This window comes from Marmota flaviventris, chromosome 3 (genome assembly GCF_047511675.1).
Source record: "Marmota flaviventris isolate mMarFla1 chromosome 3, mMarFla1.hap1, whole genome shotgun sequence".
Taxonomy (NCBI): Eukaryota; Metazoa; Chordata; class Mammalia; order Rodentia; family Sciuridae; genus Marmota; species Marmota flaviventris.
Genome location: NC_092500.1, coordinates 97,213,005 through 97,420,206, shown reverse-complemented (window position 1 = coordinate 97,420,206; position 207,202 = coordinate 97,213,005). Strand labels below are relative to the sequence as shown.

The 207,202-nt window shown below is 36.2% G+C and overlaps 2 protein-coding genes across 6 annotated transcripts; one reads left to right on the top strand and one right to left on the bottom strand.

The window, feature by feature from the left end:
* The first annotated feature begins 6,596 nt into the window (after positions 1 to 6,596).
* Bcl2l14 (BCL2 like 14) lies at positions 6,597 to 29,132 on the top strand. 3 transcript variants are annotated; one of them, XM_027955934.2, is made up of 6 exons: positions 6,597 to 6,701; positions 13,609 to 14,047; positions 18,114 to 18,335; positions 20,786 to 20,856; positions 24,048 to 24,314; positions 28,372 to 29,132. In XM_027955934.2, the coding sequence occupies exons 2-6, from the start codon at positions 13,615 to 13,617 to the stop codon at positions 28,408 to 28,410; spliced, it is 1,032 nt and encodes a 343-aa protein (XP_027811735.1). In that variant the 5' UTR covers positions 6,597 to 6,701; positions 13,609 to 13,614; the 3' UTR covers positions 28,411 to 29,132. The 3 variants fall into 3 exon arrangements, with proteins under 3 accessions (XP_027811735.1, XP_027811736.1, XP_027811734.1); XM_027955935.2 differs by having other exon boundaries at positions 6,597 to 6,761; positions 18,114 to 18,317; XM_027955933.2 differs by having other exon boundaries at positions 6,597 to 6,761.
* Lrp6 (LDL receptor related protein 6) lies at positions 13,900 to 204,661 on the bottom strand. 3 transcript variants are annotated; one of them, XM_071610133.1, is made up of 23 exons: positions 204,338 to 204,661; positions 187,201 to 187,594; positions 141,520 to 141,717; positions 122,878 to 123,074; positions 120,997 to 121,128; positions 117,912 to 118,308; positions 116,727 to 116,898; positions 95,598 to 95,814; positions 94,656 to 94,945; positions 93,534 to 93,760; positions 91,463 to 91,647; positions 90,352 to 90,678; positions 83,055 to 83,257; positions 80,790 to 81,001; positions 79,190 to 79,380; positions 72,011 to 72,220; positions 69,658 to 69,783; positions 58,679 to 58,915; positions 56,545 to 56,655; positions 52,738 to 52,968; positions 51,356 to 51,492; positions 49,896 to 49,993; positions 13,900 to 14,034 (listed from the first exon to the last, which is right to left on the bottom strand). In XM_071610133.1, the coding sequence occupies exons 1-23, from the start codon at positions 204,390 to 204,392 to the stop codon at positions 13,995 to 13,997; spliced, it is 4,587 nt and encodes a 1,528-aa protein (XP_071466234.1). In that variant the 5' UTR covers positions 204,393 to 204,661; the 3' UTR covers positions 13,900 to 13,994. The 3 variants fall into 3 exon arrangements, with proteins under 3 accessions (XP_071466234.1, XP_027811745.1, XP_071466235.1); XM_027955944.2 differs by lacking the exon at positions 13,900 to 14,034 and adding an exon at positions 41,973 to 47,351; XM_071610134.1 differs by lacking the exon at positions 13,900 to 14,034 and adding an exon at positions 47,404 to 47,527.
* Positions 204,662 to 207,202: the final 2,541 nt, after the last annotated feature.

Sequence of the window (207,202 nt, the reverse complement as noted above, 5' to 3'; positions counted from 1 at the left end):
CCTTCTCTCTCTCTTTCCCTCCCCCCTCTCATCCCTGTTTAGTGGTGATCTTCTTCTCATGCTCTTCTTCTCTATTCTGTTCTTAGTTGCTCTCCTTATATCAAAGAAGACATTTGGCATTTATTTTTTAGGGATTGGCTAGCTTCACTTAGCATAATCTGCTCTAGTGCCATCCATTTCCCTGCAAATTCCATGATTTTGTCATTTTTTAGTGCAGAGTAATACTCCATTGTGTATAAATGCCACATTTTTTTTTATCCATTCATCTATTGAAGGGCATCTAGGTTGGTTCCACAGTCTAGCAATTGTGAATTGTGCTGCTATGAACATTGTTTGTAGCAGTGTCCCTATAGCACACTCTTTTAAGGTCTTTAGGGAATAGTCCAAGAAGGGGAATAGCTGGGTCAAATGGTGGCTCCATTCCCAGCTTTCCAAGGAATCTCCATACTGCTTTCCAAATTGGCCGCACCAATTTGCAGTCCCACCAGCAATGTACAAGTGTACCCTTTTCCCCACATCCTTGCCAGCACTTGTTGTTTGACTTCATAATGGCTGCCATTCTCACTGGAGTGAGATGGTATCTTAGGGTGGTTTTGATTTTCATTTCTCTGACTGCTAGAGATGGTGAGCATTTTTTCATGTACTTGTTGATTGATTGTATGTCCTCCTCTGAGAAGTGTCTATTCAGGTCCTTGGCCCATTTGTTGATTGGGTTATTTGTTATCTTATTGTTTAATTTTTTGAGTTCTTTGTATACTCTGGATATTAGGGCTCTATCTGAAGTGTGAGAAGTAAAAATTTGTTCCCAGGATGTAGGCTCCCTATTTACCTCTCTTATTGTTTCTCTTGCTGAGAAAAAACTTTTTAGTTTAAGTAAACTCGAAACACTGGCCAGAGCAATTAGACAGATGAAAGAAATTAAAGGCATAAAAATAGGAAAAGAAGAACTTAAATTATAACTATTTGCGGAAGACATGATTCTATACCTAGAAGACCCAAAAGGGTCTACAAAGAAACTACTAGAATTAATAAATGAATTCAGCAAAGTGGCAGGATATAAAATCAACACGCATAAATCAAAGGCATTCCTGTATATCAGTGACAAAACTTCTGAAATGGAAATGAGGAAAAACACCCCATTCACAATATCCTCAAAAAAAATAAAATACTTGGGAATCAACCTAACAAAAGAGGTGAAAGACTTATACAATGAAAACTACAAAACCCTAAAGAGAGAAATAGAAGAAGACCTTAGAAGATGGAAAAATATACCCTGTTCATGGATAGGCAGAACTAACAACATCAAAATGGCGATATTACCAAAAGTTCTCTATAGGTTTAATGCAATGCCAATCAAAATCCCAATGACATTTCTTGTAGAAATAGATAAAGCAATCATGAAATTCATATGGAAAAATAAAAGACCCAGAATAGCAAAAGCAACTCTAAGCAGGAAGTGTGAATCAGGCAGTATAGCGATACCAGATTTCAAACTATATTACAGAGCAATAGTAACAAAAACAGCATGGTACTGGTACCAAAACAGGCGGGTGGACCAATGGTACAGAATAGAGGACACAGAAACCAATCCACAAAACTACAACTATCTTATATTTGATAAAGGGGCTAAAAGCATGCAATGGAGGAAGGATAGCATCTTCAACAAATGGTGCTGGGAAAATTGGAAATCCATATGCAACAAAATGAAACTGAATCCCTTTCTCTCACCATGCACAAAAGTTAACTCAAAATGGATCAAGGAGCTTGATATCAAATCAGAGACTCTGCGTCTGATAGAAGAAAAAGTTGGCTCCGATCTACAGATTGTGGGGTCAGGCTCCAAATTTCTTAATAGGACACCCATAGCACAAGAGTTAATAACTAGAATCAACAAATGGGACTTACTTAAACCTGTGCCATTTCTTATGTATCCAAAACTGCAATGTCCCTCAGTCATTTCCAAATGTGACAGTTTTCCTTGACAGCAAAGACAGAAATCAAATCAACCCACAGCAGATCTGCTTGTAAATAAACTTGTTGTGAATAAACTTGAAAAATCTCTTCTTTTGTCATGAGCTTGTTCAGGAGCCTCTGTCTGGTCTGACATTCTCCCTCAATCCCGAGCCACTCTTTAGCATTTGTTTTCTGTCAGAACCACTGACAAATGCTCTCTCCTTGAGCACACTGTAGTCCTCTGAGCCCAACTGGGGCCTTGTGCTTGGACATGTCCCTACCCTATGTCCAATAAACTGTCCTCCCCACCATCCCCCAAGAGATGTCTGATCACTTGGCTGCTTCAGCCAGGATTTTGTTGGTGGATCTATCAGAGTCTCTCCTTTACTCTGGTGCTTCCTCTTAGTAACTTTCCATCCACTGATTCTGCCCACCCAGTCCTTGGCTTTTAATTCCCACGGCCCATGCTATTGTCAGGGTTACCCTCCTGCAAAGCTCCATATCCATATGGCAATGGTCCTGAATAAAGTCTGCCTAGCCATTTCAACAAGTATCAGAAGAACTTTTTCTTATGGTCTCCTTTGAATACCTTTTGTAGACATACTTTTAAAATAAAGTGAGAACTCATCCAAAACCTTCCTTTTTAATCTCAAAATCAAATGTCTTCTTAGTGCTTCTTGCTCCTAATCACTCCCTCACATCCTTCACCTAATAAGAGGCAGAATCAGTAACAGAAGCATGAGATTGCTGTCAAAATGCATCTCAATTAATTAAGCATATAATCCAAGAAGAGACTGAAGAGGACCTGAAGGCCAGGAAACTTAAGTGATTTAACCAATGTTCAAAGATTTTAAAAAATGCACCAGCAGCAGTGGCACACACCTGTAATCCCAGTGGCTCTGGAGGCTGAGGCAGGAGGATTGTGAGTTCAAAGCCAGCCTCAGCAACTTAGTAAGACTCTGTCTCTAAATAAAATATAAAAAGGGTCTGAGGTGTGACTCAGTGGTTGAGTACCCCTGGGTTCAATCCTTGGTATAAAAAATAAAAGACAAAAAATTTAAGAGTAAAACCACGAAAAGAACCTGGGTCACATGTTTTATAGAACTCCTTGAACTGAAACCAATACAATATTACAACCAGTTCAAAGGAGAGCTCCAACCACCAAGCATTTATAGTCAGATAAGAAATACTGGAATGAATCTACAAAAAGCAGCAAAACTGGAAAGGTTGGTCAATATCTACAAGACAATAAACCATGGCACTCTGCAGAAGCCAACTTTCTTTTCAATGGGAGGAATTATTTGCATGGTTGCTAGATTTCTACAATTAACCTGTATCTCTAGGGAGTTGTGAAAAAGCCTAGACTAAGCCAGGCAAAGAGGCATCTTTATAAAATGGGATAATCTCCAAAGTTGCTAACATTCCATCAAAAGCATATTCGGTACTCTCTGTTGCCCATTTCAAATCTCCCAGTTTTTCCCTACTCCAAATGGCAGTGACCGCGGGCCCGTAAAAGGAACAAGACAAAAGGCATTAAGGAAGGGAATCTGTCTAAATGTTGTCAAGAGCATAGGATCACGGGCTCCAAAAACAGACTGCCTGGGCTCCCTCGAATCCCAGCTTTGCCTCACATGGTTTTGTTATCTTGAGCGATTTTACTTAGCCATCTGTGCCTTGGTTCGCTCATCTGTAAATGGGCATAAGTGTAAGTGCCTACTACCCAGCTGAATTAATCATTGACAGAGGCTCAGTAAAATGAGAGCTGTAATTGTTATGCCTCTTTGGAACCTGTGACCATAAAACCATGCCTATCTTTACTTTGAGGTTTGATGCCTGACCAGGCCCCAAAGTCTACCCCCCCACCCCTCCACCTCTCCCTCTCTCACACACTCTCTCCCTTACACACACTCTCTCTCTCTACACACACACACACACACACACACACATACACACACGCGCGCGCGGTTTGAACCCAGGGGCACTTTACCATTGAGCTACATCCCTAGTTCCTTTTATCTTTTATTTTGAAGACAAGCTCTTGCTAAGTTGCTGAGGCTGGCCTCAAATTTGTGATCCTCCCTGCCTCGTCCTCCTGAGTGGTTGGGATTATAGGTGTGCACCATTATGCCTGGCCCAGAATTCTCTCTTAATGATTATAACTCTATAAAACAATGAATGTGGATTCTATTCTTTCTCCAAGCTTCCCATTGATTAAGATGTACAACAATGTTTACCATCCTGGCTTTCTCCAGCTTAAGAGATGATATTAGCATCAAGAATGGGATGCTCCTTGTTTCTCAGGAATCTTCAACAGATATCTGAGGTCATTAAAGCTCCTATCACAATTCTGTCTTGTTCTGTGCCAGTGACAGCTCAGCATCAAAAACAACGCCAGCCTTTCCTCCGGCTGGGCCAGCTGCTACAACCCCAACACAGTCAGCACACTTGCCTCAAGTCTCCTATTATTTTGTCTTCACTCAAACACAAGTTAGAGGTTTACTCATCTGAGTTCCTACAAATTAGACTGGCAAAAGGCAGATTAACAACAACAATAACCCAGCAATCTGGTCACACACACACACACCAGAATTCAGTGATGAGTAACAAAGGGCTAGTTAGAATGGGGAGCTTATATAAAGATCTTAACCAAAAAACCCATAAATTTGTATAGTAGGGACAAAACAAAAAGGAAAAGAGTGTTAGGCTTCCGCAGGCAGCCAGCTGTAGAAAGGTAAGTGTATGGGCAGAGTAAGAGGAGAAGAGGGAAAGCAGGGCTAGTTTTAGCAAGGTCTGTTATGTGCTTTGCTCTGGTGCTGTTTCCGGGTATACAGAGGCTGGAGTTGGACAGAATCGTCCTGTTCTGCCTCATAGAGAAAGGGAGGGCAGAGAATTTTCCCCCATGTCTGTTTTTCCATAATTGCCTTCAGCTCAGAAAAATTCTCATGCTACAGTTGAATAGGGGCGGGGCGGGGGGGGGCAGGGGGGGCGGTATTCCGAACACCTGCAGGGGCAGCATGAAGAAGGGCCACAGGCAGGACAGCCAGCGCCTGCTAGCCAGTCTCTCTGTCATGGAAACAAAGAAGTATACCACATTTTAAACAGTATTCATCATCAAATGAATGAATGGATGGATTGTGGTAATCCTATTATGTTTGCTGTTTTAGGTTTTGCAAGTTTTCTATGATACAATGTATATTTTTAAGATCAGGAGAAAAGTCATTTTTGTTTTAGGTTTTTAAATGCATAACATGGCTTGTTGAGTCTGATCACTGTAGTGTGCCAGCTTATTAAGCATGGGAAATATGAAGGTGAACAAGACAGGGCCACCCTCACGGAGCTCACTGTCTCGTGGTGATTGCCCCTTCCTCATGTTCATGGCTGCTGTGCCAAGACCTTTGGAATTCCTACCAGTTTCTACAACCAGAGTCATTTGATTACCTAATTCTGAACCCAGTAACAACTGTAGTCCATCCTATGTGTTTTAATTATTGACTACACTCATTTCATTATACTTGAACTGTTCAAATAAATACACACTATTTTATCCTCCTGCAAAAAAAAAAAAAAAAAAAAAAAAAAAAGACTATAGGTTTGGGGAGGTTTTTTTTCGTTTTGTTTGGTGCTAGGGATCTAACCCAGGGCCTCATGTATGCTAGGCAAGCACCCTACCACTCAACTACACCCCACCTCTGATTGTGAATTTGTTTAAAGAGAAAAGCCATTTTTAATATTTCTTTAATACCTAAGTTGACCATACTGGTGCACGTTATGTTCAATAAATATTACTTTGCTGGGGAAAATTCACTTTTGAGTCATCAACAATCTTTCCCATAATGACCATCTGTTCGTCTCTCGTGGGTCAGTTTGCCTAATATCTAAATGACCAGTTCTTCCCCTACTTTGATGAAAATAGCCTGAATTCCCCTTTCACCACTCACACTTCCTTTATCTTCACATTTCGGTCAGCATGCTCAAGGTTTCATGATCACAAGGATGGCGTAAACATCTATTTCAGTTAAGAATCTGGATAGAGGGTTAACCCATATTTAAGTGTTTCTTGTTTCACATACATACAGAATTCAATCACTCAAATAGTGATATATTGTCCCTAAATGAGTTTGGGTGGCTTTTACTATGGCTGAGATTAGATTAGTTTTTAAAGCTTTTCCAGTGGATCCATTTGGTACAATTTTTGACTTTCACAGGAGAAGGTAACATAATATCATGTAAAGCCAGAAAGACCAGGATTTGGATCTCAACTTCAGTGACAGGGATCCCCAACAGATTCTTTACCTCTCTGAGCCTCAGTTAACCTCATTTGGAAAATAGGAATACCAACACCTACCCCTCGCTGGGGTTAAGATTAATTGTGTGAACAGTACCTGTGGCATTCTAGGTGTGGTCAGTAGGTATTTATTAAACCGATGAAACCATAAGAGAATAAAGTATTAGGAAAGCACCACCTCCCTCGTTGTTTCTACTGGCAACCACAGTGTCTGGTAAAGGATACAGAAATTCCTTTTGGAGTCAAATGACATAAGCAAAGGTTGGTGCTCCTTGGGTGAAAAGGCTGAGGGCGGGGTTTAATAAGGAAGTGGCTCTCTTCCCCAAACTTCCCTTCAGCCTTTCGTCCTAAACCTGAAGAGGCTGCTGCCTGGAGCTTTAAGTCACATAAGCCTTTCTAAAGGAGAAGCTAAGAAGACCTGTGCAGAGTTGTTTCCTCTTAAGCTTTGTGGAGAGAGACTCAGGTATAGAAATAGCCACACTGCCACCTGCCCTGCTGCCACCGCTGACAGCTTCCAGACCAGGTAACAGCAGGAGGCAGCAGTCTCCTGCTCAGCCTTCTCAGGGGGACAGGTGGGGCTTCAGCCCTGGTTTGCCAAAGAAGGCAGAACTCAGGGAGTGATTGACTGGCTTTATTACAAAGTTATTATGTCTGTCTCAGGAATCAAAATGACATTGAAATTCTAGTTAATGGGGTTTCCAGGAAGCATGAGAAAGGTCAGTCATGAAGGTTTCTCTTTCATTTCTCTTTGCTTCATTCAAAATATATAGATGTGAGGTGTTAGGAGTAGGGTTGGAGTCTCTGAGTCAGAGTTAGCATAAGCCTCACAGGCCTTTTGTAGGAATCTTCCAGGTTCTGAACCAGTGCTCAGGGTTCATTTATAGTTTATGTTTCCTTAAGTCCAGAAGTTGGGCTTCTATAAAATGAAATGTCCTCAGGAGAGAGTTTTAAATAGTTTAATTAATAATATGCAACCAGTTGAGTCCCTTTTTTGAGGGGGGAGGGGTACCGGGGATTGAACTCAGGGGCACTCAACCGCTGAGCCACATTCCCAGCCCTATTTTGTATTTTATTTAGGAATAGGATCTCACTGAGTTGCTTAGCACCTCGCTTTTGCTAAGGCTGTCTTTGAACTCCTGTCTCGGCCTCCCCAGCCACTAGGATTACAGGTGTACACCAGGGCACCTGGCTAGTTCAGTCCTTTTTCACATTATGCTGTCCTCTTTCATTGTGTTTATAACAAGGTACATGAGGACTGAGAGTTGGTCAGTGGCTGGGTGCTGCTGCCTGGCTGACCCCTCCCCTGGAGCAGGGACGAGTACCTTAAGGGGACCTGGGTACTCATCCTAGTCCTGGCAGTCCCCCGAAGGACTTCCTTGAATACAAGGCTCAGATGAAATGGGAGATCCATCTGCTGACCCTGGAGAAAGCTCCCTCCTCCCTGAGTTCCCTTTCACACAGTGAGCTCCTTCTGTGTGATGAATGTGACCTGAGGCTTCGTTTAGCTTCTTTGTATTTAGCTTCAGTTGCAAGAAGTTAAGGCATTGAGCTTAGCTTCTAGGGCAGGAAGTTAAGGCATTTTGCCTTATTCCTCATTTCACCTTCAGGATTAAAGAACATGTCATACTTTGAGATGGCAAACAAGGCAGAAAGGAATGAAGGTCTGGAGAGTTCTAAAGTGAGGGAAAGGGAGGAGGGTAGCCAGCCTCCACAGGTCAGAAGGGCCCAGGGTGCTGAGGACAGGGCTCAAGGCAACTGGACAGATGCAACTTATGATTTGGGATAGGAACCTCCCATGGGAAACAGCATGGACACCCTGAGTTACACTCAATTCCCAGCTGCATGTTCAGGGCAGATGGAAGTCAGTTCTTTTGCTGGGCCTGCCACCCAAAGGGTCTCCATGTCCCCCACATCTGAGACAGGCAGAGGTGAAGAGAACCAAAGGTAGGTCCAAACTCCAGCATAATTGGGGCAATAGGTTGTCATGGGGGCCTCAGTTGTCATTTCCTCTGTGTGCTCATCTGTTACCCACCATGGGAAGGGAAGGGAAATCCAATCTCCACAGAGGTAGAAAAATCCCAAAGTGTGTCTGGCAATCCCCAGAGCTTAGAGGTTCCCTTCAGTTAGGTTTTCTCAGGGGAAGCTTGGTGCAAGCCATACAGTCGTGTTCCCCAAGGGCATGCTGAGATGGGAAGACACTGGGGCCTTGGCCATTAACAGGTTGGAAGGAAGAGTCCTCAGAAAGGAAAAAAGTTCAACAAAAGAAGCTCTGTGACCTTGGCTTCTGGAGAGTGGTTTTTAGATCCAGGCACAGTGGCGCATGCCTGTAATTCCAGTTTCTTCAGAGGCTGAGGCAGGAGAATTGCAAGTTCAAAGCCAGCCTCAGCAACTTAGCGGTCGTAAGCAACTTAGAGAGACTCTGTCTCAAAATCGAAAATAAAGGGCTAGAATGTGCTCACTGGTTAAAGCCCTGGGTTCAATCCCCAGTACCCACCCCCCACAAAAAAAAAAAAAAGAAAAAAGAAAGTGTGGGTTTGTTACTGATAAGGAGAAAGTATATAGATGTAAGGTGTTATAAGTAGGGTTGGGTCTCTAAGTCACAGTTAGCATAAGCCTCACAGGCCTTATGTAGGAAGTGAAATCTCCCAGATTCTGAACCAGTGCTCAGGGTTCATTTATAGTTTATGATTCCTTAAGTCCAGAAGTTGGACTTCTGTAAAGTGAAATGTCCTCAGGAGTTGCTGAGAGCAGGTTGGATCAAATATGTTATAAACTGACTTGCTCACTGCTGCTTTAAAGTAAGACTTAGCTATCAATTAAGCAGGAGCGCTCGCTTACCCTTCTTCAATACACTTGAAGTATCTTACACATTAATATCTTTATGTCTGCATTGTTCTCTTCACTCTTGTACATTCCAGGCTCTGGTCACAGCGTCCTGTCCCTCCTCCCTCATTCTACGGCCACATTCTGCATCCATGTCCTGAGCAAGTGTTGCCTTCCTTTCTGCTTCTCTCACTCTTGGCTTTGCCAGTTGATCGGGCCAAGTCTTCAGTTCCTTTCTAGCCCATAAAACACCAGATTCTCATTTACGAAGTGAAAGAACCACAAGCACCATTTTGTCCTTAGTGGCTCCCACCAACTTTTTTTTTTTTTTGTACTGGAGATTAAACCCAGGGGTGCTCTGCCACTGAGCTACATTCCCCAGACCTTTTCATTTTTAATTTTGAGAAAGGATCTCTATAAATTGCCCTGGATGGCCTGGAACTTGTGATCCTCCTGCTTCAGCCTTCTAAATAGCTGGGATTATAGATGTGCACCACTATGCCCTGCAGTCCCCCCACTTCTGATGCTGCTCCTGAATCAGCATTTAGCAAACTTATTTCTCAAAGAAGCCAGACCCTTCCTCTCTCCACTAACAACACACACTCAAGACAAGGGCTCACCCTTCCTACCCAAGGACATTCCTCCTACAGGACCAGAGTGTACTTCCTGCCTACTATGTCTGGAGATGCCCAGTTTAAAAGGAAGCATCATATTAAAAACCTCATGAATCCTGCCTTGAGAAATTCCAGCTCTGGTCTTTTGCCTGGGCTCAGCCTCCTGCCCACTGAACCTGCTGCTCATCCTTGTGACCACTGAACCCACTGCAGCCTCAATTTGTTTTCAGCTGATTATCTTGCTTGTTTTCAGTTCCTCCGTCTCAACCCTCAGTCCACTTTATTCATACCACAGATCTCGGGATTTCTCAGCACATCCTTCATTCACAGGGTTTTCAGAGTTAACAAATAAAAATACAAGGCTCCCTGTTAAGTTTGAATTTCAGGTACATAACAAATTTTTATTTTTTAGTTTAATATAATATTTTATTTGGGACATGTATATACTAAAATTTACTTGTTACTTATAAAATTTATTTGTTCAATTTCAAATTGGACCAGATATCCTGTGTTTCACCTGGCAGCCCTATAATCATTCATTCACTCATTCATCAAATATTTATTGAGCACCTGCTATATGTCCAGTGCAATACTAGGTTCTGGGAAAGTCAGCCAAAGTGTCTTCATATTTTGCAGTAAATATGCTCTTATCATATATGCATATGGAATATATATGCTTACAAATGTATAGACTTTTTCAAATAAATACTTTTGAAAAACATTTAACAAGATTATTGAGATTTCCTCAGAACCATCTAAAACACACATATTCAGATCTCCCCTGTTATCTCAAAAACATCTGTACCATTGCATGGTAAATAGGTTTGAATTTAAATCTAAAGAAGGACCATTTGTTGTGTGTGACTGATAAGTTTCTTAAGTCTCTTTTAGTCTATAACAGTTCCCCTCTCCCCTTGTGTGTGCATGTGCTATATATTTGCTGAAGAAATTAGTTCATTCATCTTGTAGAATTTACCATATCCAGAATTTGTACCATTGCTTCCTTATGTCATCAGTTTATTCCTCTATCCCCTGCATTTTCTGCAAACTGTACTTACATCTAAATGCTTGAATAATTCAGATCTAACTTTTTTTTGCATCACGTAAGGGTGGGCACGAAATAGTTGTCTCACCTTCAGCAAAGAGAAGATTGGTCATTGGGTTCAGGTGTTATTGATATGATCCAGACTTTATCCTGTATATTTTCAAGAGATCATTTGGCTGCTGATGGAGTCTGGGTTGCAGGAAGGACAGGAGGGGGAAAAAAAGATCTTGCAGTGTTCCAGGTCAGAGACGATGGTGGCCTGGAACAGGGAAGTAGGACTGAGTGTGTAGGAACACAAAATGTGTGACAAAGTCAGGACCAGGCTACAGGCTAGAAGAGGGAGACCAGCTGACCTGTAAAAGGTGCCTGTGGGAGGAGGGGCAGAGGTGGAAAAGGAGAAAGGAGCATGTTTTTTGAGACACTGAAGTGACAGAGCCAAAGTTCACCTAATACAAGTGGGAAATTGGGAGAGTCAAGGGAAGACAGATTGTCAAGTGTTGCAATAGGTCATAAATGTGAAGAAACAGAAAAGGAGGAAGAAGGAGGCTATGGTCCCCATTCATGTCACATTCCTCAAGTATTACACAAGCTTACACTCACTTACCTGAGGCAGGTCTGTAGTGCTTGCGAGAAGTTGTGCAAATTTGTCTGCACATGTAGTAGGTGTGTTGGGTTCTGCAACTCTGCCCATTGCTGCATTGGGAAATCCATTTCTGCCCCTGCATCTTCACCTGACACTTTAGCACAGCCCCCTGCAGCTCCCCAACCTCACTTCCATCAGAATTCACCTAGCCAGGTACCATTGCTTTCTCAGGGCCCCGTGAAGGAGCTGTTCCTCAGATGAACAGCTCCTATTTCAGCCAGCAAGAGCCTCTTTCAAATACAGGAAGGGAAACCACGATGGGAAGAGGAAGCATCCGCAGATCTGCAGGGAAGATATTCCAGCCCCTGTAACTCCTTCAAATAGCAGAACTAGAGAATATTCTCAGTCTATATGTAAACCAAGTACCAAGGCGATTGACATGCCCAGGGACATAGCAAGTTAGAAGCCGTAGGATCCTGGCTGTGGTCCTACAGACACCTATCCAATTTTTCTGTACCACATCACACCACTTCAAACCTGGTCTGCAGTTACTGTCCTGTTCCTTTACAGATTGGTCCTGGTATGACAGGGTACAGGGGGGGGAAAAGGAGGGGCCTGCCAGTACATCCCATCAGTATCACTACAGCTTATTTACCATCGTACCAAAAGATCAGTAGGTGCAGTAAGAGAAGAGAACCTGGGTCAAAGTCATGCCAGTGACAGAGCCAGAGGGCCTGGTATGACAGTTCCACAGTCATGTGCCACATCAGGACATGTTGGTTCACATGGACCTAGATATGTGGATGGTCCCATAAGATTATATTGCCAAGTAACGTCACAGCCCTCTTAGTTTGCATAAAAGCATACCGCATTCACACAACAATGAAATCACCTAACAATGTGTTTCTCAAAACACATTCCTGTCATTAATTGATGCATGCATGATTATAGTAGAATAAAGTAACAGCTACCACTTTTGAGCAAGGTTCTGTGCCAAGACTTCTCATGCATTATCCTGTACCCTCACAATATCCCTGCAAGATGACTATTATGATTTACAATTTACCTACAGACAGCTCAAGTTCAGGGAGATGAAGTAATCCACCCTAGGTCAGAAAGGTATCACTGGCATGGCCAGGATTTGAACATAAGACTATTGGACTGAAAGCCTGAGTTGTTTTCCAATATATCTACTGGCTGTGAATTTTAACCCAGTGACAGACAAGTAGGACTGAGCTTTCTAGCATTAGAGACAAAAAGGTAAATGTAGTCCTTAACCTATAACAGAAAAAAGCAAAGAAGATTGTTAGCAAAAAAGAAATGTTTTCCTAGCAGGAAACTAGAAAGGAATCACTTTATGAAAACTTGACCAGGAAAAAATTGAAAAAAAAATCAGTTCATTATCTCTATTTAATTATTTGGATGGAAATCAAGATGAAACACTTCCATTCCTGCCATTTAGAGCTTGTTCCATGTTTATAAAGCATGCCTGTGGACAAATCACTCTCCCACCAAAACAATGACAATGGAAAGCTCTCCATTGCCTGCATCAGTTCTTTTCAAATTTGCAATAATAACAACAACAACAACAAGATGCTTTTATGAGATGAAATCTTACATGGAATTCCAAATAGAGCAAGAAATAGCAGCAAACCTAGACAAACTAAAGCAGAGAGCACAGGACAAAGGAAAGAGGAAGGGAAGGGTCAGTGGGCTCAGACATTAACTGGCTTTGCTCATCCATCCTCTCCCAAAAGACCTATCCCCCCTTCCTCAGCCCTATGGCTGCTTTTGAAAGGTACTGATTGACATGAGAAAATGCAAAGCTGTTCTGCTGATGTTCAAAGGCCTCCATAATCCAGTCCTGATTTATCTTCCCTCCACTATGCCCAAGCATCCCCTCCTGATGCCTGCCATCCTCCCACTAGTCTTCAAACATATCCTCAAGTCCCCCACTCTACAACCTGTGCATTCAGTTCTTAGCCCACCTATCTAAACCTTCCATCTTTCAAGAAGCCCTTACTGGCTCCTCTGTTTGAAGCTGACCTGCCTCTACCAGATGTGCTGGGCTACCCACAGTCTTCATTACAGCTCTTATCTCATTCTCTTCCTTTGGAATCAATGCTCATCTCTCTGTTCCCACCACAGTCAGACTGTGGCTATTCCATCTCTGCTTTATCCCTGGCTGCCCAGCAAAACAGAATAGGTGCACAGGAAGTGTATATTGTTTTCACCCTCTCTCTTACCCTACAAAGAATTAATGTCACCACACATAGAAGGAAACATGTGGACTTTGTCGTTACAGCCCACCATGTGCAGCACCAGCACCTGTGACCTAGAAGACATCCCCCTGGATGATGATGACCCAAACAGCATAGAATTCAAAATCCTGGCATTCTACACCAAACACCATGTCCTCAAGAGTGCCCCTGCTGTCTTCTCACCCAAGCTGCCAAGAACAAGAAGTTTGTCCCAGAAGGGACTGGGGAGTTGGGCAGCAGAGTCATGGACCCAGATGCCATGGCCTTGCAGACAATCTTCATCGAGTGAGAAACCCATACAGCTTGGCAAGAAAAAGTCTTCTTGGAAAACTCTCTTTGGAGTAACGGAGAAGGAGGAGAGTCCACAGAGTTCACCTCAGTTCTGTTTTCAGGGCCTCGTGGAAGTGGCATCTCAGGATGGTATCCACGGTCAGCAGTGGTCCCGGTCTCTTTCCAGTGTGGAACGGCACCTGGATAATGGAGGTAAGCTTCAGGAACTTTTTCTCTCCCACACCCAAATTTTTCCCCTCTGTATGTGCACAACAACTCATCTCTCCCATGTGGGAGAGACAGGCCTTGGGGCACTCCTGCCACAACTTTCCAGTTGGGTAGTATTCAGTAATAATTGCCCCACTCTGCTCGAGACTGCACGAAAGGAAGAAGATGGCAGTGAAGAGTGCCGGGACTGGATTCTTGGCTCCACTGTCAGTTAATAAGCTTGCTGCTCAAATGCCTAATCCCCTGAGCCACACAGCCACAGGGAAGAGCCCTGGCCAGGGGCCAAGGCTGCCTCCCTTCCCAAGTCAGCTGACCTCTTGGGCTCTGCACAGTGTTTCCATCTGCAAAGATGCCCAAACTTTAACAGAAAGCCCCCTCCTGCAAGGTTTGATTGCCCTGGGTAACTTGTTGATAAAGAGTCAACAGGTGGCAGTAATGTCTCATTTTTAAAATATGACTGTCCTGATTTTCTTGGAGAATCAGCCCACAAGTGAACAGCTTGAGAAAACCTGTTAGGATCAGGGAAATGTCCACTTCCTGTTAGACTTGTAGACGCCTAGACCAGGGAAGATCAGGGTCAGGACTGTATGGGGGACCTTTTTGCACAGGTAATATGAGGGCCTGGCCAAAGGAAATGCAGAACCTGGACCTCTCAGAGGTCATCCTTAGGCCTTTGCTTAACCTTCAGAGCAGGGCATCTGCGCTCTGCACTCTGTGCAGCTGAGGGTGGCAACTGTGACTCTACTGGACCAGTGTGTGTGTGTGTGTGTGTGTGTGTGTGTAGGTCTGAACTCTGCAGCAGACAGAAAGGCCTTCAGGCCTACCATGTGGATTGTGCTAGAGACCAAAGGTCTCCACAGACTTTCATCCTTAGACATTTCCTGGGATAAACGACATTTTGTGTTTTGATATTTACTAAAGAATCACATGCCCTTGTTTAATTTTCTGAAGTTTCAAAAGCAGCTTCTTTGCTTTTTTGGGGGGGGAGGTTAATAAAGTTAACTTTTATTTGAGATTAAGAATAAAATATTAAATTTAAAAAGCAGAGGGTTTACAAGCTGAATAATATCTATGGCTAAAATACACACACACACACACACACACACACCTCCTAAGGAAACTTTGCTTTAAACACTTATGTACAGCTCATCTTCTCTTCTCCCTTTTCTCTCTCCTCCCTTTCTTGTTTAGTTAATTATGTGGTTTTTATGTTAATTGTGTTGGTTTTACTGGGTGTGACCCAAGGGAGCTTCACATTCTGTTTCTGTGTTGCCACACATCAGGCAGAGCTTAGTTTCACCTGGTTCTTTTAACTAAAGGCTACAACATAACCTTGTGCTGCCTCCAGTACTCAGATCCAATCTTTAGTGGCAACAGTGAGGTATATCCCAAGACCAAAATGTTCTGGTGAGAGTTCTCAAGAAGTAGAGAAATGGAAGTTAACACGTATCTTAACCTATCAGCCCAGGTTCTATGACTTGTGAATCTTGTTTCTCTACAGCTCTGATTTCTTATGTGGACTGTTATAGTTAAAATTAGGTTCAGGGCTGGGGTTGTGGCTCAGCGATAGAGTGCTTGCCTAGCATGCGTAAGACCCTGGGTTCAATCCTCAGTACCACGTAAAAATAAATAAATAAAATAAAGGTATTATGTCCAACTACAACTAAAAAATAAATATTTTTTTAAAAAGATTATGTTCAGCAAGATAGAGTGGAAAATCCACACAACTATGGCTTAGATAACATAGAGGTTTACTTTTCTTTCCCATAAAAGAAGACCAAAGCGTGGAGGCCCAAATCTGATACGGCTGCTCCACGAAGTCATTAGGGATTCCTAGGAATTCTGCCCCGCCTCAGCTAGTGACTTCCAAAGTAGCTGCTCAGATCTCAACCAGTCTATCTACATTTTAAACAGGAAGAAAAAGGAAACAAGGGAAGGTCCCAGGTGCCTAATTTCTAGATAATTCAGAGAGCCTTCTTGAAACTTCTCCTTATATCTCATTTATCACCCCCTGCTGCAAGGAAGGCCAAGATATATTTGTTTGAGCTGGGCACCACAGCTGCCTTTCAAGGACTGAGAAGCACCTTCCAAATCCTGCTCTCTGCTCTTCTTGGCCCCACAATATCCCCCAAAATAGACGCTCGAGGATGGACAGACTTTCTGTCTTCTCCTCACCCCCATCCAATATTCCTTACTTATCCGATAGGACCATATCTAGAATCTTTCCTCCCTTCATTTTTTTTTTTTTAAAGTGAAGGTATTCTGGATGGGAATGTTAGCTAGTCAATCTGAGAAAGTTTTCATCTAACTTGATCTGAACATATTTCCTCTGCATCCCCCACTCATGTTCACAGATCCACAGAAATGAGCACACTAGCTACAGGTTAGTCTAATAGGCACAGGGTACTCCTATGCCTGCTGGTGAAATTGAGATTACCCTGGTTGTGCTAAAAGTGATGAGGAACAGCCTTTGAGGCTCTTCATCAGCCTGGCCCCCTCAGCGTGAAGATGGACACAGGGTGACTTCAGGTGGGAGAATCACACACTGATACCCCTAGATAGGCTGTGCAAGGTAACAGAGGGAGCACATGTTAAGCTGTCCTGTCTCACCTCCTGATAAGACTGCACACTTAGCTTGGGAAATCAGCTTCTTGCCATTTCCTTGTCAGGGGCCATGGTAGCCAGTGTGGAGCAGGAGGTTAGTTTGGCTGCAATAAGGTGATTTTAAAATGGGAAGTACATTTGGTTTGGTTGTTAAAATGAGAAGGAAGAGCATTGACCCTTTTACCCTTGACTTCTCTCTAGTTCACTCCTTACCAGTTTTTGAACCCTGTGATTTGAGCATGAGGAATACCACATTTTTAAGCCAGGTGTCCAGATAGAGGCTTGATAGATAGAGCATTATCTCCATGGTCCTTTGGTGAGTGGCTAGTAAAGGCAAATGAGGGTGCTGAAGCTCTCATGCTAGGGAAGAATGCCAGGGACAGAGGATTGGACATTGTCTTGGCAGCCCTGCCTGTTTCTCTTATGACACATTCCTCCCAGGACTTAGGCCTTGTCTCTTATCTATCATGATTTACAGAGTCTAGGATTTCCCCTGGGTATATCAATCTTCTGGCCAAAACTCTACTCCATTACTACTATCTTCAAGTCTTGTGAATAAGCTAGTGTTATTTTTCAAATAAGACATGATACAACTCAGCTGCTCCATATGGCACCAAAGACAGAGCCTGTGCAAGCTTCTACCAGTTAAGAACTTAGTGACACATCAATAAGGAAAAGTTTACTACCCAACAAGTTAGCCATGTACCTGCCCACCACGCTCTACCCCATCCCAAACCAGGTACAAAGCTGACTTGTCTTTGGCCGGCTACAACATTCAGGGGGTCAATGCCATGTAAACTTTCCTGTTCCCAAATGCTTTATTCTATACCTCTGCCTGCAAATGCGCAACCCTTTTCATGGATTATAAATTCTTGAAGGATGGGTCTTACTCTGTGTATCCTTGTTTACCTATAAGCGTTAATTGAATGCTTCCCAGTGGACATGGAGGAAAGACGTGTGATCATATGAGCAGGTGGAATTAAGTGTTTATTTAATAATGAATTTAGGTGATGAATATGGCCTAACATCTGGGATATTTCCCAAATCAAAACAAAATAAAGAATAAAAATAAAATCATAATGAGCATTCCATTAAAACATTTCCTTTTGTGTGTCTTCCTTTGCAAAGGGGAAAGGGGACCATAATTTGGAAAACGTCAGAATGAGATACAAATAGGTAATTGTTACAAGGGGACAATCATTCTTCTGAATACTCCTCCTGCATCCCAGCTTCTGCCAGGCAACTGCCAGCTGTTTCTGAAGAATGATCCGTACACACACACACACACTCACTCTCTCTCTCTCTCTCTCTCTCTCTCTTTTTCTCTCTCACTCCTGGGCAATTTCTTCTCATTCTGGGGTGACCTCTTCATTCCAGGAAACTGCATACCAACGAGCCAGATGACATTCTGGGAAAGGCCACTCAGCCCCATTTTCTCTTGTTTCAGATGTGGACCCCAAAGTTGCTTCCATTGCCAACCGAGTGGCTGACATTGTTCACTCCTGGCCACCATCAGAAAGGACCCACCTCCGGGGAGGAGGCTTGGAATTCAAAGATAAAATTGTGCTGCAGGGTCCTCGTACCCAAAAAGAAAGCTTAAAAGTTGTGCTACAGGGTCCTCGTACCCAAAAAGAAAGCTTAAAAGTTACAGGTACAAGTTCTAAACAAGGTAAATCTTCCTTCCATGTGTTTGTGTTGGGTGAGTGTGCCAGGCAGAGGTATACAAGTATTCATGTGTTTGTTTAGCTCAGTGCTCTGAAACTTGCAAGTCTCAGCAGACCTGCCAGCAACATGCTCTAGGCACTGAGCTATAGTTTGAGAACTGCCCAAGGCACGGGGACTACACCAACATGATGAACCAACATGCAGAGCTCACTGCTGAGTCAAAAAGTCTCCTGCAGTGAAAGAGGAGGAAACACGAAGTGTGCGTTCAACCTTGTCCTGGGAGATGTGGGATGCCTTATTAGACTGGATCCTGTTACCAATGGCTCTGGACCAGTTTGCACTGGATAGAGTTGGAACATCAACCCAGAGATTTAAATATTGCTTTGGGATCCTAGGGAAAAGCAGGGGTCTGTCAAATAGCAGGTCTGGTGAAGAACATGAAGCAAAACTGAGAAGTAGTGACCAGACTAGGTCAGTTGTCACCAAAACCATAGCAATAGCTGTAGCTAGGGCTGTAGGCCCCATGAGACTTATGGCAACTGGGGACTCTGAGGGGAGAATTAAGGAGAGAAGGACCAAGTGTCACAGGAAGAAAAGCTCGTTCCTGCCTTTCCTTACCAACTATGTTCCTCTCCTGTGATTTCCTCCCTAGCACCTCCAGTGGAGGCTGTGAGGCAGAGGTGGCTCCTGGGTTGGAGGCACCTTCAAGATCAAGGCAGAAGGTCTCCTTGCAATTGCTGGCACACAGCAGTGGCTTTGTCCACCTTCTGCTCTACTGTGGGGCACACACACACTGCCACTGAGGCTTTGAGTGAGGAGTTGGAGGAGAGGAAGAGCCCTCTGAATCTGCCCAAAAGAAAATGTCGACACTTTATGGCTATCTCAAGTGTAGGAAGTGATGGGAAGTGATCTCCTAAACCAAGCTGAAGCAAAGGTGCTCTTCCTCCCCAGGGAAGAATCCAGGGCTCTCTCAGAGCAGCCTTCCCAGAGGAAGGCAGCACCAGACTGAACAGTCTGCTCTTGCTGCTCTCAAGTAATGTGAGCCCCAGGTGTCCTGCTCCCCTCTCCCTTCACCAGACTGGCCACACCAATTCCCTGACCTCTCTTCTCTTATCCTCTTAATAAGTGGACAAATGTGAATTCTGTGACCTCAGATTTGGGCTATAAGTAAGAAATACTGTTCTCTCAGTAACTGGCCTTTCTCTGTTTGGATTTTATTCTATACCAATGACTATTTTCTTTGCTTTCTTTTTTTTTTTTTTCTTCTGTACTTGGGGTCAAGACCCCAGGACCTCACACGTGCAAAGCAAATGCTCTACCACTGAGCTACACCCCCCAACCATTTTATTTTTTTATTTTGAGACAGGGCCTCATTAAATTGCTGAGGCTGGCCTCAAACTTGTGACCCTCCTGCCTCAGTCTTCTGAGTCCCTGGGATTATAGGCATGTGCCACCATGCCACACCTACAATGACTTTTCTCATCATGTTTGTTAGCAAGTTGTGAGACAAGAAAAATCAGTCTGCTTTCTTGGTTACAACTTGTACGCTATGCAAAATGATAGCCATTTTCAGTCTATTTACCACTGGAGACTTGGGGATGGGAGGATTTATTAATTTCATTTATTTTATCCCACCTCGTTGTAGAGACATGGCATATCATGTTTATATTCCAGTCAGTTAAAAATCAATCAAATTTCAAAGAGAATATAAGGAGAAAACAAAAGTAGGAAAATAAGATGGGTTTAGGAATTAGGTTAATCCCAAAATGTAGGACAGAAGATTTTTATCTTCCGTTAGATCTGAGCTACAAATTTGGCTCTTCCTGGTAGATGATACAAAGGTGAAAATATGATCAAGTATGTAATCTGTGGTGTCCATAAGGAAAAACATCATTGCTAAAGAAAGGCTACAGACCAGAGGGACGGCTGGGGTGTAGGTCAGTGGTAGACTGCTTGTCTAACTTGCATGAGGCCCTGGGTTTGATCTCCAGCACCAAAAAATACATAAAATAATAAAACCAAAATAAAAACCAGAGGGAAATTTTTTCTAATATCTTCATAGGATCATGTATATGAAACTGATATCTTCAACAACATTCTTACAGTCAGAGGGGTGGGGAGGGGCTAGTGGGCAAGGAAAGAAAGGACTATAGAAGAGTCTCAGATGGTTTGTGTCTGATTAGAAGAAACAAGGTAAAATTTATTAGCTAGGAATTAGAAAGCACTCCTCTTCCTTGATTCTAAACCAAGCCACAAGCATCGCCACTGGGAAAATTTAAGATTATTTTGTGCTTTTCTCTTCCTTTTTAAAATTTTTTTTAATTTTATGTGGTGCTGGGGATTGAACCCAAGGGCTTGTACATGTGAAGCAAGCATTCTAGCAATTGAGTTATATCCCCAGTCCCTATTTTGTGCTTTTCTTGAAAGAAATAACTGCCATTTTCCCCTCAACAGATGGAGAAGACCAAATAATATCCAAAATTGTTGAGCTGCTGAAATTTTCAGGAGATCAGTTGGACAGAGAGGTATGAAGTACCTTGAACTAATGAGATTTTTTTCTCTTCCATGTACCAGTGCAACAAGAATAGAACTGTACTCCAGGTTGTAACCTTATTCCTTTTCAAAGTTCTGGTTTCCACTTAGTCCTAAATTTTATTTCCCTTGGAGTCCACATTCATGCTGGCTGCATCTCAAAAATGAATCACTTTGGAAAACATAAGTGAACTTTCTGGAGCCTCCCTGGAATTTTTGGAAACTAGAAAAGTAGCTGTGTTATTGCAAGAAAAAAAACACCAGTAAATTAAAATTTGCTGAATAGGATTATTAATCTCATTCCCCATGTAACTGATCCTCAGTGCTGTTTAGACTCTCCCATTTGCCCTGCAGCCTGGATATCTATGTTCCACAGGGGACCAAAGGCTGAAGACTTCTGAAATCATCTCCCCTACAGTTGCTGAACTATTTGTTGTCTGCTTATAGTCTTCCCCTAGCCATTTGGCCAGGGAAGCAGGACAGTACCACTTGGAGAACTTATAGACTTCCTGCCATTTCCAAGTTGAGAACCATCTTTCTAATCAGGAAACTGTGAGAGTTGCTTTCAGAGAAAGGAGATGACAATCCCCTCCCCCCTACACACACACCCCAATGTAATCATAGAGCTTCTCTTAAGAATGCCATCTCTTCTGTATCCATTTCCCCCAAGCTAATGCATCATCTGTAGGGACTGTCAATCAGGATCTGGCCTGTAGATGTTTGCCTTTGTTTTGCCAGGATCTATGGGGAGGAAGTCAGGCCCAAGGCAGCTTCTGCAGTAGTGGGAGACAGCAGGAATTAGTGGGCCACCCTACTCAGTCACTGCATGTTAACAGCTCTTCTCATAAGCTTTGTCAGAACTGTGCCCAGAGGATGATGACCATGAGGGTGAAGGGCCTGGGAGATGGTACAGAATGAAAAACAGGGGTAGTGAAAGTTGCAGAATGAAAACCAGATGTATCAAGCTAAAGAAAAAAGAACTGTGTGTGTGTGAGCTCCAGGGCCACATGGAGAGGTGGGCACATGCAAAGGAAGCAGGGACTGGAACGTGATACATGATTGGAGCACAACTTGAGTTTCTCCAGAGCCAGCATTATGGATACAGAAGTTATGGGGCAATTGATTTCTTTCCATTGGAAGAATTTTTTTGGTTCTCAAGGCCACCCCTCTGGGTCAAGGGCTGCCTGTGAAAGAATGATATTGTCACTAGAATTGCAAGTGGGTGCCAAAAACTAGTCAGCAGTTAAGACCTGAACTAGGAAGGCTCTTTTACCCCAGAGGTTTTTACAACCCTGAAACTCTGACTTGGCCACCTCCTCTTCCTACTTCTGAAGGCAGAGATTTGCAGTAGCCAAGCTAAGGTCAGGGAGGGGTGGTGTGAAGGTAACCCTTCTGGTTAGGAAGGAAGAGGCTTTCCTTTCCATCCCATAAATTCCCACGGTCAGAAACCTCGTTTTGCCTGATGTTTTATCTTCTTTGGTGGTATTTTACATTATTTATTTAGAAACTTTGGTTCTTATTCCCTTGGCATGTTTACCCAATTGAAGACTTTGGTGGGAACATAAGGTAGGTGTGACCTTGTTTTATGTGGCCGTGAGTTCCCACTGTATGGTGGGAAACTGACACTGAGCAGGGGCGACCAGCCCTGGCTGCAGAGCATCTGCAAAGAAGCTCTCCTGAGAGGCCAGGGCCAGGTGTGACTGAGAGGGGACAGAACAGGGGAGGTGCTCTGCAGAAGATGTTTTCTTTCTGGCATTTGATTCTTTTACTGTCCCGGCAGACTTCAGACTTCCAGGTGCTGGCTAAGGTTTTGAGCCTCACTTCTTTGATTGGGCCACTAAAGAAGAGTCCTTTCTTTGGGTAGGAAGTTGGTCATTCCTGCTCAGATTTATAACTCAAATAGGACCCTGTGTCTCTGAAGTTGGGAGGAGAGCTTGGCTCAGGTAAAGAACACTATCTACCAAAATCTTCATATAGCATCTGACTCATTCCCCAACTATCCCTGTTAAATATTTGCTGAAAATCTATTTAATGTGCCATTCCTCAAGGACAGAACTAGAGGATTTTCAAATAAGCATTTAGTGTCTGCTTATTGAGAAATCTCTGTTTTCACTTGGCAATCATCATACTAACAGACATTGCAGGAGGTGAAGCACAGAGATACTAGGCTGTAGGAATGGTGGGAGGTAGAAAACTGGGAAAGGAACCAATGGATTCGATTTTTTAAGTGAACATGTGTACTTCAGGGAGGCTTCCTGAAACCCCCAGCTCCCACAGAATCCTGAAAAATGATTGGCTTGGCATGTTGGTACATTACCTGTAATTCCAGCTATTCTCAAAGCTGAGACAGGAGGATCACAAGTTTGAGGTCAGCCTCAGCAGCTTATTAAGAACTTCAGCAAGTTAGCAAGACCTTATCTCAAAATAAAAACTAAAAATAAATAAATAAAAAGGCTGTGAATATAGTTCAGTGGTGGAGTGCACCTGAGTTCAATCCCAGTATTGCTAAATAAATGAAAAATTTAAAAAGGTCTGGGGGCATAGCTCAGTGTTAGAGCACTTGCCAGACATGTGCAATCCCCAGTCTCTTTCTGTGTCTCTTCTCTCTGTCTCTCTCTCTCTCTCACACACACACACACACACACACACACACACACAAAGATAATTTCCAAAGCCCTTGCTCCACATCCAGCACTATGCTAAGTGTCCTACTCAGTTACCCTGTGTTATAGGTGCTATCATCATCCTGGTTTAGAGATGTCAAAACTAAACCTGAAAGGTTAGTAACTTCCCCAAAATTGCATAGCAATTTCTGAGCTTCAAATCCTGTTCATTATTTTACCTCTAGTAAAGCACTTACCATTGTTTTATAGTCCCCCAAGTAAAGGCCTGAGTCTCAATTCTCCATGGTCCCTATCCACTGTAAGTGCTCGGGAAATATTGTTAAATGTTGAATGAATGGACTGTTCAATTTTATCACTTCTTTGTCCAGATGAAATGAATCCACAAAGCAGATCCATGCCTTTGTCTGGTTCTGTAGGACATTGTGCCATGATTGAGACCAGACTCGATGCTCTTTCCATTGGTTTCTTTAGTGGCCCACATTGAAGCTAGAGAGTAGCCCTCTGTCTGCTTCAGTGAGCCAAGTTGCCACTTTAGTGACTGCTTCTCCTCTCCTACACAGTTGAAGAAAGACAAGACTTTGCCGAGCAGCCTCCACGGTATTATGACCTACTCTGTTTTCAAGACTATCACAGACCAGTTCTTAGGGAATGTGGACACCAGAGGAGAATCAGAAGTAAAGGCACAGGGCTTCAAGGCTGCCCTTGCAATAGACGCCATAGGCAAGCTCACAGCCATTGACAACCACCCAATGAACAGGGTGCTGGGCTTCGGAACCAAGTACCTAAAAGAGAACTTCTCACCCTGGGTTCAGCAGCATGGTGGATGGGTAAGTGCATTTCTATTTAAAAAATGATTCTTCTATGAACTCAGAAGGAATGAGATGGAAAAGGTTCTTTTTGTTTTGGTTTGTTTTTAAAGCGAAGGGAACACATCTGTGAAGCAGTTCTCATGGATTTAGGACACTTGAGTGGCAAGAGATATACGCCATTGATGGAAACATACTTTTAGTGATTATCTTCATCAACCATAAATATTTACTGAGTTCTCTCAGGGTATGTGGGGGGTGGGCAGGGGGTGCCAAGAGACTGGTCAGATAAAGCAGGAAATGAGGAGATGCTGAGATATTAAATGTTTAGATAGATGTAATTTCTGTTTTCACAAATTCTGAAGGCAGCGGAAGTCTGGCAGTGAGACAAGGGTAGAGAGATGGAGCCTCACGCTCCCTGATACAGACTGTGGGGGCTAATCCTCATGCAGAGATTCAGAGGTCACGGTATTTTGTCATCACTGCTTTGACCCACTCACTTTGACAGGGACATTGAGATACAAACCAAAAGGCAAAAGTTAAACTTTCATCTATTTTTACTTATCCAATATCAATCAAAACAGACATCTTCTCCTCCTCCATCCTTTATCCCTGAGATCTCCTTAAAATGGTCATGTTTAAATGCTACCCATTGCTATATCCCAGAACCTTTGATCCCAGAGGCCCAGGAGGACAGGACTTTGCTCCACATTATCATTAGTCCTCCTTCCATGAGAATGGTCCAGGGACCACAGGAAGCTTGAGTTCACACTAGGCATGCTCACAGTGACCCTGGGACCTCCAAACAGACTTAGTCTCTTGGGTATTGGAAGAAAAGTGCAGTTGATCTTGCCTACAGGGCTAAAGTGCCCACTATGGTCTTCGGTGGCTGCCCACCTAGTCTACTGTTCCTTTCTATCTTCCATTTTTGCACTATACACACATAAGTGTTATCAAATATAACACTTAAGCGGCTGATTTGAACAACTAACCCCCTTATGCATTGTAAATCCAAGCTGCCTTAACCCATTCTGAAAGGAGTACAGATTCCTTGACAAGACTTTGGTTCTCCCTGATCTTCCTCTCTGGATCCCTTCAAGTCCCTCCTCTACCCCAAAGTTTTCCTGACCACACTAACTGTGGCCTCATCAGTCTCTGGCTGTAACACTTCATGGCTGCACGACAGTAATATACAACAATCAAATTCCCAACCATGTTTCAAGCATTCATTTTTAAATCATTATTGGTCCTATTACTGTATTTCTGTGAAGAAATGATAAGTATCAATTGGGTTCACAGGCCACCTCTCATAAGTCTATTTGACTCATTAATGCTGCTGAAATGTCATAAAAGTTCCATTTTTAAAAAATTAGTGGGCTGGATGCTGTGGCACAGGCCTGTAATCCCAGCTACTCAGGAGTCTGAGGCAGGAGGATTGCAATTTGAAGGCCAGCCTGGGTAATTTAGTAAAAACCCTGTCTCAAAAAGAAAAAAGGAGGGGGCATAGCGTGGTGGCAGAGTGCCCTCCCAGCCCAATCCGCAGTATTACAAAACAAACAGTGGTTGAACACCAAAAGTACAACAACAATAACAACAACAACAAAAAATTGGGTTTCATTTTGGTAGCTTCCAAGGCCTCTACCACCAGCAAAATGAAAAATCAGAACTGGGCGGTGTAGCTCAATTGTAGAGCATTTGCCTAGCATATGTGAGGCCTTGGGTTCCATTTCTAGAACTACAAAAAAAAAAAAAAACCAAACAAGAAACGAAACCCCACAGTAAAGAGAAAAGAAATACTTACAAATCATATTTTAGTAATGATATATTCAGAAAATGTAATCAGCTCTTCCAATTCAACAACAAAAAGTAATCCAATTTTTAAAAATTTGGCCATTGATTTACATAGACATTTCTCCAAAGAAGATATATAAGTGGTCAATAAGCACACAAAAAATGCTTGACACCTTCATTTCAGCAGTAGGGAAATGCAAATCAAAACCATGATGATCTCTACCCACCAGGATGGCTCAAATAAAAGCTGGTGAGGATGTGGAGAAACTGGAACCCTCATACACTGCTGGTTGAGTTATAAAATGGTGCAGCCTCTTTGGAAAACAATTTGTCAGATCTCCAAAATGTTAAATACAGAGTTATGAGGGGCTTGGGGTGTGGCTCAGCAGCAGAGCACATGCTGAATGTGTGCAATGCTCTGAGTTCAATCCCCCCAGTACCACAGGAGAAAACAAAAACAAAAACACAAAGTGTTGCCAGTAGCACTCCTATAACCAAGAAAACTGAAAACACATTTCTATATAACACTTGTCCGCCAATATTCATTGCAGAATTGATTATTCATAATAACCAAGAAGGAGATACATGCGAAATGTCCATCAACCAATCAATGAAGAATGGGTGAACAAAATACAACTACATGGTGCAATATGATTCTTCCATAAAAAGGAATAAAATATTGACATATATTGATAGTATATATAATATGTATATATATTTATATATATATATATAGTATGTATATATTTATATATTTATTTATATGAGCCTTAAAAACATCATGTTAGTAAAGAAGTCAGACCATATGTTGTATGATTCAATTTACAGGAAATGTCCAGAACAGGCAAATTCATAGAGAAAAAAAGTAGATTGTTGCCAGGAGCTGGAGAATGAGGAAATGGGAGTAACTGCTAACAGACATGAAGTTTCTTTTTGGAGTGGTGAAAATATTCTATAATCAGATGTGATGGTTATGCAATTCTGAATATTGTGAAAGCAACTAAATTATATACTTTAGCAGGGTAAATTTTGTGGTATAATTTTATTTCAGTAACTATAAATAGTGGTTCTCATTCTAGTAATCAAAAAAGGAAAGAAAAGTGAATACAAGTATTTTTATTATTTTAATTTGGCTTCTGGGGTTAGAAAATCAGATGTAGTTAGAGAAAATAAATTCTTCAGTAAAAATGCTAAAGAGGATTGCCCAAGGCTTTAACAATTGATGGCACTAGTTAGTTCTCTATCCTCTGTAGTTTTCCATCCAAATTTTATGACTTATCCAGAATATCAGAAACCTGAATCTTAACTCTTGGCCATGGTTAGGTTTAATTTGGAACATATAAGTGGAAATTAGAAGAATGAAGAAAAAGAATGTGTGAGAAAGGACTCATTTTTCCAAACTGCCAGAAACGGATTGAAAAAATAAAAGATGTTTATAAAATAATCTTTATGAGCAGCTATGAACTGATATAAGCTATAAGGGTCTGAAGGAGATGTGGACCTGTGCTCCCTCTTGCTGGTCAGGGATCAGGGGACGATTGGCCCCCAGTATCTTGGTGGCTCTCAGTGGTGGAGAAGGAAAGAGAACTCTTCCTGTACCCAAGCCTACTAGCAGCTCAGGGCTCCTAACTACCTGAACATCCCACATTTCCTAGGAGGGTATCTAATCTTCCCAACTGAACTACAAATAAGTCTATGAGGGCAGCATGATGTGTTTTACACCCCCTTTTATCTCTCATGGCTCACATCATTTTACTTACATCATAGATATTCGACCAATACTTGTGAAATAGTAAAAGAATCAACCAAATGAATGTATAGCAACTCCATCACCAAAGCATGCTAATCAAGCGACTGTGAGATTTTAATTTACTCCTGGCCTCTTTTTCCTCATGGTGGGGGCACCGTTCATGTTGTTATCCTGCAGTCCACAACCTCTCCTCTTTTCTTTCTGCAGCACTTCAAAAGGAGAAGTTTGCAACCTTCACAATCATGAACCTTTTGGTACTTTGTTGAATTTTTAAAAACAGCCTTCAAGCCTTCCCATCTTGGAGAAAAGATCCAGTCTGTTAGTCCTGGATATGTAACATAAGACCTTAGCTAATGTTTTCCTTGCAGGCATACCAAGGATGTCTGTCACCTTTCCAAACCCTCCCCCAACCTGAACGTAGTCTTCAAGCCTCAGGTCATGCCTGGGATAAGAGCAGAGTTAACAAGCATATGTTTTCACTTCAACGGTGAATCAAACTTGGAATTTTAAGAATTTATTTCTCTTTTCCTCTTCTAGGAAAAGATACTTGGGATATCACATGAAGAAGTAGACTGAAATATCAGATTTGTCATCCTGGAATATTCATTGTCCAATGGTGGTCCTGTGCACATCAGTCTCAGCAGAGACTACAGGAAAAAATTAAAATGTTAACAGCAGTCCTGTGACTCAAAAAGGCATGGGGAGAGGCCTTGGGCCTCTCTTGCTCACAAGACACAGATGCATGGTCTTGGGCTTTGACGTTGATGTTTTTCAGGTCCTTCACTGAGTGTGGGAAGAAGTCTATAAAGATAAGTGGTCATTCTGCTTTCAAACATTCAGAACGGAAACCATCCTCCTGCTTCTGTTAGCTCCTTTGGAGATGTCTGCTGACCTCACAAGGGTGAAATGCTAAATCATGCACATGTTTACTTTTTAGTTTGTAGTACTATTTATTTTTTAAACTACACTTGGAATGGTCTAACAAATGTCATTTCAAGCCTACCTTTAGGAAGATGCTGTTATTTGTGTTAGCAGACATAGCTGAAAGAAATTCTTAAATTTACTGTGTCCACTAGTTTGGGGGAGATACAGCTATAGATGTCTTTTTGAGCCACTTTTCTCAAAACATTTTCTGGCAGTTTGAAAGACTTCAATTTAGAACAAAACCACCATCGCCGTGGCCTTCAACCTGCAGCTCCCTGATATACCTCTACTTCACAAGGCCCCTGGAACCTCCTTTATTATTCTTGGTGGTAGCATAATGATTAGTAGCTGGTAAAATAAATACATAGAAAGACTACTGTGGAAAGAGTGTCTTTTTGGTTAAAATAATAGTAATGATACTAGGGTTTCTGTGAAGATCGAATGAGTTAATTTACATAAAGTCGAACAGACCTTGGTAGTGTTAAGTGATTGCTTATGTTCCTTAATATGTGTGAGTCCTCCACTAAGCCAAAAATGTACTCGTCTCTCAAAGCAGTCACTGATTTTCTGAAACGGATACTGTTCAGAATGAAGATTTTTAATAAGTGAAATATGTTCAATAGTGTTTAAGTCATGCTTTTAAAAAATACTATCATATTATAGGGTCTTACACATTTCTGGATTTCAAGCACCTATGATACAACCTGACATAAAATAGATGCTTAACAAAACTCTGATAAACAAAAATAAATAAATAAGTCAATCAGACATACTTTCAGATTCAAGGGGAAGCTGGTTTCCAATAACTTATCACAATGAAGTGAGTTATTCTTCTATTCTGTCATGTGAAAGTCACAAATGTTAGGAATAAAGGAGTCTATTTACAGATGGAGACGCCAAAGACTTCTCCTTCTCCTCCTTTAATCTAACCATGCCAACCTATTTGCCATTTCCAAAATGCAGTATGCAACCTTGCACTTGGAGCCTTCAGAATGAGTGATGTTCTCTCTGCTTGAATGTCCTTGCCTGCCTGCCTCCTTTCCCCCTACTGCCACTAATCCAAAAGACTCCAGCCCATCTTTCCAAATTTACTACTTAATTTCTCCCCTGAACCATTTACTAACTCTGCCTATAATATCATGGGGGCTCTATTTGGATGAGTTTCCTCCTATGAATGTTCCAAAACCCTCTGCATATATATGTTATACTTAACACAAATGTACCACAAGAACTGATTTTTCCCAGTCTTTCTCAGAGGATTATAAACTCTTATAAACAGCATTATATCTAGTTTAGCTTTGTATATCTAATGCCAGGCACATTTCTGGCACATAACTGCAGAACCATACCCTAGCCTTGCTTCTATTGCTTGTAAATCAATATATGACTGGAGTATGGCCCAAGATATGCGTAGTCATTACAAGTTCTCCAAATCTTTCCAATATCATCTGCAGCTTCTAATTAAGATGAAGTGGTAGTTATCAGATTTCATTTCCTTCTTGAACCAACTAAATAACAGACAAAATAAATGAAACAACAATTTTCAAGACACTGGCATTACCATGAAGAACTGGTCCTGGACAGGTGAGAAACCAACTGAGCTCATACTTTTGTTCTAGAGTATTGCACATTCAGTTTCCAGGCCATGTTAGAGAGAGGGGAACCCACTCAGGGGTCAGCAGTCTTTCTCAGTGGAGCAGGGAGAGCTGGGAGTCCAGGAGGGCCAAAGCAGCCAATGTGTGCAGGGAAGATAAAGGAGAAAAGACTGGCACATGACACTCCAGACCTGAAGATGGTTCCCTTTAAGTCTAGAGGTGAGTACTGATCAGTATATGCATGTGAAGAAATTACCCACGGCTTGGGAAAGAACCTCCTGAGAATATTTAAAGGAATATTCTCTGAACTTACACAGGAATAGTACCTATTTCAGCAACGTGTTGAATACTCAAAAAGAATTTCTCCTCAGAAATGTAAAAAAAAAAAAAATTAGTCTTAAACACTCTTCTGCCTGCTCAGTAGAGACTAAGACCAAAATTGAAAGGATTAAATTTATCAAGTAACTCAATTACATATCAAAATTTAATAAGTTGTATAGGATTGCCAAAAATATCCAACACCCAACAGATAACTCACAATGTCTGGCATATAATAAAAAATTACAAGGAATGCAAAGAAGCAGGAAAATGTGATCCTAATAATCAGGGGGAATATCAGGCTACTGATGTAGTTTAGTAGAACATTTGCAGGGCATGAACATTTGCTCTGGCTTCAAACCCCAGTACCACCAAAGAAGAAGAAAGGTGGGGACATAGAAACCAAGAAAACCACTCTAGAAATAACACCACTTATAAAATTATTAGATAAGGGGACTAAAACTGTTAACTGTAGTCCATGTGTTCAATAAGCCAGAGGAATGACGGAATATGTAAAGTACCCATTATAAACATGACTAAAACCACACTTGCAGAGCTGAAGTCTATAGTATCTCAGAAGAAAGTACACTGGGATGCATTAATAGCAGATTAGACATTACAGAAGAATAGACAAGTAAATTTGAAGACATAGCAATAGATCCAAAATAAAAGCAGGGGGAAAAAAACAAAGCAACAGTAAATTATAGGACTTCATGTGGTCCTGGGGACTGAACCAAGGGCCTTGGATAGGCTAGGCAAGTGCTCAACCACCAAGCTGTAACCCAAATCATAGGACTTCTAATGGCCTAATGTGTTTGTAAGCAGAGTGAAGTTTCCAGATCTCACAGAAAACTGTAAATCCACAGAACCCCAAAAACTGAGTGAGTGCCAAGTACAAAACACATGTTGAAAATGACACCTAGGTACATCAGAATTGCTCAAAATCAGTGACAAGGGGGGAAAAAATCTTAAAAATACCCAGAGAAAAAGGTATATTGTATACAGAAAAACAAAAACTCAAATGATAGCAAACTTCTTGGGAGACTATATAAGAAAATAGAGTAAACCTCTCTAATGTGTGTGTGTGTAAACCCCCCTTTAAACACAGAATTCTATACCCAGCAAAAAGTGGTTTAAAAATGAAGATGAAGCCAGGTGCAGTGGTGCACATCTGTAATCCTAACTATGGGGCAGGCTGAAGCAGGAAGACATAAGTTTGAGCCCAGCCTGGACAACTTAGCAAAATCCTGTTTCAAAATAAAACATAAAAGGGGCTGGGGAGGTAGCTCAGTGATGGAGTGCCCTGGGTGCATCCCAAGTACCAAAAGAAAAGACAAAAAAGAAAAGTGCAGCATACCAGAATTTGTTACAGGCACTAGACTAGTACTTTAGCAGAGGGAAATTTATGCAGTAAATAGCTATATTAGGAAAGGACAGTCATTCATTAATTACTTAAGCTTGCAATTTATTTATTTATTTTGGATTTGGGGATTGAACTCAGAGCACTTAAACACTGAGCCACCTCCCCAGCACTTTTTTGTATTTTATTTAGAGAGAGGGTTTCGCTGGTTGCTTAGGCCCTCTCTAAATTGCTGAGGCTGCCTTTGAACTCATGATCCTCCTGTCTCACCCTCCTAAACTGCTGAGATTATAGGCATGTGCCACTGCACCCAGCTTAAGCTTGCAATTTAAACTAGAAAAAGCACAAGAAAGGTATAAGAAAGGAAGTTAAAAAGGGGAATCAAGGAACAGATTATGAAAAATCAATGAAACAAAAAGTTGATTTGTTAGTAGATCAATAAAACCTCCAGCCTGATTGATGGTGGGGGGAGGACTAAAACAAACAAACAAAAATGAAGATCCGAAATTATTGGAAAGAAAAAAGTAATATCTCTAGGTTCTACAGATAATAAAAGGATAGTAAGAGAACATTATAAATATCTTCATGTAAAAATTCAACAACAGATGAAATGGACACATGTCTTGTAAGACAGAAACTAGCAAAGCTCACTCAATGAAAACAGAGTGGGGGGCCAGGCATGGTACCACACAGCCCCCCCCCCCCATTCTGTGGGAGCTGAGGCAGAAGGATCCCAAGTTCAAGGCCAGTCTGGGCAATTTAACAAGATCTTGTCTCAAAATAAAAAAGGCTGGGGGCTGGTGTTGTGGCTCAGTGGTAGAGCACTTACTTGGCACATGCAAGGTACTGGGTTTGATTCTCAGCACCACATAAAAATAAAGTATACAATTTGTTGTTTAAAAAATATAAAGCTCAAACTTCTGAAAAAATAAAATAAAAAGGGCTGGGTGTGTAGTTTAATGGTAGAGCACCCCTGGGTTCAATCTCCAGTACTTAAAAAAATTAAAAAAAATGAGGCTGAGGATGTAGCTCAGAGGTAGAGTGCTTGCTGAGCATATGTGAGGTCCTGGATTTGATCTCTAGCACAAGAAAGAAAGGAGGGAAGGGAGAGAGGGAGAGAAATGTTATAATATTTCAGTAGTTTCTTCAAAGTTTAGCATAAAATAAATATCTACATTGTGACTCCTCTATTTCACTGCTAGGAAGTCACTCAAAGAAAAGGAACATAGAGTGAAATTTGTACTATATACAGTAGCTTTATTTGTTAAAATCCAAACAGAAAACAATTCAAATGTCCGTGATCAGAATAATGTACAAGTAAATTATGGCATATCCATACAATGGAATATTATCCAATGATAAAGACAAGTGACTACTGCTATATGCTATCACACAGATGAATCTCAAAATAATTACACAAAGTAAAAGATACTAAAAAGAAAGCATGTACTATGTAAATTTATTTCTATAGAATTCTAGAAAATGTAAACAAAAATGACAGAAAATAGATCATTGTTGCCTAGGGACAGGAAGGAATGGGAAGAAGGGATTTAAGAGGCATGAGTATTCTGGAGTGATAGAACTGCTCTTTATCTTGATTATTTTATTGTTTGATGCGTGTATGTAAACATTACAAAACCTATCACTGCATATGTCATACACATGCAGTTTATTGTATGTCATTTATAGCTCATCAAGGCTGTTATAAATTTTTCCAAGTTAAAGGTCAAGTGGAAACATTTGCAGACAATCAAAAGTAGAATTTCTCATGAGCAGACCAACAGTAGAAGCTATATCAAAGGAAATTTTCAGCCTGAAGGAAAATTATACTAGATGGAGGAACACCAAAAAATATGTGGGTAAATAAAAGAATTTTTCTTATATTTAAATTTTTTAAAAAGATAACTGACCATTTAAAAAGCATGAATAACAACTCTTGATATTCACAGCATGTGAAGAAAAATGTATGACAATAAAAAATAAATAAATAAAAGACAAGACAGCATTCTGGTAAAATGGTAAAGCAGGAAGCACCAGAAATCTGGAACCCATCTAAACAACACTGGCAGAATCTACCTGGTGTAACTAACTATATGGGAACTCTGGAGTCTATTAAAGACTTGCAACATCCAGGGGAAGGCTTCCACAGGCAAACTGCAGCTAACTGACATTTCAGCTCTGAACAAACTGACATCTAAGTATCTCCCAACCCAGTCCCATAGAAAGGAATGGCACACTGGTTCCTGGAACAGTTTGCACATAGCTTGGGGTAACCAAGAGGGAAACAAAAGGATCTCATCCTACAATTATCAGGGATCTGTGCTCTGGCTGTTGGGTGCTCTGGTCACAGAGGTGCAAATAGAGGGGCAGTCACTGTCTTTGCTTCCCCCACCCAAGTTGGTTACAAGCCCCTCTGGCTCTGACTGAAATGATTTTCAAGAAATTAAATTGGCCAGAACCTCTTTTTTTCCTCCCCATCATTTCTCCCTTTTCCCCAGTAAGAAACCAAAGAAGAAAAGACTGGGACATTCAAAGGCAACTGTATATACTGGGAAGATTAAAAAAAAAAAAGTGACCTTGCATATCCACAGAGAGGCACAGACTCAAAAGATTCAAGAAGATCTTAAGTTTACACCTCAGGCAGATCCATGGCAGAGGCAGCCTACTACAGTCAAAAGGAAAACAAACAAAAACAAAAACAACCTCACCAAACACAAAGGAGAGGGCCAATCTAATTTCCAGAAACACCACATTATCAGATTCAGAAATCTAGTTTTTAACAACAAAATTGCTAGACATATGAAGAAAGTATGACTCAAAGGGAAAAAATAGGTCTGGGGATGTAGCTCTGTGGTAGAGTGTGTACTTAGCATGTAAAAGACCCTGGGTTCAATTTGCAGCACCAAGGGAAAGAAAAGAAAGAAAAAAATTCAACAGAAGCCAATCACAATAAAGATTCAATGCAGGTCTACTAGACAGACTTTCAGGCTACTATGTTAAAGATGTTCAAAAAACTAATGCCGGGCACAGTGGTACATGCCAGTAATCCCAGCATTTTGGGAGGCTGAGGCAGGAGAATCACAAGTTCAAAGCCAGCCTCAGCAAAATCGAGGTGCTAAGGAACTCAGTGAGACCCTGTCTCTAAATAAAACACGAAATAGGGCTGGGGATGTGGCTCAGTGGTAGAGTGACCCTGGGGTCAATCCCTGGCATCCCCCACACCCAGCTCCACAAAAAAAAAGGCGTTCAAAGAACTAAAGACATAGAGAAAGCCAAGAATATGAAGTATCAACAAAACAGAAATATCAATAAAGAGACTGTCAACCTAAAAAAGAAGCCAAAAAGAAATTCAAAAGGTGACAAGTACAAATACTGAGAAGAAAAATTTACTAGATGAATTTAAAGGCAGATTCGAGCAGGTAAAAGAAATATCAGTGGACTTTTACTGAGTCTCAAAAGCAGAAAGAAGGACTGAAGGGCTGGGGATGTGGCTCAAGCCGTAGCGCGCTCGCCTGGCATGCGTGTGGCCTGGGTTCGATCCTCGGCACCACATACAAACAAAGATGTTGTGTCCGCCGAAAACTAAAAAAATAAATAAAAAATTCTCTCTCTTTCTCTCTCTTAAAAAAAGAAAAGAAAAAAGAACTGAAGAAAGGCGTACAGAGCATAATGCTATGTGAGACACATCAGTGGGCCAACATGCTCATTGGGGACTGACTACCAGAAGAAAGAAAGGGGCAGAAAGAACACTGGAAGAAATAATGGTTGAAAACTTCCCAGATTTGATGAAAGACGTGACTATAAGCATCCAAGAAGATCAATCTAGCTGGGCCCAGTGGCTTGCACCTGTAACCCCAGCAGCTCAGGTGGCTGAGGTAGGAGGATCGTGAGTTCAAAACCAGCCTCAGCAACTTATCAAGGCCCTAAGCAACTCAGGGAGACTCTGTCTCTAAATAAAATATAAAAAAGGGCTGGGGGATGTGGCTCAGTAGTTAAGCCCCCCTGGTAAAATCTCTGGTACCAAAAAAAAAAAAAAACCTTTGAATACATACTAATAAAAATTTGAGACAGAGAATCTTGAAAGTAACAAGAGAGAAAGGACTCATCACTGACCCTCAGTCAGGCCATCAGCAGGTTCCTCAGAAAATTTGGGGAACAGGAAGAAAATGGGCCAATATATTCAAAGTTCTACAATTTAAAAATCCTGTTAATCAAGAGTCCTACATTCAGCAAAACTATCTGCCAAAAATGACAGGGAAAATAACTCTCAGATAAAAGCCAGAGGGGTTAGTTACCACTAGACCATTCTGAATGAAGTGCTAAAGGGAGTCCTATGCAGGGTAAAATATAAGGACACTAGACAGTAACTTGCCACCCTAAGAAGAAATAAAAGAGCTCACAAAGGTAAATATAAAGGTAATTATAAAAGCTATTATTGTGACAATGATTCAGACCTCCACTTTTTATTTTGTACATAATTTAAGAGACTAATACTTTTAAAACAGTTTATATTTTGGGGGCACACATCCATAAAGATGGAACTTTGTGAAACAGCAGTAAAAGAGCAGTTTGGGGTATGTCATTGGAGTTGAGCTGCTATAAATAAAAATTAGAGTGTTATAACTTTAGGGTATTAAATGTAAAGTCCGGTGTAGCAATGGAGGTTACAAAGAAAAATGGCTACAGAATATATACAAAAGGAAATAAGAAATTAAATGTTTTTACTAAAAAAAAAAAAAATCAACACAAAAGATTGTAACACAGGAAATGAGGATGGGGAAAAGCTACAAGACATATCACAAATCTCAAATGACAGGTGCAAGTCCTTTTTTATTACTTTAAATGTAAATGTATTAAATTCTGTGTTAGTCAGCTTTACATCCCTGTATCCAAAATACTTGATAAGAGCAACTTAGAGGAGGAAAAGTTTATTTTGGGTCCCAGTTTCAGAGGTTTAGTCCATGGTGAGCCAACTCCACTTCCTTGGGCCAGAGGAGAGGCAGAACATCGTGGCAGAAGGATATGGCAGAGGAAAACTACTCCGTTCATGGCAGCCAGGAAGCACAGAGAGAGGTGGGGAACAGGAAGAAGACAGATCCTTTCAGGGCACTTCCCCAGTGACCCACTTCCTCCAACTAGAGCCCAGCCCCCAGAAGTCTATTCAGCTCTCCAGTGATAAAGTCAGAGTCTAAAAGCTCCCCCTCTGAACCTTGCTGCTTTGGGGAGCATGCTTTAAACACATGAGCTTTACGGAGGACAATCCAGATCCTAACCATAACACTGTCTAAGGACAGAGATTAGAAAGATTTAAAAGTAGGGTCCAACTATATGCTATCTATAAGAGACTCAATTTCAATCCAAAGACATAAATAGACTGAAATTAAAAGGATGGAAAAGGCATTTCATGCAAATAGTAACCAAAAGAGAGCATGGGTGGCTATACTAATAGCAGACAAACTAAACTTTAAATTAAAAAAAATGTTTCAAGAGACAAAGGACATTATTGTTAAAAAAGTTCAATACAGCAAGAAGATATATAAATTTTTGTTATGGTTGTTATTTGGAATCAAACCCAGAGCTCATGCATGTTAACCAAGTGCTCTACCACTAAGCTACATTCCCAAACCTTTTTATTTTTTTGTTTTGAGACAAGTTCTCCTTGAACTTGCAATCCTCCTGCCTCAGCCTCCTGAGTAGCTAGCATTACAGGTCAAGACACACCAATTTTAAACATTTATGTTTAACAGGATCATCAACATATAGGAAGTAAAAACCAATAGAATCGAAGGGATAAATAGTTCTAAAATAATAGTTGGAGACTTCAACATTCTATTCTCAATAATGGATAGAACAATCAGAAAATAAGCCAATAAAGAATTTAACATAATAAACTATATCTAACAGATATATACAGAACACTCTATCCAATAACTGATGGTTGCTGTGGAAAAAAAGTTTTGTGGTAATTCCTCAAAAAATTAAAAAAAGAGTTACTACCTGATACAGCAATCACACTTCTAGGTGTAATTCTCATAAGAATAGAAAGCAGAAATTTGAATAGATATTTGTATATCCATGTTCGTGGCAGCATTATTCCACAATAGCTAAAACATAAAAGCAACCTAATTGCCCATTAATGGATGAATGAACAAAATGTGGTATGTATACCCAGTGGAATATTACTTGGCCTTAAAAAGGAGATTCTAACATAATTCTTCAACACATATGAACCTTGAGAACATTATAACAAGTGAAATAAGCCACTCACAAAAGGACAGATACTGTATGATTTTACTTATAGAGGTACACAAAGTAGTAGAATCAGAGATTTAAAATAGAATGGTGGTTGGCAGGGGCTAGGGAAAGAAAGACATGAGTAGTTATTGTTTAATGAATGTATAGAGTTTCAGTTTTATAAGATGGAAAGAGTGCTGGGCACAGTGGTGTATCCCTATAATCCCAGAAACTCAGTAGGCTGAGGCAGGAGGATCACAAGTTCAAGATCAGCTCAGGGTTGAGGATGTGGCTCAAGCGGTAGCGCGCTCGCCTGGCATGCGTGCGGCCTGGGTTCGATCCTCAGCACCACATATAAACAAAGATGTTGTGTCTGCCGAAAAACTAAAAAATAAATATTAAAATTCTCTCTCTCTCTAAAAAAAAAAAGACCAGCCTCAGCAACTTAGTAAGACCCTGTCTCAAAATGTTTAAAAAGGCTCAAGATGTGGCTCAATGGTTAAGCACCCCTGGGTTCCATCCCTGCCACCCCCCAAAAATAAAAAAATAAGGTTATAGAGATGGATGACAGGATGTTACAGAACTTTATGGACAAAATATATTGTTGCTTTGTTGTTGTTGTTGTTTGGTCTTTTGGTCATTGGGAGCATGTCCTCAGGATTGTAGGACTTCTGACACTTCCTCTCTCTTCTTTTGCTTTGTAGTCATGAGGTGAATTACTGACATGCACTGCTGGCATGCTGTGCTTTCTTGTTACAGGCCCAGAAGTAATAGGGACAACTGATCATGCTCTGAAATCTCTAGAACTGCAAGCCAAAATAAAACTTTTCTCTTTATAAGTTGATTATCTCAAGGACTTTGTTATAGTAACAGAAAGCTAACATAGTTTGATCATTATGGAATTTTAAAATAACACATGGTACAGAAATGCCTGAGTCTCACATGTACCGGGCAAGTGCTCGACACTGAGTTTCATCCCCAGCCCAATTAAGCACATTTTTGTGTGATTCATGTTTCAAAGAAGAAACAAGTAAAATCAGAAAATATCTGAACTGAATTATAATGAAAATATCAACATCTATGGGATATAGCTAAAGTAAGCTGGGAAGGAAATGTTTACCTTTAAGTGTTCACATCAGAAAAGAGAGGTCTAAAATCAGGGACTTCAGCTTCCATCTTAAGAAGCTAGCAAAATTAACTCAATGTAAGTAAAAGGAAGGAAATGAGTAGAAATCATTGAAGTAGAAAGTGAACATATAAGAGAGGAAAAGCAACTACTATGAGATGATTTCTTGAAAAGCTAAATAATACTAATATTCCTATAGTTTGACTAATCCAGATAAAAGAGGAAAAAAAGGAGAATCTTTTTTCTCTACTTCTCCTAGGTTCATGACCAAAGTCTCTACAACAAACGGTAGATTAATAAGAGGAAACCACCAAATGTATGTAATATGTCTCACGTGACAAACGTTATTATAAAGAAAATGAAGACCCAGGGCTGGGGATACAGCTCAGCTGGCAGAGTGTTTGCCTAGCATGCACAAGGCCTTGGGTTCAATCCCAAGCACCACAAAAATAAATAAATGAATAAATACTGAAAGAAACAGGAGTAGATAGTTGTGGAAAAACATGACAGAGCACAAATGATATGATCTAACAGTAATCTGGGGAAAGTTAGCAAGTCCTGTTAGTTTAGAGACCCTATGTCTTCAAAGATAAGAATGTTCCTTTCCTCTGGTTAAAGGGAGGGACCTGCCTCAGTGGAAGATCAGAAAATACTGCCTGGATTTTTTTTCCCCTTGATTCAAGGGAAGAAATGAGGGAGTTTCAGAGAGACCATTCTTGAGTAGAGACTATTCTTGAATTCTCTCAGTTTAAAATATTCAGTATGCAAAGGTGCCATATTTGGGGGTTACTGTGCTCTGAACCCCAAAGACACACATTACCAATATCAGAAATGAAAACTAATATTAAAATGATAAGGGATAAACTTTATGTCAAAAAGTCCATAACTTATATGAAATGGACAAATTCTTTGAGACACAAGTTACTAAAACTGACATAGGAACAGAATATATCTAGTGGAGAAATTGTTATTAAAAGCTCTCAAAGTAATCACTCCCGTCTGTTATAGAGCCTGTGATGTAAGATGGGCATGGGGTTGTCTGGATTTCAAAAGGTGTCAATTCCTTTGGCAAGCAGAGCCAGGACCCAGGGGAAAGGAGGCATCCAGTAGGGATCTGCATGGAATAGAATACCACACAGGTATCTGGGCTCCAGCAGACTTGACTTTACACCTGGCTCCTTGAATGCCTCATGTGAAAGGCCCTCTCTAGACTTGGTGGCAGAACTGATCAATGATGAGAGTTGCTCAGGCAACTACACTAGAGACTTAAACTAAGAAATAAGTACCAAGAGAATGAATTCAGGTATGCCTTGACAACTGATTAGAATCTAGATCTCTGTCCAAGTACCCACTGCCAACCTGTTTTTGACCAAAATATTGCACTGGAGGTTTTCATGCTCAAACCTGACATTTCCTGTTAAATTTGGTCATTAATCACTTGGTGGTGGTGGTGAAGGAAGACAACAGGGCCTGGTATACAGTAAATGCAGGTAAAAAGTTACTAAAAATTGTCTTTTATTTTAGTCTCTTTGTTGGGGTAAACCATTTATCTATTGTGACTAATCTTAATTTGCAAATGCAAATCTCAAGCAGAAAAATCTTCCAAATAGTGAAAAGGAATTGTGCAGAATGCATAATGGTATAAATGATGAGAGATCTGACCACATTAATTTGTCATATGAATTAAAGTTACAGAAACAAGACAAACAGGATCTGGGAATATAGTTCAGATGGTAGAGGGCTTGCCTTGCACACACAAGGCCCTGGTTTCAATCCCCAGCACCACCAAAAGAAAAAAAAAAAAAAAGACAACCATATTCAAGGCAATGAAAATAAAAAGGACCATGTAAAAATCTATCCGGGTAAAGGACACAAAACACATTTTAGGGTTTTCCCCATTCTTGAGACCATCTTCAATTCAGGCAAACCAATCAGAGTTCTGCCTGTCTGATTTAACTGGGAATGGCATGGTTTGTATAGCTTTTCCCTTCAGGGGAAAGAATACAAGTCAGCAAACACCAGGGTAAGCATACTTGGTTATACTAGATCATACTAGATCCATTTTACACTTTTGACATTTGAGGTCTACTACTACAAATAAAACAAGTAGCTTTTTCCCTGGCTATCAAACCAGTATACCAAGACTCAAGCCAGAACCTGGTAGTTCAGGTTCCTATTGGCTCACCACAACCCACCCTCATGGAAAGTGTTATATATCATACTGGGCTCTACATCAGGACAAGTAATGTTCACTTTATAAGCAGATGTAGGGGAATGGAAGAGGATTGCTTAGAGTCCACATCAGGACTCCTTCCAGTTCAGTGAAAGCAAGAGCAGTCCTCAAGCACAGCTTTTTTTCCTCCTTCTCTGTTACCACTCACAGGTACCCTCAGCGCTGACAAGGGCAACAGACCTTCTCAAGTCTGTCTTTTCTAGGGCAATAGAAATCTAGAAGAAATACAGCCAATACAGCTGGGTTTTGTTGTATTTGAAACACAGGAGTCTTATTCATATCACAGCAAAGCACACCATCTACTGTTTTAATTTCTTGATGAGAATAAATGACACTTATTTTTCCACTGTTTTATTATAAAAATCAACATTTCATTTGTTACAATTCAGCTTACTGAAATAATCAAAAAGGGAATCTATACAAGGTAGTTTTATACAGTTTATAATTAAAGCACTTATTTTACAAAAGGGGGAAGTGAATAAGTGGACAAGGGCTGACCAAATGTTGGCCATTATAATATAAATACATCCTTGCAAAGCACCATCGTACCAAAGTCGATGAACATAGAAACACCAGTTGACTTTAAGACAATGACAAAGATTAAAGCTTAAGAAAAAATTTTAAAACATAAAGGATAAACATCTGAAAGCAGCACCAGATCCTTCACTTGCAAGTAAGGCTAGTCCAGTTTAAGCTTCATGGTATCCTCTTTCCTCTTCTTAAATTTCCCTCACTAACCCAGATAATTAACTTCATGTAATAGCAGAACTAACAATACTTGCTTTACTTTCTTTTTAGTACCCATATTGAGGCATTAATATATTGATACATATCTATATCCCCTGACCTTATATGATTAAAAAACAAAATAACCCAAATGGACAGTTAAACAAAAGCATGTTATCTATATTCTTTGGTGTTAACTTCTGGGCAAAGTCTAAGTGACAGTGGGAAGTCTAACAGTTGGCTTATGTTAGGTCCATATTTCACTCCTGAGTACAAGCAACCACTTAGTTTGTAGATTAAGAATGCCTTGTGAGGAAAACAGTATAGTTACCTGGATTTAAAGGGGGTGAAGAGTTGGGTCAATAATTTGCTTCTAAGTCATTAAGATGAACCTAAGAATCTACCTTACCCTCCAGTCAGGTACAGGATTATTCTAATAACATGTGGAATCAAGTCAAGGAGAAATATCCTCACAATATGGATTCAAAATGCTCATACCTTAAATTTTTTAAAAATGAAAAACATGTACTTTTATGCTTGAGGCCCAAAGTTCTTTACTCTAAAACTCTGAGAATTTCAAAAGCCAAATTTTGAGACTAATATGATACAGTGCCATACCAGAAGCCAATAACCACACGTTACCAGTACTTTCTAAAATTATCTGTTATTTCTCTTGGCCTATTTTAGGCTTGGGATAAGAAAAAGAACAACAAATAAAAATTAAATTTATTGAGTTTAAGAATTCTGCATAGTAAGTTTTAAACAATACTTGATTATAAACTTCTTTAGGACCTAGTACGTGTCTACATTTAGTGTATAGTGTCAATTGTAAATCCTGAAATACCTGTCAGTCAACTGATACTTCCTCACCCATATCCATACCTCAAACTATGGATTTCTTACATTTACTAAAAGAATGGCCTATTTGGGAATGTGAGAAGTCCAAGTTTGTTGTTTCAGAATCTTGTAAGGTTTCCCCTCCAAGAAACAAAAAAGATTTTAAAAACTACATTTATAGGAATTTAATCTAAGCAAGGTCTACATAGGGAATCAGCAGCAACCCACCTAACTGCAGAGAAGCAGCTTGCTTACAGCAAACCTCTCCAGTGTCTATTAATCATCTTTGGTATCAGGGCACACAAACAAAAGGATCTCATTACAGGTAAGGTAAGCCACAGCTACTAACTACCTGAAAAGGTCTTGGAAATGGTCTTCATTAATGTGCCTTTACAGCAAAACAAAAGATATTTCCCCCAAGGCCACTGCTACCTAAGAGATACTGGCTATTCTTACAACTTAGTATGGAATGAGTTGCCCTTGTACAAATTATTGACTTAAGAGTATTTTAAAATAAGACCTGTCCACCTTAAATTCTATTGCTCAAAGCTCCCTCCTCCCAAATTACTGGCTTACTTTAGATGAAAATGTACTTTAAAGTCTTTATTTCTAATACACTATTGTCCCTCTAGAACAGAGGATGGTTTTTTTTTTTTTTAACATTTATTTTTTGGTTAGACACAATACCTTTATTTTATTTATTTATTTTGATGTGGTGTTAAGGATCAAACCCAGGGCCTCGCGCATGCTAGGCAAGCGCTCTACCACTGAGCCACAACCCCAGCCCTAGAACAGTCGCTTTTAAACCTATTCAAGGATCATCTATCTCTTGGTGGTACATCACAAAGTGTATTTATATTAAAATTAAAGTAACAGTATAATATTCTGTGTTTAACCAGATATCTTGTGACACACCATATAAAAGAGAGCCACCAAGTGCCAAAACTACAATTAAAATTTCTTGAAGAAAATTTAATACTGACAAAATTCTATCCAACAACAGAGTTTTTTTTTTTTTTTTTTTTTTCTTTTTTTCCTGTGAATGTGCCTTTCTCTAATTTCAGCAATAAAACTCCTCGGGCCACTGTTAAGAAGGACCTTAATAAGCCAAGTCCAGAACTTTAGTGATAAAAGACCATTTCAATGTGTAATACACAGAAGATATGCTGTGTGATAATTTTAACTGAATCAAAAGGAGGCATACTTTAAGATACAGGTTCAAAAGGGATACTTGTATATTTAATGACTCTAATGAAATTTTATTCATTTTTCCTCTTGAATGATGGATCTAGCAATATACCAAATTTAGAACTCCCCCCCCGCCTTTTTAAATCTTTTTCTGATTTGTGGTTTCAAGTTAATTTTTTTCCTCACTTTTTCCAATTAAAGCTCTGTGTTTAACAATTAAGATGTAGTTTACTTAAGTATAACTGTCCATGTAAACTGAGAACCAACAAATCACCCCCAAATTTGATAATACTCTCATCAAAAAGGACTCTCAGAAATATTAAGAATCCATTTCAACCACCCCAGAAAGAGGATACTGAGATTAAGCTGAACTGCCTTCAAATAATTTCAAACAAATTGGCACACAAATTAGTATTTTGCAAGAAGAGGCCATTGCCATCGCAGTACAAGCATTTGGACTGAGATACAACAAGGCAATATTCTTCTTAGTTCATTATAGTGCAAGTTTCCACATGGGAAGCCCACCAGATAAAGATGCACATTAAAAATGTAAACATATAGAATTCTCAAATTCTAATTGATACCCAGTTACTGCTAACCTTTCCATCTTCATTTGTGCCCCTGTGTGTCACAGAATACAAGTTCAACGTTCATTTTGTCTTAGATTAGGAGCACTTTGTTCCACCAACAGGAAGAGTAATGCTTGTCTGACTGAAATGCAAGACACTGATGGATTACCATTTATTTATATGTAAAATCAAGCTGCCCCCAACAATCTGAGCAATATTCTGAAACCACATTTTTTTCCCCTCTTTAAATTGTTTACATAGGTATTTTTTTAATTGCTTAAAAAAATTACTTCACCTCTGCTAAAATTGTGAATCCTTTCTTTTATTGTTTTCTCTTGGCTCCTGAAACCCAGAGGGGCCTCTTCAGGATTGAATTTTAAAATCACTCAATGACTAACTAACCAACACCTGTAAGATAAAAGTATACTAGTTTAAAAACACGTTTAATTTTAGCAGAGAAGTGCTAGACACAAGTAAAAAGCAGGAAACCAATTTCTGGTAAGGTGGCACAGCAGTGCTAGAATCATTCCACAGGTCAGCCCTGATAGCTGAAGATGTAGCAGCCCCAGTACCACACATGACAGCAGGTCAGGCAGGGCACGTGAGAGACTTCCATCATTCCCCTCCACCCAAATTCTGACAGCTGAGAAATTTATAGTTTATCTGCTCAATTTAACCCCATTGTTAAATTTGTTAAGTTATCTCAATTCATAACGAGATAAAAGAGAACACACAAAAAAATACATGAGGTGATTATAAGAATTATTTGTGGATAATCAAAATAACCTACTATTCACAGTGGGTAACAGGAAGATATTAAACTCATGTCACACATTAGAAGAGGTATGTATGTAGACAGCATTCTGAGAAAAACTGGTCTAAAGAACACGAAAATGTCACAAATAGTTAATTAGGGATAAACTAACAACAACAAAAAATTTTTAATATTGCTTATAACCAGAACATATTTAAATGCTTTACTCAAATATATATATATAAAAATGATTTTCATATTGTCATATGCTGAAAGTACTGCAAGGATATATGATTAATTTACAACAAAAATGTTATGATTAGATTTGTAATTTTTAAACACTGTCTATATGTGTTGTAAAAAGACATTTTAATGAGCATTAAAACAATCTTGGATGTAAAGAAGACCAATAATATGGCTAACTTTTGATCATTTATGCAAAAACAGCAGTCAAATTGAAGAGCTAAGCCTACTGCAGGATGGAGCTAGTGGAAATATTAAAGTCAAAACCTAGTTTAGAAAACACCATTTAATTGATTCCTCAGATAAAAAGCTTGAATAAACCATGTTCTATTAGCAAATGGCCTAAGTTGCTGGGGGAGGCAGCAAGGTGAAAAACATCTAGAGAAAACTTTAATTTTGATAAAGGTGTGGGCTCTAAAGTAGGGGCAGAAGATGTGCACATATGCAGCCCCACAACATCTCACAGACCAACAATCTTGCCTACAGCACCACCACCCAGAATGGATTCTTGTAAGTATCTTTCTTCCTTATTAAAATGGTTGGATTCGTAAGAGAAAACAAAGCCCTTTGTCCATGGTTAGTTTTAATTCCTTTTTTTTTTCCCCTTGTCTCATGATTTCTTAACTTCTTGGCCCTCAAATGTTAGTTAACCTGAAGGCTATTTGGCTACTTCCAAGCATCTATGGTTTGCTGCTCTGAGATGGACTTAATTTCTTTCTAAAAAATTTTTTTTTCATTTTTTTGGTATCAATAAAGTCCAGACATTCCTGGTCAGTGATGCCTTTATTATTCCTGTTTCCTTTGTACTCAGTCACTTCACTGGGTTTAAGGCATGCTTTGTGTATTCAGTTTGCAAAAATAAAACTTTTAGTACAAATTTATTTTTTATACAAACTTTTATGGCACAAGCAGCAAATCTGCTATTTTAAGAAAATATATAAATATTCTTTTCTTCTGTACAAATATCTCCAGTATTCCCTACCCTATTTTATAACTTTTACTATACATGGTCTGCCTCATCCTTCTCTAATAGCTCCCTCCCCCCCCTCCAGATCTCAACCAGATATGTATTTACAGTTTCATGTTGGAGGCAGTCAGAGGAGGAGGGCCCCTCCTCAGGAGGAGTCTGTGCAGGGAGAGGGTGGCGGTGGGTAAAGGTGATGGGAATAGCTCCTCTCTGTGTACGGAGAAGGTGGACAGCTTTCATAGTTCTCCTCTGCTGACAAGTACTGGCTTCGGGGTGTGGGAGGTGGGGGCACAGGTTCTGAGTCATAGTTCAAGTCACTGGTATAGCCCTTGGCTGTTGCCACTGAGGTCATTCTCCGGCTAGGAGCATAGTCACTGTCACAAACATCTGTGCTGCAGGGTGTAGTGGGGGGTGCAAAGTGCCGGTAGCTATATGGCCTATAGCTGGTACAGGAAGAAAATACAGAGAAGCAGAGTTAAGTTTTATGGAAAAACAATTTTCTTTAACAGAATTCAGGGACATTAGATACAAACTTCACTTGCAATTTCAATCTGCACATTTCAAGAAGCAATTTGCAATGGTGGATTAGCAGAGGAGAAAAGAACATGAATTTTCCTATCTGCAAATAAAACATAATTAGAGGTAAGTAAAAATGGATAGAATGAGAAATCAGAGGTAAACTCAATCTAGATGTGCTTTTATATCTTCAAATTAAACTTTATCACAAAATACAAAGGAACTATTCAAAGTTCTACTTGGGCTGGTAAAGTGTGTGCTTAGCATAATGAAGACCTGGGTTTGATCCCTAGTACCATATTAAAAAAAGGAAGAAATTAAAAAAAACAAAGTTATACTTAATGGTCATGAAAAATGTGTCTGTTATACATTCTGCATGTAGTGTATCGAGTAGACCTTACCAATTGCTATAGTTTTATAGCCTATGAGAAGAATGAGTTTTTCTGGATTTTACACTACAAATGGTAGCATTCCCTCAACATTCTTTAAATGCTCCATAGTTACCTGACAAATAATTTAATGATGCTTGAAGTCTTCATTTCTTTTTTTAAAAGTTGAATATTAAATAATTCAGGCTGTATTTTGGTAGACAACCTAAATGGCATATCTACCCTGTTACTATTACCACTAGTAAAGGGAAACTGCTATAATTTGGGGAAAACAGTTTTAATTCACTATAGACGGGAATACTGTCATAAGAGCAGCTTTAACTGAACCTCAAAATGTTAAATTTTAAATACTCATAGAGGACCAGTAAATTTTCTAATATATATTTGCAGAGGTTTAATATATTTCTTACACTTTTTAAAAAAAATCTTCACAAGTAATCCATAGTTGCTAAATATGTAGCCTGGCTATCTAAGAAAAAGGCATTGGAACGAGAGGAACATACTTTCCTACTTCTAGATGTAAGTTCTTGTATCTTTCTATTGTAAATGTGGTAATGGGTACCTTATTTCATATTTATCCCAAAGATTTATGCATAAACTTTCTCACCAAAGTGACTACCAGAGAAGGGGCAAAACCAAGAATAATTGATAGAATAATTTATAAAATACCTAGTGATATGAGCACAGGAAATAGTATTCCAAGACACAAACCATCTACTGCCACTCTACCTGGTCTCAAAAGAAATGACTTCCAGAAGACCAGAAGTTACATGACCCGCTGAGCAGGTTCTCAGATAGTATGTTGTAGTGCTTTTGTTTCTACGTTTTTTGTTTTGGTCCTATCAAATCAGGTGTCAAAGACTAGGTAAAATGTCCTGGCTAAGCAGTAAAAAGGCCAAATATAATTCTGCTTTTTCAAAATTCTTTTTTTAAAGTTCTGGTTGAGACAAAAATTTCATCAAATGATAAAAGACTTGATATAGAACAAACATAAACTGGGCTTAAATGAAATATGAGAAATGTTTAAATAATAACTGTTTTCGATGTAGTTATGTTTATTGTTATCAAAGTGTTTTATTCAATTTGAATTAAAGAAATTCCTTTTTCAAAATAAAAGTTTGGTTCTTTCCTTTTGTTTTTCAGTTTCTGGTCTTCAGTCTTCTGCTTTTCTGTTTTGACATTTTAGAACAAACTTGTGGCAGAAATCAACAGTATGATAAACCATAAAAACAATTAGTTCAGAGCCAAGTCTATCTCAACAGCTTTATATAATCAACTGAAATATAATTCAAAAAGTACTCTAAGTAGTTTCCATTGTATTTTCATCCATGTGTAAGGTTATATCCGATAAATTCAACTGAAATGCTAGGGGACATCTTATCTGAATGATCATGGGCATTTGGAGATACCCACAGACATAATACTATTTCAAGACAGAGAATACAAAGATGCTGACTTTCTGCTGGCCTTTCAAGGAAGATGGAAGAATAAGGCAGACACAATGGTAACTGACCTGTTCAATTTGCTCTATAGACTCACAAAATTAGCATAAATGTATAATTTCCCCTGTTGTGGCTTATAAATATACTTCATTTATTTTAGCCAGTCTTAATATTCTCCATACAAGAACATGAGAAATCTTTCACTCCAGATCACAATAACACATGTAAGCAAGAACTGACCTTGTACTTCTCTTAAGAATTTTGTGCTCTTAATACCCCTGCTGTTTGAAAGCTCACACAACTCTTTGAACAATCTTACCCCAATATTCTATCCTTAGAGCATCAATCACACATCTGACTAGTAATTTATTTTGGAATTAGTCATTTTGGTGGGTAAACACTGCAAAAACCTGGAGTCTACTTCATTACTCTAATCGCCAGCATCTGTAACACTCTTTTAAAAATGTAAAATGCCCAGAAAGAAAAGGATTTGTGAGTAAGGTAGTCAGCGTTACCAAGACAAAATGCCTATTCTCCATCTGGTGACCAACAACTGCTCATTTGGGTCTTCTTCAAGCCACAACTGGAATACTTTTCTCTAATAAGTACTTCAACTTACACTAAAAGAGGATGTACATACCTGTATGACCTATGAGTAGAAGGGCTGTTTGAAGAATATCCAAATTCCATAGTGTAATGTGATCTCTCTGTGGCAGGGGATGGTGGTGGGTTCAAAATCTAAAAAGAAAAATAATTAACATATTAAAATAATAAGCCTACTCCAGACGAGAGACTTGGATTTTCTTTTACTTTTTTTATTCCTATTGTGTTTCATTACACTTAACGTTAGCTTAACACTAATCCTTAAATATATTTAACTTTATATATTTATGTATTTATAATCCTTATATTTAACTTAAATAATATATTTAAGTTAAATTATTTAACTTTAAGCATGGTAGGTTAAATAATAACACTAATCCTTTTCCAAAGAACTGACTTCAATTAGTATTTTATGATTGTGGCTCCACTTTCCCTAAGACAATCTTATCATTACTAAAAAGTATAAAGTGGAAAAGAAAATCTGTAATCTGTGAGTTACTGGTTTAAGTTCAGCACAGCTAGGTTCTGATTTTTAAAAATTGTATACACATACAAACACACACCTGCCCTTTGCCATACTGGGGATTAAACCCAGGGGCGCTCTACCACTGAGCTTTTTTTTTTTTTTTTTGGTACCAAGGATTGAACTCAGGGGCACAATCACTGAGCCACATCCCCAGTTCTATTTTGTATTTCATTTAGAAACAGGGTCTCACTGAGTTGCTAAGCATCTAACTTTTGCTGAGACTGCCTTTGAACTTGTGTTCCTCCCACCTCAGCCTCCTGAGCCATTGGGATTACAGGCATGCAGCCCTTATTATGTTTTACTCTGAGAAAGGGTCTTACTAATTTGCAGACTCAAATCAGTACTGCAATCTTCTTGCCTCAGCCTCCCAAGTCACTGGGATTAGAGGACATGTGCCACCATGCCTGGAACTTTTTTTAAAATTTTAAACATTTAGAAAAAAATTAACAATTTAAGAGAAATTCTAGGTGTCCTTCCTCTTTTGGGAGGTCATGAAATGAAGGTACTTATTCTCTTAAGAGATACCATTCAGTATTCTATTTTTACTTGAAATGGAAAAGTAATGCCCAATGCTTTCAAATATGCTGCTGGTCAGTGAACTTAAAAGAAATATTTATAAGCAGGAACAGTGTGGTAAATCCTTCTGAGACTTACATACTTAAATTCTTTATTAAAACACTATTTTTACAGCTGGACATGGTGGCACACACCTGTAATCCCAATGGCTGGGGGTGGGGTGTGAGACAGAAGGATCAAGTTCAAAGCCAGGCTCAGCAACTGTCTCAAAATAAAAAATATAAAATGGGTTGGGGATGTGGCTCAGCAGTTGAGTGCCCTTGGTTCAATTCCTGGTATCCAAAACAAGAAAACAAACAAGCAAAAAAGAAACTGTCATTGAGAACCCACAGATTAATCTAAAATGCTATTTATTTTAGTATTCAGAGAAAAACACAGCAAGATAGACTGCTTACTGCAGGGAAGTAAGTGCCTTTGGTGCTTGAAGAACTGCTTGATGATGCTCCTGTGACATGTGCTCGATCATAGGGAGGTCCACTACTTCCCCCCATGATACTGAGGGAGCTGATCATTGATTTACCTCGAGACATTCCTAACATAAAAGAGAGACAAAAACAGAAGATGAGGGGTGTGAGGAAGGAGGAGGGAAGTGCTGGGGAGTGATACTGGAGAAACTGTATTGTTATATTGTATATATGTACAAATATGTAGCAACAAATTTCATCAATATGCGTAAATACAATGCATCTATAAAAATATGCGACAAAAACTCAGGATGAGTAAGATTATAAAAATGTATGAAATAATTTTGCTCAACACTAGGGTCCCAAACACCAATAGTTAAACAGAGACCTTCAAAGTGAGGTTTTTCAACAGCCTGGAGGATTTGAAGGGGAAAGGATGAAAGGATGGAGGCTGTCATGCATGGTAGGTTAAATAACAACATTTGTTTAAAAGGGAGAAAAAAAAATTTTTAGGGCCTAAACACAATGTATGGAAGATATTTCTTCACCTACTGGATGCAAACATTGCTGGAATCAAAACTAGCAACTTTAAAGAAAAAATTCCATTTCTTCCAAGTAGCTTCCCTAAATTTCACATCCAGAAAATTGGTATAGCACCAAGAAAACACTATCATAATCAGCTTAAATACTATGATTATTTACTTAATAATTATACCCAAAATATGTTCCTATTTTCAGGTCTTTGGCCAGGAACCTCCTCTTCATATTCATTAAAAGGAAGGCTTCTTTTCACTAAGGGCACCAGAAAACACTGAAATATAAGTTACACTTCCCTTGAGCAATAGTGCCTACCCAAGCATAAAACTTCTGACTATTTGGCTATGCCTAAATCAGTCCTAGTCCTACTATCATCTGTTAAGTCAGAGAAAACATAAAACAATATATCCCTCCCTTCAGTCACCCACTTATTTCTGAATCTTTGTCTGCTGAAGGGAAGTCTACCTATTTGGTGACTTTTTATTCCTGGGCTCAAGAGTAAGAGGTTTCCTGGTAGTTATGAACCTGAAGAATGTATGTTTATAACTCTTCACCAAAGGATTGGCTGATCTGCTTTCAGGAGCATGCCTCCAGAGGATAGAGGACTCAGAGCTTGCAGATATATTTGCTTTATATCCTTTGCAAATTTCTACCAAACTCTTTGTGTAAAAGAGAATGTGCAAGAAGTAAACAAGAACATTGTTCTTATAATTTTTTTAAAACCCCAAATAATCTAGTTTCAAAGAAAACCTAGGTAACATTCTGTTTCCACAAAAGAGACTTAATAATCTTGCCAGGATCTAAGACTTGACTTTCATGGATCAGTCTTAACTCACCTGGAAGAGATCCTGACAGAGAACTTGGGTGTGGCACATAACCAAGAGGCACAGAAGCTGGTCCATGAACCACATAGTCATTAGTCATAGTTTCCCCATCTCCCTTCATACGTGGACACAACATCCTCTGGCAGATAAAGTATATTGTTCCAGACACAAAAATGGTAACAATTACTCCAATAACTGAACCAACTGTGTTAGTGGCCTGTGGTGCTGGCTCTTCAGTTGGATCTAAAATGGAGAATATTGTAGTTATCTAATAGAAAAATAACTGTATATTCAAAATAGCAAATAAAAAGAGGGTTTATTAACAATGTGAAACTATAAAATTAATGAATACAACTCACATATTTTTCTTTTATGAATCCGTATATATATATCATGCTCCATGAAAATAAGAATGTCATCATTAGGAATCAAAATGAACCACATTAAGTGAAGACAGAAATAAAATAGATTGGTAAGTATAACTATAAACTGACAGAAACAAAGATGGCAAATATAAATTTAAACATTATGAAGCTTTAAATTCATAAACAGATAAAAGTGACTTTTTTCTATGTATCATAAAAACCTACAGTTTCTTTTGGAATTTCAACATTATATGCCAGAAGGGATGGACCTAGAAAAGTCATCAAATGTTTTGACTTGGAATGCTGAAGAAGCCCAAAACAGCTCTGAGCACATGCTGGAGTTTAGGTTTTAATGATGACATTTAGGCCTACTGAAGGAAAATTAGAAACTACAGATGATACTGGGTTCCCAGAGACAATAAGCTGCTATCCTCAGGCTGTCTATGTCTAGTTGCCTAAAGGCAAGAAACATAGGTCTCTGATACCCAATTACTAGAGGATTCACAGAGAAAAGCTAGAGCACTAGAGAAGAATTCTGCCCAGGATATTCACCTTCCCTGGATCCCTTTAAGAAGCCTGTAAGAAGGAGAGGGCTTTTTTTTTTTTTTAAACGCAGAGTATATCAACATCAGAGGTAGACAGAAAGAGCAAATGTACTTATCAAATTTAGAAGGGTTTCTATTTAGAGGGAAAATGCTTCCATTCTGACTAGTTAACTTATATTTCACAGCTGTAGATCCTTTAAATTTTTTTTCTTCTGCTTCACCTTACTGTGAATCCCCCAAACACACAGCTAATTTATATAGATTATATCAAAGAAATAAGGTGAAAATGATAGCACTAAGTTATATAATATATAGGGACTATCTGTTACAAATTTAGTCTGTGGAATCTGAGGCACATAATTGCTAAGCAGCAATCCCACCTTTTTTATTCATTTCTAGAACCTTGGTATTCCTTTCCAATGTCAAGCTTTAAGAAAAAAATTATTTAAATCCACCACCCCCATTTCTAGGCTCTGGGATATGTGTAACTCACCGAATTCAGGCTTCTACCCTCGCCACAGCACTAAAAACTGCTGTAAGAAAGGTCAAAGTTCCTCCATTTGCCATTCTCTTTAAACTTCATCTCACTGACCCCTCTACACATTCAATAATGCTGGATCCTGTTTTTTTCTCAAAAATGTCTGATCAATCAATATCCTTCAAAGACACCACTCTTCCAGTTTTATTATTTCTGATTATTCTTTTTCTCCGTTTTTTTTTTTTGGTTGTTTCATTCCTGTCAATTTTGTTTACTTGAGATCTATCACCTAATATTTTCCTCCTCTATCTACTCTCCTAGGAGATTTTGTCTATTGCCACAGCTTTAATTATTATCAATAAAATAAAGAATGCCAGATCCTCCTGAGCCATAGAGCCATATATCAACAATTTCCTAATAGCTTCAATGGGATATCCCATGGTTATCTTTAATGCAAACATATCCCAAAATGAATTCACCATTACTACTATTTGTTGTTTCTCTCACATTCCAGAGGTGAAACAGATCACAAATGAAAGAAACAGTGTAATACAGGACAATGAAGAGTGATGGGGCCTGTGGCAAGCTGTGAAGTGCATGTCTACCTAAAGGCATTTAGGCTAAATTAAAAACAAAAATAAATTAACAAAAAACATTTCATCAACTAAACATCACACCTACATCCAGGATAGGGTTCAGTATTTCAGTTTTCAGTTCCTGCTATTTATCTTAGTTAATGACTCCACTCAATAAGGTATCCATGGATCATCTTAAACTTGTCAGCTATATCTAGGTGGTTACCAAATCCTTTTTATTCCAATTCTAAAATAACTCTGAAATCTATTCCTTCTTTTAACACCACTGCTCCTGTTTTTGATTTAGATCTTATCTTCTGTCTAAACTACCTCTTAAGCACTTTTAAATTACAGACTACAAGTCATTAGTAGATGATAAAAACAATTTAGTGGGTTGCAAGCAGCATTTAAAAAAAAAGAAAGAAAGAAAATATTGGGATTCAGTTGACATCATATGGGTTCATACTGCTGTGTGACACTTTTGTTTATGCATATAATCACATCTTTGTATTCCTCTTGATGTAATCCAAAGCAGTCTGAAAACAACCAACCTAAATGACTTCCCTGCCTACAATCTTTTTTTTTTTAGAGAGAGGGAGAGAGAGAGAGAATTTTAATATTTATTTTTTAGTATTTGGCGGACACAACATCTTTGTTTGTATGTGGTGCTGAGGATTGAACCCGGGCCGCACGCATGCCAGGCGAGCACGCTACCGCTTGAGCCACATCCCCAGCCCCCTGCCTACAATCTTATAACCTCCAATATACCTGAAATATCATATCTAATAATGCCTTTATGTATTTATTGATTTATGTAGTCATGCAGATCCTTTTCTTAGAATTTTCAATGATTCTCCATTGTGAGTGGAATATTGCCTAGGCAATAGAGACAACTCTGGGAACCTTGCTGCAGGTACAATGTATTCTCAGCACAGGGCAGTAAATCATTATTGAATCAATGAGTAGATTCTAAAAGTCTTAATAAACATTCCACTTGAACTTTTATTGATTTGAGATAGACACATGTTACAGCATTAGTTAACAGTAATGAACCTTGAAGAAACTACAGGCTGTTTAGCCAAGGGTCTCTAAGTCTCCAGGAATGTTTAAGCATCCTCAGGCTGCATTTTAAAAAACTCTTAAATTTTTCTAGCCATTGAAAACCTGGTGGAAACACTTAGAGAAACAATGGTCAACGGTTAAGCAGGGAATAATGTTCAGTAACTAAGTTGAGACCACTAACATTTCATCCTATCTAAATTATTAGAGATGTTTATGATTTTTTAGTTGTGGCACAACTATGCTTATTCATTCCTGGTGCTTTATGAAATACTTCTGTGAATATTTTTGTGCATAAGAAAATTGTTCTTTTATATATATATATATATATATATTTTTTAGTTGTAGATGGACACTACACCTTTATTTTGTTCACTTATTATTATGTGGTGTGATCAAACCCAGGGCCTCACACATCCTAGGCAAGTGCTCTACCACTGAGCTACAAAAAACTAGACCAGAAGATTGCTATCTTTAAGAAATTATTAAAGGGCTGGGGTTGTGGCTCAGTGGCAGAATGCTCACCTAGCATGCACGAGGCACTGGGTTTGATCCTCAGTACCACATAAATGTAAAATAAGGATATTGTGTCCATCTAAAACTTAGGAATAAATATTTAAAAAAAAGAAATTATTAAAAACAAAACAAAGAAATCCTGGCACATATAACGAGCTTAATATTAGTACTTAATAAGAAAATCTTGATAATAAACATATAAGGAAAATGGAAAAGTATTTTAAAGGTTTTCAAGTTTTCCCTTGAGAGTAAATTATAAATAAAGTTTTATTCCTACTTACAGCAATCCAGTTCATCAGATTTATCACTGCAATCCACATTATGATCACATTTCTTATGCTTTCCAATGCACTGACCATTGGCACAGCGAAACTGATCAATTAAACAAAGCACTGGAAAAAATGCAAATAGTTTTCTTATTTTTAGCATTATGTAAAGCCAAATTTTGGCAAGAGTTCAAAGGTGCTTTCTGAATACAAATGAAAAATGCATTAAACTTTTACACATACTCTAAATGTTTTCTGGGGATTCCCATTGATACAAAGAAAAGAATGGCAGAAACGGAACCCAACAGGAAATTTCTTACTTTGTTCTTTAAATTCCTTTCACTGCAATAAATTTTCCTTGTTTACCCTGGAGAATTCTAGAGAACTTATTTGTACTGTGTAAGGCTAGTGAGGGAAAGAGAGGAAAAAAAAATTTAGATTGCAGTAAGTAAATCTATGAAATCAGGGTTCACAGAGACTATTTTTAAAATAGTCAGAGCCTAATATTTTGGTTCCATTTCTCAATTTTCAGAGCTTATAGACTGGATAAGGTTTGAGTATGTCCTCAAAAGATTCATGTACATGTTAGCAGCATGGTCTTCAGTATGACATGGTGTTGAGGTGGAGGAACCTTGAGGAGCCTATTTAGGATGTCACTGGGGCCTTGTCCTCAGAATGGATTAAGGTAGCTGGCATGGAACTTTGAGTTAGTGCTCCAGACAGGTTGTTATGAGAACAAATCTGGCCCCTCTCCTTGCTCTGGCTTCCTATTTTGGGATGTGATTTTTTTTTTCTCACAAGTACTCCTCTATTGTGCTGCCACCTGCCACCTTCACCCAACTGATATGCCAGCACCATACCCTTGAACCTCTAGAATTATGAGCTAAATAAACCTTTTTCTAAAATTACCCAGCCTTAGGTATTTCATTAAAGTTAGAAAAAACTGACTAAACACATTTATTAATCAGTAAAACCTTATGCGTATGAAATGAATTCAAGTTATTTGGAACATGGTATTATGTTCATGGTATGTTCAAACATACTAGAAACACCCCAAAATCTACCACCAGTATTTACACTGGATTTTTTTAATATTTGTTTTTTTAGTTTCAAGTGGACACAATATTTTTTTTTATTTTTTATTTATTTATTTTTTTTATTGTTGGCTGTTCAAAACATTACATAGTTCTTGATATATCATATTTCACACTTTGATTCAAGTGGGTTATGAACTCCCATTTTTACCCCATATACAGATTGCAGAATCACATCAGTTACACATCCATTGATTTACATATTGCCATACTAGTGTCTGTTGTGTTCTGCTGCCTTTCCTATCCTCTACTATCCCCCCTCCCCTCCCCTCCCCTCCCCTCTTCTCTCTCTGCCCCCTCTACTGACATTCATTTGTCCCCCTTGTATTATTTTTCCCTTTCCCCTCACTTCCTCTTGTATGTACTTTTGTATAACTCTGAGGGTCTCCTTCCATTTCCATGCAATTTCCCTTCTCTCTCCCTTTCCCTCCCACCTCTCATCCCTGTTTAATGTTAATCATCTTCTCATGCTCTTCGACCCTACTCTGTTCTTAGTTACTCTCCTTATATCAAAGAAGACATTTGGCATTTGTTTTTTAGGGATTGGCTAGCTTCACTTAGCATAATCTGCTCTAATGCCATCCATTTCCCTGTAAATTCTATGATTTTGTCATTTTTTAATGCAGAGTAATACTCCATTGTGTATATATGCCACATTTTTTTTATCCATTCATCTATTGAAGGGCATCTAGGTTGGTTCCACAGTCTTGCTATTGTGAATTGTGCTGCTATGAACATCGATGTAGCAGTACAATATGTTTTTTTAAAATTGTTTTTAAGTTGTAGTTGGACACAATACCTTTATTTTACTTATTTTTATATGGTGCTGAGGATCGAACCCAGGGCCTCAAATGTGCTAGGCGAAAACTCTACTGCTAAGCCATAATCCCAGCCCAACACAATGTCTTTATTTTATATTTATGTGGTGCTGAGGATCAAACCCCATGCCTCATGCATGCTATGTGAGCACTCTATACCACTGAGCCACAACCCCAGCCCTGCAATGAATTTTAAACAACTTGATGGAAAAAGAATTTTCTGAGAAGTTTGATTACCTTCACAATTCTTCTCATCTGATTTATCCTGGCAATTTGCATCTCCATTGCATCGGAGGGCACCATCAATACACTGCCCACTGGCACATTGGAACTGGGACTCTGAGCATACAGGACAATTGAGTTCATCACTGTGGTCTTCACATTCAGTAAACCCATCACACCGCCAAGCCACAGGGATACAGTCAATTTCCCCAGTGAAACAAGTAAACTGCTGAGGAGAACATGTTGGGGGTTCTTCAAATGAAAAAGGAGGAGAAACAAAAGCACAGCAAAAGTCAAACATCTATACTCAAATGAATTCATTTAATAATTAACATATACAAAGCACTTTATGATTTCAAACATAACCTAGGAAAATCACTATAATCACCAACCTCCAACTTTAAAAAAATTTTTCTATTATTTGTGCTGCTTAAACTTGAACCCAGGGCCTTATGCATACTAGGCAATCACTGCACCACTGACCTATATTCCTAGCCCTCCAAACATTTTAAAGTTAGCCTAGAACTAATAACTTTCCTAGCTCTGAGGTTCTAGAGTGGTCCATGGTCTCCTCAGGATCCCTGACACCTCTTCAGTGGATATGCTATGCTAGAACTATTTTAGCAATAGTTCTAAGTGTCATTTGCTTTTTTCACTACATTTGCACAGATGCTACAAAAGGAATGGTGAAACTGTTGGTATCTTGGCAGACTCAAGGCAATTGCACCAAGTTATACTGGCAGTTACTGTACTCTACATAGCCACGAACCCACAGTTTAAGCTAAAAAAAAAAAAAAAAAAGCCAGTTTCACTTAAGAAGGTTTGTGATGAGCTAGGCATTGTTGTGCACCTCTGTAATCCCAGTTACTTGAGAAGTCGAGACAGGAAGATTGTTAAATTCCTGGGCAACTCTGTGACACCCTGACTCAAAATAAATTGTTGCTCAGAGGTAGAATATTTCTGGGCTTAATATCCAGTACTTGAGGGAAAAATGTTTGTGAAGAATCAATAAAAATATTAAATTTATTAATATCTTTTATTTGTTCTTTATAGATATACATGACAGTAGAGTATATTTTGACATATTATACATACATGGAGTATAACTTATTCTAATTAGGAACCCATTCTTGTGGTAAAATCAAATTCTGAGTGCATGTCTCTTCAATACCATTTGATGAACTGGAAATAACCAAAAAGCTCATGTTGCAAACATAAGCATAACAGTTTCTAGGGGAAAAGCCTTTCTCAAATTGTAAGCACAAATCAAAATGGAATACTTTTACTTGAAAGAGTAACTGATAAAACTATAGCTAATTACATTTGGTTATTAGGCGAGAATTTTTTTTAAAATGAACCAAATGAGCCTGTTTCTTTCTAATATTTGTGGCAAATTACATTAAATCACTATAATCACCAACCTCCAACTTAATTTCTAATTGAAATTACATTTTGAAAAACTTGTATCTATACAACACTTTTATCTTGACAGATTCCCAGTACCTTTTTTCTGATGAGACTGGTGGTAATATTAACAAATGTGATTTGTTTGTGTGTATGTGTGTTTGTGTGTTACTGGGGACCAAACCCAGGAGTCCTCTATATTCGAGCTCCATCTCTAGCCATCTTTTTTTTTTTTTTTTCTTTTTTTAAATCTATCTGTCCATCCTTTCATCCTCTACCTGTCTATTTATCTATCTTGAGATGGGTCTTGCTAAATTGCCATGGTTGGCCTTGAACTTTGATCCTCTTGCTTCAGCTTTCCAAGTTCTGGGATTATAGGCATGTGTCACCATACCCAACTAACAAATGTTATTTTTTTGATATCATATGGTAAAATGGGTCAAAATGGGTCAAAATCTGAAGACCGGGAATTTTTTAATGAAATTCTAATATTTCCAAATGATCAAGGTATAAAGTCATGCCTAGGTAAAAATATCCATACATCCATTCAGAGTACAAAATACATCTATGCTTTTTTGTTTGTTTGTTTAAAGTGTCTTGCTATGTTGCCCAAACTCCTGGGCTCAAGAAGTCTTCCTGCTTTAGTCTTCTGTGTAGCATGGACTACAGATGTGTGCTACCTTACCCAGTCAGATCAGTTCATTTTAATATAACAGATCATTAAAAGTTAATTGATAATGGTTTCAAATTCTGCACTGCAACTAAACCTAAAGGAAGCTATCACTTGTAAAGATTTGGTATAGAATCCCAGATAAATATCCATAATTATATGAAAAGGCTATTGTTGTAGTCTATTCTTCCAACTATGTATCTGTTGTAAGACTAATATTTTATTCATGTATTTAGATCAAAACTACACATCACAACAGAATAAATGCACAGTAGACATTAGAATCTCGTCCAATTTTAAAAAGACAAAAACATAAAACTTCTCACCAAAATTATTTTGCCTTAAAAAGTTAATTTTTTAATCTTTGATTTAAAAGCATATAAAGGTTTATTATTATTACTTTTAATAGATTTTAAAGTTCTTAGTTTTAAATTCTGGTACAGTAAATATAAACACAACATACAAAAACAACCTCTCTAGGGTCCTCAATTTTTTAAAACAATTTTTTTTAGTTGTAGCTGAACACAATACCTTTATTTTATTTATTTTTATGTGGTGCTGAGGATCAAACCCAGTGCCTCACACATGCTAGGCAAGTGCTCTATCACTGAGCCACAACCCCAGCCCCTCATTTTTTTAAAATGTAAAAATATACCAAGAACTAATAGTTTAAGTGCAGAAATTAAAGCTAAATTTCCTTGTTTTTATAAATGAGGAAACTAAGTGGAGCTAAGTGACTGACCAAGGTCAGAGAGCTTCTTATAAAATAATGGATGATTAAAAAAAAGAGTGAGCGATAAGAAGGCTATGCCCTTATTTCTAGCACATTTCTTTAAAACTTATCTGTTAAGTTTTCTAGGAAACACACAACTTTATTATGTGACCATGAATCAGAAAACTCTATCTTTAAAACAGAATATTACAGATTATAGGTAAACATTTTACCTGGAAAATCTCAAGAATTCTTTTCTAAGAACCTATTTTGTATTCAGCAACTACGGTAGACCATACAGTGAATTAAAAATACATAAAATATGATCCATGTCCTAAAATAGTTTTGAATTTGGTTTTAGATAGGAACTAATAAACATAAAACTGATAGCATTACTCTGAAGTGTATGTCATGAAAACTGTGGTAACAAGTGCTGTAATTTCAAAAAAGAGGAGACAACAACAGCTGGCAAAGTTTTTGTAGATTTCCAGGAGACCGGATGATAGGCAAGCACTCTGCTGAGACACAAGTAAGATTTAGGATACATGCAAGAAGAGAAATATATCCCTGAAATATCAGAAGAAAAGCCACAGAAGCAAATCAAAAAAGAACATTCCACAGTGGTTCTCAACCTCAAAACAGTCAAACAAAAATATTGAAGAGTAAGCAAGTTGAGAAGAAATACAAAATGAGATGGAGAGGTTAAGACAGGTTCAGATGAAACAATGTTTTAAGAGTGAAGTAGAGGAATTTAGATTTTATCTTTATCTCCACTATAAAATCAATACTAAATTACAAAAATATTTGCATACAAATTTTCATTGCAGTTTCAGTCTAAATAATCCAAAATTGAAAACAATTTAAATGCCTCCGAGGAGAGTAATAAATTGGGTATTGTATAATGTACTATACAGAAATAGAAAACATAAATTACCAATACACTGTACTATACTCAAATTTTATGTACTCTTAAAATATACTATGCAGGAAACCTAGACACAAAAAAGTTACATATAATAATTCCATTGCCCAAGGAAAGGCAAAACTAGTCTATGGAGCTAGAAATCACAACAGTGGTTACTTATGGAAGAAGATAAGAAAGGGACATGAAGGTATTAACTTATTTTTGCAGCATTAGAGACTTAACCAAGGGCCTTGCCCATGCTAGGCAAGCGCTCTGCTATGAGACACAAGCTCTAGCGTGAGAGTATTTTTCTCAATGGCAAAATTCTATATTTTGATTTGGGTGTTGGTATCATAGTTGTACACTTTTCCAAAACGTATTAATTATCCAATTCAATATACACATTAAAATAACTACAAATGAAAAATGAAAACAAAAGCCCCTTTCTAACTGGAAGTTGAGATCCTTGATTCAGTTTTATCTGTTATTAACATAAAGGAACTTTTTCTAGGATTTGACTTTTAAAGTAACAGGCACTCTGATATGGAAACCTATGATTTTGTTGTTTTTGTTGCAGTGAAACATACGTGACATAACATTTACCAATTTAACCATTTCAAAATATATAGTTCAGTGGCATTAAATAGATTCACATTATTGTGCAGTATTTGCTTTTTTTTTTTTTTTCCCTCCCCCAAATAGCAGAGCTTAATTTCTACCATACATGGGTGGCCCTCTGATTACTTTTGAGCTACATCTCCAGCCCTTTTTATGTTTTGTTTTGTTTTGTTTTAAATTTTGAGACAAGGTCTCACTCAGTTGTTCAGGGTCTTGGTAAACTGCTCAGGTTGGCCTCAGACTTGTGGTCCTCCTGTCTCAGCCTCCCAAGCCACTGGGATCACAGGCATGTGCCACCAAGCCCAGCTTAATTACACTTTGGCTTGATTATACTCTATCTTGAAGTTCTTCAAATCCCTATAGTTTAAAACTAACACCTGTGGCTGCTAATCAATACATGCATTACTTACATTTTAAAAAACTGAGCTCTCTGCTTTCCAGCCACCATAAGCTGAGTAGCTTTCCCCCACCACACCCTTCGGCCATGATGTTCTGCCTCACCTAAGGCCCACAGCAATAGACTCTGCCAATCATGGGCTAAACCTCTGAAATCAAGGAAGCCTGGAGGTAAAAGACAGTCAAGCCTCCAAAACACAGCCCTGAGGACTTGGGACATGGGAAGCCCCCTTGACAGACTTCTTTCTCTGGGCATGCTGTGGCAGAATGTAAAACTGAGATAATAGTCTGAAGCTCCACAGAATACTCTTGCCTTGCCTGATTACTCAAATATTACCTTTTTTGAGAAAATTATGATAAATTCCTAATTCTTAGTAATCAGTCAGGGTTCCCCAGAAAAAGAAAACCAATAGGAAACAAACTAGGTGCTCTTCAACAGATGAATGGATAAAGAAAATGTGGTACATATACACAACGGAATATTACTCAAACATAAAGAAGAAAGAAATTACGGCATTTGCAAGTAAATGGATGCTACTGCAGTCTGTCAGAAATAAGCCAATTCCAAAAACCCCAAAGGATGAATGTTCTCTCTGAAATGCGGTTGCTGACCCACAATTATCGAGGATAGGGAGGTGGGGGAGTGTTTGAAGTTCACTGGATTAGACAAGGGGAAAGAAGGGCAGGGAGCGGGGATAGAAATAGGAAAGACAGTATAATGGATCAGACATTATACTCTCTTATGTTCATGTATGAATACATGACCAGTGTATCTCCACATCATGTACAACCACAAAAATGGGAAGTTATACTCCATATGTATGATACAACCCTAAAAATGGGAAATTATACTCCATATGTATGATATGTCAAAATACATTCTACTGCCATGTATAACTAAAAAGGACAAAGAAAAAAGAAAACCAATAGGATGATTATATATACAAACAGATGAATTAAATAGTTAGATTATTTTAAAGAACTGTCACAGGATTATGGAGGTTTAGTGAGTCCAGAATCTGGTGGGGGAAATTAGCAGGCTGAAAACTCAGAAAACTACTCCAATTGGGTCCAGTGAACAAAGGCAGTATGTTGATGAACAAAATGAACTGTTGCTGCAGATGAACCCTGAATGCAGACTAGTGGCAGAATTTTATTGTTCCTTGGGTGGGGTCAGCCTTTTAATCTATTCAGGCCTTCAACTATTTAAGTGTGGCTAACCCTCATTGTGGAGTGGATTAAAATCCAGTAATTTTATCTCCAGTTTATCTCATCCAAAAATGCCTTCACAGAAATATTCAGAATGTATGACCACTATCTAGGTATCATGGTCTGACCATGTTGACACATAAAAATAACCATCACACTTAGTATTACATTTTGTGATTATTTACAAACTGACTTTCATTTACTGATGTACCTACGACATTTCTATTTCAAATTGTAAAAGAATAAATGCTTTGTAAAAATAAAGAAAACATATCTATATACATTAAAGCAAAAAAAAAAACATTGACTAATTACAAAAAAATTATACTAAATGAATAATTATTTGTGATGCATACTGTAAATTTTAACCTTTCTTAGCCACATTTCCAAGATCAGGTACTTGAAATCTTTCTGAACAATCTTTTATTCTATGATATATTTTTTAAAAATAAATGGACCTTTATTTTATTTATTTATATGCGGTGCTGAGAATCGAACCCAGTGCCTCACACATGCGAGGCAAGTGCTCTACCACTGAGCCTCAACCCCAGTCAGACTATGATCTATTTTTTTCTTATAACATTTCCTTCAGTTTTTTTTAGAGTTGCATTTTTGTGGCTAATAAATCATGGCAAATTCTACTAAAGGTAAATTATGGTCAATTTTTTTCCATAATAAAATATGTAAATAGTTTAACAGAGTTATGATCACAAGTACAGTCTTTTTGTTTCTGTGTAGATTAACATTTTTGACAAACATTTTCAGGAGACATCAAGTCATTGTCATCATTTGTAATTATTTTTATTTTGGTACCAAGATTGAACCCAGGGGCACTTAACCACCGAGCAACATCCCTAGCCATTTTCATTTTGAGAAAGAAATTGCTAAGTAACTAAGCCTGGCTTTGAACTTGTGATCCTCCTGCCTCAGCCCTCAGAGCCACTGGCTGGCTCTTTGTGATTACTTTTTAATGTTTTATCAAATGTAAGTGTTTAAGAATACAGGAACTCTATGTTATTACATTCTAGTGGATAAAATATCCAGTAAAAACAGAAGCTCCATTCTTTTTATAAGTCAAGATATTTAAAAGGGACAATTAGATTTCAAATTTAAATTTCACACACTATTTGAAGTCTCATTGTTCACTATGGTATGACTTTTTAGAGTAGCTTCTTTGTGGTGTGTCATACACATTGATGATTAAATAAATAATAAGTTGTACAGCTTGGTAAAATGTCACAAAGTTATCAATACCAATTTAACTACCACTCAGAAAAATTTCTGAGTTCCCAGATGTTCCCCTATATAGCTTTGTCATTATCATGGCTATTGTTTCAGCTGAGAAAAAAATAACTCTCTCCCACAAAGAGTTTTATTAAGCAGTGAAATATTATTTTATATGTATTGTTAATTGTTGATGGACCTTTGTTTTATTCATTTATATATGGTGCTGAGACCTGAACCTAGTGCCTCATACCACAACTCCAGCCCAAGCAGTGCAATAGTTAAGTAGTTCAGAATGTATTTATGTGTGAGAGACGAAGTGACACAGACACAGTATACTCAATATCTATTTGATTATATTTCACAATGCCATCCACAGAAAGAAACACCAGGAGTAATACCTGCCTATTATTGTGTAACATCTGATCTACTTCTGTTTTGATATGAAGATGATAAATTAGGTGAACTTATAAATGAGTTCATTTATAAGGATGGACAGTATAAGAATCAAATACTAGCGTATGTGTAGATCCTTCACACAAAACCCAGAACAACCATTTAGAAAACCTAGTGCCAGCTATTCACAGAGTAATGTAGTGAAGTGGGTTCTCTTAGGTACATGGCTATAGGGTGGCAGATTCCCAGAAATTTCATCAAGAAAGCTTTTCAAATAATTGAAATTGCTGGATGTGGAGAAAGCAATAAATCACTTTGGTTTTTTCCCCCTTGTCCTGAATTTAGAATGAAATGAATAATAAGACATGGAAGACAGTCTGATGGGAAGATAGTATTGACTTCAATACTGATAAAACTAATCGTAGAACACAGCTTTTGTTTCCAGGCCAAAGAACTTGATAAACTCACCCAACTGAAACTCTGCTAAACATACATACTACCTAGGATAACTACCTTGAATGGGCAGAGAGGAAATGCCCCAGAACGTGTGTAGAGTGCCGGTGTGAGTTCGGGAATAAAGAATTGCTGTTTGAATCTACAAGGCTGTGAGTGGCTCATGATTTTGTGCCCAGCCAGACTGCGGCAAGGAAATAACAAAATTAATCCCCAGGGCTAGTATGTTCAACAGATAGCTTTGCTAATTCAAAAATATGGATCAATGGCTGTGAGATCTTTGTCAACGAATAACAAATACTTCACTACTTTCTATAGGGAGAGGAATAAAGAAGGAATGAGGAAAGAGACAGAAGGTCACGGTCAATCTGCACAAGAAGCAAAACCAGAGGAATGGAAGTGGTTCTTAACATTAGTTGTTACATATAACCTCTGTACAGAGACTGAGTGTATGTATAAATGTTGCCTTGAATTAAATTAATGATTAAAAACCTCACAAGCCAGGCATGGTGGCTCATGTCAGTAATCCCAGCAGCTCAAGGCTGACACAGGAGGATCATCAGTTTGAGGCCAGGCTCAGCAACTTAGCAATGCCCTAAGCAAATTAGTGAGACCCTGTCTCAAAATTTAAAAATAAATAAATAAGGGCTGGGAATGTATCTTAATAGTTAAGTGCCCTGTATTCAATCCCAGGTACAAAACAAACAAACAAACAAAACCCTACAGTAATCACATATGCCTTGATGAGAATGATGAATTTGTCCTCAGAATATAATGAATGAATTATCTGGAAAAAATTACTGTGCCTATGACTGATGGTCTATATAGTATTAAAATATTAATCATATTAGCCTTTCAAATAATATATAGGCCTTGATAAATAATCTGACTCCAGATTCTCAGTAATTATACATTTCTCTCATTGACAATGCTAAGTAAAATTCTAAGGGTCTATCATAAATCAAAAGACAGGAAAAAGTGATTCTAATATGTATACTCGTAAACAACAATAGTTGACCTTTATTCAATGTTACAATTTAAATCATCAATAAAAGGCTGAAAACATAAACAATTGTATGGAAGGAAACAGTAATCATTAAGACAATTTTGGACTCATTAAAGCAAGTTATGTGAGAATAACTACATTAGCTTCTAATAAGGCTACAAGATTGGTAAGCTATTGAAATTTTTTTAAAAATAATAAGTCAAAACAAAATTGGAAGAATAACACTCGCAGTAATTTTTACTTTTACCTACTAAGCTCCTACTACACAATTTAATAGATGTAAGCTACTGGAATGTTTCTTTATACCCAGTAAGAGCTTGAAAAACATGCTATTTTTATGACTCTTGTGTTATAAAAAAAAAATGGGGTAGATTAAAATATACCAGATAGTCATTAAAATAATTGGAGTTGTTTTTGGTTTTGGCACTGGGGATTGAAATTAGGGGCACTCAACCACTGAGTCACATCCCCAGCCCTTTTTTGTATTTTATTTAAAGAAAGGGTCTCCCTAAGTTGCTTAGGGCCTTGCTAAATTGCCGAGGTTGTCTTTGAACTTGTGATCCTCCTGCCTCAGCCTCCCAGGCTGCTGGGATAACTTAGAGGCATGCATCACCATGCCCACCCGGGAGAAATTCTCAATATTATCTAAACTGATAAATCTGAACAGATTGGGGCAGATTTTTTATATAATAAGCTTGTATATAGTAAAAAATTGTTCACACTTTGACTCATAATAAAAAGCTTTTGCTAAAGAGTTGGGGGAAAAAGTTAGAAAAATAAAATTTACTTGTAATCCGACTTTATCAACAATTTTTATAATTTTGAGTGTATGTTAGCTTTAAATCTTGACTTACAGATATATATATTTTATGTAATTGTTATCATAGAAGAAAACACTTATCTTTTTCTTTCATTTGAGGTACTAGGGGATCACAGGCTTCACACATGGTAGGCAAATGCTCTACTGTTGATCTACAACATTTGAGTAGTCTCCACTTGAGCCAAATACATTTTTGCATCAGCTTCATGATCACAGCCCTTAGAAGCTGCATGAACTCAGTTATTTTATTTAAGAATTTCCCAAACAATAGAAATTAGATTGTTCAAAATTTCTGTCACTGTAAGTAACAACATGACACAGTCTTTTTCCTTTAGTTGAATTAACTGAGAACTATCCCCAAGAGGACGATTTCTGAATTAAGGGTAAGAATGTTATTATGGTGTATGATATTGCTATATTATGATTTAATGAAGAAATGTACCAATCTGTTATACCTTGTGATTAAACAAATTTCACAATATAATCACTATACTCTTTTTATTTATTTATTTTAATCACTATACTCTTGATAGTTTAAAAAATATGATTGTAATTATTATTTTATTATTATTATTAGCTAGGTAAATAAGAAAAATAGCAAACTACTGATGGATAGAACAAAAGAGCATTCTTTTCACCAGATGGTATCTCAACAATAATACTGAAACTGACAGAATCCAGAATTCAGTGGATATAGATTACAACAAGTCATATTAATTTATCTTGCAACACCTGGGGAGATACGGAAGCTACTATATTATTAGAAATATACTCATTCACAGGCTGAAAATGTGGTAAATATATATGCAATGAAATACTATTTAGCCTTTAAAAAGAAGGAAATGCTATCTTTACAACAACAAATAAACCTGGACAGCATAATGCTAAGTGAAATAAGGCAAAGAAAGGCAAATATCACATAATTTCACTTATATATGGAGTGTAAAAGTCAAACTCATAGAAATGGCTTTTAGTGAATGGGGGGATGGAAGGATGGGGGATGAGGGGATGAGGAGAGGGAGAAAATAATTAAAAAAGTAATACAATGCAGATGAATGGAACACAAATAACCAATTAATTTAGGAGAAAGGTTAACTTCAGTCCCTAATCATAGAAGGCTAAAACCAAGATAATAAATACAGTGACATTTAAGCTTCCACAAGAAAATTATGATGTATTTACCTCCACAAGACAGCTCATCTTGAAGCAGAACCAAGTGCATGGGGCAAGAGCACCTTGTAGTGCCATCTCCTTTTACAAGACAAATATGGGAACAGCCACCATTATCCTGGGCACAAGGATGCTGTCCTGGAAAAGGGGACAATTATAAAAATCAATTATTTATGAACTACATGAAACCCAAATGTAAAATCAGCTTGGACTTTACTTCCACACAACATAATTTCTCACTCCATCCCCATACCTACAAGAATATATTTATATCTAACCACTGTTACTATTTTTTATACACACACACACACTTAAAAATATTTTTACAACACAATATTATAGGCTTATGTTAATTCTGTATATAAGAAAAGCTAATCATTGGAACTAGGAACATTGTTAGGAGACCACTGAGACCTGGATATTATTCTATTTCTAAACATCTTATCTCAGAAACTTCATTTTTTCAAAAGATAAAATGATTTCACTTAAAAGGTATATTTTAGTGAGGAATCCACTAAGAATTAAGTTATTAGAAGGAAAAACTGAAGATTACATGGAACTGAACCATTCAGAGACAGATAAAATGACTGCTTGGTTAATTGCAAAGGATAACCTACAATATTACAAATGTCAAATTTCCTCATATTTGGGCAAAGTAAGAGAAACAAAACATAGGTAAAACATTTTGAAATCTGTTTCACAAATTATATTTTAAAAAATAATTGTTCTGGGCTGGGGATGTGGCTCAAGCAGTAGCGCACTAGCCTGGCATGCGTGAGGCGCTGGGTTTGATCCTCAGCACCACATAAAAATAAAGATGTTGTGTCCACCGAAAACTAAAAAATAAATATTAATTTTTTCTTTCTCTCTTTCTTAAAAAAAATAATAATTGCTCTGAATTTTCTATTTAGCTTGTTTTACAAGCAACTTGACCTTTGTCATCACACACACACAAAAACAAAAACAAAAAACCCAAAACAGCATCTAATGTACCATAATTTACTATTCAACTCTCATCTACAATAACATGTGTTGTGCTTCAGTTTGTGCTGATGAGGTAGATAAAAGCAGCCATCTATGAAAAAGACTGTCCAAAAGAGACATCACTTATTATATTAGAAAATACAACCTATACAGCAATGTCTCTCAACTTTTAATTCCAACACTTTTGATTAACAAAAATCTCATGGTCTTATGTTATTAGAAATTTTAAGATATGTTTTCCTAAAGATAAAACCAAAATATATTAAGTTATATAAAGAAGATACTCTTTGCTGAATTTCTAAAAAAAATCCATTGAGATTTTCTGCAAATACAAATATTCATTTATCAACTGAATGATGCAGGTATTGTCATTACTATCTTATTTCTATTAAAAGCCCAATCCAAGTTATAACATAAAATGACAAACAATTCTTTCTAATTTTCAAATATCTTTAATTTTATATCTAAATTGATGAATGGTGACAACCTAATGAACATTTGAAATGAAAAAGGAATGGCATTCTCATTCCCTCATTCTCTTTTCATGCTTCAATTCCACTGGAAAGCACTAGGCTGAGGAGGTAAGAAGTTATAATGGTTCTGACTCTAGTATTCCACTAAACATTAGTGTAAGACCTGTTAGTGACTGCTATGAGGGCACTTTTGGTTATATACATGCATTAAAAAGAAATTAAGCCAAGATGCTTAGTCATTTTCCAAAGTTTTAAAAAAAAATTTAAAAATCATAACTATTTTTCTATGTTGGGAATTAAAAAATTTTATCTGAGGAAAAAGTAAACAAGCACTTACTGATTAAAGTTTTCTCTATGTTTATATACTAATTGTAGTTTATTTTGCTTTTGCTTAAGAATATTATTAATCCACAGTAAGCATATTAATTAATCATTATATAATTTTTTACTTCATTCAAACCGTAAGGGCAAGGAGGAAAAGATAAATAAATGTTAATACTACCAGTGTCTCTAAGTGACTGAGGGAGATAAAGAAAAGTCATGATAAGCAGAGTTAATACTTAGTCTTTGTGTGTGTTTTGTGTGTTGCTGAAGATGAAACCCAGGACTTCATGCATACTAGGCAAGTGTACCACTGAGCTACACCCCAGCACAAAATTTTTCAAATGAGCATGAACGTGATTTTCTCCTATTCCTGCTTTACAAGGAAATGATTAATCATTTGGAAAAGATTCCAGATGAGTTTGACATAAAGCTTTAAAAGAAAGAAGATTTTTTTTTTTTAATGGCAAAACTAAAAGTATATAAAAATCTTAAAGATAAAAGAGTCCAAGAAGACATAAAAGTGTATCTTAGTTTCTTACAACACAAACAAGTCCTCCAATTAGCATTAGTCGATCAGCACTTACTGTATTCCTGAAGGTTCAACTCCTTTACTGCATGAATGTCACTAAGCTGAGCAATTCGAGCCTGGACTTTGGTTCTGCCCTCTCGACCTGTCATGTCAATTTTTTCAATCATTTGCTGCTGCTTATCAATCCAATAGAGCCAGTTTTCAAACACAGTTAGTCCCACAGGCTGCAAGATATTGGAGTCTTCTAACACTATCCTGTTGGCACCTTGGAAAAGGAGAACATTCAACAACAATGATTAATTTGGTCAAATCATACTTTCAACAATTATTTAATGAATATCAGTTAGACTCTAAAAGTATGGGAAAGGAAAGCATGAGCTCTTTACCACAAAGCTTAAAAATCCTGCTGAGTATATATACACACATCAGAAAACAGGTAATAAATCATTAATGTGCTATCAAGAATAAATAGTAAGCTGGGTACAGGTATACATACACCTGTGATCCCAGCTACTCAGGAGGCTGAAGCAGAAGGATCACAGGTTTAAGGTCAGCCAGGGCAACTTAGTGAAACCCTGTCTTACATTAAAAAATAAAAAGGGGGGCAGGGCTGGGATTGTAGCTCAGCAGTAAAGTGCTCGCCTAGCATGTGCGAGGCCTTGGGTTTAATCCTCAGTACCACATATAAATAAATAAAATAAAGATATTGTGTCCAACTACAACTAAATAAAATAAAATGAAATAAAACAAAAATAAAAATAAAAAGGGCTGGGGATATAGCTCAGAGGTAGAGCATCCCTGGGTTCATTACCAAGTACCACAATAAAGGGAGGGGGAAAAAAGAGAGAGGGAGCCCAATAGTCAGTAAATAGTCTAGTTTATAGAAACGTAGAAAGAATTTAGAGCAGCTTATTTTTATTTCAGTAGAGTCTATTTTTCAAACTTAGTTTTATGAAAACTCTAAAACAGATAAAAGTGACATTTCTTTAAATCAAGCAGTGGTGGTGAGCCCAGTTTTGTGCTTGACACACCCTACTTGGAGAGACCATTTATGAAGAACACCTGGCTTCTCAGAACACAGAAAGAAGACTGACTCACTGGGTCAAGTCTCACCCCAAGACAAGAATTATTCCTATAACATCCAAAACACAGAACTATTTAGACTATGAAGAATCAACTTGTTTTATTGCTTGACAGTGTGAAAGTTCTTCCACAGAGGAGGCTGACATCTGAGTTGACATAACCCATTCATTTATTCGTAGTTTCTCTCTCACTCAAAATAAATAAACAAATAAGATTCCCTTTCTTCATATTTCATGATTTCTAATTAATGAGTTCAGTTAAAGAAAGACATTAGCTTATATTTTAAGAATAACAAGGAGAGCTCCAGGAAAGAGGCAAGCACAATGCTAAATTTTAATAAATGGAGAATAGTGAGAAAACCAGACAGGCAGGCATTACTTAAGTCAACATTCATATCCAAGGCAAATAGATTAAGAACAAGGTTACTTGTGCTCTCTCCTAATACTAAACTGGTAGTGATAAACAAAAACAATGCATAAAACCATCCTGAGGATCTGGAAGCACCAGGTATTTTAGAATGCAGCAAAGGGAGGATTTATATGGTTGGGGCTAGAAAAAAAGTATTAACTGAAAATATGTTCAAGTTAAATAGCTCCTGGAAATCCTCCCTTAGTCTGCAGAAGACTAAAAATAACGAGACCTTAATATACCAGGCAAAGGCAAAAAGTTAGTGCCATAAATGGATTATCACAAGGGAATCACTTTTTAAAAAATCTACTTTCTAATGATAATACCATTCCCAACATCTTTCAAAAACACTAGGCAGCCCACTTCTTCGTTTTTTTAGGTACCAGAAATTGGACTCAGGGGCACTTAACCACTGAGCCACATCCCCAGACTCCTTTTTATATTTTATTTAGAGGCAAGTTCTCATTGAGTTGCTTAGGGCCTCACAAAGTTGCTGACACTAGCTTTGAATTGGTGAACCTCCTGCCTCAGTCTCCTGAGCCACTGCAACATCACGCCCAGCCTAAGCAGCCCACTTTTATCCTAATACAAAAGACTGGAAGAATTTTCTATAGGAAAAACTATTAACTAAAGAACAACAACAACAAAAAAAAAAAAAAAAACAAAAAAAAACAAACAAACCCTGAAATACACTAAAGAAAATAACTTCAGACAGTTTTGCCTATGAGTCCCATTAGAATTCCAGGCCTCTAGAAGAAAGCCATTGTAATCAAAGCATATGCAAGCCTAAGTCAGCATTTTCAGTGCCTAATATTAAACAGACAACTAAGGATCACCAAATATTTAAAGAAAACCTCTGTATTAAAATTGAAACTGGCTGGGGTTGTAGCTCAGATGCAGAGTGCTTGCCTAACACGTGTGAGGCACTGGGTTCAATTCTCAGCACCACATATAAATACAGAAAATAAAAGTCCATTGACAACTAAAAAAATAAAATTGAAACTAATTTTAAAATTGAAATAAAAGACAAAGACACAATTAAAAGCAGAAGAAAATAAATAAATCAGCCATTATAACCCTAAAGAACAGGATGCTTTGAGGGCAGAGCACTCAGAGGGAAAAAAACAAAACAAACCAGACTTTGCAAATTAAACACGATACTGGAAAATTTTAAAAAATTTGTTTTTTTAGTAAGAAAGTTGGGTGACAAATTTAAAAAGCTCTCCAAGAAAGCAGAAGAAAAAGAGATGTATAATAGGAGAAAAAAATATTTATAGCCAAGAAAGTTCAACATTATCAATATAAGCTATCTACCTTTAGTCACTTGGTAGTCATCTCTTTATATAAAACTATCTCAGTATCATAGTGCTTGTGTTCAAAAAACATTGCTTTTGCTTAATAGTGGCCCAAAGTACAAGATGTAAAGGAGGTACAGGGCATAAAATATGGAAAGAGAGATTAACTCTAGTACTCTCTGACTATGCTACAGGGCATATAGGAAATAAATAGCATGGTGTTTGGTACTATCCAAGTTTCAGGCATTCACTGGGGGATCATGGAACATATCCTCTAAGGAGAAGGGGGAAGACTGTAGATCTATTCAAGAGAATACATTCATGCAACAGAACTAAAAAGACAAGACTAGTGGATAAATAAGAATCTTATATATAATAAAAGTTGTAAAACAGAACAGAAAAGATGGATTATTTAGTCAATGGTGTTGAAAAACCAATTTGACAAATAGATTAAAAAAAAAAAAACTTGGTTCCTTGTAAGTAAGAGAAGACTCCTATATGTCTGCAAATAAAGTATAAGATCACTACAGAAAAAACTATGAAAAAGTACTAAAAGCTATTAAATAAGACCAAAATAAAGGAAGGATTCTCATGGTCATGGATAAAAAGATTAAATTTATTAAACATGCTAATTCTCCAATACATATGTTACTAATAATAAATTAATAATTTGAATACATAAAGAATTTCTAGAAATCTAAAACAGAAAAATGGCAGCTGGGCACAGTGGTGCATGCCTGTAGTACCAGCAATTCTGGAGCCTGAGGCAGGAGGATTACAAGTTCAAGGCCAGCCAGAGAAACTTAGGGAGATATTGTCTCAAAAAAATAGAAAAGGGAAAATTAAAATGAGCAGAGGCTATGAACAGCAAATTCATAAAAGAAATGTGAATTACCAATAAAAACATGAGATTTTGTTAAACCTCACCAGAAACAGGATAATAAAAATTTTTATTAATGTAATATATCTTTTAAATTTATTAGACTGGCAAAAATCTGTAAGTCTGACAATAACCAGATTCTGGAGTAGCAGCTCTCATATATTGCTAATACAAACTTCAAATTGATATAATCACACTGGAGATTAATCTATACCTGTTAATAGACATATACAGATACACATACACATGTATGTCCACATTATATTTTAGAAATTCTACTAATAATATTAGGCCTTAGAGAAATGTTTACATGTGTGCACAGGGACATTTACTATAGTACTGTTTTGTTTTTTCCCTTTTTTTGGTGCTAGGGATTGAATTCAGCCTCACTTACGCTAGGCAACCACCTTACCCATGAGCTACATCCCCAATCCCCTGCAGCACTGTATTTTATGGCAAAAAAAAAAAAATTTTTTTTTAGACAGTTTGAATAGCAAAACAGACAACAGAATAAAGTCACACAATAAAATGCTATTTAGGCATTGAAAATAAACAACAGAGGTGTGGATAAACATGGATCATCTCAAAATCATAATTTTCCTGAAAAAAAAAGCAACCTATAAAGAATACATGATGGGACTATTTATATTACAAAATGAAAAAATAAATAAATATGTGTGTGTGTGTGTGTATAGTAAAATAAACACAAACACCTCAAAACATGCATGGCAAAAAAAAAAAAAAAAACCATCAAAAGTTACCTCTGGGATAGAGAAGGAGAAGAACAGAAAGAACAGAAGGGGGGGGGGGTGATATTAGCCAAGTTATACTGTGTGCAAATACCATCATTATGTATACCTCTAATGCACCAATAAAAAATGTTTGAAAAAAACAATAAAAGAAAATAGAAGTTAACTCACTGAAGACTAAAGTTAATAATAATAGTGTATCAGATAATCTCTTGATTATCAGAAGTTATTTCCCAAACTTTCTTTAATAAAAATATTTAATATTACTTTTTTTTTTTTTTATACTGAGGACTGAACTCAGGGGCATCCGACCACTAAGCCGCATCCCCAGCCCTACTTTGTATTTTATTTAGAGACAGGGTCTCACTGAGTTGCTTAGTGCCTTGCTTTTGATGAGGTTGGCTTTGAACTAGCGATTATCCTGCCTCAGCCTCCCAAGCCGCTGGGATTACAAGGGTGCGCTACGGAGCCCAGCTTGAACATGCATTACTTTAATAACAAAAACCAAACATCATAAAAGAAGAGAAAGAAAAGGCAAGGGTGTGGGAACATATCTTCAATACTAATAAAAGAGCTGAAACATGGATATAAACAATTATTATACAAAACAGAGGTAATATAAGAGACATAGGAAAATCAGATCAGGGAAAGGATATACCATGCCAGACATGTGAAAACACCTGTGTAACTATATATATGAATACTCAGAATCAGAGAAAGCAAAGGGGGACTCTGGTACCTAAAGAAAGGACAAAATTGTTTTGTTTTGAATTTTGTTTTTTTGATATCAGGGATTGAAACCAGGGGCACTTAACCTCTGTGCCACATCCCCAAGTCCTTTTTAAAAATTTTTTTATTTTGAGACAGAGTTTCACTCATCTCCTGAGTGCCTCACTAAGTTGCTGAGGCTAGCTTTGAACTTGCAATCCTCTTGCCTCTGCCTCCAGAACTGCTGGGATTACAGGCATGTGCCAACACACCTGGCCAGAATTTGTTTTTTATTTATTGCTTTTTTTTTAAAATTACAAATGTATTCAGAAATAAAAAATTTCATATAATACAATACTCTTCACATTTTAATATGCAAACATTCCAGACCTTTCTTAAGATATATTTGTTTACATATTTCAAACTGAACATACAGACATGCCCTTATTTCTTACTGATATATATGTGTGTGTGTGTGTGTGTGTGTGTGTAGTGTGTGAGTGTGGCAGGGGGTACATGCATACATACTATATAGTTTTAAATTCTAAACAAAATTGGATCTTAATAAACACTGTTGCGTAATTTGTTTTAAAAATCATCCTCTACATCAGTGCACGCAGATCTACCTTAATCTTTTAAAGGACTATAATATTCTATACACTGATATAGTAGAAAGTTTCTCCATGAAAAATGATTACAAATGGTATTCATGAATGCCTCTGTACACTTGGGTTTATATTTCTCTAAGACACCCGTTTAAAAAGGAAACTGCCAGGAATCAAAAGGAATGCTTGTTTTAAATGCTGATAATTATTGGCAAATTACCCTCCATAAGGTTCTACCTATTCCCATTTTCACTAAACCATTTGAGAATATGTTATTTTCTAGCATTCTGACCAATGTTAACTACAATCAACTTTAACAAAGTTTTGTCACTCTGATAGACAAAGTGTATTATTTTAAATTAATTTCCCTAATCACTAGTAAGGTTGCATAAAATGTTAAGATATAAGAAATTAGGGTAGATGAAGTAAATATGATCATAGAGGACTACAGAGAAATGAGAAATTAAAGTATACCTTAAAAGTAAAGAATGATTTAATTTGGTTAAAATATGAGGAATGTAAAGGTCAAGTTAAGTTTGTAAAAGGCAAATATCAATTTATACCAAATTAAGTGTACATCTAGATCTTTCTCCTGTAGGTTATGAGACTGTCCTGAAGATTTTTAGAGTATATTGATGACATTTGTAACCACACTTCTGGCTGGGAGCAATGGTACACACCTGTAATTTCTGCTACTCAGGAGGCAGTGGCAGGAGAAAACCAAGTTCAAGGCCAGCCTGAATAACTGAGTGAGAACCTGTCTTAAAATAAAATAAAAAGGGCTGGAGATGTAGCTCAGTGGTAGAGCACTTGCCTAGCATGTGTGAGGCCCTGGGTTCAATCCCCAGTAACACCCAAAACAAAACAAGAAAACCACATTTTAGATTATTATGTTTGTATATATAAAAAATTATGTTCATGGATGTTTATTTATATATATGGATACACACACACACACTTTTTTTTTTAAAGGATAGCGAGGATAGAGTGCATAACTGTATTTTCTTGTGGGTACACAGCATATTTCAGGAAGGATACATAAGAAACTGGTAACACCGGTTGCTTATTTTTTTAATATTTACTTTTTTAGGTGTAGACGGACACAACACAATGCTTTTATTTTTATGTGGTGCTGAGAATTGAACCCAGGTCCCACCTGTGCTAGGCAAGTGCTCTACTGCTGAGCCACAATCCCAGCCCCACACATACTTTTTTAAGGAAAATCTAGCAGGGAGACCATCAATCAGATGATGAGAACATGAACTAGAGGAGAACAACTAAGAGAAAAGAAAGATACATTAGAAATATACTATTACCCTATCAAGAAAACTGGCAAATAATTAGATAGTAAAAGAAAAAGCTTTTATCCAACCAACTTGATGTATACTATAGAAGATAAAACTACAAATAAATCTATCAGAAATACAATGCAAGAAAAATACAAATGCTACTAACAAACCATCTTAAAAACTCAAATCAAAATAGGGAAATACACTTCTTAAGTACCTGACAGATCACTGCTTTCAATTCGCCGGAGATCTGAGTCAGCCCAAAAGAGCTTGCCCAACCTGCTGTCAAGAGCTAAGGCAACTGGTTTACTTAAGCCACTGAAAAAGAGGACCTCTCGTTCCGTTCCATCCAAAGCAGCCCGTTCAATTTTAGGAGATCTTTCCTGAAGATTGGTGAAGTACATATACCTGAAGAGTAATTAGAAGAAAATAAGAAGTTATCAAAGTAAGAAACCATGTAAAATAATAATATTCTTAATGATTAAGACAAATAGAGATGGCGTTGGGGATGTAGCTCAGTGGTAGAGTGCTTGCCTACTAGCATAAAGCTCTTGGGTCTGATTCCCATCACTATTAAAAAAAAGAAGATAAATGAAGGTCAACTAATATCTTTAAATCTTACTTTTAGATATTTTTAAATCTGTTTTAATTTATTTTTAAAAATTTTTTTAGTTGTAGATGAACACAATACCTTTATTTTATTTATTTTTATGTGGCACCAAGGATCAAATCCAGTACCTCACACGTGCCAGGCAAGTAAGTACTCTACCACTGAGCCACAACCACACCCCCCTAATTTACTTTAAAACTAATAAAAATTGTACATATTAATGGAGTAACATATGATGTTTGGATACATGTATACATGCATAACCCAGTATAACTATCTTAATTATCATTCAAAATTCTTTTTTCTAGCTTTTTTAAAAATATTGATCTAACTACAACTTAGTATTCACTGATTCACCTTTCCCCATTTCTCCCTCCCCACTAAAATTTAATATTAAAAAAGGTCTTGGTATACTTCTACTTTCATAGAAGTAAAAAAGAGCATACACAATTTCATAGGGAATTAACTTTCATAGATTTGAATGTAAGAGTATTAGATACAGTATGCCAATGTTTTCAGAATACTACAATAAAGAAGAAATCAGTGGCCAGAGAAAACTGGACATAAAATTTTAAGTTCCTTTCCTATTAATTACTAAAAATAAGTTATATATTAATCATTTCTTATATTAACTTATAGGTTTCATCCCTTTCCTGTAATTCTTTTTAAATAAGCTACTTTCCCTGCTGAATTTCTTATCTTTCATTCAGATGCAGCTGAGTACTGAATATTTATTAAATGCAAAGCTCTGTATTAAGTGAAAAAAAAAACATTAATTCTTGTCATAAAGGAGTCTAAGGTCTAATAAGAAATATACAACTGAAAAATAGTTAAGTAGAAGACAAACTGAAAAGAATTAAATATGAATAGAGAGGAACAGACACAGAGCACTGGGTATCTAGGACAGAGGAGAATCACATCTGGCAGGAGGTAGGAAGACCAAGGAAAACTTCATGGAGGAAACAGGAGCTGAAATGGTCCTGAAGGTATGGATCAAATTTAGAACTAAACCAAGAAAGGAAATTCTAGGCAGTGAAATCAAAGAAAATATAAGAAAGCTGTTAATAAAATGCATGGGCAAGTGGACAGAGAATAATGAGCTGTTCACAGGAGCACAGAAAATTTAAAAGATAAATAAAGAACTGAAAAGGAAGACTGAGAAGGGTCTCAGATGCAAATATATCTGAATGCCACTTTAGTAACATACCCTTTCTCTGGGTTTACCACAATGGCTCGAGGTCTGTCTTGCTCGCCTTTCAGCACCACTCCAATTGATCTTCCATCTAATCTGGTCACATTAATGACATTGGTAGCCTCACAAGTCCAATATATGTACCGGCTATAAATATCAATGCTGAGGTCATAGGGCTGTATTTCTAGGTTCTGATTCGGAACTGAGCTCACAACGACAGTAAAGCCCTAAGGAAAGAAAAAGTCACACACAGAAAGTTAAAGACTCCATAACAAATAGCCCTGAGGTATCTACTCAATGCTTCCACCTATGTGGTTACACACCTGAGAAGGCCTCTCAAGTCTCTGGGAGCTTTTTTTACTGATACATTTTTTTATAGATAATGTACTTCTTTGTTAACATGCATCTCAAATATTCTGTGGGATTGTTATGGCCTAGGGCAGAAGAGGGAGCCGAGGATAGATTAGTTGCTCCAAGAACCTAATGATGCCTTGATTAGAAACAGAAGGAAGAAAGTAACAGCAGCCTTCAGCAAACTGTAGATTTAATGGCTAGAACCACACCCTAGAAATACCTTTAGAGCAATGGTTCTCAACCAGGGATAAATTCTGTCCCTACAGACATTTGGCAATGTTTGGAAACATTTTTGGTTGTCACATCTATGGTGATGTTATTGGCAATATAGTGAGTAGACGCAAAGGATGCTGTTAAACATCCTACAACATGTAGGATAGCCCCCACAACAAAGATTTATCTGGCCCCAAATGTCTAAAGAGTTTAGAAACTGCTCTAGAAATGATAACACTAGTCAGGGCTACAAACCAACTCTATCAATCATCTCTTTCTCTAATCCAGAAACTCACCTCCAAATAAATAAAATAAATATATATTTTTTAACAAAGTCAATCATAGGAAGATTTGTCCATCTGAATAAAGTACATTTCCTTTACTAGGACTTTACTATTAACATCCCTTAATGAGGTTATTTAATTTATTTGCAATGTCCTTGGCTATATAATAACCATAACTTCTATCTACTAGTTATCAATCATTAATTCTGTCCTACCCAGTATAAAGTGTATATAGAATACACAACTATAACCTCACCCCTAAATGATCTTTCCGTAGCTCTAAATATATTACCATCTTGTTCTTTACTGTTTGAAAAGATGTAACAAAAATTAGTAATTTAATCCCCCTAAATTTTAGTACATTCAAAATTCAATTTAACATCACTGCTATAAGGAAGACAATAGTTATATTTATTGTAATCCCAGTCTAACCCTGCCCGGTCACAGAACGCAAGGAAGTTAAGTATTAGAGTGGTATATAAATCCATGACTAGTGTGTAGGCATAAGTAAGACTGACAATATTCTCATTCCCATCTCACAGTCACTAAATAATATTTACCAAAAAAAATTTGATCAATAGCACATCCTAGATGTTTTAAATTTTACAAAATTATGCTATATATGCTGTCCTCTGAACCTTTTAAATAATAGGTAATTAGTAATGTAACACTTATTTGTCAAGTCCCTATCATATAAAGGTAAGCACGATGTAACTTTGCATTTTTTTCAGTTAAAAAAATTTATGAGATTCCCAGGGAAGGAGAGAGCTTGGATCAGAACTAAGGCCTATTTGACTTCAAAACTTCTAACATTCCACACAAATGGAATCATAAGAAAAAAAAAAAACTATATAAATGGATGTGGGTAGCAGTGACAGTCATTACTGATATGTGAGCTTAAGTTCTCCTAATATAATTTCCAACCCAATACCACTGTCAAGTAATTGTTCACTCAGAAAAATCATCAGGAGTAAAAGAGAGCTACTAGGTTCAGAATTTCAGTCTCTGTCTCTCTCTGTGTGTGTGTGGCAAGAACCAAGTGAAATAGTATAATTGGTTAGTCCAATTACCAGTCAGAAAAAATGGATTTTGAACTGAGCCTGGCTAAGTATGGTGGCACACTCCTGTTAATTCCAGCTACTTGGGAGGCTCAGGCAGAAGGCTCACAAGTTCAAGGCCAGCCTCACCAACTTAGCAAGGTCCTGTTTCAAATTAAAAGGGCTGGTGACATAGCTCAAGAGTCCTTGCCTAGCATGTGTGAGGTCCTGAGTTCAATCTCCAGTATAAGAAAAACAGACAGAAAGACAGATGGATGGACAGATGAAAGGGAGAGAGGGAAAATAAAAGAAAGGAAAAGAGAAAAGAAGGAGAGAGGGAAGAGAAAGAGGAGAAGGAAGGGGAGGGGAGAAATTAACGAACCCTGAATTACCTGGCTTCCATCTTCTTGAGCCTTTCGGATCATGTTTTGTCGTGAGTCAATCCAATATAGCTGCTTGTCCAGGGGGTCATAGTCAATGGCCCGGACATTTCGAAGGCTGTGGATGGGAAGGATGATGTCAGGACTCTGTTGTTCATCAATCACCATGCGATTGATAGCACTCTTTTGACTGAAGAGCAGGAAGGTGGTAGGGGCTTAAAAAAAGAAAAGAGCAAACCCAAAATATAGTTATTCTGAGTCTTGCATTACTCAAATATTTTACTAGACTATTGTATATTATTTCCTGCATACAATACAGACAGACATAGCAGGATTCAGAATACGCAATCCAAAACTCTCTTCAGAGCGACAATGACGAGCACTCTGGTTACCAAACCAGTTACCCAGTGACATAATCTACTTTTCTTCTTCTATCACAGATATCATAGGAGATTTCAATGAAACTTTTGATAAACGTAAACTTAATTCTAGTCCATCAGGTGAATAACTCTACTCCTCCTTAACCTATTCTTGTGTGTGTGTGTGGCCGAAAACCTGGGCCTCCATAGGTCAAAGAAGAATCTTCATTATTATTTTAAATTCAGACTGTTCATTATCTAATCATTTGATTACTAAGTCACTGACCCTCCTCTTGATCAAATTTTATCCAACTGTAAAATAAAGATAATAGCCACCTTGCCCTTCTCATTGAGTTGCTATAAAAATTCTATCACAGAAATGAAAACACTTTAAAAACTGGAAGCCAGGATATAAAAGTACAAATAGCTATTGTTTATTATTATCAATTATTATTAGTAGCATTAATAAACTTAGATTAACAAGAATTAGACAAAAACTCATGAAATGCAGATATAGACTTTATTTTGCTTTGTAGTGTATATGATGGCTGCAGGGAGAAAAGGCAGATAAAAATTATCCCAAAATTAATAATATAGACACTTCACATTTTTTTTTAATTTTTTTTATTAGTTATTGATGGACCTTTGTTTATATGTGATACTGAGAATCGAACCCAGTGCTTCACTCATGCTAGGCAAGTACGTTAACGCCATAACCCCAGCCCCACATTCTTTATTTTTAATCCTCAAAAGAAACCTTACATTTATATTTTCACTAAAATAAAATTCTCCTTTGATGCTAAGTTGATTCCCTAAATTCATGAACTGGGAAAATACATTGCAGACACTTCCCTTTCCCAAGGACTAGGCTTCTGGTTATTATGTAATCACTTTTATAATAGGGAAACATCTAGAAAAGAATGCCAGTGATAACAACTACAAAATCTAGTAGCATTTTAAAATCCTCACTAAAATACAGCTGTCTCCCCTTATTAATGGGAGATGAATTCCAAGACTCCCAGTGGATACCTCAAACACAGACAGTATTGAATCCTATATACACACACCTACCTATGATTAATTAACGCATAAATTTGGCACAGTAAGAGATTGACAATAAGAATAGAATATTATCAGAATAATTATAATAATATATTTTTATTAAATAATATTCTTTTATAACACTATATAATTTTATTAAAAATTGCCAGCATCACTACTTTCATGTTTGGGGGCCATTATTAAGTAAAATAAGTACAACTTGAATATAAGCACTGCAGTACTAAGTGACAAACAGGCAAGGTAGCATATACAGCATGGACATGTTGGACAAAGGAATTCACATTCTAAGCAGGATGAAAAATGACTTCATCATGCTTCTTAGAACTACATGGAATTTAAAATTTATAAATTCTAGGATGTCCCATTTAATATTTCCAAATGGCAGGTAAGATATCTGAAACATTGGAAAGTGAAATCAGATGAGAAGACCACTCTGTGTGTGTGTGTGTGTGTGTGTGTGTGTGTGTAAATTCCATAATTATATTCCATTCTCTCGGTTTCCAGTCATCACCTAAATCTAGTAGAATTTTGTCCTTCTCAGAAATACGAACATTAAAAAAACAAACAAACAAAAAAAACCCACCCCTTTGCAATCCAGAACTCATTGTTCAGTATGAGTTTGGATACGCAAGCAGAAATGTCATACCTAAGATAGCTTATAGTGATGGGATACTAATAACTAAAAAGGCTGGTTTTAAGACTAACAAGTTGACAAAAAGAACAAGTCATGAAATAAATCTCAGATACATTGATTCAATATTCCAATTTTCATACTAATATAAGAAAATGGCTTCTTTCTTAAAAGCTTCTATCCTCAAAAAACGATATGTGGAGTTGAAGATATATCTTACTGTGTTTGGATCATGTTTGTTTAACTGTCATATTGGCATTCCTGAGGGTGATAATAGGAATGAATATGATTTGAACTCACTGATGTTTAGAGAAGTTGCAGCAACTGAGAACCAGGCAGATCCATCTATTCCAAAGTGATCCTAAAATCAATTACTTGAAAAAATTAGATCCCAAATATCTTAGATGAAGAATCCTGAAATCATTATCAATATGTGCATAATTCAAATGGAAATAGAAGCCCCCCATCCCCTGCCAAAGAATTGTGGGATGATGGGACAACTAAATTAAGCATCAGTTCTTCTAAAAAGGAATCCTTGAGATGTACAACAAAACAATCACCCTGGGAAATTCCTTAAATAAAAAGTATTGACTTCAAACAAACAAAAAATCCAAAAAAAGAGCCAAGTCAGAACTAAGGGCCTATTTTAATCTATGCCCCATTGTTTATAGCTCCACTACTTGTGGTTCTCTGGATTACTTTACATTCACACTCAAATGTATATTGACTTAAACCCCAAAGGAATTCATTTGCACTCACAAAAAACTTGATATTCACAACAATGAAATTCTGCTTCATTTAAGTTCTTCATTAATTAAAAGTCCATATTTAGTTCGGAAGCTTTAGAAAGGATGTCAATGATCTGCTAGAATTCTATATTATGGAGCCCATCATGTATTTATTTAACTTTTAACAACTGTAATAAGAGTCCGGGCCTTAAGAACATTTCACATAAAGTAGCTGCAAAGTCTCCTACAACTTTTTTTAAGGACTGATTTTTGTCAGTAATATTCTTAGTAAATTTAAAGAAAAAAAGACTGTAAACTGATAAGTTTCCAACAGCATAAGCACTATGTAGATACTAAGAAAATGAAACTTAGCAGAAAGACCCCATAATCTTAGTTCCCAAATTTTCCTATCTGGGAAACAATTTATCAAATATACAGTTGGCTTCTAGTAGGATTTCTTCCCCACCCCCAAGACAAGTTTTAACCTTCAATAAGATTTCACAATTGGGTGCAGATCTTGTTCTAGAAATGCAGGTTAAGATGAAGCCAATTGTAACTCCAAGAAAATGCTTGTTTCAAAAAGTCTACTCAAAAGACATTTACAATTACAAATGGTTACACTATTTCTAAAACTCTAAACTAATGTTCTGACTTATTTTACCATGAGTTGGGGGCTTGGAATGACACAGAATATGGCATTTTTAAAGACTAAATCCATTCTAACTTATGTAAACTCTAAACACAAATCCTCCATCTCTTGCACAATTGCTGCTTTAAAAATTATACAAGCATGTTGTCTGAATCTTCCATTCCCACAACAAAGACAGCAACATGCAGTAGTAGAATAGGATGTGTTGAAGGCACCAATATTTACTTGTACCTTAAAGGAAAGTGCTGCTCTTAGATGAGAACAGAATAAACTACAAAGTAAAACCCACCACATATGACTATGCCATTTGTGCATGCCAAGGGCACTGAGCAGGAACTGAAATTCAGCACACACTTCATTAGCCAAGTCATGTACCAGTAGGATCAAGTCTGCCCAGAGGAAACATCTTTTCCCAATCTGCACAAAGGTGCCATTGAGGCCACTTCAGTACTAAAAAAAGGGGCTGCACAATTTGGCTCCCTATTTCATCTCACTTAATCTTTTTATTCACTCTGCTCTAGCAACACTAGCATCTTAAACGTTCTTGTATTGTGTTAGACTTGTTCCTCCCAGGACTTTCCCATCTGCTCTCCCCTTTGACTTGACTGGTCTTCTCCCAGGTATCTCTATAGTTCACTTCCTTACTTGTTCTGACATAAATGTCACTTTTCAGTAAGGACTCTGCTGATCATCTTATTTAACAATCAACTCTGCTGCCACCACCCTTTCTTGCTTGTAATATTTCTACATAATATTTGTCACCATTTAACACTGATACAATTTATTTAGCTCATTATTTGTCAGAGTGGTAAGTTCTGTGAGGGCAGGAATTTATGTCTATTTCGTTCACTGTTTTCCATTCATGCCCAGTATGAATTAGGTATTAAATAAATATTCATTGAAGAAATAAATGAAGAAACACACATTTGATGACAAGGAAAGCCCTGCAGCCTTGATTTTAAAAAAAATTTTTTTAGTTGTAGTTGGTACAATATCTTTATTTACTTATTTATTTTTATGTGGTGCTGAGGATTGAACCCAGCACCTTACACATGCAAGGCAAGTGCTCTACCATTGAGCTATAGTCCCAGCCCCTATAGCCTTAATTTTTAAAGTAAGAAAATAAAATTGTTTGAGAGGAGGAAAAGAGGGGGAAAAAAAAACTATCAAGGGCCTCCAACATGTTTCACAGGTACATCATACTGTTATTTAATAATTCCCAAGATTTCCTTTTTATAGGTGACCAAATCAAGGCTCAGAAAGTTAAATAATTTTTCCAAAGCCATAAAGCAGTTGAGAGAAAAGCACATGTGTTTTTGTAGAACCTATCTTGCCTTTTCATTCAGAGGTTATGAAGAAAGGGCATAGATTAGGTATGCAGGAATCACCAGCCCTTATAAGAGCTAGGTTTTTACTCTGTGTAAAATGGGGAGCACTGTAAGATTTGAGAACAGAAACAAGGTAGTCTGATTTAGATTTTAAAACAGGTCAAAGAGCAAAGGACACAATGTTAGAAATTTTGGAAGGCAAGAACATTGTGCTAAACTTCTCTTATGATATGCCCTAGAATCTAATATATTTCTACACAAAAATTAAATAGTACTCACTATGAAAAGAGCACACAGTAGGGCAAGGTGGAGCACACCTGTAATCCCAGTGGCTCGGGAGGCTGGGGCAGGAGTGATGATTTCAAAGCCAGCCTCAGCAATTTAGCTAGGTCCTAAGCAACTAAGCATGACCCTGTCTATAAAGAAAATATAAAAAAGGGCTAGGGAGTGGCTCAATGGTTAAGCGCCCCTAGGTTCAATAAACAGTACCCCTCCCCCCAAAAATAGTACACAATAAATCTCTTGAAACACTGCTTACATGTCTCAGAAAGGCAGTCAACAGATTTTAGGGACATTCAGCAGTGATTTCTCATGGCCCTTACCCAACAACCAACAAGCCTGGGCATAAGCAACTACAAGACTAATTTCTTCTTCCATTCAAAGCCAGATTTCTTCAAAGAGATGTCTATAAATACTTCTGCCTCTTCCTTTTCCTTTCATTAATTTTTTAAACTACTCAAATCTGCATTTTAGCATTAATTCCCTGAAATCATTCTCTTGAGGGTTACTAATAATAATCTTACCCAAAACTCAAATAGATACTATTTTAAATATCAATGTACTCAACCTCTCTGCAGTAGTCAATGGTCCTTAAAAAACAACTTTAACTCTTCTCTTCAGTGCCTCAATTCTCCCCTGCTTTTCTTCTTACCTCTGCAACTTTTCAGTGTCCTCTACAAACTCTCCCTTCTGAACCAGAGTTCCATAGGTTACCAGATCCTTTTTTTCCCTCTCCACCGGAAACAGGCAAACTATGGCCTATAAACCAATATAGCATGCTTTCTTCTTGTTTCTTTATTTTTTTGGTAATAAAGTTTTACTGAAATAAAATAAAGTTGGTATGACAGAGCCTACATACCCACAAAGTCTAAAATATTTACAATTTGGTCCTTTATAGAAAAATTACCTTCTCCCTAGGTGGTAATCTCATTCATTTTAAATATACCTGGCAATTCAAAAATTCATACCTTTAATCTCATCTTTTCATAGCCTATCAAAAGTGACACCTAACTGAGATGTCATCTTTGCTTCTTCTCTTTTCTTTTCGCATAGAACCCTAAGTTCTATTCATTCTAGCTCCAAAGTATACCTTGAGACCATCATATCTCTCCTTACCACAGCCACCACCACAGTCTAAGTCTACCTGAATTACCACGCTATTCTTGACTTCCAGGCTACCCTTTCTTCTTCCCAGGAATCAGAGCATGTATCTTATTTAGTCTATACAACAACCCTATAAGGTATTTATTATTATCCCCATTTTTAAAATGAGAAAAATTTAGACTTTAAAAAATTTGTTACTTGTGTAAAGTAAAACACTAATTGTGACAGATTCAAAAGTATAATCTCTTAATCATTAAACTATATGGCTGCATTCTCTTTCACAATTGAATTCTTTATCAGAATAGATTAAATCTTTGCCTGTGTGATTTCTGATACATTTTCTCAGACACAGAACAAAGTAGTTAATTATATCAGTATCTTGTAACAAGTTCCTTATTTTCTCCCATATTAGCACATACCCTCTGTCTCCTATGAATCTACTTTCTGACCTCTACCCATTTCTTGATCAGACATACCAACTTTTTCATGTCTGCCTATCAAGACATGGGCTTTCATATATAATTAAGTCATATACCAAGTTTTCCCTTGCCAACAATGTTCTTCTATACACTATGCTGTTAGCACTGCATGTGTATAATGTTTATTGTGAATTACTTGCCAATACTTAAAAATGAAAAGACCCAAAAGACTAGATTTTTTAATAGATAAGAACACCAGCGGGAATTAAGCAGCACCATTCACTATGTTTGGAGAACATGTGCTCTCTAGTTTCCCATCTATTGACTATGTTGTAATACTGGGTTAAATTTTGTCATATGCATTTTCTTCCTGGCCTCATATGCAATTAAATTTTTTTTTGTCCTATTCTATACACTTTAAAGAACAGGAGGTTATGTTTTGGGATTCTGTTTGTGTACTATTTGTTCTGTTCTTCCCTTCCTTAATAATGAATAAATATGAATTATGTACAAACATGCATGCATGCATGCCTCTCTGAAATTATGTACATTTTACACTAAACATTAATACCCAAAGGTAAAAGACTTAACCTTTCTACAATATCAAGTTGCTATCATCAAATAAGTGACAAAAATTTGTATCCACCCTCCCTCTGGCCTTCCCCTTAATTAAACAGATGACCAACTTGACATCCACAACTATTTACCCTAGAAAAAGACAAATTAAAGTATTTTCAAAATGCTGCTTACCACTACAAGTTCTATTATCAGCATTCAAGGAGTAGTGGGCAGGGCATCCACAAACAAAACCTCCAACCGGCACAGCTAAGCAGAGGTGGGAGCAGTGCCCATTGCTGGAAGCACACTCATTCCACCCTGCCTGCCGAGAAGAGTGAAAGACGAGGATGTCCATCACATAATCCAAATGGCCCTGAATGATGGTGCGGTTTTGGCCACTGGTTTTGTTGGCACGTTCAATGCTGCGTCGGCTCCAGTCCGTCCAGTAGATGTAATCTTGGTACTGAGTTAAGCCAAAAGGATGAGGCAAGTCATCTGCTATAACTTCACGGTTGAGTCCTATTTTTGGAAAGGCAGTAGACAGGGAAGATGTACAAGGATGAAATATGTGAAAATACAAGCATTTTGTTGTCTCCCCCCCACAAAAAAATATTAATATGTAAAACATTACATTATAATAAAACAGAACAATTCATTTGAAAGTAACTCTAAAACCAGACTGCTTCTCTGAAATTAATCTATTTGTAGTCTGACCCCATGTCTCAAACTCATATTCCTACTATAAATAACTGATTAAATTCCTCTGAGTGGTCTTTTATTTTAGTTGTAGGTGAACACAATTTTTTAGAAATTGAATGGATTTGTCTCATGTTTCCAAACCAGTTTCATGGTAGACCTAGAACTAGAACCTCATCCTTAGCCAAATGCCCTTTCTACTAAACTACAACTAAAAAAAATTATTTTATTTTTATTTGGTGCTGAGGATAGAACGTAGTGCCTTACACATGTGAGGCAAGCGCTCTATCACTGAGCTACAACCATAGCCCCATGAATGGTCTATTTTAATTGTGTATAATAAATATATTTATTATTATTTTTTACTGGAATAAAAATTTACTTCAGGACTAGAGGGATTTATAAATGTTATTACAAACCTAACAATAGTGAAATTTTTGCATATGAAGTAGATATGAATCCCAGTAGTTACTATTAACAATGATACAACTCCAGAACAGAGAAAGCAGCTAAACATCTATATGAAGTTGTCTAACCAATAATGAATAGCTGTCACTGATATTTGTGTAAAGAATATACTATCCCAGTAAAAAGTAGTAAAGCTTACCAAGCATATTGGAAGATTCTATTAAGTTGGTGTCCAGGTCTGTCCAATAAAGCCTCCTTTTAGCATAATCAATAGTTAGGCCATTTGCCCGCCCCACATTTGGAACTAATGTAGTACGTTCACTTCCATCCATAGCAGCTCTATCAATCTTAGGTTTTCCACCCCATTCAGTCCAATACATAAATCTGAATCAAAACAATTAACAATTAACATTTCACTTTTGGCTTTCTGGGAAAACTGGTTATATTCATTCATAGTAACTAAATAAATTTAAAGAAATACATATCAAGAAAATGGGTAAAACAAATTTTCAACTAAATTTATTTTTTCACTTCCCCAAAAAGGAAGTGAGTCAGCTTTCCTTAGTTTTTCCAATGAATTTACTCCATCCAAACCTAGGAATTGGAAACAAATCAATGGTTTCTTTACTGCAGCTATGGCATTTATAAAATGACTATTCATGAAAAAGCAAAAGATTAAAGCTCCAGTCTAAGAATCTGGTTCACGTTTGACTAAAATGTCTTTATGTGTTTTTTAATACAAATAACTTTAACTTTTTAATTGTTGAACTTAATTTATATAATAAGTTTGCCTCAAAAACAAGCTGCAGAAGTACATCAAATGTAAAAATAAACAATGAGTCTTTGAAAGGCTCAAGTCAAATGCAAAGCCTGAAAATGCATTTGATCATACCATCCCAGGGAACATATTGTATGTATAAGAACAATCAATCACCCTTGATGTGTCAGTGGGGTAATGAACACTACTACCATTATCCCTGTGAAATGTTAAGATTCCTTTTTTTTTTTTTCTTTTAAGTTGCTCACTTTAATCTTAGAACTACCCCACAGTATAGGTGTTTTATAGATGGGGAGACCAAAGGACTAAAAGAAATTGAATGGATTTGTCTCATGTTTCCAAACCAGTTTCATGGTAGACCTAGAACTAGAACCTCATCCTTAGCCAAATGCCCTTTCAACTAACCTAGGAAGATGCTAATTCTCAAGACACTAAATACTGGCACTAGGAAAACATTTCACATGCCAACTCTCAAGAAGTAACTGAGGAAAGACATTCACTCATCAGCCTGTCAGCTGATGGCTAACTTGGTAAAGGTGTATGAACATGCTTTCCTGAAAATTAGTCCTGGGCTTTTTTTTTTTTTTTTCATTTGTACTTGTCAGTTGAAAGGCATATGTACATCAAAAGAGCCAAAGAAAAACAACCGTGTAAGAAATTTTACCCTTGCCAGCAGCAACCTATATTAGAATTCTTAGTTCCAACTACTAAATTTATCTGAAAACTAACGCTTAGAACAAAGATCACCATAATTCCACAATATGTCAGTGCAGAGAGGTTGTTTTTGATGTGGGTTTCTGACTAGATGGACATGGTAGTCTTCCCTTATCCATAAGGGACACACTGCAAGACTCCCAGTGGATGCCTGAAACCATGACAGTTCCAAATACTATATATTTTAAGTTTTTTCCTATACATATATATTACAAAGTTTTATTTATTTCTTGGCCCAGTAAGAGATTAAGAACCATTTTAAAAAATGGGGAAAATACTGTAATAAAGTTATATGAAATTTATGAACTGTTTATTTTTGAAATTTTTCATTTAATATTTTGAACCACGCTAACTGAAACTGTAAAAAGCAAAGCCCTGGGAAAGGGGGCACAACTATAGTAATTTCTTCAAATACAACGTTGTTTTAGTGAGTTTACTATCATAGATTTATAATCTAGTTATTTACTCTGGAAGTGGGAGCAAGCAAATACAGGTTGATTCTATGTTTAAAAGGGCTATTCTTTACTTTATAAATACTTATCAGTAATATATGATTATGAATCCATTTTACTCTTTCTTCACCCAATATAAATAACAACAGAAACAGACTTTAGTTAATAATTAATATTAACCAGTGAAATCTCAATTACTGGTTTTAGATAAAGCCTATCAGCTATTTAGTTGTCGTATAACTTATGAGCATTATTTAAGAAATCAAGGTCATGTTCCTCAAAATGTGCAATGTAGTTTCAAAAAATAAATATATAAAGCTATTTACCCTTCGGCAGGGTCCAATGCTAAAGCTCTGGGGCTATCTAAGTCTTTCCACACCAAAACTTGACGGTGTTGCCCATCCAGCTTTGACACTTCAATTCGATTTGTTCCCGTGTCTGCCCAGTATAAGTTCTTCCCAAGCCAGTCCACTGCCATGCCTTCTGGATAATCTAAACCAAACTCTACCACATGTTCCAGTGCACTGCCATTCATAAAGGCTCTGCTGATGGTCTGCAAAGATAAAATTCACAACTGAGTTACATGTTACAAGTATAAAACACTATTCAGAAAGGTTTGGTCTGGCTATCTTGAAAACGGAAAGATGCAGAAATGTCAAGAGACATAATGATTCCTAATAAAATTCATATAGTTTACAAGCAAAGAAATATCTAATAAATCCAATTGTGTGAGTTTTACTGCCACTTTAGAGAGAAAAATCATGAATAACTCTTAAAAAACAAAAATTTATTCTACTAAAACAATGGAATGAGTTTCTTAAAATTTATTAGTAATCAGTGAAAAACATGTGACCATAATGCCGTAGACACTTTATTCTGGCTCCAAGAACTCATATTTTTTGCAAATTACACAAGAGTTTACACAAGGTATCTGAATGAGCCCCCAACAAATGGGAAAAAGGAAAAATTACATTCCAGATTTTAGTAAGGAGTTTCTCTTTCTATCCCAGTATGCTTCTCAATATTTAGTCTAGGAAAAAGAATATGAAGACATGCTGTAACTCACAAATGGCACTTTCTACCTTTCAGGCTTCAAAATTTTGTTTAAATTAAGTCAAGAGTGAAGCCTCTATAAGCCACTTTATGTGAAGCATACAACTCTTTACTCAGTTAACTACAAAAAATAACATTTATCATCCTTAAATATAATAAAGTGGATAAAGATTATGTCTTGCAGATTCAGAACCACTAGCAAAGTATGTTGCATAAAAGGCTCCTAGTAATATACTAAGCAGGCTTTCCCCTTCACTTCCTTACAAAAGTTAAAGTCATTTGTTGAACTCTATTGAGCAATGAGAGAGAGAGAGGCCATATAGCATGCAGATTCAGAAATTCAAGAAATTCTCCCTCTTAGTCTCAGCTTTAATACTCCAATTCTTTCTGCTAACCTTGAGTGATATATCAGTCCAGTAAATTCGGTTGTCTGTTACATCAAAATCCAAAGCAGAAGCTTCTTTGACACCAGTGAGTGGAATGGCCACATTATTATTGTTTGTTTCCAAAGAAATTCGTCTGATATCTGCTCTCCGTGAAAACAAAAGAAAAGCCTCTGGGACAATGCAGGTCTTCATGTCACTGATGAGTTCAAAGCCAATGGGACAGGCACAGCGAAGGCCCTGAGGTCTATAGAGGCAAAGATGGCTACATCCCCCATTTTCCTCAGCACAGGGATTAGAACCTAAAAGATTAAATTAATTTATGAAAGGGCACAGAAGGACACACATGTTGACTAATCAACACACTTCACTTCTGAATTAATACATATTTGATTCACAAAGACCTATGACTATGTTGCTCCCAATCTAGAGTTCTAATTCTCTTCTCAAAAAACAAGCAATTTGAGGACTAATAGAGAATAAAAGTATAGCAGAGTGCCTTCCCCCAACCCCCCATTACTGGAGATAGAACCCATGGGCACTCCACCACTGAGCTACATTCCTTGCCATTTTAATGTTTTCAAACAAAGTCTTGCTAAATTGCCCAGGCTGGTCTAGAACTTGTGATTCTCCTGCCTCAGCCTTCTGAGTAGTTCAAATTACAGGCATGCCTTATCATACCTGGAACAAAATACTTTCTTTTGTACAGTAAGCTTCAAAATAAGGTGCATTATTCACACCATAGAATTAAATTATTTTGATGAAGGTGTATGAATGCTTATTCATGTGTATTTTGTCCCTTAATTCAAACTGTGAGGCCAAGAATGGTAAGTCAATGTGAAAAAATTAAAGATTTCTATAATGCTTCAAACATCAACAATTTACACTGCTGCTTCACAAGCTGCTAACTATCTTTTCTAGTTTCCATTTCTAAGATATTCTGTACTTACTTACCAATGATTCGATGAACATTTGTGGCCTTTAGTCCCATGAGGTCAGGCAACTGATCTATGATGATTTCCCTCTCTGCACTTCGCTTGTGTACTCTTTCAATGCTTCGCCTCTGCCAGTCAGTCCAGTAAACATAGTCACCCAACAAAGTAAAACCAAATATGTGAGGAATTTTGTCTTCCACTAGTACTCGTCTTCCAGTGCCATCAGTATTCATAACCTTCAAGTTTAAATTTGAAGAGGATGAGGTATTTATCTTTCAAATGTATTTTACAATGAGATATACAACTGCTTATTCAATCAAAATCCAAGAGATATCCTAGTTATTCCTATTGTATCAGGATTTAAAGGCTGCTTTTCACTTGGGCCTGCAAGTATCATGGGCAACTAAAAGCAGGAAAAAACCATGGCCTCTCTGCCTTCATTTTTGCCTGTCTCCTTTGCTACCTTAATCTTCACGGTAGCAGGAAAATGAGATTCATGTGAAGTCATACAGTTTGTAAACAGTTAATGTGTTCTTAGGATTCTTTCCACTCAGCATGCTTTTTATTTTGTTGTTATTATTTGGACAACAACCGCCAAAAAAAAATTAACAGATAAAAGGGGTCTCAATAAAGCTCTTACTCCCCTAAGGTTACTATCACAAAGGTATCTAGAGTTTATGACACCCTCTCTGCAATTAAGTAACAAGTAAAGCTGGTAATCCTTTCTAAAATAAAAGTAACCGAGGTATTTTTAAAGTTTGCAGGGACATCATAATTAACAGGTTTTCAAATTCCACTGTAAACAATGCCTGTAAAAAAATGCCATTGTAAACAATGTCCTGTACCAAACCTAGCACCTAGAAGTCTCCAATTATTGCCCTGAACATTAAAGAACTAACACTATCTTGCTTTTTGGCTCTGTCCTTTTCTGAGTCATTCTCTCCTGAAGTCAATCTGGATTCCAGATTGTGATAAATAGAAATTACCCACCAGGATCAGCAGCATTCTAAAGCTCAGCCTGACCAATCAGGAGATAATGATCAACCAAACCTCAGTCTGACCAAGACTGCTTAATTATGCATACATGCCTCTGTGCCTTATGCCCTAATTCTTCCCCTATTTAAGCCCTAAACTCTTGTCAGTAACCCCAAAGATGGGGCTGAAGATACTGGATTTTCTCGATCTCCCCAAAATATCTATACTGAATAAATTCCTTTCTTACTTCACCAATACCTTTTTTGTTTGATGTTTGGGGCAAAGTGCCCAGACTTGGTTTACTGGGACTCCTAAAAGTCAGGCCCTCTCTGGCCTAAGACTCTGGTAACACTATTAACAATGCTTTCACAACATCATGTTTTAATGAGAATTATTTCAAATACTCATCATACACAAACATTTTCCCCTTCAATCTCTTATTGCTCTTCCTTCCAAAAATTCTGGAAATTTTAGATTTAGTATGCAATTCTTCTATTAAATGAAAATTTAAAATACAGGGAAGTGGCGGATATGGCAGTGCACGCCTATAATCCCAGCAGCTTGGGAACCTGAGGCAGGAGGATTCAAAGGTCAAGGTCAACTTCAGCAATTTAATAAAACCCTAATCAATTGAGACTGTCTCAAAATAAATCATTAAAAGGACTGAGGCTGTAGCTCAGTGGTAAAGCATACCTAAGTTCAATTTTCAGTATCAAAAAAAAAAAAAACACCCAAAACCAAACTAAAACATGGAGTGATATTGACCAAATTATATTGTTATCTGCATATGAAACAATAAATCCCAGCATTATATACAACTATGATGCATCAATTAAAAATTTGGAAAAAATTTAAAATGTACTGGGATAACCTTAAGTTTCTGCATTTGTTTTCAAATTATAATTTGGGGAGGGGACATATTCCTGGGGATTGAATTTTATGGCTACTCTACCTCTGAGCTACATCCCTTTTTATTTTGAGACAAGGTCTTACTAAGTTGCTTAGGGCCTTGCCAGGTTGCTGAAGCTGTCCTCGAATTTGTGATACTCCTGCCTCAGCCTCCCAAAATGCTGGAATTACAGGCCTGTGCCACCATGGCCAGCATGATATATCTTAACATACATTACCACATAAATTGTTTTACAACTTATTTTAGTTCCATCCTAGGAGTTTTGCCTTTTTTACATCTTAGGAAACAGATTCATATGAAGCCATTTAGCTCATGAACAGATGTGTTTTAAGGACTCTTTTCATTCAGCATACTTCTCATTTTATGTTGTTATTAAAACAACTACCACTGGGGCTGGGGATACAGCTCAGCTGGTAGAGTGCTTGCCTCACATGCACAAGGTCCTGGGTTCAATCCCCAGCACCACACACACACACACACACAAAAAAAAAAACCACCAAAGAATTAACAGGTAAAACTGGTCTCAATAAATCTCTCTTTCCCTGAGGTTGTTATCATAAAAGTATATGGAGTTTAGAATCTGAGTACCAAAAACAAAGATAAACTAACATCTCCAATCACCCAACAGCAACATTATTAATTTTTTACACAGCTGTTTTCAAAGATGGAGTAACCCTTCCAAAATACCAACTTTCAATCCTCAACTGAGACTATTCCTACCATTTAAAATAGCCTGTGTGGTTGGCAAATTAGCCTCAAAAATGTTATTCTGGTACTAAACACATGTACACATGAACCACATCTGTCCCCCAATGATGCCAAAAAAGGCATCAGATGTAAGCTGACATACAAATATTAACTTTTTTAACCCATAAAATTAGTAATAGTCCAGGTAACTCAACACTATTATTAACTAAATGGACAGATATTATCTTTATCTCTCCTAAAAACTTAAAAACACTTGCTGAACATCTAAGAACAGACAAACCCAACACTTGGAAACTGATCAAGCAAAACTGTCTTATATCCTTACATTTTCATTAGCAAATTTCAATAAATATTTGGTTTATATCTGATGGAAGAGACATTTTACTAAATCTGTCTATATCAGACATAAAAACACTTATTAAGCCCAACTATATAAATCTGTACTTAAATTAGTTTTCCCAAAGTCAAAAACATAAGTAAAACACTAAATACTCATCCAAATCCCATTTCTCTTAAAATTATTAATTTCTCTTTAATTTGAAACATAAATTTATTTTTAGACCCTTCCTGGATATGTTTGATAATATGTATATTATATCTTAAAATTTTGGGTCAAATACCAAAACAATGTGAAAGAGTAAAGGACTAAGAAGCGAAAAGGAGCTGAATATTTGTTTATGTATCTGATTAGAACTTGAGTTCTAGGATAACAGGAACCTCAAATTCATTCCACAGTTCCCATCAAAGAGCCTGTCAAAAAACTATAAACATTTTTAAAATGATTTTTAATGGTAAATAAGTTGAAATTAATACATTTATTATAAATAAAACATTTATTATAAATAATACATTTATTATAAATAAAATAGCCTCTGTTTCTGTACCTATCTTTTAAAAACCTTATGTGCTTTCTTAACCTTGAATGTTTAAAATGGGTACTTTAAACACTTGGCTTCTCCAACTACAGGGTTTAAATGGTGCCTATCTGTAGAAAAATCCCCTGTGTCAGAGAAGGACTAGGGAGAATGAAGACAACTCATGTGGAACAAAATAACTGTTGATTAAGAGAAAAAGCATATTTAATTGATTACCATGATTACTATCATCATCCCTATACAAAGATCCCCCCACAGCTCTTGTAGTTTATCAAGGCTCTTATAAGTAGTATCTATAAAATGCAAAGGACTTGAATTTACATTTTAAAATGTCAATGCCTATAATGCTAGAAGCAGGATCAGAGCCTCACTAGAAACCTCAGTTGTACAGAATTCCTAAGAAACCTCCTCTAAAAACAGGAAGGAAAATGTACTTATATAATATTCTTATCCTCAGATCCTATAGTTTTGCACTGAACAGTGTTCTTGTCCAAAACTTAAATCAATGTAAAACAATGGCATACCATCCACTTCTGGAGAACAGATACATTCTTCACTCCTCTTAAAAGCAGAGTTCCTATAAAAAGAATTTCTGGGGCTGGAGTTGTAGCTCAGCGGTAGAGCACTTGCCTCATACATGTGAGGCACTGCATTCAATCCCCAGCACTACATATAAATAAGCAAATAAAAAATAAAGGTCCATCAACAACTAAAAAAATTAATTAAAAAAAAAAAGAATTCCTAATCCTATTTAATCATTGTTGCCCGGAAATTCTAATCAGAGTGAAAAAACAAAACAAAACAAAAAACTTTCCTTTACTAAATATTCAGTTTAGGAAATTTTAGTAGGGGAAGTTTACTTTAAAATTTATTTTTGCCCCCATTCTAATAAGGAGATTATCTCGTCTCAAGTGTCTTTTCTTCAACCCCTCTTTCAAGAATTTCTAAATACATTTTTTCTTCCCAGAAGCTTCAATTTCCCCCTTTATAGAGCCCCCTTCCTTTTTGCCTTTAACATACAGAAATTCTCCCATCTTAGAAAGATACTGTCTCTAAGTTAAATGACTCTGTGCTCCCTTTGATAACTACTCCACTGTTGCTACTGCCATATTCCTTGAATATGACCTGTGACAGCTGCCTCCACCTTTTAACATTAATTCCCTAAACTCCTTGAGACTGGCCTCCAACTATTACTCAGATGAGATAACTGCTGAAAATGGTCAAAGACTACTTTCTGGGTTTTTTTGTTTGTGTCTTTGCTCTTGCCTCTTTTTAATAGTCAATATTCTTCACCACCCACTAAAACTCTTCACTGAGCTTCTATGGCACAATATTATCCTATTTCTTTTTCTATAACCAGGACTGCTTTTTATCTCTTTATTTCACCAGTTTCTCTTTCCTTTTTTGAAGATTTCCTGAATTTTTCTCTGTGAAACACCTTTCAAAGAGCCTACCATGTTCTATAGTTCTGCTATTACCTCATTTTTAAAACTGACAAAATCATAAATTCTAGTCTAAGGTCTGGGCAGTTTCTATTGCAATATCTCCATCTGCAACTCCAAGAAAATGTATTGATACCACATCTAAAATGTAATACACTTACCAGTGGACTATGTTCTCTATCAGAGGGAGTTTATCATCCTTTTAAAGAGCACCCAACACAGGTGCTAAATAACTTTTTATCATAAAACTCTTTAACTATTACTTATAAACTTATGGGATATTTAAAAAATTCTAATTTTCTGGGTGTGGTAGCACATCCCTGTTATCCCAGCAACATGGGGAAGCTGAGGCAGGAGGAATGGCAAGTATGAGGCCAGCATGGACAATACAGTGAGACCCTGATTCAAAAATTAAAAAAAAAAAAATAAAGAGGGCTAGAGATGCACCTCCATTGTAGAGTGCATTCAGTCTCCAGTACTGCAAAAAAAAAAAAAAATTGGATTATGACTTTATTCCTAGTTTTAGTACTATCTTAAAGCATTCTGTATTAGCTTACATTTAACAAATTAAACTAATTTTGCTGAATACTACATTCAAAGGTTAGCCATCAAACTAAAATTTAATTGTTGATCTAAGATTTTTTTTGGCTTTAGTCATAGTGAGGATTGAACCCTCATACATATTAGGCAACTTGATAAACTAAATTATTTTGAGTCTGAGTCGCTCAGACTAGCCTCCAATCTGCAAGCCTCTTACTTTAGTTTATCAAGTAGCTGAGATTACCAAACATTGATTTTGTTAATTCAGCTAGTGGAAAACTGATCTAAGCAATGTTAGACTATTTATGGTCTTTATGGATGCCAATTTGTTGGAGCACTCTCTGTTATAGTAGTAGTACTATGTCTGTCAATGAATATCTTCACTGGACCCAAGCAGAGGTGTTAGTGCTATGTAGGTGTGTTCTAAATACAGCCCCACCCCCCAGAGTTCTGAAATATAGCTGGCCCCAATTTAAACAGAAATTGGAAATGCTTTGCTAACCATATTCTATATTTAAAATAAGATATTTCTTTTTAGCACAAACAATCTAAACATGGTGGCAAAGGTCAATGAGATGTCCCTGACATAATAGCTTTGTCCTGTCATTCTCCTTAGTGGGCTTTCAGATGCAACTTGTTTTTATAGTTTTCTTTGTCCTAGAATTGAATTCCTGCTGCAGGGAAATAACCTGCTTCATGCTGTCCCCTCTGAGTTCCAATGTGTTTTTTCTGCCTCATTCAAAGCATTTCTTTCATAAGCAGTCAAATATATTGTGTGCATCTTTTATTCTATGCTTCTGTATGTTATTTGATTCTGGAAAACCTTTATTGTTTGTCAAAATTCAAATTCTTCCAGATGGATTTCAAATACTATTTTCTGAAATTTTTCCTGATTACGTATAGGCCTGTCTTTGTGTCTTTGTGTCTTTGTGGTTTTCATATGAAGAGTTTACCTTCCTGATAGATTGTGGTAATCCCTTAGCACTAAGAGGCCCTGTTCCAAATGCTTAGCATTTATCATATCTTCTATGGTGATTTGCATTCTTTAGATGTCATTGTTGATATTATTTGATTTGGGGGGAGATGGGGTGAGGGTCTAGTAGAGCAATAAAAGGAGACTCCAACCTGATCCTTTTGTTTAATCTTTTATTACTTTGTGTTAACTAACAAAAGCAAATAACAAAAATAGGCATAGGAAATGGGAATAAGGTGCCCAGGAAATAGAAAGTTCTATATTGGTTTTATTGTTTATTTTAAGAGACCATTATCACATAGTCTTTTCTATTTATTGATTGATTTTTATTTTGAAGCACTGTAGTTTAATAATTAAATTTAGCTATTTACATTTAGGGACCAAAGCATTTCAGTAATAATTTTAACCAGCAGGAACTAGCATTTACAAAGCACCTACTATATCTTATATTGTATGGTATATTTAACATTATTTTATTTAATCTTTAAATAATTCAGTGATGGTAGTGACTCCCTCTCTGTTTCACATGTGAGAAATTGCCCAAGAGTATTCAATGAATGATAGAGCTTATATTTGAAATCCAAATTTTAATTTCTGACACAAATCATTTGCTGATCATGTAAGATCTACATTCCTCAACCCCTAAAGGGGATTGAACTCAGAGCCTTTTGTGCAGGCTCATGAACACTCTACACTGAGCTACTTCCTCAAGACTTTTGGGGGAGGTGTGTGATGGGATACTGGGGATTGAACCCAGGGCCTTGTGTGTGCTAGAGAAACACTCAACCACGGAACTGCATCTCCAGCTTACCCCCAGAGTTAATGGGATGCTCTATGTAAGTAAGAGTTTCAGGAAGAAGAAAAGGGAGCAAAGGACTTAAGAAAAAAAAAAATAAGGAAAGGGGAGAGGTATTCAGCAATATCTATTCAACAAATGTAATAAGGATTTTAGAATGGCATCAGCCAGAAACTAAAATATCTGAAAAGCTACAACTGAAGATATTTTGTTTTATCCATTAGAAAACAGGCCATTCCAGGTATTCCTTACTCTCTTATTTTTAAAGCAAAAACTAATAAAAGGTTTTTTGTTCTCCCCTCCCGCTTTTCTTCCTTCCCTTTTCTTTGGGAGGAGGAGAAAGGACAGGAATGAAGTAAGATACTAAAACAAGATACATCAATTCCTGTCCATTTCAAATTAAACAATGTAATTAAGATGTGCTAAAGAGTTTTAAAACAATTTTATTATCACATTGTTTCTTCTAATTCCCTCTCTTTCTGTTCTCATCTGTTGCACATGTTACAAAGGGATGGGTCTGAAATAGTTCTTTCCAAGAGAAATAGAATACAATCCATAAATGTGGACTATGTGTTAATTTTTAGTTTTTCAAGAAGCCACATTTTAAAAAGTGAAAGGGAGCAGAGAATAATCTTAATAATGCTATATGTCTTACTTAATCTAACATATCCCAAATGAAAACATTTCAAGATATAATATTAAAGTAGTTTAAGATCTTATGAGGTCTTTGATGTTAGTTAGGTCTTTTTATTATGTATTTACTTAAAGTACATCTCAATTCAGACTAGTTATCTTTTTAGTACTCCATAGCTACATCTGGCTAGTGGTACATACTGGATTGTACAGATTAGAATTTCACATTGGTGACAATATAGCCTACAATGAAATTAATCTGTTCCTATTTTATAGATCATACCTGTTACCTTCAGGCTTGGCCTACAGCTATCATGCTCAGAAAGTCATGAACAATTAAATGTTGTTCATTTGGTCTTTCCCTCCTCCCAGCTATCTGATACTTAATTCCACTACAGGTTAAACTAACCACTCCCCAAAAAAGTCTCTAATGAAAAAAACCAAAGAAGTTTCTTCTTATATCACATTTACAAGTTTACATTTCAAAACACAGTCTGACATTTGTAAGAGTAACAAACAAACAAACCCTAATTCTTCCATTTCTTTGAAGTATCAAGAAAAAAGTTACATCAATGAATCCATTTCCACCATTTCCTTGGCACTTCCCTTAAGACATGTTGTACTCTATATTAGCCTGGTACTGGTATTAGTTGAAGCTAGGTGGTTCATGTTGATCTTTAGTCTGCTTTCTATATATCTAAAATTTTCCATAAATTAAAAAAAAAATGAAAGAAAGAAAAATAAGGGGTAAGAGCACTTGAATAATAGCAATATTAATGATGATGATAACTGTTGTTATAAATAAATGCTTTTGTCATTTTTGTTGCTAATATGATGTGGAAAGCATATTAAGGATTCTCTGAAGAGATTAAAGGACTGACAGCTTAAACAAAATCTGACTGTGAGACTTTGCATCTGCAGAACTAGACATTACCCTTTATACAAAGTCCAATGATTTTTTTCTGAAATCCTCCATTACTTTTGCAGAGTTGTCACATGTGTTAGAAAACTGGCTTCTCCACTATTTGGCCATACAATCTCTTTCTAATAGGCAGAAGCAACTTGGTGGGTGAAGCAATAACACACTGCTGTGTCTCAAAGAAAATCACTATTATAGTTATATCCAACAAGTAACAGTTTTAGACAGGTTACTAGGTTTGTAAATATGGATTTAAGTCCCTTATGTTTAAAATAAAATAAAAAATAGTTGGGGCTGGGGTTATAGCTCAGCGGCAGAGCACTTGCCTCGCACATGTGAGGCACTGGGTTCTATCCTCAGCACCACATAAGAATAAATAAAATAAATAAAGACATTGTGTCCATATTTTTTTTAAATAAATAAATAAATAGTTGTAAAAGCTTATTTGAACATTCTGAACCCAGAACAAATGAAAAACTTTAGGTGATGCTGAAGATTAACCTCATGCTTTAAAAGTGGAGTCAGTGCTAATTAAATCTGGCAACTCTTGAGAGTATGCTTTACTGCATTACCTCAGAATGGTTTAATTAGTTAAACTGAAATTAGGCTTCTGTCATTTCTAAAATCTAACTCCAAATCTGTACTAGAAACTCCAGTGGTTTCATCTGATTCAACCACATTGTGGCCTGAATTTAAAATTCTCAGGCACCCCCAAATATTGTAAACCACACTGAGAATATAGGCTACAACAGGAAGTTGATGTAGGTTAACCATAATATTATCTGCACAAAGACAAGGTAAGAGCAAACTTTCTACAGATATCACATCCAGTTTTTCAGCAGTTTCATCGGCTCATTAAATATCAAGACAGAATTACCCATGAAATCTTGGAATGCAGCCAGTCTACTACCAAAATTGCTGCTATGTAACTTCACTTGACTAAACACGTTCAAGCAACAGATGACAGTAAGACAACCAAGCACCCATTATGAAATGAACAGTAGTGGGAATGCTAGAGTTCCAGACAGTAAACTCAAATTATGTTCAAAATAAACCATTTTTTAAATATTCCAGACAATATCCAAAACAAGAAGTTGATTAAAAGTTTATGCATGAGAGAGAGAGATGATTAGAGGCTAGGGAAGTGTATTTTTTCTTTAATACAACTTTATGGGATACAAAATAATTGAATATAAATGGAATTTAATAAAAATAGAATAAACATCTATGGAAATAAGATTTCAATGATGCCAAATCTCACAGAGGTGACAAAGAGAAATGTTTTCTACTCAGTAGGTAAAGTAAATAGATACCATGCACCTGTTAAAAGACTACAAAGAAATTATGGCATTTGCAGGTAAATGAATGGAGTTGGAGAATATCATGCTAAGCCAAGTAAGCCAATCCCCCCAAACCAAAAGCTGAATATTCTCTCTGATAAGTGGATGCTGATCCATAATAAGGGTGGGGGTGGGGATGGAGGAATTTTGATGGAGTAAATGGGAGGGAATGGTGGGGAGGGGGAATGGGGGCAGGAAAGATGGTGGAATGAGATGGATATCATTACCCTAAATTACATGTATGACTGAACATATGGTGGGACACTACATTGTGTATATCCAGAGAAATGAAAAGTTATGCTGCAACTGTGTACGATAAATCAAAATGCATTCTGTTCTCATATATACCTAATTATAATTAATTAATTAATTAATTAATTTTTTTTTAAAGGGCAGGAAGAACAGAAGAAACACAACTGGTCAACAAATATATATAAATATATCAATTAAGAGAAATACAAATTAAAACTACACTAAGATTCCATCTCACTCCAGTCAGAATGGCAATTATCAAGAACACAAGTAACAATAAACACTGGTGAGGATGTGTGGGAAAAGGTACACTTTTACACTGTTGGTGAAACTGCAAATTGGTGCAACTACTCTGGAAAGCAGTATGGAGATTCCTCAGAAAACTGGAATGAAACCACCATTTGACCCAGTTATCTCATTCCTCGGTTTATACCCAAAGAACTTAAAATTAGCACACTACAGTGACACGACCACATCAATGTTTATAGCAGCTCAATTCATAATAGCTAAACTATGGAATCAGTTTAGGTGCCCTTCAACAGATGAATGGATAAAGAAAATGTGGCACAATTACACAATGGAATACTACTCAGCTATAAAGAGAAATGAAATTATGGAATTTTCCAGTAATTAGATGGAACAGGATATCATGCTAAGTGAAATAAGCCAATCCCAAAGAACCAAAGGCCAAATGTTTTTTCTGATATGCAGATGCTAAATCACAATAAGGGGGTGGGAGAGTAGGGAAGATTAGAAGTACTTTGGATTACACAAGGGAGAATGAAGGGAAGGGAAATGAGAATAGGAAAGAAAGAATGAATCAAACATTAATTTCCTGTGTTTACCAATGTAATTCCACATCATGTACAACAACAAGAATGGGAAGTTACACTCCTTATACATATAATGTGTCAAAATATATTCTACTGTCATGTATAACTAGTAAAAACAATAAAATCAAAAAGAGCCGTAAGTTACAGTGCTATGTTCAAACCATCTTAACCTGTTAAGTTCAAGACATATCATATGAATTCATACAAGTGATTTTTAGTATGAAAAAAGAACAAAAGTAGCATAGCTATACCAGGTAGTTTTATAATATTTTTTGTAAGAATCATGCTTAGAATACTAAACATCTGCAATTCACTATGCTCTTTTTGAGATTCAGAATTATTAAGGTTATCAAATTTTTCTAAAATCTGAATTATTTGGTAAAATTACATAATTAAGAACTGTTTTCCAAATAAAGGCATTACTATGATGAATATCAACAACACCTTGATCAATTATACTCAATTGCTTCACAAGATATTTCTCTGAGAGCCCTACTATCTTGAAGTCCCACATAAATCCTAAGGGAGAAAACATCATGTAAACAAAGGAAAACTGTCTCCTTCCCTTTCATTCTTTTCAAGCACAATCAGAACAAATTTTATCTGAAACTTGAGTTAAAAAAAAATAGGTTAGTAATAAAAGGCAGACTGCTCCAGTACCAATACAAAAAGCTTATGCCCAAATACTGAATTTTAAATAGTATTATTCTTAAAAAAAAAAAAAAAAAAACACAGGGCTCCTTGGCGAACTAGCTGATGGGCTGAGACAGAAGTAATGTAAGATAAAGCTGGAATATGTTGTTGTTCTGGAAAGTACTTTTAAAATGATGGTGGCTCCTCAAAAAAAATTAAAAGACAGAATTACTCATACATATAGTTCCACAATCTCACTTCTGGGTATACATCCAAAAGAACTGAAATCAGGATCTTAAAGAGATCTTTGCACTCCCACATTTGTTGTATTACAATTCACAATAATAAAAAAGTAGAAGTAATACTGATGTACATCAACAGATGAGCAGATTAAATGTGGTATATAAACACATTAGAATACCATTCAGGCTTAATAACAATAAAAAAGAGGAAATACTGTCACAGACTACAACACAGATGAAACTTGAGAACAATGCTTAGTAAAATAAATTATTTGTGAAAAGAAAAATACATGATTCACTTTTATGAGGTATCTATAAAGTACTTAAACTCTATAAAGTACTTAACACACAGTAGAATGGTGGTTGCCAGAGAGTGGTGGTTGGAGAAAAGGAAAAGAGGAGATGGCTATAGTTTCAGTCTTGCAAGAAGACAAAATTCTAGAGAGCTACTGACAATAATGTGTATACAGTCAATACTACTGTACTGCACAATTAAAAATGTTGAGATGAAACATTTATATTATGTGGTTTTCATCACAATTAAAAAAGATGGGGGACTGGGATTATGGCTCAGTAGTAGAGCACTACTGAGCATGTGTGAGGTCCTGGGTTCAATTTTCAGCATCACATAAAGAAAAAAATACAGGTATTGTGTCCATCTACAACAACAACAAAAAAAGGTATTTAAAAGATGGGGCATGTGAAAAGGATAGAAAAGTCAACTAAAAGATGGTTTTGGGGGCTGGGATTATGGCTCAGTGGTAGAGCACTCATCTAGCATGTGCAAGGCCCTGGGTTCAATCCTCAGCACCACATAAAAATAAATAAATGAGATAAAGGTATTGAGTCCAACTACAACTTAAAAAAAAAAAAAAAGATGGTTTTCTATGTCAAATATTTGACAAATCCTGCAACAGTAATCATAAGGAGATATAACCTCTAGAATAAAATAAACATCCATGCATACTGTTGTAAGTAAATAATTTATTAAGTGAACAGGGGAGAAGGGATAGCACTTCCTTACAAAATTCCAATTAATAAACACAGCAAGAGTGACAGAAAAAAGCATCAACATTAATAACTGCATTGATTATGTAAAATGAACCTGGGTACAAGATATTATTCTTTTTCTAAGTCTGAAATTATTTCAAAGTGAACAGTAAAAAATAAGACAGAAGAGTACAACACAAAAAGTACTGTATAAGAATTAGGAAACCAAATTCTATTCTTTCTAAATAGAAAGATATATAACTTGGAGCAACAAAAAAAATGCTGAACAAAAAGGATCCAGTATTGCTGAATTTTCAGTGAGACACCTGGATAGAAAGAGGAAATGTTGGGAGTGGGGAACACTATGTAGAAAGAAATCCAAAAACAGCTTTTTTTTAATTCAAATAAAATAAACTTTGAAAATCTATGAAACATATTTAGTTACTATCTGCACACTAGTGAAATCTACGTGGCACAGAAGGACTTTTTCTATATTCTAGGAATAACACAGTAGCTAAACAAAAGCAATATTACATATTTTCACAAAATATAAAAACCAAGTTATCACAGTCAATTCAAAAATAAAAATAAACAGAAACAAAAAAATCTGAACAGAGGCTACATTAATTACAGACAGCCTCTAATTTTATTTCTACTTAAAAACCTTAAAAGTCTGATGGATTTCTAATGCTCAAAATTATAAGTGAAATGCTAAAACAATACCATTCTACCAAAAATATAATAAATGATTTCAAATCAAACCTAATGACAAGTTTATAACACCATGAATGAAGAGTTTGGAAAGTCTATGTTGGAGTTCAGTAAAAAAAAATTACAGATCTGCATTATTACATTCTTTCCAATTCTAAATTTTTTGCACACCACACTTAAAGAGTAGAAAACAAACTGAAAGAAAATTCTTTGTTCATCATAGATAACTCTAAAAATAAGTAGACCCCGAATCTTTAAATAGCTGTTGATAACTTTAAACTGAAACATTAAAACACCTACCAGCTATGCTTCCCAAGTTTAAATTACTATGATCTTTGCCATTTTCTGTCCACCTACCCTTTCCAACCATTCTAAAAACAATAAAAATAAAACATCTATGACCTTTTACAATGATAGTAGGTTCCCACTAGTCTAAATAATCTTCGGACTGAAAAACAATATTTTATATGGACTCCCTTTAAAAAAAAAGACACATTAATATGCTTGGCAAGGATCAAATAACAGCTTAACAACCATGTTAGTAATGGAGTAGACTGTATATAGGTGAGTACAAAATCTAAATGGATATTATTTCAGTAAAATTAAGTTACTAAAGTTTGAAACCCCTAACAAGAAGTTCTCTTTAACTAGGGAGTACATCCATAGCAAACAAGGAAGAGTTGAAAGAAAAAAACAAAATACTCATATCATCTGTTTTATAAATTTTTTTTGACATTCTCCCAAAGTGAAGTAGACTATCCATTCTTAAACTAAGACAACAGTTAATACAGTAACATTGGAAAAGCTACAACTACAAGGAATCTTATATATTATCTGGTTCAAAGGATCTTATTGTCCAAAATACAAAGACCAGAAATCATGAGTATTATCTAAGGTCACCGGGTTGAATGGGGGAGGGGAGTGTCAAACAAAAACTAAGGTAGGGTCCAATACTATAAAATGTTTCAATAGGTCTGCGGTTGTAGCTCAGGATAGGGCACCTGCCTCACACAAGTGAGGCACTGGGATCAATGCTCAGCACTGCATATATATAAATAAAAATAAAGTTCCAGGGCTGGGGTTGTGGCTCAATGGCAGAGAGCTTGCCTCCCACATGTGAGGCATTGGGTTCAATCATAAGTACACATAAAAACAAAACAAAATAAAGGTAATGTGGCCATATATTATTTTATTTTATTTTTTTAAATATTTAGTTTTTAGTTGTAGTTGGACACAATACTTTTATTTTATTTATTTTTATGTGGTGCTGAGGATCAAACCCAGGGCCTAACACGTGCTAAGTGAGTGCTCCACCGCTGAACCACAACCCCAGCCCCCCATCTATAATTTTAAAATATATATTTTTAAAAATTTAAAGACTTTTTTAAATTAAAAAAAAAATAAAGGTCCATTGACAACTTAAAAAACTGTTTCAATAAAATTTAGATACCAGCTCAGAGGCCAAGTCAGGAGGATCAAAGTTCAAAACCTGCCTCAGCAATAGCAAAGCTTTGCAACTCAGTGAGACCCTGTCTCTAAATAAAATACAAAATAGGGCTGGGGATGTGGCTTAGTGATTGCGTGCCCCTTAGTTCAATGTCCAGTATCAAAAATTTAAAAAAGATTTAGAGATTACCACTCTTTACTACTAAATACTGTTATAAATTGCTACAAAAGTAGGACATTAAAAACAATATTCTTTTCCTTCAGGAGTTACAAAAACCAAAGGAATAAAGTATTTTAAAAATAACCACATTGAAACTAAAAACACTGGGCTGGGGATGTGGCTCAAGCGGTAGCGCGCTCGCCTGGCGTGCGTGCGGCCCGGGTTCGATCCTCAGCACCACATACAAACAAAGATGTTGTGCCCGCCGATAACTAAAAAAATAAAAATAAAAAAACACTGACTCACGTTGGGGAGACAGCCTCTGGTGTCTCCAGAATTTTCCTATTAAAAAAAAAAAAAAGAAAGAAAGAAACTAAAAACACTTCCACAAATATTCAATGGTTTTACATTAAACATGAATTAAAAAAGTATAACAGTAGTACACTTTATTTGTTGACCTTTTTGGGGGGTTTGGGGTTATATATTTATTTATTTTATTTTTTGTGTTACTGGAGACTGAATCCATGGCCTTGCACATACTAGGTAAACACTCTGCCAATGAGCTACATCCCCAGCCCAACAGTTCATTTTAAAAAATGGTTCAAAGGCAAGTTCAAACTTGATCACTAAAGTGCTAAGTCTTAACTTGTATCTGATTATCTTAATTTTACGAAACTATCCAAAAACTCCTAATTGAGGCAAAGCATTTTGTTTGGTGAGGCTCTAGGGTTTGCCATGGCAGTTCAGGACAGCATAATTACACCTATCGTCAAGTAAGTTTCTCTGATTATATACTTGAAATTTTAAAAAAAAAGAGCTAGGATAAGCAGAGTGAAAAATGAGACAATAGCATATAACTGAATGATGTACTGCTTTGGTTACTGAGGTTATAACAAGTTAAATGATGCTGTGATAACTGTATATAAAAGGAATTCACAAATTCATTTTCATGAGATACATTCCCACCAAAAAAACCTGCAAAATGATATAATACAACAACACCATATTCAAAACTCAATGAATACAGGTCTGCAATCAAAGTACTCTGGTGACAAATCTAATGATAAAGTTTATCAATCATTTTGTGATCATATGACATAAAGATGGGGGAAGAATACATATTCACACACATACATATGTGTGGTAAAATAGCAGAAATGGACAAAAGATTCAGAAGCTGAAGTTCACTATCTCAGAGATTTCTCAAACTGAAAGTATAATCAATTTTAAGGAAGACTGAATGTTATGAACTGGCCAAGATTCAAAAGGATTTCTTGTTGATACTTGCTATATAATCAGAAAAACTTATCTCAACAATAGATAATTGTTACTATTATTTAAGAAAATTAATCCTAGAAATCAACAGTAGGAAAAATCATAAAAAGATCCTTGTGTGTTTTGACAGACTTTCACAATATGCCAGCTAAAGATTCCAGACAAAGAAATTCCTTCAAAAAGAAATCTGAATACTTGGGAAACAAATTTCCTTATTAGGGTATTGATAAAACAGAGGAAGTTGTCATCAGAGGAAAATGTAGCCCTGCAATTTCAGGCTTAGAATATGAAACAGAACATTCACCAAATGCCAAGTTTTTTCAGCACACATCATAGACAATAATACACTCTTTATTCAAAAATTCTTGGCATTAAAAGTTCTAATAATCTGTCTGTTTCCCAACAAAGTTGTGCCAGGTGTAATTAGATTTGCACATAACTACCTATGAATATTATATCCTCTAAAGTAAGGAAACTTATATTAACAGAGATTTTGAATAAATCCTCAAGATCTTAAAGTAGACTTGAAAAGCTCTCTTTTTACCTGTAACTGCCGGGTGCTGCAGCACTGTCAGCAAAGTTCAGAAATAATGGGGTGGGAGAAAGAAGATTTAACATGAATTTTTTTTTCAGTTAAAGTGGAATACAATGAGAAAAGCATCCTCAAGAAAATACAAGCAAGCTAACAATTACCAATAACATTTCTTTGCTATTGGAAAGCAGTACTGTAGATCCTAGGTACAACAGATGTTTTGGGCAGAAAAAAATGACTAAATGAGAATGTTCTTAAGATGCATTTTATTCTGAGTACTGTAGGGTCATGCAAAATAAAGGCTTCCACTAGCAGAAAAGTGTTCTTCCTGTTAATACAGGAGGCCCTAGAGCACTAATAAAAACTAGAAGGTGCTGGAACACAACACAAAAAAAGTAAACTAGAAAGTTTGTTTGTAAAAGGCAATGAAATCATTTCAATGTAATGAAAAACAAACAGAAACAAGTACCAGTCAATACCTTCTAAATAACACCTAGAGATAAGTGGCCAATATCAGCTGACAAGTGAAGACATATCTTCACATATACATTTTTATATTAAAGCAGCATATCCACCATCTTTTTTTTTATTGTGACATCATTAGCAATGCCCTAGGTATAGCTTCTCTTTCCAAAAACTGATGTTACTTACATCTGAGGTAAATCTATTAATTCTTTCTAAAACCCTATAACAATAAGTGAAACAGTCAAGTTTGAAATCCACAGTTCCCCATTCCTTTACCCTGATAACCGAATTCTTAGATCTAAACCCTAATATAGCCAGCATTTAGCCACATGGCTACCTATAAAAAGAGAAAGGAAGAAGCTGATCCAAGGCATCCCCACCAAGGAAACAATAACCTGAGTGAATGAGCATTCTGAACTCTTCCCAAGGGCTCCACTCAAAACATAAGAGCCTTACACTGCCATACAATAATTCACATAACAATTCACCAAACAACTCCTTTTCTTCTCACGTGTACTATTAACACATACATAGCAGTCTGTTCCCATATAAAAATTTGAAGTCTTCTAGAAAAGGACAGGGTTACCACAATCACAACCTGATACTCTTTTACAGTCCCATTCCATTCATGGTCATGACAAAGCTGTAAGGGACTACTTCTTGAGGTAAAAAAGTGGGGTTTTTGTTGTTGTTGTTGTTTGTTGACTGTTGGTTGGTTGGCTGTAGTTTATTTTTCCCAGGGTTACTTTACCACCAAGCTATACTCTGGCCCTTTCTATTTATTTATTTCTTTAGACAGGGTTTCACTGAGTTGCCAAGGCCGTCCTTGAACTTGTGATCCTCCTGTCAGTCTCCCCCATCACTGGAATTACAAGTGTGTACCACTGCACATGGCTTAAAAGCATTTTAAAAATTGTATTTCTTTCAAAAAGTTTACAAATTCAATATTTTCGGCCTACAACCAAGTAAAAAAGAGATGAAACGGTGGTGACAGTTGTTCCCATAATTGCTACTATTCTCAGGATGAAAAACTTAAGTTTTTCTCAAATTACACAAGATTAATTTAGATGAAGAGCTTTGCTTTCTTTAGTTTGTCATGTACAGGCAATTTTACTCATTGTAGAGAAGAGAACAAGTAATAATATCTGCTCTACTATTTCCTAGAGCCTATGAAAGGAAAACAACAAAAGTTTTTGTTAAACTAGTTAAAGTTCATCAGAATCTCCAGGAGAAACAATAAGGGGAAGTCCTATGTATATAGTTTAATGAAAGTATATTCACCACTAACACCAAACAACCTGTCATTAAGAAGACAAATAACAAACAGTTATGTGCTAGAAATCTGGAAGAAAAATAAGGTAGGTTAAGGATGCCGGTTCCACTTAGGGAAGAAGGAAAGAAGAGGTGAGGGATCAATGACACCACTGTTCACTTATACAGGTCAATTCAAAAAGACAGAACAAGGAGGCCACAAGGAATACTAATTTTAAGACCTGTTCTTGGGCTGAGGATGTGGTTCAAGCGGTAACGCGCTCGCCTGGCATGCGCGGGGCGCTGGGTTGGATCCTCAGCACCACATAAAATAAAATAAAGATGTTGTGCCCACCGAAAACTGAAAAATAAATATTAAAAAAAATTCTCTCTCTCTCTCTCTTTAAAAAAAAAAAAGACCTGTTCTCACTGTGAACTAAAGAAAATAAATTCTGTTTAATATTTTATATTGTTAAATGAATATTCATTTTTAATCACTGCTACTCAGAACCTAAACTCTTTTCTTTTTCTGACTCCCTCCTTAAAAAGTTGTGATATGGGGGCTGGGATGTGGCTCAAGCGGTAGCGCGCTCGCCTGGCTTGCGTGCGGCCCGGGTTCGATCCTCAGCACCACATACAAACAAAGATGTTGTGTCCGCCAAATACTAAAAAATAAATATTAAAAAAAAATTCTCTCTCTCTCTACCTCTATCTCTCTCACTCTCTCTTTAAAAAAAAAAAAAAAAGTTGTGATATGGAATAAATTGCTATATATAAAGTATTAAATATACCTAAAGTGGGGAAAATAAGACTTGAGAATTTCCCATTAAGAAATAATGCTTTTATTTTCAAGCTAATCAAAAAGTTATAAGAAGCTTAAAAAAAAGACTAAATGTGGAATTTTAAAAATCCCTATGAGATAATAAATCAAGTGTTCTTTCCTGATGTAAATTTCATTGCTACAGACATGCTTCTAGTACACTTGGGCTTTAAACTGTTTTCCTAATGGTAACACATTCAAATATGGTCCACGGCTGAGGAACAACACACAATAGTGAACTGGCTGGAATTAGGTGGGTAATTTGTACTCAAGCTGATCCAAATTAAGTTAACAGCGTATCTGAAAAGTAAATCCATCACCTGTGTCTCATTAGCACTGTCCTCCAAGATTCAAACACTAACTTGGATTTAAGAAGGAGGTAAGGAAGTACAGTGAAACACAACAGGGAGAAATTTTATATAGTTAGTATATACAGGATTTTCTGTTAATGGAAACCAGGTGCAAAAATAAGAGATGCCATTTTCAGTGTCTGGGCCTGGTGGAATACTAATGGATTTCTTCTATTCCAACTTTCCACTCTGGAAGAAAATCCCTTTAATTCATTATTCCCTCAGAGTTCCTAGAGCATCACAGAACCACCTTTCTAAAATAACTGGTCTAGAGCCTAAATTTTCTATATGTAAGATATGTGCAGTGGCTCCCTGAAGAGCCATTCAAGGCCCTTCCTTACACGAGAAGGAGGAAGTCATGCATCCCTCAAAGGAAAAATAAGATTCTAACTCTGTCTTAAGTTTGTGATACATGAAACCTTTGACACAGCCTAACTCAAACTGTGAATTTTAAATGTTACATCAATATCAAGGATATATTTACAAACCACTGTGATAAAATATTCATTACTGGTTATTTTCACCATAATTCTATCTGATTGCCACAAACAACTTTACCACTTGGTAAATATTTTTCCTAAGCTTTGGTTAATTAATCTCTCCCCCATACAGTCCACAAATTAATTTAAAAAGTGTTTATATGTAACCACTTAATATTTAATATATTTCACCTCCTGCCTTTATACCAGTAACACCAACAAAAGTTACATACACATATGGGCTTTATTTTCCCAAATTAGGACAGCCAGCTCTTCCAGTAACAGAATAAAATTTTAGTTTGCTAAAACTGCCTATTGGAAATTCAGGACATGGCTTTATCCAAAATGAGGACAATCACATTAGCTTTTAAGACTAGAAATAAATGAACCTCCCTTTCTCATACCAGCCTAACCTGGAAATCATGGGACTAGGTGGAAGATAATACATTATCCCTAGAAACATGAAATCAAGTAAAACTTCTAAAAGACACCTTCCGTACCCCAGAAAACTATTAAGAGGCCAGAGTATCTGCACCAAATTACTACCAAGTCAAAAACATACAAAACTGGTTTTAAAGTGAAAAAGTAAGAAACAAACCTCAATTTTGTCTGTTTTGGCATCTCCCCAGTATATTTTGCTTTCATCATAATCCAAGGCTAAACCATTTGGCCAACCAAGAGAAGTATTAACCATCACTACTCGATCAGAACCATCCAGAGCTGCTCGCTCAATTTTCGGGATTTCTCCCCAGTCAGTCCAATACATGTACCTGCAGAAGTATACAGAAATTGAACCTAAAATAGAAAATAGAAGTGATATCCACAACACATATTACACTGCTATCATGAGTCAATGCCATAGAAGGAAAAGGAAATAACACATACATAGTCTTCACATGTGAAGATTATGTTTAAGAAACTTATAATAGAAGTAGATAAGCTTGTAGGGAATGTTCAGATAGAACACTGTTTCTACACTGATTCTGAAAATGCTTCCCAATAAGATTCCATATTTATTCATGATTTTTTTAAAAATATTGTGTGCCTCTTCCCATGAACTTTCTTGATGCTTATCATTCTCTGACAAAAAAGTTATCCTAGTAGGAATATCCAGATGACAAAATGAATTCGTCTAATTCTCCCTGAAAAGCCAAGTCATTCCTGTGGCTTCTGGATGATTATTGGTATACAATGAGGTATAATAATTTGTCACTATGTTCATCCCCAGAATGAATCCCACAATAACATTTGGAAGTATGTAGAAAGTTGTGCTACCTCAGACCAAAGTCCGGGTGGTATGCTCCCCGCCCCCCCAAAAATGGAGTAAAGCTATATGGCCTCACAAGGTTTTAGAAACCAAATCATTCATATATTTGGAGAAATATGAAGTAAGATAATATTTTTACCATAAATACTGAAATGGAATGAAATTAAATCTTCAACAGGAAGGGAAAGAATTCTGAAAATAATTTCTTTCCACATTTTTCATGGTCATGATGCAATCTGAGCAAAATCTGCAGACAACACCCAAAGTCAGCAAATATGGACTTAATTTAGAAAGATAAATTATTTAAGACATCTGAGGCAAAAAAAAAAAAAAACCCTAGAAATTCTCTAACTTGAGATTTTATTCCAATCATTATATTCTAAAAACAGCCATTAAAAAACTATTTATTAAAACTAACATAAACTTTATGTATTTCACATTGTCTGAGTTGATGTTTTTAGATGCCTGTAGGAAACACAAACACCAGACATATTTACTATCAGCAGAGTTTCTTACCCAACCATAGGATCTAATACAATAGCCCGGGGTTCTTCTAAGTCCTCTGAAATCAAGATTTTCCTCATGGTTCCATTGAGCCGTGTCACTTCTATCCGATCAGTACCAGTATCAGTCCAGTAAAGATTTCGTGCAACCCAGTCAACAGCAATACCATCAGGGTGGGCAATTTGAGCAGTAACCACAAACTGACTGCTAGATCCATCTATGAAGGAGCGGCGTATAGCTCTCACTTCATCATCAGTCCAGTAAATATAGCCTTCCACAGGATCATAATCTATGGCAATAGCATGACGGATGTCTTCTAACTGCAGAACAATGTCTGTAAAATCTGGTGTATCCAAAGAAATACGTCTCAAATCTGTCCTGCGGGCTAAAAGTAATAATTCAGTAGCACCTAAAACAACAAAGTGAAATGAAAGGAAAAAAAAAATCACTTGAAAGCCACAGCCAAAATTTAGCCTCTCTAAAGAAAGAACGCAGAACTTCTTTAAGAAATATAAAATACATGAGTACAAAAGGAAATTAGTTCTCTTTAAAGTAGAAATGAAAACTAACACAATGAAATAGAAAGAGTTATTTGAGGTCAAGCTCTATAATGGCTAACCTCTCCAAATAAAGAATTGGACGAATTAATGAAAACACTTCCTGGTTTCATTAATTAGATACTCAGCTATCTAATTACTTATTAAATGTAATCAAAAATGACTAAGTAATTTCTGAGTAGCTAAATATTTAAAGGAAGAAGGAGATGTAGGATACAGAGCCTTTGTTCAAGAAGCATGTTTTGAAAGCTACAGAAATCTAGGACAAAAATCTTTGAGTTCAATGTGAATGTTATAAAATTGGATTACAGTATTGTGATGGTTAAACAACTCTGTAATTTATTAAAAATCACTGAATAATACACCTGAAATTGAAGAATTTTATGGAATATGAATTAGATCTTAATAAAGCAGTCTTAACAAAGAAATACAAGGCAACACCTGACATAACTAAGGACAAGAGAAGTTTGGAGAAGGAAAAAGCAATGAAGAGAGGGAACCAGATAAACATAATACTGTGTTTAAGAGTAAGAGTAGTGTGTGTGGGGTGGGGGGGAGGTAGCAAGAGTAGTGAATCCAATTTGATTCAAGTAGCTATACAAACTTAAGCAAAATATAGACTCTCTCTAGCCTCATTTCTACATTTAAATGTCATAAGGTCGCTGTGAAAATTAAAGGAGATAAATATAAAACTCAGGAAGATACTAAGCATATAAGTACTCAATAAAAATCAGGATGGTACTATTAAAAAGTGAATAAAAATTTAAAATTTTTATTTCATTGAATTTTAAATGGGATTTATTTACGAACTGTTTTTAACCTAAATTAGGATTCAATAAAAGATAACTGGGAATGAGAAAATTAAGCTCACTGTTTTCATTTTTTGTGTTCAAGTAAACCACCACCAATCATGTAACTACAAAACACTAATTAAAAATAATAAGCAAAATGACAACTAAAAGAGCAAGAAAAAATTCCTAACCCACCCACCCCCAAAAAAAGTGTCCAAAAGAAAATACGGGTACATAAACTTCAAGCATCCATCTGGAATTATATTTGTAAAAACTTAGAGGAATGACACCTCTCAACATAACATCAGCTATTTAACTCCAGAGCTAATTACAAATGAACTCTAACATGGAGAAAGAATATCCCAAAATGCCATATATCAAGTACAAACTAGGAATACTATACAATTCACTGGTCCTGCTGACTGCCAAAAGAAACCAATCAAAACTCAGCAAATGAATAAGTCATAAAGCTGTTAATATGGGTATTATGATCAAAACATAATAGCTAACTTCAGTCTACTCTACCTGACAAATGTATGCCTAAAATTCAAAACTGTTAAACATGTACATCTGCAAAAACTGTGAGGCAGTAGACAGAACACAATTGCTAAAATAAATCCTCTGTTTTAAAGTCAAGCTACATTTTTAAACAAAAAAGCAACGTTACAAAAACCTTTTGTTTTAAATTGAAACCAAATTATTGTTTGCCATGGAAACTATCAGACTACAGTCAGCCTGCTTCACCTTTGACTATGAGGACAATTTATCAATGCCAAGTCATAACAAACATCTAGTACATGAACTCAATTCCATTTTTCTGACTCCCTGACCTCCTTGCCAGGAACTCTCTATTGCGCTGAAATAAAGGCTTCTGCTTTTCATAGTTAAATAAAGAAGCCACTGCTAAACATAACAATTTTTTTTACCAGGTCTTGCTGGTTCCTAGAGAACCAGATGGTAATCCATAGGGTGAAGAATAATATTCTCATTAAGAAGAAAAAGAGAAGAACGGTGTTCTTCCAAATCAGAAGTCCCTTGAAATGTCCTAAATCAGTATACTTCTCCAACATGCTCTCTCTATATAGGGAATTAAGAATAAGTAAGGAGAAGAGGCAAAGTGTAATATGGAATTTTTTTCTTCTTCTGGAAGTACTTCTCTAACATTAAAAATGCAATTAAAAATATCATTCAACCATTGTTAGAAAATATATTTATTCCATGATATTCTTTATAGCTAAACGGTTTAATAAACATTTTTTCCTTTATAGAGGCTCTTTACTTACAAGTGCCACCTATAGTTAAAAATGTATTTAATGAGATATAATACTCAATTCCCATAGTAATTAGCTATGATATCAGTAACTATGAAACCTGACAGAAAAGAAATAGTACCTATCTTTTCCCAAAATAGTACATTTCTTAAAATATTAAAACTGATTAAATAGTATTCAAAAGATGCCATAAAACACTCCTGTTATATAACCATTTGTGAGTAACTAGTCTCCCAAAGCACTATAACATGTAGAGTTTACTATAGAGAAATAAATCATAAAGAATCTCAATTGCTGGGCTGGGGTTGTGGCTCAGTGGTAAAGCACTTACCTAACACATGTGAGGCCCTGGGTTCAATCCTCAGCACCACATAAAAATAAATAAGTAAAATAAAGGTATTGTGTCCAACTACACTAAAAAATAAATATTAAAAAAAAAAGAATCTCAATTGCTGTCTTAAAATGTTTTCCTTCTTACCATCTTTGCAGGTTTTTCCATTCTCCAGGAGTTTCACCCCAGTAGGGCAAGCACACTGATAAAAAGGCTTGACTGGAGACATCAAACACAAATGGGAACAACCACCATTATCAATTCCACATGGATTTGTAGCTGTCAAATATAAATCACAATGATTAAGGATGACCTCCCAGACTCTCAGTACACAAATGTTAACAACTATAACATGAAAAACTGTGATAAACCACAATTATTACCAAATGTCATCCAGGTGCTTGACTACCAAACCATCTGCAAGGAATTAATCATTGAGAATTTACTTAGCACTTTAGATCCAAAAAGTAATAAACAAAAAGTAAAGTAGGAGATCCTCACAATCTAATCAGTAAGGTAAAATCAACAATAAAACAAGGAAATTAAATGCAATCTTGCACATTATATGTAAGTATACAGTCAAACATGAAATAAGTCACTGAAGTTTAAATAACTGAGGAAAAGCTTCATGGAGTATAGAGGACATGGCAGGAGCCTGCAAGACAGGAAGTACAGGACATTTCAAATGTATTAAATTCCTATGAACAGAATCTTGGGGGCCATACACTGAGTAAGGTATGAGGTGAATAATACAGTTGGAAGTTATGATTTCCATTGACTAATAGTAACTAAAGATTAATGAGCATACAGGATAGGAACACACTGCGATAGAAGGTACTGAAAGCCAAGAAAAGGAGAATGTTGAAAAGCTGTTCCTTGGAAAGATTAACAGAAGAGAGAGCAGAATTGATTAAAAGAGGAAAAAAATTAAAGCAGAAAAAACCAATCAGTAAATTTGTAGAAACTATAGAAATGAATGTCAAATAATATTCAAATTAAAAAATTCAACATAAGATGCATACCAATGGAATATGAGCGAAAAGAGGAGAGTAACATCAAAGACAACTGCAAATTTTCAAACTAGTAAAACTAAAAGATCAACAGCGACATTAAAAACACACACACACACACACAGAGGAAAAATTTCTCCTTAGGGTGACCAAGAGAATAAAAATTTCACAAGTGACTAAACATTTTCTTTCTTTCTTTTTTTTTTTTTTAAACAAAAGAGTAATTCACAATACAGTTTTAAATATTTTTATGGGCTCATGATCATGAGATTCCAATATAACACATCCAGTATTTGACTAACTCCCCCTAAATGGAGAGAGCTAATACAAAGAAACACATAACCCAAAAGCTTTTCATTTTTGGTTACAGAACACAATCTGAAATATATTCAGACACATGCCAGACATCTATTTACACACAAGTGCCAAACACTTAACATTCTCATATTCCTTTTAAGCCTAATTCCATTCCTCTCTTACAAGAGGTCATTGTCAACAGACACAGCCCAAGTCATCGTAAAAGGTGACCAAAAATAGAAGCAAAACTAAATTTAAAGGTGGGGGAGGAGGTAGGGAGATATGCAGGGAATTGTTTATTCAGGTACTTCATTCAGCAAAATTGAGGTGCTTAAATTTACCAACTAGAATAACAGTGTTTTCCATTCAAGAAAAGTGTTTTTTAAATGCTCGCACATGAATACATGCAAGCGCCCACAGAGAAATAAAATGAACAAGAAATACATTTGTGTATAAGCATAGCAAATGAGTTATCTCAATTTTTTTTATGCACCTCCACTACCTCTACCCCAAACAACGTGCAGGGTAATAACAGTGATAGATATAAGGATACAAATGATTTAGGTTATTGTTTAACCTGAATTACATTTCAATGTTTTCCCTTTTTAAATATTTTCCTACTACCTTCAGATATGTCCTTTCTCCTGACTCTCACTAAAGCCAGACATCCAAGAGCTACAAAGCTATTCCAACTTACAATTTAAAAATTAAGATCACTTACCATTTGGCTGCCTCTGCTGGCTGAAGGCATGTATATCCATGGGAGAGAAGATGTTAGAATGGATTTCACGAAGACCCTCGCCAGTATACTTGTTGCAAGCCAAAATGGAATGTGTGTTCCAGTCAGTCCAGTACAATGTGTCCTCAAATAACGTCAAGGCAAAAGGATGTGGAAGAGAACCTTTAACCACTGCCTGTCTATTAATGCAAAAAGAAAAACTCACTTTTAATTTTTCTTCTTTTATCATAACATCCTCACTTCCATTAAAATGGTCTTTGTCCACATTAACACACACAAATCTTAAGCATATATCTTTAAGTCAAATATATCTATGGAAAACAATTCACCTGATAAATTCAGATGATGTTCAAAAACCCCAATCAAGCTGGATGTAGTGGTACACACCTATAATCCAAGTGGCTTGGGAGGCTGAAGCAGGAGGCCACAAGTTCAAAACCAACATCAGCAATTTAGTGAAGCCATAAGTAACTTGGTGACACCCTGTCTCAAAATTAAAAATAAAAATAAAAAGGGGTAGGGATGTGGCTTAGTGGTTAAGTGCCCCTGGGTTCAATCCCTGGCATGAAAACAAAACAAAAACCAACCAAGCACATCAGAATGGTTTCTAACATGGCAGCAGGTCCCGAGTTCACTATAAGCCAACTGATATAGAAAGCCCAAGTACAAGCACCGAGGCTATCAATTTCCACTCTCAACTACTATCTCTGGACTCGCATCTTCCATTCTTTTATATATCATCAGAAGGAAAAAGGTGAGCAGTAAGGAAAATCCCAAGGGTGACAACTGGGATTGTGATTTAAGTAGACTTAAATCAGCCAACAGACAGATATTTCTTCCTGATGTGGAAGAACAAAGAATCTGAGCCCATTTCTTTCATCACTTCTTATAGTTTTAATAACTGGTAGTGCAAATATAGATAAAACAAAAATGGCACTCAGGAAGAAAACCCAAAAACCTCCAGCAAAAGATCATTTAAGTTTGCTTTTTTGCTATATTGTTATTTAATCTCCCAATTCAGGCAGTCTAAAGGAAGTCCTAAAAGGATATGGTCATGAGACAAAGGAGACCCAGAATTGCTGGGAGCCATTAGCCAAGTAGGTATGACAATTTCCTTGCCAGCGTACCCCATGTTGCTGACATGTTGCAGCGACATTGAATGTAGGTGACCTTGCTCAAGGACCAAGGCAGATTAGGGTGTTCCCGGTTTTAAGATAATCGTGTTTAGGGCGTTCCCAGTTTAGGTTCCAGGTTTAAGGTTTAAGATTATTCCTCCTGGGAATAGGGCGTATCCTGCAGCCTGAGTTCCCCTTGAGTTCTCACGGGATTCAGACAGTATATTTTGGAGATAGAAGCCCAGTGGAGGTGGATTTGGGCAGAGAACGTGGATTTCCCCAGAACGTGTTTGTAGACGGCTGGTGTGAGTTCGGGAATAAAGAGTTGCTGTTTGAATCTACAAGCTGTGTGGTGGCTCGTGATTGAGTGCCCAGCCAGACTGCGGCATTTGTGCCCAGCCAGACTGTGGCACAGAATTTATGTAAGCAATACATATTATATAAAAGGAAAAGAGCATTTAGGAATCAAGACACAGAACTTTGCAAAGTGTCAGTTACATAATTAGTAAATGTTCTAGAATAATGAATAAATCATGCTTTGTCTAAATAATATTCAAGAAAATAAATGCTTTAATATTTTTATAACCTCAGATTTTCTTCTAAGTCTACCCTAGGAAAAGAGGGAGAATATAAGCTAATGAAGAAAAATAATAATCACATGTCTAAAGGAAGATAATTGAATTTTTAGATCCATGAGGTTTCTTGCTTATCTCTAATATCTACCAGACTACTAATATATTAAATTCAAGAGCAATAACATAATTGAGGGGACGTGCTAGGAATTTAACCCAGGGGCATTCTACTACTGAGCTACATCCAAAGTCTTTTTTTTTTTTTGAGACAGTATCTTACTAAGTTGCTGAGGCTGGCCACAAACTTGTGATCCTTCCTGTCTCAGCCTTCTGAGCTGCTATGATTATAGGTGTATACCACTGCTCCCAGCAAACTTTTTATTTAAGCAAAAAATAGTATCTGTTATTGTACATGGGATGATCCAAGTCTAAAGTGTCATAAATTCAGGCCAGATTTATTTTTAAAAAAATTGAATATAGGTTAGCATGATTAGTTTACCAAACAAACTTTATATTTTGGAACTTCATATCACTCTGACAGCCCATACCACCAAAATTTTCTCCTTTTATTTACCTTATTCTCTATTCCCCAGCATGTAACTTTTCCCTCTTCTTTCCCTAAAAGAACTGTTACAACACAGGGGCTTGTTTCCTCTTTTAAAATGGACAGTTATTATGTTAATTAAAGTAACTAGGTTATTTACAATAGTAATATCATAACTTAAGTCCAATTTTAAATATTTTACACTAAAGCCTTCCAAAATTCTTTATGGGAAGACAAAGAACTCTGAGAAGATGCCAAGACAGGCATGTAATATCAATGAAAAACAAAGAATAAATACTTAGTTATTTAGCAGTTCATCAACTATCCTTAAAAACTGCAAATGGTGGGCTGGGGTTGAGCGCTTGCCTACGGATGTCCTGGGTTCAATTCTCAACACTGCATATAAATAAATGAATAAAGATTCATCAACAACTAAACAAATTTTTAAAAACTGCAAATGGCATATTCAGATCTTTGAAATTTTCTGGAGGAGAGAAAATAGGTCTAAGTCCTTTGTATCTTTTTTTTTTTTTTTAATGGGAGCAGATACTGGGGATTTAACTCAGGAACACTCAATCACTGAACCACATCCCCAGCCCTATTTTGTATCTTATTTAGAGACAGGATCTCACTAAATTACTTAGTGCCTCACTTTTGCTGAGGCTGGCTCTTAACTCACAATGCTCCTGTCTCAGTTTCCCCAACCGCTGAGATTACAGGCATGCACCACCTGGCTCCTTTGTATACCTCTAAATAATGTTAAAATTTACTCTACTGGGCTGGCCTGGTGGCACATGCCTGTAATTCCAGCAGCTTGGGAGGCTGAGGCAGGAGGATCACAACTGCAAAGCCAGCCTCAGCAATGTAGCAAAATCCTAAGCAACCTAGTGGGCAAGTTGGGGGCGGGGGGGGGGGGGGGGGGGGGCGTTGGGCTTGTGGCTCAGAGGTAGAGTGCTCGCCTAGCATGTGCAAGGCCCTGGGTTCAATCCTTAGCACTACATTAAAAACAAACAAACAAATAAATAAAAGGTATTGTGTCCAACTACAACTAAAAAATAAAATATTAAAAAATAACAACAAAAAGGGCTGGGGATGTGGCTCAGTGGTTAAGACCCTGGGTTAAATCCCTGATACCAAAATAAATAAATAAATAAAAATCACTATACTGAATTAAACATAGGAAAACAGATAGGACAAGCAAAATGCCTCCCTAAAAGCTATTATTCTTATCATACTGATCTGAAAGTACAGAATTCTATAAACCAGATAAGTTTAAATGCTCCCTGACACTACTTACATCATTTCTGCTAGAACTTTTTAAGACTGTTTTCATCATCTGTAAATAGAAGATAATAAAGTATCTTCACTGAATCACTATCACTCACTAAATCACAACAAATGCAAAAGCCATTCCATATTATGTTTGTTACTAACATTTCACAAATGATACATCAATTTCAGGATATACATTTTTAATATTTTAATATTTCTGATAAGGCTAACATTTTATAATGTAAACATTTCAAGAAGTAATCTCTGAATACTTTTAAAAAAAAATTTGTAGTTGTAGATGGACATCATGCCTTTATTTTGTTTTGTTTTAATGCAGTGCTAAGGACTGAACCCAGTGCCTCATGTGCCACTGGGCTACAGCCTCAGTACCTAAATACCTTTTTAAAATTAACAGCTCTTTAGAATCAATAAATATAGTATACTAATGTAATACTGTATTAAGCTCTACCTTTTGAGATGATTGTTTGGGTACTAAAAATGTATAAGTTTGATCAGGGGTAACTACTGCTGCTGTACCATTATTTGACCCATCAGTGAATATATTTGGAGCATTCATGATAGGTGTTTTTCTTGTCATTTTAGGAAAAACTACAGGATGCTTAGACCAAAAAGACAACAAAGGATTAGATGGTAAATGATTATCAAATGAAACATTAGATTTACACATGATTATTGCCCAAGTATTTAACTCATTAGCTAACTCATCAATTTGATCCATAGTATATGGAGTAATAATTTTATTGGGAGAAATTCCAAACACTCCTTTTGTTGCTTTTTTTTCTTTGAGTATTAATTGTCCTACAGCCTCAGGATACCTAGTAAGAATAGTGTTAGGAGAATAAGATAAATGTATCCATAATAATGGACCTTCTTATCAAAATACTCCTGTAGGAATATTTTTTGTTGGTATTACAATAAATAATAAAGGCAAACTTACATCAATTCTATCCAAATGCATATTTTCCATATATGTTTCAATAATTTTTAATGCCTTTCTTTCTTCAGGCGTTAACATGCGGGGTGAATTTGGATCTGATGGACCTTTTAGGATATCAAATACAGGTCCCAACTCTCCTGTTGGTATGCCTATATAAGGCCTTATCCAAATTATGTCTCCTAATAACTTTTGAAAGTCGTTAAGTGATTTGAGTTGATCTACCCGTATTTGAATTTTTTGGTGGACGGACCATGGTTGAGGATAACAGAACTCCTAAATAATTAATTGGAAAATTTAATTGTACTTTATCTATTGCTATCTCTAGATTATAATTTTTTAATAAGTTTGTAAGTGTGGCATAACATTCTAGCAATGTGTTTTTATTTTTGTGTGCTAACAATACATCATCCATATAGTGAAATATTTGTAGTTCAGGATTTTGATTTCTAAGTGGCTGGATTGCTTTGTTAACATAAATTTGACACATAGTTGGGCTGTTAGCCATCCCTTGAGGGAGTACTTTCCATTCATATCTCTGATCAGGACCTTCATGATTCAGCACAGGGACAGTAAATGCAAAACGTGGACTATCCTCAGGATGAATTGGAATTGAAAAAACAAGCAATCTTTAATATCTATAGCTAAAACATACCAGGTTTTTGGCAAAGCAGACAATTGAGGAATCCCCAATTGAGCAGGTCCCATAATAACCATCTCATTATTAATGGCTCTTAAATCTTGCAATAATCTCCATTTACCAGATTTTTTTTTTTTTAATGACAAAAATGGGAGTATTATGGGGAGATATGGAAGGTTGTATATGTCCCTCTGCTAACTGTTGTTTGACCAGGTCATGGGCTGCTTGTATCTTTTCTTTAGTCAGGGGCCACTGAGGAACCCATACTGTTCTTTCTGATTTCCAAGTAATTTTTATTGTCTCAGTGACCCCTTCTTAAAACCCAATGTCTATTTATTCCTTGATCTATTTGTATTGGTGTTGCTATACCTTGTTCTTGTTCTCCTAATCTTTTTTTTTTTTTCCTAAAACCTTGCCTAGCCCTAATAGTGGGCGCATTTGGATTGATGTTATTTGTTAATGTCAAACCTAATTGATCTAGGACATCTCATCCCCATAAATTTATAGGAAGATGATCCAATACATATGGCTGTATAGTTCCTTCACATCCTTCAGGATCCTTCCAATCTAATACCATTGCACTTCTATGACGATTAGTCGCTACTCCTAGGCCTCGAAGCGTTTGAGTGGCTTGTTGTAACGGCCAATGTTTTGGCCATTTTTGACGAGATATGCTGCTAAGGTCTGCACCTGTATCAAGTAGCCCATTAAATTTATGTCCTTGAATATTTAGTTTTAGCATGGGGCGAGAATCTAAATTTAAAGACAGCATAGCCCAATCTACACCTGTGGAGCCTAATCCCCTGGAACCTCTTTCTATAGTACGACTGGAAAATTTATCATTCAGGCTGGGTATTATTAATAACTGTGCTATTCTATCTCCTGGTGAAATTACTGATATACCCCTTGGAGAACTAGCTATAATTTTTATTTCACCTTCATAATCGGGGTCAATTACCCCAGGACTTATCATAAGTCCTTTTAGAATAGAAGAACTGCGTCCCAATAATAAGCCGACTGTTCCTTGGGGAAGAGGCCCTTTTACCCCTGTGGGAATGATTTGAACTCTCATCTCTGGAGTTGGTACTGCTCTGGTGGAGGCACAGATGTCCAATCCTGTACTTCCTCTGGTTTGTCTGATGAGGGATCTAATGGACAATGTGTCCTGGGCACTACCCTGATGGTGTCGCTGGGTTCCTCCAGTGCCCCGTATATTTGTGGTCATGGGCGCCGGAGCATTGGGCCCCCCTGTCCATTTTTTGGCAATGGAGCCTGATGCCTTTCTCCATGATATCGTGGGTAAACACCTGGTGTTTGTCCGTTTTTTGATAATGGAGTACCCTCTATGGTGGTTTGAGAATGGCATTCATTAGCCCAATGTCTCCTTCTATGGCATCGTGGGCAAATACCCGGTATTCTACCCCTTTGATACCTAGTTTTGTTAAACCCTCCTCCTATGGGGCAATTCCTTTTAAAATGTCCTGTTTGTTCACAATTGTAGCATGTTTTCGGCCTGGCATCTAAAGTCTGTTGTACTGCAGCTGCCAAGACTTGCCCTTGTTCATTAATGTCTCTACATAATTTAATATATGTGTTTAAATCTCCATGTTTCCATGGTCTAATGGCCTCCTTGCACCATCTGTTTGCTTGCTCAAAGGCTAACTGTTTAATTAATGGCATTGCTTGTTCTGTGTCCCCAAAAACTCTGGTAGCTGTTTGAATAAGCCTATCTACAAATTCAGTGTAAGGTTCATTAGCTCCTTGTATTACCTTAGATAATTGACCTTGTAAATCTCCATGTCCTTGTAGTCTTCCATGCCCTAACTGCATCTGCAGCAATTTGTGAATATATAGCAGCATCATATTCAATTTGTTGCCGTTGACCCTCATAAGGTCCTTTTCCTAATAACATATCTAGATTTCTTTGAGGGTAACCAGCTGCTGCATTTCACCTAGTTGTCTCCATGCAAAATTCCTCATTGGCAACCTTCCATAACAAATATTGTCCTCCATTTAGCTCAGATTTACACATGCTAGCCCAGTCTGCTGGCGTCATGTCCAAGTTGGTAATGGATTTGACCATGCTTACAGTGAAGGGTGCTTGGGGACCATAGGTTGTTACAGCCTCCTTTAACTGCTTCACTGATTTGAAATCTAAAGCACGGTGAATTCGCTGCCCTCCTGCCTGCTCAAGTACAGGGCATGCTAATCTTTGAGGTCCTGTCTCAGGATCCCATCTATCAACTACGGGGGTTGAGGGCCACTCAGCTGTCTCCATAGGTGGAGCTGTTGGTTGAATTACGCCCTCTGGTGATAGAACGGTGTTAGTAGCAGCCTCCTGTTGTAGCTTTTTCCCTAATAGGCCCCTTTCCTTTAAATTTTCTTCCTCTGACTAGCTCAACAGACCTTCTCTTTTACTTTATCTAAAATGTTGTTCTCCCTCTGTCTGACTAGCTCAAGAAACCTTCTCTTTTGCCTGATCTAAAATGTCTTTCTCCATGGTCTGAACCTCTAACAATTTACTTAACACTCTTTCGGTTTGTTTTTTACTAATTTCTAATCTACTATAAAGATAACAGAACCCAACAAGATAACACAAAACAAAAACAGAACAGAATGAAACAAAAACGGAACAAAAAATCATTGTATCAATTTTCCTATTTTCTTGACATGTGCATTTGTGGTCTATTTCTATCTCTTCCTCAGGGGCAAACAACTTCAAACCTTGAACCAACCATTTTTCCCAGTTTGCCTGAGAAAATTCTAGGGATAGGCAGCTTGAAACAAAAACAAAACAAATCAAAACAAGAACACATTGTTTTTTGAAATGGTCACCCATTCTCTCGCCTTCCCTTAGGGGCGAGCAATTTCACTTACGTCCGAGCTTCAGGCGTTCCCCACACGGGCCGCCAATTGCCGCAGTCTGGCTGGCACAAATCACGAGCCACTCAAGCAGGAACAAACTTTATTTCTGAACTCCACCAGCACACTCCACACACACTCCCCGGGAACTCTCCCGAACCACCCACACAGCTCCTCCAGGAACCACCAACCGGAAAATCCCTCCTCCGGCACTTCCCCAACCAATGCGAACTCTTCAGAACTCAAAAGTAATCATCTTAAAGGCTCGCTGGCGTCACCTCTCAACCACTACTTCTGGCAAAAATGCCATGCGTCATCCCGACTCGGCTGTGGCCCTCAACATACTAATATCCAATTTAAATGTCACTTTTTCATAGCCTTCCTTAATCTCCTCACATACAAGTCATTTTTATTCTTTTAGGTTCAAATAAGGTTACTGGACTATTTTTTTAAACATTTACTTGTTCATCAATTCTGTATCAGATAAACTTTTGGAGAGTGAAGATGTTAGCTTATTTTTATTCCAAAAATCTCATATAATATACATAATCTAGTGTACTTATTAAACACTTAGTGAATGATTAATAAAAGTAAATGTTTAAAATAGAAAAGATGTAATTAACAGAGCTGAACAAAAAGCAGCACTATGAAACTATCAGTTGAGAGTCATTTACTTATTTGTCCAGTCAATGGGGACTTGTTGCTGAAAGTGGAGATAACTGTACATAGTCCAGCTTATTAGTGTATGTCACAATAATTAGAGCTTAAAAATGGATCTCAACTATGGAGACCAAGGAAAAGAAACTGAGATAGACCCACCAACAGATGATTTGATTTAGTGCTAGTCTGTCAGTTTCTGCAGCTTACTGAAAAAGCTCATTCATATCACTATGCCCCGAGTACAAGAGTTCTTTTGCTATATCCTGCATTTGCTACTTTCAAATTCCATACCAGTTGGATTTACTCTTTATAAAATATCTCTGCACTCTCATTTGCTGTTTCTGGACACCTTCTGGGAAATACTGCCCCATCTCAGAACTGCCTGCCTATGTGGGTAATAAATCTTATTTTAACCACACCATGAACCACTGTCATGCAGTTTTAACATCTTAACCTAATCTTGCAAGTTTCCCCCATAAGAAAGGCTGTAGCAACACCTAGAAAGATAACATTAATGATGGTGGCACAATTTACTGAAAAATCTCCATAAATCCTCTACAGAAAAACAAACTAAATAGCAAAATCAAAAACCCTAAGACAACATTTCTAAAACTATGTGGCAAATTAAAACACCAAGACAGAAAAAGTTGTGGAAAACTATAAACAGCCAGAAGACATTACTAATTGTTATCAGAACCTCTGCAGAAGGAGTAAAAAACAAACAAAAAGGAATATAGAATATCTAAGGGCAGAACATCCAAGACAACACTGGAAAGCATGGCAAACAATTAGAACAGTAACTGAATAGTAGGAGTTGTGGCTACTCTAAGAATAAGTGAATACAACAAACCCATTATCAGCACTGAATGGGCTAGCGTTATTTCCAACAACAGTTAACTCTCAAAATTGACCTTCTGGGGACCCCTAGAAGGGTTCCCTTCGAAGCAGCCTTGAAATGAGGACAAGTCACTGGTAATAGAATGAAAAGTGAGTTTGACAGGTACAAGAGAAAAAAATGGAAAAATAAGGCACAGAAAAAAGTGGAGAAGGAAACAATTATCTCAGAAAGCAAACTGCTGTTTTTTTTCCCAAAACATATACAATCATGAGAGTTCTCTGTAAAGTCACAAAACTGATGATGAACTTTGCCCTCTTCGTAAGCTTAAAAAAATATATACAGTTTTTAATGAAAATAAAATAATCCCAGCGGCTTGGGAGGCTGGGGCAGGAGAATCTTGAGTTCAAAACCAGCCTCAGCAAAAGCAAGGCACTAAGCAACCTCAGTGAGACTCTGTCTCTAACTAAAATACAAAAAAGAGCTAGGGATGTGGCTCAGTGATCAAGTACCCTGAGTTCAATCTCCAGTACAAAAAAAAAAAAAAAAGATTGTATGAAGCAATTATTAACATGACTATTACTGTAACAGCAATGAAATATAAATAACACCATGAAGAAAAGAAGTAACAGAGCTATACAGGAGTGAAATTTCTGCATTTAGCAAAAATTAAGTTAATAGTTTCATGAAGTAGATTTTGTCAAAATGCAATCTATCAAATAGTTACTGTTAAATGAAAATATATTTTAAGAAGACTGCAAAGGAATTAAAATAATGCAGAGGAAAACATTTAAATACTAAAGACAGAAAAGGACAAAAATGACCTAAGATAAAAAGAAAAAAAAAGGCCAGCTGTAAGCCTAACATTATAATTAACATTAAATGTGAATATACATCAAAAGGCAAAGGTTGTCAAGACTGAATAAAACTAAGATCCAACTATATGCTGTCTACAAGTGACATTTTAGATACAAAGACACAATCTGTTGACAGTAAAAAGTTATGGCAAACAGTAATAGTAATACAAAACAGAGTTTGTTGGAGCAGCTCTGTCAGATGAACTATAACAAAACAAAAAGAAGTATTATAGCAGGCATGATGGTGCACAACTATAATCCCAACAACCTGGGAGGCTAAGGAAGGAGACTGCAAATTGAGCCTCAGCAATTAGCAAGATCCTCAGCAACTTAGTAAGACCCTTTCCCAAAATAAAAAATTAAAAGGGCTGAAGATGTAGCTCAGTGGTAAAGCAACCCTAGGATCAATCCCCAGTACTCCGACCCCCCCCCCCAAAAAAAAAAGAAAAAAAAAATGAAGAAAAAGAAAAAAGTATTATTAGAGGTAAAAAAAAAAAAAGCTATTTTATGTCAAAGAATAAAATCATCAGGAAAATATAATTGCCAACACATATACATATAAAAACAGAGCCCCAGTACAATGAAGCAAAACATTTTAGTATGGAAAAAGGAAAACAGTTCAAAAATACAGCTAAAGATGTTAACACCCTATTCTCATTAAAGAAAAGGACAAATAGACAAAAAATTATCAAGGATATAGAAAATGTGAACAATATTAACCTAACATTAACATCATAGCCTAGCATCTACAGCACACTCCAACCAACAAGAGATTTAAAATCTTTCTCAAGTATGCATGAAACTTTATCCAGGACAGACCACATATTAGCTCACAGAATTAATTTCAAAAGACTGAAATTATACAAAGCATATTCTCCGACCCAAATGGAATTCATTAAGAAATCAACAGCAGATGGAAATTTAGAAAATCAAATTCTTTTCTAAATTCTATATTTTCCAAATTTTTCCTTGGATTTGGAAATAAGCAATCGGTCCCAGAAAAAAAAAATTAAGTTTTGAGCTAAAAGAAAACAAAAATATAAAATTTTATGGACTACCTCCAAAGCAGTAATTAGGGATAAATTTATACAATGTAAGTGCCTATTATAGAAGATGGATCTCAAAAAAATCTTCTTTCAACCTGCTTGACTTTAAGAACCTATCAAAGAATAAACTAAATCAAAAGCAAGCATAGGGGGAAAACAAAAACATCAGGATGCCAATCGCAAAACAGAAAAATATAGAGAAAAAAAAAATCAATAAAACTCAAAGTTGGTTCTTTGAAAAGATTAATAAAATGGACAACCCCTTAGCTATAGTGACCAAGTAAAAAGCTAAGACACTACTGTGAAAACCAAATAAATTATGAATAACAGAGGAACATCACCATCAATTTACACAAATTAAAAGAATCATACAAGGGATACCAGGGACAATTTTATGGCAACAAATTGGACAATTCATATGAAATAAAATATTCCTAGAAAAAAACAATCGAAACTGATTCAAGAAGAAATTTTAAAAATATCTGAACAGATCTATACAAATAAAGCAAATAAATTAGTAATATACAATCTCCCCCCCAAATCCAGGCATCAATTCTGATGAAAGCCTGCCACAAAAAAAAAAAACTACAGCTAGCATCATGTCTAATGGCAAAAAATAATTGAATGCTTTTCCCAAAGATTTGGAAAGCAACAATATTTTACAAGAGTTCTAGCCAATGCAATCAAGCAAGAAAAGAAGGCATTCAGAATGAAAAAGGAAGAAATAAATCGCCATTAATCACAGATAACATGATTCTGTATGTACAATACTAAAGAATATTTTTTAAAGCCTCCCAGACAGGGATATATATAAAATGATGGATTAGAGGAAGGCTGAGGTTTCCAGTTGCTCTCATGGCTCAAAATTCTCAGCAAAATGGGTGTCAGAGAAAATTCCCTGAAATCAGTATCAAATGGTCAGATTCAAAAACAGGAAGTTGAGTGCTTAGGACAGAGGACAAAAATGAGGACATCACAGACCAACCCACAGTGCCAGTTCACCAGAGAGGGGAGGGGTAACACAAATAGAGAGAAAAATAATGTACAAATACAGCACAGAAAAACCTGCAAAACAGAAAAGCTGACTGTACTTAGCAGAACCAGAGGCTGATGTATAAAAAAAAAAAGTGCCCTGTTTTCCAACTGGCAAACAAGAGATGAGACCCCCTCTTGAGGAAGCCATACTGCAGCTTGCAGCTGTGGGATACCAGGAAATCACAGCAAACACTGTATACTGCCCTGGCAAGAGCCCACTATATGGTTTAGGGTATACTCAGCAGATTGTAACTGAAACAGGCACAGAGAAGATTGTGCCCAGAGAATTTAAGTCAGAGAACAACACGTTTTCTTTATGAGTCTGGTAGCTCACAAAACCAGCCAGAGAAAGTGGGGAAACTGAACAAGTGTGTGCGATTACACACTCAGGAATTGAGCCTGGAAAGGCCATATTTGTGAGTGGTAGAGTGTACAAGACCTGTGGAGGATTGGCTACTAAAGTGGAATTCTTGAGAGGCCCCTAAGATTCAGAGATCCAACAGTGACCAGAATCCACCCGACTGAGGAGGGTGTTGATCTAATCTCTCCAAAGATATCATGAATCAAGTCCCAAAGGTCATTAGAGCTAAACTTCAGCCACCAGAATTCCCCTTTTAGAACTGTACATTAACTCAGCCCTGTCAGTGCACTGATCTAGTCTATCTGGGCAAAATTCTAATCAAGAGTACTTCCTATTCCATCCTATCTTATATCAATGGGAAAGGAAGCAGAGAGTTATTTCAAGGAACTTTATTTCCAGCTGTCAACTTGGTGAGCAACATAAAAAGAGGAAAGGTTTAATAATCCCAGTACTTGCTCTCTAAAGGGGTACACAGCCAAAGAAGAAACAGAACAGACAGTCTTTACAACAGTGAACATCCATCCTTGTCAACAGTTTTGACCACCAAAGTAGAAATAATTCTTCCATTTTTCATGAAGAATTGTGTGTGTGTGTTACTGCTTTGCTTGGGATTTTGTGAATAAAATATATTTGTTTTATATACATAAACACATATATTTAGATGTTGATGGACCTTTATTTTATTCAATGAAAGAAATAATTCTTCCATTTTTCATTAAGAATTATGTGTGTGTGTGTGTGTTCTTGCTTTGCTTATGCTTTTGTGAATAAAATACATTTGTTTTATTTACATGTGGTGCTGAGAATCAAACCCAGTGCCTCACAGATGTTAGGCAAGTGCTCTACCACTGAGCCCCAACCCCAGCCCTTGTTTTATATTTTTATCATTTTTTATCTGTTACTTTTTCTTTTGTGGGTTAGGATATTTTGTTTTTCCCCCCTTTGGTTTCTCTTATCACACTCTTTCTCTCCATTCTTCTCCTTTTAATAATTCTCTTCTTTTTTTTTTTAACTTTTTTTTTGTAGTTGTGTATGGACAGGATGTCTTTATTTTATTTATTTATTTTTTAATGTGGTGCTAAGGATCAAACCCAGTACTTCACACATACTAAGCATCTGCCACTGAGCTACAGCCCTAGCCCTGTTTCTCTCTTTTAGCTTCCCTTATTTGGCTTTTTCTCTTCCTACTTTATATCAGTTTTGCTTTCCAATTTGAAATATTCAAAACTTTCACAAATTCTTTTAGTTTCTCCTTATTTTGGTAGGTTTTTATTTCTTCCTCTATTCTGAGGTACAACATTGCTGGTTACTGTGATCTGGTTGACAGTTCCTTCTTTCAGGGCTTCCTACCCCATTTTCCTTTCTCTTATTGAATTATATTTTACAATCTTTCAGAAATATGTATATACTATCAGTCATGTTGTTGTGGCAATTGGGACTATAGATGGCATAACTGACTCCTGTTGTTTAATGCCACATCTGGCTCAGTACTACTTATTGTTGCTGCTGTATACAACACAACTTCCTGATCTACAAAAAGGACCACACTCATGAGACCTACAGGAAAAGTAAGATTCTTAAGTTCTCATGTAATTAATATACACTATGTCAAATCATTACCAAAGAATTAGCAGAGAAACTATACTACAAAATTCACTTGGAAATATATTTAAAAACTGACAGTAATTGATATTCCAGAGACGGGATCACTTCGACAAGAGAAGGCTATGCTCTTAAAATAGAAGAGTGGAAGAGAACCCAACAGACACACAAAACCCAACACAGGAATACAACAAATATGAAAAAAACAGATAACATAACACTTCCTAAAGTTCATAATTTACAAGCAACTGACTTCAAAGATATTAAAGCAAATGAAATACAACAAAAAATTCAAAACAATGATTATAAAAATAATCATTGAATTCAAGAACACAGAAAAACTAAATGAACTAAAGTAGTCAGTATAGGATATAAATGGGAAATTCCTCAGTAAACAAAGAATCCTTGGAAATGAAAGGCACAATTAAAAAAAAAAAAAAAAAAGTTCAGTTGATAGTCCCTCTAATAGAGTAGACCATGCTGAAAACAGAATCTCAAAGCTGGAAGACAAAGTGGCCAACTTTGAATATTTGGGCAGATTTAAAGAAAATAAGCAAACATGTTTACAATATACAAGAACTCTGACACAATATCAAGAAGCCAAACTCAAGAGTTGAAGAGGGCCATCAGACACATAGTAATGACATGAATAACCTCTTCAGAGAACTAATAACAAAAATTTTCCAAATCTTGGGAATGAGATAGACCTAGAAACAAGAAGCAAGCAGAACCCCAAATACACAAGTGTAAAAAAGAATCACAAAACAACACGTAATTAAAATGCCTAATGTCCAGAGCAGGATAGATTTTTAATTTTAAAAGTCTCAAGAGAAAAACATTAGATCACATTTAGAGGCAAGCCCATCAGAATTACTTCTGAATTCCCAGCACAAAGTAAAATCTAGAAAGATTTAGAATGTATTCCAAGCCTTGAAAGAAAGGAACTGTCAACCAGATCACAATAACCAGCAATTGCTGGAAGAAGAAATAAAAACATACCAAAATAAGGAGAAACTAAAAGAATTTGTGACTACTAAGCCAGCACTACAGAAAACACTTAAATACTACACACAGGAAGAAATCAAAAACAAATTCCAGAGCTCATATGTACACAAATTTCACTTGAAAAGTAGCTAAACAAAAAAAGACCAAATTAAACATTAGAAATAAATCAAAATGCAGGAATTAATAAACAGCTCTCTACCATAACACTGAATGCAAATGATATCAACTCCTCAACTGAAAGACATAGGCTGGTAGGATGAATTAAGAAATAAAACCCAACTATATATTGTTTTCAAGAAATCAGGCTGAAAATCAAAGGATGGAAAATGATATGCTATATAAAAGGCACCCCCAAAAAAGCAGAAGTAGCTATTCTCATGTTCAACAAACCAGACTTTAAGTCAAAATTAATCAAAAGAGACAAAAAAGAAAAATCACTTCATACTAGTAAAGGGAACAATCCAACAAGATATAATGATAGTAAATATTTATGCCACAAACATCAGTACACCTAATTACATAAAACAGATACTTCTAGCCTTAAAAATGCAGACCCTAGATCAATATTAGGAAATTTCAACACACCTCTCTCAAAAACACTCTTCAGACCTAAAAAACATTATAAATCCAACGAACTTAATAGATATCTGTAGAATATTTCATTTAACAACTGCTGAATTCACTTTTTTCTCAGATGCTCATGGACCTTCTCTAAAACCATAAGGCCACAAAACAACTCTTAGTAGATACAGGGGAAAAAATTATATAACTCCATGTACCTTATCATACAGACTGAAATTTGGGGGGGGGGGGGGGTGGACAAGAAAAACTCGAAACTATATGGTTTATATATAAACACATGGAGATTGAATAATACACTTCTGAATAATGAATGGATGACAGAAGAAATCAGGAAAGAAAGTTTAAAATTCTTAAAATCAAATTAGAGGGGCTGGGGATGTGGCTCAAGCAGTAATGTGCTCGCCTGGCACGCGTGGGGTGCTGGGTTCAATCCTCAGCACCACATAAAATAAAGATGTTGTGTCCACGGAAAACTGAAAAATAAATATTTTAAAAAAATCAAATTAGAATAGTGATACAATATACCAGAAACCAAAACCTCTACGACACTACAAAGGTGGTTCTAAGAGGTAAGTTTAGAGCTATTGTGTGCCTACATAAGAAAATTAGGTCCTAAAAGAACATAATGATGCAAGGCCCTGCAAAAACACGAACAAACCAATTCCAACAGCAGTGGAAGGAGGCAAATAATTAAGATTAGAGTCAAAATCAAAGAAATAGAGAATTCTTAAAAATATAAATATGAATTAAACAAAGATTTGGTTCTTTGAAACTTAACTATATTGGTAAACCCACAGCCAAACTAATCAAAAAGAAAAAAAAGACACAAAATAATAAAACTAGAGGTATAAAAAGAGATATCACCACAAACATCAAAGAAATCCAAAGGATCATTAGTATCATTTTGAAAACTTACACTCCAATATATTGGAAAATCTAGAAGAAATGTATACATTTCTAGACAAAAGTGATATAAACAGAACAAAAACAAGTGATGAGATGGGGGGGGGGGTACCCTTCCAACAAAGAAAAGCTCAGGACCAGATGGATTCTCAATTCTACCAAACCTTTAAAGAACAACAAATTACAATGTTCCTCAAAGTATTCTATGAAATAGAAAGCGGTGGAATACTTCCAAATAAATTCTATGAAGCCAGTATCATCCTGAAACCAAACCAGACATGGACACGTCAAGGAAAAGAAACTACAGACCAATATCCCTAATAAATCTAGGTGCAAAATCCTTAATAAAATGAGTAAATCATATTTAACAACATATTATAAAGATTGTCCATTATAATCATGTTGTCTTCAAACATTCCAAGGATGCAGATAGTTTAACATATGCAAATAAATTTTGTAATCCACCAAATAGAATTAAGGACAAAAATGACATAATCTTCTCAAAAGATTCAGAAAAGGCCTTCACAAAATTCAGCACCCCCTTTAAGACAAAAACACTGAGCAAACTAGGGAGAAAAGGAACTTACTTCAACATCATAAAAGTTATTTATGACAAACTCAAAGCCAAATCATAGTAAATGAGGAAAAAATGAAAGCATTTACTGTAAAATATAGAACAAGAGAAGCCATGTTCATTCTCACTGCCTCTGTTCAATATAATACAAGCCACAGTGATTACGTAAAAGGAAGAAATAAAAGAGATAAAAACAAAGAAGGAAGAGGACAAATAATCAATATGACCCTACAAGATCCAAAAACCTCCACAGATTGCCAGAGCTAATCAACAAATTCAGCAGGATACAATATCAACATATAAAAATCAATAGCTTTACAATATACCAATAATAAATTTGCTGAAAAAGAAATCAGGAAAACAATCTCACTCACAGTAGATTAAAAGGGAAAAAAAAGCAGTATATAGTTGCAATTCAATCCCCATCAAATTACCAGTAACATTCTTCATAAAACTAGAAAAAAACAGTACTCATGTGGAAGAACCAAAGATTCAGAAAGGCCAAAGAAATTCTATGCCAATAAAGCAATGCTGAAGGCATTATAATACCTGGCTTCAAATTATACTACAGAGTTATAACAACAAAAACTGCATGGTACTTACATAAAAACAGACACATAGACAAATGGAACAGAATAGAAGACACGGAGATAAACACACAGAGATAAATAAAGTCATCTAATCCTTGACAAAGGTGCCCCCGCCCCCCAAAAAATGCTGAAGGATAGACAACCAGTACTGGGAAAACTGGTTATCAATATGAAGAATGAGACCAGCTCCCTATCTCTCACCTTTGATTCAATCCAAAATGAATCAAAGGCCTAAGAATTAGACCAGAAAGTTTGCAACTCCTAGAAGAAAATGTGGGGCAAACACTCCAGCATATAGGCACAGGCAACAACTTCCTCAACAGGACTCCTAAAGTTCAGCAAATACCAAGAATTAAAAAATGGGATAACATCAAATTAAAAAGATTCTGCACAGCAAAAGAAGCAACAAGAATATGAAGAGAGATCCTAAAGAATAGCAGAAAACCTTTGCAAAAAAAAAAAAACTAAAAGTCTATTCTTCCTCCCCACCACTTAGCCAAAAATATACTAATTTCTTAAGAAAATTAGGCTTTATACTTTGGTTACTATATATCAAGCCAACATGGAGTTTTCTTACATTTAAAAAAAAAAAAAGCCTAATATAATAATCTTACCTATTTGTTCCATCCAGATCTGATTTGTGGATGAAATTAAGTTTTGCATCTGCCCAATAAAGCTTCCGTTCCTCATAATCCAAAGTCAGTCCATTTGGCCAGTAAATTTCAGTGTTTATAATAATGAAACGATTTGAGCCATCCATTCCAGCACGTTCTATCTTTGGCACTTCTCCCCAGTCTGTCCAGTACATGAACCTAAAGGTAATAAAACAATTAAAACCATGATATAAACAAATAACAACAAAATATTCTGTAATTAACACTACTAGATAAAGAAAGCTCTCCAGAGAATACTAAACCTAAAACCTCAAGAATTTTTTTTAATTTTAGTAATCTTTCTGTAACTACCACAGTAATATCCGTTTCAGACAAGCATCATCAAAGTTTGCAAAAAAAACAAAAAACAAAAAAAACCACTGGATCAAAATTTAAGAGGATAAAGAATATTCATACTATCTCAATGTGTCTCCCCACAGGTTGCTTATTAATAACAAAGGAGAAAATGATACCTTTAGACAAACCTGGTATACTAACATAAAAAGGTTATCTACATTAACATAACACCACCAATGGAGATTATAAAAAAGGTTATCTACATTAACAACACCAATGGAGATTAAAACAGCATCATAAATCTTTTAATGTGATATACTGACAAGAACATGGAATCTTATATAAATCTCTTACCTATGATTGCTGCCTAAAAGTACATCATATAAATAAAATTATAAGGAAAATACTCAAGGTGTATTCTACAAAACAATACCATGAAAATCAAAGGCTGAGGAAACAATACAGACTGGAGTAGAATAAAGAAATATGAAGTGCACATCAAGCCAACATGGACTAATAAGGTAGGGGGAAATTCTAAGGACATTGGGGGAAAAGACAAAATTGGCAGAATATCAAATCATACAGTACTACTATATTAATGTTAAATGTTTAAATGTGCTAATTGTCTATAGTTGTTATCTACAGGAATTCACTGATTTACTTTCTTTTTTGTATACAAAATTAAAATTTTTTTTCAAAATAAAAAATTAAAGAGTTTAACAGTCTCAATACAGGGAAGAAGCAATTTCTTCTTTGATATAAAGGAAACACTCTGTAATACTTTAAAGTGTATTTCCAGTAGAATGAAACAGACATTATTATTGTATGTATATATGTGATTGCATGACCAATATGATTCTGCAACATGTATACTCATAAAAATAAGAAATTATATCCCATCTATGTATGATATATCAAAGTGCATAAATGCATTCACTGTCATGTATAACTAATTAAAACAAATTTTTAAATTTTTAAAAAGTATTAATTCCAAAAATGATAAGAGGGTGCTATGAACTAGGAGTAATGAGTTTCTAAAATGTGTTAGAGCGCAGAGTGAAATACAGGTTTAACTTTGAAATAATTGATAGCCTGGTGATAATGGATTAATTTTATTTAAGCACATTGCAATCTCTACTATTTCATATAAACTGCTTATTCAAAAAGGCTGGGAGGAGAACATCAAGTGGGTAACAAAAATACCTTCCAGATACAAGGTACTGTGCTAATAGCTTTACATATATTTCCTCAATTAAGCCTTACAACCTTATGGACTATTTATTACTCATCATCACATTTCATATAAGAAAATTTTAAAAAAAAATAAGTATATTCCTCAAAGTCATGGTTAACAAATGGGGACTAGAAAGCCAAACCTATATTCCTCAGGATGAAAAGTCAATACTAATGACATAGGTCAGAGCCTGGACTTTTAAGGAACAGAAAGCAAAGTGCTCCTTAAATTGAGGCTACTGACTGGATACAGTCTAGAATACAGGATAAAAATGAGTACATTTACATGAGATAAAACTATATAGGAAAGCAGGCCAGACCAAGTTATAATTTGGGAAGTTTATTCTGAGAGCAGCATGAAGACACTTGAACACTTTTAAAATTGAAGATGAAATGACTGGCTTTGTTTTGCAGGTAGGGAGGTGTACTTGCTGCAATGTGAGAATGACTGAACGGAGACTAACAAGAACACAGAGACACTGTGGCTTCAAGAGTTTCTGTGAGAAACTCCATAAATCCTCTGACCTAAAAGTAATGAAAAAATAGGACAACACCGCCAAAAATAACTAAAGTCTCAGAAAATTGATAAAAGGAGGAACATGTATTCAAGGAAAATCTAATAAAGCTCCAGAACTGTGATATTTTAGCTAAGAGCTAACTGCATCCCTACCAATAATGTCAATTTGTGGCAAAAAAATTCTACCTTACATAGACATGGCAAGCCAAGAGAACTACAGTTACTTTGCCTTACAAGAGGGGATGACTTTATTAAGGACGAACCATGAAAAAAAAAAAAATTATGCCTAGCAGTGTTGTCAAAAGCAAGAGTATAGACAGTCAGGGCAGTCTGTTATCCCAGGGACACTGGCTGGGGCAGGCAACAAAATTTCCAGCAGACAAACTGGAAATTTAACATGAAGGTCCTAGGAAAGAGACAGAGAGCCTTGTTAAGTGAAGTATAATTCTTTGGTGGTCAGGAAGGCTTTATGTATGTACATGGCTGCTCCTTCTCAAAAGATGCCAGAAAGAACACTCGCAAGCTGATCTGGCTAAATGTGAGACAAACTTCAAACTGCTTAAAATTTTTAAATATTCCACAATCCAAAGACCCAAAACATTTAATGGCCCAATATTTTTAACAATAACTTTTACTCAGTCATCAACTAACCACTCAGACGAGAGATATAAGGGCAACACCTAAAAAACAGGCATAAAAGTATTTTAAAAGAAGAAAATACAAGCAATGAATTTAGAGACAGCACATTGAGCACACATATACAACAGAATTAGTATAGATAAGTCACTAAACAAGAATATACAATGGCATAAGGGTCTCTAGTTTCACTCATATTTCTGGAAATGATAAAATTTCATTTTTCTTTACGCCTGAGTAACACTCCATGGTGTATATTAACCACATTTTCTTTATCCATTCATCCCCTGATAGACACCTAGGCTGACATAGTTTGGCTATAGTGAAATGTGATGCTATAAACATGGGAATGCATATATCACTGTAGTATGAGGACTTTAATTCTTCAGGATAAATACCGACGAGTGATATAGCTGGATCATATGGTGGTTCCATACGCAGCCTTTTGAGGAAACTCCACAATGATTTCCATAGTGGCTGTACTAATTTACAGTCCTACCAACAATGTTAAAGTTCCTTTTTCTCTACAACCTCTCCAGCATTTATTATTTGTATTCTTGATGACTACCATTCTGACTGGTATGAGATGAAATCTCAGTGCAGTTTTGATTTGCATTTCCCTAATTGCTAATGATGTTGAACATTTTTCATATATTTCTGACCATTTGTATTTTTTCTTTCAAGAAGTGCCTGTTTAATTCATTTGCCCATTTATTAATTGGGTGATTTTATTTTTTTGGTGTGAAGTTTTGAGTCATTTATGTATTATCGTTATTAATCCTGTCAGAAGAGTAGCTAGCAAATATTTTTTCCCATTCTGTAGGTTCTCTATCCACATTTTCAACTGTTTTCTTTGCTGTGCAGCTTTTTAATTTAATGCCATCCCATTTATTAATTCTTAGCATTATTTCCTGGGCCTTGGGGGTCCTATTGAGAAAGTTGTTCCCCGTGCCTAAATGCTAGAGTGATGACCCTACATTTTCTTCTAGGAGTTGCATAGTTTCTGGTCTAACTCCTAGGTCTTTTGAGTTGATTTTTGTGCAGGGTGAGAGTTAAGGGTCTAGTTTCATTCTTCTACATATGGATAACCAGTTGTCCCAGCACCGGTTGTTAAAAAGACTGTCATCTCTCAAGTGCATGTTTTTGGCAACCTTTGTCAGGACAAGATGACTATACGTATGTGGGTTTGTCTCTGTGTTCTATTCTGTACCATTGATCTATGTGTCTGTTTTTATGCCAGTACTATACAGTTTTTGTTACTACAGCTCTGTAGTATAATTTAAAGTCAGGTATTGCAATGCCTCCAGCATTGCTTTTTTGGCTTAATATTGCTCTGGCCTATTCTGGGTCATTTACGCTTCCAAAGGAATTTTAGGACTGTTTTTTCTAGTTCTGTGAAGATGAGAATTGCACTGAATATGTATATTACTTTTAGTAGTATGACCATTTTAACAATATTAATTCTGCCTATCCATGAACATGGGAGGTCTTTTCATCTTCTAAGTTATTCAATTTCCTTCTTCTATAATTTTCACTGTAGAGTTCTTTCACCTCTTTGGTTAGATTTATAACTAAACATATAATTTTTCTGAGGCTACTGTAGATGGAATTGTTTTCCAGATTTCTTTCTCAGCATATTCACTGTTTGTATATAGGAAAGCTACTGATTTTTGTATGTTGATTTTGTAACATGCAAATTTTCTGGTTTTTAATAAAAATTTCCAAAACATCAAAGAAACAGGAAAGGGGGTTGGGACACATAGCTCAGTGCTAAAGTACCTGCCTAGCTTGTGCCAGACCATGTGTTTGCTTTCCAGTACTGAAGAGGAAAGAAAAGGAAAAGCAAAAGAATCTATAAATTTGAAGCAATAGATTCCATCTAATTAAAAAAAAAAAAGACTATCCAAAATAAAAGAAATGAAAGCTAGAAAAAGGAAGAGGGGGAAGAAACATGAGATATATACATCAATATAACAAATGGAGTACCAAAGGAAAGAAGCAAAGGGTCAGGATGGGGGGAATAACAGGGAATGATACTGGCCAAATTATACTGTGACAATTGTATGCATGTATGAATACATAACAATCCCACCATTATATACAACTATAATACACCAACAAAAACATGGGGAGGGGATATTCATTTTTGAATAATCTTTCTGAATAATACAGAATATAATGAACAACTGTGTTGCTATTTGTACTGGTAGTCCAAAAGCAATGGTGAGTAAACTGATGGCACCTTAATATAAAACAAGGCAGAAGCACCCAACTGTACTAGTAGAACTCTAAGAAATTCACTATTCCAAGTGCTAAAGAGTATATAGAGCATCTGAAATCATTACATACTACCTGTTTTAATTCAAAATGGCATATCCACTTTGGAAAATGATAGTTTAATATAAACAAACATTTCTGTAAGATATACTAACTCTATTTCTAGATATTTACTAAAGAGAAATTAAGTATACATTCACACAAAAACCTACATACAAATAATTGTGGCAGATTTACTCATAATTCTAAAAGATTACCAAATGTCCTTCAAATGGTGAATGGATGAATAAACCATACTATACTCATATAATGGAATACTTTCTGCAATAAAACAAAACTCCTGATACACAAAACAGACATAAACCACAAGTTCATTACAGTAAAAGAAAGAAGACAGATTTAAAGAGCTACATGCTATATGATCCATTTATATGACATTCTGGAAAAGACAAAACTACAGTCAGAAAAAGAATCAGTGGTTACTAAGGCATAGGCAGAAAAAAACAGATGTCAAAAGGAAAATAATCAATGGGGGAGAACAAGCATGGAATTATTCTATAGCTTAATTTTGGTGGTAATTATTCAAATATATGCATTTATCTAAATTCAGAAGTTTCCATCAAAAGGTAAAAATTAAATATATATAAATTACACCTTTTTTAAATGGGTAAAGATTTGAATAGATGCTTAAATATATGAATGGCCAATTAGCACATACAATGATGTTCAACTTCAATAATTAATAGAGAAATGCAAATTAAAATCAAAGTAAGATATCATTTCACATCCACTAGATTAAGAAGGTTAACAATACTAAGTATTGGTGAGAACTGAGCTACCAGAATGCTCATACACTGCTATTATAATAATAACCACTTTGGAAAACATTTTATAGTTTCTTACAAAGTTAAACATACCCTTACTCTGCCAATTAATAATTCCACTCTTAAATATTTATCCAATAGAAATAAAAACTTGTTCATATAATGATTTGTACATATACAGTCACAGAAATTTCATTCAGAATAACCCAAAACTGGAAACAACACAAAAGTGCATAAATAGGTAGACAGATAAACTTGGATATATTCATAAAACAGAATACTACTCAGCAATTGAAAAGAAATGACTACTTTTTCATACACTGACCAGGATGGATTTTAAAATTATGTTGAACAAAAGAAACCAGACCCAAGAGTGACTACTTCATGATTCCACTACATAAAGTTCTAGAATCAGCAAAACAAATCTATAATATAAAACTCAGATTGGCAGTTACTGGGGTGGAAGCAACGAGTGACTTCAAAAGGACTAAAGCAATTTCCTGGAGTGAGGTGATAAAAAGCAGTTATTTATCAAGACCCATTAAACTATAAACAAAATTTTTTTGCATACAAATTTTATCTTGATAAAACTTCTTAAAACATGAATAAGAAATGAGACTATTTTTAAAAGTTAAATTTAAAATACAAGTCATGTTACTTCAAGGTTGACATCAAGATAAAAGAAGCAATTACAACAAATGAAACTGAGACATTTTAGAATTTGTAAATGAAGCCTGCTGATGTGTTTTTATTTGCTAAAATATTTTAAAGTTAACTTCATTTCTGTAAATGCTTTTCCCAACTGTAGAAAGTGAAGTTACTCCTTCCTCTGTACTTTCATACCATGTTTTGCTACACTATGGTACTCATTAACCTTTTAGATAAATTATGAAGAACTCAAAGGTAAAAAGTAGGTCTTACTACCGCATCAAAATAATCGACACAGCACATGTTTTTCCAAAAGCAAAAATGAACCCAGACTTTGTCCTTCTCCATGCACTCTTATTTCCCATGTACAATCTTCCCTTTCACTCCACCCCAATCCACAAGGAAATGGACACAGGAAGAATCAGGAGATGTTGTAAGAAAGATGGAATATGCATAGTTAAATACATAGCATCAGGCAGACAGAAATAGTGAAATGGTTTTGTGTGCAAGTGTATGCCAATAGAATGAACTAAAGTAAATTTTCATCTTAATTTAATAATACAAGTAAAAACAAGCTCAAGTCACAATTCATTGGCCACCATTCTTTTCTCTCTATACATACACAAAATGAATTATCAGTATTTTCAAGCAACCAACATAAAAGAGTTGCTGTTCACTTCAAAAATTACTAAACCATACTCGACACTTCATGTGCAACATGCATGAAGATATTACATCATACAAGGTTTGAAATGTTGTCATTAAAAACTGGACAAACCATAAGCAATTTGTAAATAGTTCCCAGTTCCAAGATGGAAAATGTAATAAGGGCTGTTTTCTGCTTTGTATAATGTAATTTATGTAAATTTCACAATTGTCACTAATCTTTTCCAAGAAAGAATTTAACGTTCAAAACTCAATGTCTACTTTGTGGTGAAATTAAATGTTGTTACAAATGAATTAGCCTCACGAGAATTTTAGTAATAAATAAAAGTATATGCATGCCACTGCTCACCAAAGCTAACATAAATCCCTATTTTATCCACCCCTAAAAAATACAAATCATGTTACTTCAAGGTTGATACTCAAGATAAAAGCAATTACAATAAACGAAACTGAGACATTTTAGAATTTGTAAATGAAGCCTGCTGATGTATTTTTATTTGCTAAAATATTTTAAAGTTAGTAAATTTCACCTATAAATAACAAAGATTTCCATTTTGTTATTTAATTAAGTTAAAAACTTGTTACAAATATAAAAAGTTAGAGGCATGGAACCACAAAAGACAAGTATTTTATAAGTCACCAAGATATGTTATTCAATTTTTTTAAACTATTGAGCTCCTATTAGGAGGTAAGCACCAAGCTTGTCAAAAGTAAGTCACAATTAAGAGAATAACTGATGGATTCAAGTATATCATGGGATAAAATTTAGGACAAAGCAGAATTCACTCAACAAGAAAAAAAGAAAATTTCCTTTAAAAGAAAGAAAGACTCCAGTTAATATTTGTGAACACTACATACAAATGTTTCCTCCATGTAAAGCCTAATATTCCCCTACACTGTAAAAATAAGCTTCATTTTACTAACGGGGGATACAATGTACCATTCCAAGATCCCTGTCAGCTTACCATCTTCAGATATCTCATAAATGAACTACAATATATGGTAAGAATGTAAAGTCCTTAATCATAACAAACATACATTCATGCAAAATAAATACATAAGCTTAATCATTTTGAAGAGACTAGACTCCATTTCATAAAATATGCTAAGACTAATCTTTAGAATTTATTTGAAATTTCTAACTCATGAGAACTTTTTCCCCTCTATCAGAGCCAATTTCTGTAAGTAAGCATAGAAAAAATAAACAATTTTCTTATTATATGGAAATGACTCTTCTCCATTTTTATTTGCAGTTGCTTACATGCTTATAAGTAAGCATAAAGTTAACAATTTTATGAACAGTTTCTAATTTTAAAAACTTAAAGGGAGGACATCAGAGGGAAACAAATATCACAAGTTAATCCCACTGATCCTTGAGATTTGGAAAAATAGCAAACTATGGAGCAAACAAATTTAATAAAAATGGTCTGATAAAAACAATACTGTTTTTTATTACTAATAATGCCCTCAATCAGTTAAAACTAAGATTTCCATAGACAGTTTTTCAGATATTAAAAATCTAGCTTTTCTTATAAGAAGCTGATAAGGCTCCCGAAGTTCAAGTGACAGAAACTTAATCCTCAAAGGAACAGTGGGGGGTGGGGGGGGGCCTAAATGAGATGCTAAAGTTTTCAGAGCCCTCATAAATGGATTATGTCATTGCTTGGGAGGAGGGGTGTTGTTATAAATGTGAGTCCAGCCCCATCTTGCTCTCTCACACTCGCCTGCACTTCTACCTTTCACCAATAGCTAAAGCAGAAAGAAGGCCTTCTATCTGATGCAGGCTCTTAAATCCTGGATTTCCCAGTCTCCTGAACTTTAATAAGTCTCTGTTCTTTATAAATCAGCCAATCTCAATATTCTGTTATCAAAACAAACATATTCATGCAAAACAGACTAAGAAAAAAAACTATTTGTGTAACAAATACATTTGCCCAATTACTACTTCTTTTCAAAATCTTCAAAGCAATTATGCTCTTCGCCAAGACAGAGACTCTTACCTCACTTTGTTCTACCTGTGTTCTCTTAATTAAACACAAACAAAGGAAGAGGGGCAGATATAGGGGTACCTCCATATCTGATAAAATTTCTGAGTAACTTCCTGCACATTTGGAAGTGGCCTTGTTACTGTACAAGGAACATTATGTAATCTTGTTTTACAATGATTTAAAGACAACTTTTAGAAAACAATAATATAGTATTCCCCCTCTCCCAGTTCAGGGGATCAAACTCAGGGCTCTGAGCTAGGAAAGTGCCCTACCACTGAACTACATCCCTATCCCTTTTTATTTTTGAAACAGAGTCCCACTAAGTTGCCCATGCAGGTCTTGAACTTGTGGTCTTCCTGCTTCATCTTTCTTGAATAGCTGGGATTACATGCATGCACCATCACACCATTTACTCAGATGAAAAATATAAGGTCCTGAAGATAGTATAAATGGTAGTTGGGAAGTGGAGACAAATCCAAGGGATATTTAGAAGATACAATAAAAAAAAACTGCTAACCGAATGAGTGAGGAAAAAGAGAGCTGGAATGATTCTTGGATTGTAGTTTCTGCAATGAAGTTAGGTAGAATAACCGTACAGTTGTTCACAAATCCGTATATAATATTTTGTTACACAGGTTTCTTAGACATGGTCACCTCTCTGTTTTAATTTTTTTTTTTTCCTTTAAACTACTTGAGGGTTGGGGCTGTAGCTCAGTGGCAGAGTACTTGCCACAAACTTGTGAGGCAGTGGGTTTGATTCTCAGCACCACATAAAACTAAACAAATAAAATAAAGTCATGCTGCCCATCTACAACTACAAAAAAAATTTTAATAAAAATAATTGAGGATCAATTTCTCAAGTCCCAATAAAGTAATGGAAAATTACAACAGCTTCTTGCATCGAGTCTTCTGCTACAGTTTGGAACTTGAATGATCCCCAAAGGCAATGTGTTCAGTCTTGCTCTCCAGCCTGTGGTGTCATTGAGAGGTGGTGGAACCTTTAAGAAGTAAGGACTACTGGAAGAAAGTTAGGTCATTAGGGGCACCCTTGAAGGAAATACAGGGAAAGCCCCCTCACCCCCAATTCTTTCCTGTTTCTCTTTGGCTTGAAAGCCAAAGGTTTTCTACCAGGAGGTAATAAGCAGCTTTGCTCCACCACATATCCCCCATCACGATATGCTGGCTTGCCATAGCACCAAAAGCAATGCAGCCAACCAACAATGGACAGAATTTGTGAGACATAGTAAATCTTTTCTCTTTGTAAGCTGTTTATCTCACGGATTTTGTCACAGTGATGAAAAGCTGACTAAACTTTCAACCCAATCTTTATCCACAATGCTCTGAAATTATTGATTGTCACAACTATATACCTTCCCCATCTTATTAGGTAATTTCTTTACTTTTCAGAATGAATCCCAAACTTCTTATCTGACATAATAACACTCTAATTTGTCTCTGCTTCTTCACAATGCTTTCTTAGCTTAAAAAAGCTAAAGGAATTCAAGCTTCCCAAATGCTAAACCTTTCACAAAGCCACAGTAATCAAGACAGTGTACTATTAGCTAGCATAAGGTCAGGCAGAGAAATCAATGGACAAAACTGAAAATCCTACAAAATCATGAAAATCAGGAGATTTAAATTTTCATGTTTATCATGAAACTTCCCTGGTATACATGTCCAAAATGCCACCAAGTATCTGAAAGATGTCACTTTAAAGAAGCACTGTGTGTCATTCTGGCATTACAATGGTAGACCTGGTAGGTGTGCCAGCCCAAACAGTAGAGCTGTTGGTGGTCCAAAAAAAGTTCTAATTTTTTTCTGCATATGCTTAAAAATGCAGAGTAACTCTAAATTCAAGGGTTTAGATGGGAAGTCTCTGGTCACATATATATACCCAGGTAATAAAAGCACTGAAGATGTACCACCATACTTAACAGAGCTCCATAGTTGAATTAACCCATATATAAATTCCCTCTGCCACACTGAGATGATCCTCACAAAAAAGAAACAAATTGTTCCTAAACCAGAAGAGGAGGTACACAAAAGAAAAAGATATCCCAGAAGAAACTGAAGAAACAAAAACTTGGCACAGGAATACTTTCCGCATAAAGTAATATAACTAAAAGGGGGAAAAAAGTTGAACACAGTCACCGTATGACCAAGCAATTCTATTTCCAGGTATACACATGTAAAGTAGTCTCAAGATGGTTGTAGTTAGGCTCCCTTCCTGAGGACTGCAGTGAGCTATGTTTTCATTAGGTAGCCAAGGTCATAAACACCCTGATTCAGCATATGTACTCAAGGCCATAAACATCTGCTTGCGAGCCATACACTTACTTATGTAACCTGTTGGCAATGTGCCTTCTTTGTTTGGTCTGCACATAAAAGAGGCCTATAGAAGGATTCAGGGGACTGGGGGACTGCTGCAGCCTCTAACTAAAGCATGTCTACTATCCCAATTGTGCCTCACATCTTCTTCCACCTATGAGGATCCCGAATCTGTTTCCCAGGGTCTGAGCACCTCAGCCCAACAACACACAAGAAAATTGAAAAAAAATATGTTCACACAAAAAACATGTACACAAATGTTCACAGCAAAATTATTCATAATGGCCAAAGAATGTAAACAAAAGATCAATTGATGAATGGAAGAACAAAGTGTGATATTTCTATATGACAGAATATTGTTTGGTTATCCAAAGGAATGAAGTATTTAAACATGCTATAGCATAAACCTACCATGAAAACACAATAACTGAAACTAGGCACAAAAGGTTACACATTGTACAATTCCATTTTTATGCAACGTCCAGAATCCATGACAGAGAGTAGATTAATGTTAGCTAAGGGCTAAAAGGAAGGGAGAAGGGAAAGATCCTATTAAAGAGAACAGAGTTTCTTTTGGAAGTGATGAAAATATTCCAATATTAAATAGTGGTAACAGATGTGTCACTTTGTAAATGTACTTTTAAAAAAAAATCACCAAATGTACACAACCAAAAATTGAATTTTATAGTATGTGAATTATATCTAATTTTTTAAAACTACAGGAACTCCCTCTCTCCTATCCAGAGGAGGCAAATTCGAACTCTCAAACAACATATTTAACAACCCTGTAAAATGGTTAATGCCAAATCCATGACAACATAGAAATCTTATTCTCTAATTAATCGCTGACTTGCAAACATATCTTCTTTTATGTATGTATGTATTTATTTATTTATTTATTTTAGTTGATGGACACAATACCTTTATTTTATTTATCTATTTTAATAAAGTGCTGAGGATCAAAGCCAGTGCCTCACACAAGCTAGGTAAGCTTTCCACCACTGAGCCACAACCCCAGCTCAACATAGCCTTTAAAAAAAAACTTGGGGATGAGAATGTGGCTCAAGTGGTAGCGCGCTCGCCTGACATGTGCAGGGCACTGGGTTCAATCCTCAACACCACATAAAAATAAAAAATAAAGATATTGTGTCCACCGAAGAAAAACTAAAAAATATTAAAAATAAAAAACTCTGAAATGCTTTTCCATTTTCTTATTCCAAAACCTATATATCTGCTCAGCCACAACTATAATGAAAGCTTCACAACTGATCCTTTATTAATTCATTCAGAATCTCATCACTCTAATCCTCTTCCTTATGTGCTTCCTTGGAGTTCTCTTATGATGATTTTGCATGGTATTCTTCTCTCCCAACTAAGTTTTAAGTTCATGTGAATAAGGACAGTATAAAACAATGAAAATGTTTGATTTATGGCACACCTTCTGTTTACATAACTTTGAGCGAGTCACTTAAAATACCTGGGCTTTTATAAACTACAAGATATTGATATATTTGCAGTATTTCCTTAGTAGTTTAATAACATGAGGGAATAACAATAGACTGATTATTCCTAGGGCTTACATCATTTATAAAATTGTTACTTCTGTAACTGTCATCCCTTTTACATTTACAATCACACCTCATTCTCCCAACATTAGCAAAGGGAAAAGAACAAATGAGTCTGAAATTGTTGCAAATATATCCACAATCATGGTCAATCCCATGACCATTCACTTTCACAAAATGTTCTGTCATGGATGCCTGGCCTTTTGATGGACTACCCAGCATCTAAATTACTTCCCTATGTTTGAAGAACCTTTCACATTCTGAGACTAAGGAAACTTTAAAAAATAAAAATAAAAAACAGATATTTGCTTGCCAAACTTAACTTTCAATTGGGACAGGAACATGAGATGTGGATTTTTGCCAATCAGACAAACCAACCCCAACTGAAAGCACAAAAAGGAGGTAGAAGAGGTAGCAGCAGCAGCAAGCACCCCAAGCAATTCATTCTGGTGAGAATGAGAGCAACAGCAACAGTTTACTCAATTCAATTTGAATAAATGAATCCTTTCTTAATGCAATGTTTAAATACAGGACTGACAGCAGAGTCAGTCACTTCATGCCAGAAAGAGTACCAACAGCAGTGAGCATGCTATACAACAGAAGAGATGCCTTCACTGGGCCAGCTCTGTGGTAATGATTTGTGGCACTGTTCCTGCCCATAGATTTTAATCTTAGTTCTGCTACTTAGGAAATTTAGCCAATATCTTCTTCAACCACAAATCTTTTTGTGACTAAAGTAATGGGATTTCTATTGTTTAAAACTATGAACACTAACATACATTCTTAAAAGCAAATACTATCTCAAAGTATCATCTTAGAACTCCCTATCTTTTAACAAGTGGCATGTTTCAAAAGTCTCATAGCTCTTTCCACAATCTTAGGACCCCTTTCATTACAGACCAATGTCAACATCATACCAGTATGTAAAACAGTATCTTGATGCAAACAAATAAAAAGGGACAAATTTATGATAGATTTTAAAAAGCCAACATTATGTTAAAATTTGATATTTGTTACCATAATCAATGAAACAATAGAGATAAGAGAAAAAACTGCTTTACCCATGCATTCAGAATTTCAATAAACACCAATACATAACCATGACATAACTAGTTATTAAACATATTAATAAACTAGAATTTAATGGAAAATTAAGTTCTAAGAAGCACAAAGTTTCTTAGATTGTGCACCTTCCTCCCTCCCCTATGACCACATATTAAAATAACAGCAACAACAACAGCAGCAGCAAATACCTACAGTAGAGGCTAGGAGTGTAGCTGTGGTAGAACACCTGCCTGGAACATTTGAGGCCCTGAGTTCTATCCTTAGCACTGGGGAAAAGACAAATAAATAAAACCTACAAGAGGAATGTTCAACCTCAAAAGCACTAGGGAATAATACGGGAAACATTAAAAATATCAATAACTTGGGTTCTTCCATCAGGGATTCTGTTTAAATTATTCTGAGCTAGGACCCAGGAATCAATTTTTGTTTACATGTTCCCCCAAGCAATTATAAAGCATTTATACCAAACACTAGGATCTTTTGACCAAGATGATGATGGAAAAGAAACAGACAAGTAAACATTCAGGCAGGGGTTTTATTGGAGCTTCCTTTTAGGAAGGGAGACAGCTCCAACAAGAAATCAGTTTGGCTCTCTAAATGAAAGAAAGGAGCTTATTTTATTGGTTACTTGCATGGGTGGAAATGTTAATTAGCTTTAGGTGTACTCAAGCCTTTTGCCCTCTGCTAAAGATAAGTTACTGCAGCTGTTCAAGAGAATGCATACAAGGCACTCTGACCTCAATGAAGCAAAGCTAACAATGGCTATGGATGGCACTATGACTATGACCAAGACCCAAAAGAACATTTGTCCTTTGTCCCTATGTTGGTCCCTGACTTTGTCCCTATGTTGGTCCCTGACTCACATGCTCGAGTTTAAAACCAATAAGAGTGTGACTTTCTCAAGCACCTGTTCATCCACAGCCTTCTGTTCTTGTATAGGTAGGTTAATGTGTTTAACTCATTAACCAGCTGGCCCACAATACTGGCTAATCATCAGCCCAGGTAGTACTCAGCCCTTAAGTAATACCAGACCACATAAGCAAGCAAAGCACCAAATAAATTCCTTCTCACACAACAGCCTTCCATATTTCTTTCAAAAACTTTATAAATTGGAAAAAAAAAAGGTTTTTAAAGTTCACAATTTACTGAAAATTTAAGTGAAAGTATTTATGGGGGTAAAAATAGATTTTCAATTTTCTCCTATAACCTTTCAAGCTTTTGGTACCCAATTCCTTACACAGAAGGGGGTTTCAATTTGGTAATTCGTCCAATATATTAAATACATAGTCTCATTTTACTAACATCATGAACAAAGAGAGTTATGATAAATATCTGTACAAAGTTTGTCTCTAGTTTAGAAGACACTACCAAATAGAAAGGCTGGGTACCCATAGCCAGAATGTTCAATAAAATATATACAATTTACTTGTCAATATGATACTGATTAACCTGAATTTACCCTTAGCTATAATTATAAAATTTTACTTTTTATTCTTAAAATAGGTCTAGTCAAGTAAGAGATCATTATTTTTAAAGCCATCATGACAAAACTGCATTACTCAAAAAACAATTGATAAAATTCTAAATTTTCACGAGAGAAGTAATGTGCTTCCAAGTTTTTGAACACTTCTGAAAATAAAAAGACATCACTAATTACCCTCTTTTTGAAATGCATATATATCAGCAGAGAAAAGTACATGATCTTATTCAGACATAAACAACAGACCAACATACATCCAAACTACCCCATCCCTTTGCAGGGGTGGGGTGAGGGGGAAGGAAGGGGTGTATTAAAATTCTTTTACAAAATCAGACTCAGTTTCTGCCTGAAGACTCCAAGAGTCAGAGTCAAAGAGCACCCAGAAGATCTTCGGTTTCCTCACAACAGGAAATTTTAATTTTAGAGTTCCTTAGCAATTACCTAGGCCTAAGATGCAAAAATAAGTTCCTTCCAATTTCACCTTAGAGTTAAACAGGTAAAAAAAAAAAAAAAAAAAAAACTTCCAGGTTAACTGAAGGAAAAAAAAGAACAGGAACATTTATTTAAACTTAAAAAGGAAAAAAGAAACATTTGAATTAAGTTATTATTTTAAATTCATTCTCCAGTTGGGAAAGAACCTAAGTAAAAGGATTATTATTTTGAATAAACCTGTTTAATTTAACAAAGACTGAGTTTGCAAAAGAATTTAAAGCAATGAATGAGAAACTAGTTTGTCAATAAGTTCTAACAAAATACTACTTAAGAAGCTAAATAAGCAAGCCAGGTGCAGCAGTGCATGCCTATAATCCCAGCAACTCAGGAGGCTAAGGCAAATAACAAGTTAAGAGGCCAGCCTTGGAAACTTAGCAGGATGCTATCTCAAAAAATAAAACAGGCTGTAGATATAGTGTAGTGCTACAGTGAATCTAGGTTAACAGGCTGTAGATATAGTGTAGTGCTACAGTGAATCTAGGTTCAATTCCCTCCCCGGGATACTAAAGAAGCAATATGTTTGAGTAGTCATCCATTAACCTACCAGAGGTAGAAAGAAGAGGAAAAGGATAAAATCATCTGGAATCTAAAGAACAAAAATCTTTACTTAAGTTGGAATGGCTGAGAAAAAGAAAATGTGACTAAATCAGGAAAATTTATCAAAATAAAAATATACAATATATACTTTTAAAAGTCACAACAAAGGGTAAACCTAACCCTACTTTACATCCCCAAATCAATCTTAAAAATCAAATACTCTATGTGGTGCAAAAAAGGAAACATTCAGTTTGAGGGTGAAACAAACTGTACTGGTTCTACTGTGTAGTCTATGCAGAACACATACCAGTATTCATTATGTTATTCTTTTCATTTTTGATATATATGAAATATAATTTATTAGTAGTGGTTTAAAATGCACCAAAATTTAGACTGAATATTTGGGAGGAAAGAAAATAAGAGTCTGTTTTTGGCAATAGGGCAAACTGGAAATCTTCCTAGTACAAAACAACTAAAAATGCCAGACAAACTATAAAAGTAATATTGTAAATTCATGCCTGTACTCATAATAAAATATATTTTGAGCACAGCAAATATTAGAAAGAAAAATATCCAAAGAGGTAATCCAGAGATAAAGGAATCTGCCCCATTCCCACTGGCCTAAAACTAGAGCTTCAGACCTCCTTCCTACAAGAGGAGAGTCTCTAACCTACACACAGATTTTTGGATGAAAAATCCACATAAGGGCAGAAACCCCATCATGGGTTTACATTTTCAAAGGAAAATATATGCACACATGAAAGCACAAGTACACACACACACACACAGAAAAGGAAACAGTAGAAATACTTTATTATATTTAGAGACAACCAAAGAACAAGAGAGAATTCTGGATAAACCTTTTAGTGCTAAACACAAAGGGAAAAAATGGATTTATGAAACAGAGGTTAACAGACATGGAAAACAGAGTTAAGACGAACAGATATCTAGTTAAAAGTTCCAGAAGAATGGGGTAAAGGCAAATTTGAAGAGAATTTCCTAGAATTGATAAAAAGACAGTCCACTAAACTCAAAAGTAGCATATTAAGAAATAAAGAATCTCAACAAATCATACTTAAGCTGTAGTCAGAGAGGAATGACAATAAGAATAACTGGTTACAGTAGTTAGTCCCTTTCTTATCTGCAGGGGATACATTCCCAAGACCACTAGTGAAACAATTTTCCATTTAATATTTTTAGACTCTTGTTTGATCATGGTAATTGATACCACAGACAGCATAATGGTGGATAAGGGGGAACCACTATATATCAATCACAAAAAAAACCACATGGGAGAAGAAAACACATGTAAACCTGAAATTGTACAATATACCAAAAAGGGCGGGGGGGACAAAATAAAGGCATTTTCAGACAAATAAAAGAGAGTCTGCTACCAAGAGTTTTTGTTAAGTACTATGATGTTCACAAAAGGATGAAATCACCTACCAACGCATTTCTCAGAACATATTCCCATTGTTAAGCAACCTGTGAATGGAATTATAATAAGCAAAATGAACTAATAGTGTCAAAAATATTTTGTCACAAAGGATTTAAAATCAAACTACAAAATCCAGCTACATGCTCCTCAAAAAAGAAATAGCTAGAAAAACACCAAGAAAGAGTAAAAGTAAAAAGATGGAAAACCATGTATCAGGCAAAAATCAACAAAGGTTGTGTAATTATAAAGCTGGTGTAATTACAAAGATCTGACAAAACAGACTCTAAGCCAAAATGCATTCATAACAATAATGTGAATGACTAGGAAACAGTATAGGGTACACCAGGAAGATAATTTCATACCTATCTGTATTTAAAGCAGAACCTCAAACAACATAAAGCAAAAGAAATTATCAATTTCCAAATGAAAGATTTATAACATCCTCTCAGCAAGACATATCAAATGGACTTTTAAAAATCAGAAGATTTCAACAGAACAAAAATGCTTGATTAAATGGCCACTTCTAGAACACTACATTCACTGCAGAATACATCATCTTTTCAAGTACACATGCAGATTTTTTTCTTTTTTTGGCAGGGGGCAGCATGTAGGTACTAGGGATTGAACTCAGGGACACTCAACCACTGAACCACATCCCAAATCCTATTTTTTTGTATTTTATTTAGAGACAGGGTCTCATTGAGTTGCTTAGCACCTCAATTTTGCTGAGGCTGGCTTTGAACCTTGATCCTCCTGATCAAGCTACTGGAATTACAGGCGTGCACCACCATGCCAGGCCACATGCAGATTTAAAAGATCTGACCACTGGAATCATAATACAGGTCTTAAAGGACTGATACACATTGTCACATAGGATGACTTCAAGTTAGAAATCAATAGCCAGAAGGGAAATCCCTGTCTTATAACTAAGAATTACATTTTTTAAAAATTTATTTATTTTGGTGGGGAGGTATTACTGGGAATTTAAACCAGGGGTACTTTACCACTGAGCAACATCCCAGCCATTTTAAATTTTTTTTTTTTTTTGGGGGGGGGAGGGCAGGGACAGTGTCTTCCTAATTTGCTGAGGCTGGCCTCAAACCTGCAATCCTACTGCCTAAATCTCACAAGTCACTGGGATTACAGGTGTGTGCCACCACACCTGGTTAAAAATTACATTTCTAAAATAACAAACAATTCAAAGGAATAAATCTTAATGGAAATTATAGCAAGATAATTAAATTATTATATACAAATAATGAAACCATAAGGTATAAGACGTAAATTAAGTATATTTAAATTAGAAAAGTTGTAATATTTAAAAGTAAAAAGCTAATCCAAAAACACAATAAGACAATTAAAGAAAGAAGAAATCCCTAAGGTTAGAGTAAAAAGGTAGATTTTAAAAGGCGAAGGGGGGAGATACCACAGAGAAATATATAGGAGGAAGAAAGAGCTAACAAAATTGTGCCAAGGTAAAGTTAAAAAATAAAATGAAAATGTAATTCATCATTCCTAGGTGGAAGATATAGGCCAGTTATTTACTGGTAAATTCTATAAAATTTTCAAGGATTAAATTATTCTAATCTTAGACAAAAATATTCCAATATTCAAAAAGAGAATAGCCCAAAACAGTAGAATAAACATCCTTCTCAAGTACAAATGGAATATTCAAAAAGACCATACTCTGGCCCCTACAACAAAGGAAAATTGAAATCATGCAATGTGATCTAGCCAAAACAGAATTTAGACTAGATATCTATGATAAACATCTAGAAAAATCCTAAAACTTGGGAAATTTACCAATATATTTCTAAACACAAGTGTGCCCAAAGAGATATCTGGTCATTGCCCTCTGATAGTGGGTAATCTCTAAGTTCTAGAAAGTCCTGCCTCATAAAGATGTCTTTGTTTATCTAAGGGCCTCAATACCCCCAAATAGTCTATGCTAACAATGTGAGCTATAAGAAGGCTTTGGCTCAGAGGGGCTGGAAATTCAGGTCAACTATTCAGGTAATTAATCATTCCTACATGATCAAGTTCCAATAAAAACTAAGGTTCAAGTACTATACACATATTGTGGAGCACTGCTGCTAGGAGAAGTAGGTGCTGTCCACAGGGTTCCACTGGGAGAGAACAATTGGAAGCTCTGCACTTAAAACCCCCCTAGACCCTGCCCTATGCACCTCTTCCGGTGGCTTATATTAATTTGTATTTTTTTTTCACTGAAATAAACCATAACCATGCATGTAACGCTTTCATTAAATTCAGTGACCTCTAGTGAATTATCAAGCCTGAGGGTGGTCTTGGGAACCTCAAATTTGCAACTGCTGTCAAAAGCAAGACTGGTTTTGGATCTCTGACTTCCAAACATGACACAAAGAAAATAAGGAAATTGGCAAATTGTGTGAATGAATGAAGCTGGAAAGACAACTGAGCAATTGTTGTGGAATACAGTCAGCAGTGTTTAAAAGAAAGTAACAGTATTAAATGCTTATATTAGCTCTGTGGCAGAGTGCTTGTCTAGCATACAAGCATAAGGGAACTGGGAAGGGCAAGAGGAAAGAAATAGAGTAGTTTTTCATTCAATCCTCTAGGCTTCCACCTCAAGGATTTAGAAAAAGAAGAGTAAAAACAAAGCAAGAAGAAAGAAAAGTATTAGAAAACAATGAAATGAAAATAGATTAAGAAAAAAATAAAACACAGTTATTTGAAAATATCAGTGAAACTGATAAAACATTGTACTGACTGAGACAAAGAGAATCCACAAGTTACTAGTATCAGGGATGAAAAACAGATCATACAAATATTAAAAATATAATCAGGGCTGGTATTGTGGCTCAGTGGTAGCAGGCTTTCCTAGCATGTTCGAGGCAGTGGGTTCATTCTCAGCACCACATACAAATAAATAAAATAAAGGTTTATCAACAAATAAAAATTTTTTTAAAAATACAACCAAATACTGTTTTTCAGTCAACTTTCTCACTACTGTGACTAAAAGACCTGACAAGAACAATTTTAAGGAGGAAAGGTTAATTTTAGGAGCTCACAGTTTCAGAAATCTCAGGCCACAGACACCTGGCTCCATCCCTCCAAGCTTGAGGTAAAGCAGAACATCATAGTGGAAATGGGTGGAGGGAAGAAGTTCACATGATGATCAGAAGCAGAGACTAAGCTCAGCTCACCATATACATACCCCAAAGGTACACACCCAATGACCTACCTCTTCCAGCCACACCCTACCCACCTTCAGTTTACCACTTTGTTAATCCCTATCAGGCATTGATTTCACTGATTAGTTAAGGCTCTCACACCTTACATCCAAACCATCACATACTGTTATAGACAACTTTATGTCCCAAATTTGGCAACATAAAGATACAAAACTCACACAAATGATACAAATAGTATTATATCTATTAAAGAAATTAAATTTATAGTTTTAAAACCTTCCATTAAAGAAAATCAAAGTCTAAGTGGCTGAACTGGTAAATTCTACCAATATTTCAATAAAGAAAGAATACCAAATTCTACAAAGTGCTTTGGGGAATGCGGAGACAGAAGAGAGCAATAAATACTCAATGTATTTTCTGCAACCAGTTTTATACCGATTCCAAAAATCAGAAAGAAAACACACACACACACACACACACACACACACACAGTACAAGAAATAAAAAGGATGGGGAGCTATGGCCAAAATCTTTCAGGAAAACAAATGCAAAAATCCTCAAAAAAAAAATTTAGTAAATCAAATACAACAATATAATATATAAGTAACTCATCCTGGCCAAGTATAGTTAATCCCAGAAATTTAAGTGTGGTTCAACAATAAAAATCAATGAAATTTGCCATATGAACTAACCAATGAAGAAAAACCATATTTCCTCTTGATATAGAAAAAGCATTTGAAAATTTTCAAAAATTCACATCAATTCATAATTAAAAACTCTCAGCAAACTAGGAATAGATGAGAATAGAACTGCCTCGTCTTGATAACGCACATCTACAAAAAAAGCTTGCAACATCACCGCACTTAACACTGAATAATAGAATGCTGCTTAAGTTATAAGTGACAATGTTTGCTCTCACAATTGCAATTTAGCACCCTACTAGATATCTTAGCCAGTGTAATATGGCAAAATGAGGGGGAAGGGGAAAGGAGACAAGAAAGGAATTTCTTTTAGGGATTGTGCTTTGTGCTTTCAGTTCAAATCCAAGAAATACTGAGATGAAATATAACCAACATGCTATATAGACACTCAATGTTCACCAAAGGCCCATGTATTTGTTAAAGGCTTGATCCCCAGGGTGTGAATCTTCAGGATAAAGGGCTTTATGGGAGGTTCTAAGATTACCAAGGGCATGTCCTTAATGGAAATATGTGACCCCAGTCCCTTCCTCTTCCTCTTCTGCTTCCTGGCCATGAAGTGAGCAATTTGTTCCACCAACCTCTGTCATTGCCATCTAGCATTCTCATCAAAAGTCTAAAAGTAATAGGTCCACCCAATCTTAGAATGAAACTGCCAAAAATTGTGAACAAAGATAAACTCGTTCTAAAAGGTGATTATCTCAGATGCTTAGATGTTTCATTACAGTGACATAAAACTGACTATCACATAAGGTCACTAAGATTGTCTCCTATATTTCTTTTAGAAAGAAACTTTGTTAAGTTTTAGCTTTACTTTATTTAGCTCCATGACCCATTTTGAGTTTTGTGTTTTTGTGTATGACACAAGATATTACTGAAGTTCTTCTTGACATACAAAGGTATTATTGAAAATAGTACCTCTCAATTGTCTTTTGGATTTTTATCAAAAAACAATTGACTCAATACATGTGGATCTATTTCTGAACTCTGTTTTTGTTTATCTTTTTGTCTACCATTGTATCAATAACACACTATGTTAATCACTATAGTAAAGATGGTAAGACTTTGAAATCAGGTAGTAAGAGTTGGCAATTTTACTCTCTGATTTTCCAAACAAACATCAGAATTGGATTGTCAATTTCTAAATTAAATTCTGCTGGAATTTTGAAAAGGACTGTAAATGTTAGTCTTAGGGGAATTGGCATATTAACTACTGAGTCTTTGAATCCACAATTATAGAATGTCTCTTAATTCAGTTAAGTAATCTTGGATTTCTTTTATTAATGTGTTGTATTTTTCAGCATATAAATTCAGCATACTTTATTTCATTTATGCTTAAATACTTTCTGTTTTATGATTCTGTTATAAATAATACTATATAAATTTTAATTTCCATTTGTTCATTGTTATGTATAGAAATGTAATTGACTTTTTCTCTTTTATTTATTCTAATTAGTTATACATAACAGTAGAATGCACTTTGATACATCATATACAGATGGAGTATAATTTCTGATTCTTCTAGTTGTACATGATGTGGAATACCACCTATCATATAGTTACGTATGTACATATAGTAATAATATCTGATTAATTCTACTATCCTTACTACCCCCACGCCCACTCCCCTCCCTTCATTTACCTCTATCTAAAGTAACTCTAGTCTTCCCTAGCTTCCCCTTACTGTGAATTAGCATTCACATATCAGAGAAAACATTCAGCCTTTGGTTTTTTGAGATCAGCTTATTTAACTTCACATGCTTATTTCACTTCACATGATATTTTCCAGCTCCATCCATTTACCTACTGGTAAACGCCATAATTTAACAGTTACCTCAAACTAGACAAAGGCACCAAAACATTCACTGGAGAAGAGATAATATTCAACATATGGTGGTGGAAAAACTGGAAATCCACATGTAACAAAATGAAATTACATCCCTCTCTCCCTGCACGAAACTCAACTCAAAGTGGATAAAGGACTTAGGCACTAGAACAAAGACTCTGCGCCTAACAAAAGGAAAAGTAGGCCCAAATCTCCACCTTGTCGGCCTAAGATCCAACTTCCTTAAAAAGACTCCAAAAGCACAAGAAGTAAAATCAAGAATCAATAAATGGGATGGATACAAACTAAAGAGTTTCTTCTCAGCAAAAGAAACAATCAATAATGTGAAGAGAAAGCCTACAGAATGGGAGAAAATCTTTACCACATACACTCAGAGCATTATCTCCAGGATATATAAAGAACTCCAAAAAAAAAAAACAAGTAACCCAACCAATAAATGGGCTAAGGAACTGAAGACACTTCACAGGAAAAAAAATATAATCAATCAACAAATATATGAAAAAATGTTCAACACCTTTAGCAACTAGAGAAATGCAAATCAAAATTACTCAAAGATTTCATCTCACCCCAGTCAGAATGGCAATTATCAAGAACACAAGCAACAATAAATGTTGGTGTAGATGTGGGGGGAAAGATACACTCATACATTGATGGTGGGAGTGCAAATTGGTGCAACCATTATGGAAAGAGTTATGTAATTGACTTTTTAATATCAACCTTATATCCTGTGATGTTGCTCAACTCACTGGTTCTAGAAATCACTTGTATAATTTTTTTTTAATTTTATACATAATCCTGTCTGAAAATACATTTTTCCCATTGTGTATTCCTTTCCCCTCATTCTCCTTTTAAAACACTCAGTTCCTGTGTATAAATTAGAGTTTACTCTATTGCACCAATATTACTGATTAAAAATTCTGTTCTCATCACTTTAATGACTATTCATCTTTGACAGTACCCAACTCTATATATTTGTCAAAATTCATAATATCTACACTAAAAAGGATGAATTTTATTACATGTAAATAATATCTTGATAAGAAAAAAAATCTGTAAACAACAGCAAAAAGCTTTCAAACCACCAGCAATAATTCATTTTTATCAACATATCAAAGAAAAATCATATATTATTTGAAATGCTGAAAAGTCATAAGAAACATCAATTCTAGAATTTTGGTTTCCATTAACAGGTAAACACATACATCCTTTCTCTCAGAGGTAAGCAAACAATGACCAGCAGGTCACATCTAGCACATGCCCCTGTTTGTGTATGGCTCCAAGCTAAAAATGGTCTCTGCGTTTCTTTCTTTCTTTTCTTTCTTTCTTTCTTTTAATATTTGATATTTGTCTAGTTGTAGATAGACACAATATCCTTATTTTATTTATTTTTATGTGGTGCTAAGGATTGAATCCAGAACCTCACAAGTGCAAGGCAAGCACTTTACCACTGAGCTACAACCCCAGACGGGTCTCTGCATTTCTTGAGGAGGATGGGAAAAGAAGGGGAAGAGAGAAGAAAGGAAAGAGGCAGGCAGGCAGGCAGGCAAGCAAGCAAGCAGTAGGGACTATATGTGGTCTGCCAAGACTCAAATACTTACTATTTGGGCCTTTAAAGAAAAAAATCTGCCCACCTCTGTTCTCAAGCCCTACAACTTAAAAGTATGGGCCAAAAGCCTCAGCAAAATCTCCAAGCTACACACCCTCCAAGTATTAAATCAGAATCTACATTGTAACAACAAATAAAATCAAAATATTACCTTCCCTCAAAGATGCAATTTGTAACACCAGAAAACACATGGTCCATACATACTTATAAAAGTTGCATATGTAAAACTCTAAAAATACTTAAGAAAAATTTCTAGGAAAAATATACAAAGCATTTGGCAAACTGCTCCTAATTCAGAAAAACCACCAATTAAATCTCAATCATATTTGATTTTATTTTCTTGAGCACAAAATTACAGATGACACAGTCCAGCACCAAAATAAAATATTTTAAATCATTCTCCCAGACAATGTGGTAATACCATATCCCAAAGCTAAGAAAAAAAACTGTAAAGTTACTCCAAGGTTTTTCAGAAATATCTCCCTAATTATTACATTCAAGCCTTTCACTTCATCAGAAGGGGGGGGGGGGGGGAAGGACCTGAATTTTCCTAAACCTTTATATGCATGTAATGGTCACTTATCAGAGCTTCCCAGAATGACTTAGAAATAACCATACTACAAGTCTTGCCACAAACCAAGTATTTAACTGAATATGTACAAATATTAGCTATAATAAAACTCTGTTGCTGTTTCTCTCTCTGGGAAATGAGGGAAAAGGGACAACCTATATATTTAACATAACTTAAATAAGACTACAAATACCGCAAAATATAATCACTACTCTATGACCAAGCTGTGCATATTTGTATCAGTATAAATTTCCCTCATACTGGAGGTCACTCAATAATATTATTGTAATACATAAATTTGGGTCCAGGGTCCTCCCCCTGTCCCTTGAGATCTCACAAATCCTATAATGCTTATTAAATGAAAAGCTGACAGTACTAGTACACTTTTCTACTATTCCTATCTTAATTTTTTTTAATGGTAGTAACTTCAGGGCTGAGACTTTTTATTTCATTGCTATGAGGTTAATGAAAAAAACTCATTTAAATACTTTTGACATTAATGTCTCCAATTCTAATCCCTCCTCTCCTTGTCTATAGCTTACCACTCCAACAGGAAAATTCTGGATCCCACCACCTGCCAACCATTTTATTTAATTGCTTGATTCTGGTTTATATTACTAAAGGTATGGAATTGTTCATTGTGCCTCTGTGTGGAAACAACATCATCCAGAGTACACACAACTAGAGAATATGTGAAGTTCCTTTTGCCTTTAGTCTTACAGGTGGATATGCATTTCAGTTAACTAAGCCAATACCTTTCCCTCCCATCATCTTTCATTGAGGTTGTTTTATACATTCCTAATACAATTAGTCTTCTGTGTCAGTCTGCAGACCAACCCAGGATTCTTCAATCTCCTAAATGATTTGTCTTTAATTTATATTAAGGTTCACTCTTCTGCTATAAGCTTTTATGGTTTTTAATAATTGTGCAGTGTGCTTTTTTTATGTTTCTTATTTTCTATATACATAACATCCTACAAAAATTTTACCACTATTCTTTGGACAATCATACACATTTCCAAAGTGTTCCTCAATTTTAATAAACAGAATACCAAGCCTACATGTTTACAGGCTTATCTCCATGCACATACCACTTTTTTCACAATCTTCAAGAGATTCATTTCAGAAAACACCACTTCCATTTTACTAACCATCATTTTACTGCTTTCATTGCCACTTTGACCTTCCTATAACTGGGATGATGTGAATTTCTTTATTCAGCTCATTTCTAACCATAAGGATTTTTAAACAAAGTCAGTCTAACCTATTGAACAATACTAGTTCACTGCAGGTAAACAGTTTAAAATAATAAATAAGAGTACCAGTAGATCCAATACCAACATGCAGGGCACTAGAATACACACTAAAAACATAAAAAAGGTAAGAGCATACAGGCTCTATAACCTGGATGCATGTGCTAATCCAAACTAAAACCTCTGAATATACCTGGAATTAAACTATTACAATTAACTTAGACCAGACTATACAAGATCTTATATTTCCTAAATATTTATTATTTGTCACTTATGTTTCATGTATGCATATTTTAACACAAAAAGCAAAGCCCAACATTCAGTTTCTAGATCAGCATTTAGAAACTACGACTCCACCCTAATAGCTAATAAAAAGCTAAACAAACTGAAAAATCAATTTTCTGGGCCTGCTGGTGCACACTTAGAATCCCAGCAACTCAGGAGGATGAGGCAGGATCCTGTCTCAAAATAAAAATGACTGGGGACATAGTATAGTAGGGCACCCCTGGCTACAATCCTCAGTATCACCCCCCCCAAAAAAAAAAAATCTCTTCTTAGGTCCATCAGAGAAGGTAACACTATAGGGCAAATCACTGTTCCCAAAACATGGGAGATAAATGAGTGGACACGAAGAATCACAATTTACCAAAGCAGACACCCAATGGCAGAAACCTCCACAACAACCAGAACGGAGGCAGAAAAATCTAAACTGATATTTATGACTGCTGGAGTATTAGTATGAACAAATCTGAAAGCTTTCTGAAACTCCAGAAAGAACCAGTCATGGGAGGAAGGGGAGAGGCCATGTGTGTTTTTACCTCCAGGAGTTCAACCAGATCCTCATAATGAAGATTAGAAAAAAAGTCCCCAAAGCCTCTAGCAAAAGGAAAGGAAATTAACCATTTTTAAATATGCCACAGTACTCTGTTCTTAAGTTAATCTAATTTACCAGAGCCTAACTGACCTGGGGGAAGGAAAATATCCAACTCGGCCCACTCAAGACTTCCACATGTAGAAAGAGAAACAACTAACTCCATTCCTCTCTAACTGTCCTGTCCCACCAAGGGTGAAAAACGCTAAGAAGCACTTGTGAAGCTTGTAATCCAGGCCACAGGCCCCTAAAAGACTAATGTAGTCACAGCACTATAGAAGGCTTTCCCTCCCTCTATACCTTATCACTATTACTAAAGGCCGATCTACCACATTTCCTTTTACTAGGTATATCATATTTAGCTTTCAACAAAATATTACAAGGTTAATGGCCAAAAAAAACAGTTCGCAGAGACAGAGCAAGCAACAGACCCAGATTCAGATATGGCAGGAACATTGTAATGAGCAGACCAGGAATTTCAAACAAATACAATTAATATGCTAAGAATTCTACTGGAAAAAAAAAAAAGAAAACATGCTAAAACAGATGAATAATGTAAGGAGGAGAGATGAAAATTCTAAGCAAAAAAATCAAAAAGAAATACTAAAGATCAAAAACACTGAACAGAAATGAACAATGTCTTTGATGGACTCATTAATAGACTGGCCTTGGCTGAGGAAAACAAAATCTCTGATCTTGAGAAAACATCAATAGAAACTTCCAAAACTGCAAAGAAAATAGAAAAAAAATGACTGGAAAAGGTGGGGGGGGCAGAACATCTAAAAATAGTGGAACAACTGCTAATGATATAAAATGCCTATAATGGGAATACCAAAAGAAAGATATTTTAAGCAATAATGCCTTCAAATTTCCCCAAAATTAATATCAGATACCAAATCACAAATCCAAAAAGCCCAAAACATCTAACATAAAAGCAAAACAAAACAAAAACAAAAAACACCTTCATTCTGGCATAATACAAAGTTCAGAAAATCAAAGAAATAGAAAATAAAGAAAACTCTTAAGCCAGAAGACAACAAAAAAACACCTTACCTATACCAGTGCAAAAGTAAGAATTATACCCATCTTCTCCTCAGAAACCATGCAAGAAACAAGAAAGTAAAGTACTTAAAGAGAAAAAATAAAAATCACAACTGCCAATCCAATTAGGTACTCCACAAAATTATCCTTCAAAGGTGAAGAAGAAAGATAAAGGTTTTCCCAGAAAAATACTGAGGGAATTTTTTGCTAGACCTGCCTTGTAAGATATCTTAAAAGTAGTTCTTCAGAAAGAAGGAAAATCATATGGGTAAGAAACAGGATCCATAAAAGAGAAAGTAACTATTAGAGAGGGAATAAGTGAAGGTAAAATAAAAACTTTTTTATTCTTTTTTTTTTTTTAATATTTATTTATTTATTTTTTTAGTTCTCGGCAGACACAACATCTTTGTTTGTATGTGGTGCTGAGGATCGAACCCGGGCCGCACCCATGCCAGGCGAGCACGCTACCGCTTGAGCCACATCCCCAGCCCCATCTTTTTTATTCTTAATTGAGCTAACAGATAAGTTTCTTCAAAATAATAATAAAATAATGTATTAATGATCATAGCTTATGTGTAGATTGAAGGGAGAAATTAGAAATATTTTGTTCCATTCAATTTTGCTACGAACCCAAACTGCTCTTCAAAAAGTCATAAAAAAATAAAAACAAGGGCTGGGGTTGTAGCTCAGTAGTAGAGCACTTGCCTAGCACATGTGGGACACTGGGTTTGATCCTCAGCACCACATAAAAATAAAATAAAATAAAGGTATGTGCCCATCTACAGCTAAAAATGTGTTGTTGTTTTTTTAAATTCTGGTGCTCTTTCTTTAAAAAAAAATTAAAAATTAAAAAATAGTCATTTATCTTATTTTGAAACAAGAAAAGGCAAAGCCCTTTTTGCTTCAGTTTGCTATTCTGTAAAACATGGAACTCATTTTTAGTGGTCAATAAAACTGGTACCAAATTCTCATTCTGCACATTTCCCCAAGGGTAGCTAAATTATGTAAACAAGGAAAGGAATAAAAAACAGCCTTGAGAAAAAGAGATAAACATTATGCCTAAAACATAACAAATATGTAGGTGTCTTCAGTTTGTTCAACTGGGCAGTAGGATGGGGGTGTTTGCTTGGTTCCTCTCCAGAGCAGATACACTATATTTCTCATCAGTATTTAGTCTAGGGTCTGTTTTTATGAGACTAACCTTTCTCCAGGGAAAGTAAAAAAGACAACAGGCCCAAGACAGGCACTCATGGCACTCAAGGATATACCACTAAAATTCATGTAGGAATAGTAGAAACTATTGAGCCTTTCAGAGGACATTACACAGACAATGTGGAGAACTATGAACCTATTTCACCTATTTCTACTTTGCAAACCTAAACCCATTATTCAGCATGAGCAGAGAGGGAAAACCCTGGAGAGAGGAAAGAAAACATAAACTGAGCAGTTGTGGGTGAAAACAGAAATGTCCTCCAGCTTACAGTGTCGGTTATGATTATCTGATGACTTCATTTAAGCCAGAACATACAAGCTGAATTAATAATATTTAAACAATGTCAAGTAAATAAAAATTTGTATCCCTGGGAGCAAGTGCAGTGTCAGACAAGACCAGCATACTCGGCCCTCAAGTACTTGTAATCTAGACATGAGGAACAAATATACCTTTAAAAATTCAACAGACTACTAGTCGAGGTACTGAAATAAAAGTTCACACTATGAATCATAAAGAGATTGTGTAGCCTAGAAAAAGTCCAAATAAAGTTTTATCCAGGAGTTTTAAAAACTCCCCGCAAACTTTATCATTTTTCACATCAGTGTACTATAGAGGTAATTTTAAAACAAAATTGAATCCTTTTGAGATTTTTGTCATTTTCAAAATAATTCTACAGCTTCAAAATTTCCGGAAATTCTATAGCTAGGGTACAGCTGCCAGTGGAAAGCATCACGAGGGCAATAAACATCAAACGAATCAAGTTATATGTGAAATGGAGAAGTGAGGGAAGATTATCTGGAAAACTAAAACATATAATGGAAGACTAAAACAGCCTATAGCAGCCTATTAAGCTATGTAAAAGAATTTGAGGCTGATATGTGAAAGACAACTGCTAAAAGCTTAAATGACATACCTAAGGTGTTATATTCAATAAAAATCAGACTTTTAAAACAGTTAAGACCTAAAAAAGAAAGAATATAGCCAGTATGAGAAAGATGTACACTTTCAGTCTAAACACTAGACACTAGAAAGGAGAATATCACGTCAGCAGAATAGACACTTCAGAGTTCAGGGGGAAGGAAAAAAAAAAAAAACATTCGCAAGTTGGGTGCTGTGGTGCACACCTATACTCCCAGGGGCTTGGGTGGCTGAGGCAGGAGGATGGAGGGTTTAAAGCTAGCCTCAGCAAAAGCAAGGTGTTAAGCAACTCAGTGAGACCCTGTCTCTAAATAAAAAATACAAAAATAGGGCTAAGGATGTGGCTCAGTGACCCAGTGCCCCTGAGTTCAATCCCCAATACCAAAAAAAAAAAAAAAAAAAACCTAGGATATTCTATCATTAAAATGAAGAACCTGACAGACTTGAAAACTAGCTCCTTCACTGATTTAAAAATTAGACTGTGAGATAAGCTCCCTGACTACTCATTTTATTTTGAACTCTTCCTAAAAATAAAAATTGGTATGCACAGATTAAGGAGTGAATTTGGTTGGTTGTTTTCATAATTAACCTACCTTAGAAATCTATAAATGCCTAAGAGTATTTCAACAACAATATTGCTAGGCTGAACTATTTGAGTAATACATTCTGCAAGAGCTCATGTCAGCAACCTATTTAAAAGCCAATTTTAGGTATGCTTTGGGAACAAAATATAAATATTTCCCTTGGATTCTCAAAAGCCAGACTATAGGCTAATGTAGGAGAAATATCTCTTCATCAACAATTTTTTTTAATATTTATTTTTTAGTTTTCGGTGGACAAAACATCTTTGTATGTGATGCTGAGGATCAAACCTGGGCCGCACGCATGCCAGGCGAGCATGCTACCTCTTGAGCCACATCCCCAGCGCCTCTTCATCAACAATTATTACTAATTCCCCAATTATGTATTCTATTTGGCCCCTAATTTACTTTGTCCTCAATAGGTTCTATTCTGGCTTTGAATTGAGAAGATAAACATATTTAGTTAATAGTGAAGAATTACACATGTGCTCACAGGTCCACTTTGCAATTATACGCACATCTGTTATTAATGAAAAATCATGAAAACCAGCACCAGGTTGTTATAAGCTATTCACTAGTATCCATATGAAGGTAATTTTATTGCTGTGTCTGGCCTGATATTCATTTGTAACGCTTCTGGAAAATAATTTTTAAATGCAGTGAAGGGTAGAAGATAGGCTCTACTTCAACTGGGAGGGGATTAAAACAAGCAAACGTTAAGTTTTCAAGCATCAAAATTTCTCATGCCAAGAAAGAAAAAATATCTCAAACTGACACAAATTTATTATATTACAAAACATGTAATTTCTGTAATTAGGTAAAGATAAAAAAAATTTCCAAAATTTTCACAAGTCCCTAATTTGTTATCTGTACTCAATCAGAATTCGGTTTCCTATAATGAAAATATTCAGAAATATTCAGTTTCAATTAAATAAATAACTCTAGACTGAAGGGATAAATTTCCACCCTCTATAAGATGTAATTACACACAAGGGTGGCTAATTACAATATTTAGAATTGAGCTATAAAAACTAAGTTAACCAGATCTATACTGGCATATACTCCCTGACATTACTTAAATAATCCTACATATAATTAAAAGATGTCATTAATATACATGTAAGAATATCAAGCCCAACAATCCCATATATGTATCCCTAATAAAAACAGGCAACATTACAAGACCAGCCTGGGCAACACCCAAGACCTATCTCCAACACAAACAAAAAAGAGCCCCTAGTTAAAAAAACATTTCAAACATATAAGTTAGAATTTTATTTCTGGTAACTTAGTAACAAAATAACCAGAACCACACTCTACCCACTTTTACAAAACACTTAGAACTACTACTGTTTAACTTTTTTATCTTATTTATATATATACACAAAATAAAATATATAACACTTCTTTCACTGTAAAGCTGGGAAATGATCAAGAAAGTAAAAAGCAGTACATGATGGGCATGCTCATGCTGCAATCCTGTAGGATTTTCTGGTCTCAGACACTGAAAAACTTCTGTTTCAGTGGCAAAGCAGGAAAGAAGATTAGGCTTTGGAACAGGAGAATATGTGTGCTAGGAGTAAGATTCCTATATAGGGATGCATGCCTATAATCCCAGATACTCAGGAGGCTGAGGCAGGAGAATAGCAAGTTCAAAGTCAGCCTGGGCAATATATTTAACAAGGCCCCGTCTCAAAATAAAAATTTAAAAAGGGAGTTGGGCTTGGGGATGTACATCAGGGGCAAAGCACTTGCCAAGCATATGCAAGACCCTGGATCCCTGAGTTCATTCCCCAGTATAGCAAGGGTGTTTGCAGCAGTGGCAAAGAAGAGGAAGAAAATTCCTGAACGAAAAGCACACACTGGGCTGGGATTGCGGCTCAGCAGTGGAGTGCTCGCCTAGCACGTGCAAGGCCCTAGGTTCGATCCTCAGCACCACATAAAAATAAATAAATTAAATAAAGGTGTTGTGTTCAACCACAACTAAAAAATAAACATTACACACACACAAACTCCTAGGGAACAACAGAATAAAAAGTTTTACCCAGGAAGCAAGGAAGTTTTTCTGTCTTGGCCTAGTCTCTTAAAAGGTGAGACTTTGTAAATCACAAGGTTGCCCTCGGACAGGTTTAGACTCTGAATTTATTTTATCTGTATAGTACAAGAACTCCCAACTCCAAAAATATTCAGTGATTTCTGCTTGAACAGGGTAATGATAACACGAATATGCTCATTTGTCAAAATTCAAACTTCATATTTAAGATCTGTGCATTTTAATGTGTATGTATTATACTTCAATTTTAAGATAAAAAATTTAAATGGTCACTGCAAACACCTCTAGGGTACTTGGCAAAAGCAAACCAAAACCTTTCTGCAGAAATGTTCCCCCGCTGAAGCCACTCAGGATTCTCACAGACAAACCCTCTAGAGATCAGTTCACAAAAATATGACATATTCAAGGAAACATTTCACCATGAGCAGGAATCAACAAAAAACAGAAGTGGACTTTTTTTTTTTGGTGGTGCTGGGGACTGAACCCAGGGCCTTGTACATGCGAGGTAAACACTCTACCAACTGAGCTATATCCCCAGCCTGAGAAGTGGACTTCTAAGAACCTCAGACAACTAAACAATCTGATAGAGATCATAAATATTTTAAAAAGGATTAAAAACACACAAAAAAAGGAATAAAACATAATAGATAGGACCAAGACTTCATCAAAACCTAATAAAATAATATAAAAAAGATCCTCAGTGCATGCTGAAACAATGAACAGATAAGTGGTTGGTTAATGAGGAACTAGATACTGGCAAAGCACAAAAGGATCATCTCCAAATAAATGGAAGAACAGAAAAAGAAAAGCTAACCTTCATAAAAAGATATAACTTTCACCATCTGAAGCAATCCTGACATCACTACAAATAAAGTAATATTTTATGTACTTTCTCATGGAATGAATACAAAGTACTCAGTAGAACCTATGATAATTATGCCAAAATGTTGAATCTATCTTTTATCAAGTCTGTAAAATTCAACTTTACAATAAACACAATCAATAAGACTAAGTCAAACAGTACAAAAATCTGTTAGAAATTTTTAAAATCAGACATTCTATAGGACAAAAGGCCTTGTCTTTTCGATAAGTCAACAGGGAGAGGGAAAAGCGGGGAAGGAGAAGACCAAATATTCTAGTGAAACTTAAGAAGCATAACAAAATGCAATTTTGTGAACCTGGATTGGATCCTCATTCAAACTATTTTAAAATTTTTCTTTTTAATGGCTGGGTGCAGTGGTACATAATGGTAATCCCAGCTATTTGAGATGAGCCAGGAGGCTCACAAGTTCCAGGCCAGCGTGAGCAACTAATTTAAGACCCTGTCTCAAATTTTAAAAAATAAAGGTGGGGTGGTGGTGGCTTGGGATATAGCTCAGTGGTAGAGCACCCCTGAAGTCAATCCCTGCTATAGGATGGAGATGGGGGACCTAAAATGCTTTCTGGATTACTGTAGATATCTGAATGAGGACAGAACAACTTATAATATTAAAGATTTTCTCAAATGAAGTGTGTAAAAGATAATGGTATTATAATTATAGTGGTTAAAAAAAAGGTCTTAATTTGTTATAGATGCAAAATGAAGTATTTATAAATAATATGCCTAAATGCCTGAAAGTCTATACTAATAATATTAGAAAAATATTTTTTCTTCTCTTACCCAGTTAACACCACACAGAACACATCTGACAGCAGATTTTGGGGTGGACAGGATTTCCACATACCAAGCAATTCAATACCAGTTAGGTGTCCTATAATTAACCGAAACAGAACCAGATCCCACAGAGTAAGGGCTCAGTCTCACAAGACTGCCTCTGCTTCAGATGCCAATCAAAAGTTCCAAGCTTTCATCTGTGCTTCTAAGCAGTCAGCAGCCATTAACTGGAGGGTCCCACATGATCTCAGGTTCCACAATGTACTAGCAGAGTGTACATATTTTACTAATTTACTATAAAGGTTATTACAAAAGATACAAAGGAAGAGCCAAATGGAAAAGAGACATTGGGCAAGATATGGGAGGATCCCAAGCACAGCTGCTTCTGACTTTATGGAGTTGGGGTCCACCACCCTCCCTGTACATGAATGTGTTTTGGGATTTTTATGGAGGTTTCATCACATAGGCATAATCAATTATTAATACAACTCCAGGTCCTTAACTCTTTCCAGAGAAGAGGGGATAGTGTCGAAAGTCCCAAGCTTCTAATCATAGCTTCATCTTTCTGGTGACCAGCCCCATCCAGGAGTCCATCAAGTGCTGCCTCATAGAACAAGACACTTCTATCAACTAGGAAATTCCAAGGCATTAGGAGACATATGCTGGGCACTAGGGTCCAAGAAGACCAAATATTAGATCAGAAAATGTACCTAGCACTGCTATTGCTTGGGAAATTAACAAAAAAGTTTTAGGAGCTATGCCAGGAACAGGGAACAATGACCAAATATATTTTCATAACACATTAATATAAATAATTAGATAAATATATGGGAGAGATAAGACAGCTCATCCCCTTGTGATAGAATCCTACCCAACAATGAATATAGAAGGAGCAATCTAACTAGGAAAAAAAAAAAATCACCATTTGGCAAACACCACTATAATAATTACTACAAGCAAAACCCATCAAGGAATGCTAAAATTAGTGGATTAAAAATAGGATGTGAAACAGGAAAATTACACAGCCTCAAATATTTCAAGGTGAAAAACAGCAACTGCAAAAGAAAATCTGGCAGATACCATCGTATGCAAGGGATCAATTTAGCATCCATATCATGTACTTGCTGATATGACAGCTTGAGAGGGGCACAGTATCACACTTACGTATTCCAAAGTGTAAGATTTTCGTCAAAAAATGTATAATTTTAATCATTAGAAACAAAATTGAGGGGCTGGGGTTGTGGCTCAGTGATAGAAGGCTCGCCTCGCATGTGTGAGGTCTTAGGTTTGATCCTCAGCACCACATAAAAATAAATAAATAAAATAAAGGAATTGTATCCAACTACAACTAAAAATTAAATATTTTTTTAAAAAGAAACAAAATTGAGGGAAATTCTATAAATGACTGGCTACTAATCTCCAAATACAAAACTTTCCAATTTATGAACAACAAAGAAACATCCCAGATTAGAAAACACTAAGAAGATAATAACTCCATGGATTCTGTATCTGTGGATTCAAGTAACTATGGCTAAAAAACAGGAAAAAAAATCCATCTGCAAAAGTGGGCTTAAAGATGTGAGACATAGAAAATTAGACAATATATTTGAAAATCAGTAATTTGAGACAAGGAATGAATATCATTGGTATAAACAATTAAAAACTAGACAAGGTAGGGGGCTGGGGTTGTAGCTCAGTGATAGAGCCCTTGCCTAGCACACTGAGGCACTGAGTTTGATCCTCAACACCACATAAAAATAAATCAATAAATAAAGGCATTGTGTCCATCTCCAACTAAAAAAAAAAAAAAAAAAGATTTTTTTAAACTAGACAAGGTTAAGATGTTTTGAGGAAGTAGAAAAGCCCTATACTAACATCTGAGAAGATCTAAATATACTCATGTGTTTGTTCCATTTTCTATGGCCTTGATTCATATCCCAGAAGCTGCTCAAGCTAAACAGGTAATCCAGATTTTGTGACAAGTTTGGAGGTGTTCCTAACACACTACTCTTTAATTTTTAGTAAAAAATTTTAATAAAATTTTTTTTTAAACCCCAATCATATGAATCTATACAATTTTTCTAAAATTAATTGGCTACATTTTTCATTCTTTATTTTTAAAAAATATATACTTTTACATTCTGATTTTTTTTTCAGTTTACATCAAAGAAAAAAGAAAAAAAGGGTTTAAAATATTAGGATGGGGTAACTCTAAAAAAAGGGGGGGGGGGGGGGGCCCAGTGTGAAAACATATTGCAGTAAGGACAGAAGAATCTAAAATTAAAAAAAAGAAATCAGTTCTATAGAAACACAATTCTGATGGTAACATACCTAAATTACTGGCTTCAACATGTAACTGTAAAATAAAAATTTTAATGAGATATTGAAAGTATTTCCCTAAAATGTCTCACTTTAAAAAATTAATGTCAAAAGTGAAAGAAGCTTGTGCTTATGGGCAAGGCCATGATTCAATCCCCACCACAAAAACAAACAAAACTAAAAAGAACCCATCATTTTAGAAATGAGGTAATTGAGGTTCAAACAAAGAAAGAAAGAAATACCATGCTGGTAAATAACAAAAGCTAGGTACAACATAAAACAAGCTCCAATGAGTACATTTTTATAAATTATGATTTTGATAACTTGTTGAAAAAAGGCTAAACATTGTTATAAAATAACATTATTATAATAAAGGTCTTACTGATTGGAATTCACCAGGGACAATGCTGAAATTTACATTGCTTAGAAAATACTTTCTCCCCTACTAAGGAAAACTAAGAGGTTTATATATTATATTATATTATATTATATTATATTATAATAAACATAAAGTTCAGTCACTCAAAAAAGTATTTTTTAAACACCTATTATGTGACAGGAAATATTTTAGTCATCTGAGATGCATGAGTATAGAAAGTACTTTTAAACATAGGAGGGGCCACAATTGTAGCTCACTGGTAGAGCACCTGAGGTGTGAGGCACTGGGCTCAACTTGGGGGGTGGGGGGGGGAATTGTGTCCATCTACAAATAAAAAATTTTATTAAATACAGGATATGATAATGTATAAAATTGATAAGGAAATTATAAACTATAATTTTCCTATTGAGCTAGATCTGCAAAGTATTTTTAAAGCAGAATTTTTTTTTTGGGGGGGGGGGGGGCGTCTGGGGATTGAACCCAGGGCCTTGTGCATGCAAGGCAAGCACTCTACTAACTGAGCTATATCTCCAACCCTAAAGCAGAATTTTTAATATTATTAATATTATACTGTCTTAACTTATTAAAAAAATCTAAAATTACTTGGAATATGAAAGGCTCCTCAACAAACAATAAATCCTTAGAACAACATACAAATCTGTACCTGGAATAGGTTCTCAACATCACCAAAATAAGTACAATAACTGTAGAATCAGATTGATTTATAATTAAGGAGCAGTCACACAGGAATTACCTCTACTCACTATAACATAAGAACACTGCTTCTTATAACTATGGTTATCCCCTTTCTGAAACAACTTTTGTACACATATTTTCTTGTTCCTTAGTCTGAACTCTACACTGCCAGTCACTATTGGGGGGGGGGGGGGGGGGGGGCGGGGAACCTCAGACTAATAGTGCCCAAATTTAGAGAGAAATAAAAATCTTCCTTCAGTCTATGCTAAATGGACTGATTACACAAAGAACTCCATACATCCAAAAGCACATAGATGTCCGCACTAGTTCCCAGGGCTCAAACAATACCAGTCATTCTAATAGCTTTCCTTTTACATAAGCTGATGAGAGAGAGGACTCAGCTCTTCTGAACCTCATAACCTAGGATCCTTTGGAACGCTAAGGTCTACATTTTTTCCTCAGCACTGTTTTTCACATACTTTGAAAGGCAAACTTCATATTTCCCCTAAAAAATAAATCTGGAAACTACCTCTTCTGTTTGACAAGTGGTGTACTCCATCTTTAATACTTGCACTAAAACTACAAATGTTATACAAATCTAAGATTAACAATGAAAGACTATTTGATTGAATGTACTTTTAAATGCATGAGTTCAAATATAATTTCAAACACACTCCCCACCATGCTAATTATCAAAAGTCTACCATTTGGCTGAATTCTATTTGTTTTCAGTTGTGTTTTTTTTTTTTTTTTTTTAAGATAATCATGATTCAAAATAACTTCTCAAAATTAAAAGAACTTTTGAGAAAAACAGTTGGGGGGGTAAATTTACCTTTCACTAGACAAGTTAATCACAGATATCAAAAATAATAAAGAGGGGAAGGAAGAATAGTAGAATGAATCTGACATTATTACCCATGAACATATATGACTACCCAACCATTGTGATTCTACATCATATACAACCAGAAGAACGAGAAGTTATACTCCATTTATGTATGATGTATCAAAATGCATTCTACGCCAGGCACAGTGGTGCAAACCTTAATCCCAGTAGCTCAAGAGGCTGAAGCAGAACAATCACGAGTTCAAAGCCAGCCTCAGCAAAAAGTGAGGTTCTAAGCAACTCAGTATGACCTGTCTCTAAATAAAATACAAAACAAAAAAGGGGCTGGGGTTGTGGCTTGGTGGTCGAATGCCCCTGAATTCAATCGAGTGCCCCTGGTACCCAAAGAAAGAAAAGAAAAAGAAATGCATTTTACTATCATGTATAACTAATTAGAATAAAATAAGAATAATAATTTCACTGGATGTTTTTATCAAACTTTTAGGTCTCAGAGGAAAAAATATTCTTCACTGAATTTATTTAGAAACAATAACACTATTTGTATAAATGAACTACTTCAGGGGGTGGGTACTGGGGATCACACCCAGGGGCACTTTACCACTGAGCTACATCCCCAACCCTTTTTTAATATTTTATTTTTATATTTTTAATTGCAGTTGAACACAACACCTTTATTTTACTTATTTATTTTTATGTGGCACTGAGGATCAAACCCAGAGCCCCGCACATGTTAGGCAAGCGCTTTACCATTGAGCCACAACCCCAGCCCCATCCCCAACCCTTTTTAATTGTTTATTTTGTGACACGGTGTCACTATAGTGCTTAGACCCTCCTTATGTTGCTGAGGCTGGTCTTGAACTTGTGATCCTCCAGTCTCAGCCTCCCAAGTTGCTGGTACTACAGGCATGTGCCACCATGCCCAACTGCAGTACATTATTGACTCTTTCAGTAATATATCAGAGCTGAGTCTTTGAAATCTCATTCAATACTGAGAAGGAACATGGATTTATTAAAGCCTCTAATAATATGGTAAACTTCATTTCTTTTTGGTTTTGGTACTGGGGATTGAACCCAGGGGCACTCTAGCACTGAGCTACAACATAGACCTTTTTATTTTGAGAGAGGGTCTCATTAAATTGCTGAGGTTGACCACGAATTTGCAATCCTCCTGCCCTGGGCTCAAGAGTCACTGGGATTATAAGCATATGCTTTTGTACCTGGTGGCAAACTTATTTTCTAAGCCACTTATCAGACCAGTAGTAAAGCTCATTTATTTTAGCAAATAAAATGATAATGATCAATTTATTCACAAAATTATTAAAATCCTGAATATTCAAAATAAATTTATATAATATTATATATACATATATAGTGCATATGTGTGTGTGTGTGTGTATATATATATATAGAGAGAGAGAGAGAGAGAGTAAATGATATGTACTATCACGTACTTATAACCCCTTATGGAAATGATCAAGATGCTATCCAGAATTACAGGAATCAGGCCTGCAAGGCATGGGCTGTAGTAGGTCTTCTAATTCCTTTAACTTCCTTCCCTTCTGCACACACATACAACATAATGCAAACAAACATGCTTTAAAGAAGAAAAAGTCGCATCAGGCACAGTGGTGCATGCCTGTAATCCCAGAAGCTCAAGAGGCTGAGCAGGAAGATTGAAAATTGAAGGCCAGCCTCAACAATTTGATGAGATCCTGTCTCAAAATAAAAAAGGCTGAGGATGTAGCTCGGTGGTTAAGTGTCCCTATTTCAATCCCTGGTACCACAAAAAAAAAAAAGAAGAAAAACTTGTCTCCTCCAAGTTTTCTGTCCTTAAATATACAGTAAATCTTAAAGATATACCCACCTCTTCCCAATCAGAGTACAAAATACAGAAGTCTGAACACATTAACCATATAACAGATATATGGGTGAATTTCGATCATCATCTGTACAGTGATAATACTGAATTAATCAAGAAAGAAAAAAAAGGTACTATTTGTCTTTTCACCAAAGTACTCTTTTCTGACCACTAAAAGCACCAAATCTTACTGTGTTCTACAAAGAAATAACCTCAGAAATATTTCAACACTCCCTTAGACTTACAAACTCTGTTAGCACAACACAAATTACATTTCTCAAAAATATCTTGGGGCTGGGGTTATAGCTCAGCGGTAGAGTGCTTGTCTCGCACATGTGAGGTGCTGGGTTCAATCCTCAGCATCACATAAAAAAAAATAAATAAATAAATATATTTTTAAAATCTAAAAAGTTCTCAATAACCAAATTCTTTGATCACAACCTCTGAGAATGTCCAACCCTCTTGCTACTACCTCAGCCATTACAATACTTTCTGGTGCTCTTTTTTTTTTTTTTTTAACATGGTAAAAATATACAATTTTTATTCATCAGATATACATCAACAAAGCTGGAAGTAAAACATTGGAACAGACAAAATGTAAACTTATGGTTCATATTTATGCTGTACTCCAAGAAGAGTCATTGAGGTTCAATTAAATATCAAATTTCAAAAGTATCTGTTGAATATGATTTTTATTTGTAGTTTAAAATTAAGTTGGATGCAGTTGTATGTGCCTGTTGTTCCATCCACTAATGAGGATGAGGCAGGAGCATTACTTGAATACAGAAGACCAGTGTAGGCACCATAAGGAGACCCCATCTTGGCAGTCTCGGTTACTGTCATCTACGCTGGATTCCTATATACACCTACATTCAGGAATTGTTCAAACAGATTACTTTCCCCAGATCAGGTGGTACTTCCTTGCCTCTGTGGTGTTGGGGTGGAAATAGGTGTGTGGGGGGGGGTGGAAATAGGTGTGTGTGTGGGGGGGGGGGTAATGGAGGCTGCAGGTGGGTGGGGGTTGGCACAGGCATCCAGAACTCCCAGGTCTTTTCTGGTGCTTTAAGAGCACTATCTGACTTCAACATGTGCCCCTTAAATTCCTCTTTAAAATATATATCTATCTGTGCTTTCTCAAACATCTAACCCTAAAATTTCACTGTAATACTGCCATGTTATCTTATCCTTTATAATCAAAGGAATTTTTTCATTTTCCAACATAATGGCATCATCTTCAACCTTCATCACCAAATCAGGGCAGAAATAAAATAAAGGAACACATACAACCCTTCCTTTCATTTTCTCTGAGTTCTACGTGAGTACATAAAATTGATACACTCTCTTCTATAAATGAGTTTTAAAGTATTCCAACACACTTAAGTTTAAAAAAAAGTATTAAGGACTGGGATTGTGGCTCAATGGTAGAGTGCTCGCCTAGTATGCATGAGGCACTGGGTTTGATCCTCAGCACCACATAAATATAAAATAAAGATATTATATCCACCTAAAACTAAAACACAAATATTCTTTTTTTAAAAAAAGTATTAAAATAGTTATTTTATTACCCTATACACATGTATGATTACACTACTTGTGTGATTGTGCACCATGTACAGCCAGAAGAAGGAGAAACTGGTGCTCCATTTGTGTACAAAGTGTCAAAATGCATTATACTGTCATGTATAACTAATTAGAAAAAAATTTAAAAAAAAAACAGTTATTCACAGATTATCTTTGGACTTTAACCAAACATTAACAGGTCATTTCAAGTTCCAAGTTAAAATCATTACCTATTCTTAGTCATGACAAGAATGGCATGACAATATTTTCAAAAAAAGAAATATCAACTGCCAGGCGCAGTGGTACACACCTGTAATCCCAGCAGCTAGCAAGGTTGAGACAGGAGGATCATGAGTTCAAAGCCAGCCTCAGCAAAAGTGAGGTACTAAGCAACTCAGTGAGACCCTGTCTCTAAATAAAATACAGACAGGGCTGGGGATGTGGCTCAGTGATTTATTGTCTCTGAGTACAGTCCCTGGTACCCCCCGCCCCAAAAAAGAAACAAAAAATATCAAGGAATGGTGTACAGTAAAACTGAGGCATAGTAACAGAGAAGCACTGAAGAAATACAGTTCACATTTTGTAATGGGTTTATCCAGTTTTAAATTTCCTGTCTCTGTAGAAAATAAACCTTTACTGCAAATATACATGTACTGACTGGGATGAGTTATTCAATAACTAAATGTTTTAATTCAACACTGATATATTAAATGGTATTTCAGGGCTGGGATTGTAGCTCAGTGGCAGAGTTTGCCTAGCATGTGAGAGGCCCTGTGTTCAATTCTTAGCACCACATAAAATTAAATAAAGATATTTTGTCAATCTACAACTAAAAAATTTTTTTAAATAGTGTTTCAAGTTTAATATAAAAGATTAGTATTACAAAATATTATGACTATATAATTGTTAAATAAAGTTATAAAATCTGTAAATTTTTTTAATCTCATCTTGAAGTATCAAATACAAGTCTTGTTAAGCCACCATTCCTTCCTCTCCCTTCTAATTATCCTCTCATAATTACAAAAAGTAAATGCAGAAGAAAAGCAAGAACTATAAACATGGCTATTTCGTAATACTTTTATGCTGTTAGAAGCATAAATGTATTTACAGAACATCTTTTTTTTAAAGAGAGAGAGAAGAGACCGAAAAGAGAGAAAGAGAGAGAGAGAGAATTTTTTAATATTTATTTTTCAGTTTTCGGTGGACACAACATCTTTATTTTATTTTTATGTGGTGCTGAGGATCGAACCCAGCGCCCCATGCATGCCAGGCAACGCGTTACCTTTGAGCCACATCCCCAGACCCCAGACATCTTACTCTAAGTATATAGCTTCCCATGTTCAAGACTACTTAAACCGAGTATAGCAGCACAATCCTGTAATCCCAGCAATTCGGGAGGCTGATGATGCAAGGAGGATTGCAATTTTGAGCCTGGCCTCAGTAGCTTAGTGAGACCCTATCTCAAAACAAAATATACTTTTTAAAATGAACTGAAAGCTCTCTCTCTCTCTGCTTCCTGGTTTAAGCCTCTTTGGGGTTTGTATGCAACCATAGGTTTTCACAAATCTTGCCTGAAATATTTCAACATGACCCCTGCGCTATGTATGTCTTGTCCAGTCACCACAGCCCTCTGAACTGCCCTGAAGCTGAATATCCTTAACTGTCCATGCCCCACCTGACAGAGAACAAGCACTTCAGGTCACTTCCCCTCCCACAACTTTACCCTCTCTCAGCAAGAAGCAACTTGGAGATGTTGTCACCCACTTTTCCAAAGAAACGGAATTAGACATTGGCAGTGGAGAAATATAACAGAGGTCCACTTCATGTTTTGAATGTAGCCCTTGCTGCTCTGCCACTATGACTTTTTTTTTTTAATATTTTTTAGTTGTCAATGGATTGATTATTTATTTATTTATATGCATTGCTGAGGATCAAACCCAGGGCCTCACGCAAGCCAGGCAGGCAATCTACCACTGAGCTACAACTCCAGCCCATTGTGACTTGATCTTGATGTCTCCCTCCCCCTCCCTAATCTTGGGGAAATCGGATTACCTTTTTTCCCCATCCTAGGCAGTTATCTGTTCTTGAGCACATCAACCACAGAAACAAAGTAATTCAGACTTCGGGTATGGCACTAGAAGATTTCAGAAATTACTATCTCCCAAATTAACAAATAAATTACAATTCTGGAGAGAACAGGTGGAATGTAGCCTTTAAACCACCGCTTTGAAGAACCCCTGTTCCCCTGTTGGGCAGAATCACAGTCTCTGGGACAGGAGTCCCCCAAGTTTCTCCTTTGCTAGCAGAGCAATAAAACTTCTTTGTCCTTTTTCTTTAAAAAAAAAAAAAAAAAAAGGAAAAGAGAAAACAAGAAAGACTACACTGGGGAAAACCTAAAGATTCTCAACTTCCTATTTTATCTTTCTTTTCATTTGGCATTGAGGGGTATGTGAGAGGAGAAACCAGGAAAAAGAGATACAATGAATGACCTTTGAACAATATACAAAAACTTACCCACTTGAAGGATCTAAGGCAATAGCTCTGGGTTGATCCAACTCTTGCCAAAATAAAACTTTTCGTAAAGATCCATCTAAATTAGAAACTTCAATCCGATTAGTTTCAGAATCTGTCCAGTATAATTTTTCTCCAAGCCAATCACATGCCAGCCCATCAGGGGACAATAATCCAGAAACAACAACATTCTGTACACTCTCAGTTTTATTAAATTCTGTTCGTTTAATGGCTTCTTCGCTGACATCACTCCAGTAGATCAAGCCATGACCAAACACAAAGTCCACCGCAGCTGCATCCTCCAAACCTCCAACTACAATTGTAGCATTCTCTTTGCCATTTGTAGCATCAACCAATCGCAAGTCCCGTCTGTTTGCATAAAGCAACAAAGGGGCCGCTGGAACAAAATGAGACAAACATGTAAGTAAAAAGGGAAGAAAACATATTGGTTCTTATAAACTAGGTTTCAAATCAGCATTAGTGGCAATTACCGTAAAAAATTTAGAAAGGGTAAACAGACAAGGGCAATACCTAAAATCCTTTCATGCAAATTTTATTTTTACATCACTTTAAAACCAAAACAACAAGGTGAAATCAATTCTACTAGAATAGTCTTTTTTTTTTTTTAAGGAAACAGTCTGTGAGATAAAATTTAAAAGCTTAGCCATACCAAAAATAAGTAAGGATACTGTGCTACTGAAACACTGATGGGAATATAAAACGGTACAGCCACTTTGGAAAACAGTTGGTAATTTCTTAAACTACCAACTTTCCTTAAATACACAACCTGCCATATGATCCAGCCATCATATACCTAGGTTTTAACTCAAAGAGATAAAAATATATATCATACAAAGACCTGTATATAAATGTTCTTAGCAATTTATTTGTAACCTAAACTGGAATATGATCAACAAATTAATGAATGAACAAACTGTAATATATCATAGAATAAAAAGTAATGTACACGTACATCAAAAATGAATTAGTCTCGGGCTGGGGTTGTGGCTCAGCGGTAGAGCTCTCGCCTAGCATGTGCGAGACCCTGGGTTTGATCCTTAGCACCACATAACAATAAATAAAGGTATTGTGTCCAACTACGACTAAAAAATAGATATTTTAAAAAAAATGAATTAGTCTCAAAATAACAGAGAGAAGCCAGATCAAAAAAAAGTATATTTTAGACAGGCTCAGTGGTGCACACAGTGGCTCAGGAGGCTGAGGCAGGAGGATCACGAGTTCAAAGCTAGCCTCAGCAACTTACTAAAGGTATACTGAGTTCAGTGAGACCCTGTTTCTAGATGAAATCTTTTTTTTAATATTTTTATTAGTTATTGATAGACCTTTATTTATTTGTTTGTTTATATGTGGTGCTCAGAATTAAACCTAGTGCCTCACACATGCTAGGCAAGTGCTCTACCACTGAGCCACAACCCTAGCTGGATAAAATATTTTTTTATAAAAGGGGATAGGGATGTGGCTCAGTGGTTAAGCACCCTCTACGTTCAATCCCTGGTTCAAAAAGAAAAGTATAGTTTATGTGACTCCAATTTATATAAAATCCTAGAAAATACAAACCAATCTATTATAACAGAAAGCCAATCATTGAATGTCTTAAGGTGAGATGAGGAGAAGAGTTGGAAAAGAATGAAAGGTAGGAATTATAAAAGAGCATGAGAAAATTTTTGTGGGTGATGACTTGTTATCTCTATTATTATGATAGTTCCAGAGATGTATACATGTTAAACTTATTAAATTTTGCTTGTCTGAAGCCAGTGCTATGTGGTTGCCCCTGAGTTTCCATGGTTATTTCTTCATGAGTCAAGAGCAGAACAGTGACACCTCAGACCTCTTTGTGGTAGAAGGGGGGCCACCCACCCACCTGCTCACCTGCAGACTGACCCCTTCACTGCTCCTAAGTGACCCCTACCCCCTCCCAATGTCTGAGTGCCAGGGGACAACAGGACTCCAGAACTCCCCAGCCCCAACCGAGGACAGGAGCACTCCCTTCCAGTGCTGGGCTCAATGGGAACCCTACAATAAAGACTGGATAGGAGCACTCCCTTCCAGTGCTGGGCTCAATGGGAACCCTACAATAAAGACTGACACCACCCCCCAAAAAAACTTATTAAATTTTATACTTAATATAAGTACAATTTATGGTATAACAATTATACCTGAAAAATGTTAAATAAAAAGTTCAGCAGAGCCAGATTTTAACCTATTTTATTCTACTCTATACTATTAGAATGACTGATACCAAAACTAAATATTAAACTCATCTTAAGAGCTGAAGTTGTAGCTCAATGATACAGCGCTTGCCAAGCACATGTGAGGCACTGGGTTCAATCCTCAGCATCACATAAATAAACAGATAGATAGATAGATAAAATAAAGATATTGTGTCCATTTACAACTAAAAAAAATTTTTAAACTATCTTAAAGAAATAACATTTAATTTTGAGAAAGTTGAAGCTATTTAAGGATTAAAGTAGCATTAATTCTATGGTTTTGTGGAATTTTTTAAAATATCTATTCCAAATTTCTGACATATACTTCCCTGGTACCAAGTAGCAATTAAAAATCCAGAGTACCACTGTCCTACAGAACTGTCCCTAATGACAGAAATGTTATCTGGACTGGGGCAACGCAGTACCACCAGCCACATGTTACTATGGTATATTTAAAATGTAGCTAATAGGGCTGGGGTTGTGGCTCAGCAGTACGGCACTTGTCTAGCATGTATGAGACCCTGGGTTTGATCCTCAGCACCACATATAAATAAATAAAATCAAGGTATTGTGTCCACCTACAACTAAAAAATAAAAATAAAAAATAAATGTAGCTAACAAGTTATACTTTTAACTTTATAGATACTAATTCACTTAAATGTGAATTTAAATAACCAAATGTGTTTAGTGGTGATATTAAATAGCAATCTAGAGATTGGAATAAAAAATGGAATAAAGACTAAGACCAGAATTATGATGCAATAATCTACATGAACTCCTTTCATAATTACTAAAACTCTAAAGCTATACTTCCAAAGCCAAATCCAACTACTATTTAAAAGTAACCATTTCCTCTTTTTAAAAAAACTACTGTAATTCCAAAATATTAAAGTGCTCACAAAAGTATAAAGAAAAATAGTGATGTTTAGGTCAGTCCATGGACTGTACCTGCCAAATGGAGTTATGCACTCTGTTCATCTACAAGTACAACATAAAATCCTCTTTTAATCAAGCTTAAATCCAATTTTCTGATTCAAAAGCAAATAGGAAGCTAGGCGTGGTGGCACACACTTGTAAACCCAGGGCTCAGGAGGTGGAGGCAGAAGGATCAGGAGTTCAAAGCCAGCCTCAGCAACAGAGAGGTGCTAAGCAACTCAGTGAGACCCTGTCTCTAAATAAAATACAAAATAGGGCTGGGGATATGATTCAGTGGTCAAGTGCCCCTGAGTCCAATCCCCAGTACCACCACCCCCCCCAAAAAAAATGGGAAGATAACTTTTTCTTCAAAAGTGACTAAAAATCTTTTCTGCGTATTCTGCTGCATATTCTGCTGTAGCTACTGGCAAAACTATAAATTTTCTTAATAAGGTTTCACTTTTGGGGTTGTGATTGTGGCTTAGTGGTAGAGGGCTTGCCTAGCATGTGTGAGGCACCAGGTTCAATTCTTAGCACCACATATAAATAAATAAAATAAAGGTCCATCAACAACTGAAAACATTTTTTTAAAAAATTCACTTTTAATTCATTTCAGGCCTTTAAACATCACGCTGATTTATCAGTCCTGATAGTGCCGCCTACATTATCTTGTAGTGCCCACATTATCTTATATTGAACTTCTCTTAGCTTGGGCCAAATATAAACATAAGGGGAAAAAGTTCCTATTAGTGAGGGGTACAATGCTCAGTCCTAGAGAGGAACAAGAAATAGTCCCAGTGCACTTAACTTTAACACCCAAGAATGATAATAATCGAATATTTATTGGACTCTTAATTTATGGCACTAACTTAGGAAGAGTGTTCATATACCAAATCTGAACATGATATTAGATGGCAGCCAAATGTCTTTCTAACTTTCAAGTCAAATATTAATATTTCCACTAAACTTTGGTCTACTAAATCCAAAGAATAATCCTGGTTATTTAAAGTTGACTCACAAAACTTCTGAGTACCAAAAAGAAAAAAGCAGGAAGCAAGGTACTAGTTACTAAAGGACTATAACCCATACACTATTAAAAGGAAACCTAAGTACATCTTGTACAATCATTTCTCTGATGCTTGAACACTTTCTACATATCACCACCAATATCTTTTCAGAAATAACTAGGATAACTGAAAGATATAATTTGATCTGTAATATTATTTTTATCTACTAAAGAGGAAGTTGGATCCACACACACCTGCCCCGATTGTAGCATATATGTGCAATGTACTCAATGCCTTCCATTCCAGAACACTACTTCCTGAATTCCTAAAACAACCCAAATAATCAATCATATACCTCTTTACCAAATACTCATGGATGCTCAAGAATCTTTAGTTTTCCTTTATTAAACTCCTACCAAACATCCTGTAGCAGCCTTTTCAAACTTTTCTGCACTCCTGCAGACAAATTTCATGTCTTAAATACTTTATTCTCAGATGATCACATAATCTCAATGAAGCAAGAAGAAAGGTAAATGTCAAACATCTTCAACATCTTAATTTATACCTCTCAAAAACTTTTTGTATCTCTCCCTAACCTCCCTTACTTTGTTATCATTCTCAAAGGCCAGTTACTCTAAGACAACAGTAAAAATTTCGGCTATCTCCTCTCTGAAACTTTGCTCTATCAGTTGTTTAGTATTTCTTATACCTTCAACAGCTCATGGAGGTCCTGTTATCAATAATTTTGCCTTAAACATCCTACCCTGTTACCATCAAGCGAATAACTGTATTTCTCTTAACCAAAAAAAATTCATAACACTGGTATGTACTTTTAGCTATAAATTCCTTTAGTCTAACTTCCTACACATCACTCAGCTGAAACTGTTTTCTCTAAGCCTTCATAACCAAATCCAATGTTTTGGGTTTTTTTCCCCCCTAGTTCTTTTTCTTGACTTCTTTGCAACATTCAACACTGTTGGCCATATCCCTACCTGAAGTAAAATGTTCTGCTTTTACTATGCAATCGTTATTGTTTGTTTACTTTTGGGTTTAAACCTTCCTCCTTTCCATATATAGCATTCCAAGATTTCTCTGTTGGTTCTCCAAATGACAGAGTATGAAAAACTATCAAGTTCACCTGGTCAACAAACAACTTTATGCAGCTAATTTCCAAATCATCTCTAGTTAAACCTTAAGTTCTATGCCTACAACTTCTTTTGGGCCAATCTTCTTCCCATTTATTTAAATTCATCATCTTTCTTTCCAAAAATTTTTCATCAGCCTACAGTACAATTCTCCAGATCTTATTGGTGTCCCTTAGAGCCATCTTTGCCTCATTCCTTTTCCCCCAGTCTGCCAGTTACCATCTTGTTGATTCTTCTTTACCATGTGCCTCTTCTTTAAATGTGCCTCTTCTCCACTTTTAGAACCACTATGCTACTCTAGACCTTCATGATCTTATACCTAAACTAACCCAATAGTAAATGATCTTAATACTTTCCCTTTCTTTTTCTATGTCTAATACATACTCATATTTGATCCAAATAAAAAGCTTTCTGATTCCCCTTGCCGAAAATAGAAAGCCTCCATACCTCAGCCCTCCACTATGAGGACTCTAAATTTCTTTTATAATCTGCATCATACATATTTTCAACATGTAAACTGAAAACACATCATGTCCTATCACCACACTGATAAATTGCTTGTTTAATTTTTTAAATGTCTAATAACACAAACATACATCTTTATTTTACTTGGGTATGTTTTTACTAAATTTTCACAGCTTGCCTGACTATGCTAGCATTACATCTCCATTTGTTTTAAGCTAAACTGAATCATTAATCTAACAAACTTTATTTCAAAAGTAATTAGGTTTTTCTGTGGAATATACACATAACGGAATATTAGCATTAAAAGAGAATAAAGGGGCTGAGGTTGTGGCTCACTGGTAAAGCACTTGCCCAGCACATGTGAGGCACTGGTTTCTACCCTCAGCACTACATAAAAATAAATAAATAAAATAAAAGTATTGTGTCCATAAACAACTAAAAAATATTTTTTAAAAAAGAGAGAATAAGGGCTGGGACTGTGGCTCAGCGGTAGAGTGCTCGCCTAGCACATGCGAGGCCCTGGGTTCGATCCTCAGCACCACATAGATAAATAAAATAAAGATACTGTGTCCAACTACAACTAAAAAATAAATAAATATTTAAAAAAAAAAAGAGAGAGAATAAAATTATGGCATTTGCAGGTAAATGGATGGAGTAGAAGAATATAATGGTAAGCGAAGTGAGCCAATCCCAAAAATCCAAAGACCCAAAAGTTTTCTCTGATAAGTGGATGCTGATCTATTATGGGGGGGAAGGAATATGGGTAGAATGGAGGAACTTTGGACTGGGCAAAGGGGAGGGAGGAAAGGGACTGGGTATGAAGGCAGGAAAGATGGTGGAATGAGAAGGACATCACTCTCCAGGTACATGTATGACTGCACAAATGGTGTGAGTCTACAACATCTACAAGAATAGAAATGAAAAGTTATGCTTCATTTGTGTACCATGAAACAAAATGCATTCTGCTGTCGTGTATAACTAATTAGAAAAAAAATTTTAAAAACTAAAAATTAAAAAAAATAATTAGGTTCTTAATAAGCGAACTTGAAGACAGATTCGAAAATCTTTGGTGACTTAAAACCTGACTTGTGCAAAGTTAGTTCATGGATATTCGTTAAATATCCGGATCATTTCTAAGTAAAACTGAACACTGAGGCATAATTTCAAGTGTATACAGTTTTCTGCCTTGTATTTTTATGCTACAGAGAAGCTATATATATATTTAAGTTTATTAAAGAACATACTCAGGGGCTGGGATTGTGGCACAGTGGTAGAGTGCTCACCTAGCATGCATGAGGCACTGGGTTCGATCCTCAGCACTACATAAAAATAAAATAAAGATATGGTGTCCACCTAAAAAATGAAAAAAAATTTTTAAAAAGAAGAACATACTCAGTTTTGCCACAGTAAGATGTTGTACTGTCAAAAGTTGTATTATCCCATAAGCTCTGCTACTCTACTACAAAATGCTGGTGTGGGATAGTTTCAAAATTATCCATCCACCTCATAGCTTTCTGTGTAAAACAGCAGTTACTATAATTATACTGAGTTATAATCTTACATGTAAATGAGACTCTATAGTACAGAAAGGAAAACAACTTTGTATGCAAGGTATGTAGGATGAGTTTTTGTTAATGAAAAAGAAAAGTTTTCTCATAAATGACTTAACTGTTCCAAAATGAGAAAGAAGAAAACATAGGACAAAACCTGAATGGATATAAGTATTTTAAATTCATGAAAAAGGAACTATATTTGTTGTGGTCAAGGCCAGCTAAGATTTCCTAGGTTTATTTACAAGATTTTCTTAAATGTACTTTAATATCTTTATACAAAATTAGAGTTGGGTTTTCTCTATTAACAGCAACAAATTGGGGCTGCGGTTGTGGCTCAGCAGTAGAGCACTTGTCTACCACAGGAGAGGTCCTGGGTTCAAGCCTCAGCACCACATAAAAATTAATTAATTAATTAAAGATATTGTATCCAACTACAAATAAAAAAATAATAATAAAACAACAAATTTTCCTGGATTATTGGTCTGCTCTAATAAAGAGGTTATAAAAGGTTTGTCTTTGCATTCTGAATAATAATCTCCCTGGAAGACATAGACTGTTTTACCAGAATTTCTTGAACTTAATATTGACTTTGTAATGTCTTTGATTATTCAAAAAACAACGTCTTCTCATTTTTTTGAATTGACTTGATTTTGGTTTGCATGCCACAAAAAACACCAAACATCCTTGTCAATAAATGCATTACTTTTTGTAATAAGCACTCTAGCTATTTCACTTTTAAAATAATCAGTAACAGATTAATCATACCATTTGGAGTATTTTGTCACCTACAGATAAGTTTTTGATTTTACTCTGATACTCCTTTCCAAAGAGCTAAGATTCCTTACCATTATGTTACTTCCTATGTTTACTTTTAAACATCTTTTTGTCACTTAGATTAAAATGTAGTCAAATAGTTCTTCTCATCAACCCATGCTTCTATTTAAACATTCAAATCTCCTGAGAACTTTTGACATTCTGCCTTTTCAAATCAAATCCTAAATAATGTCTTTTATACTAACAACTGTCTGAGATTTTCCAAGGGACCCTGGAAATCACAAGGAATTTATTTTTTCACCTTGTAAAACTCAGAAGTTAAAACTAATTGTTTATTTGATCAAAACATTATAAGCTGAATGGGAAGCACTGTCAAATAAAAAGAGATGCTTATCCTCCCTAAATTAAATCTATATAGGTGGACTGTTATTAATACGAATTATTTCAGACACTGTATACCGGCATGAAGTTCCTAGAAATTTAGTGATGCTCTCATTGTAGATGTATACTTCTATTGATCAGAATCCTGGTACTACTTTGCCTGACATTAAACAACAGTATAGTGCCTTTAGTAATTCCATGTTTGTTTGTTTTAATGTTAACATGATCACAATTTTACTTCTTTAATTTTTGTTTGTTTGTTTTTGCAGAGGAAGAGGGGGTTGAACGCAGAGGCATTCTATCACTGAACTACATCCCCAGTCCTTTTTATTTTTTTTTTATTTTGATACAGGGTCTCACTAAATTGCCAAGACTGGCCAATAACTTGCAATCCTCTTTCCTCAGCCTCCAGAGAAGCTGGGATTACAGGTGTGTGCCCTGCACCTGGCTACTTCTTTAATTTGAAAAATCTATCTTCTCATTAGGTCAGTGGTTCTCAACTGAGAATTCATATTTACGTATGAAATTTTATTACACAGATGTTAAAGGCCTATTATAGACTGACTAAATCTTTTTACTTGATAATCTTGGTAGAATCTTATTATATTCTATTCTATAATAGAATGATCTTGTTATATTCTACATATATTCTGCTTGATAAATTTATAACCTTCTATGACTCAGGATCATTACATATCTTTAGGATTGTTTTCTTGAGGTTATATTTATAAGTTACATGTAATAGCAATTTTCTTTAAAATAAGGCTAATCATTATTGCTTATAGATATTTTATCAAAACTTTTTAGGATTGACTTGATGTTGGTTTTCATACCAACATCCACATCAAAATTGTGTTTTTTTTTAATAACAACCACTCATTAGATCTTTCACTTTTAAAATTATCAGCAATATATTAATTACACTATTTGAAGTCTTTTGGTTATCTACAGATAGGCTTTATTGGAGGGTGTTTTGTTTTGTTGTCATTGCCTCCCCACCCCCCACATACACACTACCTCCAAATACTGAGGATTAAACCTTTGGTGCTTTACCACTGAGTTACATCCCCAGTCTTTTTTATTTTGGGACATGGTCTCCCTAAAAGCTGAGGGTCTCTCTAAAATGCTGAGAAGTCCTCAAGCTTGTGATCCTAGCTTCCAAAGTCTGGGAGTATTGGCATGCACCACCTCATCCAGTTCAGATACTTTTGTTTTGTTTTACTCTGAACATACCTGCAAGTATACAGGTCAAAGTACTTGTCTCTAAAAAAAAAAAGTATTATTGAAAAAGAACTGCCAGTTACACTAGCGCACAGGTTTCTTCTGATGGCATCATATAGACAGATGAGAACACATCAGTGTTATGAGTCAGAATTTCCAAAAACTAGTAGTAGAGAAGTAGAAGAGTTCAAGAGATTGCTAACACAGATCCAGGAGAACAAGAGTTAATTATGTAGAACTGAATAAAGTGCTGAAGGAATATTATGGGTTTTATTTAAAATAGTGCTCATTTTAATTTCATATTTCCTGGATATAAGGACCCCATTTCTTTCTTCTCTGAAATTATCTATAATCATATAAGCAGACTATGTTTTATGAAGTAAAACACACATTTATCTCTCAGTTTCTCCTGTCACCTCCAGAATTCAAAAACTCAATTATTAAGTATTCTTCTCATAGCAACATAGTTATTTGCATAGGTTCACTGAGTCTGCCTCTGGTTGGATACACTGTTATATAACTTTGGATATTTGAAAGTGCTGCTCCTTTAATCTGATATGACTAGACACTTTAAAGGAGCTACAGTTGATTTTATGAGCCATGCTTATAGCTCTTTTGGGAAACTTGTCCAGGTAAATGGCTTACAGAGTTCCTAGCTTCACAGATGAATTAAGAATGCTCACTTCCTAGAGGGCCCAGAAACCCTAGAATATTTTGTAAACCTCAACAAGGCAGGAAATAACTCAAATCTACAAGTACTACAAGTAAAACCTGAAGGTAAATTCCTGACTCACATCTCTAGCCTCAAGAGGGTTTTAAAACTCCAATCTAGGGCTAGAGATGTAGCTCAGTTGGTAGAGTGCTTGCCTCACATGAACAAGGCCCTGGGTTCAATCTCCAGCCGGGCAGGCGTACACACACGTACACACACACACACACACACACACACACAGAAAAGAAAAAAAGCCCTCCAATCTCCAATCTAAAAGTCCTTGAAAAGCTTTCAGCAAAACTTTAAAGACCTATCTAGTAAATTACTATTGTTGCTACCAAATATAAACATTACAGGCCAAGTCTAATGAGACCAACTGCACAATGACTCTTGTTCTATCCCTAATAGTGACACGTTTTGTTTTAAGCAACAGGGGGACTAAGAAGTGTTCATCACAATTGCTATTGTTATTCACCCATTATCTTGGCTTGACCAAAGTTTTGTCAGGCTTCTCTCCTTCCCCACAAGTCATGCTAAGAGGCATACGGAGTTATTTTTAGAGTGTGGTTTGTTTTTTGTTTGTTTGTTTGTTTTTTGGAGGGTGCTAAAAATGTTCAGGAATAAGACAGTGGTGACAGCTGTACAACCATGTGAGTATACTAAAACTACTGTATACTTTAAAATGGAGATTTTTATGATACATAGATTTTTATCTCCAAAACACCGGGTTAAAAAAATATAATCACGGGGCCAGGGTTGTGGTTCAGTGGTAGAGCAAATGCTAACATAAGGCACTGGGTTCAATCCCCAGCACCACATAAAAAATAGAAACAAATAAAATAAACATATTGTGTCCATTTAAAACTAAAAAAGATAAAAGTATAATCATCCCTCAACATCTATGATGGACTGGTTCCAGATGCTTCCCTTTCACCTCACTCCCCAACCCAGGTCCACCCCACAGGGACTGGGGGTATGGCTCAGTGGTAGAGCACTTGCTTATTATTAGCATGTGTGAGAGAGATTATATATCTCCAGCACCACAAATAATAATAGTAATAACAATCCTCCTGGACCCCAAAATCTGAAGGTTTTCCCTTAATGGGGTAGTATTTGCATATAACCTAAATGCATTCCTCGAAATACTTTAAATCATCTCAAGATTACTTATACTACCTAATATAATTTATAACATATCTTATGTAACACCTATGTAAATATTGTATTGTTTAGGGAATAATGACAAGAAAAAAAGTGTTTCTTCCAAATATTTTCAATCAACAGTTGGTTGAATCTATGGATGTGGAACACTGATTTGGAAGGCTAACTATATATGAGAATAAGTATATTATTATTAATGCAATAGTTACATTCTAAAACCAGAAAATACATAATCCACACTTCAATTTCAACCTCAGTATAAATACATTGATTTTTTTTCTAAATAGTCTATTTTCCATATCTAACCTGTGTAAGAAATCTTTCTAATAGTTATAAATGTATAACTTAACCATGTCTAACCAATGATTTTAGGCAAAACACAAAATTAAGTTCCAAATAAGACTGTATAAATGTTATAAATATTCACATATTTTATACGCTTTAAGTGTAAAATTTACAGTATCCAATATGTCCAAAGCTCTAATACACAGCAGTATATGAAGGGGAAAAAAAACTATTATAAAGAAATTTTTCTGGGGCTGGGGCTGTATGTAGCTCAGTGGTAGAGCGCCCGCCTCGCACATGTGAGGCACTGGGTTCAATCCTCAGCACCACATAAAAATAAATAAAGATATTATGTCCATCTACAACTAAAAAAATATTAAAAAAAGAAACTTTACCATCTAAAAACTATTTCTTCATTAGCATAAATCAAAAAATTTACAAATAAAGACCACATAACATGCAGCTAAGAGTGCATAGTAATGAAGTTCACTTGTCATCCTTCTCAGACTTATAAAATATCTTTTAAGTTGGATATATGAGCATATTTAAAATTATACTTCACAATAAAGCATTCCAATAAGGAGGAAGACTCCTAGCCCCATAACCTACTTGGTGTGGAATAATTTTTTTTTAAATATATATGTTGTAGATGGACACATATATATTTACCTTTATTTGTTTATTTACTTATTCATTATTTTTATGTGGATTGAACCAGTGCCTCACACATCCTAGGCAAGCACTCTATAGTTGAGCTACAACCCAGGTCCCAGAATAATTTTAAATTCTTGTTAAAAAAAAATAATAATTTCCAGGGCTGGGATTGTAGCTCAGTTTTGGAGTGCTTACCTAGCACCTGTAAGTCACGGGTTAGATCCTTAGCACCACATTAAAAAAAAAAAAAAAAAATATATATATATATATATATATATATAAAATAAAAGGTATTGTGTCCAACTACAACTAAAAAATAAATAAATTAGAAAAGAAAAAATAATAATAATAATTTCTGCTGGACACAGTGGCACATACCTGTAATCCCAGAAACTCAGGAGACTGAGACAGGATTGTTAGTTCAAAGTCAGCCTCAGCAACTCAGGGAGACCCTAAGCAACTCAATGAGACCCTATCTCTAAATAAAATACAAAAAAGGGCTGGGGATGTGACTCAGCCGCTAGGTGCCCCTGAGTTTAATCCCCAGTGCCAAATAATTTCTCACTTAGAAAATGTTTTGGTAAAGTGATTTTATCCATACTTAACTTTATTTTTTGAGCTGGAATCTCACTGTATTGCCCACATTGGCCTCAAACTCACAATCCTCTTTACCCAGATAGGATTACAGTTGTGCATTACAACACACCTGACTCTACCATACTCAACCCTTAAGTAAGTATCATAATTAACTGAGTTATCTATCTCTAGCTTATTCAGAATAATCATCACCTTTTTTAAAAAGCATTGTTCAGATGCAGCTTTAACAGGGCACACACTAATAATCCCAGGTGCTCAGGAGATTGAGGCAACAGAGTTTTAGCAAACTTAGACCCTGTCTCAAAATAAAAGGACTGGGGATATAGTTCAGTGGTACAGTGTCCCTGGATTGCTACCCTTTAGAGAGTAAAAGTTTGGCCATCATATTTTATATAAAACAAAACAGAAAATATCAGAAGTAAATGCATTTTATGGAGCTTTTGTTTTCGTTGCAGAAAAAATTTTGAAGTTCAAAAACCACTGGTCTAAAATTATTGCCAAAAACAATTACTGGAACATAACAGGCACTTAAAATGTTTTACTAGTCTTTTCTAAGCATTATTCTCTTAATGTGGCCATCTTAATAGTGACCATTTATTGAATGTCTACTATGACAACACCATACTACCTTCAGAGACACTCTCCAAGTGTATTTCTTGGAGCAGAAGTCCAGTGGCATGTTAAAAGAACTTATAAAAATTTTCATTGTCAAATATGGGAAATATGAAATTAAACAAAGTTAAAACTGGTCTCTTTTTACTTCAGGATCTCTCAGAGCCCTTAATGTGATAATATGAATTATAGATTCCTTACCCTAACAAAGACAGTAACTTATCCAAGGTCACAAAGTAGCTAAGGAAAAACAGAACTATAACTTTGTTCTTTTGATTTCCACTCCAAAATTCATTCTTCTTCCCAAAAAAATTTAAAATATCTGATTTTAAAGTCGGGAAGGGGCCTTAAAAAGATCACTTGTATAGAAAAACAAACTTGGACAACAGTGCTTTATTGCTTTATTCTGGTACCATTACCACCAGCCCACAAAAACAAAAAAAAAAGCAATCAGCAAAGAATTTTTACAAAACTAAAGCCTCCTCAAATAAGGTTAAAATATACACTTTGATGGTATTTCAAAACTTATAATTCTTATCAAAAAGCAGAGATAGTATTTTCTCTAAACAGCACCTGGGTGGAAAAAAAGAGTGATAAGAATGGCAACCTAAACTGCAGAGTCCATCAGAACAAGGACCATGTCTGTTTTGTTCACCACTATACCAGAAGCTATTGTATAGTAGGTATCTCATACATATTTGCTGAAAGAATAATAAATCGTTGCTCTACCATTAATTCATTCGCTGTAAAATCTTGACCACATTATGAATATCTCTGAATCTTGCATTTTCCCCACCTATGAATGAAGTAGTTAAACTCGCATGACCGAGATCCCATCTACCTTTAAGAATTCATCAATCAATCACAAATTAAACCTCAAATCCCCAGCAGTTCAGGTTACATCCACAAATAATCAAAGATTATAACAAAGAGTTGGGGATACAGCTCAGTGGTATATTTACATACATGGAAAAAAACTTGTAAAGCACTTTAAATTCATTTATTTAATATGTCAAATAATCCTGCAAATTAGGCAGACATATATCTATCATCACCCACATTTCACAAATAAAAAAACTTGAGACCCAGAGAAACTGAATGGACCAAAACCACAAAGTTAAGAAGTAGTGAAGCTTTGGTTTAAAAATCAAGATTTTGGTGTTAAAATCCCTCAATTTTTCCACTGTATTTTGCTACCTGATGATGGGGAAAGGAATGCAGCCTGGATCATGATAGTATTTCCTGGCTTTCAGCTACTGATTAAACAAGGTTACAGGACAACAGGTTTCCTAAACGATCTCACACCCCATCACATACCCAATGTTAAAGCTCCAACTCTTCAGAAAAATGACCTTAAAACAAATTAATATTTTTCTCCTTGGAGTCCAAGGTTGACTAGGTATCACTACCAAAACAGAGGATGACACACACTATCAAGGAGTCACGACAATATAAATAATGAACAAAAAAATTTTTACATCAAAAGAGTTTTAGTTCAAATGATATGTACTCACATTAAATACTGTTAAATATAAAGACCACTTTATACGGTTATTATGCTACATCTAAAGTAAGAGCTCCACTTTTGAAAGCTTTGGTAGTACAAAGGAGACTTCCTATTAACTCTTTCAGCTCTTATTACTTCAAAACATATAACTACTTCTCTAAACTCAAGTAATGAACAAATTTAAATCTGGGTTTAAACCTGGTGTTAAAATAAACAAACAGCATTTACATCACACCCTTCCCCTCCAAGAAATACAACTGGGGAACCAGAAGTATGCAGGTTATGGATTTAATTTCCCCTACACTTAACAATCCACTGGTGTCATATTTGTTTAATTTCTATCAATTTCTGTCTTAAATACATATTCTTATATCAGATATAATTCTTTCTCACAGCTAAAGCAAAATCTTTCAGTGAAGGGTGTACTAAAATAATACACACTTATTAAATTCCTCAAGTACCTAACACTGAATTAAGTATTCTGCCATGAAAATTAAAGCACTATCTTTCATGAGTTTATATATATATAAACTAGACAATTCAAAATATGCTTACAAGACATAATTATTATTAAGTATAAATAGAATATGCAAACATAATAATGGTGCAGAAGAGCAGCGAAAGTAAACGTTCCTTCTGAAAAAAAAGGCACTCTCATCAAAAATACATATAGACACACAGAAATGACACACCTATCACATTTATACCACAGAATTATTTATTACCATGTTCTACAAACTTCTTAAGTTTTAGAGGACTTAACAAAGTTTAGCTTGTTAAATTAATGGCTAAAAAAAAATCTCCAAAGCTTCCTAAAGTCCCATACCTGAAAAAAATTGACTATGAACACAAGCAAAATTAAGAAAACCAAAACTACAAGCCACTGCATCAAGCAGCACTTAAATTCTTCTGCTGGTAAATGCTTGATAGCATCAGTGTCATCTCAACTTCAACTCTTAACAGACTTGAGCCGACCTGTGGACAATCTTGCCAGCTAGTCAAAATACTTTAGAAACTGTCACAAAATAAAAGTCAAAGCACATGTGTCAGCTTTGCGGTCCAATTCAAAACATCACAGAGGCACTAAACCTGAGTGGTTCCCAGAGCAAATTATCCAGGGAGGTCTGCAATATTTACCAAAGTGCCAAGCAGTCCCCAAGAGTGCACAGCGAATGATAATTTAGTTCCCAGGATAGGCTCCTCGTCACACAAGGACGACTTCCCTACTTGGTGCCAACTGTACAATTGCATACTCCGAAAATAGGGGCAAGTCCTGAATACCAGGGGTTACGAGGGCAACGTTTGTATTTTATTATGGGCTGAAGCTCAGATGATTCCCATTGCTGAAACGCTCGACCTATAACCTCGAAGTCACTTTCCAACTGTGCTCTCACCCAGGATCACTATTCCCCAAACGGAAGCCAATTATTAGTTGTAACAAGGTCCGGAAAAATAGTAAGAGGGCTCTAAAAGTTCATCTAAGAGACATGGAAAAGGTGAGGGCTTCGAGAGAGAAGCCAACATTAAGCACCGTGGGCTCAAACATTTTTAAAGCCAAAATACGTACAAAGACCCTTTTCCCTAGAAACTCCAGGCAAAGAGGTACACAGACACTCAGTCATTCCGATAGAATGGGGTGCCAGGGGTTCGCCAAGACAAGCAGCCCAGACCTAGGCTCAGCTTTGTCCAGACAGTCTGGAAACCCAGGCAGGGGTCTGCATTGTGGCCAGGCGGTGCGCACAGCCCCTTCTCCCGGGCCCCTTTCTCTCCCTCTCCTTCCCCACCACCAGGCCTCTCTCTCCTCGCTCTCTTCCCCGTCTTCTCCCTCCCTTCTTCCCTCCCCTCCCCCCAGACACACAAAACAAGGCCACCCCCCTTTCCAAAATCCCACCAACTTTCCGGTCCCCCCACTCTTCTCACCTCTCAGGAGCACACAGAAACTGCAGGCCAGGAGGCTCCTCAGGACGGCCCCCATCTTCCCTTCTCGCGTTCTCTACTCTTACCGGCGAGGGGCGGCCAGAAGAGGGGGAGGCGAGGAGCCCGGGCGGCCGCCGCAGCGGCAGGTCTGCACGCTCATGCTTTCCAGAGAGAGAAGAAAGAAAGGGGCACGTCAAGGCTCCGCGCGCGCCGCCGCCGCCCTCTCTACCGCGCCGCTCTGCCCCGGGCTCGCGCGACGCCAGCGTCTGCTCCCATCCCGCCGCCTCCTCCCCCGGCGCCCCACTTCCCCCGCGCTGCTCCTCATTCAGTCTCTTCCTCTCGCGCAGCGCGCAGGGATACAGCCTCCCGGCCTCCTCCAAGGGTCGCCGACGAGGTCTCCCTACGCGCTGCCGGCCCCCTCCCTCAGCGCCGCCTCTCCCGCAGGTTGGAAAAGAGGTGGGGACCCGTGCGCACGCTTGTGCTTGGAGACCACGGGAGATGTACCGCCTGAGCAGAGGTCTGCTGGAGGGGAGAGGCCGCCCGGCGGCGCATTCCGATGGGATTCTTTCCCGGTCCGGTGGCTCCGGCCCTCCCCGCGGAGGGCGTGAAGCGACGTCGAAAAACATTGGAGCCGGCGTGGTCGGGACTACTTTCTGCGGCTTGGCCCGGCCGCCGCCTGCCCCGCTCTTTGTGCGGCGTGCGGCGGCGCAGCCAGGTGGGGCTCGGGGTTCACGCAGGCAGTCACCTGGGCCGGGGGCTGGGGACCAACTGCTGCCGCGCCGCGTGTCTGTGCTTCAGGAGCAGCGGAGGATCCTGTCACCAGCGATGAACCCCGTCTTCAGGGTTGGAAACTGGTTTAAGCATCTCTTTTCTTAAAAAGAAAAAGAAAAATGCTGGTTGCACTAGCTTTAAACGTGGGTCAGGTGAAACGCCAACTCAAAACAGATTTTTTATTTTATCCTGGGTTTTTGGAAATACAGACTTAACCCCAGAGTTAATCCTGACAAAGACTAAAGGTTTATAAACTGGCAGATAAAATTCCAAGATAAAGGCGTCAGCTCCCCTAGCAGAACCAAATGGCAATTGGACAAGACTGCATTGGGCATTTTACAAATCGCATTTAATAATGAATGTTTGGTATGCTTTGATGATCAATTCTCTACTTGAGAAAAGAATTTCCCAGAATAAAACTTTGCATATCCTCTGCCGTTCCAAGTGCACTGGGCATACATGAGTAACGGCCTGGACGCCTCATGAAATCACCCAACCGACTTCAGTCTAGGCTGTGGCACTCTAAGAGTTAACCATAATGGAGACATCAAGTGCATTCTGCCCAGCTGTCACACGCCCTTACCTGCAGGCAGATGGGCAAGGAAGCGAGCTACTACCAGTGTTACTAATATCTTAGTGACACTGGAGTTCACCTGGTGCTTGCACACACTTTATCATATTTGACACTCAAAACAACCCGGGGGTGAGACAGGTTTTGTTATTTATTATATTCATTGCACACAGGAGGAAAATGAGAACCTGAAAGAAGTTCAGTGACTTACCCAAGGTCACTCAAGTAAGTAGTAACTAGCAGGACCAACCCAATTTGGAGGATTGTGCAAGAATATTGGAAAATGTTTACAATTAGTTGAACTTTTAAAAAGTGAAAGTGGGGCTGGGGCATAGCTCAGTGCTAGAGTATTTGCATGTTTAAGGGCTGGGTTTAATGCCCAGCACAAAAAAACAAAGAAGAAAAAAAAAGTGGAACGTGAACATAAATTTTATTTACAGTTATATAAAATATATATATAATACAAATATATAAGCCTACAGAGAGATAGCACATATTTGAGCAAAGACTAGAAGTAAGTGCACTAAAATAGGCATTAGGATGAAGATATACTTTTCTTCAATTTCTTTTAGCACATTATATATTTATCACAATTTTTTTAAAGGTACTTAAGTGAAAATCTGGAGCTTAGGCATAAGCCATAACCAAGATGCTGTTCTTATTACAAAATTAATCTTTTTCTCAGTCACTAAAGAATATATTAAATGCCAGTCCCCAGCCCCTGAATTAAGTATTGGAGATTTAAAGATGAGAGCAATCATAGTCCATACATTCAGGAAGTTTACAAACTAGTTTGGAAACACTAATTAATCAAATAATTAAACATGTAAAAATTGCTGAATGTAGAAAGTACTGAAGTCTTTCTAGACCATTTGGAGAAGGGGAAATAACTATAGAACTGAGACTGGAAATATAAGTTAGAGTTTGCCAGGACAACAAGACTGACAAGGTGTTCCAAGCAGGATTGCACGTGCAAAGCTGAATTACTAGAGAGCTGGGGGATTTGAAAGTAAAGCCACATAGCTAAATGGAGTGCTTTTATGGTATGTCAGGAAATGAGACTAGACCACTAAATAGACATTGGGTTTAATAATGAAGAGCTTTTTAAGCCAAGCTTAGAGTTTTAGATATCAACCTATTGACAATGTAGACATTGAAGATATTTGCATATGGTAGAGAAATCTGGGAAAGGAATGGTCAGGACAACAGCACTGACACTCAAAAAGATATGGTTTTGAAAAACATGAGATCAAAACAGTAGAACTTGGTAAACTATCACAACTATACTTCCAAATCAATACATATAAATCTATCAACAGAGAAGAGAGAATCTAGGATGAATTTCCAGGTTTCTAAGTACCTCAGTATAATGGGAGTTTCATTTTAATAAGAAAAGAAATGCATAAAAAGCATTTTAAAGAGAGGGAATAATAAATTACACAGTGGGTCTTTAATATGGGAGATATTTGTATGGCATTCAATTGGAAATACACAGCAGAAAGATCTGGTACAGAAGTTAGGACATG

What these genes read in the sequence shown, in the direction of transcription:
- Bcl2l14 (XM_027955934.2), top strand. Translation starts at nt 13,615, where the DNA reads ATGTGCAGCACCAGCACCTGTGACCTAGAAGACATCCCCCTGGATGAT. An exon ending in ACGGCACCTGGATAATGGAG is followed by an intron (nt 14,048 to 18,113) that starts GTAAGCTTCAGG and finishes CTCTTGTTTCAG; the next exon opens with ATGTGGACCCCAAAGTTGCT. An exon ending in AGGTACAAGTTCTAAACAAG is followed by an intron (nt 18,336 to 20,785) that starts GTAAATCTTCCT and finishes TCCCCTCAACAG; the next exon opens with ATGGAGAAGACCAAATAATA.
- Lrp6 (XM_027955944.2), bottom strand. Translation starts at nt 204,392, where the DNA reads ATGGGGGCCGTCCTGAGGAGCCTCCTGGCCTGCAGTTTCTGTGTGCTC. An exon ending in TCTGTCAGGATCTCTTCCAG is followed by an intron (nt 51,493 to 52,737) that starts GTGAGTTAAGAC and finishes CTTTTATGTTAG; the next exon opens with GAATGTCTCGAGGTAAATCA. An exon ending in TCTACTCATAGGTCATACAG is followed by an intron (nt 47,352 to 49,895) that starts GTATGTACATCC and finishes TTCCTGTACCAG; the next exon opens with CTATAGGCCATATAGCTACC.